Genomic DNA, 288,358 nt, shown 5'->3' with positions numbered 1-288,358 from the left:
CCAGGGCAAGAAGTATAGAGCTCGGCAGTCTTCAAATCTCTGGTGAACTATTTCAGGGAGTGCTAATTACAATGCAATAGTGAGAGCAAGAGCTGCTCATCACTGCTGAAGCACAAGTCAGCATTTGTAAATGGTTCACTCTGACAGCTGTCTGCTATCTGCACTCCAAAGATCTCCTGTTTAATGTACTAAAGCCTATCTGATAGCAAATGTCTTTCTCTTTTCCCACATTAACTGTTAAATGCATGTAGTATTGTTTGCTTTGCCCCCACAGCTAGTTAAAATGGTGGTCCATATGCTTATCATAGCTGCATGCATACTTAACTAATTTATCAACATGCAAGGGAAATACAAAACCAAATGTTCCTACAGGCATCTAGGAATAGTCTAACCCTATGGCATCATTAACCATATAATTGGATGGGTTCATATTTCTCTTTCTTTTATGACCTGATTTTTATGTCTCTCATGCATTGTTGATTCCTGTTAAAAGACAAATTAAAATTCTTTATTTTATAAAATATTTGCTCCCAAGAATGAAAATTCTTCTTTAACTTTTTTAAAGCTAGCTGCAAAAGTTAGCAGTGGAGTCAAAGCTGATTCAAGCTTAGTTAAAAGGACAACTAATTACTGAAGGTTTTACAGTTAATGACGATAACATGAAAAGTATCATTCTAGAAGAGTTGCAAGAGGAAAAAACATGTTAGTCTTTAAGCAGTATCACTCAATGACTAAGTGGTGTTTGATATTCATTAAATGGGGAGGTAGCTCATAATCTTTAATTGATGAATGATTAAACTAACACTGAAGTGTTAGATTAAATTTTGGATGGTTGGAACAACTCTTAACCAGAGGCAAGCCAGATCACTAGAAAGTAAATTGAATGATCTGAGTGGAAAATAAATTGCTTTAATGGTCATTATATAAGGGATTTTGTTAATCTTTTTGTTCTTGGTTTTGTTTTGAATGCATGCCTTATTTTTGGGGGGGCATAGTCTGATATACTAAATAAGAGATCATCCTGCCATCTGTAAAATATGAAAAGCAAGCAGGAATGTAAAGTTTATTCCAATGTTGCTTTTTTTGCTACTAGACAGAAACGTACAAGCTCTGTCATCTTGCAGATCTTTGGTCACTGCAGATACAAACATTCTGTGTTTCTTTTATATATGTCCCAAGTTACCTGACAAACATAATTCCTTCTTTATAAGAAGGAATGACTGCAGAGTTTTGATCGTCATGGTTATTATGTTCTCAGTACAACTTTCTCCTGGGAAATGGAAGAAGAGGTCCCTAGTTGTATCTGCCAAACTTTAATGTATGATTATGGCATGCTGCCTAACATAATTCATAACATTAAAGAAGAAAAAATAGAGGGGAAGGGGAGATAGTGTGCAAGATGACAGAATGAAAAAGAAGTTTGAAGGTATACATCTTTCAAAAGTGGGAAGAGAAAAGAACTAAGAATAAAATTGGTATTTCAGAAGTTCCTGATTTTGACCTAACTCGGTTTCCACCAAATCATTTGTTGGTAGTCTCAATGGGAATAGAAGTAAACCAATACTGAGCAACTTAAGAGTATAGCATGGTAACTGGCACAGAGAAAACTGTCAACAGAGAACAATTGTTCTCTGTCTTTTCTAATCAAAGGTCCATAAATATAAAATCAAATCATTTTTATTTCAGGTTTAAGACAAGAAAAAGTATTATTTCTGCTAACAATTAATAGTTAATTTATATTTTTACTACAGGATGTTGCAGAATCAAAATCTTTATGACTGGACAAAATCACAGCAGAAAATTCATCAGGACTATTAAATACAAAACCAATACCTCCCACTTTAAGCACTCACTCTCACCCCCATTACAAATTGCTGAAGTCTGTGAGAATAACTCAGTAAAATATTATAATCTGATTGCCCTGATCTTATACCACTTACTACACTATTCTCCCAGTATTTAGTATTGGCCATTGCTGGAGACAGGAGCCTGAACAGTAAGGAATTACAGCCTGATTTATGCAACTGTCATATGTTTCCAAAAATAAATAAGTACGTGTACCTGAAGTTGATGCCTTTCTGAGATGACAAATTTTTTCATTAAAAGTGGTAAGACACTTAGGAAGGAATGTATCTTAGAAATTTAATTTGTTGTTTAGTGTGTTTGGGCAACTCAAAACACTTAATTATAGTAACTCAAATTACTTTCAATCATATTCTTACAGACTGCAAACTGAGAATTTGACAACTCAAAGACAATTTGAGTTCTCGCAGTCAGAAATATGAAGGAACTGCTACTTTATGTGCCTATAATATTACAAGCTACTTGAAGAATTAGGAAAAAGGAAAAACATGACCTTATTCCATTCACTTCAGGATAATCTATTCTGAAAGGTAATAGCTTTCTCTGGCCTGGAAAACTTTTAAACTATGTTTTAAGGGTGCCCATCACTCAGAAGGTAGTTTTGTTTCAGACATGTAGCAGAAACATAATTAAAATGGTTAGTGCCCTTGTAATGCACATCAAGTAATTCACATGTTTTCACCTCACGATCCACATTTTGGTTTGACATAAGCAGGCAAAAAGAATAGAGTTACACTGTCAGTGCTATCACCAATAAAGTCTTTGGGCTTACAACAAGGAGAATGGCTTAGATCTGCTCTTGTCAGGAGAAGGATGTAGAAGAAGCCCCGTGAACAGAAGCAGATGAATTAAATAAAGTGCATGCTATGGGAAGTTATACCATGCTGATGTAATGATAAACCACTAATTTCAGATTTCACTGAAGTTTTGCAATTGTTAAAAAACATACAAATTTCAGCTGGTCTGAATTTTCTGATGAATCAGATTTTTTTTAAATTTAAAACATTTCAACAAAATAATATCAGTCATTTAAATCTTCTGAAGGAGTAGAGGCAGAATTAATTCCAAGGTTTTTTTCTGGTTTCATGCCAGCTCATGTGCCACACCACCAAAGAACTAGACTTAGTCAATACTGCTAAATAGAAGAGGACTGATCTGTGACCCTGAAATCAAGTGGCAAGAACTGATTCCCATTCGTGCTCATTAAAGCTAGTCTTCTGTAAAGCAAATTGCCCATGTGTGTACTGAAAAGCACTCTGCTCTGAATCTCCCCTGGGTAATTTGTGCTCTATTTGACAAAATTAGTATTTTTCCTGGAAATGTGGGGCATGAGGCACTATGGGTTGCTTGAGCATACAATGCTGTTGAGAGAGAGCTGAAGGACTGTCTAAGGGAGAAAAAGCCAAGGTTGGCCATGTTTTGTCAGTACTGCCTTTTGAGATCTGTGTCAAGGCCATGAGTGTAGCACCTGGCTCTGCCACCCTTCCTCTCTCCTCAGACTGTGCTCAGGCCAGCTCTGCTGCAGCCTGGCTGGGTAATCTGGGATCAAACCACTGGGATGGAGACCTGGGCAATCCTGCTCCAACTCACCAACCTGACATCAGTTAGTCTCAGACCTGCCTTATCACTATAGACTTATCCAACCATCACTGGACAGTGGCTAGCTCTGATTATCATTACCCTACTTTTCTTGCATGGCCACTGTAAAAGCAGGTTGTGGTTGCCAAAGCCGCTGCCCCACCTGCCTTGCTGTCATCCTTGGCTCTCCATTCCCTTTCCCTTGCAGAGTACCTGGCTCCTGCTGCTGCCTGACAGTAGGTACCCAGACTGCAGCCCCACAGGACCGCAGCTAGGAATTGCATTGGTGAGACTGGCCAGACTGGTGAGATTGGTCAGAATAAGCCTAAATGGAAACAGGAAACAAACTAACAGCTAGTCTGTGCGGGTAATCCGTGTATGTGTGCTCAAGCTTACTCCCTGTCCCCCTTTTCTATAGAATACCCACCTGGTTTGTGATTCTACCTTGCCTCACAATTCAGAACCTGTCAAAGGTTGCACAGCTGGGAGCCTGGAAGCTAGAAATCCCTTGCTGTGCTGACTACAGCCTCCATCTTCGTGTTGTCAGCAGATAGCTTAGAAAAGGTGAGTCTGTGCTTTGCACACACAGAGGACATGTCTCTCCAGGGCATGCTGCCAGCACTCCAGAGCAGAGACCTAGCCTGACTGTGGCAGCTCACGCCCAGAGAAGATTTTCTGAGAAAATCAGATAACCTAAGTAAAAGACTCCAGGTGCCCACCAAAGCCACTCTGTCACTCCCCTCCTCAGCTGGGCAGGGGAGAAAATATAACAAAAGGCTCCTGGGTGGAGATAAGGACAGGGAGAGATCACTCACTAATTACAGTCACAGGCAAAACAGACTCAACTTGGATAAATTAATTTAAATTATTACCAATCAAGTCAGACTAGGACAATGAGCAAATAAATTCTTAACACACTTTCCTCCATCCCTCCCTTCTTCCTGGGCTCAACTTTGCTCCTGATTTTTCGGCTTTCTCCTCCCACCCTGAGTGGTGCAGGGGGACAGGGATGGGGCTGCGGTCAGTCCGTCACACACTGTCTCTGCTGCTCCTGGTCAGTCCGTCACAGGTCACACACTGTCTCTGCTGCTGCTTCCCCCTCAGGGGAGGGCTGCTCACACTCTGCCCTGCTCCAGCCTGGGGTCCTTCCCACAGGAGACAGTCCTCCATGAACTTCTCCAGCACGAATCCTTCCTACAGGCTGCAGTTCTTCAGGAACTGCTCCAGTGTGAGTCCTTTCCATGGGGTTCAGCCCCTCATGAACAGACTGCTCCAGCATGGGTTCCCTGTGGGGTCACAAGCCCTGCCAGCAAACATGCTTCAGCCTGGGCTCCTCTCTTCCCAGATCCACAGGCCCTTCCAGGAGTCTGTTCCAGCATGGGCTTCCCATGGGGTCCCAGCATCCTTCAGGCATCCACCTGCTCCAGTGTGGGATCATCCACGGGCTGCAGGTGGGTATCTGCTCCACCATTAACCTCCATGGGATGAACGGGTTAAGGGCTGAAGCCTGCCTCACCGTGGGCTTCACCATGGGCTGGGGGGACCTGGAGCCCCTCCTGCCTCTTCTGCACTGACCTGGGGGGCTGCAGGGCTGTTCCTCTCACATATTCTCTCTCTTCTTTCTGGCTGCAGTTGCTGTTGTTCAGTAATTTTCCCCTGATGGGGGTTAAACACACCATCCCAGAGGCGCTACCACTGTGGCTGATGGGCTGGGCCTTGGCCAGTAGTGGGTCCATCTTGGAGCCGGCTGGCATTGGCTCTGTGGGACATGGGGGAAGCGTCTGGCAGCTTCTCACAGAAGCCACCCCTGTAGCCCTCCGCCCCCGCTACCAAACCTTGCCATGCAAACCAAATACACTCATCTTAATATGAGGTTAGGAAAAAACAGTCCTGGCTATTTCTAGTATTTTCAAGTTATCAGTTCCCAGATGTACAGACAGGACTGTAGCAGCAGTGAGAGCGCAGATTTGAATTAGGTTTATTCAGGCTTCTAATCCTTCTCACTAAAGTGATAATCCTAAAGTGATAATTCACTAAGGTGAATCCTGTGGGCCTGGATTCAAAGGGTTTGAGGCTTTCTGGGTGATCTGTGGCTCCAAAAGGATTCATCTCCCAATGCTCTTTTGCTTTGCTGGTGCTGACATTGAGCTGGGAGCCTGGAGAGCCTTGAATGGACTCTGAGAGCTTCCCACCGAGCACTGCCTCATACAGAAGGTGGCTTGTATAGAGCAAAATGCTGGATTAATGCCATTGATCAGTAGATTCCATCATCATGCCTGATTACTAGCTAAGTAAAATTTGGTTTCACTCTACAGTGCTGTAGATGAACTTGGAATAAATACATAATATAGCATGATGATTTGTTTCTTAAATAAAAAGTAATTAATTCCTGAAATAAATTATTTGGAAAACATTATTCCAACTTTTCTATCTAAAGTTATAGAGGTTTTTCAGTAAAGTAGCTTTTTCTTTTTGTCTAATAGGCAGTTTTTATGCAGAAAGGAATAGTTTTTGTTTGAAAACAGAAAAGAGGAAATGAAGATGGATAGAAAGAGTTTAACAGCTACTGGATCTCAAATTACAACATACTTTAAAGTTGAAATCCAATATCTGTTTTTGTTTCCCAAAAAACATAGCAAAGAGAAAACATTTGGGAATTGGACTCAATGATCCTTATGGATCTCTTCCAACTTGAGATGTTCTATGTTTCTATTATTTCATTACACAACTTTGAGGGCATTGGCATCATATAGTGTTTAGTTTATAGAACATATAGAAATAAATTTTTATTGCTATTTTGGAATGTGGTTGATCTTGCAGTCCAATAATTACTAATTGTCTTAGCTATAACCTTTCTTACTTAGTCTGTAGTTAACACTTCAATAACAGTAATCTGATTTTAAATTACATTTTTAAACAGTTGAAGAAAGGCATGCCATTATTTAAAATAACAATATAAAGCCACATTTACCTAATTCCAGCTACAGTAAAGAAGGCAATGTCTAATAATATCTAAAGTAAAAAGTCACTGTGAACACTGCCTGAAAACTCCTGGAGTGCACTTTTATACCTCATTAAACTAAGGTTCTGCTAATATAAGGAGTCATAATATACTAAGCATAACAGCTGAAATTAAGATGTTTAGCTCATCAGCCAATGCAAGATTTTGACAAAAAAACTTGATGTAATGAGGATACTATGGGTTTTGTGGCAGATTATATTACATCGTGGCTTTCAGTCAGTTAGGAGAGGTTGGCAGTTACTGAGAATGCCTAAAACTGCTACTAAGATACCAATGCACTAAATTGACATGACAAAATTTTACAAATAGCATGTCTTAGAAGAAATGGCTGATTTTTTTTTTGTGCTGGAATATTTTCCATTGGAAAATGCCAGTTCAGCAAAATCAACTCATTGCACAAGAGTATTTCATGGACACTTCTATTGAAGAACTATATAAATGATTCACTTCAATAAAGTAAAAGAAACAGACAATTTTGACTTCTATATTAATATAATGCAATCATTGTGTCAATAAAATAAAACCAAAACATTTCAGCATTACCAAAAGAAACCTTTTTAAATATACCTCACAAAACCTCTTTATAAAGCCAAATGAAATATCTGCAATTTTCTGGAACGCTGCTTGTAAATTCCATATTTTAATTCCTTTTGGTTCAGCAAATGCAACTGTCAAATATTACTTGTACTTTAAGAAACTATTGCTCTGTGCTGTGATGAACTATGCCTAGAGGAGAAAAACATTAAGACTACAAGAAATCAGTAACAGGACTACAACTGTTCATAGTGACTAATGCTTCTGAGTGTTTGACTTGGCTTTGAAAGTCCCAGTTTCTTAGAAAGTAATGGGCCATGTACACCAGGATTTCTCTTTAACATGTAGTTTATAAACTTCTCCAGGCTCTGTGCCACTGACACAACTGAAATATTTTATCTCTTAGTTAAGACATAAAGTTAAAATGCAGAGGTAAAGCTAATCTCTCAGTTAAGAAGTAAAATAATTTACTTCTTAGGCTTCAAGTAAGAAGCATACAAAAATGCACTATAGGGAACTTCTGTATTGCTGTTCCTTCTAGTAATTAAACACAGTTTCAAGATCCATTAACTGTTTTTCAACCCTATTGATTTCTGGTTCACGCTCCTGTTTTTTTTCCCCTCAGCAGAGCTGTAGACAATTTCAGAAGTTCTGACAATAAATTGCATCACATTTATCAATTTAGTTTTCTCAATCACCTTTCATGGAACCCTTTGAAACAGCTTGTACAAATCCTGTGTTTTAAAGCACTGAATACCAAGTTAATGTTCGCTGAAGACAACAGTAATGTAGTCCATAACCATCTTCTTACAGATTTTGCTGTTTTTCTCAGAATGGAAGCTTTCATGTAAAAATAAATTCTCACACCCTTTGGCTGTGGAAATAGCCTTCATTCCCTAAATCAATAGATTTCTGTCTTGTTCACTCTGCAGTCAAGACAGACTGAACAATGTAACACCTGCAGAGGTGTGGATGTCTTTCATCTGAATAGGATTTTAACTTCAAAGTCAGTATTTGACTCTGTAAATGCTTAGGGCTCAATTTTCAGTTTGTACCAAACTGCAGAGAGTTTGTGACCAAAATCACAGTTTAGTTTCCAGTTATTCCTGTTTCAGCAGGAGCAAACCTGGTATCGCTTACTTCTCAATGTACCTGCAGGGAGCTGCAGTCTCATCAGCTCAAGAAGCATCCCAGGGAGCAGCTTTCTGCACAGCTTGTGCTGCAGCTGCAGGAAGGCCAGTCTGGCAGGGAGGGAGGGAGTTCCTTCAGCCTCTGTGCTGCACGTGTCTGTTGAGGGAATTACAACCTTGTCCCAAGGTTCACAAGGCAATTTAACAAATAGATTCCAGGTGGCCAAACCTGTATATTTACACACAGCATCTGACACATACATGGGATGTTATGCAATCTCACTTAGAACAAAGAATAAAATGTCTTTATTTGTTTTACACAGGTGAGTGAAAACCAAATCAAGCTGAACTGTATGCAAATGAATTTTGCCCTTCATTCCATGCAGTTCTTAAGTCCCAGCCATAATTATAACCATTTTAACAGTGTTAAAGACTCACTGACTTCTTACGGAAAATACTGACAGACATTCAATACTGGGAAAAAAACCTGGCTCCTCATGAATTATAATGACAAACAGTCTCCACTCTGCCCTGGTAGAAACATTGATTAAAACAATCTTGCTTATGTTTCACACTTAGGATTAAAATTTTTGTATATATTTTCTTGTAAAAGAAGAAAGGCTACATTGACAAACATGAGTATCTAATATTATTGGAAGACATTTCTGAAAGCATTTAAGATTTTTAAAGTAGAAAGCATTTGAGACAACATTAAATGTAGTAACAAAATTGTAAGGGAACTTTCTGAGAACACGGTAAAATAAGTTGAGATCGTCTCTTGGATTCCAAGTGATACAGATAGGTATTTGAAGTGTGATGCATCACCTCCAAACTTAGCATATGCTTATGCTGTATGAGCACTTAGGCCCCATTTATTCCCATTTTCCAGGACTGTTCATATCCTGTGGATCTTAATTTCTTTAGGCACCACAAATTAACTTAAAGTTCCCTGGACCAGTAACCCAGACAGATGCAGGGGCGTGCCCTTTCTCTGAGAAGGAAGGCATTTATGTCTATATTGGTGTGCACAGGTAAGTCAGTTTTGCTGAAACCTGTGAGAGGTGTCTGAGAGGTTTGATGTGATTCGGTATTTCCCACATAGGATGTGGAAAATCGGAGCACAAGGTTTTGTTCAGTCGGAGGAGCATGTAGTCCCAAAGGATAACCAATTTTTGGGCTATCTTTAGCAAAGATGGCAAGAGTGACTTCTTGGTCAGGACAAGTATTTCTGTAACTATAAAATTTCCTATGTGCTATTTAACTTTTTCAGACCTTACATAGCAAAAAAATACAGAGTATGACCACTTTTTTTTTTTTTTAAATACGTCACTTCAATAAAAGCGCATATTTTTGGGTGACTTACAGAAAACAGCCCTTAAACATCAGAAAGTCCTTAAAAGGATAACACATATTAGCCAAATTCATTACCTTGATTAGGCATGGTTAGCAGCCGTTTCATGCAGATCTTCATATCACAGAAGATGTAGAAAGTAGGAGAACAAGGTTGTATAAATACAACTGGATACTCAAAGAATACAAGCTTAAATATACATGAACAAATCAATGTTTCAAAATTCCATGCCTGTGATTTGATCACTGTGGTGGGAATACCATTCTTCCAATTAGAAACTTGAACAGGTTGAAAATTTTAGATATAAAAATACATATAAAATACTGTGTCCTATAATAATAATAATAGAACTCATCTTCACAGAAAATTACGCTTTCAAGTAAATTAAGGTATTTTTGTTTCAAGAATTTCATGGCATAGTTTTGAAAAACTAAATTTTGTTACAGCGGCCACCTGCCAGACAACTACCCAGCCACTCTCTCACTCCCCCTCTTCAACTGGACAGTGGCAGAAAATAAGATGAAAAAGCTCATGGGTGGGAGCAAAGACAGGGAGATCCTGTACCAATCACTGCCACAGATAAAACAGTCTTGACTAGGGGAAAATTAATTTAATTTCTTGACAATTAAAATAGATATGAATGGTGAGTTACAAGGAAAAATTCCCTCCATCCCTTCTTCCCAGGCTTAAGTTCACTCCATTCTCAACTTTTTGACCTCACCCCATCCTGGGCAGCATAAGGGGGATGGAGAATGGTGGTTATGGTCAGTTCATAACAACTCCTCTCTGCTGCTCCTTTTTCCTCAACTCTCCCCCTGTTCCTGCATGAGCTCCTCTCCACAGGCTGTAGCTCCTGCCAGGAGCTACAGTGGAGGCTCTCCACTGGCTGCAGCTTCCTTCAGGGAATATCCATCTGCTGCAGCATGGGGTCCTCCATGGGCTTCAGTGTGGATATCTGCTCTACCATCATTCTCCATGGGGTGGACAACCTGCTGCACCTCAGCATCTCCATGGGCTGCCAGAAAATCTCGGCTCTGGCATCTGGAGCACCTCCTCCCACTCCTTCTTCGCTGACCTTGGTGTCTGTAGGCTTGTTTCTCACACTTTTTTTTCCTCACTCCTTCCTCTCTCAGACTGACACGCCATTTTGCCCTTAAATATTTTTTCCAAGAGCACCACTACTGTCACTGATGGAACTGGTTTCAGTGTCTGGCATGGGGCAGTCCCTGACCTTTCCTCACAGAGGCCAGCCCTGCAGTCCCCCCTCTACTATAAACACCTGGACACCTACACCCAATACAGCTACAAAAAAATCTGACACCTCCTTCCTGAAAAACAGAAAACAGTTTTCAATGAGCATTTCCACATATTCTTTGATAAAATCTTCTCAGAAGGGATTGAGCTGTTTTTACATCACACCACAAATTTCTTCTTTCCTTGCATTTTAATGCTCACAAGATTGCTTTTTTCTTTTTCCATTTGCCAAAAGAAAAAGCAGACTTTTTTTGTGTGATTAAAAGAACCATAAAATTATGGCTTAAAAATTCTTATGCATTCTATTCTGTATTCTGCAAATGTTTCTAATTAGATCACTGGCTGAAGTGGTAAGATTCATTAACAAGAGACAACATTTTTTAGTGTTTTATTTTCCTAATTAGAGGTCAAAAATCTTTGGAACAGTAACAATCACCTGTAGGTAGGATGCAGAATATACCTGTAAGGCACAAGAGGCGTACAGCTTATAGCCATTGGAATATGTGGTTGTAAAAAGTGTATACAATTTTTTTAAAATGCATTTTTAGAAGAAAGAGCCATTAAAGGCTGTTAGAAACAAGGATTCTATCTGGCTTTATCAGCAGACAATGTAATTCAAAAAGTACATAACTCCTTTTTTCTAAGTACAAGAATAATTATTAGGTTAGGACTGAACAGAAATGAAGAATACCTGCAGGTCTGTTTATTCCTGTGACACTAATAGCTCCAAAACTGCCTCATCTTTCTAAAACTTAACTCAGGTACACAGCGTTTTGCCATTTATGCAATTAATAAAATTAATTTCAGTAGATAATAACCCAAAAAATAACTGTTCTCAGGAACACGGAGGATAAAAAGCTATACATAAGGAACAAAGAAACAGAGACTGATGAGGGAAGTTGAAAAATTACAAATGTAGAAGAATTCACCTTTCTGTCTCCTCCTGTGCCTAATGGTGCATTTCAGACTGATTTTAGAGTTGAGGAGCTGCAGCAGTTGACCTTGAAAATCTGAAGAAAAATTGTATCAGTTTTCCTTTCAACTGTGTGTCAAAAAGTATCACTTCCTAATTCCAGACAAGGTGAGGAAGTTGTTTTGGCTGAGATACGTGCAGAGTCAGTTATTTGGGAAGAGATGGTAGCATTTGTTCTTTATTTTTATGTGCCTGGAAGAGTGCACAGAGGAACTGTAGTCTATAACTAGAGCCTCTTCAGTAATAATGTTGCTAATTAATAGCAATCTATTATATCATTTATACTATATAAAACTTGACTTTTCTTTCAGGAGCCAGATGCACTGTTCAATAATCACTCAGAGCAAAAGGGGTTTACACTTTTAAACCTCAATGGCTAAGTTCTAGCTGATCAGCACTGTATGACTTCAACATCTGTGCACTCCAACTGGTTCCAAATGCCTTTTTTTTTAAAAAAAAAAAGGGGGGGGGGGAGGATTAAAGTTCATTTATTTGATTAGAGTTGTAGAGGCAATTTAGCAGCAACCTTATGCTGCTGTTTTTAGTCTCACTTTAGACTAAAATTAACCTTCTTGTTAATTCAAGGAAATCTACACCACTAGATTGATTGTAGATTGGATTGGTGACAGTAGTTACTGTTCCACTGGCACTGCTGAAGAATTAGAAAAGCAAAAAGGGCAAGATTTGCAAAGTGGATGTGTATTTGTCTTGTTAGATGCCAGTAGCAATTATGAAATCCAACTTCTTTACCACCTACAATCCTAAATTTCTGTTTGTGCAGTGAATGAACAGATTTTATGCTTAGTTTACAGCTAAGTTTGAGACTTACCTGCAAAAAAACTATTACTATTTCACTTACCTACATACTCTGTTTTAGCAGGCATGCTCAGCGCTTCTGACTGCGTAAATAATGCCAAGAAACTGCTTCTCAACAAGTAATTAGGGTTTATATATGAAATATGGAAGATCAGATGAAATTCCTTTCTTTAATCTTTGATCTGGATTGTACTTCAGTTTCTCACATCCTCCTTCCTTGTAGGGTAAGGCAGCATAGGCAGAAATTTATTTATTCTTATTCTGTTCTGCTTTATGCATGCTAAAACACTTGCTTTGCCAGAAAATAACAATGACTCTGAGGACAGGTGATTAGCACATTCACCAGGGCTCCAGATCCTAATTAACACCTCCTCACTGCAGAGGTTTAAAAAGAGAGACTTTGCCACACCATAATAGAGCTCAAAGAGACATATAGAGTCAACTCATGCATAAAATCATGTTTCACATGGCTGAAATGAAGATTAAAATTAATAGAATATGGAAAACCAAATATTTCATTAGGAGAAATGTCTGGCAAGACCAACCAGTATCTGAAGTGGGAATACTGTTATGCAGCCAGAAAGACTTCTCTCTAAAAGTTGGATTTCAAGTTACTGGATTAATCAGTTAGACTCTGGTATTTCCTAGCAGTTAGCCTAGATGACTCCCTAGTGAGTGTACGGATTTACCTCAGCCTGATAGCTAGGCGTCTGCCTCCTCCTGTGATCATAAAGCATGTATTCCTATACATTTATGACCCTTGTATATATATCCTTTTAAATATATCATCAGGTCTTTCAGAACACTACCAGGCCTTCTCCTGCCTAGCCCCACCTGCTCCCCACCACCCATGAGCCCAGAAGCCCCATTTCAATCTACACTGGGGTCATCAGTCTCTGTCCCAGCCATATGGGCTGGTCTCCAGCTCTCTCTCTGGCCCTGCCTCCTGAAAGGACCTTGGATCTTGTCTACAGGTAGCTCATCTCCTGGCACCTACCTGCTTTTGCTCCTTGCTGGTGCCCCTGACTGGTCTCTGCCCCTGGCTCATCACTTGCTGTGCCTGGGGATGTCAATAACGCTGTCACCAGCAGCCATTGCTGCCCAACCCCCCCCCCCCCCCCCCCCCCCCCCCCCGCTCCGTGCAGGCCCTGCACACGTTTGTCCCCCTTGGAGAGAGAACAGACTGCGATGGGGTCACCCTCAGGTAGCTGCCAGCCCTCGCTGCACTCTTACATGTTTATCTTATAAGCTTAACTGACAGATGTGTATTTCACTAAGTACACTAGCATGATATTGTGACACTTAGTAATCTTAGACTAAACTCCTGTTGGAATTATAGATCCAGCTGCTTGCTGAACAGCAAGTCCACCAAAGCTCCTCAGGGAGAGCAGAAACCCAACTGAACCCAGGCCTGGTGAGAGACAATAGCTGGAAGCAGATATTTGATCTACAAATTAGTTTCTTGATTAGAGGAACAATTCACCTGTACAGAGTATGCCAGCAAACCCTCACTTGCAGAAAAAAATGAGACAGAAAACTCCTTCGCCTTGACTTGACAGAGAAAAGCTTCATATCCATTGGGAATTGTTTGCATATTTCTGAATCATATTTCTAAAAAGCAGAAAGTTATAGGCTTTTCCAGAGTATGTAGAAATCTCTGATATAGTCCCTCACTTCTTAGGTATCTAAGCATGAAACCAAGTGCTTTAAAGATATCACCAACTTAACACACAAGTATCTCCTTTCTGTCCTTTTTGACTGAAAAGTGCATTTAGGCACAAAACCTGTGCAGACACTCATCTTGAGCTGCGTTTGGGATATGTAGCCAGCTAACCATGTCCTGAGGTTTAGGGGTTATGAGCACTGTGCTAACATCAAGAACCATAGTGAGGTTCCTTGTCTTTTGATAGGTCTTTCTGTAGGTCTACAGATCTTTAGGTTAAAAGGTACTCTCCCTTTATTCAAATATAAAACTTGTATATTCTGATGCTAAAATATACTGCAGGCTATTGTGGCATTCCAGCTAAGCAAAGAGAACAGAGTGGTCCTTTTTCACATTTATTGCTATTTGTTTGAAACTCTTCTGGCATTTTACAGGCAATAGAGAAAGCAATGAACCTTATTTTTTGACAGATCTGCAGTTTTAGGGGTTTTGTTTGTCTAAAAGAAAGGTTTGTCCTTTGTAAAAGAAATTATAATCATACATCTTTTCTACTGTATTCTGGCTATTGGTTCCAACATACACAATGAAGAATCCACATGTGGCAGAAACTTGCAAGTTATTAACATTTTTCTTTTCATTTAAACCTTGCATCTTGATACATCACTCCTTGATGAAACTCAGGAACTGCTGGTCAATCAATAGACACATCATATTGAGCAGGAAGTGTTATAGGAAATGCTGTACACTAATAAAGTCATGGGTTACATAAGTTCCCAGAAGAGATTCAGTTCAGAAAAAAATGCTGTTCTCCAAGAGTCTTGAAATAGCCTTAACTTAACAGATGTCAGCCATGAATCCTGGATATTGAAAACTCCTTTAAGAATCTAGATTTTTTCAAATAGGAACTGGTTAAATTACAGAGTAGAAAGCTCTCAATTTACTAAATACCTGATAATTGTATCTCATCTGATTAAGCACCATTGTTTCGTGGTTTTGTATCCCATTTTTAGTGTATAATATAATCAATGAATTCCTCTTCTAAAATTATTTGAAACTTCAGTAGCAAATTGAAAAAAACACTGTGCCTCAAACCTAGATGAAAATATATTAATTTAAAGAGACAGAGAATATTAGAAGAGGGAGTGAAGGCGTAATAGATTTGACCAGACACCGTTCTGTTGTTGATGCTGTGTTTAATAGCACTCCCAGCTATTAAATTCTGGCAACCAAAGAGTCTACCTGTAAGTCAATGTGAACAAATATAAACAGGAAAAGGTTTAAATTCAAAAGTAGATCAGTACCATTTACATAAACCTGGCAGAAAAAAGCATCAAAAAATCTTAAACTTTGCTTGAATTAGAGTGATGCCCTTTTTTTGTGTCAAAATGAAATGAGCTTTGTGAGCTAGCTGGATTTTAAGGTACTTGGGCATAAGTTTTATTTCCCTGTTTTTGTTTTGTCCTCAGCAAAAGTTTTAGTGTGTTTGTGAGTGTCTCCATATGAACTAAGTCAGGCAGAAAGTACAAATCATTGACTTTGAAACAGCGGCAGTCTGTCCTGAAAATGACAGGACCTGGGGACATATAAGTCTCTAAAGACACACAGTTATCGTCAAGCATTGCACAGAGTTCTTTAATGATTGTTCACTGCAGTATATACTTGATATAATGACTCAAAACAATGATTTGGTGAATGGAAGAGTAGACTCACTAAATAGACTGATAACATCAGAAAATTGTAGGTTTCAAGGCAGAACATCTAAAATTGACTTGGAAGTTATTTGGCATGCACTTCCTAGTACCATACATTCATACAGGATATTAAAGAAATTAAAACAGGGTAATTCATAAAATAGATCATGAGTTTAAAAGAAAATCACAGGATGGTTTGGGTTCTTGACGTTATGGAAGCCGTGTGAACTATTCCAACACAACAATTGCCCTAAACCTTTCAAACTCAGGGTGTGTTTGTAAGTATTGCCAGATTATCCAGTGAGATTTTACTTTCTCAATAAATGTAAACATTTTTGAAGTTGCACTAATTATCTGTATGCTTTCAGTTGCACATGATTATACTCTTTAAAACAAAATAACAAAAAGGACACTTTGCTGTGTCAGGATAATAGTCTTCATTATGATCTAGTCCGATTTTTCTTCTTCCCCCCCCCTTTTTTTTTTTCTTTTTCTTTTTAATGGGGAAAGCTATAGCAATCTTTGCTAATGTTAATAGGCAGTAGAGAGACTTAAAATAAGCATGTACCCTAAGGATATGCATTAAAGAACAAGCTCATGCATTTTTTTACCCTGGAGGAGGTGTTAGGTTTGTGGGTCACTGATTCAGCAAGACTGAGATAGAAACAGGTGACCTGAACACTGACTCCTGCAATAGCTGGAGAGAGAGGTTAAAGGGGAGCTGGTTAACCTTTACAGCACTAACTGCTGTATACAAATTGCTTTAACAAAACTCTTCCTCCTGAAGCTGATGGCATTCAGTGCCTTTCCCATACCAGGGCATTCTCCTTCCCTGAAAAGCTGGAATTTTGGTCTCTAGCAATGGTTCAGACATATTTCTGGTTTGTTTGTTGGGTTGTTTTTTTTTTTTTTCTGCCCAAAGGTTGGTTTAAAAGGCTAACAAGAGGGAACAACTGTCACATTGCTCACAAGAATATTAATTGACTATTTAATGGTTGAAGTGAGCACTGGGGCCTTCGTGTCCCGAGCGTGCTTCCCACAACTCTCTTCTGTTTCTAGGAGCAAGAGCATGGTTTTACTCACAAGTGTTTCCAAGACTTCTACAGATTCCAGTGAGAATAAAGTTAAAAGCATTTATTTTTGCCCCCTTTTAAGTTAAGCTTCCTTTCCACTTGGGAAATTGACATTTCTTCCCTTGTCCATTAACTTCCTCAGGTTTCTGAAAAGATGCTGGTAAAAATATGACCACAAGCTCTCCTCTCATTCCCTTATGGCCTCATGTGATACGTGAGAAAGTATGTGGATGGTCTTGTGAGATATTCCTTCCTTAATAACTCTGCTTTGGGGCAGACAGGCAATAAATAAACCTGAAATCTACCTATAGCTATTTTAGTTTCCAGAAGCCTCTGAATCATGATACATAATGTCTTGACAATGCTTTTTAAGTGAAACTGGCCATTTACTCATTATGATCTTCATTTTTTACAAGGAGAAAAATGGCTGGAAAATGAGTGAAGTAAAATCTTGCTGTCTTTTTCTGATCTTGACATCATAATACTAGGGGTGCTAACTTATCTCTTCCACAGTAGAAAACAGTGGTTGGCATAGCATTTTGGAAGTGTTCACCTCAGAAGTATTGAAGATCTCTCTGAAGAACCACTAGAACTGAGACTCAGAAGCCCCTTGAGTTATCAGCAAGTTATTTGTTGACAAGAGCTTATACTGGAAAACTGGTTACAAAACCAAACCAAACCACAACACTCCACTGGCTACAAGGAATTCAAACAATAGTTTTGGATGAGTTAAAGAAAAAAGGGTAAAAAATGAAATATTAAAATAGTTAATTCTGGAAGTTCCAAAACACTGTTTTTCATTCATGTAGAAGTGAAATTAATTTGATGAACAGAAGTATCCCCAGGAAACCTAATTAAACAATCTAGTTTCATCTTCTCTACTTACCTAATTCAAAAGAGGTCCTTTGACCAATTTTTCTCACTGTCTCAATAATTTCTTTTAATATTACTCTATAAACAATTGCATATGAAGTAAATATGTTTCAACATAAGCTATGCAAAAGCTCATATCTCTTTGACCTGGTTTCACCTGGGGTAGAGTTAGTTTTCTTCTTAGTAGCTGGTGCAGTGCTGTGTTTTGGCTATGATGTGAGAGCAATGTTGATAGCACGCTGATGATTTTGGTTGTAGTAGGTGATGTTTATACTAAGTCAAGGACTTTTAAGTTCCTTGGGCCCTGCCAGCGAGAGGGCTGGAGAGGCACAGGAAACTTGGAGGGGACACAGCCAGGGCAGCTGACCTGAACTAGCCAGAAGGATATTCCATACCATGGGATGCCACGCTGAGTATATAGGCTGGAGGAAGAAGAGGGAAGGGGGGACATTCAGCATTGTGACGTTTGTCTTCCCAAGTAACCATTAAGTGTGATGGAGCCCGGCTTTCCTGGGCATGGCTGAACACCTGCCTGCCCGTGGGAAGTGGTGAATGAATTCCTTGCTTTGCTTTGTTTGAGTGAGTGGCTTTTGCTCTACCTATTAAATTGTTCTTATCTCAGCCCTTGAGTTTTACATTCCTCTGGGTGGGGGGAGGGGGAGTGAGTGAGAGCCTGTGTGGTACCTAGTTACCAGCTAGTAACTCTTACAGCCCAGTTGGTAGTTGCTGTAGGGAAGAAGAAGGTTTCAGAGCCAATACAGAAATGCAGGCTTTATACTGGGTCTCCAATATACGATTCTAATAGGATAGCCACTTGGTTGGAAGACGGAAGGGAGATCAGCTCCATATTTCTCATGTGGCACAGGATCTATATGACTAAAATTTAATCTTGTGGACCTAAACTTTTTTCTTTTGCTAGAAATGCTGGGGGGTGTGGGGGGTGTGTAGGGGGAGTGGAGCAGAGTGCCATAAACCATTAACTTTTTAAATGAGTTGATGATCAAGAAACAAAGAAGAAACAAAGTTTAGAATGAACCTGAACTGGCCTTTTTTTTGTTCTCTTTCATTCTTTTTAGGTCTTCCTGAAAATTTTTGCCACAAACCTAACCTATATCACCAGTAGTCATCGTTCTCATTTTCCAGAGAGAAAAAAATTTCATTATTTTCCTGTATAAAATTAACATATATAAAATTTAATAATTTCCTGTCAGTTTTACTTAAATATTTATATAGCTTCAACTTGTTTTACAATAGGAAACTTCAAAGTACCGGGCTTTGCGTTTGGACTAGAAAGTGGTGAATCTTACAGTCTTCCTCAATTTCTCCAAGCAATGAATTCCATTATTTTATTCTAATTCCAAAAATATGATGACTCACTTCCTTTCCCATGGAGTTAGATAGCTAAATTCTGAAGGGCAGAGTAACCCTGGCCCTGCTCAGTCAGAGACTGGAAAACACTAGATGAAACATTAAATGTGACTCAGTATTCTTTCTTTAAGGAGCTACTGCCAAGAGCAGAACAGTGGGTGTAGGTACTTATTATGTTCAGGCTTCAGTAAGCTTCATCATGATAATTAATTCATGAGCTAAGGAAGGTATACATGATTAAGGTCATCTCATCACCAAACAAAAAGTGAGAAGTCTCTTAGTCCTGGTGTTTGTATATGGGTTGCTATTTATAAGTCGAGGTTCAGAGCAGAGTCTAGAAACCAAAGGCTGTTTTGATGATTTGTGCGACAAGCCTTCAAAAGAAGAAGCAACTGTGATGGAAAGCTCCCTAGGGCTTTTCTTCTGCCTGCAGGCATAACCTCTTTCTTACTTGGATTTAGTTTCAATTAACTCCTCGTCAGCTACGTGCTGAGCTCAGCAAGGCACCGGACAAGTGAGCAGCCTTCATAAATTGTGACAAATAAACAGATTTGAATATAATCTGAATAAAGTACTGGACCCCATCATATCCTAGTGTTTCTTCCATGTTTGGTTGCTAACCATAGGTATGCTGATTCAGCATTACTCTGCATTTTTGCATGGTTCTTTATGCTCCCACACAGCGTCTGTAAAAAGGCACCTTCTCTAATCTGATCATACTTTACATTCCTTTTTTCTGTGACAGTGAATGGATCTCTAGATATTTTGGTTTATATGCTTTTATGGTCTATACTGTTTTACATTCTACCTTTCTTTAGGTTTGCTAAGTAACATCTAAATCAGTATATCCCCAAGACATGTAAATCACTTATTACCTGTCCAGTCAGCAACTGTATCTATATTTATTATTGTAAAAGGGTTCAACCCAGAAGACTAATTTAAATGCAGCCATAAAAGAGTTTAACCAGAACAAGGCATCTCTTAGAATGTATTTGAAAACTGCCTAGAGCTGACCTGACAAAAAGAACATCTTTAAATGTTACTTCTAGCCATGATCTGATATCAAAATACATTTTACGTACTATTGAAAGCCAGCTTCTGTTGTACTTTCACAGGATTGTTTGGTATGTCAGAAACTGTGATGAAAAGACACTGCCTGGGTTGAATCTATCTGTCAAAAAAAATCAGCATCTTCAAGAAGAGCATGATGATGAGACAAACTTTTTAAAAACAAGCCCAAAACTCTAATCAGGAGGGTACCTTAGGGTACCTTGGTGATCTGGACTTACTCTATGGAGTGGGAACCTAGATAGGTACTCATAATATAGGAAAAAAGACCTATCACAGAAATTACTTCAGAAGTCCTTTTATGTTCCTATCATGTTCCTACAATCAATGTCCATTCATAAATCTTTCATGAATCTGCCAGATGTCTGGGAGAAATCATTACGGAATTCCTCAGTACATGTAGGTTTGTTTTCCTTCCTCTGGTTAACACCTGGGAAGGACCTAAGCAACGTAAGTGGTATCCAGTTTCTGCTTACATATCAAGATGCAGGGAATTTATTGAGCTAGTTGCAGAGGCCTATCATACAGAAGGTAGTCCTTCTCAGGAAAACCAGAATGCAAGGTGGGAATGACATCTCTCCATCCAACAGCACTACATTTTAGTAAGTAGTCTAAGATACCACTTCCCTCCCAACAATACGTTTTTTGCTATACTCATACAAGTTAATATCAACCTAGTATTGCAATAATGCTAACAAATTCCTAGTGTATTTCTTACTGCTGGAAAGGGTTTTTTTTCTCCATTTTAGGTATTACAGAAGAAAGCAAAAGAGTACAGTCTGATTTTTTTACTGGATTTTATCTAATGTAGCAATGAGGATATTGCATAATGAAATGTGGTCCAAGAAAAACTTAAAGCATGCACTGAATGTTACAGCTTGTGAGAACTCATGCAGACCAGGTGACACTTCAGATACCTACAGAAGGTGCCTTGAGGAAGATCAACATTGATGTGTATTAAAAGGTCATTTTCTAAGCAATGTGTAGCAATTTGATGCACTTCTATCATAAGGGGAAGGAAAGAAGCAGCAATAAAGCTTCAGGTTGTATCTTTTCTTTCTTTCTTCTTCTTTTTTTTTTTTTTTTTTTGGTTACAATTACAGTGTTCTCATAAGCAAGTGGGAAAGTAGCTGAAATTAGCTAAGAACAAGTATAGCATCTACTAAAAGTGTTAAATATCAGTAGTCAAGTGGCAGAGCAGAATCTAGCTGCTGCAGGACTATGGATATACTTTATTAGGTCTGCTAGTGCTCAGTATTTTCATTAATAGCTGGGGTAATGGAATAAAGTGATGAGAAAACTTTGGTCAGAAAGGGGACTCAGGCCCTTTGGAAGACAGCCTCAGAGTTCAAAATGATCTCTGCAGTTTGCTGTGATCATCAGCTGTAAAATCTTCACACTAATGATAATACCAAACAGACAGTACTTGGCAGCTAGACAAGCAATGGAGAGCAAGTTTGCACTAAGAAGTAGCTAATGACCACCAGTGGCAATGGAAAGGCCTCTGCTGGGTATTGTACATAGATTTGACAATGGCACTTATGAAAAATTCAGAATCAAAATGAGACAATCAAAATCACTAAAAAAATTAGAAAATTTGAATGTGAAGACAGGTTAAAGGAATTTGCCTCTGATTAGAAAAGGCTGAATTTTCCAATATAAAAGGTTGCTATTAATGAGCATGATCAATTGTTCTTTATGTCCCCTGAGTGCAGTTTATTAAGTATTCAGCTTACTTTACAGCAAAGAAAATTTTGGATAGATCAGGAAAACATGCTTCTAACTATATATGATAGTTAAAAGTCAGAACAGTCTCTTTAATAGGTTGCAGAAACAGTGTAATTTAAAGCTTTAAAAAAAGTCATACAGGATTCTGTCAGGGACAGCCTGGCTATACTTGAATTGTCTCAAAACAAGGAGATAAATGATCTTTTGAGGTGAGTGTTGGTTGGGGTTTGTTTTTGTTTGAGATTTTTCGGGTTTGTTTTTTGTTTTGGGTGGGTTTTTATTTAATTTTTTATCTATGGTTTTCCTATTTAGGAAGGTTTGTACTTAACAGATAAAATTTACTTTCCCAGTTAATGTTGTTCTTCCCACAAGTCCATGATGATTTTTCAGGTTCAAAACATCACATCCAGTTTATCAAGCGATCTGGGAGCTATTAAGCTTATAGAAAATTCCCCCATCTTGCTTAGCTATTCTTGAAGCAGCAGTAATAATGAAGCTTATACGTTAAATCACATTTCTGCTAGATCAGCTACTGGTACATAGAAAGATCCTAAATAAAAATATTAAAATAAAGTGTACAGATGATAAATTGCAGAAACGGAGGCAAAAATTTCTACTAGCAGCAAATTAGAAACATCAAAATTAAACTTAATGTAAAGATATTGTAGACTTTGAGTGAAAATGCTTTAAAAAAAACTATTTTAAAACTCTACGAAAATTACAGAAAAAAAGTTGTCAGCTTTTGAAAGATGGTCCAAGGAGGAATTATGTAGCCAGAACATCATGTAGGTAGAAGGATCATGTATCAAGGAAAGCTGAAGGACATACCCAATAAGGAACAAAGAAACTTTAGAACTGCATGCAATTCTTACTTAAAATATGGGTCATGCTGAAGCTATGAGAGACACAGGAAGAAAATGCAGATAGAGAAGAAACTGTGAGTCTTCCATAATAAAAGAACCAAAACAATCCAGTTTCAGCAAAAAAACAGAGGTACTTACAAGTGCAAGGGTACAACAGAAGACAGGGACTTAGAAAGATCCCCCAAGATAAAGCAGAAGAGGAGAGCTTTGTGGTCACAGAAAAAAAGCATGTCATATCCACCTGTAAATCTTGGAAATAGTTTATTAATGTATTGCTTAGACAGAACTGAATAGGAATTGAGCAATAAAACTTCCCTGTATCATTTTAGTCATATAGTAATAGAACTCTGCTGATATTGCTAGCTCTGAAGAGTTATTTTGTACAAGAAAATGTTGGTGCTGCCTCTAAGTTTCCATGAATCAAAGATAAAAATAATTGATCAGATACTTTACTAATACTTATAAAATATTACCTTCTGATATTACAATGTTGTTTTAGCCAGTTTCTAATATTTTGATAATACAAGGGCAATGAAAAAGCTTGCAGCCTATATGATATATATATATATATATATATATAAGGATGACTTATTCCAGAAGACTTATACTACAGTGCATGTTGGTTGTATAAATGCATAAAACTAAGCTGCTGAATGAGATGATAGGTGGAATGACTATCAGAAGGTAAAACCTGAAAGAAATATCCATAAATTCAGGAAAGACAATTAAAAAATTATAAAATCTGAGTAGGAAATGGCTGTCAGGAGAATGCCACAGTGGTGAGGTTAGAGTCATCACATATTTCTACCTCAGTTCCTTCAGATAGGAATGAGTATTCCGGAAAGGCGGAAAGGAAGTCTAGTCAATGTAATGAAAGAAAGAGACAATATTCAGATCATATTGCTAAGTATGAGGCTTCTGGAAGTCAGCTTTATAATAAATGCAAGGTAAAAAAATGAGAAGAAAATACATACTATCTCAAAAGTGAGCTGATCAGTAGAATACCAGAAATGTATGGAAGAACGTTACTATCTTCCATGGATATATGAACTAGGATATTTTCCCCAAACTATCCAAACCAAAGAAAATAACTGAAACTATTCAGCTATACACTGCAGAAACTGAAGTCAGTGTCAATTCTCCTTTCTCGTCTTACAAAAGACTACTAAAACCTCATGTGGAATATTGTATTCATTTTTCATTTTCTTGCATTAAAAATGATAGAGATATTCTGCAGTTAAAGCATCCCAATTGATCTGGATATTCTAAAAGTTTACCCATGCTGAGTGTTCAGAGTAGCTGTAGAGTGGTATTTTGTGAGACTGAGAAGTTACCTAAAAGGTGCTATAGGGTAAAAAATGCTTTTTCATTATGCCAGGAACAGAAAAATGTATTCGGAAAGTCAGGTTGTCAATAAATTTGGAAGAATGCTTACACCATGTGGAACACTGCTGAGAACTCCAGCATTCAGAGAAGTTAGTGAAACAACACTGAAAATAGACACACACAAGTATTTTGAGTCCAAGAAAACTCTGAACCTAGAGAATGTAGGCTGACAGATAGTTTTATTGCTATGATCATTTGTGTGTACTTTATAAATGTTTTAACCTATCATATTGGCAAGTACAACTATAAGGAAGTAGATAATCCTGTACCAAAATCCACTTCTGAATAAATAATTTCTTTTAAATCTAAGTATTGGAAGATGGAATAATAATTGCTTAAATTTGATTTTTTTTCACAGATGCATACTGCTGAAATGCTCAAATTTCATATTTTGTGAAATTTTTAATTTTTTATATATTTATATAAATATATATATTTATTCATATTTTACTTAATTACATTTTCTTGCAAAAATGTCTCTGACATTTTCTTCTCAGACAGAAAACTACTTGTTTAGGTTTCTGTCCTATCATAGATCCAATTTTCCTTTTATTGTGCCACAAATATTACATTTTAATGAACTGTGCCTATATTTTAACATTCATCAATTTTTTATTGTTTTGAAAAAGAAACTTATACGGAACCTAAATTTGTTAGTTCTGCAGAAAAAATCACAGTACAAACTTAATAAAGAGTCAAGAACCTCTGAGACAACTACTGTAAACTGAAGGAGAGAAGGAAACTGAGAAAAAAAATGTACAACTCTTTTTCAGTGTCCAAATTGCAGGGGAAAAAAAAAAAAAAAAAAAAAAAAAGAGTAGATCTTTATGTCAGAAAAGTGCTCAGCACTCTCTGAAACATGACATGTTTTCAGCTGAGCAGCAAGAAATCATAACTGCTTTTGAATTTTGAAAAACTTGTTTTCTGCAGAAAAACTTGCACTTTTTCCCATCACATTTAAACAAGTCTTATAAAAATGCACATGCGCATCTTCAAAGGAGCACAGAATTTCATCTATACAGGCTGTGTTCATCAACTTAGTTTGACATCATCAAATTGCACCAGCTCAGGTCTAAGCAATAATTTTAACCTACTTAAACAAAAATCTTGTATATTTTTTTTCTACTTAAAATACTTGTGATTTTATTTATGATACTTAAAAGATTTTTTTGTTTGTTTATTCTACCTAGTACTAGGATTAGATCACCACTGTTGCTCCCCTCACAAGCTGTTTTAATATAAGTTAGAAATGTGTAATAGCAAATCAGTCCCATTGTCGCTTTTTCATATAGGTGTATCCTGTGAATATGAATTGAAATCATTCCATATTCTCAATATTCTAATTTCATCATCACGAAAATTCAATATGTAAATGAAAGGGTTTAGCCACAGGAGAAAAGATGAAGCCAGCCAAACCTGGACTTAAAGCTTGAGGGAAAGAACCGGAAACATTGCACTTCATCCTTCTATAGGGCCTTACATGTTCAAAGTGCTGTATGAGCATTCATTAGTGAAAAATGTCTCCTTTCATCCTCTCATGCTAATTACTGACAGAAGTAGCAAAATGCTAGTAGCTCTAATGTGCAATACACTGCACAATATAGTACTCTACCATGTATTAATTAGCATAAGAGTAGGAGAGAAAACTTTTATTGGAAATATTCCAGGAATGCAAAAGCAGCAGGAAGGGGAAATATTGCTTCAAAGTATTTGAAGGCAACAAGATATAAAAGCCAAATAAAATAAGCAAATCTGAAGAAAATAGCTGGCTGCACGTTTTAGGGGTTTTTTTTTGGTTGGTTTTGGTTTTTTGTTTTGTTTTGGTTTTGGTTTTATTTTTTGTCATAGTGAAAAGGGCAGTATTTTTTTAATGATGAATCTCCATTCATTTTCATTCAAGTTCTTGCCTGTATTCACAGAAGACAGTAACTGTCTGTTGACTGAACTTCAATTAAATATTATTAGTAAGTCATCTTCCATTATAACCCTGTTTGCTCCCCATAGTGAGCTTGTAAATCACACAAGTTGAGCACTGTTCCTTTCTCAAATGCTGTGCAGGGTGAAGACGCTGATCTCAAACATTTCTTGGAATTTATCTCTTCCCCTAGGCAGTCTCTAACTGGAATTTTAATGTGATTTTCCACTGGTTTGTTTTATATTAGAGGTCTGCAGCAACATTTCCTTTTTTGTTTTAATCAATTTTCCCACTATTTTTTTTCAATAAGAAATGCAAAACTTCTTAATATTTTTTAGAATAATATCTGTTCATTTCCATGGAGAAAATCTTATTTTATCTGTTATTTTCTCATTCTGCTAGTAACTAAGAAGTGAGGAAAACTAAACTATCTTGTGGCAGAAGAGAGGGAAATAAGAATTATTTTTTCCCCATAAGTACATAAAGCTAAAGTTACATAGTTGCTTAAAATTCTATCAGAGAAGCATATTTGAATACTTTGAAACAAACAAACCCAAGAAATTATGATGGTTCAAAGATAATAATCTAGATAATACCAAATATTTTGCTTCAAAACAAGCATTTTCATTAAATAAAAATTTGAATTCCTGTACGTCAGTCTTATGTCCTCCACAGCTACACGTGGAAGATGCAGTTAAATCTTTCAATAACATGTACGCTTAGTCCAGTAGGAGGTGGCTTTTCTCCCACAACCCTCTTTGAGGTTTGAAATCTTTATAGTATGGGATGCTATTTAAAAATGTAATTCACATCTGGTTTCTGAAGTTTTTAGGCTCATGAGGAAAGACAGAATCCCCTAGCAAAAGTCAGGGCTGATTAACAGAAGAATGCAGCCATGTGGAAAATCTTATTACCACGTGATTTAAAAACATAGATGAGGTCTTAAAAAAAAAGAGGAATAATTTGATGTTTATTCACCCACAGATACAAGAATATGCCTGAACAGTGCAAACTGATTCAATGGATTAAGATATTGCACGTATTAGTTATGCACATTCCTTCTTAGTGATGGGTCATTTCTTCCCTGACAAAGAAACTGTAATTTTTTTATTTTATTTTTTAATAAAGTCAGTTTCAGCCTCCTTCATGTCTTTGTTAGCAAAAATGTTAATTGCTGACAATTGCCCTGATCTGTTTTTTTTCTGTAAGTGCTTCATGATTTGTCTTTTATGGGCTGTCCTAACATCAGAAATATTTTGGACAACCCAAGAGGTAACAAGCACAGTTAGTGCTCTGTAAAGCCCCATACATATCTATGATACTGCATAAACAATTGATAACAAGCAGATATCACTAATAAATGGTGTTGATCAGTCTCTATGCATTTCAAATAACTGAATTTAGGGCAAAGATCTCTGTGTTCTGCAGTAAGTCTCCTGGGTATGGTGATAGCTATGGTCATTTTCTAAGATATTTTTTTTTTCCCCTGCTAATCATCTGTCTTCCCCAAGAGAATCAAAAATTCATCTCCATTGTAGAAAAATATCAGATTGAATAGCAGAACAATATGATGAATTTAGAATATAATATTCAGCTCTTAAGTTTAATTCATCACACAAACATTACACATTTTGCCTTTACGAATTTATAACAACAACAACAAAAAAGTTCCAGAAGTTCTAGTGAGGATACTTTTAGAATTGCAGGTAGCAAATACTACGTTATATTTGAATGCAGAAGAAAAATCCCAATTAAAAAAAAAGAAGTAATTTTGCAAGTAATTTTTTTCCATATGAGTAACTGAAATCGTGAATAATTTGTGAATATATTTTATTCAGAGAGATTAAAAACTAATTAAAACCTTCTAAAATCTCAGGTTTTTAATTCTCAGTTTCCTACCTGCAAAATGTACTGGTATACTACACTGAGCTCTGTTACTACTGCAGCCGTCATATTTTTCATGCAAGTGAAACTATGTATTTACAACATTTCAGCTACTTTGTCAAGTGAACTTTAGAGCTTAGAAGACAGAAAAAGAACTAAATGGAAATATTCAGAGGGCATAACCTTTGTTTACATCATATATCCCACACTTGTTTGTATCTTGTTGATGCTGCTAGTATGGCAAAGCTCTAAATAATTTTCTTACCTGAAAGTGTACATTAAAATGTGTCAGCCACAAATCAGGTGAAACACTGAAGATTTCTTCATTGTTCATATGTTCAAATAAGAGACTTCTACAATGCAACAGTGTTGTGGAAGTGGTATTAGTATGGGGTGTTTTTTTCCTCTTTTAGTTCTTTAAGAACACTATTTCAAAGCAATGAAATAATTATATATATATATATGTATATATATATTATTATCTGGCATCTTCAGAGAGGTTTAATACATACATATATATTAAAATTTATTAAAACTTTAATTTAAAATGATATTACAGTATGAGAATATGGATACTGTTTTAAGAAGACTCAAGAGACATATTTAGGACCCCATGTAGCCTTCAGTCTTACTGCCAAAAATACTAAAACCTGGTCATTTTTATCTTTTGAAGGTGATTTTACTTTCATTGTTTCCACTGTGACGTTCTTGGACTACAGCACTTATGCTATATGGATGATTCTGCAAAATATTACAGTTTAAAATATATGCAAGGCATGGATAAACAGACACAACAGATGCCCTCTAAAACAAGCACTACCCACAAGAAATTGTCAGAGAGGGTATCTATTGGAAACTGGTATCAGAAAAATCCACACAATTTCTATCACAAAGCCACTGAGATCTTGCATGCATCATCCTTGGGATTCCAGCATCTGGAATGAAGCCAGTGGAAAAACCCACAGACCTGGAAATCATTAGTGTACTTTCCATTACTGGAGACATTCACTAGCAGTGACTTTGCTCCAGTTCTGTGCTGTGCATTGTGCCAGGGTTTCTTTGCTCTATTTATTAAGCTGGCGACACAGGCAGTGTTAACTCTGGCACTGCAATTCTGTTTGCGGTCAAAATTGGTTGTTCCAGTCAGAAAAGCCAAGTTGAGAAAGTGGCAGCATACTGATCATCTCTCAATAACTTTCCCTCCAAAATTCCTTGGGGAATGGGAGGGAGGAAGGGGACTTTTCTGCATTCAGCCAGTGAATGAACTGTCAAACCAGGCTTTCATTGAACTAAATCTTATCATCTCCTTTCAGCCTGGGGGTGTGGTGGGTCCAGTGTGCTGCGGTAACTAATAAGCAGCGGTAACAGAAAGCTGCCTGTGGTGGGGAGGAGGGATGATCAAAAGGAGAAGGAGGCCCAGAACCTGGCAGCAAAACTTTTCATGTTGCTATTGTGTTTCTATGTCCTATTAGACCATATGGAACTATGCAGAGAACTAAGGCACTGCTCAGGATCTACTCCAGCCATCCTGGGCAAGAGCAGTAGTTTACTTAGATCTGTAGAAAACATGTAAATAAAGATATTTGGATGTCATATAGCCTGTTCCCTGGCCCAAAAGCAGGGCCTGATGAGGATTCAACAGGTGGAGCCAATGCTGGCAATACTGAGCTGTGGTCAGCCCAGCACATCAGTGTCTGCTCTGATACGAAGAGCTGAGACATAAAGGTTTAATTGCAAAAAATAATAATAATAAAAAAAAATCCTGCTGTTTCTGTGTTGATGAAACTCACTGTTACAACAGCTGTTAGTTACATTTATACTAGTAAATTACATCTGGCTAAGGCACTGTCCTAAGTACAGATCTGAGAACATCTCGCCTATCCAGAAGTTAGGTTGCTTTTGGGCATGGCTGTGCCTTGTGCCAAAGAGCTCTCACCTGGACCCTGCTCAAGAGATAGCACAAGTCAGAGACACCTCCCCATGTACAAACAGCAGACCCTGATCAAAGATGAGAGTTTAGTCACAGAGACCTGCTGTGCCAAGGCCACAAAACAGGACATGGCCAGGTTTTGGTGGGGTTTTTGTTTGTTTTTGTTTGTTTTGTGTTGGTTTGTTTGGTTTTAGTTTTTTGTGTGATTTGTTTTTTTCTTTTTTTTTCTTTCTTTTTTCTTTTTTTTTTTTTTTGTAATATTAGTACAATTATAGTCACTAGGAAAATGAGACAAAAAACTAATTTTCCTTCAACTTTTCTCATCTTTGGTGGTCTGGGGTCGATCATTTCTTTCTTTTGGTCCAGATTTCCATACTTCCTGTTGCAGAAGCAGGGACACATCCTTGTCCATCTGCAAACACATATTTCCAGCATCACAGAATTCAGCAGTCAAAGATTTTCAGTACTCAGACCAGATGAAAAGGAGGTTCACAGCATGACGTAAGACTGGGTCCACATTTTTGGAATTCTATCCCTATAAGGGAATCTCAGGATTTTCCTCTATGCTACCCAGTAAGAATTTATTGCTTGAGCCTGTCCTCATGGAATTTTGTTAAAAAGGTGATGTTGCATTCACATCTTAAATCCTTTGGTGCACTCTGAAATCTGTCAAATCAGTCACGTTTCCCTATTCACAGCATTTCAAAAAAACCCAGGGCAGCTTGACTGCATGAATTACATGCCAAAAAGGTACAATATACTTACCATAGTGTGAATAAAACAGCACTCCCAAGAATATCTGTGAACAACTGGATGCAAGTATAGAGAGGTGAGAATTCAGGAGAAAAGATTATGCATTATGATAAGGAGATTGTGCATTATGTATACCTGTGTAACAACTAAATTTTGAAACCATTACTAACCATTTCTATTCTGTTCCAAGCAGTTTCATATCATGCTTGAAAAAATCTTTTAAGTCTGCCAAAGGCCCTCTGAGTACTTCATAATGTTGACTTCCTATTCAATAATCACACAAGCCATCCCACCATCAATATGCAATTACTTAACATTCCTATGGCAACTACAGCAACTGCTTACATGGAAAATTAATATTAAGAGAGTAACATTTTTAGACACCTTCTAAAAATTTTTGCAGCTGGAAATCTCAGAGGAATGGTGCCACTGTGAGATGGTGCAGCTCCTTGTGGCACATCAAGGACTGCTTTTTGAAATGGAGGATCGTTTAAGTGGCCTTTAGGACCCTGATTAACATTTTCACTTAGTACTGCTCTCCTAACCTGAGAGCCAAATCAGATTTTTATTCCAAGGCATTGCTTCTAAAACAATAAATCAAATGGAAATATTCCTTGGCTATCTTCCAATGAGCTGCTAAATGCTAGTTGCCTCCAAAATGTAGAAATCACCATCATTATCAATGCAGAATAAAAAATACTAAAACATAAGCTGTGATCTGTGAGTATATTGTCTCTATCTACATTTTCCATTCTCTCTTACTGTCAGAGCTATTTTCAAGTGTTCTGAAGCACTGCTGAAGAAAAGAGACAGATGAAGATTCCTTGTAATCTTAATCTAAAAAATATATACATCAAAATCACTATTTCCCAGTGATTTTAAGACCTTAGTCACAGAATCACAGATTCATAGAATCATATATGTTGGAAAAGACCTTTGAGATCATCGAGTCCAACTGTTAACCTAACACTGCCAACTCCACCACTAAACCATGTCCCCAAGCACCACAGCCACGTCTGTTAAATGCCTCCGGGGTTGGTGACTTAACCACTTCCATGGGCAGCCTGGACCAGTGACCGATAACCCTTTTGGTGAACAAATTTTTCCTACTAGCAATCTAAGCCATCCCTGGTGCAACTTGAAGCTGTTTCCTGTTGTCCTATCACTTGTTACTTGGCAGAAGAGACCAACACCCATCCCGCTACAAGCTCCTGTCAGGTAGCTGTAGAGAGCAATAAGGTCCCCCCTGAGCCTCCTCCTCTCCAGGCTGAACAACCCCAGTTCCCTCAGCTGCTCCTCAGAAGACTTGTGCTCCAGACCCTTCACCAGCCCCGTTGCCCGTCTCTGGACACGATCCAGCAATTCAATGTCCCTCTTGCAGTGAGGGGCCAGCACTGGACACAGCATTCAAGGTGCGGCCTCACCAATGCCGAGTACAGGGGGACAATCACTGCCTTGGTCCTGCTGGCCACACTGTTTCTGGTACAAGCCAGGATGCTACAGCAACCAACTGGAACCTATAGGTGCTGATTTGGCAGTATTATGCCAATTTGCACCAGCTGACATCTACTGCATTACACAGTAAAACATAGGTGCAAAGTTCAGGTGTGTGCTAGCCCTGATGTTGAGCAGGCAAATACATGTTCCATGTAAGAAACTGTAGTCTGCCTGTATTTTTGTTTTTCTTACCTAGTAGCTAGGCAGGTCAGAAACTCAAGCATCTACTCTATCATTTAGGAACAGCTTTTGAATTTACTACAGTCCCTAAACGATATTGGGTCTTCTAAACTAATCAAGGATTTATGAGACATAAATACTATATTATGTCTGTGATAAATGAATTTTTCTCCCTACTAATGATCCTCAGGCCAGTCTAAGAACTAAGGAATGTTGTTGGATGTACTGTAATACATTGCCTGAAGGGAGTTATACCAGTGAGAGAAATGAAGGAGGACCTTTTCTGCGGGTGGTCATACAACTGTTAAGAGACAAGTGTTTAGATATTGTGATTGTAAAAACTTATTTGTTTTTATTATTATTTGGGTTTTAATGACTACTAAAAACATTTTATGTTCAATAACTTCATAAATTGCACAAAGTTCCATGTTGCACGGAACATCTAAGGAAAAGATTGAGAACACAAATTAATATAAAAAAGCTCCATTGGCACGGATAAAGTCACAATGCTTTATATGAACTGAGAATCTATCACAGAAATGAGATGTGGCTAATGGTTGTGAAGTGCGCTTCTTTTTGTAAATTGTGGAAGACGAAAATGTGGTATTTTTAGAAGCAGTATTGTAAAAGACAACTTATGCATACATGATATTAATGGCATAAGACATTAAGCTCTGAATGAATGTTTTTGCCTGCTTGCATACTATTTTATATTTAAGTCATATCTCAGATAGGTATCTGTTCTTTCACCTCCTTTATTTCTGTAAGATGTTTTCTCCTTTTTCTCTTTTACACCTTTTGTTTCCTTGCCTTGATATTTTTAGGGTCTGCACATTTATTCTGGGAACAGGTTTTGTTTGTCAGGATGAGTCATGCCCACTTTCTTTTTCTCATCCATACAAGCACACCAGCAGAACTGAAATTTCCCTTATGTCTTCAGAGCAGGAAGACATTCTCTTGGTAGCATGTAATTTGTTTCATCTAATAGAGCTCTTATCACAGGTGTACAGTGAACAAGAGTTACTTTTGACTCCTTTATAGGTGGGTTTGGTTTTTGTTTGTTTTCAGTCCCAAAGGAGATAATCTTTACTAGATTCACACTTCTTTTATAACCTGTGAGCTAATGCAAAAGCTGCTGGGTTCCTTACTGTTTAGTAATATATGTACTTAATTATTTTTACATAATTTTCTCCTGCTTCTCAGGTCGAGATGTTAATATTCAGTGCATGACCATGCATTGCTTTATAGACAGTGTGTTGTATGTCTCCATAGAGAATTCTATCTTTCATGATTTTTGTAATAACAGTGAAGCTTTTTACTACTATTGTGCATTTGTTTTGTATGCAAGCAATATTTCATTCAGTTGCATCTCTCCATATTTCCCTTAAACTGAGATGCATATATGATTGCTATCAGTTACCATAACTGTAATACCTCTTGCACTTAGGACCATGATACTTTTGCTTCCTTTACACATGCACATGCATGTGAATCATACATTAAATGGACAGAAAAGCAGCAATTCCTAAAAAGAATATACTGGAAATACATCTTGTTTTGTAAGTATACGTAGCTATCTTAATCAGCATTTTTGCTGATTTTCTTTTGAGATATATATTTATGGATAAAACCTCTAATGACTGGAATTACAAAGTAGGTTCCTTTGGATAAATAAATTGGCATATCCATGGTAAGAATAACTTACTCTTATCTATCTATCTATCTATTTATTTATTTATTTCAGTCCTGGTCACAATGTGTAAGATAACCTTTCTGTTCTACACTCCCACACTTCACTCAATTTTTCTTCTTAAATTGGATTAGAACCTCTTGAGTGGAAGCAATTACCTTGATTCCTTAAATGCTCTGTCAAAGAAAATAGGTCTCTGAAACAGAGTGGAATGAACCATCTTCAGGTTTATTTATCCTCCATTGTGAAATCTGCCAGTCATTTTCCACAGAGGATATGAAAATATATGAGGACGGAAACAAAAAACATGTAAGAAAAAATTCATATACTTCTGTTATGTATTTTACTTTTTTAAGTTCATGGTCATAAGACCAAAACTATATTCATTTTAAATTTGTGTGATTTGCAATGCTAGTCCTTTCACTTAGTTTGCAGTGCTCTTTGTGAGGTAGACTCAAGGACATTCTTCTCAGCTAGGATAAATCAACACAGCACCACAGTGGATGTATGAAGTTTGTAAACAATTATATTTTTGAACCTTCAGAGTCACAGGCATATACTGCAATCACAGGCATACACGGAAATGTAGCTTGCACCCTTCTTACCACCTCCAGATTTGTCCACTAATTCTAACTGAACTTGAGAGACTAAGCTTGCATGAGTTGCATATGGAAGGATCAAGAGAGAGCGATGTAGAAAGGAAAGCAAATGTATAATGCATATGCATCATTTCGATGCACAAAAGTGATCTGATGAATACTTTATAAGCCTAATTTATAAGTGTGCCCTGACTCCCTCAGAGTGCATTGTTTAAATTCAAAGTTTGTACACCCTGTATGGCATACTCAGATTGTATCAACACCTCAGAGTGTTTTGTCTTATTTCCAGCACTGGAATGTGTTTCTTGTACATGTTTCACAGAATAAAATGAGACCTGATGGTAAGGTACATAAAGAAAATATTGCCATGAACTTCCAAAGTGTGTTGGCTCTTTTCCTTCAGTTCTTCTCATTGCTTAAAAATCTAATAAAAATAAGAATATTTGTCATCTTAGTTACAATGTTACTGTTAATCACTTGATGAAAAAGTTGCAGATCTCACACACAGCTAGTGTAGGCCGAGACAGAGCAGGTCAGCTACAAGGACTACATCAGTGGATGTATTAGAATTTACTCTTCCCCAGAGTTCTTGAATCATTGTTCCTGCAAAGTAAAGAGAAAGATGAAGCTGAGTTGCTTTTTTTTTTTTTTTTTTTGAAGTGGTACTTCCAAAAGTGTGCCTTAAAAATATCTCTCTTAGGAATGGCATGTTCTAATCTCAAAGGAAGCCGCATCTCCTCATCCACAGATTACCCCAACAAAAAAGCCTAAGCAGTGCCTGGAAACTTACAGGTACAAAACCTCTAGCAGGCATGAGACTCTAAAGTGAATCAGTTGCATTAACTTTTGGGTCATAAAGAATTAACTATATATTGAGAAGGATTCTTGTCTTCTCAAGCAATGGTTAGCTGATTCGTAACTACTGTCTTCACAAACGCATAAAATGTACAGTTAGGGATACAAAGTATTATGGACAAGTCTATGGAACTGCACATTTGTCTAGTGCCTGACATTTGTTTCAGACATGGTGAAGGAAAAAAAGGACCATGAAAACCAAAAGACTGTCATTAAAGTAGTGTATACACAAACGGGTGTATCTCAATCTGTCTCACTAACAAGACATTCTGGCAGCAAGAACTGCCAACAAAACTCATCACTTTTATGCATTGAAGAATGTATTTTCCCAGATATTTTGCAACTCCAATATACTCTTATAATTTATTTTAGATTTACATTTTTTTACTTCTCTAAGCTTGGGCATATTGAAAACCTAATTTCTTTTAGCTTTCCAGTCAAATTACTTTTAAAAGTTGTAATGCCTTAGTTAAGTTTCTGATGTAAATTCTAAAAGAAAACTTTTATCTTAAGAAAACCTCACACCCTGGTTTATCTTTTTTACATTTTTATAAAGTTTCACAGCAGGATTTTTTTTCCCTTTTGCAGTGTCTATATCTTCAACCAAATTTGACCACATAGTCTCTTTTCTAAGGAAACACTGAATGATTAAATGCTTAATGGACACACTATAAACCACGGGTCCTCAAACTTTTTAACCAGGGGGCCGGCGCGCGGATGCAGTGGCAGGCCGTCATCTGCGGCTGCTTGGTTCCCCCCCCAGCCCCCGGCGTGGGGGGGGGGGGGGGGGGGGGGGGCAGGGGGGTCTGTAAATACCGGGGGCCGGATTGAGGACCCTGGGGGGCCATATCCAGCCCGTGGGCCGTAGTTTGAAGACTCCTGCTATAAACTCAAGCTTATATAATTGTTGTGGTTTAACACCGGCTGGTAATTAAGCACCACACAGCTGCTTGCTTACTCCTGACGGGGACAAGAATCAGAAAGGAATGTAAAACTCAAGGCTTGAGATATGAACAATTTAATAACTGAAATAAAATAAAAATGAAAAGCAATAAAAATAATAACAGTTGCAATGAAAAGGAGGGAGTGAGGAAGAGGAATGAAATCCAAAGGGAAGGGAGAAAAGAAAACAAGTGATGCACAATGCAACTGCTCTCCACCCACTGACCGATGCCCAGCCAGTCCCCGAGCAGGGACCAACAAGCCCTGGCACACACACCCCGTTTATACACCGAGCATGATATCCCAGGGTATGGACTATCCCTTTGGCTGTTTCAGGTCACCTGTCCCAGTTGTGTCCCCTCCCAGTTTCCCATGTCCCTCCAGCCCTCTTACTGGCAAGGCCTGAAAAACTAAAAAGTCCTTGACTTGGTATAAACATCACCCACCAACACCTAAAATCATCCGTGTGTTATCAACATTGTTCTCACACCAGATCCCAAACACAGCACTGCACCAGCTGTTAAGAAAATTAACTTTATCCCAGCTGAAACCAGGACAAGCATTACAATAAAGTATACTTGATTGTAAATTTACATTGTTTCTTTTATAAAGTACCTGTATAATTGTCCAGACAAAAACTAATCAAAATTTAGTATGCTAACTTTCATAAATCATTTAAAGAGTACAAAATTGTGATACCTATACCAGCTGCTGTATCTTTTAATGATAACATTGATCTTCCCTTTCCTCTTTCTTCACTTGTAAAAAATGAATAGTATTCCAATAAAGGGGGTGCGTGTTTACTTAGGAAATGTGACATGAGGGTCTGATAAAATTATTCTAATTACTGAAGCACTGTCTAACTAGTAGAGATTTAACTGAAGGTTTAGTTAAGTCAGAGGTATCAGGACCGGTATCCTTCAGCAGCAAGGGTAAATCTAGTGGTGGTGCCACTAGAATGCTCTTAGAGCATAAGCAAAATAACGTTTGTAGGGAAAGGGATCAACAAATCATAGGCAAATATAAGATTTGCTGCCAAATTAACACTGTGATTATCAGTATTAAAAGTCTCTAAAGAGAGGTATTTGACAATAGTATGGAGCCATTTTCAGGATAGCACAGAGAAAGAAAAAAACCCAGAGCAGTGAGTTGATAAAGCTCCTACCAAGAAAAGGTATGGCCTGGGTCCTCACGCCTGTGCAGAGTAACTTACGTGATTCCCAACACAGCTCCAGATCTCAGATCTGCCTTTCATAAACCTGTGCTGATGGGGCTGATCACCAGGCTGTCCTGTACAATTTTCTCCCTGCATATCCTCATGTCACCCTTGTGGTCCTCCTGAGTTGACTGCCCCTTCCTTCAAAGCTCATAAACTCTCTTTTTTCCCCTGAGTACATACATAGTATTTCTTATGTTGAACTACGGACTATTTAAAATAATGATATATTAATTTGACTGATTTGAATACATGGTGAATTTGATGATGTTTAGAAACAGTAGTCCTCATCCATCAAACTTTTCAATATCATTACAGATGAACTAGAGAAAATATTTTCTTTCTCATCAACTCTGGTATGAATATCTAATGCATTTTTAAAAGTATATGTACTGTAATACACATAAAGAATCCTTTAGGAGTTTTTTTTTAAAAAAACAAAATAAGAAATTGTCCCTGGAATTCCTGCCTCCCCTCCTTCTGGTCACACTCAGTGTTTGCTCGTATCCTATTAAAAGCAATTGCAAAAGGAGTAATAAATTTGTAGAGCTTTTACATTAGTGCTTGCATGAGTTCACTATGGGGATGACCCTTTCATTTTGTTATTTCTTTCTATGAACTGTAAAAATGATGGTTTGTTTTTCTTGAGGGAGGCAAATTTATAGATATATTGCCACCACTGTTCTCAGCATTTCTGTAAGCAGGGACATTTTTGAAATTCCTATTTGGACAAAGAAACCCCACAAATCCAAACCCCATAAAATTCATTGTCAATGTATTTCCTGAGATTATACCTTTCTACCTTAAGAGACTGAAAGCTGAAGCTGTTTTAGAAAAGTGAGATTGTATTTCACAGTGAAAATTTCACAATACAGTCATGTGTCACTAATGTGCATAAAGAATGATGGTTGCCCAGATAGCTATACAGTTTTCTAACAAGAACCTTCACTTAACGGACCTGCACATGATGAAAAAGGATGTTTCAACTCCATCTTTACATGGGATCAAAGACTGGGAACTTTTAGCTCTTTTAGCAAGGGCTAAACAGTTCATAAACCCTATTTTCATTGATTATAAGACAAAGTAAAATTATTAAGATCTTCAAATCTGACCTACGCCTTGACAGACAATGAAATATTTCCCTGAATTAGGTTTTGCACAAATTAAGAATAAATTAAAAAAACTACAAACAACCAAACACCAAAACCCCCCAAAAATTCTAGTTCTGATTTCAACATTTCAAGAAACAGTGAATTCATTACATTGATTGACAAGTTGTCCTAGTAATAACATCCTGTTCCAAACATGCCTTACTTTCAAATCTTAATTTATCTAGCTTCAAATTTAAAGACTTCTAACTTACAAAAACCCTGCTGAACTGAAGAGCTTCTATAGGTTTCCTTCCTCATAGCGGTGGCACCAGTACCAAACCCAGAGGCTACTCTCTGCTCCTGCTTGACATCTCTCCAGGCATATGTGCAAGGCTGGCTTCAGCCTTTCTGCTCACATCGCCTCTGCTCTCGTGCAAGGCAGGGGTCACAAGGGAGCCCTTCCAGCATGGGTGCCCATCTCAACAGGCGAGCCAGCATGACAAGTGCCTTCCAGCCTGGGGGCCACGGATGCCTCCGCTGGAAATGGGGATACACGCAGGGCTACATGGTGTGTTCCCAGTTCTGGCTTGAAAATTGACACGTTGCTGTGTCCCGGGGGCAGATATTGTTAGGTTGTGTGATAAAAACTCTTCTGGGCACACTGGCTGTCTGAGCCCAGCTGCTAGAGAGATCCACATCGCACATGTGTACATATATATTCCCAGCAGCCAACTTCCACCCTGCTTGGGCAGAGAGGGGGACAGGATGAGTCCCTTGGTGCTGCCTGTGTTTGTGCAAGTGCTCTGTGTGTCTGTGTTACCTGTGCAACTGGCATTTACTGAACTATACTATACTGAACAATGTATGTGTTGCATATGTAGGCCCTGGGGGCGTGTGCCTGCTGGGAATACATGCTCAGCATCACTGCCGGTTGGACCCATGGTCATGGAGCTGCAGCTGACTCCCCACTGCAACTGTCAGTGATCTGGCAACTCCTAATGGACATGTCTGCTTCTGCACTGGAGACTCATTTCCTGCAGACCCATGCAGTGTGATCCTGAGTGTTTTTGGAGCCACAGCTTACCAGGACAGTGTTCTCCATCCTCTGGGAACAGACTGCATTCATAAACACTTTGCTGAGAGGCACCAGCAGTAACCCATGAAGATTTTTCTTGACCAGTATCCAGTTATTCTTCTGTCTTTACCTGCTTGTTCCCTCTTTTGGTAATTTGTATATCATTTGAAGACTGTATCAGTAATTATTTTCCCCCAAGACATCCATAACCTTTTTAAATAGCTTAGAGCCAAAACCTGATCCCTGTGAATGAACCTCCACAGACACTTAACAATGAGTCCCACTTATAATTACACTGAACTACGATTTAGGTAACTTTTAATAGACTTTATGTATAGCATGCAGATTTTTTTATTATTTCACATTGTTTATCAAGATACTGTGCCATATCAGGTCAGAATAGAAATACAAGAATATTACAACAGTACCTTCACAAGTCAAATTTTGTACGTCAAAGAAACCCTCAAGTTACTTTGACAAGATCTGTTTTTCAGAAACCTGTGTTGATTTACATGAATTAAATTACTCTTTTAATTCTTTATAAACTAAGTCCCATATTAGATGTTTCATTTTCTTTCTCAGACTGATTTTAATATGACAAGCTTGCAACTAAATAGGTTATTCTATCTAGTTTTTTTTAAATAAACATTGGCACAACATTAATTTTTTTCAAGATGTTTCCTGAATGTCCTCCATGTTTCAATACTTTTGAAAATCAACCTTGACAGTGTAGAGAACTCCTCTGACACCTCTGTTATAATTCTTTAATGCAAATTAGATAGACTTGCTGATGGTACATCCAAGTGAGTGGGAGAAAGAGCTTAACATCCTTCAGAATAACTTTTGTAATGGAAATTTTTTTATCATTTACTATGATGGGACTATATTATCTGTGTGTTTCCCAAAAGAGAACAGAGATACTGAAGAAAACCTTTTACTTTTCCCGATGATAATCACTGTGGATTAATTAATTATATTTTCTTTTATTCCATGTTCAAACACAAAGCAGCCATGCCCCAAAGAGAAAATCAGCCACATTTTATTTGCCAGTTTGCTATCCTGGAAGTTTTGGGTCCATGACTTAGGACAGTGTGTTGAAACATCTTTGCCATGATGGGCATGTACAGGAGCATTCCCAGGAGGCCTCCTGAAGCTCCACAGTCACATTAGCTCACAGCCAACACACAGCAGGGAAAGGCACAGGAGCATTAATTTCACTAAGCAGCTGAAGGGTTGCAATTACATTCAGTTCACTTCACTGTTTCTTTACTTTTACATTGTGGTTGGTCACTTGTGCACTGGAACAAAACTGAAAAAGCAGCTGAATCAACAATCTAAACAAAATCCATTTGATGGGTATCTTAACCCTCTTTCACCCACCTGAGTATGCATTGCTCCTACCCACAGTGTGGAAAGACAGCTCAGCTTCCTGTCACTCTGGCTTTATGTAGACAAAGCATTTTTTTCCCTCTGTCTTTCATACTTCTTATTATTCTGAGATTCTAATTTCTTATTGTGTTGATCAGAGTGAGTACACATAGTAATCCTGGGTGATTAAGCTCCATATTTGAAGAGAAAAAAGAGAAAGAGAGGTAAAGAAAAAAGGGATAAAAGAGAAAGAGTGGTAAAGAAAAAAGGGATAAAATATCTGTCTTTTCTCTTTGTAAAGAGAATGTACATCTAGGGATTTATGTGTGTTCCAGATTTAGAAGCTATTTTTTGATTGCTATTACAGGTTTCACTTTATTTTTTATTAGTTTTTAATCTTCAACAGAAGTTTGTCTTTGAACAGCTATAATTAAACAATGAAATTATTTGGAATATGGGTAAAATACAGCATTTGGGTAATTTTTTCCTTTTCCTTTCCATGGTCATTAAGTTGTGCAGTTATAGTTACAATATTCTTGACAGCAATGCTCTTATAAAAAAAATAAATACAAACTGTTTACTTAAAATATTAAATAATCATATTAAAGCAAATTTCCTGTAAAAAAAATCAAATGCATCACCAATATTTTCCCAGTATTTCAAATCCCTGTTTGCATTCTGGCTTACAAGTTTTGAACTTTTATGATGCAGAAGTATTTTTGTGTGTGTGTTTTATGATTAAATACATCTGCAAAGCTCGTGTCTGCCAATGGTTTACATCTGTAATCAGTTGCGCAATCAGATAACTAAAGGAGTTGAATAACTCAACTAGTTTACAAGCACTTCCAAAAAAACCTGCAAATACAAAATGGGAAGAGTATTGTGCTATCATTAGTGAACTGTAATCAAAGACTTCATGGCTATGTTTTGGACTTCGAAAAGGAGTGTAACTGCAGTGGTGACGATTCATACTTCAAGCCCTTTGGATACACAGAGAGTTCTCTCCTGGTGCAAGGAGCTCTGTGCAGTGAAGGTGGCTACTGGTACCAAAGCAGATTCAGCAAGGTCTGAATTGCCATCTGGCCGCTCTGCAGTGATCAGTCACTGATTAGATACACATTTTGCTCATAGCTGTTAATACCTTTTTCTTGCCTTTGCCTTTGGATAACATGACTAATGGCAGCTATTTTATCATGTAGAAGCCCTTCTTCCTTATGATAGTCTAGGCGTTCACCCTGACTGCACGTGGCAGGTATGGCCCATGCAGCGGGTTGGCTTTGTATTTCCAGGAGTCCCATGTATTAGTTTTAATCTTCAACATCAAAAGTGATTTGTGTTCAGATCACTAGGGGTAACTATGCCAGAGTGCTGGGCTGTAAACAGAGAAATCTGAGGATGAGATTCACTGTAAAACAAACACTTAGGTAGTGTTTCCCTAAAAGACCCCTTGATGAGGTGACAAATTTTACCTGTTAACAAATACATTTCAGAGGTTTTTTTTCCCTTTAATTAGGAGAATGCACTTTTCCCCTTTTCACATTTGAAATGGCTTATGTTTTCCCTGGGTGTCTTTTAGGTCAGAATCTGATATCAAAGACAAAATAAGTCTCTGCCTAATGTGTAAGTGTAAACATCTGTGGTTATTTGGAATTCTTGGAATCTTTAGTATTGAATGGATTGTCTAAAATTTTATCAGACATGTCTTCAGACATTTGACTTGCAAAGAGATGAGTTACTGAACAAAACAGGTAAGAACAATGAATTTTTACTTTTTATACAGATACAAACCTCAACTGTATATAAAAAAATAATAATTTGGCAAGAATAGTTGAACGTTTCTTTAATTATCAAGGCAGGTATTTATCCAGATGATCATCCATACATTTGAAGAGAGCATTTATCTTAATACCTTTGATGTAAACCTAACAGAACTGGAAAATACTTACCAATAATTGATACTTAAGGTACGGAACTCATAGAGGAAGACAGTTTCTAATCACTAGTATTAGTCACATAAATGTTGGTGACTTCTTGCCATCAAAGATTAATTCATACAGGCCATAGTGTTCAATCACATCGAAAGTATCCATCTACTGTTAGGAATTTAAAACATTTTAATTATTGAATTTAATTTTTAGCACCTGCTAAACCCAAGTGTTTGTCTGTGGCAGGGGGAGAGGAAGAAGAAGGTAACGGGAGGGAGATGGGCTAAAAGGAAATTGCCTGCATATACTTGTGTGATGTATAGCCCATTTAACAGGGGATTTTATGAACTGCAATTACCTGTACCTCTCATGACAAATATTTTTCTTTCATTCTAGCCATCACAGTCAAACATGAAATGTGTGTGGCACCCTTTTAGGCTTATCATTACCACTAAACCAGGTAGGAAGATGGTATAATGATTTGTCACAAATCACCATAGCCTACAGAATTGATTTTAAATTTTCTATAGAATTGTATGAACGATTCTACAGTACATGTTAATTTACATCTGTTAAGTGTTTGTTTGCCTAGCATTATGGTACAAAGTGGATTGGACATTTAGCTGCAGAACAAATTCAGTGCAAAGCACTGTTGGAAATGTTCCAGTAAACCCCAGCCCTCCTGGATTCAGAAGTCTGTCTAGTCACTAATGTTCACTTGCTTCTAGCAGAGGCTTAGAAAGAGCACTTTGGTGAAAATACATTTTATTGACACTTTTCTGAAGTGACTACTATGTTCTGCAGTTCCTTAGCTCTTATTAAAAAAAACAAACAACAAAAACAAACAACAAACAACAACAAAACAAAAATCAACCAAGAAACCAACCAACAAAAAAAACCAAAACCCCAACAAAACCCCAAATTCAAACAAAAAACCCTGATATTCATTTTCCTGTGAAAAAGACATCTTAGAAACAACCAGCAAGACCAATACTGCAGTAGTACTTCAGGCAGCTTAATGGACGGAAAGGGTGTAAACAGAAAGGTCTGAATTATTGAACTAAGAATGCAGGGAATTGTATAAAAATCATAGGCAGACCAGAAAAAAATAACTATGTTAGTTCCCAGTGGATGGTCCCAGTCACCTTTGTGAGAGGTTATCTCTGATACTCAGTATGTAATCACTCACAGATATACTCTCCTATATGTGAAATATTTGGTGTGGTCGTCATAGGAATTAGAAGGTGACATAATACATGTCCAGATTATCTACAGAATAACTAGATTGGGTACTGATACTACTACAGAGGCACAGAGGTAGAAGTAGCTGTAAATCTTAGACCACAAGTGAGGTAAATATTAATGCAGTTAGCTTGCTCTGAAAAGAAGGTTGCTTCATGTTAGGTGCTGTTATTTACTAAACATCAGGCTAGGTAGTCTACACCTGGCTCAGTATTACTGGGAAAGGGGATGTAAGCGTCCCTGGGGGGTGCTCACACTAAGTATTTAGTCCTTTACGCAGTCTCTCTCTTTAAAGAGAATTTATGGGGGTTAGGGTTTATTTGCATTTCCTGGGTAATCTAAGTAAATGTTATTGAGAAATATCCTGTATTTTTAAAACTATGGTCTCAGCTTGGAAGGAGAAAAGCCAATTAGTTGTCATAATCCTAAATGTCTTCCATGTCCAAATTGATGACTCACTTGACTGAGAAGGCTTGCAGTGAACTCAGTGGGCAGGGTGGCATTCTGCTCCTCTTCCTCCTTTCCTCCCGCTCTCCTTCCTTCCTTCCCACTAGATTTGACTGTTCACTTCCCTTCAGCATTATTTCACACAGGTGTGAACTTCACTAAAGGTAACACACTCTCTGCTGGGTTTATAAGGAGTATTAATTTCACATCAGACACAGCAATGGTTTTAAGAAGTGCAAAGATGACAGCTGTGCACCAGCTCCTTTCATGTAGATGTCAAAAAGTCTTTTGTATCAGAAGAGGTTTACAAGTTTAATATAGTTGAGTCTTTACTAGAAAATCAGAGCTGAAAGGACCTATGCCCCATACGCAATATCCCAAACCACCTTCCTTCAACATACCCACAAAAAAATTAACAACAATTTGATAAGATAGCATGGAATGTGTTTAGTGCACTCCAGACAAATAAACCCATTTCCAGCCACAAATTTCAGTTAGGTATGTACTCTGTAACTTTGATAAATTCATTACTAACTAGTTACATAACATAGGCTAAGGATATATGACAGGATTAAATTATATGATTAATAAATTTCCTTACAGTAAGACTTACTTTAGAAAGAGGGGGGAAAAAATCCACTAAGTTTTCCTGCCTCATATTGCACTGAAAAATATAAAGCCACTTTCCTAACGTGTTTGGTCTGAAAAAAGTGAACACCATGGGTTTTACAATATTTCAGATGCAGCCATCAATAAGAACAATGTTGAGAGCCATAATCAATAAGTTTACAAGGCTGCAGTCACAGGCCACCAGGAAATCCATTTTGACTTAATCAGCTTTCCAATTTTTCAGGTAAAATACAGCACTTTTGGATCATATCCCAGCAATGAAGACACAGTAATAAAATGTTTCAATACAGTTTGCAGCCTTCATAATTTTTAAATCAAGATGATATTTTAGCAAAGATTAACACTGGGTTTCCCTCATCTTGTGCATCCCATTCCTCCCCCTTTTCAGCACTGTAATGAAAACTGTTCTCTCCTTGTGTAGAACTGGCTTATGATATTCATGTCTCTGGATATTCTGCAGGAGGTTAAAGGTGTGAAATATTCCTATGTGCTAAAACGCTGTTTGCCAAAATTACATTCTGCTACAGCAAAAAGGTATCTCAGAAGGTACAACACTACTGAATGACTCAGCATTTTCTGAAAAGGGAAAACATTCCTTTATTCCCCCTGCCCCCCCCCCCCCCACCTCCAGTGTAGCACTTACCTTCTCCTTCTCGAGCCTAACTACCATAGCCCAGTGCTTGACTGTGTCTCAGCTGCCTAACTGAAGAGCATGAGAAACTGCTGCTGGGGCAGCCACTGAGAACAGCGGCTGTACTGGTATGTCACAGAGACACTTGTTTGCATTTCTAGCAACACACACACAGAATTTTCTGCAACTGGAGCCTAACTGTATTTCACATAGTTTTGTTTACATCTAACGTTCATATGCAATAGAGAAAATTGTGAGAACAGCGATAAAATTTGTGTATCTGAATTTGTTATGCCAAAGCATTACTTTAATTAACAGCTAGAACTCCTTCCCTTTTCTTGGTCTCAGGCACCTCCTCCGGGAGAATCAAAGGAAGCTCAGAACGGTTGATCTGTGTCTTCCTCTTGCCCTTGCACCTTTCTAACCTACCTCTGGAAAAAGTAATTAGGAATAAAACTATTTTGTAGATTCTTCCCCAAACCAGACACATCTTTGTATGAGGAGCCTGCAGTTAGTGCTTTTTTCTATCAGTTGTAGATCTACATGATCCCCTACTAAATACTTCCTTTTCACAGAAAGCAGCATGATCTGGATGATGAACCTCTAGTTTCCAGTTCCTAATTCTTTGTTTTTATCACATTTGAGCGTAAGTTAGCAGTTTTACCTGCACTCATACAGCGATCTGGATTGCATACTGTTACTATTAGGCACACTGCTCACACCCTAAGTAGGTAGGTAGTAGTAACCAATTAAATTACTAGCAAGATATCTAGACGATACAGTGGAAACTGCTTTGTGAAATCCACAGGAACTTAATTAAACCTCTGTTCTCCAACTTCCAAAGTTCTCTAAATAAGGAGTTGTTTGCTATACAGTATTTCTGCCCTTTGTGAAATGAGAAGTAAATGACACCACCACAATACGCTTTTTTAAAGTAACCATGATATCATGGACGAAAGACAAAAGTCCATTTTCAATATCACTTTCTATGAATAAATTGCTCTAGTTGCCATAGGAGTGTTGTTGGCTTCAAAGAAATGAGGAATTCACTCCATCAACACGCAATCTGAGCTAAAGGTGATGGAGAAATAGGGTACATAGCAAGGTTTTTTTCAGTTGTCTTCAAGCTAATGACATACTCCTCCATTTTATAGTCATTCAACAAATCCAAAATTTTGAAATAAAAAAATGAAACGATTTCACAATCTTACCAGTATCTGAACTGAGGAATCTACCGATATATTTTCTACATTTACATGTGCTCTGATGCTCATCAAAGGCGATTTACACATCTTTGAGTCTGGATTCCAACTGCTTTATTTTCTTTGGATCTTGGTTTTAAGAAATGTGCTTCAGGAGATTGACCCTTATCCCTATAAATCTCAGTGTCTTTGAATATCCTGAATTTTGCTTCTGTTAATGCAAAGATTTTCCCTCCATAATTACTACTTTTACATTTTTTTTGCTAAGGACAAGTGGACTCTTCTGTTTCCCTTTCATTCGAGTGTTTGGTTCTAGATGGTTTAATACCACGGGTTGTTTCCTTGTTTCCAGATCCTTTCTTCCACCATTTTGTTTTTCTCTATTAAATAACGCCCTCCCCGCTATTTTCGGCACCAAAGGAGCTTTGGATATTGACAATGATCTTGTTAATATTTCACTTCATGTTCCAGTTTCATACTGCAGATATTCTGGGGAAAGAGCTGCAAAGAGAGGGGTGAGCACTGAAATGACTTCTCCCTGATGAGGCTTGTTTTAATCACGAGAACGAGCCACCTCCTAACATTTTGAATATGAAGGGCTGAAGAACAGAAGAGAGCAACACCTTTCTCATGCTACCCCCTGCACTCTAAAATCTTTTCGTAGCACTGATGTCTCTGGTGCAGACAGAGGCACCAGCACGCTCAGCATGCCCTGCTGCTGCGGGGTAGGCTCCCCAGCTCGTGGAAGTTCTGGTATGGGCTTTAGTTTATGCTCTCCAGTTCAATAAGGAGATTAAACTCACATTTTGTGAAGTGTGAGCCAAAGGGAAGATTAACATAAAGTGCTTGATGACAATCATGTTTCCCTTGGGACAGAGAAGTGTTCTGAGAGCGCTCCTGTTCTCCCACTCTAGTTTTCCACTTACTTCCACTGATTTGGCAAAAAAACCCAGTTCTAGCCTCTCAGTGTCAAAACACAGGAAGTTCTGTGAAGTTACAAAGTGGTAAATTAGAAACAAATACATGGAAACAAATTGGGGGGGGGGGGGAAGCTTCTATTATTTTTGTTTGTTTAATATTATTCTAATATTAAAATATTAGCAACAAAAAAATTTCTCATATGGCCCATGGAACTGTGGACATCGGTGCGTAGCTAGTATTTTTGGTGTCTAAATTCATCAAGATAACAACAAAACCAACAACAACAACAAAAAAAAAGTAGTGGATTTCTGTATGGATAACCAGTATCTAGAGCTAGTAAGAAAGCAGAAAATTTTAAGATTCATTCTCTTATTGTTAAAGATATGGATGAATTTTAATGCAGTGGAAATACTTTTATTTATTCTTACTATGAGGTTTCTTGCAACTTTTTCCTGATTTATCTAGTTTGGCTTCTGCTGAAAACATTTTTTGGAACATATGCAACATGAGTTTGATTCTGGGCAGAGGTTTCTATGGTTTAACTATAGCATTCTTTAGAAAGACACCTAATCCAAATGAGGAATGAACATCTCAGCTTTTTCTGATCTTTGTTTGTAGAAGGCAAATGCCAAGCTTCACAGAAGTCAGACTACATTTTGAAATTAATCCTGTTCCAATGCAATGAATTTTCACCTCAATATGTTCAATGAAACTCCTGTTTATATGTATTTTTCAACCTGGAAATTCTACCAAGATTAATCCCATTGTAGTTCCAGTAAAATGTAAAACATAGTTCACTTGCGAGGCAGAAAAGGAGTTTAAGTTCCAGTAAAACACTTCATATATGTCACTAACTTGCTGCCTTTTTTTTTTTTTTTTTTTAGTATTTTCATGGTGAATTTAGCTTCATTTTGCTGCACTTATCCTATTTTCAATGGTAAAAACGTGGTCATGAAGTTCTGCCTTTATTTTGTGGAGGCTGGAATTCTTTTCAGGATATGTCTAAAGCACATGTTCTATATTATTTGAAGTAAAACTAAACATATCCTTAAAATTACTTTTAAAATTAAAAAAAGCTGGTGCTTACTTTCTATGCCTAATAAAAGTGAATTAAGCATGCACTTAAGTATTTTCTGGGATTGAAATCTGCTTGATGAGTTAGAGGATAGAGTTTTTGGATTAGTTTTTAAACGGTCCTCTTCACACAAACACAGATGGACCATTCAAATGTCCTGACTGCTCACATGTCCTCATGATCTGTAGCCAGGATCTGGTATGGATTTTTTTAGCTCAGTCAGAACAGGACTTCATCTGGAAAGCAGCAGATGGAAGGAAGGAATCCAAGTTTGTAATCCTTTCTTTTTCCTTTCTGAACAGATGTTTTTGAGATGATCAAGCTACAGAGCCACAAATCCAACCCCAAAGTAGGTAAGGAATACACACAAAGATATGTTGATATTTGGTATATGGTTAATCAGGCAGGCCATAGTCACCTACTGCTGACATGAATATCCACCTCGTATATGATGGAGATGACAGGATTTTTAAGATTATGATAGATGAAGAATTTACTTTTGTATACTCTTTTGACTTCTCATGCAGTCAAGAGAAAAGAACTTTAAGAACAGTAAAATGGTTCAGCACAGGACCAGGAAGCTGGCCAACAGCAAGCAGTAAACTACATGGAAGAGAATTTTACTGAAAGGAGGGGAAAGTTATACCATATGGCTCAGGTTCACAGATTTCAGTTTGGGGCAACAATCTTAACAAGAATGGTCAGGTGGGATACTAAGTGCATGGCAGAATAATCGTATAGCATAGGATTTACTGTTGAGTTAAGAAGTGATAGTTTTCTGACTATTAATTCACAGCAAAAGATAAGGCTATTAAATTAGAATTGCAGGATATGCTGATTTCATCATGGTGGTCATGATGAAGTAATTCTGATTTTGTCAATGATATATTTACTAATGTCTCTACATCTTTAAAAAAAAATCAAGACTTTTATGACAGTTCCTTCGAAGTAAACTATAAATGAGACGTGCTTCATTTTTATTTTTTTACAAAACTCCCCAGTTAAATTAAATATATGGGTAAACTTTGAAAAAGTTACTAATTACAGCTTATTAAAGCTTGTTCTACCTAGTAACTTCCCTGTTGGAATTCAGTAATTATGAACGAAGGGGATCCCAACAGGCACCTGTTTTACACTTGAAAGCTCAGAATTATCGCTCTACAGTAACACTTGGTGTTATGTAACATAAGTCAAAGGAGGAATTATATAGCAATATTTCTGTTATCTTGCACGGAAAGACCAGAAATGGAATTAATATTGGATAGGATGGGTTGTTGTCACTGTACAAACACTAATAACTGCAATTTCCAAGGACCTAAAGAAATAACATAATATGTAAATTACCTGCAGTGAAACAGTATTCACCTTTTTTTCCAAAAAAATGCTTCCAGATCCTTAGATGAAAAGCATTTAACAGCAAACCATTATACTATACGTACAAAAATTCTCTTGGTACCATCTAGGTCATATTTGACTGACCATATGGAATACATTTTCTTCATTTTTTGAGGTATGAACACACTACAGTAACATAAAATAGTAACAGTCTACATAAAAGATGTAAAAGTTTGGGGTTTTTTTACATCTAGAAGGAAAAAAATGTAAGGAAACTCACCCTGAATACTGAAGGGTCTGAGATTCATTAATTTTTGTTCCTGATTAAAAAATTCTTAAACTAAAACTGTTAAACATCAGAAATGCCTAGAAAATATTTTTGTGAGGAAGACCATAGGTAAACAGATGATACTAAAAAAATGAGGTCAGAGAAGTCTTCTCAAAATATATGGAAATTCTTTTATTTGACATATTTCATGCTCCTTGTCATTACGGAGTTGATATTTTACCAAGATTCTGGAGCAGCTTATGGACACTTGATTAGAAATGTAGTTTTTTAAATGCTTGTATTCCACATACATTCCACCAAAAACCTGTCTACATGTCCAGCATTTTCTAAAGAGACCCTTACCATTGTTCTGATGAGATGCCAGAAACACACAGAAGAGGGACAGATGACAACATAAGTATTTTGTGGAAATTACGGTAGCCTGGAAAATAAATTTTAAGTATTTAAATAAACCAAATGTACACTTCCTGTATTTTAAAAATAGACATAAAAACTCTCCATAGGAAACTTGGCAAAAAAAGACCTTAAGAAAGGGGTAAGAATGGAAAAGTAAGGATAGCTTACAGAAAGCTATCTGGATACTAAGGAGTTAAGGCCATAACTTTATCAGAATCGAAGCAGGGACACAGCATGGATTCATTTCACAAGAATGAAAGGGAAGACTACACGGCAACATGGAAAATGAGAATAATATATAAGGAAATGAAAGAAGCAGCAAAGCATTTTCATTGAACTGCAGGATCATAACCTTGCATATCTCCTAGCAGGCAATCACCATGACAAAAATGATGACAGAATTATACGGAGGTTGTAAAGGACCTCTGGAAGTCATCTCATTCAACCCCCAAGAAGAAAACAAAATAAGAGAACACAGAAAGTACAACAAACCCCTGGAAATAACTGGTGGGTGGGTGGGCAAGGGATGGAAGAGACAACAGAATACAAAGCAGGGCAAGTATAGGATGAGGAAATGGACAAACATGTTGATAGTGATAACTGTATCAAAAAGAATGTCATGGGATAAAAGCCAATCCAGAACAGATTTCTGGTTAACATCTAAACAGTAAGTCATTCAAGTGGAAACAGAACAAGAAGCTTTCAATGCAGTTACAATAAATTGTCTAAATAGTTTCATCATATTCCCCAAAAACATTATGATGTACAGAGAACAAGGCTAGATTCACTTCACAAGATGAAATGCTGCTTTAATTTATCATTTATCATAAGACAATTCATAAACATTCCAGCCAACTTTCAAAGGTACTGTGTGGAAGACCTGGTGCTAACAGGACTTTTGTGCTGTATTTTGAGAAAGAGAGGAAAAGATGCAAAACAATCATAAAATCATAACAAAATTTTATTCCACTTTCCCGATCTTCAGTCAAGTGCATGTCCTAGACATTAGGCATTAATCATATGCTGGTAAAGCAAACAGTTCTGGTTTGAAATCCTCCATGGAGTTCAGTAGTAGTGTTGCCTCCTTTTTAAGATCTGGATTTAAGTTTTCATCTGGAATCATAACCACTTGCATTCCTGCTGCCAGGGCTCCTTTGACTCCAAGTGGTGAATCTTCAAACACAAGACACTGAGAAACAAGGAGGTGAGGGGAAAAAAATAAAGAATAATGTTACTATGAACTTTTAATCTTCTGTTTCAAAAGAGGGAATGATCCCTAATAAAAATTAGTAGGAAAGCTATATTCAACTCCTGGTTTAGAAATCCCTAATGAGAACAAGGGCAAACCTCTCAATTAGAACATCTGCATGGTAATTAACCTCAAATTCATTTCAATTCAAAAAAACATCAACACGCATACTTAAATCCCAGCAACTGGTTATCCAGATGTTCCTAAGTGATTTGTTTTATAGGGATGGGTTTAAGCACAAGCTTAAAGTAAAGTTAAGCAAGTGCTTAAATACCTTTATAAGCAGGCAATTTTAACTCTTCAAGATCAACTTTACAGCCTACACAATGGCAAAAGCAGTGCTTTCACTTAGAGCTGTGGCATTTCCTACACACACAAGAGGGGGAGGACTATACCACCTATGTCAGTAGTAAGACTTTGGATGAGTGGAGAGTAAGCAGAAGTTACTTGTCAGAAAAGTGCTGTTGAATTCATGCTCTATTTGCTTAATTCTTCCAAAGCAACAGTGAGAAAGCAATTACAGTGGAAGGTTACTTTTAGAGAAGAGACAGTTTAGGCAGGTAAAATTTCCATGACTTAAAATAGTCACAATCACTCAAGATCACAGTTTGGAAGCAAAGATGTTAAAAATAATCAAGACATTATTTACACGAATTTTGAAATTTAACATCAGAATACTGAAGAATAAATATACAGCAAGTGATCTAGCCTGAACTTTTATATAAGAAAAGATAGTGCTTCTGGAGTTCATTCCAGAATGTATACAATGAAGTACCTGTTCCTGATATTACCCAGTCTAAGTTTGAATTTTTGGTCATGGACAAAGCAAAGCAACCTTTGGCATCCAAACCATCTGAAAAATTCTGACCTACACTGACATGTGATTTCTAACATTTCCGCAATTCAGACTACATTCATTATCAATATTATTAGCACTGCTACTATTACTAATACTAAAATTACTGCCACAAGTAATTTCAATGCAACATCAATGTTGGGATGGTTAGCGCAATTTTCCCCACACCCTTCAGACAGTGCAACTCTGCCTTATCACAAATTTCTCTGTCATGCATTAAGCCCTTCTGTACATTCATTATCGATCTACCAAATCCCTTCCTACATATCCAGGATGGATCGTCTTATCCTTTTCTTCACAACTCAATAAACTGTGGCAACTAACACCAAACAGGTAAAAGTAATGATCTGTGAAACTTAGTTTAACTTTTGACTGAAATATGACACACTGGGAGAACATACAAAAGCACACTGCATCTTTTAGGGTCTCGCACACAACTATTTCACCAGGGAAGATTAAGGATGCGCAACATTTTTCTATTCTGGCTGTGCTCTAAGAGAACCAAGTTGAAACCTGCAAAAAACTTAATAAAGTTCCAAGAAAAGATTTTTGCAAGTGTTATTAAATGTCTGTGCTATATACACCCACCTATCAGAAACTTTGGAAGAAGGGATGAACTCTTTCTTTCTGCTTTATTTTCTTTCTAAAATATTGATTCTTGCAAGTCAACATGCAAGCAACCACTTGGAGTCTACTAAGAGAAAGTAAAAGGTGCTCTCTACCTTGCATGTAATAAAGTGAAACTTAATTAGTGATTTTTAGTGAGCCAATGGAATCACACCAATCTCATTTCCTTTATACAATCACTGAATTCCAGTTTTGAACAATGTGTTATTTTCAAATGTTGATCATTATCACTATTACTAATTACAAATATGTAACTAGTTGATCCTGCAAAGCTTGGAACAATTGCTATTAGGAAGGACGCATGGTTCTGCCAATTTTTTTCTGAACAGTACCTTAGCTTGTGACCCTAAGCACTGTGAGGACTCTGAGGGCAGTAAATTAAAAATCCTGACAGGCTTTGCCTTTTGAAGAGTAAGCTTAAATGTTGCACAGAAGAGCATTATCAAAGCCTTTCAGAAACCTTTTCTAATCCAGCCCATACAAAGAAATGTACTTCACTGCTCTGCCTTGAAAGACCTAATTGACTTCCATGATGTCACTAAGCTTACTGTACTAGAGGAGCGGATGATTATGGAAGGCAATATGCATAATGAAAAGCTTAACTAATTCCCTGAAACTAGAAGCAATTAAAACTCTTGATTACCAAAGAAGCCAGGCAAATGACCCACAATTACAGTGGGTTTAATGTTACAGGAAATAAGTGTACTAGGTCTTCCTCCAGTCTTTCCTGCTACTGACACTTATTGTCAACAGCGCTGCAACATTTTTAATGGATGACAAAAGGTTTACAGAGGTTCACATCCAAAATGAATTTGTTAACTTTGCTGCAGAGATGTTGTAACAGAGATGTTATAACAGAGATGTTATAAACTGCTCACTGTCCCGGCCCACCCACATACTAAATTTAGAGGTAAGAAAGCAGCCAAGTTCTTCCCCGTTTTGCATAAGTATTGCAACATCAGCATCACTCCAACTGAGAGAGACAGATGAGATTTATACAGACTTCAGCTGAGAGTCTGGCTGCTTCTCTGCATTATTTCTAGAACTTGTGTCATTGATCAATACTACTGCTATGAGATCTCTCAAAAGGTCATATTAATATAGGACAGTTTTCATTTTAGAATGAACTAGATGTTTAAAAAAGTAAAGTAGTAAAGCATACTGATTTATTTTTCACTCTATGAATCTTGAAAAATGAATGATTTAACCAAAGGAAGAAATAATAAAATCACTTCAGCACCTCATATCCTCATCTTCCTACATGGAATTTAAGAATATAACAAAAGACTGTTAGTTGGGTCCTTGGTATGTACGTAAATAAAGCCCCCTCCAACCTATATACTGTATATGTCTGAATGGAATATTTACATAACTAACAGGAATATCCATAAGTGATATTGCTATTAGTGATAACCAAGAAGTATGGAAGAATAAAAAATTAAAATCAGTTTTGAAATTAAGAGTTTGCAAAACCTGTGAAGATAATATATATTCACAGGGAGTGCTTATTCAACAAATATTCTTCACCACATATGACACTACTGTATCAGCTCTACAACAGAATGAAGGATGAGACTAAAGATGGCTTAATTTATGCACATAGAAATCTGCAAATTAAACACTACCATCTATTGTTCTACAAAGAAAGAATGAAAAGAGAATTTTCATAATCTTTAAAATGCGTAAATACAGCCTCAAATTCTTTCATATTGTATTAGAAAAATCTGTTTGCTGATTCTGGTCTGGTTAGGCCTTTAATCTCAGTGAAAACATTTGCAGGCACTGGGACTACACCATGCAGTATAGCACTCTGTCTTTGAACCAGAGTCTTACCAGTAAAAGTACCAAGCATTTCATTTGCTTTGATAAAAAGTGTAAGAAGAAAAAAAATTGAGTATTTGTTAACTCCTTCCTTTTCTTACCTAAATATTTTCTTTTAATATATTTTAATTTTTACATTGTATACCTCATGTGCTCCATGGAAAACAGCTACTATGGAATTAATAATAAATTATTAAATGTATAGTAATAATAAATAATTATAATAAATTATAATAAATAAAATACTCTTACATGTAATATATTTATATTTATTATATATTTTATATTATTTATAATATATTAAACATAATATTAATAATAGTAATAAAAGGTTTACTTTTTTTTCCTGCTATTACTGTAACATGTACCTTGTGGTCTGTTCAAACTGAAGCCAACACGGTTAAATCTTTCCTCAGGGAAAATATACTTAAAAAACTTCAGTCCTATTGAATCCTATTGAATTTTTACAATGTAAAAATTAAAATATATTAAAAGAAATTTAAAATATATTAAAACTATCCTGCCTTCTGAGGAACTACTGACACGTTCACCCTCCCACCAGACATAAAACCCCATTTCAAAATCAGTGCATGTACAGACTCTGACTTTTTTTTTTAAAGAAAAAAAAAAAAAGAAAAGAAAAAAACCAAAGGAAAAGATCAAAAGTAATTCTGGGGACAAAAGTGGTTAAAACCAAAATAATACTAATTAATTTTATCTTCCCTCTTGCTGAATGAAAGCAAAAAGGGAAAACAACAGAATTTTGAGGTTTCCAATCACAGTTTCAAAAAGGGCTGGTAAGAACTCTGAGAGGTTATCTCGATGTTCATTCTCCAACTTCTGAACAAAACCAGTCTCCTTCTGTGCTTGGTGAGAAGAGACAATAGACATTTATTGTATCTTCTGTCCTCAAATGACACAGAAACATCTGACATCAGAATATGACATACTATGTTTGGGGCTTCTTATGGATTGCATATTACACTTCTGTAATGTCTTTAGCATTAATATTTCTCCATGATCAACTGATCAAAAGCGTGACATGTTATTGGTAAAATTTGCACTCTGGAAACATTTGGTAACCTTAAACATTAATTAATGTATACGTGCACAACCGAGTCTTCTATAAACATTTAAGGCCTAATTCAAATTCCATCATCTCACTAAAAAACTCCCCATTGATTTCCATGGCTTCAAAGTGAGACCCAAGACATGCTGCAGGAAGAAATCCATCCAGTACAGCCAGCTCACACTGATTTCAGAACAACACTGCTCATCTTTGCAAACCAGAAGGTGGTCAGGCCTTTCGTTTCTACAGGTAACTTGTTAACTGTTCAGTTTCAAACATGTTTTTACCTTCCTAATTGTGAGAAACTAGCTCATACTCTGTGGTCATCATTCAAAACTAAGTAGTATCTAAGAAATAAATTATCAGCCTGAAAGAGATGACTGCTGCAATCACGGGTTTCGTTCTGCTAAAATTGTATCTCTTGTTCCTTGCTGACTCAATTTTTTCAAATTTTCAAAATAATTCCACTACTGACCAACTGTGTTACTAGTGTGAGTGACCCAGAAATTTAAAAAAACCCATAATATAATTCAGAATACAACACAGACCCACCTATATCCCTTATAACATGTCAAAATGCTGAAAAGATGCTGTTCTATCATTTATGGGAGGTGATGGAAATTCACAAAAAGAGAGAGAAAATAACTTCACTAATATGTCGCAACACAGTGGCTTGGCTATTTTTTAGGTAACTTGTGGGAGGTTTTTTCCTACGCTTTGATATACAAAGTATCTAGGAACAAGGGGAAAATGTATTTCTGGGTGACCCATATACCACCCGTTACTTAAATGTTATTGAATAAATGCATTTTAAGCAGCTACAGTATTTGCAATTCTGGCCTCCCACTATGTTAACTCTCTGAAGAATTAACAAAAAACAATAATGAAATAACTTGATTAATGTTTCTCTCCTGATCTTTGGACTTACACTCTTTCCAGAAATAGGGAAAAGTCTCAGTAGCAGTAACAAATTAGACTTAATTTTAAGGACGTATGTCAGTTTGACTAGCCAGGCATAACAGAATCATATTAAATATGCTGTTTAAGAAAGTCATGCAGCTTTCAGCCCACAACTTAGTTCCATTAAGGAAAATGAAGAGTAACCCAAGATGTTTTTAAATGCTGTAACAAATGAAAAAACAAGCTGAAAACTTGTAATCAAATGAATTATGCATCAGAGTATCCAGAATACTAACTACTAGTCACTGTTCTTTATTATTCAATGATTCATGTTAAGAACTGTTTGGAAATTTACGCACATATACTTTTTAATTCAGATTTTTATTAACTTTCTACTACGAGTATGTTGCAGAGCACTACAAGAATCAAATTATTTACCAGAAGACTTGTAAGATAAAACCAAAAATCATTAGCATAATTATAAAAAAAAAAAGAAAAAAAAGGAAGTGTGTTACAGCTACACATAATTAGATCACTCTGCGTTTCCAGCTCTTGCATAAATACCACTTTACACTTCATTCCACACCAGAAGCTACTCTCTCACAAATCAGTTGACAGGATGTTATCTTAAGGTGGGCCAGAAGGAGTAAAACAGTTTGGATGGGGAAGAAGGGAAATTTCAAGTTTCTTGCTTGTTTTCAGGACTCAATCAAGTGAAAGAAAAGTGCTTCTGTGAGTGACAGTCGGACCCAGACACAGCGGCTCTGTGAGGCGGGGAGAAGGTCACATTTACATGCGGGGTTACTCTGATCATTCCGGATGGCTGGAGCACTCTTTTCACAGAGGGCTGTGTGTTTAGATGACAGCACACTGGGAACTTTGTATGGCAACTTGTGTTACAGGCCTCAAGAAATTCCCAGGCGTTTCTGAAACAGTGTCCAATTATCCTGGCAGCAGAAATCTAACTAAATCAACTGCAGCTTGGATTAGCCATAGAGGAGTATTGTTCTTTTTATGGAGAACACAAGGCAAATACTCAAGATCCCCTCTGCTGAGGCTACTCATAGTGTGCAACATGCTGGGTTTTTATGCCACTTGTCTCTAAAAGTGGCCTAAAAAGGAATTTTGTGCAATGAAATAGTTCATTTGTGCTGCCTTCCACACAGAAGTAAGTACCTTTAGTAAAACCCCTGACTTTCTTGACCTGTAACACATAACATATTCAAGTAACTGCAACTTGCATACAGAGCTCAGAACCATAGGATTATTTACACTAGAAGGTATCCCTGGAGAGCATTTAGCAAACACCTCTACCCAACACATGCCCAGCTCAGGGCCTTGACCAGATGAGCTCTGAGGATCTTTGAGGATGCAGACACTACATACCTCCTGGGCAACCTGTTCCCATATTTCACCACCTCTACGGTGAAAAAGGGTTTTCCAAGCATCTATCAGGAGTTTCTCGTGTTCCAGCATGTCTCTGTTGCCTACTGCATGATCATTCTGCACCTTGGAGAACAGGCTGTCCCCATCTCATGAGCAAACACATCAGAGAGGTGAACCAAGTACATCCAAAGGAGAAGCTGTTTTGATGAATACAAATCTCAAGTCTGAAAATGAAACTGGAAGTAGGTATCAAAAGTATTTCCTGAATAAATGTAATGACCTTTTCGCCACAGGGAACGTCTATGAAGCTTGAGGTACAGCACAGCAGGCTGACAATGGCAGGTACCCTGCCTGTTTGTGTAACGGGACACCACCACCGCTTCCCTATAACCAGCTCAGCAGGTGCTGCACGAGGCAGCTGAACCTCATACAGCAATTCAATTTTTTCAAGTGGCATAATTTTTTTTGGAATAGTTTATTTTTGTTCTGCAATCTCTCCTTGACCTGTGTTATTTTCCCATAGAAAGACCAGCCCACACACTGAAATGCACCTTAACCTGAACTAAACATCAACTTAATTATTGTATAATCTTTGGCAGAAGTGTTAATAATAACCCATATATGCTTCAGACAAAGTAATTTGCTAATTTCTTCAGTAAAGAAAGAAAGGGTGAGAAGAGACATTCACCTTTAAACAGGTTTTCATTGGGAGTGAAAAGAAGTCACGGAAAGGTCTTTTTTCTCTATTCAGTACAAGCTTCTCATTGAACTGTACACGACATGGTGTCAACAGTCTGGAGTGACTTGGTGAGATGTTCCTGTGTTACACTTTTAACTCTTCATAATCAGGAAGAAAAGCGGTTTTCTTTCAAAATTCAAACAGCTGAAAGTTATCTTTTAGAGAATATTTAAGATGAATTGCATGAAGCTCCAACCACAAAGCCACAAACTAGCACCTTTAAGTAAAAGAAACAAAATTACCAAAATTGTAGTTTTCAACTACAGGAAAAAAATACCTTAAAAATGGCAATTCTCTAGCCTCAATATAGATTTTCTAAGACAAAGGTAGACAATAAAGTACAAAAGGAAGCTGGAAAAAATATTAACACCTAATTCGTTGAATTTGGGTAAATACCTGAGCTGAATCTTAAAGACGTTCTGTTGGAAATTTGCTCTTCTGTTGGAAATTAACTCATCAAACTTTTAAAAGCAAAAAAATAAACCATTTTTTATGACATTGCTTGGAAGAATAACTTAATAGTCCTGACCACAAAAGACATGAGAATTAAAAGCTGTCTTTACTCCAGCACAAATGAAAATCAAGAACAACTAAAATCTTTAAAAAAATTTTAGTTATCTTGGAGAGTTGCACCTCATAAGAGGGTTAAAGAAGTGGAAGAGCCAAAGAAGAAGAATAAAATTAAGATAATTAGCACTAGGAAGAAAAATTAAAATCTGAAATAAATACACAGTTTTGGAAAAGTATATAATCTAACATCATAAAGAGATATAAAACTGTAAAGCTTCAGATTTCGAAACATAATAGTATGAAGGTTTGACTCTGGGTCATTTCAGGGGACATCTGCTGAAGCAGCAGCACTTCAATGTTTTCTTTTGAACCCACTGATATTCAAAGTACTATTTCCACCAAAATATGAGCTTGTAAAATAGCAATAGTATTAACAACAATTGTTACAAAATCAGTCTGTTACATCTATGCAAGGATAATATATACTTCAATTTAATGTATTTCCATCATATGCCATTCAATTCCATGTATATGTCTAAGACAAAATCAAAAGTGACCAAATGAGAAAATTTTCTTCTAGTCAAGCTCCTAACCTGCTCCTAGGAGGTGTCAAAAGTAGCTGAGCCAAACAATGGTTTGCTGCCAATAAAATGTTGTTTCTTCCTTCGCTTTCCCTAATCTCCTGTTAACCCGTGTATGCTTCCATCAGTGTCCTAGTGATGGGTGTTGTGTTTGTGTACCCTACTGTGAATCAACTCTGTACCTTAAAAGAAAACTGTTCTCCTATTAGGCTCATAAACTGGAAAACCACCATGTAACAGCTGGGAGTGAACAGGAAGACTGAAGAGGATTTAAAATTCTTTTTTTGGGCAGTGTTTAAATCATAGAGGCCTTCATCCCTTCAAACTACAGTCTTATTCATAGCATGCTTTACATTTGCCTAAAGTAGATAGTATGTGTAAAACCCACAAAATGGCTGTGCAAAGTTTTGCAGAACCTGCTCTTTCAACACAAGCCCAACTGTGGGCATGGGATTATGGTTATGAATGGCAATTCCAGAAGTTACTCTGCCATAGCAATCTAAAAATATCACATCTGAAACGAAATGCTTCATTACATTGATAATCAGATCTATTTAAGTAACTCCCCTCATGATTTCAAAAGATGACTTTTCAGCCTCTTAGTTGGCAAATCTGCTTTGATTGTGCAGGCAAAGAGAACTCAGAACTCAGAATTTCTTAAAACATTTTCTCTACCTAAGAAAGTATTTCTGTGTGCTAAATACAGTATTTCTAAAGAATGTGAAATCTACTACCAAAAGTAACAGAATTAATAATAAACACCATATTTCTACATATACTATGGATGATATATACCTTTTTGAACTATTTATGAGAAATAATTATTCAATGGAAAGCACTCTCCTAACCCTGAATGAGGCATTAACTTTAAGTGCACAGCAAGATCTACTAGATCAATACAATTATTATTGGTTAAAAAAATACATATTAAGAATAAGAGAAAACTTAGAAAATGTCAAAATAATTTTTTAAGAGTTCAGTAGAGAAGTAATCTCTTTGACATTAATTTCTAGCTTGTTTTTATCAGCTTGCTTTATTTTAGAGAAGCAATAATTATCTAGGTATTTCAAGCTATGAAAACTGCAAGACGGAAAGCCAATGAATATCAAACAGTTCTATGTGAATCAGTCATTAAAACAGACTACTGCTCTAAAAAAAAATTATTTCCACTGTAAACTCACAAGTTCAAATATTTCTATAAATATGAAAATTAGTACACACTTTAAAAGACTTCACATGTAGAAAGTTATTTAAGTCTTAATGTCCTGTTGCAATATATTTCAAAACACTTCTGTCAAAATTCCCCTAATATCATCTAGCTATTTAAAATATTGCATGGTAGCATTTTGATTTTAAATGTATTGATGACCCACAGTTATCAAGCTGTGACTATTTTTCTATTAGACTAGCTCTACCCTGTAAAAGAAAGGTATTAGTCTCCTCAGCCAAAGGCCATCAGTTCTTATTTTGACTCAAGCATGCTTACAGGCAGAATAATAGCTCATTTTCAGTGAAAGGCAATAAAGGGTATAAGATTTAAGCAAACATTTCAGAGTAAACAATGAACAAAAATAGAAAAACACGCTTATTTAACTCTGTGCATGTATGCATGTGTATAAACACATGGTGTGTATATACGGTCTCTACACAGACAGTCACTTTCTCTGTGGCCTAAGGCTTATTCAGCTTAACATATTAGATTAGTAACTAAGACAGTTACGCAGTGGTTTAACATTAACATGAATTTGGGAATACCAGCCGTGGTATCAGCAACCACTAACTATGCTCGTCACACAACTTCTGCCATGGTTAACTTCTTCCAGGTACTCAGTTCCTCAAAGAAACTGGTTTATATTATCTGGGTTCTCACCCGTTCTTTTGTAATATAATTTTTATTTTAAAACCCTCTCATCTGTATATTTCAATCAGAAATAATGTCCAGATGTCAACAGGGTATAAAGCTGACAGATGGCAAAGCAATTTAAAAGGAAAACTACCACCTATCTGCCTGTAAATCGACCTCTCACGGGCTCAAAACACTGCAACAGGCCATATGCTTAAGTGAAAACTACTTGCTCATCCAACACAATAATGATTTTATATTAGAAGTAAGAATCACCACTTACCTAAAGAATACACTGATCTGGAGTATCCTGCATTTGCTGACCTTCAACAGTTTGAGCGAGTCTTTGGAAGAGGGATGAGGGTTGATTTCTCATTTAAGCTGAACACACGCATTTCTCTGTGACTGTTGGAATTGTTACTCTAAAGCTTGCTGCCATATTACTGTGCTGCTCTTTTATGGATTGCAGATGCCCGCACATAATATACATACACACTCACACAGAAAATAAGTAAATGCTATATAAATCTCATACAGACTCATAGACACACAGGATCTCACGATGACTTGAGGTTGGAAGGGACCTCTGGAGGTCACCTAGTCCACCTGCCTGCTCAAGCAGAGACATCAGTTGCCCTGGACCATGTTCAGACAGTATCTCCAAGGGGGATGACTCCACAACCTCTCTGGGCAACCTGTGTTAGTGCTCAGTCACCCTCACGGTAAAAAAAATGTTTCCTAATGCTCAGGGAAAACCTCCTGTGTTTTAGTTTGAGTCCACTGCCTCTGGTCCCGTCAATGAGCACCACTGTAAAAGAGCCTGGCCCCATCCTCTTTGCATTCTCCCTTCAGGTATTTACATACATTAAGATCCCCCTGAGCCTTCTCTTCTCCAAGCTAAACAGTCCCACCTCGCTCAGCTTTTCCTCATCGAAGAGGTGCTCTAGTCCCTTCATCATCTCTGTGCACCCTTGCTGGATTCCCTCCAGAAGCTCCATATGTGTATTGTAGTGGGTAGCTCAGAACTGGACACCGGACTCCAGATATAGCCTCACCAGTGCTGAGTAGAGGGGCCCGATAAACCCCCCTCAACCTCCTAGCAAGGCTCCTCATCATCAGCTGCCTTTGCTGCAATGGCATATTGCTGGCTCATGGTCAACTTACTATCCACCAGCCATCAAAACTGTATTTTTTTTCTGAGAGTATGAAATCAATTTGCTCTTCTTTCCTTTTCAAAAGTGTGCAGCCACACTCACTGGGTGCAGAGACAGATGGCACTGTAATGGAACTTCTAAATTTAAAGGTCTGAATGACAAATGTGCAAAAAATACAGACAAAACATATTGCTAAGTGACCATTAGAGAACCTATGATGACAATATAAAGCACTCCATTAGGAAGTCTCTCAGTCACTCCGATACTGATATGAACACATTTCTTCACAGTTAAGTCAAAGGCAAACTGCCTTCTCTACAAATGCTTGCAGTCAACTTACAAACAAGCACCTCAATGAGTTAACATGCTTATAATGCAGACTTATTTTGGGAAAAAAACTAAGTTGTCTCTGCCTAAGCACAGGCCACCACTCTTTTATTCTTTTAAACATCAGATGATGTGTATTTATCTATTAGTAAGACTACCATGGTATACTGCAAACAGTGATTTTACATTACTCTAACCATCACAACACATGACCTGAAAGAAACCCGTCTAATAGAGCAACATGATCAGTTCAGAAATAGATGCTGCCACAGATATTGCCAAGAATCTGGATAAATTGACAGGCAGTTGAGTGCTACGGGCAGCATTTTGCTGATAACTTGGAAGCTTCGGCTCCCAGTGTGTAAGGATTCCCTGGGGAAACCAGACTGCAGCAGGTATGTCAAGGTGACAAAATATCACTGCCACACAATCCACTGAAAGGTATGTTCTAGCTACCAGGTAAAATATGCTGGACTACAAAAAAACCAATAGAAAGTAGGACAGGTTGTCAGGTGAAGAAGCAAAAGAGAATCTCAAACACCACCATGATGCAGTATACAGGAAATATCTCAACTAATTTTTTCCCCATTTGTTCTGATTAGAAAAGATGTTTAGTGTTTTCTCTCTATTATGTTTAAAAACTTGCTAATTTATTTCAACTGCTGCTAGTGAAATATGGGCAAGATTCATTACTGAATAGAGAAAATGTATGAATCAGATAGCAAATATGTCTAAAGAGTAAGGACTGAAATTTCTCATCCATAAAGAAAGATTGTTTTGGGGATTTATGTTCTGGGTTTGCAGGTCTTGAAGGTGTAGCTAAACACATCTGCTTCATCCTATGTGTAAGTTCTAGTCTTAGCAAGGAAAACAATGTGAGAGAAGAAACTAAAACTTCTATTTTCTCTATTGACCCTGCATCTGCAGATAAAACACTTCAGTAATTCCAAGCCTTAGAGAGCAATCTTCTCATTGACAAGTAATTTAATGAGCAGTTCTATGGAGTAACAAGAGATAATGGGTTAAAACCAGAAAGAAACAATTACTCTATATAGAACTACTGTTGTTATAATCTCAACCAGATCAATTTTTAACTTTGTTACCAAAAGAAAAAGGAAGAAAACCTTACAAAATCAAGTGACAGTTGTCATTTTGAACTTCTTCAGATTACCAGCATCTTGCATCTAGATGGAAAGCAAAGGCGTTTCACAACACACTAAATGCTTTTCTCAATCAGATGTTCCTGTGCTCAGCAGTGGCAGTTCTGCAGGCTGCAAGCCAAGGTTCTTCACTCCCACATGATCTCCTACTTCCCTATCAACTAAAAATGTTTTTCCTCCCTGCTTTGGGTGCCTTCCTAACTACCTTCCTTGGAGAAAAGGAGCACTGCCCAAGTAGAGAGTTTTCAATCTTTCCTTCGGAATCTTCTGTGGTTACAAAATATCACGTTACTAGTAAGTTCAAAGAGCATCTATGGAGCTTTAGCAGTTAACATTGCCAACTATGTTTACACAGATATCCACACACATTCGTGTATGCAACAGAAGTGCTCCTCTTTGCACACATGAAGTCACACAGCAGGAGCAACCAGGGCAGGTGGGGGAGCCTGAATCACACCACAGCAGCCATCAGCCTACTAAAAGCTCACCCCTCATGGGGCTGAAGGCCCAGGGGTGGGGGAGCCCCAGCAGCCCTGTGAGGGCAGTGGCAGCCCCTGGCCCAGCCACTCTTGTGCCACCGGTGCCCCTGGGGCAGGGCCAGACGCACCAGCGGGAGAGGGCCCATGGGTCGGGGTGCCCCCTGGGAATGGGGACAGAAGGGGCTGGTGGGGTGTGAGCAGGGGCCTGTCCGTCCACGTGGCTGGCTGTGCCTGCACCACCCAGCACAGCCTGTTCTGTCTCCTCTAACTGAACTGTGGTTTTGATGGTTTTCCTGGGTGAGGGCTTACCACTGTGCATGCGAATGTGAGAAGAGGTCTCAGTGCAGCCTTGCCACGGCGCCAGGGGTCTCACAGGCCCACAGTGCAGCACCTGCGGCAAAGGTGGGTGTGCAAGTGGGCATACAGGCACTAGTGAAGAGCACGCTGGACTAGCTGGTAAGTAGGTGAAGTGGCCTGGGAGCCGGGCGCATCTCTGTGGGCGAGTGCACAGGCAGCACTGGCTCTTGGGGGGAGAGGGTAGGCATAGGGTAACCCTGGCTGGCTGCTTCAGAGACCACGCTGTCTAGGGCTGCCCGAGAGACCCATCTGTGTGTGCGTGACAGACTCTCTGTGGGAGGCGATGGAGCACAGGGATCCAGGACCACTGGATGGGCTGTGCCTAAGCCATCCACTCTGTGGGTGTGAGTGAGAGGAACGGGAAGCGAGAAGGATCTGCACTGAGGGCTAAAGCAGGGCTGTGGCTTTGGGGGCTTGTGCCATCAGGTGCCAACAATCAGGAGGAATGGTATATGGGGCCAGCAGAGTGCCTTAATCCAGCTGCTGGAGGGATCTTCACTGCATATACGTATATGTTTTGCACTAACAGACTTTCATCTTGATCAGTCAGAGGGGAGAACTGGATGAGGCTGTTGGTTCTCTCTGGGCTTGTGTGAGTGCTCAGCGTTTCTGCTGTGCTGTTCTGTGGGGCTGGCCTGGTTACACCTGCACATGCATCTTCTATACCCTGTCTGTGCTCATGTGACTACTGGAAATCTGTTCCTAGCCTCACTACTGGCTGGATTTGGGGTCATGGAGCTGCAGCAGCCTGCTGCTATTTGGCTCCTGGATTCAACGCATTTGTGATATACAAACGCATATATACTTTAAAACCTGTACTGCATATATCTCTATACAGATATATAACTCTATATATACAGATATAAAACTGCATACATTTATATAGCTAACATTGAATGCAATAAAATGTCAAGAATAGTAACTCAGGAAAGGCTAGGAAGAAAATGGCGACTTGCACAGTACTCTGTCAGGACTGAACCAAACCCCAAGGATGATGGGGATTTGGCAGGAATTAAACTGTTTTTAAATTCAATATAAAAGTATCACCAGCACAGCATCAAACGTATTTTGGGAAGGTATTGATAAACCAAAGTTAGTAGTCTTAAATTCTACATCATCTTGTATTTCACTTTCATTAAATGTTCAATCTAATTCAAACATATGCAATGACACTTTGCCTGTCTGAATGACATCTTACTAGAAAATGCAGTGGGTGAGCTCCTTGCTAAACTTCCTAACAGATTTAGCAAAATAAGTAGTAATTCATATCCCACACTTCCATGTGACATTGCTGATACATACTAAGGTATCTCCAACATGATCAAATTAACTTATCTGACACAATACAGTATACCACTGATATTTGCGTCCGGTTCCCTATTCTTTTCTCCAGTTGCTTCCATTCCAGAAACTCTTGCTGAATCTGAAGGTGGCACATGGGAAAAACCAAGACAGATTTTTGTTTTATTCATCCTAGTGTCTTCCTGTATTCTACTAAAAATCAATTTTTAAGCAACCAACAAATAATTTTCCACTTTTTAAATTAATCAGGACATTAATGGGCAAGCCCTAAATTTATGATAGTGCTTCCCAAGCCTTTTATCAAAATATATCCTAGTCAATTGTTATTGCAGTTGGAATATAGGGCAGATTTGTCTCACATGTCTGTGCAGGAAAGTGACAAAACAGATTAATCCACAAGATCAACAAAGCTGTAGGTTTCAAAACATAGATTTAAGTTCTCTAAAATTCATAAGCTTATTGGTACTAGCAAAAGCTTATGAAGTCAACAGAAAGTTTGGCACTGCATTGTCTGCACCATCAACGTGTACACTTGTTGCAGAACCATGGCATTTTTAACTTTTTGCCAATTAAGGTGATTTTTGTTTATTCTCTCAAACACACACACACACAAACTGTCCAGGAGACTCATAAATAAAGGCATTTGCAAATAAAATGAGAGCCACAGTCAACTGGAATAGTACTGAGCCCTTTGCTGTATTTATAAAGGAATGCAAAAAGGCGGTTGTTTTTTTTTCCATTTTTGTCAGGCAACACAAGCTTTTAATATCTGCAGTCATTCAGACCTTCGATTGAGATTTATTAATCTATCAAACAAAAGCAATTTTACAACATATACAACTGCAGTTCATTTCAGAACATTTATTGCTCTGTAAACAGAAAATCCAGATTCTCTTTAAACAATGTGGCCCTGTTCTTGAAGCAAGAAGGAAGGCACGGTAGAGAAAGAAATCCTAAGTGAAACAGAAAGAAGTATTCATGAACTTATTTACACTAAGATATAAAAAGCATAAAGGTAGAAATTAAATCAGATTTCGACAGTGACTACCTCTATTGAAAAAAAAAATAAATGTTTGGTGCCTGTTAACGTATATCAAACAAAACAGGAGCACAGAAATAAGAAACAGTTTAAATTAAAGGTGGTCATAATACTGAAAGGAGGATGGCCTCTACCCAGAAGATGATGTAGAACACTCCCCACATTTGGGCTATACCGATGAGAGGGGAAGGGGCAACAGAATAGGGCCACAGCTCCACGTTTACTTTGTGTATTTTGTGCTATGCAACTCCCCAGCCATGAGTTAAAGCTAAAAGTACTTCAGGTTTCTGTATCCTCTTCAAATCTTTAAACACAGAACAAAATGACAACTCCAAGGAAATCTAAATAATTGTGCAAGAGTATATGACTCATAAATGAAGTTAGTAGCATCTGGTCAGCAAAAACTTGACTATGAAATTCTGTTACTATTTAGTATCATAATTCTCAAATACCCAAGGATTATGTTTGAAAAGTTCATTAGTCATTAAAATTAGGAAAGAAGAAAACAGAAGGATGATGATAAAACTTCCAGAAGTCCAGCAGAGGGCCACCAAGATGGCTGGGGTTGTAGCACCTTGCCTTATGAGGAAATGCTGAAGGACAGCTTGGCTTGTTCAGCCCAGAGAAGACTTCAGGAGAGACAAAGAGCAGCTGCCCAGTATCTCTGAGGACATTACTAAAAGGATGGAGACAGCCTCTTTACCAAGGTGTGTAGTATGAACGTGAGTCCCAAACTGATACATGTATGACCATGTATGACCCTTGTCCTAAACTGAAATAGGAGAGGTTCTGTCTAACTAGATATAAGAGTGGGGGGATGGAAAACAAAAAAAAAAATCACAGTACGAATTAAGAACTTGGAAATGTTGCCCAGAGAAGCTGCGTGGTTTCCACCCTCAGAGGCTTTTAACGGACTGGACAAGCCTGGAGCAACTTGGTCTGAATTTAGTATTGAGCTACTCTCAGAAGGTTGGATCAGTTACTTTGCAAGGTTCATTCCAACCAGAATAACTCTACAGAAAAGTGAAAACAAAGCATTCCTCTGCTTCAGTTTTCAATCCCTCAAAGCATTAAGAATAATTTCTAGAACACTAACAGTATGCTGCGTATTGACCTTTTGTACCTACTGCATCTTAGCGCAATTATTAACTAAAAGCAGCCCTGCCTCCCAGGCCAAAGGGAAATACATTCTTTCTCATACAATCTACTTCCTGGCACCTCTGCAATACAAAGCAAAATCATCAGATATCTGAACAACTGAAAGATCTGTCCTACTATAAGCTAATATGATTCTATGATAACATAATCAATACTGACTTTAGACACTTTTTGATCTCTCAGTCTACGTCCAGACTATGAGGATGTCCCATTTCCTGAGTCAGAGGGTAGGGAAAGTAGGTAGAATAAGGTGATGTTCCCAGAGGGGAACAAACGGGGCAAGACTCGTCCAGCACAACTGAAGCAGAAAATATGGGAGAAGATACGATACTGTAGATGCTACAGTAGAAACTGGGAAACCAGGAAGAGATCAAACAGCTCTGAGAGAAGTTTAGAAAGGAAAGGTTTTATTAGGAGACTGAAACAGAAGGACTAAGATACCTACTTGAATATTGACACCTGAACTGGTTATCTCCCTTTATGGAGAGAAACGTGTGATCCCAGGGAACAAGTTACTGCTGTCGGGGAATAGGGCCTAATCTGTTAGCCTGACAGAGAGGGGAGGCAGCCACAGCTCTGTGCCCCCCAGTCCAAACAGTAGCGAGGCTGAGCATGCATTCTGAGCAGGCACACACACACAAACACATACATAAATATACATACATATAGAGAGAGAGAGATACATAGCTAGCCACAGAGATCAATGCAGTTACACTTGGCACTCACATGAATCCATGGGCTCATTTAGCTGGCTCTTCACTAGCGCTCACACACTTGCCTGCACTCCATCCAGCCCCTGTGACCCGCCGCACCACGCTGGGTGCTGGCGCTTGGTGGCACCCAGCCACCGGCACCGCGGGTACGTGGGCCTCCATCCCGGGTCTGACTCCAGATGCAGGCCACACACAGACACACAGAACAGACACCCTTCAGCCAGGAGAAGAGTTGAACTGGAATGTGATAAGACAGGACAGACTGTGCTGGTCAGGAGCAGGGCATGGCCAGACAAGCATGTCACCTATTCACACACATCCAGCCCTTTTTATGACCTTATCCCCCTATTTCCCTGTAATAAATCCTGAACAATCCCAAAATGCTCTTCCCCTGCAGCCCATATGGTGTGCCATGCCCCAGGCAGCATCTCCTCTCAGTCCAAAAGTGCATTCAGCATTGATTCACCTTGATGGGTCTCATAGCTGGATGATTCACCTTGATGGCTCCCATGGGAGAGTCCTGGGAGGGCCCAGAAAGGCTGCCCCTCCCCAAGCCCTTAACCTGGGCCCCGTCTGCCTTCGGGACCCTGCTCCCCTGGCCTTGTGGGGATGGGCCCCCGATGGCTCCTGTGGTGGGCCTGGGAGCAGCCGGCGGGGTGTGATTTGGCACCCCCCACTTGCCACCGCCTCTCTGAGCTCTTCACGGGTGTGCAGATGAGATTTTATCACACAACCTAACAGCTGCATCCTGTGGTGGATCTTCCTTATGATCTATCCAATTCTATGCAAGTTTATGCATCACATACTGCTTGATTCCTGACATGCAAGACCAGGAATCCAAGTAGTTTGTTTCATAGGTCTTTATAACTAGGGCCTGACATGCCCTACACTACGCTAAATATAGAAATCAATAGGAGAAAAAGAGATTCTCAAATCAGACATCCTGGTTTTTCTTTCTTCTTGATGCTACTATTATTCCAATGTTCAGTCTGATCCTAAAGCAATACAGCACAGCATGTCACAAGCATTATTATGTCTTCATACTGCCGAGTAACTGAAATCCTGTTATTAAAATACAGCATTCTGTGATGGATTTCTTCATCCTTGGACTGATATTGAGCCTGAAGCTCTTTACTAGTAATCACTTTACACAAAGCCAGATCACATACTCAACTGAGACAGAGAAGCTAAGGACTCAATTCACAGATTTTTAAAAATGGTGTGAAAGCTGGTGAGACTGAATTGTTCCTGCAAAGAATGGATATATTTCAAAATTTCTGATAGAAACTACAACAAATGCCTTTTCAGAATAATCAACTTACGGAATGTGTTATTCATCCTTCATTAACACTGTATTAGTCAAACAAAATCAGTTTCCAGAAACATCAGCAAAACAAGAAGTTATTCCACTGAATATTAATAATCTTAAAGAAATCTAAGGCTGTCATGTACTAACACCACAGCTGTAAAGAAGAGCTGTAAATAGTAAGATACCAGTAAAACAGTCTTCCACCAGCCTACTCAAAGTAAACCATCATCTTTCAAGCACGCTTGCTCTTCAACCGATTGCTAAGATGATAAGAAAAAAAATCAAGTGACAGAAGAAACAATAATAAATTGAACAATTGCTTTAGAATTACTAGTTAATGCAAGACAGAATAGAAGATGAAACTCTGACATCAATGTTTCTAAAAAACCCCTCTATTTGAGAGACATACCAAAGCACACATTCGCAGCTGAGTTCTATCCACTAGCTTCATGAGGTTTTAAATTTAGACATGTAGCATCTTAAATGCTTGAAGAGTTTTTGCTGTAATGTTAGCCCTGTCACATCATCTACCAATCCTCTTGAGACACAATGCTTAGCCTCAGAAAAGTAAATGCTTTTACTATCTCTGTATATACATCATTAACTTATCTACTGTTTCCTCACTCTTTGCCTACATTCCCTAAAAAATGCTTCGGAAAGTGTTAAGGACAAATGGGCTACTGCAAACTATTAAGCCTTCCTAACATATAATGAAGCTATATAGATTACTTAATGCAGTCACAAATTCAAGTTTTCATTTTCATCTTCAAGGCCTTATATTATCTTACCCACAATTACTATATGTCTTGCTTTTATTTCCTTCTACTCCCTAGAAATCTTCTATCTTTTCACTTAATTGTGTTACCTCTTTCTCCCACTTTCAGCTGTATGTTTTACATCATGCTGACCTCTGTGCCTTGTACAATCTTCATGGCTACGCTCCTCATCCTTCTTCAGCAGTACCTTTAAAAATACACTTTTTCAGGAATCATTGGTACATTCTTTTCTTCCTGCCCTTCTTACTGCTGAGCTATTAACTGAAATTTGCCTTGCTTAAACCATTTTGCTCCTTGCTAGACCAGGGCAGCGGGGAATACATCTGAAAGCTCATGCAGAGCTGGCTGATTCACCACCTAATTTTATCAGAAATTACCTCTGTTAACTCTTTAACTCTGAGGCAAACTGAGGGACAACACTTGCTTGTCATCTAAAATAGGAATTTGGAACCTTGTTCATGAAAAACCCCAGAACATTCATTACATAAATGCCAATTAGTGCAAGGTGTGTGTGTGTGACTAGCTTCCACAAGCTACATCTGTACTTCTTACAGTCTTAGAAGTTTATATATATTTCATAGTGCTCTAACAGTTGTCCAGAGCAGGCTCCATGCTTATCATCCATCATACATGGATTTGACACTTTTTTTTCTCCTCAGGGTTTAATGTACACTGAAATATAAATGTGGTATACACAGTAAGCAGCCATGGCACACAAACATAAGGAAACTCGGGGCCATTCCCAGGTCTAGTAATGGTCATAGTATGGCAGAGTCATAGCATTATTCCTGACTCATGGAACATCTGACTGCAGGACTTCCAGCTTTCCAAACTTCAAACACCTGCTCTACACAATGTAACTTTTCATGGCGGTTGTCATATGACCATTGTACTAGTTATTACTATAATTAGAAGACACTATCTTCTGAGGAAAAAACTAAAATAATTGCAAACACTTTTTGCTGAAGTTTAAGGGAAAAAAGTTCTCAATAAAAATTCTCTGCTTGAAAAGTTAAAAACTCATGACTGAATTCATAGCTAATCTTAAAACTGCAAATGCATTCTACCTAAGATACGTGATCATTCTTTGTAGAATAAAAGGTTCTGTTGTACTTATCTTGGGATAACTGCATTATTGAAAGTGGAACACAGTAAAGTAAGTTATGTACTATTATATTTTTTTCCATGGAACTTTTTCTGTGTCAGTAATATACTGAGTCTGTAATAACTTCAAAGCTCAGGGCAATTGGCTGCAACCTCTAATGCTTCCACTCTAGTTTGAAGCTGCAGGATGTAATAATATGTTCTGGAGACAGCAGCTGAATGGATCACTGTGACCAGGTATCTGGTCAGGAGAAAGAGGACAATTTCCTAATGGAGGAAAACATGTTCTGTAACAGAAGATATTTTCAGTAATGGATGAAATCTCATCAGCTAGTCTTGGCTAGTCAGCAAGACCCTGAGGCTTTGAAGCAACTAAACTATGAAGTGAAGGAGTTACATTTAAAAACCATTTCTCACTATCATGCCACTATTTTAGAAAGTAGTTGTAGATGCATTTTAAAATAATTCTGGTGTTATTCAGGGAATTATTGACTAGTAATCCTTACTTCTACACTTGGTATAATCTGCTGATGACAAAGTTATGTAGGTTAGCTGGGATAAGAAACACCTGTAAGAAACTTGGGAGTGACAGACTTGGGGAGTCTGCTGGGCAGTCAAGCATCAAATGAAATAAAATGGTGAAGAAATGTAAGCAATTAGCTTAATGTAACCCATTAGTTGGAAAAAAAAAAAATGTACATCTTGTAGCATTCAGCTTAAGGACTAGACACCACTGTAGACAGCTCAGTGAAAACTCAGAGCTTGGGTGATATTTTATATATTCCTATACAATGTTGGAATACTCATCTGGAGTACTCCAGGTACTGTATGCCACAGTCACTATTCCATGTTGAAATATTTTTGATAGGAAGGGTCTGAAGAAATGCAATCAGTATGCTTATGAAGAAAAAAAAAAATCAAAAGCCAAGCATGCACCACTACTCCCCACTCCTCAAAAAAATTCCCAAACAACCCTTTCAGGATGGTGAGAGTCTGAACAGACTGTAAAGTGTTTTACTTATGGAGCAAAAAATAAAAAGGGAAGTTATGAGTAGTATTTAAAATACTGAGTGGCAGATCAATTACTTCTTATCTTTCCCACTCATAACATAAAAAACAAAAGCTGACATTCAAAGAAGTTACAAGGTGAGAAATTCAGAACACTTGCAAAAAGTTTACAGAACTCATTGTCCCACATAGTCATCAGAATCAAGAAAAAAACAAATACTGTGAAAAGCTTACTAAAGCCTTCAATTACTTGACATGGAAGCAACAGAATTTAAGTGGATAAACTAACCCCCTCTAGCTAAAAGGTGATTATTAGCCTCTGGTATTAGTTGTCATCAGTGATGGAACCAAATAAGATGGACACTGCATCTGAGCATCAACAACAATTTATTCAGTATTATTTAGACAAAAATGAAAAGCTTTCTTTGATGGAATAGGACAACAACATTTTTATCACTAGTTGGAATTGTTTTCTATTTTAAATCAGAATTGCTTCAGTCTTACTGAAGCTTAACTTGAACCATTTCCTTCTTGGCTTTGAATCACGCTATTATTCTAAGATAAAGAGACGCTGGAATGGAAATGTTAAGCATCCTTTTTTTAACAGATAAAGCTGTCACTTCTTCAGCTCTTGTGTGTGCTACAAGGTCTTTTATCTTTACACCACCAGTCTATCACAATAATAATAAAAAAAATAATTCTCAAACATTGCTTTATGGAGTATACTTTGTAATTGTCTTGTAGAGTGCACTTATTTTGTGATACAGCAATCAGCCTGAGCAAAATGCTTTGCCCTGTTTAGACTATAAATAATTTGTCAGTGTTAATTGATGGTCCTGTATGTAGGTTTTCTGCAACCATGCCAGAAAAACTCCTACAAATTCTTTACCACACAACAGAATAAGCAGAACCGTACCACAAATAGCAGGTCTCTGAAAATTACCTAAAACCACATCTCCACAATCAGAAAGAAACGAACAAAAAACCCCAAAACACACATAAAAAAAGCAGCAAACAAATGAATTCTGTCGTGTGTGTCGTCCCCCCCCCCCCCCCCCCCCCCCAGCCTTAGTGCACTGAAACAATACATAGTTGACTGTAGTCTTTCAAACGTTTCTGGAGGTCTCCCCATGACAATAATTTATAAAGAAGAAACCAAAAAATACTGCTAACAATGCAATTCCTTGTTTCAGTCTTGATTCTTTGTCCTGAAACTGTTGAAAAGCATTGTTACAACAAGCTCTGGGGTGATTAGAAAGGTAACTTGAGATACAGAGAGAATCAGTGCAGTAGATCTTTTGGAAAGAGGATTTATTCATGCTTGCTATAACCCAAGACATTAAAACATTTTTCTGTGAAAATTCTTGTTAATTAAAATCTAATTATTCAATGACTGCTCTGTTTGGCATCTCCAAAAAATGCTTAAGGTCTTGAAAGAAAGAAAAGATAACTCAGTGAGCAATTTATTATAAAAGAAGGATTTCCCCCCCCTCTTTTTTACTACTTACCATGCATAATTAATATGTGATAATACCCATAATGAGTTCCCTAAAACAATTAGCAACGCATCTCCAGTGACCTGCTAATCTGAATATAATGCTTTTAGAATCTGGAGGTGTACCAGTCTCTTTGTGCTTACACACACACCTCACGTAGAAGCAAAGAAGGCTGCAGAACATAATTTATTATTCTGCATCACATTTCATCAAGTCCCTTAGCAGCTACTTGATACATTATCAAGACAAATGCAAGGAAAAAAAAAATTACTCCTGCCTCCACCCCCCAAGTAGTGTGCCCCAAAGACAAAGAACCAATTATAATCCTTCTTTCCTCTTCCAATCAGATGCATTAAGTGAAAGCAAACCTTGACCAGGTTATTTTTTGCATGGAATTTCAATTACTTTTTTCATCTCCATAAGACAAATACATCCATAAATAAACATGCACTGCAGTAACAAGGGCAATGTCTGAAACACTTAAGAGCTAAATTACTTTCAAGGCATGCAACATCTCATTTTTCTTCCACAAATACATAACAAAGACTGCCAGCATGGGGCTGGGGGTGTGCACACACATGCACACATACCTCAGGAGAAGAGGAAGGAAGAAAATCAACCATGTGAACTGAGAGCATGGTAATTGAAAACAAACCAAACAACTTTATAACTGTCTCCTTCCTTTAATTGTCTTGTAAATATAAAATAGTGGCCAGCTATGGATATAGGGAAAGGGTGATTGTGTATAGCAGATCTTCAGAATTCCTGGATTGTTAAGTGTGATGAAACATCTCACGTTCTTCTCTCTACAGCCATGTCCATTACACTTACAAAGACAGAAGTTGAGTTTCATAACTAAAGACTTCACCATCCAGCCTGGGAGACACAAATAAAGGCTACATGCTTAGACTATTTAGAAGCTGAGGAGGTACGGGATTCAGCCAACAGACTGTCCAGCAGCATATCACATAAAAAGTACATTCCACTAGAGTGCTCTGATCTTCGCATCCTAAGCTGTAAGCTTCTAGCAGTACTTCAAGATGGAGGTCCTAACACATAAAAATCTACATTGTTCAATACCTACTTACTTTAAATTGCCTGATAGGCAATTGCATAATAAGCAATTTAAAGGTATAATTTATTAATAATGTATTCCTTTAGATTTCTTCAGTGTCTGTCTGAAATCAACAGTCCCTCCAGCAGGGGGAAAAAACCCAAAAACAAATCCACAAAATTATGCTGTTTGTTATTTTGCAGTGCCCCACAGTAGCAGGCATTCAAGAACTAAGCCAGGAACCCATACTAAATACTCAAAATCACAGCTTCACATCTAAAAATAAGTCTTCAGTCACACTGCAAAGCAAGAAAAGTAAAGGCTTTATGAATTCAGGAAAAATTTCTAGTCAAGAACCTTCCTGAGCAAAGACTTGGTATACCATGTGGTAACTAGTACAGTCCCTAAGGATACTCCAAAACTGGAAGACTGAAACCCTCAGGTCAAAGAGTGCTCAAAAAGCTTTCTTCTATTTTTTGAGGAAGTATTCCACACAGTGGACAAGGACAACCCTCTCTTCGGATCACCTTTAAAAAGAAACCAGAAGTCCTGGATTGCTGTTACGTTCTCTGTGGAGAAAATTTTTCTCGACATTTTAGGAACTCACTGGGACTACTTTTCCAATTATGATTTAGAAAAGATTAACCACCACAAGAGATGTTTAGATCTTGAGAAATAGACACAAGCTGTTGAGATTGGGCAATTTTGGATGCACACATGAAAACAAAAAACTCATTTCTCAAAAAACTATAAAGTCAGAAAGAGAAGTCCCTACTGAACTTGACATCTCATCTTGGTGAGAAGGCAGACAAGTAGAAATGTCCTGTTCTCAAGCCAAAAGATACACCCTTTCAGATTTCACTTGCTATTCACTCTCAACACTTAAGGGTATGTATGCATGGAACAACTAATCTAATCTGGGGACACACAAATGATGCAAGATACTTCACTCACCTCCCAGTCGCCCCATGTACAGTAACAGTAAAATCTGCCATATGTAATCTAAATTTGTCAAGGGAGTGAACTCTGCTTTTGCTGCAAACTTGAGCATGCTGTGTGTATGCAGGAGCAGTGGTTTCAAGCTCTTGTGGCACGGAACCAGTAGCTCAGCAGTCCCACCACTTCCCAGGGAGCACCATCCCCACCACACTTTTGCCAAGGGAGAGTAGAGTCTGCTTTGCTTGGAAGCTGGCCACTGTGCAGGACAGCACGCTTGCGGGAGGCTAACAGGAGGGCTGAGTGAGCACAACTTGCATCTAAGGGATTCCAAAGGGGCGCTCTGTGCAAGCACTAAGGAAATTATCTCCACAAAATCCCAGCAAGAAAACACACACACCAGAAACACTCAAACATCCCAGACCTTCAGTCAGTGTACTAGCCGCCTGGCTACACAGGAGCTGGCACCAACAAATCAAATTAAATGATACTGGAAGTTCTTCATTGGCTCTAACTCATCAACTGCCTAATTTGAATTAATTAAGGAACTGTAAAAACATCAGTACAGACAATAAAGTCAAGTGGCTTCCAAAAAGAAAGCCCACATTCTGCTTTCTACCTTAAAACACACCAGCAGCTGGAAAGAGTCATGGAGCAACACTGATCCTCTTCACACAGCTGCTGGCATGTGCTGTATCTGCTTCTGCACAGACTGCAGCATATGTGAACAGTGATCTACTACACACTCTTCTTCAACTGTCCAAGTGAATGCAGCCTAACACTTTAAAAGCTAGGTGTACTATGATCATTATGATTGCAGACTATATACCACTAGAAAAAGCAAACAGCTGTTAACATGCTAAAATAACTGGTAAAAATTGAGTCCAAGGAGATAAGACAGCAGAGCTTGGCTAAATCAGAATGGTTTATACCATGAACAGCTGTCTAGAGAAGTGTTTCAGCTGAGGAAAAATTGGTAATGTAGGTCTATCAAAGGACAGAGTAGAGACAAGGTTGAAGAGACAGCCATTCATGTAGGTTTGAACTAAGATGAAAAATGTCTACGTATTTTTACATTTAATGCTTTTGCTACTTCTAAAATAAAATGTCTGATTTGTGAATTGTAAATATGCAGGAAAGAGTGCAAGTCAATTCATTTATAAAATGGAAAAGGGGCAGATTTATGATGACTAAGATATGTGATTTGAACAGCAGGGATTCCAATTTACAGCTCAGTATACCACCTAGAATGGCTGTTCATGCCTTTGTAATTTCCGTACCTTATTTAAAGTACGTCTAATAAATTCAGCCTCCAGGTATACATAAGGAATGGAAAAAACATCACTAATAAAATAACTGCTTCTCTGAAAACCATAATAAGTGAAATACATACACTACATGCATGCACTAAAAGTAGTGCAGTTGTGGGGGGGAAGTAGAAAAAGGATAAAAATGGAGTGGGGTAAGAAAAAATTTTGGCATCCTTTTTACACAAGCTCACAACAATGTAGGTCACATTAAGTGCTAAATGCTAAAGCAGTCTTCTTGACCCTCTGTTTCCCTTGTATAATATAGACTAAAAATACAAAATGGTCATAATCTTCTGAATCTTTATTACTCTTTCCCTACATTTTTCGTAGCAAAAGTCTCAGAAAATTTCTCTTTGAACTTCTCTTTTCTATGACATAAAAAGTCCACTGAGACTCATAAATCCTAATGCCATTTAATCAGTCTGAAAAATTTTAATGAGCTCTCCCTAGATTTGGTACAGAGATTATTCGTAACTATGGGATCAATTAATTAATTAGAAATGGAAGAAACTGCAAAGAAATAGTGTTTTAAATTAAGGTGATAATTTACATCACTTGGAACTTTTTAAATAGAACAGACTGATACTTCATAAGAGCGTTATGACCATTTGTATTGCATTACTACAGTCTTCCTCTTTTAAAACAATGGATATAAGTAGTATTTGTTTGTTTTCAGTTTACACTGCTGATAAGGTCTTTTAATTTACAGGAAAACTATAGGCAAAATGACCAAAATACTGGAAAGAAAGGCCTTGAACTGCCACATCCTCAAGTAGGTAAGTAATTCATCCATATGTTTTTAATGGAAGTATATATAAATGTTTGCATGGGAATGTCTAAAACCCTCTGCATCAGAGCCATATTTGAAATAAATCCAGTATCATAACATTTTTATTATGAAACAAAATTACTTCAAGATAACATTGAAAAGTTATAGTTGAGAGATATATATATATGTATAAATATACAAATATACACCGAAACAGATGAACAGCACGGTTATTATAAACTGTTTTAAAGCTAAAAATAAAATTCTAATATTTATGAATTCCAAAAGTATCATTTTAAATAATTTGAACTTTACATAAAAAATGGAACAGAAAAATATTGTTTAGCAAAAGCACTTTTGTGTACTTGTTTTTTCTCCAGATCAAATCTGCAAAGTGTATCACTGAATCACAGGATGACCGAGGTTGGAAGGGACCTCTGGAGGTCACCTGGTCCAACCCCTCGCTGTTCAAGCAGGGACACCTACAGCCAAGTTGCCCAGGACCATGTCCAGACAGCTTTTTAACATCTCCAAGGAGGGAGACTACCATCGCTCTGGGCAACCTCTGCCAGTGCTCAGTCACATGGTTAAAAAGTGCTTCTTTGTGCTTAGACAGCCTCCTATGTGTGTTTGTGCCCACTGCCTCTGGTTCTGTCACTGGGCACCACCAAACACAGCCTGTCTCTGCCTTCTCTACACTCTCCTTTCAGGTATGTTCATAAGATACCCCTGCTCATTCTCTTCATCAGCACACTGCCCCATCAACCAGGTCATTAATGGAGATGTTAAACAGGACTAGACCCAGTATGGACCCCTGGGATATGCTGCTAGTCACTGGCCTCCAACTAGACTTTGTGCCACTGATCACCACCCTCTGGGCTCAGCAGGTCAGACAGTTTTCCACCCACCTCACTGTCTGCTCATCCAGCCCATATATCAACAGCTTCTCTATGAGGATCTCATAGGAGAGAGTGTCAAAGGCCCTACTGTAGTCCAGGCAGACAACAGCCACCGCATTAAAGTTGTTTATCAAGTTGGTCAAGCATGACTTCCCCTTGGTGAAGCCACCCTGACTGCTCCTGATGCTCATCCTTACTGTGCCCGGAAATGGTTTTCAGGATTAGTTGCTCCATCACCTTTCCAGGGATCCAGGTGAGGATGAGCAACCTGTAGTTCCCTGGGTTCTCCTTCTTGCCTTTCTTTAAGATAGGAGTGACATTTGCCTTCCTACAGTCTTTGAACACTTCTCCCAGTCACCACGATCAACAGAAGACTGTAGAGAGTGGCCTTGCAATGACATCTGCCAGCTCCCTCAGCACTTGAGGATGCATTCCATCAGGGCACATGGACTTATTAATGTCCAGTTTGCTTTAGTATTCCCTGACCTGATCCTCTTCCAACAAGGGTACATCTTTCTTGCTCCAACCTTTGCCTCTGGTCTCTGGCATTCCTGATCTGCTACATTCAGCACTTCAGCCTTTTTCACATCCTGTGTAACCAAGTCCCCCATCTGATTCAGCAATGGGCATACACTTTCCCTAGTCTTCCTTTTGTGTCCTATGTACTTATAGAAGCCGTTCTTGTCTTTGACATCCTTTGGCATATACAGCTGAACTCACCAAATTTCACAGTGATGTCATCAATGAAACTCCAATTTTGCCTCTGCAGCTCATTTTAAAGGTTCTCCTAAAAGAAACTCCCATTGTAAAAGTTTGAAAAATAGTAACATACTACGTAACTAATTCTAGAAAACTGTGAAACAACTTACATTCCAAATTATGATCATATAAAGGTAGGAAAATAATAAAAAAAAAACTCAAACAAAAAGAATACTTTGACAACTTTTTTAATTGTCTATATAAAATGTATGGAAAAGAACACAATGTTTTGAGTATTGTGACTTGATATTTCCACAATATTCAAGTACACATTGTTTCTACATATGTACAGCTCCAGCTGGTTTTCATACAAATTCCATCTGTGTATTTGAGAGCAGAATTTAGCATATATTTAAAAATAAAATAATTTAATTTTAGTGAAAGACAAAATTTGTAGTATTTAATCTGCAGATCACATTTTGATTACCTGACTGATTTAGTTCATTACTTATATGACAGTTCATTGTTACTAGTGCTGGCAGTTCATATGGAACTTCATGCAACCCAAGACAGTAAGACCTCAGCTGAATTTGGAGGTTGTATCTTGTTTGAAATCCCCGTGCTGTGGTTTCATCATTTTGCTTATTAAGTTCCTAGTTAACCAAAGACTGCAAACCAAAAGGTCAACACCTAAGATATTCCCAGATGGACAATTATGACATCCTTCAATGACAGTAAAGCAGACATCATATCTATTTTTATAGCATTTTAGAACTGCCTACTTGTAGGAGTTTGCCTGCACGGCAGATCACAGGCTGGTATGCCACTACAGCTAAATTCTGGATTTGGCCTTGTATGGCAACATTGCATTTTTCGCTTGGAGCAGCAGTGAAGTTTTGAAGCAAATCTGACAGTCCTCAGTTGCTACCTGATAGTTTGTTTTACTAAGTGTTTTTGGTGTGTACTAGGTTGCTTTAGCAGAAAGCTGAAGTGGAAGTTCTCTCCAGGGACATATCAAGTTATCTCCAATGCTTAAGTGGACATAAAGCTGCAAAGAACCTTATACAGCTTTCAGAGTAAATATAATCTAACAGAAAACAGTCAAACCACATACAGGATAGATGTATGGGCCTAAGCACCAAATACATTGCTCTAATAATCTGTTTCTCTTGAGATCAATTACTTCCTTATGCAGACGTTGCCTCTATCTCCTGATATTTTGCTGCAAACTGGCATGTTACTGATTTTTAGCATGAAATCCAAACCTGTAGCTCTATTAGTTCACCACTTGGGACTAAACACTGTGGATGCCAACACTACATTGCAATTGGTCATGAATATTTAAAATACTTTTGCATGTATTATTTTGACTTCCTTCTTCAGAGTTCTGTGCTTGTGCTAAATTCCCGTATTTAGACATTTGTGACTTGTTAGATGCAACAAAAAAAAGTTCAGCTAAATTATCTGCACTAAGGGAATATGAATGCTGTTATATTTCATATAAAGGAAAAGCATGTGTTCAAACATTTATGCTCTTCTTCAAAGAAAGGTTAAAGAAATTAACTACACAAAACTATCATGAACACTGAAATTTTGTCTAACATACCTTTAAAGTTTAAAATTTTTAAGTGTAATAAGTGCTACTATTATCTTCAAATATTTTTTCATTGTTAATATGTCTAAGGCTACTTCCTGCTGAATAAATAAAAATATCTGCAATGCAGAATCACTGTTTTTGTTGTTGTTTGCGTCGGGCTTTTTTGTGGTTTTGTCCTTTTTAATTATTACCACCTGGTGACTTTTCTGAAACAAGAGCCATATAAACTAAGAATTTTGGGAAGGCTGCCCCTTTAGATGTTACTATTATGCTCCTCACATTAAATAATAGTTTAATTTGTCATTAACACAGCTGGCATTCCATTTCCTTACCTCTCCTTCAGATACAATACCAGTTACGGCCCAGCTTTATACTTTCTGCTCTTTTACTTTCAGAATTTCAGAACACTTACAGACGTACCTCCATCCAACTGAAAAGCATGTGTTACACACCTCTCATCCTGCTTCACCAAAACCACACCATGCAACATCACAGGAACATACCCTCTTTTTCTGTTCCCTAGACATACAGTTAAGCAAGAAAGAATAATTTTATATGAAAGCAACATTAAGCTGTGGTTTAGGCTTGTTTTCAACTCCTCTTAGTCCCTTCAAAACTTTGGGATGCTTCCCAGTGCTTGCTCTGAACAGAACCTTAACATGTTCAAAACTCATACTACTTGACTCTAAGGTCTTGCCACTCAGACCCCTTTAACTTTGTGATGTACCCTACATACAAGGCCTCACACACAGAGTATCAAGAGAACTTCCAACAGCAAAAAAAACCCAACCCAGACCCAACCCCAACCCCAAAACCTCAAAAAACAAATAAACAAACAAAAAAAAGCCAAAATCACTTTGGTTAACACTTCATAGTATGCTACATAGCATCCAACTTATTTTACTTTGTATTCCCAGGCAACGTAAATACCAGTTAAGACTCTGGGTGAGAACTTGAAGTATGAAAGGCTGAAGAATCTTAGATAATCATTCCACATGTATTTGTGTAACCATTTTTCCTCAATAATCCCACTGAGAAAACAGTAATTACAATCTAATCCGTCTAAAAAGATGTTTCTTAAAAATTAGTATGTAATGTATTTTTCTGCAGTAATGAAACTCCTAAACTTCAGAACTTGCATTCCACTCAGGACAGACAAGAAGTGAGAAAAGTATTTTAAGGAGAAAGGCATTTTAATTTAAAATAGAAGCGAAGACATTATTTTAACTAACTCTCAATTTATCTTTCAAATATTCTCCCTACAGATTTCAACTTCAGAATCAAGTTTGGAAGGTTTATATATGAAGAGAGAGAAACTGAACACCTCTAGTGTTTGAGAAAGATTGCTCAAATTTATTGGTTTTAAATCAGAAAACAAGAGCTATGATCTCAGAGATTTAGAATCCTGGAGGAAGGAGATGGCTTAGGAAAAATATATGCCCCCTCTACAAAGAAGTATCTTTAATGTTTAGACACTTAAGAGGTAAATCAGCCATGAATGTACGAAAAATAAACTGATCTATGTTTAAGTAACTGTTGCCAAACTTTGAGTAGTGAAGTTCAGCTTGCAGATTTATGCATAGAGAGGAAAATCATTACACTTTCCTATTACTGCACACTATCACGTAGTAAATCAGAGCAATCTGCATTACAAACACTATATGTAGTCGGGGAAAATGATACTTTCCAACAATCTTTTGCTTCAACAGCATAAAAACATCTTTAAAAACAGAGATTGCCAGTTTATAATTTTTATATAAAATCTTAAGTATTTATCACATTAAAAAATAATATCCAAATATAGCCAAACACAATATTCGTAACTTTCCAGTTCATTTGTTCCTTCCCCTTCTTACCTTCTCTGGAGGTGCAGGAGGGTGAAATCTCTTTGCACAAACTAGAAATGCATCAGGCTGTGGCTTGCCACACTTCACCTCAGGGTCATCTCCCAACACGATATGATGAAAAAGATCAAAGAATTCTTTGTGTCTGGCTGTTTTCATCTGAAATGTCACTTCAGCTGAGCTAGTGGCAACAGCTATGGGTATGCTGTGTTTGTGTAAATGACGGATCAGCTTATCAACCCCTGCAAGACAAAAATATACATTTTAATTTTAATATATATGCATGTATGCACATATATGTATTAATCTTTACATAAATACAATATATTTAGCAGTATTCCAACAATATTTTCTTACAGAATATAACAACCTCTTTCCATCAGTTAGTGTAGAAAACAATTCTTGTTGTATTTGAAACATTCCTTCTCCACACAAAAATCATGGAACATTCCTCAAAGTATATACTTGTTCAGTCATCAGATGATGCTTTTCTCAAAATATGCCAAAAATGAGATCAACATCATTGCATAAGTATATCCACTAGAAGCTCATAAAGCAATGTCCCCAACTTTATGTATGTTTATTATTTCAGACTCTGTATGTGAAGACACACAAGGGAATATTTTCTTTTATACACAGTTATGCTTCTGGGGAAAAAAAAAAACCCAAAGAAATATACTCTTCTCACTGAATGGTATAGTTCTAATTTCTGAAGCAGGTATTCAGCTGGCTTAAACCAGCCCCTAAGAGAGCTCAGTTTCTCTTTTGTAATTACTAAAGCGAGTAACAATGGGCAGAGGCGGGAAGCTGTCAGTCACAACTGTTAATATACCAGAGCTTTATCTATTGATGATGTGAACCCAGAGTAATGAACATCTCAAGCCTAATGGGTAGAAACTTCAATCCAATCCAGTCTTCTAGGGAAGGTTAACGCAGTAAACAGTGAAAACACAGCAGTCCGTGTAAGAGGGAAACCTACTTTATTATTCAGTGCAAGTTTTGAGTTTCCTATGCAGAGGTTTCAATGCTTCTTCAGTGCAGCATTCTAAATGTTGGATACCTCTCCCAGGCAAAACAATTAACAGTGTCTAGTGGTGAACAAGAGTGGAGCCCAGTCCTTACAAATTTAAAAGAGAAAATCCCTCCATACATGTAACATCATTTCAGCTCTGCTTCTTGGCATGAATTCAAACTGTGTTGGACACAGGGTGTTAGTTTTAGGTAGATAAGCCTCCAGTTTTGGCTCTTTGAACCAACTTGAGCAGAATTTTATGTTTTCACCTTCCAACTGCATGAATTCTTATCCTACTTTTCATGCCTGATCATACTAATGTAACCTTATTCTCTTCCTCCTGATTCACCACCATACTTAGGTCTGGTCCCTTCTCCCTCAAAACATTCCTACTCCTCATCCATTTAATTCTTTCCTTTGCCAACCCAGCATCTCTGATTTGCATTTCCCATGTGATCCAGCTGTTCTGCCCCATTTTGGCAATTCTATGAACAACAATTTTACCTGCAACACATTTTTGCCAAGTATAGTCATATGTGCAACTTTGAGAAATTATAATTACTGCTGATAAAGAAGTGTGTAGATTAGTAAATAGGTGTATTAACTAACCCATCTATCTCAAAATATGACTTGCAGATGTGGCCCTCTGCAGATTTCTTCTCTATTTTCCAGAATCTAATCAACCAATTGATGACTGACATTTCCAGCTCCATGCTTGAAGACAGCCTTAAATTATAAATACATGCACTTCTGTGATGTTAGACTCACAGCTGGACAGAAATAACAAGTGTTATTCCTCCTCTAATATCAATGCATCACCCATTTAAAAGCCTTTGTATGCCCCCTTAAATAATTATACTAATGATAAGCAAGTGCTTATTATCCCACATGATGCTGCTCCGTCCTCTCACTAAAATATGATACTAAATACAAGTCAACTTTTTATTCCAGATACAGAATATGTTTTCATTCTGAATCATGTGAAGTAAGCCTGTATTAAACTAATGGAAGTACTAAGACCTCCTGATGTAAAGCAGTAGCCTAAATGTCTCTTTTTTTAAAATAAAATGCATTCATTCAACGGAATTTATTCTAAATAATCTGCAACACTTAGCAAGGCTGGCATATCATGTGTGTGGTTGTACAAAGCAGAAGTCTGAAGACCACACAAGTAAGACTTTTCCCACCTCCTATGCCTTCGCTGATATAGTTCGTTTTCTCTATAAAGTTGTGCTCCATGCAAATAGCTAATTTTCTTCAGTCCCACTGCATTAGAGCTTCAGTTCATCTGTCACAGGGCATGTATATTGTAAGTTTCTATTGGAGGTAGCCAGCCACAGAAAAGCGCTGTTGCAGAAAGGTTATTTCTTCAGTGTTCCCTCTTAGATTCCCCCAGCACATCTCATGATTTCAGTGTGTAAATGTGTATGCATGTGTTTACTTTCTCTTTTTGGCTTCCGTCACTACAGGGGAGCAAAAATGCAGCTGTCCCTAACAGCTCCAGAGAGCAAAGATTTAAATTATTCAGAAAATGCACTTTAATAAAAATGTGCCATTAAACAAGTTATTATTTGCGTATGTTTAAACATAGCAAGGTAGATTAGGAAAAAAAAATCATGGGGAAAATCAGCTGCGTGGAAAAAAATAAATTGCATATGGAAGAACAGCTGCATAACTTAACAAGCTCAAGACAGTAGCAATTGAAAAATATTTTCATGCCAGGTTTGTTATTTCTTTGTAAAAGCTATAGATCACAAAATCCATTTTTGTTTGTATCAATTACCACCAGTATAGCTCTAGACACTTTGCCACCACATCAGATTACTGACAGTTATTGTACTAATTCAGCATATAATTCTTCATTAGGAATATAATATCTTTCTTAGTATCTTTCTAGTGCTTTTTTTACAGAAAATATCAACAGAAGGGGAAGTGGGGAACTGCTTTAAAGATCTGCAAGAAATTTCCCCTGGCATATACTTTGTCATTGTATCACCCATAGCTGCATAGATTTTTCAGTCAAATGAAGACTTCAATTACATCAAAAACAACTGATTAAAAACTCAGTAACTATAAAGAAGTACAATGAAAATTTCTACGAATTTGCTAACTTCTAACTTACTTGTAGCTACCATGCAAGGGATCAAGGCCCATCCATCATAGAGGGACCCATCTACTAGGCTTCCTGGGACCATTCTCCACCCACCCTATTGAAAGCTTAGCCACATACAGCAAGTTGTTTTTTTTGGGGGGGGGTTGTGGTTGTTTTTTTTTTTTTTCTTTCAGCATCCTTCATTAAAATAAAAAAAATTAAAAAGATTAAAAGAAATAAGGCTCTCTGGTTTTCCAGCATAAGGATACATTCCTAATGTGGTACACATGCAGTAACAGTCTTAGGCAGTACAAAATAAATTCTTCCAAGTAATGATTAGAAAAATCAGGAATAAATACCCCACATTGCTATGCTTTATTTCCAGAAGTACTTTTCCATTTCAAACAATCAAAAAGGTAAATACTGTTTCTTTTATCTGTTTCTTTAAATATTAGATTTTAGAACAGACACAGAAGCTTACTATATTCTAAATATAATAGTTAGAACACTGGTTGACTACTAGAAAGAAAAGAAGGTGAAATGAACTGTAAGCCGAGTTTAGTTACAGAAGCTGAAAAGAAGGATCAACTTTAAATGTCAGCATCTTTACAATCTAATTAATCACAAATGTCAATGAAATTAACAAATTTTGGAAAAAAAAACCTAACTATATCAACAGAAAGGAGTTATTTTTCTCAGACCACCGACACATTTTAAAGGAAGAGATCAGCATTTTTGTTCTAGATGTTGTAGAAAAACATATATAATATATATGTAAATTTCTTTTCAAAATAAGTAGAATTCTCCATTAGACTCTCAATGTGGTGTTTGTTGTCTTTAGATTCAGCTGAAACCACAGTGACTAACACATTGGATCAACTGACAAACTAAAATTAAGACTTATACTGAACAACAAAACCCTTGGGCTAATTGTCACATTTTCCTTTTCATTGACTAATACAAACATGTACAGCAAGAGTTCAGGCAACCAAATAAAGCTTTGCTAAAATGATCCAGTGATAGTCCCTATCTAATTATTTATATGCAATTACAAGACTGTTTTCGATACAATTTTTTTTCAATTATCACATTTTATAATAAAATGGCATTATTCATTATAAAGTGAAAATCAACAATAAATAACTCCTGAGAGCTAATTCAAATTGATAGAAAACAAAGGGAATTTTTATTTTCCTTTTAGCTTTATACAAACATGAGCTCTGTGACATACAGAATACTTCAGAACAGTGAACATCACATACATTTTTGCTGTATTTTATTTGATACACTTTCAAATTTTCATACCATCCCTTTTCTTGTTTGTCTACCACTAAAGAGAATGCTGTTCTTAACTTGTATCACTTCTGGAACTCCAGATTCGGACCTATTTCTTCTGAAATGGGAGGTAATATAGGGAGATAATATAAAGCTCTTCTGTTTTTTCCTAATATAAGTCCCCAACCAAACTTCTGACTTACAAAGCATTTTTTCCTTTTTCTCTTTTCTTAAAGTGAAATTTCTATGAACATGTTACAGTACAGTATAAGAATGCTTTTCAAGATAGAAAAGAAAGCAATCTCCATCATAAACTGGGCAAATATATGAGACAGGGTAGAGTTGTTCATGCTGTTTGCCACTTCAGCACTGAATCATAATTTCAGTTTCCTCTGTTCACCAGTTGAACTCTTTCTGGTGTTCACGTTTCTGCTTGCAGCTAATTCTTTTGAAGCTTTGCCAGTACCTTAACTTGAAAATCCACTGTTTGATGGTCTTCTAAGCACAAAGTCCTACAGCCTCATGGCTTCAGGAATATAGCTGGCTTGTGTACCACCAGCACAGAGTGCAGGAACAAGGTCACATAAATGCCCAGGCCTACACAGACAGTCCCACTGTCTTTCTAATGTCTGTTTCAGTCCTAAAAAGATGAACATAAGCTATGTAAGGAAAAGGCCTTAAAAAAGAATGGGACTCCCCAAGGCCTTCTCCTAAGCAAAAGCATACACTGTAAATAGGACCCCAAGAAGTGAGCACATTAATATTTACAAGGCAGCTTTTATGGAAGTTCAGCTTCAAAATTACATTACAGAAGCTCCTACCTAACTAAGAAGACCTCAAATAAACAAACAGTGGCATATTCAGTGGCAAATCCTTTCATGAACATTAGAGTGTACTATACCTCCCTGCAACTCTTTAGTCCTTCCTTGGGTGCCACCTAGGTACTAATCACATCTTATTTCTAATTAATAGTATTTTAATCATTATGCAATCCCAGGAAATCACTGGGCTATAGAGAGACTGTGTGTGTGCTATGTCTTTTTTAAAAAATTTTATTAGAAAGTTAACATGTTCTGCTAGGAAGAACATAGAGCAGATACATCCCCAATTTCCCCACCCTCAAACAAAACCCTAAGAGTTCACAGGGGTTTCAATTCTGCACCAACCATCATAGATAATATTCTTTCATACTTTCCAACTAATTTAGCTACAGTGTTAATCAATTTAAGAAAATTTTGAGCAAGATGTAACAGAGAGCATAATATACATTAATACCTTATATTCTTCTAAATGAGTGTTGTCCTTACTCAAACCATTACAGTGTTGGACATCTACTAATCAGAGAAATAGTGTAATGTAAGATTACTAAAGTTTAAGGTAGCAAATGAAAAAAAACCCCAACAACCACAACAAACAAAACACATTAAATAGAGCACATTCCTTATACTAATTAAATGCAAGTATCAAATAGCCAGTGGAATCATGTTATACTGTGGACTTCTCATAGATTCTGCCTGTTCATTTTCAGATTGAAGTGCAAGTTCAAGCTAAGCTATTACAGAAAGGCAAAGGCTACATGTACAGAAATTATAAAAGCTTTGGATAAACTGAAAATTATAATTTTGTGCCTACCTCTTCATAGGTGCTTCTTTAGAAAGCAAACATGGGAACTCTTTTAAAAAAAAAAACAAACACCAAAATAACAAATGGGTATTTTAAAACTGATATGAAGATGATTTTCTATACCTAAAAGCTTCTCCATAGTTAGTTTAGTTAGTTTAATGAAAGATACTACTTTTCATTTAAGACTTTCTCTCACATAGGCCTCAAATCATGTATTACAGTAACATTACTGCTACCTACAACTGCTGTGTATCCTTGGACATAGTTTGGGGGACTACAGAAATACTTTAGAAGACGTGAGTTATTTAGGGCATTTTACTTATTAAATTGTCTTATCCCCCTCTGCAGTTAGTTACGGATAATTTGGTTATTTGTTCAATTAAATTCCTGTACTATTCTCATTTTTTTGTCTGTATTTTGTAATTGCAATAATGTAATTTGGTCTCCAGTTAATTTTAATTGTTGAAAAGATATTCATTCTCCTTACTTTGATATGCTGTACAGGCCACTCTCATCTGACAATTTAATCATGAGTCCTATTAGTCACATTTATTTTATTGTAACTGTATAAGCCAAAGGCATGATTCTCTCCCTAAACTTTTTGATAAAAAATGTGCTGCTTTGAAAAATGGGGTTGGGTACTGAGAGATGCCATGAAGTTCTTTTTAATGGAGAAAAAATCCCCTGTATTTCACGGGCAACCAAATCTTTCACTACTTGCATTTTGTTGTATCTATGTGTGTTTGAGTCTTCTTGGGGGGCGGTGGGGTGGTGTACTTTATTTATTTATTTATATAATCTGAGCTATTTACTCTTGTCCAAAAAAACATTCCTTTTTGTTTTCCTTTTTGTATCATGTTTGACTAGTCCATTAATCTATTACTTCTTCTATCCTGTTTTCCTTCACTGGTGTATGCGCATGTTTTGAGTCTCTTTCCCTGCTATAATTTTGGAGCTCATCTACACTATGTAGCCCATGCCAATATAACAATACTTGCTAAGTCTTGTAGCTGAGATGAAGCATATTCTGCAGAAGAAACAACACAGCTATAGGCTTTTTAAAGAACATTGTCTCAATCAACAGACTTTTGCCCTATGCACTGAAACTTTTGTTGGAAGAACTGTACCATGCTCCTTCTTCACATACTCTGCACACAAATCATGAGCCCAAATACAACTTTACACTCTTTTTGTAGACTTTTAGCACTCCATCTTCACATACATCTATGACAGCATTGCTCTTCGTTCACCACTGTGTAGATACAGTTAGCTTTCTACTCACAGTAATGGCATGAGAACAGAGAACACCTGACCTCTGGGGCACCAAAATCAAAGCTCTTTAGACAACTATACTCTAGTCCACTTTATTTTGGTGTAATCTTACACAAAACAAGCTGTCCAAGAGCATTCAATGTGTATTTGGAAGAAAAGATTTACTGCTGAGAAAAAGACTAAAGGAAACCGAAGTGCTCCATGCATTGTTTAAATTAACTGTATACATGTATTATGCGTGTCTTGATGATTTATGTCCAGTTGAGCACAAATGGAAATCTTAAGGATAAACATAGCCTCTGTATAAAAAGACTGCTCTTTTTCAAAATCATTTACAGTTCCCACACTGAATGTGATATCACACCAAACTTAAAGCTCTTAAAAATTTCATCACTCTCTTTAATCAAAGAAAAGCTAACATTACCACTCAGAGCTTTGTCAAGTTGATTGGATTTCTAGCCAATATAATGGTAAACCTTTAAATTCATAAAAACGATTGAATGGAAAAAAACTCAGCAGCCTCTAAACACTAAAAGCATCCAACAAACTAAAAAAAAAGTATAATCTCACTTAGAACAAGAAGCAGCTGTCTGTTCACTTAAGTCACAAACTGATTAAAAAATATTTTATGTAGTCTGGTGTGCTACAACAGCTGCAAGCCCATCAGCACAGTGCTATTCATTATCTACACTTGCTCTCAATCCTCAAGTGCATTCAGCATTGCTGCTGTGAAGGTGAGCGTGACAGAGGCGGAGCTTTCCAGCATTTGGTGTAACCGCCATGGAAGCTTTGTCAGCCCTGAACTGGTCAGGCAGTTGGCCTAGATGATCGTTGTAGGTCCCTTCCAACTGAAATAGTCTATTCTACTCTATTCTACTCTGTTCTGTTTCTGAATCTCATGAGACTATGGAAACATAAGTCTCAGATCCACCTGTTTCTTTATTTCAGACACTGTTTAAAATTGCTATCTGCAATGGTATGTTATACTTTCACTGAATTACAAAACTGGAGGTGGAAACTAATAACCTAATACTCACTTTGAAAGGTAATTGGCTATTAATGAAGAGTTCTATCTTCTCATCCTATTGCTCTCTAAAAAGTACCACAGATCCTTCTGTTGGCAGAGACTCCCTATTCATGAAATCGATAATCTCATTTTAGTCTGCACATACTGACACATGCATGGCCATGGAAAAAACATAAGTACTAAATTTTACACAATTCAGAACTCCTGTCAACTGTGTTGCTGATTTCCTGATACAAGCATTTTTCAGTTGCAGTCCTTTAGGACTTAATGCAAAGGCCAAATGTTTGAAATCTACCTGACAGCATCATTCTGAGTTTGCAGCTAATTGACTTATCTCTAGGGGTTACAGGCTCACCAAGCCCAGCATGGACTCAATGCTACAATTAAAAAGTAACAGCACGGAAAAGAAAAGGTAACATGATAGGAAGTCTGTTTAACTGTTAAAGGTACAACATGAATCAAGGAAACAACAACTAAGCAAACTAGACTGCTGGTTGAATAGAAGTGTTCAAGAAAAAAATATGAATTGCCATTGGAACTTGAACTGGTTTTCTTTCTTCTCTTTTTGTGATTGCTGACTGGCTTCACTTGGTACTAAAACTGAGCTATGAAATTACAGCCAGCTGTACTTGAACTGGAAAATAGCTTGCACATCACATTCTGCACTGGCTGAACTGGAGTTGCAACAAAGAAATCTCAGTTATCATGAAAATGACCCAGGAATGGAAAATGTCTGAAAGGTATACACAACCATACAATGCTTAAGGAACTGTGCTTTGTGATGATGATGAGCCACAAAACAGAGACTGCTATGAAGAAACGGTAATAATTTCATAAACCTGATGTGATTATAGTAAATGCTGGCAGCTGTGTAACTCAGAGTCAGGTTTTTCTGGCTTAATGTATATTCTGGGTTTATGTTAAGCAAAGCCCACCTATACATATATAGGTAAACATACATATGCATGGGTTTTCTTCTGGCTCCACTTGCCACCCCTTACTCTTCTCACAATCTACTTCAGTGCAACATAGTACTGCATTGGCAGAAACAGAAAGCCTACTATGTTACTCTTGCAGATAACAATGTCTGACAAATATTTACAAAAGCTGCACCAGTGGCAGCCTTGTCATTTTGTCAGTGTTGTCTTGGATTAACTTATTTCTCCACTGAATCAAAACTAGTCTTCTCTAGGATTCTTTCCGAACTAAAAATAAATCTAAAATATATAAAACTAACTGTGAAAAAATCTCAAATAGTTACCAGAAAATTCCCTATTAGAAATTGATATATCCTCTTCATAGACAAAAATCTGTATTTTTGTACATTTTTGATGTACTAAAGCTTGTCAGTCAATTCAGTCATACTGAAATAGTCAAAATTTAGTCTTCAGCCACTAATGTCTCAGAACTGTTGTACATTAAGTGGCATAGCTATGACACAGCCTGTCAGACAAAGCACTGCTTTGCCAATCATGTATTCATACAACTTGTATTTCATCCTTAACTATCACTAATGACCTATCAATTACCTGATTTTGGAATTAACAGAGTTATCATTGCTGGCAAAAAACATGTGCATAGCTCATTCTACATCCAGAAACAAGTGCTGTTTTTGCTTAAGTCACTTTTTCATGTATCATTGGTCATCATTCAGCACTGTTCTTCAGCAAACCAAATTTGAATCTTACTTTTTGGAAAAACTGTAGAAATTGATTGAAAAATAGAACCCCACCTGCCTATTAACTGTCAAAAGATGGCCAGAAACTCAGCATATCAGAGCCATCTTATGTCATTAATAAATGTGACAATTAACTTTCACTTTACTCCATTTACCTGTAACTATCTGAAAGATCAGTTTAGACAGATAACATGCAAAACTCCAAATGTCACCACAGTCTTACAAAAAACCTGCATGAAGTTCATTCTCTATTAAAGAACATTAAGAGGCCGTAGAATAAATCTACAAGGATTATGTTAATAAATATCCTCAGAAGATACAAAAGGACAGAAGAAAAGTATCAGATTAAAAAATCTGGTTGTCAGACTGAAGAACAGGTCAGTCCTTAAAGAAACTAAAGAGCAGGTAGCTGGAGCCATTTCTATCTTGTTAACTGACATCAACTTAGTTTTTCTCAAAATTCATGGCAATTCAACTTGTTTCTCATATGCTACTACCAAGTAAAGTACAGATCCCATTACTTCAGTGACCAAGGCTGCCTTTGCTCCCTGCAGTGGCCAGCGAGCATAAAATATTCAAGTTCACATCAATTCTGCTTTAGAAAATAGCCTGAAGAAAGTTATCACATGTATTTAGTTGAACTGAAAAGATAATCAGTTGAACAATTCTGGGGATGATAAAAGTGTTTATTTGCTTGTCCCAGTAAGGATTTTGCTTGTTTCATCTACAATAGCCCAGCTCCAGCAAGCCCAGAATTCACTTTTTGAAGGCAGGAACAGTGCAAAACTTCATCTTTCCTTCAGCTAATCTGTTCCATCACCTCTCTGCAACTCTGTTGAAGCCAGCTCAGTCACATTATCACAAGCCTCAGCAGGCAGAGAATAACCACTTAACGGCATCTACTACCTGTGCTGTTACATTACAGCAACTCTTCTCTGTGCCTCCTAACACTTCACCCAGTCTGTCCATTTGATATTTTTTAAACTCAGGCTAGGTTTTGGGGTTTTTTTTGTTTGCCTTCTAAAAGATATAGCTGCAAAGTTAGTCCTGGAAGTTTGATGTGAAAAATGAAAAAACCATCCCCCCATCTTTCTTGTTTTCCTGGAGATTTTAAGTAGGTTTACAGTTTTAGGTGAATCTGTAAATGAGAAAGATGGAATTTGAAAAATCTTGCATATAAAAGACATCACAGAGATAACTCAGCTGCATAAAATACTCTAGTTTTTAAGCTGCCTAAAATAATTATACCTTTTATTTTTGCTGCTTGTTATTTATTGCTAACATATCACATATTTTTAACTTTAATGCTTTTAATGAATTATGAAACTAGTTATAAAAAAGCATCTAAAAATTAAAACATCATTAATGCACTGTAGAGTCTGTCAGAACAAACAAGCACACATTGAAAGAGAAAAAAATTATAACAGACTCATTATAGTGACATGGAGTTATTTCACTTCCAATACTTTTTTTTATTCTTCCCCCTTTCCTCCATCCTCCTTTTTTATTTTTCATTTTTCCTTCATAAATTATTGATATTTGCTCCAGGAAGTTTAACATTGTACAAAAAGTTAACAGCAATTTTATCTTCAAGTATTTCTTGTCCTGCATGGCTGAGGATTTTTCTCTAAGCATTTCAGATATAAATGTAACTGAATATAAAAGTATGAGCTCACACCGTAGATAAGATTCATCCTCCTGCTTATCTTGAGCTACTTGGTTTAAGCTACTCATTTGGACTTCCTGCACGATCACTGGTAAAAGACATGTATCTTCAGAGGGTGATAAAAATTACTTGTCTTAGGATAACCTGAGAAGCCCTCACTCTCCATTGACACACATCTGGCTCAGACACCATGCTTACATTTCAGTGTTCAGGTTAGGTAAGATTAACACCAACTGAAAGAACCCATGGGCTCATACATTTGCCTGCACATTTAAAAGTGTGTTTGTGCTTAACAAAGTCACACTACGCCCAAAGCCAGAGAAAAATAACTTGCAAAGTTACACAGCTGTCAACTTTTATAAAGAATGCCTGGTTTACAAAGCAGATTTCATGCACATTTACCTAGTCTTTTTTCTTCTTTTCAAATATACATAAAGAAAGCTGTTCTCCAAGTAAACAAGAGAAAAATGTTGCCAGTACCCTGTAACAGGTAAAAAATTAAATTCTTTAACACATAAAGAACAGGTAGATTTGAGTAAAACTTGTTAAAACAAGAATGATGAAACTGAACCTTTAAGAGAAACCATTGTGTGGAAGGCAGGTTAAAGATTTCTACCTTGATTAGCACTAATATAATTCCATAAACAGTTTATAAATATTGAAGAGAAACATACCTGGCATCAGTTCAGCAGTAGGGAACACCTTCTCCTGCTTCATTTTACATTCATGTAATAACTCTTCTTTGGTTATTGGAAGATCTAGAACATCTCGAATAATCTGTGCCCCTTCTAGGGCTTTTTTACCCATGACCAAGGATTTCACATCCCAGGTATAGGTCTTTCCAAAACGCCCACAGATCTCTTCATACACTACCGTATAGAGATGCTCGGTATCTGCCAGAAAAAAAAAAGAAAAAAAAAAAAAAAAGAGAGAAGAAGATTAAAACCATGATCAACCAGCTGAGCAGTCAGTCTTACAAGGAGGACCACATATATGGTCACAGAATGAACTGCCAGGAGCCAAAGAACATACCTAAGTGGACAAAATTGCCTCCCTTTATTTGCAGCAGGGAAGCCAGACTTCTAAGATCACCTCAGATGTACCTAGTTTTTCAAGCTGTCACTTCTTTGATAAGAAAAGGTTACAGAGGGTCACAACAAAGAACTATCTAGAGCTGCTCTTCCATCACTTTTCTGTACTATACAAGTTATCAACCACTGTCTTAATTCAAATATTCTGTTCTTTGCATAAGAAAGAAAAGAAAGGAAGGAAATCTGGTACTTGGGGGATGTCATTACATATTGCATGTGAATTGGAAAAAAAATATTAATTATTTAAGAGTGCCTTTGAATGGAAGCTTCAGAGTGCCTTCAAAGATGCTACAGTCATTATTATAGTGCTGCTGGCACCTCTGCATTTACATGTGATTATTCAAGCAGAACACACCCACTTGTATTTCCAGGGGGTTTCTGGCAAGAGTAAACTTCGGGCTGAATTCTACGAGTGAAACTATCAGCTTCTATGTCAAAGGTGGTTTTAGTTTTCAAAATAATTTAAAAAAAAACCAAAACAAACAAAAAAACCAAACAAACCCAAACAATCCTTTCTTTCCTGCCAGAGAAATCTTTGGAAAAGGTCAATAATATTTAACACTAAAATAGGGGGGGAAAAATCCTTTCAATTCTTGGTTTCATTTCAGCAAAGATCTTGAACAGTGGCTTTTCTACCTGTTTATCTGTTTAAGTAGTCTTCTTTGAAACACCAGCTACTGCTGTTAACCACACTTTAATCTCCTTCTCATGCATGTCTCTGCCTTCTGCATCTCTAAAGACATGTTTCTTATTATCACTTTAGCAATGAAAGGAAGCAGTTGCTCTTAAGAGATTTATTTAGAGAAATTGGGGACTTCAGTGATCAACATGTCCTTTGCCATGTAAAAACATTTTTTATAGGGCTAATAGTGAAATTATTCATGCGGACATTGTCTCACTTTCTGAATATATAAGAAGTATGCAACAGAGTTTAAACTTTAGGCTTTAACATAGGTACCACGAAGAACACAGACTGAAGAACTAAGAGCAGAGCTCATGACTACAACATATGTGAAGACCTTCCCTGCAGTCTGACAAATGCTTACCGCTTAACCACAGTAATCTGCTTGTCCTGAGATCAGCAGATGATTCCAACCTGAAATCAAATGAGAAACACAGGGGCCATGTCCTGTTATTGCAGCTACCACCATGTGAACACACAGCGGTGCAGAAGACATGCTCTACTACCTGCCAGAGTGCTCTTCTCTGTGTTCCCCTTCAGTTACTAGAAGGAATGTTGAGCCAAAAGATTGGCTAAAAACCCACTGCACTTGTCTGGACTGCTTAGCAGGGCAACAAATGGTTCACAAAAACCTCTTAGGTTAAAAATGAAAGGAAGGAAAAAAAAAAAAAAAGCACCTGTGGTACTCTGCAAATGTTTCTTAAACTATTACAGTTATGGAAAAAAGAGTCATCTTGGAAGAAAAAAAAAAAAAGCAACTGTGGTACTCTTTGCAAATGTTTCTTAAACAATTACAGTTATGGAAAAAAGTTAAGAGTAATCTTGGAGAGCCATAAAGCACACTGGACAGGTATCAAAACAGAAACCAAGGAACTGGGCTTTATGAAGTGTTGGACTGGCTAAGACCAGGAAGGAAAAAAAAAAATCAACAAAAAAATCCCCCCTGTTTGCTTGATACTGCCAGGTGGTACTCTCTGCAAGCTGAGAAGGTGAATTAAGAACAGTGTTTAAAAGGTCACAGTTTTCCCTTTCCTTTTTTTTTTAGATACAGTGATTTTTCTTCTCTATCTGAGTCACCAGGTGAAGAACATAAAATTCTTACTCTAAGTTTAAAATTGAAATTTAAAATTAGTCCTCATCTTATTAAGTCATACGTAGCAAAATAAGTAGAAATAAAACAAAACAAGCAATGAAAACGTATAATTGTAGAACATGAAAATTTTCCTGCAGGTCTCTATGATAATTACACGTTTATCTATTTGAAAGTGAAAGACTCAACTGTATAGCTAAAGATAATTTAATAGCCTCCTGCATTTTAAACATGGTGGGACATATCAGACCTGTGAATAAACTTTTCCTCTTCTTCTTAAAGAAATGCTTAATCTTGTCCAGATCGTGGACCTAAAAATAACCTGTTATGCAATGTTGCAGTTTGCCAACTGAAGAGCACTCATGAACAAGTTTGAGCGGAACCTATTAAAATAGCTAATTATTATCCTATTTGTATTGTGTCAGAACTTAGTTTTCTCAGTGCTCAGAAGCCCCAAACAAACACAAAACAAAAAAAAACAACACCCAAACTGGTCAACACAACCGATCACTGCCTACACTAATTTAAATGTGTGTTTAAAGCAACATAAATGCTCAAACGAGCAGGATGTCAGAAAGCCTTCTTTTCCTTCCCTCTCCTCATTAATTATCCGTTAAAAGAACTGGCTTACAAAATCTCCAAATTCTCTTTCAAAGAGATCACTTTCACTCTGCCTGAAGTCACAGCATTTGGACCCTGGACATGAACTTGGTTGCAATGAAAATTATCATCATCTCCAGATTCACGTCCTCTTGTAAGACTCCACATATTTGTAATTCTTGAAAAATGACATGATTTTAATTGTCATGATTGGATGACAAAAGCATAGGTGTGAACATTTTACTTTCTTAAACAGACATGTTTCACTACAGCACATGAATAAAACCTGAAATCTGAAGGAGAAAGTACACACACATGAGCACCCACACAAACTGTAAAATCTCCAACTGCAATCTGAAGAGACCACTGCTGAAAAAGCTGCACTTTCTACATACCTAAATAACAGGTAAGGACATATCCTCCTTTGATTGAAGACAAAAGAAAATCTTTATGTTCCTCTTATAATTAGACAGCAGTAAATAAATACTAAATAATGGTACAACTTCAAGATTTCTTATTCCCATTGAAACAGAGAAATCTCAAAAAAAGGTGTTTAAATACTAGCTAGGCTAGCTTTTTCACCATTATCATATAAAATAAACCACAGCACAACTGATTGATCAGAGTTTCAGTATCGCAATGAATCATAATTTCAACCTACTATAAATCGGCAACACAATAGGAAATTAAATCTAACACACACACTTGAATATAACACATCAATGAAATAAACCAAGAGGAATTATCAGTTCAAGTGCCTAATTATAGACACCTACTAGTATTTTAGACACCCTATTACGTCCAAGACATCCAGACACACTAAAAAACAGTAATCTGGGTGAGACTCACACGTTCTACAACATCCCAACTGGTAATAAACACATACATATCAGCAAGTGAACCCAGCCCCTGCTGCTCGCCCCCAACAGGAATACAAGCTCAGAACACAACAGGACACACGTGGCAGTGGCCTGTTCTAAAAGGAGGAAGGACAAGCAAGACTTCTTAGCTCCTGCAGTTTTCAGTGAATGTATAACCTCAGCCTCATTCTTTTCTGCCTTTCAAAGCACTCTTCATCTTTCTAGATCTTGTCCCTTGATATATATTTTACATGGACATTATCAGCACAACATATATCGTCCATCCACTCACTACATTTCATTGGGAATGAGTAATATTCATCCCCTAGCCACATACCAACTTCTAGCCATTTTCATAGCATCACCTCTTCTATATTTAAAGCACAGTCAACTCCACTGGTGCTGTTTACAGTGTGTAAAAGGCAGTCACCATAAATACAAATAAAGTGACAAGAATGACAGAGACACTGGATTATTCAATTTGTGATCTGGTACAAAAGTATGCTGACACATATTCTGAAAAACCTACAGGTCCCTTGGCATCAGACCGCAGTGCACAACTGGAGTGTATGATCTGCTCAGCTCACTGCAGTCAGAACTAGAAGTGCAGATCTACTGAGGCTGGGGGTACAGCAAGCATCAAGGCAGTAGCTAAACCTCAGCTTTATCAACCACCTACACATGAAGGCATCTTAAGACAGAAGGTTATGACTTCATGAATTAATATGGAACTTGACTTTTTCAGAAGGTTATGCACCTTCTGAATTTATTAAAATTATATTACTTTAATTCTAAAATAATTTCTAGTTTATCAAGGAGATAAGGTTAGTAGGCATGAAAGCTCATATTAGCCATATATCATCTTAATCATCAGTTCTGACTTCTTTGTTTGAATGATCCATCTCTTCTTTGCATCAAGCCTCCCAGATGTAATACACCTATCCTTCTGCTGGAAGTCTGAACAGAATTTTAACTGTGTACATTCAATATATTCCACTAAGTCAAAATCAGATCCTAGACACCTAAACTTTGCAAAATTTTTATTTTGATAGGGATAGAGAAACGGTTAAAAGGAAGAATTTTAATTCAAGTGTTACGTTTCTTGTGTCTGTACCTGTGAGGCAGATTTCTGTCCATATGAAGAGGAGAACCATCTTCAGTATTCAATGTAGCCAATTTTAAACACAATTAGTAATTCTTACCAAGATTTTGTCCTAAGATTGAGAAATCTCATTAGATTTTGTCATCACCAATAATGAATGAATACACAGATGACCATGATTTTGATTTCCTACCAGTCTTTCACAATATTCCTTTAATCTCTTTAGGGTATGCAACAGTGTAAGAAGCCATATAAATTACTGAAATGCTTGGGGTAAAAGTGATAAAACAATTATAAACCAGAACATGATTACAGAAGCGAAAATTTTTGCTTTATTTTTCCAATTCAATTAGTCACATTTAGCACAGTATGAAGTGTTAACTTGCAACCAAATCTATGCAATTGTTGAAATAGTGGGGGTAATCAACATTCCAGAGAGCACTAGATGTTTCCTCTACTCATAGAGTTATAGTAATATTAATGACATTTACATTTTCTCTCATTTCTGGATTTAAATGTAACACAGGCCTTTGCATGTTTATTCTCGTACTGTATCAACTAAACAGTGTTAAAGAAAACAGGATTTAAACAAAGTAATGGACAAGACAAAATAGTGAGAGTTTTCCCATCAGGACTAACTTTGGCAAGTCTTGAATATCCCATGCAGAACTCAATGAATGGTCCTCAAGCCAACTGACTTCAACATCGGCAAAATCATGAACTCGCGGTTCCCCTTCTCTCTCCAACAATCAAAACATGGCTGATCAGCTCACTGACTGTTGTGTCAAGTCTGTGAGACTCAGGAGTGTAACAGATGCTGCAGCACTGCATGAAAGCCAGAGAATGGATGTCTCTCAGTAAGTCTCTGTGATCTACAGAGATCTGTTATCAAGCCTGCCATTCTACAGTCCACCTCCCCACAGGCAGCACATGCTCTTTGCTTGTTTGATTACACAAGTGAACCAATCCTTGAAATGTCCATATATCTGAGGATATGAGTATCAAACAGTGGTACATCCATCACATTTCCAAATGGTATGTGGGCTATCACAGAGTTTAGGAAACACCACTGCCAAGATAAAACCCACATAACTATCCACAAACTTGCAAAATTCTGCTCCTGGCTTTGGCAAGCAGGAAAAAAGAAAAGTGTGGGAAACCAATGGCCTCTGAACATCAAACTTAGAATGGAACAAGAAACATCCCCTCAATGAAAAGAATGTCAGGATATTACTGTCCAAAGTTTATCAATTACAGTTCCATCTCAAAAAATCAAGAAGAAATAATACATTATGACAAACTACTGAAAGATAAAAATAAACAGCATCATAAAAACCAGTCGCTGAGGGAGCAATAGACTATGCCACTGAATAAAGCGTAGTGCATAATTCATTCCCCATTCTTTTTCTATCTTTACCGTTTCTTTCAATGGGAATACGAGATTTCTCCCTCAAGATATCAAAAACAAAACATGAAACGAGTAGAAGCAAAGCAAAAGACTAACAACTATATAACTGTCACTGGAACAGGTCCAAAATTGCAAAAAATAATTTACATCGCCCAGAACCACTAAGAATTAGAGCTGAAGGTTCCTGAGTTAGCAAAACAATCAGCAAAAAAAGGCAAAGAAGAATCTGAAGATTTATCTTTTTTTAATAAATGATCTTTAGCAGACAACGATGTTGCGATTTGTGGTAAAAGGTCGGTATTGCAGTTCCCTCCCAATGCCTTTCCATTCACACTTTCACTACTGTGAAATCTAGTTTAAAAATGCATGACTGTGGTTACCCATGATGGCTAAGAGGAGGAAAAAGCAGCAGTTTAACAGCTGACCTCAAAATCACTTACAGTGGCTTAGCAAGACTGGGGATGAGGGAGGCAACAGAAATTACCTGTTGCACAATAGCCTAAGCGTTACAGCACTAGTCCAGAAAATGAGACTCTGCCTTTCAATCTACCCTAAAGGGCCTAAGCCTACTTCTCCAACATCCCATGATAATTTTTAATGCTATTATGTTACATATACATACACACATATATACAAGCATATCATTCGTTTGTATATATATAAAGCATAGAAACATGTATTTTTATATGTATGCATACATAGAGTGTGTGTGTACACATAATACTATGTTTTAAATGCAAAAGCTGCCTTTTAAAGAATAAAACTCAGATGAGTGCTAGCCAGTGAATACAAATCAATCTGGAGCCTATTGACTTAAGGGCTCATTGAAGTGGTGTCAGTTCAAATCCCTTAGCAAAGAAGGCCTCCTGAGGAGATGAAGAATAGGAATGTTCTATTCTTTGCCGTAGTATTCCCCCCATTCCTTCAAAATTAACTTGCTTCTGAAGAAAAATGAAATCTAAATTTATTGCCTTGCAGAGACACCCACTTCAGTCACTGTCACAGGAGGAAACAGGCACTGCTTTTATGCATGCTCAATGAAAATATTTGAGCTGTGCCTAAATTCCACAGCAAATGTTGCTGATGTACCCAGCCAGGCAGGCTGAACCTAAACACAGTGTGGCACATCGGATCAAATGCTGCTGCAGTATTTATGTCTTGTACCTTTCAGCTGATCTATTCTCACAACCAGTACCATTTAAGTTCTTATTGTTACCTGGAAGTTAAAGGATGGTAAAGCCTCTACTAAAACAAATAGCAAACACGAAATAATGGCTACTTCAAAATCATAAGGTGGTTATAATGAGCAAGTTATTCAGTAAACCATTTTACGTGATTGATAAACCATAACTTCTGAAGATAAAGAAAAAATATGACTATAATTGCTGAAAATTAAAATTACTGTTTCCAATTTAAATGAGTCATGATTTGCAAATCATTATTTTTTGATTAGCACTTAGGAACATTCACCTAAATGGTCCATTGTTCATTTTAGTAGGGAGCAGGTAGAAGTCTGTTCTGGAGTTTTAATTTTGCAAATCTGTTCCTTTTTTTTTTTTCTGTTATACTAGAATATTAATGTAAGTACACTCCAAGATATATGAATATGCTGCATGGTCACTACTTCACTAAGTCCAGAGAATCACAATGCCACTGGCTAACTCCCTCGAAGTGCTGTCAGTCTGTTTTCCCTTCTCTGATACAAGCCATCCTACCATGAATTCAAGTTATTGCTAACAGGCTTGAAAAGGAAGTAAGTTTAGTGCCCCAAAAATAACAGTTGCATAGAACTATTCCCAAATGAGTATCACATATTTGCCCCTCTGGGCTTACATTACTGCAGGAATTGTTCAATGGCAACTACAGAGGAAGCCAATTTCTCATTTTATATTCAGAGAAAAAAATTTACTTCTATGTGGAAGGGAAGAAGGTTCTGAGCGAATTCAAAAGGCTTTTAGTTTGCATTAATACAGCTGACATATCTTAACACTGTCTTGTATTCACACAAGCACCTCATCCTTCTTTTTAATGCCACAAGGAAGTGAAAGAAACAGTTCAAGAATAAACCATACACACACGCTTCTGACGTAGAGCTGTAAACAAATACTCCACCGTCAACATAAAACATTGCACATTAAAAAGTAAAGGGAAGTCTGTATTCATTTCCAAAGCATGAGGGAATCCAACTTTGAAATAGCAGGCAGTATATATGACTTAATTCAAAACATTCTAAAACTGTACTTATTAAACATCATCTATGTGACAGCATCTCATTAGTTTAAAAATAGAAAAGCTGTTGATTCATAGAAACTGCCTGATACACTTTCTTTGCCATTCACAAAGGCTGTTAACCATTAAAACTAAAACTATGCGAACAGCAGTTGATATGGTGTCTACAGAATCCTGCTTGTTGGGCTCAAATCTATGGCTAACAAAGATGTAGGTTCTTAAAATGTGTAAAGACAAGGCCCAAGTCAGGTAACAGTTACACGGTCATTAGCATATGACGTACTATAACAAGGCAAGAGTATTATACAAGGAATGTTCTCATCCACAGAAGCAATTACTACCTCTGGGAAAAACAGCTTATAGGATGTTCACAAGGAAGTTAGCCTTTCACCAAGGTGGTATTTCTTCTCAATACGTTGCTGACAACGCATAGCAGCAGTTCACTGACCTGAGGAATGCAAAACAGGGTTTAAAAAGTTGTTAGAAATGAGATATTCCAAGGCTCTTGGATAATACTAGCACACAAGCTAGATGAAACCAAAAGGTTCACTATGTTATCAAAGTCAGCAGAATAACACCACCACATCTTTTCTTAATTAAGATCGTGGTGGGTTGACCCTGGCTCGACACCAGGTGCCCACCAAAGCCACTCTATCAGTCCTCTCCTCAGCTGGCAAGGGAGAAAACATAACAAAAGGCTTGTGGTTTGAGACAAGGACAGGGAGAGACCACTCACCAATTGTAGTTACAGGCAAAACAGACTCAACTTGGGGAAAATAATTTATTACCAATCAAATCAGAGTAAGATAATGAGAAAATAGAAACTAAATCTTAAAATGCCTGCCTCCCATCCCTCCTTTTTTCTCTGGCCCAACTTCACTCCCAATTTTCTCTGCTTCCTCCCCCACCACAGGGGGACAGGGAACAGGGGTTGGAGTCACTTTATCACAGCCTGTCTCTGCTGCTCCTTCCTCCTCATGGGGAGGGCTGCTCACATTCTTCCCCTGCTCCAGCCTGGGGTCCCTTCCATGGGAGACAGTCCTCTGTGAACTTTCCCAATTTGAGTCCTTTCCATGGGCTACAGTATTCACAAACCGCTCCAGCGTGTCCCCCCTTCCACAGGGTGCAGCCCCTCAGGAGCAGACTGCTCCAGTGTGGGTCCCCCCCAGGGTTACAAGTCCTGCAAACAAACATGCTCCAGCCTGGGTCCTCTCTCCCTGGGTCCACAGGTCCTGCCAGGACCCTGCTCCAGCATGGGCTGTCCACAGGGTCCCAGCATCCTTTGGGCGTCCACCTGCTCCAGCGTGGGGTCCTCCATGGGTTGCAGGTGGATACCTGATCCACCATTAACCTCCATGAGCTGAGGGGGACAGCCTTCGTCTTCACTGTTGCATCACTATCAAAACCCTGCGATGCAACCCCAATACAGAGATAATACAGGGAGAAACACAACCTTCCCCGAACAGACAACCCAGACCTGTTCTGTTTAACCCAAAACCTAAACCAGCAACAATGAAAAAAAGAATAGTCAAGAGAGGGGAAAGAAAGTCAGAAAAATTTATTCCTCCCTGAAAAAACAACAACAAAATGAGAACAAAGAGAAAATTCTCTTCAACCCTCCACAGCTCTCTGCTAATACTGATTCTGATTTCCTTATTCTTAGAAAGCTTTTGCTTCTAAGTGTGCACACACACTTAGGCGAGTTGGGAATGCAGGTTGTTTGACTTTCGGTGTTATGCTTCTAAATCACTTTCAGTAAGAGTGGCCAAAAAATCAGTTTCCTAAATAGTGGAAACATTTCAAAGGACAGAATGACTTTAATAGAAAAGAAAAACATTATTTTTCCAGCATGGCCTTGGAGAATGTTCTAAACTTAATTGCAGCAATGTGTCAAACATACTGTCACAAAGGAAGTGTAAAGAACTACAGAGACAATAAAGCTAATCTCCCCCACTCAGGAATGCCTAAAATTTTTGAAATAAATTTGCTGATGGAGTAATTTCTCTGTGGTGGTAACACTAAAAGGAAAAAAAACAAATATCATCAATATGTTTGATTTTTCAACAGAGAGGACATTTCACTGTGGCTGATCATCTAGTCAAGAGGAAAGTGTCAGAAATACTGCAAGACCTGATCACAGTAACTCTGTAATAGCTGTATACCAAGAACTCCTAATCCTAACTAGAATCTAAAATATAAAAAAGAATCAGACCTTTGAGATTCATGAAGGAAGTGTGATACAGCAAACTGAAAATGTTTTATGAGCTATAATCACTCTGGTTTTATATAACACACACTGAAAACTGAGATGAAACCTTAAAGCCATGTTATAGATACCAGTTTAAGGGACTTCCAACACCACATGGTGTGTGGACTTCTATCCAGGCAAGCCATGGGCTTCTCTGAAGTTGCATGACCTCCAACATGGGGCTGAGCGTCAGAGTAGAGGGCTATTCTCACAGAGCACTGAAAAACCTCATACAGTGACAGCAACAGTTGCCCTACTTCCAGACAGGGCAGTAAGCTGGAGGCAGGTCCTAACTGATTCCTAGATCAAATACAGCCTGCAGGCCACAGCAGGACCACTCTAAGTTAATGGACTATCACAACCGACGGTACATGAGCTTTTTGTTTCCTAACATTATGGATAGAAGCACAGAACTACTGGAAGACTGTAATTTGGTTTAGGTTATAATCACCTTGCTTATAACTGGCATGGTGAAACAAATCCTTATAGTTGGCCGTAGAGGAGGCTTTTAACTAAGCCCCCTGCACCCACTGAGAGACAGGCACTGAAATCACAGAGTGCCTTGGCTTGGAAGGGCCCTTTAAGTATCACCTTGTACAACCTCCTGTCATGGGCAGGGACATCTTTCACTAGATCAGGTAGCTCAAAGCACCATCCAATGCACAACGCTTTTGTGTTTCTGAACTCCAACACCATTTGCACCCCAGCATCTGAGCAGCAGATGCTATGCACTGAGGACACTTCACATGGCAAAAAGAATTCTGCTTTTCCTATTCCCAGGAAATGAAGTCAGTCTGCTACTCAACTGCAGTCAAACTATCAGTACTAGATCTCTGCATTAATATTCCGTAATAAAAAAACACTTACAGAGTTCCATATGCCAATAACAGTTGTTTAATAGGATTCCTTTTATTTTCTTCATGAGTGTTTACACATTAATTCTTAGCCCTGCTGCTGAAGAGCTATATAGTTTTTCCCCCAGTAAATATTTGAAATTTTGCTGAAACTCTTTAACCTCTCTGCATAGATGATTTTGTCTACCTAGCAATACTAGTATATACAATCACACTAAAAATAGAGATTACGTTAGCCTTTATTAACTGGAAAATCTTATCAGCATATTTTGAACTAGGCTTTTCTTACAAAAATTCGTGTACGAAGTTGTGTGATCTGCCCCGGAACTCTACCTCCCATCATACAAAGTCTCTACTTAATATGGCAGATGCATACTGATTAGGAAGCCTGAAACAGAACTGCAAATACAAGGCATCAACTACAGTTCCTCTAGGATGTGGAGGAAACATTTAAAAATCAAATACATGACAAAAAAAAATCTGTGAAAGGGTTTCAAATCACCTCAGTTTGAACCATGGCGTCCATCTGGGGAAAAAAAACCAAACAAAACATCAATCTCTCCACTGCACACAAAAATTATTTTACTTTAGTAGAAGTGCTATAGAGAACACTGAAAAATTTGGCATACATCAGGTACCTAAAGGCAGATGTACTGGACCGAGTCCCAACTTTCCAGTAAAATATTTTCGTTTTTCAAGTTTTTCTAACAGTGGCATGTCCTGGCAGAGAGGAGGTAACTGAGAACAAATCTGCCTCTTAAGTCCTGCATTTGGATCAAACTGACCTAGTATTGTTTTAGTACATTATGGCAATTCTAAACTAGCATAAGGTCTTCAAATATCAAAATCCATTTAACCTAAACTCTACTATCTCTTGTTTAAAACAAGGGAAAAAATAACAAAAAAGTACCATATACTTTTTTATAAAAAGACATAAAACTTACCCACACTACAGTCCTGGAAGAATACAATGATTATAAAAAGGTTCAGACAGAGAATCTCAGTAACATGTCAGTGAACCTAATTCACATGAGGACTACTGGAGAAATAGAAAACTGGAAGAATACTCTCCAACCATAGCTATAAAAGTTATATTTTCAGCGATCTCAAAGGGGAGAGGCTGAATCTTATTTTGTTAGAAAGTGGTTCTGGGCATAATGGAAATGTTATGTTATGACTCTGTTTTGAGTGTGACAGCTTAGAGTTACAAGAAACACCACTGTGTATCCTACTAAATGAAATAAAAAATACGTGTTCAGAGACTCAAACAGTGCAAAAAACTTTAGGCCGTCATTTCATTCTTCCACATGATTAATGTGCTAAAAATAAAAACAGCTATTGTGAACCAAACAAGAAATTCCACTTTCACCCTATCTTTCTTCCCTTCTATCTGAGTTGTGCAAGTCGAGGTCAGAGTTTGTGTCTTGAGACACAAGCGGCTTTACTCTCCTGTGGTTGGAACTTAATAAACCTGACACAGGAGTTACTTCCCTGGGGTGTGCTTAGTTCCACGGCAACAATGCTTGCAAAAGACAGGCTGGAAAAGTATATGCTCAATAAGCAGATAAGAGGAGAATTTTTACTTTATTTCCAAAAATAGCTCCAACTTTCTTCACTCCATCCAAAAACTAAAGAAAAAAAAATAATATCCAGTAGCTTTTCTCTCCCTACTCAGAATTAGGTACAAATCTACTGAAATCAACAGTCACAATGGTAGAAGCAGGAGACAATCAAGCTCACAGTTTCTGAATATAAACATGCTAGATAAGGTACGCATTTCCAATTCCACAGTAACTAACATGAAATTAGATTTACCAAAAAAATTTCTTTGCTCCATTGCAACAATTTGCTATCATTACGCCTGTAAAATTCAAATTTTTTTTTGAATATGCATAGCGGGCAGCTTCATGTTTAAAAAGGGGCGTGAAGTTTAAGGAAATTATGATACAATCAGTTTCTGTGATTAACACCTGACAAGGTGTGGCAAAAAATAATAGCTAAGAACAATTAATATATGCATCATTTATGTAACTATGTACAGTAACTATAAAACCAGTTACGAGCAGACATTCAGCAGTATCTAAACAAACCTGACACACAAAATCCAGAATGAAGTAGAAGTTACTAACAGCTGAGTATGAAATAACTCTGAAAAAAATGCCATTTGTAACAGATACTGTTCAATAAACAGTTTCTGTCATGGTTTTGGCTGGGATAGAGCTAATTTTCTCCTTCGTTGCTGGTACAGTGCTGTGTTCTGGATTTGGTGTGAGAACAATATTGATAGCACACTGATATTAGTTGTTGCTAAATGGTGCTTACTCTAAGTCAAGGACTTGTCGGTTTCCCATGCTCTGCCAGTGACCAAGTGCATAAGAAGACGAGAGGAAGCACACAAAGCCACCTGACTGGGATTAGCCATCAGGATATTCCATGCCATAGAACATCATGTTCAGTACATGAAGAGGGAAGAGTTGGTGCTGCTTGGGAACTGGCTGGACATCAGTCAGTGGGTGGTGAGCAACTGTATTGTGCATCACTTTTTTTTGTTTCCCCATTTGGGTTTTATTCTTCTCTCTTCCTCTCTCTTCTTCATTACAATTGTTATTGTTGTTATTATTGTATTTTATTTTATTTCAATTATTAAACTGTTCTTTTCTCAACTGACAAGTTTTACCTTTTTCCTGATTCTCCTCCCCATCCTGCTGGGGGTGGGGGGAGTGAGCCAGTGGCTACACGGCACTTAGCTGCTGGCTGAGGTTAAACCATGAGTTTCCTTGACCCCATGCTGGTAATTTCCTTTTCCTTGATCCAAAATCAAGCTTACAATCAGCAAAATAAAGTGTGTCTGCTTAATTTGCTGAATACACTAAACTGAGCCACTGGAACTTAAATGACTTTTAGACAAAAAGATGGAAGTCCTAAGGCTATACCTTTTGACCCATTATTTTTTGAAACCATTAGAAGGACTAACATCTCCTAGGCATATAATTAAAATTGCATGTGCAGTTAAACAGGGTAACTTACATGCTTCCTAAATGTAAGGAAAAAAGAATCAGAAGGTATATAAGTTACAACAATAAAACCACTGGTCACTAAAGGTCCTTCTCTTTTGACAAGAGGCAAACGCACCATAGGCCACACGTTCTCTGGGCAACCTGTTGCAGTGCCTCACCACCTTCACAGTGAAGAACTTCTTCCCTCTATCTAACCTAAATCTATCTTCTTTCAGTTTAAAACAATTACCCCTTGTCCCATTGCTACAGGCATTACTAAAAAGTCTGTCCCCATATTTCTTATAAGCCCCTTTTAAGTATTGAAAGACCCCCATAAGGTCTCCCCAAAACCTTATCTTCTCCAGGCTGAACAACCACAACTCTCTCAGCCTGTTTTCTTAAAAGCGGTGCTCCAGCCATCTGGTCATCTTCATAGCCCTCATCTGGACTCATTTGAACAGGTCCCTGTTCTTCTTATGCTGGGGGCTCCAGAGATGAATATAATACTCAAGGTGGGGCTCACAACAGAGGAATAAAGGGGAAGAATCACCTCCCTCAACCTGCTGGCCATGCTTCTTTTGATGCAGCCCAGGATCAGGTTGTCTTTCTGGCCTGCAAGCGCACATCGTCAGGCCATGTTGAGTTTTTCATCCACCAGCACCCACAAGTCCTCCTCCTCAGAGATAGTTTCAATCCATTCTCCACCCACCGGTATTGGTACTGCGGATTACCCTGACCCAGGTGCAGGACCTTACACTTGGTCTTGTTGAACTTCCCAAGGTTCACACGGGCCCACTTCTCAAACCTATCAAGGTCCTTTGGATGGCATCCCTTCCCTCCAGCATGTTGACCACTCCACTCAGCATTGTTGGCAAACTTGCTGAGGGTGCACTTGATCCCAATGTCCACATCATCAAGATGTTAAACAGCGCCAGACCCAGTACAGACCTCTGGGGAATGCCACTCGTCACAGGTCTCCGCTTGGACATTGAGCCATTGACCGCAACTCTCTGAGTGGGGCCATCCAGCCAATTCCTTATCCACTGAGTGATCCAACAATCAAACCCATGTCTTTCCAGTTTAGAGACAAAGATGTTGTGTGGGGCAGTGGCAAAAGCTTTGCACAAGTCCAGGGAGATGACATCAGTTGTTTGTTCCTCATCCACCAACTCTGTAATCCCATCACATAAGGCCACCAGATTTTTCAGACATTATTTGCCCTTAGTGAAGCCATGCTGGCTGTCACCAATTGCCTCTTTATTTTCCATGTGCCTTAGCATAGTTTCCAGGAGGATCTGCTCCATGATCATACCAGTCACAGAGGTGAGACTGACCATCATGCAGTTTCCCAGGTCTTCCTTATTTCCCTTTTTTAAAAATGGGGGTTACGCTTCCCCTTCTCCAGTCTGTGGAAACTTCACTGTGGGACTGCCATGACTTCTCAAATATGACAGATAGTGGCTTAGCCACTTCATCCACCAGTTCCCACAGGACCCATGGATGCATCTCATTAGGTCCCATGGACTATGCACCTTCAGATTTCTTAGATGGTCTCAAACCTGATGTTCTCCTATAGTAGGCAGTTCATTCGCCCAGTCCCCGCCTTTGCCTTCTGTTAATCAGGCACTGTGGCTGTAGCAGTTGTCAGTGAAGACAGAGGCAAAAAAAAAATCATTGAGTACCTCCGCCTTCTCCATATCCCAGGTAATCAGGTCTCCTGTTCCCTTCCAGACAAGGCCCACATTTTCCCTAATTTTGCTTTTATCACTGACATACCTATAGAAGCTTTTCTTGTTGTCCTTGACATGGCTGGCCAGATTTAATTCTATCAGGGCTTTAGCTTTCCTAACGTGATCTCTGGCTGCTCAGATTTTTTCTCTGTATTCTTCCCGGGCTACCCCTATCCTTACTTCCACCCTCAGTAGACTTCCTTTCTGTGTTCGATTTTGTCCAGGAGCTCCTTGTTTGTCCATGCAGGCTTCCCTCCTGGTGTTTTTGCCCAACTTCCTCTTTGTTGGGATGCATCACTCCTGAGCTTGGGGGAGGTGATCCTTGAATATTAACCCGCTTTCTTGGGCCCCTCTTCCTTCCAGGGCTTTATCCCATGGTACTCTACCAAGCAAGACATCTTAAGAGGCCAAAGTCTGCTCTTCTGAAGTGCAGGGTAGTGAACTTGCTGTGCAGCCTCCTTGCTGCCCCAAGGATCTTGAACTCCACCATTTAATGGTCACTGCATCCAAGGTTGCCCTTGAGCTTCACATTCCCCTCCTGCCCCTCCTTGTTGGTGAGAACAAGGTCCAGCATAGTGCCTCTCCTCATTGGCTCCTGTATCATTTGGAGAAGGAAGTTATCTTCAATGCATTTCAGGAACCTCCTGGATTGCTTACTCCCTGCTGTGTTGTTCCCCCAACAGACATCAGGGTGGCTGAAGTCTCTTATGATGACCAGGGCTTGTGAACACAAGGCAGCTACTATCTGCCTATACAGGGCTTCATCTACTCAAACTTCCTGGTCAGCCTGTAGCAGACCCCCACTATAACGTCACCTGTCGCAGCCCCTGCCCTCCCTTTAATGCTGACTCATTAAGCTCTTTGTCATCTCCTCATGCATGATGAAGCTCCAGGCACTCCAGCTGGTGTTCCATCAAGAAGCTGAAAGTCTTTTGTTTTTTTTCTGTTGTCTGAGGAGTAAATTAACTATTAATGAAAGAATCTAATTGTATGAAATGTTATGAACAACAAAAACAGAGGTGAACACTGTTGAACATGGCTACAGTGTACCCCGTAAAATGTAAAGGGCAGCTTTAGTCACTGAGCTTGTCATAAGTGAAGAGGTTGGAGGTTTTTTTCTTGTGTTAGGCTGATATGGTTCATGGTGGTATTGCTACAGGGCTGTCGGCCTGTCATCACTTCTGTTATGAGCCTGTATTTTCTGAGGCTTTAAAACTCTGCTGGTAACAAATAAAATGAAATTATACAGGGAATTAAAGCTAGTTTCTTCAGGAAAGGGATTTCTTCTGACAGTACCCTCTACCCTATTATTATTATTAATTATAGAAAATCTAGCACGTCTCATCAGAATCTAACTCCCTACCATGGCCTGTCAGAGGAGCCTGAGTAGGTTTTGAACTGGAAATGAGAAGCATCTACATTGCCAGTACTGAACGCATTAACTGCACCATCATCATCACTGTGAAAAATATTTCCCTTGGAGTCTTTGAGACAATTATAGACAATTCAAGTGGGTAATACATTTTTCAAGCTTAGACTACCATTAAGTACAGTTATACAACACCTGTAATCCTTGATCTTTGTAAATTATTTTACTGAATACCTGATCTATGCTTCTGGGCCTATGTTATCGATAAAAATCTTCATAGCACGGAAAGGAGTAGATACTGTTATTTAAACTACACTGTAGGATTTTGTAATGTCTGTGTCAACTCCTTTACCTCTATTGAAGGAAAGAGCGATTACCTGTAAGGTACACTTTATTACACCTCTGACATAGTACAACATCTGTGTATTGGACACCTTGTAACCACTCACGAGTACAAACACAATCTTCCTGAATTATGTATTTCCATGCTGCGCTCATTTCTAAAAAAAAAAACCAAAACCAAATAATGGCATGAAACAACAAGGTTTTGGGGAAGAGTTATTGATAGGCACTAACAAATCAGCTGCCAAGTCAAGAAGACTCAGAAAAGATGAGGATTTCAAGACTTTAGTACGAACAATTTCTAAGAAAAATCAAATCAAATCTCAGTTGGGCCTAAACATGCAAAGTATTTCTTCTCAAAAGCAACCCTGTTTTTAATTCACAGCACAAGAAGACTACTTTAAAGAAATAGGAGTGAAGAAAGGTAAATGTAGGATCCAACCCAGAAAGAATGAATGGGTAATAGAAGTATTTTTCTTATTGTAACTCTCATGAGATATGCTTAGGAATAGTGTTAGAACATCAATGAAATTAACTTCTTGTACATACAATTAGAATATAAAGCACAGAACTGAAGCTCACAATTTCAGTATGCAAGATACTATGAAAAGTAAACTAAATATCTACTAAAGAATACACAGATGGAAAAAAGTATTCTGCCTTCCTTTTCTTTATATACAAACACAGAAACATTTGGGTCAAACAGGAATATTTGGTTTAGTCTCCTGAAAGCTGGAATTATAACAGAAGTTAAAAGAAGAGAACATGAATCTATTCCATGTTGAACTACAGTATTAGAAAAAGGAACAGATAAAGAGGGAAATAACTTCCATGATTTTGCTACAAATGTTAGAATATGACTTTTCTTTCTTTCCTAATAGTAGAAACTTTGAAGAACATATAGCAATTTCTCGATTAACCAGGGCAATGAGGAGAGAAAAAAACCCACACTAACATACAATTTAATCATCCTCTATTATTTCCTGGGGGAGACAGAGATTTATGTAGAGAGCAACTTTACCCACTATAATGCAGAGAGGTACCAATTACAGATCCTGAAATCCCAACTCTTAAAGCCAAGAGCTTTGACTAGCGAAAAAAACAAGGCCTTCTTAATTCATAAGCCATATAATCCAGTTTTATTATTAACTCTCCATTACACAAAGACTTCTTCAAGAACATTTTGAAATATTCTTATGGCATTTCTTCTGACAGTTTCAGAATTACTGCAAAGCTGCTCATTATCTTAATAGTTATTTTAAATGGAAGAAATCCTCTCCTTCGTATACATACACACACATGAAAAGTCATCCCCTGTATCTCTAAAGCTTTATCCAGGAACTGTAGGGTTTTGTAAAGCAGTGGAAATTTTCAGACTGAAAGAATATTATTTGAAAGATTCTGAAGTCTGTAAAACAAAGAGATAGCTGGGGGCAGGGGGGGGAGCATATACAGAAAGCCTAATACTATGATGAACACTTCACAGACTTTCTTCTATTTATGAAATATATTTGACATAAAAGTAATACTAACATCATATACCCACAGAATGATAACTGCAGAATTTAGAGCACAGTCTTAGAAATTCCCTAAAATTCTTAAAAGTCTTAAAAATTCCTAATGCTATGACACTTCTCAAGATATTATCAATCAATATTCAGAGGATTTCTCAGAGATCAAGATGCCATATGAAGACTGCTATACAATGTATATTTGCATGTACGTGCCAGTATTGGGAAAAACTCTGACATGTTGTTAACACTGCTATTAATAACTACAGTTACTTCTGTAGGTCCAGTGTATACATTTTGGTAATCATAGGCTACTTCTAAACCCTGGGACACAGAAGCACTCAGTTCATATGTTATTTCAAATCTTGTCCCAACATAAGTGTAGACTGCCTCCTCTCTTCACCATCCTACTTTCCATAGGAAAACAATGGTCTGGAGAGCACTAATGGTGCTACAGCAGACTCCAGAAAGCTCTCAGGGCAGTTCAGGGACCAGCATGGACAGAACAGCTGCGACAAATCACAGCCACCCAGAAATTCTGCAGTGGTATAGTGTGAGGTTTTTAGGAATGCAGCTGTTTCTAAAGGTATGAAGGCTGAGGTAACATGCAGGTAAAGAACACAACAGAAGTTCCTTAAAACTGTGAATATAATTAGCAGGTAAAACAAACTTTTTTTTTTTTTTTTTTCATCTGTAAGAGAGAACTCTAAGGTTTTTTAAATAAAGGTAGAACTACCATTAGTATAACAAGTGGTATAAAGATGCAAAACTGGTTGTTTGTTGGGGTTTTTTTTAACCTAACACTTGGAACCTAGAACTTCAATTTTATCTTGTTATTCAACAGTATCTCCAAGTGCACATGACAATTCCCTGCTCTCTTTAAGAAGGCCAAAAAAAGGGAAGGGGAATAGTTCACTTTCTTTTTGAAAAAGGCAAAGCCATGATAAACAGTAAACTATAAAAAGTCAATGGTGAATCAAATATGTTAGGAAACTAAATTTTACAATACTGCACAATTTGCAGATAACTGCCACTTTAAAGTTTTCTAAAGTTCTAGAACATGCAAAACCAGAATAGCAACACTTCTGCTTGATCTTTACTCTTAGATGCCCTCATTCATTGAAAATTAAGAAGTTCAAATGAAAAATGGGAGAAGGACAAATAACATAAAAATATGATCTACAACAATAATAACAATGCAAGTCATTAGGCAGCAGAGTAGCAATTAGATATACCACAATACCTTAGCGGCCCAAGTATTTTCATTTTCTGAGATATGCTTCCCATGAAACACTTCTTAATTTTTAAAGACTAGAAATTTATTGCATTGTGATACACTCCGTAGCTCTATCTCCCTTGAGCCACAAAGCAAATTTTGTTAGTTCAATAATAATATAATGCTGTAGAGAGGATTCAGTCCTAGCATAAAGATCCACCATTTCACAGGGTGTATTTTTTTTCAGTAACGGCCCTGTAGTACACCATGACATTATTCAAGGTTATCTCACTTGACAGGCATGCATGAGTCTACTCTTTTGCCCTGAAGATACGGGTCAAAAGAAGCTGTCTGTACATAAATTACAAAACAAACAAACAAAAAAATCTTTACCACAGAAAAACTTATTCAAACAAAATTATGTTTCAGTGTACTCATGCTCCAACTTAAACCCATTAATTTCTCCCACTTCAGACCTTCTACCATAAACCCAAACTTCTCATTAAACACATATTATCTTTCATTTGTTTTTTCTTCCACTATTAGTGTAAAAAGTTCCTCTTCCTTAGAAGTGTTCCAAAATTAACAGTACCCATGTCAAACTCATAAAACATCCCAATCCAACAAAGATATTTCCTCTCATGAATGGTCAGTAATCAAATAAGGGTCTAATAGTTTGACTAGTACTCTGTGACAGTTTACGTTACATGCAAAAAGACCAATTAAAGCAGAACACAGTTTTAAAGACACAATGTTCAAAAAGACACCCTAACATGAGCGGGCAATTTCTAGTATATGGTGACACTGCGAAAGAGAACCTGAGTGAACCAATATTTATGCACAGCAGATAATCTACGCCCAGGAGGGAACAAGAGGGCTGAGCTGCTTGGCAGCAACCCAATCAGTTCGGCACCCAGCGAGCACAGAACTGCTGCAAAGGACTAGCATACATCAATCCTTTGGAGAGCAAAGGTTACACAGGGGCTGCTGGGCCTATTACACCAGGTCAGGGAACACGTATTAATAAGCTAGAAGAATGAGACACTGTATAACACTGTACATATTATACAGTGACAAAGGTCACAAGTAAATTCCTGTGGCTGCTAAATAGAAAGACTAGGCGAACAAATAATAAACTGGGGTTTCCTCTCAGTTGTCTTACATTATCCTGAGAGAAACCCCACATGAAACTTGCCCCAAAGGCACATCAGAGGTGAAAACTAGCAGCAGAGGGTACAAAGTAAGGTGTGGAGTGCTGATACATAATAGGTGCCCAAATGAAAGCTTTCAAGAACTAGAAATAAACCTGTTTAATCAGAGACACGCAGGCTACTAGAAGTAGGACTTACTTGATGACTTTTACAAAAGTACTTCATATAGCTCAAAAAGGAAACAGCAATAAGACTACATTTTTTTTTTTTAAAAAAAGGCTGCTATATATAAAAACAGAAAAATCATATTTGGGAAACAGCAGTGTCCACTTATATTCAAATCTTTCCAAATTACAGCAACAGAATTATTGCCAAACTACTATGGAAAATGTTATTTATTATAAGACAAATGAAAAATTAATAGAAGTTGCACGAGAACAGAAAACATACAGATAGCAAGCACTGATACTGTCAATAGGTATGCAATCCTTCAAGAAGCAAAATATTGGAGAAAAAAAAAAAGAAAAAAGTTGTCAGCCATCAAAAAAAGAGCCACAAGAAACAGAAACAAGCAATCCTCACTGGTTATTGAAGGAAAGGAAGTCAAAAGTGAGATAAATAAAACAGAATGGTTTTCTCCTGTATAGGTGCCAAGAAAAATTTTAACAAAGGTTGGCAGTTCCTCAACAAAATTTGGGTCAGAACACTGATTATTATTATGGGGGAGGAAAAGGATAAATCAAGGTCAGGATTCTCTGCCAGAACCATTCTAAGATACAAAAATGATCTTGGTTAAATACTTCCCAACAGTCTTGTGAAAGAAATGAGGATCAACACAGGGAGATACAGAAACACATAACAGAAGCAGCAACCATTACTAGCAGCATCTACATTGCGCAAAATAAAATTGTTTGTCCATATGAAAGCAATAGATACCAAGTTTGAAGGGAGAAGGTATTTAGCTTATTTGCTTTTGTGTTGTTAGTTAACGTAGTTCCTCATCTTTAAAAGCACAATGATCATATTGTGAAATTTACCATCACCATTAAGGTCTGTTAACAGTTTGAAAAAAAAAAAAAAAGCAAGTAAAGAATTGGTTAAAAAATGACAACAAACAACACCCCTCCCCCCCCAACACTAGAAGTATAAACGACAGTATTCAAGAATAAGATTTTATCTCTGAGAAACTATACCAGCAGAACTCACAGCAAAATTTTGCTGGTAAACTGTCCCACCCAGACAAACTGAGGTGTCCTTAAAAATATCACTCTCAAGAGTTCAGTTAGCCAACTCACAACAAGGCTACACAAATGAACTGCAACTACTCACAAAAGCTGCAGAGTTGTGCCCAAAATGACATACAGTGTAACTACTGCAAGTATGCAAAATAATAAATCCAGGGTTGTTAGTGTTGTTTTTCTTCTTAAGTAAAAAGAAAATTGGAATGCAGCAGCTGGAAATAGTGTTATTATAAGGGAAAATTCTATGTACCTTTTCTTTGTGTGAAATTCTGTTCCATTTATGACACCTTATTATTTATATTCAAAGCAAAATAATTGCGACTTTATACACAAAACAGTGTACGCAGCCAACAAATATAAAACCTTATCAACTACAAACAGATTTGAAAATCTGCATTTAGGCACAGAAAGAGACTAGTTTTTATAAACGGTCAAACTGCTGTGTGCATCTTTAAATTCACTAAACAGAACCTTTAGACTGCCAGCACTTTCAAAACATACCTCTCTACTTGTAAAGGCCTTCTATACAATTTAATGTGCGTAACAGTAAGAAAATGAGAGCCACATTATTAACAGTGGAAATCTGAAATCTCTTGAGACTAATCCATTTAGTATGTGGTTTGTTGTTGTTTGTTTTGTTTTGTCTTTTAAAACCAAATGCTTTGGATCTGGTACAACTAATAAATAAGCCCCAAAAATATGTTGCATTTTTGGTCAATTTATGTGCAACATTAAAATCAAATCATGGGTCTTTCAGCTTGGGAGCATTTCTCTGTTAATTCCCCAGGGACAAAAAAAAAGATCACTGCTAAGGCTGCCATTGGAATTTTGAAATGCAGTAACCATTACTGAAATGAAAAAATACAAAACCCAAAACTGTTCTACAGATGCTGAACTAAGCTCCAATTCTGGATTATTCTTACCACAAACAACAAGCAACCATGCGGATAGACAATCTGCAAATTAATCATGGGAATAATAGAAGTTAGACTCTAGGTTGGTATGTTTGTTATGTCCTTGCCAAAATGTTCCTTGCTGTTAAATTAAAATGTCAACTTTCAAGCATATCAGAAATCTTATTTGCTCTATTAATGGTTATGTAACTCTCAATGAGGGCCTGTTTTACTTTTCTCCAAAATTTGCTCATGAAGCATCTATGAGGTATTTTAATCTAATAATATCCTTAATCTCTTTGTTTTTGCAACAAAATACAAGCACAGAACACAGGGGCAGAACAGTATTTTTGTATCCTTCTTTGTTCCCCAAAATCAGATGGAAATGGGGAATGGCAAGAAAGTATGTTTCCACTACCTAGAAGCAGAAAATAGGCTTACAAGATTGCCAGTTTATAGCTTAAGAAGATTAATTCCTGCACTTAAGCCATAATAGAGGACAATCTAGAAAGAAGTGATGTTTAGTTGAATTGGTGCTATTTGCTCTGATGCAGAAGAAATAGGAAGCCGTTTTAGCCTCCCATTCACACTGTAAAATAAAAGACAGCATGCACATAAGCAAACTCCAGCATGGAACTCGTACCAGTTTTCTTGTAACAGCAATCTCCTAGGCAACTTGTGCAATGAAATGAAAATAAGAGTACATTTTTTCACTTTTGACCTTGTGACAATGGGTAAGTAACACTGGGGAGAAAGAAAACATGCCAAAACTCTTGTGAATCTCACAACACTGCATTGAGTTTAAGTGCAAATTAATTCGTTCTAGATGACAGACCAAAGATTGCCTGTATGACCAGCTATGCAGGAGTTGCTTAGGAATGGCACACAAGAATCCAGCAGAGATGAGGCAGCGGCTGCATAAAGCAGCAGCTTCTGATCCCAGCTGCCTAAACTACTTCTCGCCCCTCTACAAATGGTCAGAACAAGCTGCCATACCTGTGCCTCTACAGTCCAATGCGACTTGGAGTTACGACAAAGGTATCTTGCAAAACTAAGCTGCTTTAGAAACCACCTCTCTTTTAGATCTACTTGAATGTGCTGACTTATCTTATGTGAAGATGCCGTTTCACAACACTAAGGGGCACTGGTAAGGATAATAACTTACAGGAAATGATCAGTACTCCTAACAAACAAAAATTAAAATATAAACAACTAAACTCTCCACACTGAAGTCTCATGTTCTCTGCATGTGAATTTTGCTTTAGTTCAGCCTCACGCACAATGTGAAGAAACATCTTTGCAGCAGTTTTCCTAAGCTCATTTGTCAGTTACAAAAGGTTAATATTATACATGCAGGTGGTAAAGAATATAATTTCGAATTTAAAATATTTTCAGCCCCTGACAAGTTTTGGCATAGATCAACAAAGGCAACATTAAATCCTACCTGTGTTCTGGTGGTGGTGAAGCTATTGGCTACAATTACACAACAAACCCACTCTTAGCTCAAAAGAAAACCTATGCAGTGTATTGAGAAGATAGATCCTAGGGGGCATTACTCTAGTTGTATATTTCATACAAGTTCCATAGATTTTCCCTTCTGTGTTGGTTTTGTATGCTTTTACAATATGCTAAAATGCCAGGATCAGATATTAAACAGTATAATGTATAACTGTAACAAAAGTATATTTATTTTGGTATCAAAGATCTCTAACTTCTGTTCTGTTGGGGTTTTTTTTATTATTACTTTATTTTAGCCAGCTAACCCTGTACTGTGTGTGTCTGGTAAGTGCACACATAAGTAGGTTTAATAGTTTTAATTATACTACAGACTAGCACTTAGAACAGTAGTCTTCTGTAGGAAAAGACTAAAGCAGTTTAAGAAAAAGCAATTTACTGTACAAGTTCTGAGCATTTATTGTTAGGATTTGCTGCAGGAAAGCAAGTAGAAATTTAACACTACAAATGTTGATTTTAAAAAAAATAATACAGCAGTACACCAAAAATTAAAGTTCAGATATTCCTTTTCGAGCATCACTTATAAACTGTTAGCTAAAACTTGCTGCATATGTGTAACAAAGCATGATGTAACTGTAATAGGCTAGTACAACGGTTGTTTTTTCTATTACAGCTAGAGTTCCCTATAAAAAAAAGTCCTTCAATTAATTTTACCTATTAAATAACAAACTGTCCAGAGATGCTGTTCACATATTTTACTTACTAAATGATAGCATTACTTTCCAGTGTGCTAATTTCCTGGCAACTGCAACAACAGGCAAAATAGCCTAAGATTTCATTCAACAGCTCAAAGGGAAAGAGAAGGTAATCCAAAAGGAGAATCCCCAGAAGGGTGAATTGCATTGATTATAAGTGCTGAAAAACACGGGTGCTAGATAACACTTCAAATAATGAAACAGAAGGACTCCAAATGAAAGGGATGAAGTACTTCTACTGGCAGTTCAGGGGCAAGAACTTCCCTGCTGAAGAGAAACTGATGTATCAAGGTGGGACTCAAGGACAACTTAATCAGTCTCAATTATGTTAAAGAGATGGGGGAGATAAAGTCACAGCAGATCAGACTCAGCAACACTTTCACATAGGCTAGCATTAGTCACTGAAGTGTACATATGCAGGTTCTATAGGTCAACACTTGGATTGTTTCCAAAGTTAAGAACCTTTTAAGTACCTCAGACCTCATTTAAGGATTTTACAAACTTATTAAGCAATCACAAGTATTTTGGAAATCTTCCTTATCAGAAGATATACTACCTTCCTTAATCAGAAGTACATATATCATCTATAGAAAGACAGTTTATAGCACATTACATGAGATCAGTTTCATGTTCAATTTTTCATTGTTTATAGATCAAATTGTATTTGTTCTATAAAATCTGCAAGGTTTCTGTCAAAACTTCCAAAAACAGTTAATACATTTTCACACACTACTTCACAGTAAAAATTACTGCAAGCCCTAAAGCTTCAGATTCTGAAAAATGCAACCAGCTATGGACATACTTTAAAAGTTACAAAAGTGTAGTTTTACATAGCAAATACTGAAAATTATTTGTGCTCTTTCAAGGGAAGCAATTTTATGCCAATTTCTACAGCTTCTAGAAATACGTAGGCAACGCATGTCATCATCTTTGATTAACATTATGTGACACATTAAAAATTTCATGAGAAAATTAAAGGGGATCTTATCTCTCATGTAGGTTTGCATCAGTATAACCATTTGTCTCATTCAGAAGATTTACAGTAGACATGTCGAGCAGCAAGCATCTAGCCTGTGTGCCCCTTATTTCATTCCTTCCCCCAAATTATTTCAAGTTTCTTGAAACGTTTAGGAAACTTGGGGAACTTCAAGAAGTTTCCTGACTGCCTTTTTGCCTACCAAGGGTCACAACTCAGCATCAAACAAACAGGTTCACCAAAAATTATGTTAAAAGTTGTGATAGAACTGTTAAGTATTTTGAAGCCAACACAAGTCCTCTTAGAGGAAATACACATGAAAAACATCAGGGTGGTGCACCTCTGTACTGGAAGACACAAGTATTTTCAATTTAATTCTATACATAATTATAGCTTTCATCACAGCTCAAAGATTACTGAAACACAACACACTTTCTACACAACTTTTTTAAACAGAAGAAATCATATCCACATTGTAGCGTAAGAGTAACTAGGGGAATTGAAACACAACATACCAGATATTTATCAGTGCAAGGGATGTCTCATATATAGGAATAAAAATAAATTATATCAGCAAGCATAAACTCTTTATGTAAATATATGTTATACAGAAGCACACAAAATGCCATAATTTATGTCTGCAATTTTATTTGAATTCAGAAAGTGACAAAGTATTTCTCTGGAGCTGTACTTCACAACAGGACTTTAATCACGGAGTAGGTTTATACCTCAAGTGTCTCAATCTTGGTAAACTTAGGTCCAAGAATTATGGATCTTCTATAATTACTTTCCCAGTACAAGGTACAGTTCATGATCTAGAGTATTTTTAATGCTTCTTCATTGTATGAACCCCAGGAGTTTGGAGAACTAAACAAGACTCAGAATCTCAATCTGTATTGGTTTTGCCTGTTTGGGATGTTACAGAAAGGCAATTTCTAAACATAGACAGGATAGCATCTGAGAAAAATGTGTTTAGTTCCTAGAACATTGGCCAAAGCTAAAGCACCTTTCCTATAAACAGCTGTGCAAAATAAATTCACGTAAAACTTGAACAGAAACGTATCCACATCAAAGCCTAAAGATTCATATTGCTTACCTATACCGTCCTGTTCAGGTGGTATTCTGTGTGAAGCAGATTTTCAAATTCTGCTAAAAAGCAGCAGTAACTAAAAAAGCTTCCCTGAAACTTTCAAATACGAATTTAATCAAAATAATTGGTTCTGGATTAAAAAAAAAAAAAAACCAACAAAAAACTACAGTAATCCAAAACCAACCCAACCAAAAACCATAACCTCAGGCTATTTAAGACTTCAGTGGTGAAACTGCAAACAGAATTGAAATAACTCAATGGCTGGTTTGCATAGCTTATTGAGAGTGCAGATGAAACAAACAGAAAAAGGTTCTAAAACACTTGAAACGATTTGTGATAATGCGAGTAAAGCCGGTTTTGCTTTAAACCATGGTAACTTCACCTGTTACAGGCCTGAAGGAAGGAAAACTGCACATTCTTGTAAACAGCAATTCACTAGACTTCTGGAAAGACACTGCAACAACTTGTGTTTCACAACGCACCTCATATTCACACTTTTTAAGAAGTCACCCACATCCAAAGCTGCTTGCTGTGTGATAATTCCCATGGACTATTCAAAAAAAACCAAACAAGTTACATACTAAAATCCTCCATTTATTCTACAGGAATTTATTCTACGTGCAGCAGAAGGCCCTGACTCGGCAAACAGTTCAGAGCAGACACATACTGTTCTAGGCATACCAACTATTCAAACCTCAAGATACAATCCAGCCTTAGCACTGCAGGCAACCCTGCAGAGCTGAAAGTCCACCGGTACAAATGATAGCTATTTCCAGACGTTTTCAGTCGGAGGCTGCAACTCTACATGCTCAAACACGCCCGCCGCAGCCCCACCGCGGGGCAGGGGGCTCGGGCTCCTCCAGCTCTGCACACTGGAAACTCCTGCTCCGTACCCCCTCGCCCCGGCTTCTAACCCCAACCTACTCCTCTCCTCACAGTCGCCCTCAGCTCGTTCAGTCCTCCACCACTAAAGGTAAGCACCCTGCTCAATCTCAGCCCCGGTTCTTTTAGTTCAGGCGAAATTTGCCCACGAAAGGCAGGGGGCGGCGGGAGGAGGAGAAGGAAATAAATCGTTTCCGGTTACTTTAATCCCTTCAGCCGGGTTTAACAAACACCGCCCCGGGGGCCCTGGCAGCTCGCCCGGAGCCGTGAGGCCGCCAGAAAGCAGCAACAGGCGGGCCGGCCCGGCCGGCTCCCCGCAGTCCCGGGAGGCGCCCCGGCGGAGGGGCGGCGCGTTGCGGAGAGGAGGGGGCTGCCCGCCGCCGGCCACGCTCTCTGGGCTGCCGGGCCGGGCCCAGTGGCGCAGCGGGACCGCCCCGCAAGGGTCGGGGGCCAGGGGGCGGTGGGGGAGAGGGGCGAAGGCTACACACCCAGCAGGAGGCCGTCCATGTCAAAGATCAGGTGAGTGACCGGCCGCAGCGGGGCCGCGGAGGAGGAGGAGGAAGCGGACATGGCGAGACCGGAGCAGCCGGGAGCCCGCGGGGCCGTGGCGGCGCAAGCGCGCTGTGCCGTGGCGGTGGCGGGGGAGCGGTGCTGCGGGTGAGGCCGGGCCGGAGCCGCGGGGCGGGGGCGGGCGGGAGTCGGTGCCAGTGGCGCCGGCGGGCGGGCCTGGGCTGCTGCGCGGGGCGGGCCGGCGCGGCCTTTTCTCCTTGTTTTGTGCTTTTTCAAAGTCAGTTTGTCTTCGGGGGGAGGGGGAGGGAATCCTCTTTTCAAATCCCTCTTAGTAACGCTTACGAGAGAGACTGAGGAGCGCCTCGCCTTTCAGACAGCGTTTCCTCGTAAAACTTTTTGCGTTTCTGAGTAGAGGTTTTAAGGATGGTATTACAGTTTGGTCATAACTGGAGCCATAAACAAAAAGGCACAAATAATGTAAAACTGTGAGGAAAGAGTAAAGTAATGCTATGTAAACCTATCTCTTAAAGGGTTGCTGAGTGTGGGAATAGTTATTTGTGGTTTGGTTTGGGTGTTGTTTTTTTTTCCTGAAACATTCAAGAAGTTTGAAAGTTCAAGAAACAAGCCACGTTCTTGAGACAGAGCAAAACCGTCCCGCAGGAGCACAACATCCAGTTTTGACTGGGTAGCTGTGAGGGAAAGAGGTTGCTTTTCTCATCGTTCATCCTGGTTTTTATTTTTTCCAGAAGGTAACTCACCACTGGGCATCAAGATCGTTGAAATACCAATTGCAAAAGCAGACATGGAAAGAGCTGTAACAGCCTCCCGAGGTGACATGCTGGCTTAGAGATTTGTACCGCTACTGAGTTGTGGTGCAGTGTGAAGGCAGGGGTAGCCCTGCCAGTTGACTGTAGGTAGGCCTCTCAGCAATTTTTTTTTTTTTCTGACAGTGCACTACACCATTTTAGCAAGTCAGTGTGCTTTTTAAAGCCCTAACTGTAAGAGTCATACATTCATATTTTAATTTAGCCCCCTTATGTGTCTTACCTACCTGCAAAACCAATCCTTTAAAAGAATCCTTACCCTACATTTGTGAGAAATGCCATGAACACAAATTCCTGATAATCTCTCCTAACTTGAAAATGAGACTATAAATAAAACATCTTTGGCCTCTAGTTGTATGTTTTTAATAATAAAACTTGATGTTCAAACAAAGGTTTTTGAATCTCTGGGTTGGTTTTCTGGTGGGGTTTTTTGTTGGGGGTGTGTGTTCTTTCTTTTTTAACTTGTATCTTTTGATTATATTTGGTAATGTGGCTTAGATCCTGCCTAGGTAGGCCGGGAAAAAAATGTGCACAGTGCCTTTGATGTCTTTTAAAAATATGTGTAGTCATGTCACACATCTGTTAGTTCTTGCATAGAGTTAAGAAAATGGGTCCTGTGCTTCCAGATCAAATTTTCCATTGTAACTGTACAATGAGTGTTACGAATGCCTGTAGATGTTTTGTTTCTGCAATAAACACTGTGCCACAAGTCAATGTTGCAGCTTTGTTCCAGACAGCAAATGCATTATTTTCCTTAGTAGTTTGCTTAGGTAGGAGCGTAGCTAGAATCAATAAAAAGGTAGGATCCTCAGTACAGTATGTCTAGAAATGTTTTAATCTGTTAAAAGGAATAAATAATTATAATAATTTCAATACTTATAACCATAGTATTCTGCTATTACAAGGATGAATGTGTTTCTGCTGTAAGAGTGCATGCAGTTCTGACAAAAATTTCAAGAGAATGACTAATGAAGTTGTATGGAGTTGTACCTGAGGTGGATTCATCCACTTTCTAATTATCAAATATTGAAAAAAAAATCTTTTAATTGTATTTGTTGGCATCGTAACACCCATACTTGTTAACAAGAAAAAGCTACATCAGTCAGGTATCTTGATTCATTGCTCTAATTAGAGAAAAGCGTGTTTCAATCACAACTCTACATCTTCCATCTTCCTCAAAAGGGGAGTTACTTACTATTTTTAGCATGTAAACCACCAGTTCATGTCAGAAATCGTATTGGTTATGCAAAATTATTGAGTATTTAAAGGGGAAATAAATCCTAATGACAACCTTTATGAAAAAAGCCCACAAAATTAGAGTGTAATACACAATATGAACATTTTTAGGGTTAAGTGGTCTGTTACAAGTCTTATTGTGCATATTTCAAGACTGTTAGGTTACCTGACAAGCTGGTGACCTCAATTTACTTTGCTTTACTCTGGCTCATCAGTGATAATCAGTGTAATGTTAGCTTACTTTCTTAAAAGCTACATTCAAACACAGGAAAATCTTCCCAATATAGACAAACTGTTTAGGTTTATTCAGCGTGACTAAGTTTTCCTGCTAACAGAATGAAATTGGATGAAAGTCCAAGCAGAACTTTTAATTCATGATGTAGTGTAGTTTTCTAGATGAGCAAGTAAGTGAAAATGCTGATCTGAGTTTTGTTTGGGCTGTCTTAAATATTTGTCTCAAAGATCTCAGCAATAGTTTTTGGTTTTGGTTGTTTTGGGGGTGTTTTTGTTTGGGTTTTTTTTTTATGGTGTGAAAAGAAGTTGAGATTGAGAATTGTGTGATTGTTTCCTACTGTTTTTTTCATTGTTTTAAGCTTGTTTCAGGTGATGAGGACTTTATTTTAATAACTTTTGAGTTGTACCTCCACCACAGCGTGCTTCCCACGTGAACCTGAAATTCTAACCGTGAAAACTGATAATTATATGACCATAAACCTGATGCATGCTTATTGAGAAGGGTGAACTTGAGTTACTGAGATGTAATCATGCGAGTAGACTTGAATCCTGCAAAGTCTGAAGAACACATGTATATTTTTAAATTAATTTGACTTGCTATCTGGGCGTATACCACAGCAGTTGAATAGATCTTTGCTGATTTCTGAATTTTGTGGTGTTGCATGTTACATACATGCTGTGTGTCCAGGATTTTGAACTGTAAATTAGCTGCTTATAGGTATCCCTTCTTACCCCAAAGATGTTAAAATCACTTTGGTTTTATTGTTCTTGCATGTGAGATGAGGTGAAAATACTCAGGTGTGTGTCCATGGGGTTGTTAAGTATGCAATACAAGGTTTTACATACATAGTCCTCAACTTATTTTTTAACCTTTGTATGTTTGGGTTTTCTTTACCTTGAAGCTAAGAAATTTTCCACATCACTGAAACTGATGTGACTAAATTATTTTTCCTGGAGAGAAAAAGCTTCAGAATATACTTAAGGGTTTTCTTAGGTAATATACTTCACTCAAAAATTGCAGTTTTCTATTTCACTACTTAATATTATGCTTGAAACATGAATTCACTTACATGTTTTTATATCACTGATAGGAGGGAGCATCATGCACTGTGTGTTTCACACAAAAATGACTGACTTTATTTCTCTTGTTCTGCAGGCGCCTTGGAAAAGAGGATAAACAGGTTATAATCCGTTTTAGTTTGAATATTAAAAAATATTCTAAAGATTTGAATAAATCCAGTAATTTAAAAGCTTTCACAATGATTTACATGAACAGCTGTTAAACCCACTATTAGTAACAAATTACTTGGAATGACTTAGAGTTAAATGTAATTTAATTCAGGTATCAGCTGAGATTCACAACAGTTGCTATAGTTGAGCCTATAAGCCCTCAGAAAATGAAACCCTTCCCAGTGCTGGATGTCACTAATCAGGAGTTTTTTTACCCTAAGACTATGAACGAAGTTATTTTTATTATTTCAGTTCATGTTTTTATGGCTGCACAAGGAAAAATGAGCATGTGTCTTAAGACAATTAACAGATACTATACAATTGCTGATCTAAGTCATGTTTTATTGATAATGTAGGTGAAAAGGGAGGCAGTATATCCACTTTCATCAATCATATGGGTCTTCTTACAGAGAAACAATAGTGGGAGGAGAGACATCCATTTTCTGGATTTTGATATTTGACACCAGTTATAAGTGGGTTAGTTACAAAGGCAAGAAAGATGATGTGTTATGCTTCAGGAGAATATAGTGAAGATATATATTGGTCATCCATAAATTTAGATGAGGCACTATAAAAAGGTTCTTAAGCAGCAATGAGGGGTGAAATTCTAGAATAGCCAACCAAGCACACAAGAGGGAACAAGGGATCCGAGATATTTTTAGATGTCAATTGCTGTATTTATTGATGGGATTGTACAATAGAATGAACGGTTTCTGAAGCTGGGAAATGAAGCCTTAATGCCATACTTCAGGACCTTTTTTTTATTTCCATTAAAGTCAGTGAGAATCATTTTCTCTCCTCTGGCTTGTGAATTAGCTTTTTGACGTATTTTACTGGAAGACCAGAAATTACTGGCTGCACACAGGCAAAGTGTTAGGTGATTAGTAGTGTTATTGTAATTGAAATCCCGAAGTGCTTAATGAGTGGGTCCTGTTTAGCCTTAAATTATCAGAAAGACTAGGGATTGCATCCCCAGATAAGATCTGAAGCATTATATCTTGTTTTGCTATGCCTGTGTTATATGGCCTTCCTCTATAGGATCACTTGCAACTTTTATTTATTTATCTAACTGTCCATTATTGCAGGAGCCTAAAATACTTGTTATGCTTTTAATTTTCTTTCTTGTCTGCATGTGAATTTTAAGGCTGTATTTTTCATTTTACTACAGTTTGATTGTTACAGATCATAAGGAAGAATTTTGTATTTGTAATGCCAGGTGGAATACGTGTTCTGTCAATCTTCTGAGCAAGACATCTATCACTAGCTGGCAATAAGGATGGAACTGAATGCAGTCACGCTTCCAGTGGTCTCTTTCAGTCTTGTGTTCCTGAGCTCAACTTCTTCAAAGGCTACAGTAATTACATCTTCAGATGGAAAAGAGAGGGAAGGAATTGTGATTCTGTGGGTCACAAGGTCTCTAAACCTGTAATCTGTAATGTCTCAGATTCAGGTTTTGCGCGTGTATTCCCCACCCAGCATACAACAAGTTGGAGAGCTGAGTCTCCAGACCTTGGACATTCCGGCTACTTTGTGGGCAGTGAATGTACTGCCATCTCCTGCTGTCTTCTTCCCTGCATGTACAGACACAGAAACATGCACCAATAGTGTGCTCTAGAACATGCTGTTTGTCGACAGCCAATATCAAATACACTTTGTGGGCACTAGCATGTAGGGGAACTGACTAGTTTTTGGGTGACGAAATAGTCCCTTTGTTAGGTTGTCCACCTACTTGAAGTTACACCTATGTTTACATACCTTGAGGAATTAGGTTCAGTGTGTTGTAACAAAATATGTGAGAAAATAATGTAGCCTTATTCCTTACTTTATACTTTAAACTACAATTTTCTTAGCAGAAGGTTAATAATAGATAATTTGTTTTCATAAAACATTTGTAAATGTACTTGTACATAAACAGTACTTGTAAATACTGATACAGTTAGGTATTAGGGATACCCGGAAGGAAGCATTGTAGTCCCAGTGCTTTCAAGCCAGTGAGACCCTGATCCTTTTTTCTTCCCCCCCCCCCCGCCCACCCCTCCAAGCCAGCTAGCTCCACCTACTAAGTGCATCTCAAACATTTCACCTTAGGTTCTGTAAGGTTAATGATTCCTCACAGTGACACTGCAGGACTGAAAGATTGCTGGATTTCTATTTCATGTGCTTACATATAGGTAAGACCACAAGAGACATAAACGATCTAAACAAATTCTTGGAGACAGAATTGTATATGCTTAAAATGTCTGTCCAGACGTTATGCCGAAAATTTTCTAAATCTTTTGATCTACTTTGATATCCCATGTTCTTTTACTCTTCTTTTTAAAAAAATATATATATATTTAACAAATTTCATTCCTTCAATGTTTCCTCATAAGCTATGCTTTCTGAAGCTTTTAGCATTTTGATTGCTCTTCAGGATTCTGTTTTTTCTGTATCTTTAGAGAAGTCCAGCAGTCAGGTACATTTTTGTAGCTGTGGGTTTTCTAAGCAACAAATAGAAAGGCCATCTTTTACTAATAGAGTGCCTTCTTTAGTCCCAGGTGCGGTATACCTTTGAATTAACATAAGAACTGAAGTACCATTTTTGCCATAGTTTTATTTTGTTCACTAATGAATGATCAGTAATTCTTAGGAATATTTTTTACTACTACTGCTTAGTCAGGTTGTCCCTTATTTTGTACAAAGGCAAAAGCTGAAAACTTGTTGTCACTTGTCCAATTTAAAATTTTCTTTATACATCACTTCTAGCTGTATCCTTGTTAATGAGATCAGTGGCAACATAGCTAGCCCATGAAAAGCTTACTATCTCTTCATACAGTTTGAAAGATTTTTGTGCATTTTTAAGTATGAAAAATTATTATCGTGCAAGCCTGATGAGGCAGTTATCTGCTAGAAGCTGTGCTACAGAATGAAGTGTTGTATCACTTGTTTCAAAAATGTTGCGTGTGTCATTTAAACCAGTGGCTACTACAAGCAATAGGGAATTCCTATTGTATTAATGACCATGTTTGGCAGCCTGGGTCCATCATCGGTTTTGCACTGGCTTTTCCTTTTTAGGCCAACAGTTATGACCTCATCTGAAAAATTAGACAAATGCAATTTTCCAAAAGCTATTAACAAGACTTCTAATGTTAAGATGGCTGTATATTCTAATTAAGTAGGATGTGCCATCCAGAGACTAGCCACCTTGTATTGTGGTCGTGAAATGAGGTGGGTTTAGGCTGTATTCTTGAGTTGCAGAGCACGGAATAAAGCCTACGCGCTTCCGGAAGCATAGAGCTTCACCCAGTAGGGCAGCACTCTTCTCCCTGAAGCTCTACCAGCATCTGCCAGGGTGTTGTCTGCACTAAAGCTTTTCAAGTTGGTGGAATTGTAGTAAACTCTTGCCCACTTGCAAATATATAATATATTTAGCTGGGTGATGCTTCTTGAAGGACATGACAAAGGGTAGGGACCTATATATTCATCAGCTTTTCCTGACTTCATCACATGCAGATAATACAATAAAATACATTGTCTGGTAGATCTAATGACATATATTTTTTCCTGCCTGTTGAAGTCCATATTTCTTTAAAGACCCTGTTCTGTTGTGACTTGAGGTAGCTTAGATAAGTATCACCTGATAGTCAGAAACTATGGCTGTAGCAACTTTAAAACCTGAATCTGTATTCTTTAAATGTGCAGCCAGTATGTTCTTCCAGCTATATTCCTATATGTGACTCTTAACTAAAGTTAAGCACAACCATGCTGAAAAATAGCAGAAACATTAGACCATGTCACTGAGTTCCATATATAAAAGCCATTGTGACTTCTTAAGAGCTATGCAAAGTCCTCTGCAGTCCACAGGTTTCACAAATTCATATAATGATTCCCCTACATCCTTCAGGATAACTACATGGCTACAGAATTTTTATAGTGAAACTTGCTGCTGGTGTTTTTGGACTAAGCTGAGGAGTGCAGGTAAAACATGTTTTCATTGAAGATTTGCTGCAGAATAAATGTCCTCTAACATCCAATAATCTATATTGTACAAAGACCCTAGGAGCAGCAGATTTGTATCTTTTAATTCTAGATATGTGTGACTTCAGAACTATCTTCTAAAATTAGCTAAGTTCCATGGGGTTTACTATGGTAATAGAAGCAAACAAATATCCTTTGTTCCCTTTTTAGCTCTGTTATTGGTGTATTTCATTTGAAACCCTGTTAAATACAAGTTTGTATTAGCAGATTTATGTGGAAGCATAAGCATTTAGATCTGCACCAACATTCAGCCAGTCTAAGACAGCAATGTTATGTTTTTACAAAGATATTTGTTCTGTACCTGGTAGATGAACACTTAGTGATGTGATTAAACTCAATCCTGAACATTTAAAGCTTTGGCAGAGGTGTTTTGATGAACAGAAACAAAAGGTCTACCTCACTGCAGCTTTACCCTTCCACTAGATTCCAGTAAATCCAGTCATGCACCCTTCTATCTCATTTTCTTCCCAAACGCTATTTAAAAAATAATTTCATTTGCTAATTCAATGAGTTGAACTCTGTTACACATATGAATGTTCATATATAAACGAGTAGATACTGTCTCCTACTTGGTGATCAGAAGACTGAAGTATCTTAAAAAACAATGTTACTAACAAATTATGAAAGAAAAAACAAAGTTGAATTCTGTTCATATCGATGTCCAAAAAAAAAAAAAGCCCAAACCACAAAAATGGCTGTTGGTCAAAGCAGGTGATATATTTCATTAAACAGCTTAGATTTGTCCCATATCATCAGAGAATACATTGCTGAGTAATGTGGTACCCTATTTATCATAGCCTAAATGCAGCCTCCCTGTGAGCATGTCAGTTCTACTTAAGCTTTGAAGTCATTGAGTAATTGTCATTTTAATATACTTTAGTGATTTCTAATCAAACAGAGAGGAGAAACCCAAACAAAGAAAAACCCTCTATTCAGTCTTCATTCGGTGCTCAGATTTGGATAGGAGAGGGGGAGGGTGTTTGTTTTTTCACTCATTAACTCTTCATAATTTTTTCATACTGTTTTAGTTAGAATTAATAGATCTTTTTATGCTTCATTTTGGTTTTCCATATCGAGTGTCTTGAACTGTCACATTAATTAACACAGACAAGTCTGCTTTTCATTCAATCAATCTATTATTTTGTCATACATATCCTTGTTTTATCACTATTTTCTAATTTACATTATCACAAGTTTAATAATATTTTGTTTTAATAACATTTATTGAAAGTAAATATGATACATTTCTGAAGAGCTGCAGTGTATGTAAGTCAGTGTATGTTTCTGTATGTAAGTGCAGTCAAACTTGGGTACAAATACTTCTGTGTTTTGCAGTGGATGTTGCATCTTGTCTGTTGTCTCTCTTGTACTGCTTGTGATGTTTATACGAAGGATTTTTTCTCAATACTTTCTAAAATGTGACCTATCTAAAAATATGATTGATCAAAGGGATTAAAAATTACCTGTTTTTTTTATTTAAGGGAGATCAAAAAATATTAATTTTTAATTGTCTTTGTATTACTTGTTAATACTTGCAACAACTGTAAGAAAATAGGTGCTGTTTTTGAAAGATTTAAGGTACAGCTAGCATTTGCTGTCTGTATTTGAGACAGATAAAAAGGTTGGTAATTTAGAATTGTTTCAAAGTTGTTACAGTACAATGTTATTTTAAAGTAGAGGGAGGAAAAATGCAGGAGAAAAGCTCAGAACAAGCTGTACTGATTTCTTGAACCACAGGAAAACGTAATTTAAACTTTGTATTTAGACAGCTGTTCAAAAACATTGGTTCAGTTTGATTTCTCCCAGTTATTGTTAGCTTCAGTGTTTTGCCTGGAAGAAAAGTAAATTTTTATATTTAGAATGTAAGGCTTGGGTTCCGTTAAGTTTTGTTAGCATTGATTGTCACACATCTTTGGACATGCATCTTTCTCTTCCTGATCAAGTTTCCATGTGAAAAATACGTACATTGGGTTGGGGGGAGGAGGATAATATGTAAACTAGCAAGCACTTTTCAAAGTTTAATGAATGATTTTTCATGTTAGGGTCCTTGGACTTCCTGGGAGCAGTCACTTTCTAGGAGCACATAAGAGTTTCTAAGACAATTCATAGTGAGGAAACCAGGATGGGCTATGGTGTACAGTATTTATACAAAGAGAATCTCTAGATAGTTCTGTGCCTCCCATGGAAAAGTTTGAAAAACGCTGACCTGAAATTATACTTTAAAAGGTGTTTTAACGCAGTTTCTCAGAAGTTGCTATATAGATATTCTGCAGGAAAGCTTACCATGTGTACAGAATGCAGAAATGTACTTGAGATTATGGCACTGCCCTCTTTTTTCCAAAATTACAGCGCAAAGTCACTAGCATTTGAAAAGCTTAACAGGAGATCTTCAGTAATGAACTAAAATAAGTGTCTTGGTTAGGCATGTGTCTATATGCATTAGAGGAATATGTTGAGATGGTTCCCTACTAGTGGAGTAGTGTCTTACCAAGAAATAGTGTCGGTGTTGCATAATAAGTTCAGTGTCCTTCTTGCTGTCCACCATTCTGTTTCAGCTGACGTGGCTGGACTTCGTACCCATTTACCAGTGATAAGTGCAAGCCATCTTGTTTGAAAACTAGAGGCAGAAACTGGAACAAATCGGTGCTGCAAGGTAGAATACCTCTCCTGCCCTGAAGTCTGTCGTTCATATATAGTTTCTTTGTAAACAGAGGTCATGTATAGTTTGAGTTCATATTCTTTCATAGCTCAAAACAAATTCTCTATGGCAGGAAATAAGCAATTATGAGTAATAATAGCATATGCAGTGTTGTCTTTCCCTCATTAACTTAATGCAACATATTTTGTATAAAAAGGAAAAAAAGGATGGTAATAGTGTCTACTTTTGTCTGTAAGGTCCTATCAGCTACATTGGCAAATTATTTTGTAACAAATAACTTTGTTACTAGGTATTGCAGTGGAGTAGAACATTCCCTGCCTACAAGAAGTTAGGAAGAGAGCTTTACTTGAATCATAAAAGCATTTTGAACAATACAGAAAGCAGGGTGCTTGTGAATGAAAACATTTTCCAGCTGTGCAACGGTGGGTTTTCTCTTACCACTTAAGCTCTGGTTGTTTAAAAAGTAATGTTAAAAGTTTATGTAATTTTGATTACAGACTCTGTTTCAAGAATCAGATGGAAATGAATTGTTAAGTAGTTTTGGAGGGAGTTAGGTTCTGAAATAAGCTTGTGGTTTTGAAGTGGCTCTAGTTTATATGCAGTGTATGTAATCTGACAAAATCTGTTTGATTCAAAGGTAGAAGCCTGCAAGACTCAACTGTAACTTTTAAGGTTATATTACATAAATATAATCTATTCCTTTGTAATCTGACACACATCCCACTTGCTAACTGGGGTAAAGACAGTTACTGAGGGAACAGTATCTATAAGAGGAATCACTGAGATAAAGAGGATGGTAAAGTATAATAGAGAAGTAGAAAAGGTAAGGAAACAATCATTACTTCTGAACAGGTTGTATCTGCTAGGATTAAACAGAAAGACTACATTTGGGCAACTATGCTGAGAAAAGGAAGATGAAAGAGGAGAAGGCTATTTAACCAAGTGTTGAACAGAATCTGACCACACACACTTCTTGCTATGTAGTTTTGCAATGACTCATTAATAATATGGATTCCATATATCCTGTTTTCTCATAAACGTACTTTTTGCTTCTGCCTTTAGGGTGCTCTCTAGGTGGATTTTAGTAAGTGCAGACCTGTGGTAAATCCCTGTCAGACCAGCAGCTGAATCTGGTTTTAATACCAGGAGAGTCACGTTCACCAATAGGGAGTACTGTATACTGCTGGCCAGTGGAAGAGCCTGCCTTGTGGGGAGAGAAGTTGCGGAGGAGGCAAGCAGCAAGACGCAGCAGCATCAAGAGTAGTAATGATAGAGTGGTAGCGATAATAGTACCTCAGCAAGCAGAATTGGAGGAGTCGAGCAGCTGCGTCCAAGAGGTATTCAGTCTGAGTTTATATTCTTGAGTAGAAGGGAATTTGGAATAGGGTAGGTCATGGTTTAGAAAGATTAGGATTGCAGAAGAGTTTGTGTGGTGGCTTCTTGAGTGTGTGAGAGGAAGTTTGGGGATAATGAGGAATGAAATAAAATTAGTTTAGGTTGAGAAGAGGGATAGGAGGAAGACAGGACATTTGAAATGGATTGTTAAGATGTGCTTAACAAGAATTGTGTCTCTGGCACTCTTGAGTTTCGAACTGCTTCACGTTCACAAGGAGAGTGATCTCGAATTTTTCACATCCTAAACAGATGTTTTAAACTAAAACATAATGGTGTCAATATAGCCTTTTTTTTTTTTTTTTTACTTTCTTTTCTACATACTAAAGAATCAGTTGATCGGCCATACTTATGAGGAAATCTTAGGCTGAAGAGCTCATACAGACCTTTTTTCTTCTGACATTGTCTTAAACTAGCCAGATTGGTGTTTGTATGGTGTTGTACGCAAACATGTTTCTTAGGGAATCTCTAGTGTTACAAAAGCTGTTTAATTAGAAATCAAAGTCAGTAAAATAAAAGGGCACTTTATCCTTTTTTTTGTTGTTGTTGTTGTTTATATTCTGCACTGCTGACAGCACTGGCAACTATGATGAAGAAAATTAGAAGCTGTTGACATGGATTAGTCATTTACAAAAGTTCCTCTTAGCTGTTGAAGAAGCATCATGTCTCCAGTTCATATAAGTTTATTATAATATCTACATATGTTGGCTATTGTAGCAGTTGTCTACTAATAGCAGTAAAATATTAGTCCTGAAAAATGCATGTTAGACAGAGGAAATTATATGTTCTTTTTCACTGATAAACAGAATCCATCCTTTAAAAACTTAATGTTGTGTTGTACCTAAAGGCACAGAGTGAAGGAAAATGTCCTTTCTTAAAAACTAATTTAAAGACATTCTGATATGACTGAAAAAGCATGTTATTCACTTCAGACATATTTGCAGCATGCTCTGGTCCAGGCCAAAAGATAATGAGACCCCTGGAGCTATTACCGAGAAACTGTTCAAATGTTAAAAGGAAGTTGATACTGGTGTACCACAAGAAAATGTGTACCACAAGAAAATGGAAAAAATGCCTTTTTTGAATACTTTTAATATTTATTTATGCTTTTAAAATGTTATAAAAAATAAGATGAAAATGAAGTGAATTACTATAGTCTTGAGGTGATGATAATTTTCATTCTGTTGTGTTGGGATTTTGTCTCTTAGCACCTGTGTGTGAAGGAATAATGTTTTGTTTTAACAGCAGGAATTTAAAAGTTTCCTAGGGTTGCTATGTAAGAGAGAAAGAAAGAACTAGAGAAAAGAAAGGAAAGGAGGAGGGGAGGGAAGGAATAAGAGTTTTCCACTCACACAGGGCAGAAAGAACCTGTGTAATTTGTAGCTTAAATTGCTGTTTTTCCTGTATTGATGTAATACAATATATGCATTTCTACACTGTCTCTTCAAGATTATTTTTTTTTCTTTCAGACTCCAAGAACCCACTTAGCCTTTTCTTGTATTGTAGGCAGATATTTCTAGTCTTAAAATTATTTCTTGTTTCTGATATCCTTAATTTTAAGACTTACATTGTAATCATTGCCTAATCTGATGATGTTTAATTTCTGTCCCTCAAATATTCCCCCAAACTAAGTACATTCACCGTTTTTTTTTTCTCTCTTTGATGAGGGAGTAAGTTATTCCTTTGTATGCTTACTGAAATTTGTAAACGATCAAATCTTTGGAATTTGCATAAAAAGTTGGCTAATGTATATGCCTTATTGTGTAAATGCTTTTGCCCTTTGGCTTGCACATTTTGTGGAAGAATCTGATCTATGTAATTTACAATCAGGTAGCTGTGCAGCTCAAAATCCTTCTTTTCCTAATTGTACAAGTGTTCTTTCCAGAGTAAATATTTTCCTGGTTTATAAAACCTCCTAGTTTTGTGAACCTTGTGTTTTGTTTTCAAATCTGTTTTCCAATAATTGTATTTGGTTGTAAAGGTTTCTTACTTTTAGTGTTTACAATGAATAATGCTAGTAAAATATCTCTGCATTAGAGCTGGTCTCACCCCCCATTTCTGAAGCTTTTTTTTTTTTGCCATATTAATTGGGGGAAAATTAAAGTTGTGAATGGATAATTCTGTTACCTTTGTTCTAATTTTTCATTAGGTCATGAAAAATGGGTGGTTTGGGGTTTGATTTTTTGATTTCCTGTTCAAAATAGCATAGTTAAAATATCTCCCAGGCCACAAGAAATACAGAAGTGGTTTATCAAAAGAATTCCAAAAAAATTGTTATGAGACATTCATGACTATTTTCAGAATGAGGACATACCATCCTCTGAATATTAGTTGTATGGCAAGTAACAGATTTTCCTTTGTTTTAAAAACTGTAGAGAAGCAACTTGGTCTTAAATAAGCAGCTACACTTGTTTACTTTAAGTGTTTCTTACTTGTGCAAATTGAAAGGAAGGAGAAGCTATTCATTTATGTCTTGTGACCCTCCTGCTTATACCAGAAACACTGTAAGTCAGTCAATCTTGAATTAGTTTTTACTGAGAAGCTTTGACATTTCTCTGTCTGGTAAAAGGTTCGCTTTTGGAGTCTAGATGGATTGGATCACAACAAAGAAACTTTTGGCTAATGGTAGTGAAAGTAATTTGCCATTGGTCCATTCATCCCTTTTCATTTGAAATGGGGTGGGTTGGTCCTGGCTGATAGCTAAGCACCCACATTGATGCTTCCTCACTTCCTTCCCCCCCTCTCCAGTGAGATGGGGGAGGAAATAGGAGGAACAGGAGTGAGAAGAATCATGGGTTGAAGTAAAGACAAGGAAATCGCTTACCAAGTACTGTCATGGGCAGAACAACTTGGGGAATTTAACTGAATTTATTGCCAGGTAGCCTATATGTTTAATTACGGATTGGAGTATTGAAAAACAGCAAAAACAGGACAAATATTTAAACATACAGGAAAAACACCCTTCCTTCCACTTTCCCTGGCTCAGCTTCAGATTCCTCCTTCCTTCAGATTCTACCTTCCTAGGCTCCACGCCTCACTGCAGACATCGCTTCCTGCTGTGTTACTGCCGCAGGTTGTGCTCAGTTCCTTCAGTGGGCAATGGGTGGCACACGAGGATGAAGTCAGTGTGTAGCTGTTTCCCTCTGCCACTCCTTGCTGCTCCCTTTTTTCCTATCCCCTGCTGTGGGTCCTCTACGAGCTGCAGTCCCTTTAGGCATGTACCTGTCCAGTATGGAGCACCTGCTACTGCTTTGGCCCTGTTGTTGTTTCTCCTCCTCCTCTCTGTCTCCCCATCACCTCTGTGTTCCTTCCCCCAAGCGTTTACTGCCCTTCCTTTAATATATTTCCCCAAGGTGCCACCAGCCTGGCTGATGGGCTCAGCTGTGTCCTGCAGTAGGTCCACTGCAGAGCTGGCTGGAACTGATGGTGTTTGGCACAGGGCAGCCCCTGGTCTGTCCTCACAGAGGCCCCTCTGCAGCCTGCTGCTGCCAACACATTGACACCTGCATCCAGTACATTACCATGAAAAAGTGGTGTTGGTTTCAGTAGCTTGGTAAACTGAGATAATCCAAATGCAGATACAAATGATACTTTGTTTTGATAAACATGGGAGTGTTTTGATAAACATGGGAGGTGTGTTTTTTTCTTACACTGATGTTTTTCCTAATATTGTTTCTGGGAAAGAAGGTGGAGGTTGGACATAAGTAATACTCCAGACACAACTGTTTCCTCCCGTTCAGTTTGCATACCTTCTAATACAGCCATTCTCAGTCTGCAGTGGGACAGATTGAACAGCTCCTTGTGGACAAACAAGAGGGCTGCTTGCAGAACCCCTTTCTCCATCAAATTGTCTGTGTATATCTGTACTGTAGGATGAGTACACCATTACTCTCTCTTCTTCTACCCCTCATGTGACAGGACAAATATGTGCATCATTGTCCTGTGATGAGAATGAATGCATTCCCCACGGTGTAATGGGGATCAGGAGAACATGTGTGATACTTGAGCATGGGAGTAGGTGCATTCCAGTGGCATGACCAAAATACACGTATTCATGTGAATTGCTGGATAGTGCCCATACACATTAACAGCCTTATTCTTGTCAGGAGCTAAAATGTTTTTTCCTCTGTGACAAGGGCCTTGTGAAAGAAGGTAATAGGGTCTAGCAATGACCGACCAGTCACAAGCTGGTGTGGTTGCCTTTTGTGTGTGTAGCCCTTAGGCAAGAGGGCAGCAGGGAGTAGGGAACGACAGTCAGGCTGAGCTCACAGTCTGTTGGTTGGTCACCTCTGACAACAGCTTCCTTGAAGTATCATCTGACTTGAATAACTGGGGAATGTAATTTCTATTCTGTCAGAACTCTGTCAGAGATAAAGTTTATTTGTCTGATCAGACTTGTGATTGTAACCTAAATACAGGGTTGGCTATACTAACTTCAATCACAGAATTGCCAGTGTCCCTATAAAATGATCCTTGCTGCTGGATGTAATCACTCTTACATCAAATATCTTTTGTTTGAGATTAATGAAAGAATATTTTAAATGGAATATTCATCAGATTGCTAGATTCATCTGGAAGGGAAAAATACTTATATGCAGCCCTTGGAGCAAAATTTTTCTGAAACTCATGAGAAGTTGTCTTCATTTCTCAGATTTCAGTGGAATTACTCACAGAGTAAGAAACTTACACCAGTAAGGTTGGTGGAGGATGTTATACTAATTGAAAAATGTAGTGGTTGCTTATTACACTAAGTTGTTTTAAAATATTTTATGCTGAGCACATACAGGCAATCCCACCATCAAGGTGGGATTTATTTCATGTAACTTTATTTCTTTTCTATACATCTAGTCTAAACTAGGTATTCAGACTTTCTCTAGTCTGTGGAAAAAGTTCATGAACATCACTGCAACACTTCTTTATACCAATCTTAAGAAGAGATGAATCATATTCTTAAGGTGCCTGTCTCTTCCTATTAATTAGAGAGGAAGCATAGATAATTAGCTCAGGCTGAATGCATAACTTTAAGATGAATAAATTCAGATAGATTGCACCATGAGTGCCTAGTTGATATGGGCCATCTAGGCATTTAACTTCTACGAGGGTAAAATTAATATTGGCTGAATGCAGCCTTTTTTCAATTTTTGTATCTCATACAATCAGCTGTATCGAGAGCCCTTAAGTGTTATCATAATCTGAGTGTAAATAACAGTAGAGCTGTTTTTAAAATAATCCTACACTTTGAGAACAAATTAATGCAAATGCAACTTCTCCTTTCTTTAAATGAAACATCCTTTTGGAAGTAGTATAACATACTGGATCATTTTATTTATGTGCTACTTGCTAGCTTTAGGTAGCAAAGAAAAATTAACTGGCAATTTCACTGCAATTCCTCTGGTAAACAACTTTTACTAGAAGAGTGATTGTAGAGAGAGGAATATTATGTTATGAAGTCCAGTGCTTTGATTTTGACAGACTCCAGAGGATGCCAGTAAGTAATTCAGGGGAGAGACAGTTTTGGGATGGGTTTGAGGGGTTTCTTTTCCTGTTAGGTTTCATGTTTTCCTCTGACAGGCATTTGAAGACTAACATTTCAATGAAAAAGGCTTAGAAACTGCTTTCAAATTTAATGAAATTAAAATCCAGTGCTAAGTGGTTGGCTGCTTGTCTTAATGTCCCTCCAAAAATTTACAGTAGGACTTAGAGACTAACCTGCAGATCTGAGTGCTGTCCTGGTGAAGGCAGTGAATTGGTGGACTTGAGTGTCTTAGTCCAGTATTACGTGTAGTTAGACTTTTTTCCTTTTTAGACATTTTGTGATAGATTACTCTGAATATGAATGGATACTCGGAAGAGACCAGTTTGGCCGTAGTTGGTTGATGGTGAAGAAACTGCAGCCAGTCAGTGAGATGAAGGTATGGTTTGTATGTTGGGGTAATTCAAATGGACGTAACAAAACTCTTCTGTTAATTCCACATGTAAGACTCGCAGTCCTGTGGAGCTGTACAGTCTTTATCTGCTTGCTTATGATGAAACCAGAAGTACAAAGTTTTAGTCACGTAAGTTCTTCTTCCTCATGTCCATTTGACCATCTTGAAAAAAGGCAGTATCAAAAGTAGTTATTTCACACATCATCTAGTTCTGGTATATTAAAAAAACCCTGACTCATCAGCTTTCAAAACTATTAATTAAGCTGGATATCGTGGATGAGTTTAGTTAAGGCCTCAAAGTATGTAATCAAGTGTCCTATTATATTGGGTAATATAGCATTGTAAAGTTCTTATTCTAATAGGCATATACATTAAAACAGATACTTAATAATAGCATGTCATCAGCTTTACACACATTGTCAATCAGCATCATGTAATATTTACTGAAGCTGATAGGGTGTTCAGAAACAAATCTTTCTCATCTCTCATCTTCCTGTTACATCAACATCTAATGGTGATTTATTATATATCTACACTAAGCACAAGATGGATTCAGAAAGATACAGATCTAAAATACTTTTGAACTGGTGAACTGTAAAGACACATTTTAGTGATCTGTGATTACTGAATCTGAAAGATTTATTTTCATTGTTTAGAACACTTGTCTCTGGTTTCCAGGAAGTGCTATGGCACGAACACTAGTAGTTACTTTTTGTAGCTTTTTTTAACCTTTTTTTTTTTTAATTAGATTATTTTTCTCTCTCAGGATGGTGCATAACTGGCAAATAGGATGACTATCTGTGTTATCTTGTGGTTCTCTTTTATTATATTGCTGACCAGAGCCCATATAGAACATTAAATTTCTAATGAGCATTTGGCTAACAAAAGGAAAAGAGTATATGCTCTGATACGTGTATGGAATTATACAGTATTTTTATTACAAATAATATAATGACATTCTATCACAAAACAGAATCTTTTTCTTCCATTCAGGTTATAATTTACTACCAGAAATAATGTTTATTATATATTAATACTGCCATTAAGTTATGAAATTTAGTTGAGATCAAACTAGCAAATTCTTGAGAGGCAATTTAAAAAAGATACCTAAATTGAACTTATATCTGATGGAGGATATGTGGCTTCATCTCTGTTTGATTCAGTCCAAGTAATTAATCATGCTTGAACAAGAAACACGATTATGTGTTCTGGGGTTTTTCCCAGCTCATGTTAAGTGAAATTTCTGTCTTGCAATGAGACAACTTTTAATAAATTAGATACAGATTTTCATTTATGTACATCATTACCTGAAGATGCATATTGAAATCCAATGACACGTCTCAGAAAAGCATTCTAGTTGTTTTACAGACACAGATAACAGTTTATAGATAGGTACAGACACACCCAGCCTTCTTTGCCCACACAGTGAGAGAGGTGAATGCAGATCTGTTCCAGCTGGGGAAACAAGTAGTTGTCCTGATCTGCCACTGAATCTGAAGTGCCTAGCCAATAGGTAGGATGGAAGATTCCCATGTCCCTTAGGCTTTTCTGGAAAAGAAGAAAAACCCAAAACACCCAACAACTAATAAGCACTTCAAATACACCTGGACCTGAGGAAGCAGGAAGAGTACATCTGGCTCTGAGGACTGAAGAGGTTTCTGAGAAGGTCTCTTACCAGGGAGGGTGAGAAATAACAAAATATTGAAAAATCAGCATTAAGAAATATCGAGTTTACACTACAAAAATAAATATTAGAAGCAATCGTATTATGGACATTGAGTTATCAGTGATGAGTTAGAATGAAGTAACTTGACTTATTGCATAGTCTTAGCAAATGCAAACTAATATTTGAATGAATTAGCATTAGGAGCAGGCCAGAAGCATATGGTTTTATTTCTCGTTTTGGAGTCATATGACATAAAAGATGCAACAGATACAACTGATCTGTAAGAAAAGAGTTAGCAGAGATTTGAACAAATCTTAAGCTGGTATCAGAAAAATTATTATTATTATATAGTATTTCTTCACCATTTGTTACAATTTAAAAACTTACTTTTTTATTTCTCATAGAGCTAAGGGATTTTCTCTTTGTAGAATCTTATGGAGGTTTTCTTCTAGTTTGTTTCCAGTGTGTTTTTTATGACTTTGGGAAATTTTTGGAGTTCTGGCATTCAATTAAGCAAGGCAAAATTATTTATTTATTTATTTATTGCTTACTGCTTAAGGATGGCACAGCATTTTTTAATGAGGTGACTATCTTTAAATATTGCTTATTTCATCAGAAAAGACTATACCTGAAAGGCTAAAGTATATTAAGCATTTTCTTGAAGGATTTTGTTACATTAAAAGAGTAGTTTAGAGATAAATTGCTTAATCAAACTGAATGAAAACGCTTGGATGATTCAGTTGGGAAGAAGGGTTTGAAAGAGTTTCATATCATTGTTCTTGTAAGAGAGGCATGTGTCTGTAGTAATCAGCATAAGGATGAAACAACTACCCATATCTTGAGCCAAATATCGTGAGAGGAAGGAAAAGAAGGCAACATTTTGGCTCCTGTACGATCTGCCAACTTTTTTTTAACGCAGAAGAATAAAATTTAAAAGAAGCGTTTGTTAAATCCATATGAAATATCATCAAACAGTGTAATATATTTGTGATTTGTTTTCATCCATTTATTCTTACACATTTATATTTAATTTGCTTCAATACAGATAGAAAATATATATTAGAATCCCAAAAATGTAATTTGAAGATATGTAGAAAATGTAAGATGTGTGTATATGCATGCACATACATGTGCAGATGTATCAACATATCTATATATGTGTGCATATATGGTAGTTTGAAAATGCATGTATGAAATCCAAATTCTTATATGGCTGTCATAGAAAATTAATCACCTCTTAAATCTGTTGAACCTAGCAGCCGTCTTGGGAAGAAAGAAGGTACTGTTAGTCCTATTACATCACAGGGAAGGTGAAGGAGAGGTTAAAAATTGTACTTGTGTCCCCTACATGATTTTAAGGTAAAATGTTGCCACCTGAATCTAAAATGTAAGCCTTCAAAGCTGAAGCCTACTGCAGGAACATCTAAAGGAAGTTGTGAAAATAGTAATAATAACATAATCAAATTGGTTCAATGCAAAAAAAAACAAATAAAAAAAAGTTAATTGGTTCAAAATGAAATGAAACAAATTCATAAGGGCAAAAATATCCACGGGGAGCTATGCAGTATAGTGCTTTCCTGTCTTAAACTACCCTAAATACTGACTGCCAAAATCTAGAAGGGTGCATTAAAGGAATATACTTGCCAAATTTCTTAAGTTTTCTCTTTAAGTATTTGGTTTGGCTGCTTTTGGAGACCAAATACTAGGTTAAGTGGAAGCTTCATCTAGTTTGTGTAGTCATTTTCTTGTTAGATCTGCACATGCCTGTCTGGTGTGACACAGATGAGCCTCAGCATTCTCAGAGCTTCATTCTTCTAATGTCCTTCCCTTTTTACTCCTCTGAATTTCTTTGCTGTTGTCTGTTCCAGTTAATTTCATCCATCCAGTTTTTCTTGCTTTCCAAGCACATCCCATCAAGATGCATGAAAGTCTGCTGCAGAGAGTATGCCAGAGAAATCAGAATTGTTGGGATTAATTTTTTCTCCTGTTTCCTTGTTGATCTCACCTCAGGGACATGATATCAGGTGGAGGCAAATAGCCCAATGCATGAGAGTGTCTATAGATACTCCTTTGGAGTGGAGGAGTATCCAGCAATATTGTATCAGAGACATCTTTCAATAATATATTTTTTGTTGTTTGCAAAATAAGAAATGGAGGTACTAAATGAGGTTAACTTCTGCAGAAATAGGTCCAGACAACAAGATTTGCAGCCACTATGCAAATGACAATCCAGCTGATAGTGGCCACAGCAATTGTTAACTTTACGGTGTAGATTTATTTAAAATACTGTATGAAGAGGCTGTATAACATGTGCAGCAGAATATTTTCAAGTTTGACCAGGATGCTTAATTTTCTTAAGTATTTTGGTGAACAGGCTATTTTCCTGCTGATGTCTCTATACAGACTTGAAATCACTTTAGAAGTCAGATAAATTGTAGTCAGTTAATTTCTAAGATATTTTACTAATTTTTTAGATTTCTTTCATTCTGGAAAATGAAATACAGCTAGTACTATGGTTTCCAACAGTAACTTTGCTCAGTAAAAGGAAAATTAATTTGCACTATGCACTAGTGGCTAAAGACCCCTCACATATTCAAAAAGATTACCCTCCATAGCTCCATACCTTCTAATGAAAAGACAGGATGTTTTGTTTCTACCAGTTGAATTAAACCTTGCAATTGCTGTTTGTAAAACTTGCAAAACCAGCTAGCTTTGTTCCTTTAAAATGAAGGTTTTATTAGTGGCAGGAATTTATATTTCTAGATTTTATTTGGAGAATGTGAAGCCTACAGCAAAACTGAGGGCACTCAGTAATTCTATGAAATACATGTGCAGGTCCTGTGAGCGTTCATACAACTCAACATATAATGTCAGCAACATATACGTAACCCTTTATAACATCCATATTGCCATGAGCCTTGAGACCCTCCCAGTTTGAACAGTGGAGTAGGAAGATAGGATATGGCAGCAGGTATTTCCTATTCTGTGGGGTCAGCATGTTACTTATTCTCTTGCAGCACATGGGAAGCAAATGATGCTTGTTTATCCTTTCAGGGAAGAAAGGCAATTCTACTGCAGGGATTAAAATTCTGCAGTGTGGCAGGTGCTACACAGCTTCATTAGTATGGTAGTTTGATGAAGGGTTGGTTAGATGCATCCTGCCAAGCAGAACGGCATTTATTGTTTTAGTCTTAAAGTTTGTGTATGTATTTTCCATGTCTGAAATAAAGTAGATTGCTTCACACAGAATATACCAGGTAACGAGCTGTTGCCACTGTGGTAAGGCTGGGATCTTTAGATCTTGCTGGCTGAAGTTTAAACCAGAATTGTTGTCAAAGTGAGGTCAATGGCTCTAAAGCCTATGTTCAGCAGTAAAAATCTGCTAATACATTTATTAGTGTTTTATCTGTATATGAACAAGCACTAAAAGAGTTAAAATCCTCTTTGCATCTATATTTTCTGACAGAGTGGCAATAATGAAGGTGGGAGTCAGAATTCTTAAGTCTATGTTGGTAAATCCCCGCTATTTTCACCTCTTCTTACTTGTGTCTGTCCCAAGCCTTATTTTATCCAGGCTCTTTCCAGGCAGACCTTGACATCTGCCTTAATTGTAACTCCTCACCTCTTTTATCCCAGACACTCCCAGTTCTCTCACCTCTTCTCCTCAATTTGTTTTCCTATCCACTGTGATACTATCCCTTCCAGTTTCTTAAACCCTCTACCATTTCTCCTCATTTCAACCTCCAATTCTCCTTCCAGCTGGGTCTCAAGCTTTACTTCTTGCGCTTCATTCAAGTCAGTGCAAGCTCTTCTAGTTCTGAATACTTCACCATCTCTACAGATATTTTTACACACCACACTTTTTTTTGTGAATTTGTGAATGTCTCTCTTGTTATCTAGTCTCTTTGTACCAGTTTTTCCAGTTCTGGCTTTTTTATCTTCTCTCCAGTTACTTTTATCTGCCATAACTCATTGATTTACAGTTGTTTTCTTTCTTGACCTGCTGTCCCCATTCTCTCTGGAGATTCTTGTTTCTAGTTCCTTTTCCTACTCTTTCATGTTTTTTATTCCATCTTAGTTTCCTCTGTTTTCCTTCCTGCGTCAGCATAATCCAGAGTGCAGGTGTGACTCATGCCTCATCTGCATTTGAAAAAGGCTGCCTGCATCCAGAAAAGATGGGAATATTACTAGAGTCACAAGAGAGATGCTGTTGTGATGTGTGTACCTGGCACAGTCAACCACAGCCTAGAGACACTCAGTTTCAGCCAGGGCATAGTCAATGCAGTTTAAAACAGAGATATGACAAGTCCCTGTTTAGGTGAAATAGCATTCATAGCATGCACACCTGCAAATAGACTGTGCTTTTATCATAAAACCATATAATAATACATTGTCTTGTGTCCAATTCAATCTTCTTCCTTTTTAAGTTGGATATAGCATGAATATTGTTTATAGAACATTGTGATAATGATACCAAATATGTTTACATAATTTTGCTGTAGACCCTGGTACTTAAGAGGTTTGTGAAGAGCTTTTTCTTAAAAATAACTTTCAATAGTTTCATAATGCATCTCTTCATCCTCTTTTCCATAATGCTTTTTCCTGCCAAAAAAACTCGAGCTGGATTTTTTTTCTGCCTTGTTAAAGAGAAATTCAGTCATTTACTTCAGTAGCAGAATTGATGAACTTTTTTTCTACAGTGAACCTTGGAAATTTTGGTCCTAAATGATTTGAGTTTCCGTGTTCTTCAAATCACATTTATACATTAAAAAAAAATAAATAAAAATCTTATTTTCTCTCATGATTTATTGTTGTATAATGCATCTGTGTGTGCAAAAGTATTGTCACTGAGGTTGTAACTAGTTTTTTGATCGTCTTTATTTAAAGCCTTCATCTGTGTGAAGGGGTGAAGGAAAAATTAGCTATATACTAAAAGATGTATTTTTATTTTTAAGAAATATGAGAGGGAAAATAATGTTTAAAAAAAAAACCACTTTGGAAAAAAACCCGACAAATAAAAAAATATAGTCTTTTTTTTTTCTTCTACTATACAATCCAGGGCAATAATAGGATTAAATTAGATGAACAGTCAAATATTTTTTTTTAAAAAAGTCTATTATGTTTTCTACTTGTTCTTACACACCAGGACGAAGATGAGACTCTTTTTATTTCTAATAATTTGCCAGTGTGCCATAAACAGTGTCAAAACACACAGTGCTTCAAGTCCCAATGTCATTTTACTGATGGCTGATGATCTTGGTATTGGAGACCTGGGATGTTACGGGAACAGAACCTTAAGGTATGATGATACATTTGGGGGAGTCATAGCTTTATATTTAGTTTTTCTATGAATTTGTAAAGTTTAAAACCTAAAAGTATTCAGAGATTTTATTAGATTCTTTATAGGTAATCAAAGTTGATAACCTTTCCAGAGAATAGAATATTTCATCTTTGTTTTCTTAATAAGAAAAGAATTATCTGATGTTTTTATCCTGCTGAGAAGTTGCATTGTAAGCAGAGAATTCAGCAGCCAACCAAATAAGGGTAGGTCTAAGGAAGCAAAGTATAATCAACAGTCTTCTTTTAAAATACGCATGACACAAATACTATAGATTAAGGACATTTTGAAGCACTCATGATTGGAGACAATCTTGTCAGTAACCAATTGGAAATAAAATGCTGATTTTTTCCCTTCATTTCTATCCATGCTGTAGTCAATAAATTAATTAAAATAAATGTTAATATACCCGAGTAACACAGCAGTGTTCCACAGTATGTTTCTGACTGCCAGCTTAGGTATGATGTTTGTGTAAACAACACAAGTTGTACCTTGTCACTGTGTTTCAGTGGTGCAAAATTTTTTATCAAGTTAAATAAAACATTCAGACTAAAAGCACTGTCTTGCCAAATGTTAAATATCCTTGTTTCTGCTGAAGTTAATTAGAAGTAAAAGCTCTTCATAACTCAATCTCAAAAAAAAAACCCAACCCCAAAACAAAATACCAAACACACACCCCCAAACCCCACCCCTTACATTACAGTTTCTAGTTTTACACAGGAAAAAAGTATATACAACAGCAATGCTTGGATCACTCCTATGACAAGGACCAGGACTGCTCCAAGATCTGTGTTCTCTGATGTGAGAATTCAGAATTAGATCTTTGGAATATGAAGAAATTTCATCATACTGCTTGTTGTCAGTAGATGATGTTATAAATAGCAAAGAAATCTGTTGGAAAATTAATATTTCTGACTATTGAGACTTAGATGCTGGGAACACTGCTGCACCTTGAGGTCATGGTCATTAATCTCCCAGGTCAGGGACCTACTGGAGCATGCTGCAGCTCCTGGCCAGACTGCATTCCTAGGGTGTTTTTTTTTTCTGTGGAGCCAAGGGCACAGGATTTCTTCCTGCACAAACCAATTTTCATCTGCATGGTGAGCTAGGTCACGGACAAATTTTCCATGCAGATATGGAAAATTTGATGTGCTCCTAGGTCTAATATTTCAGACATAGTCGTGTCAGACATGTAAACATGTAAACGTTAATATAGAGCCTAATGGAGAGTCATAACCATTTGAAGCTCCCCTAATAAGATGCCACCACACATTGCCCCTACCCCAAAAAAACTTTTGTTAGGGAAAGATGGAAATGACACCAAGTAGGGAGTCAGGAGGCACAACCTTTCTTCAGTCTCTCCTCATTGCTGAAGCAGAAAGGCTGTTTAAGTACCCAAATTACAGTTCCGAGTCAAGGAATGCTTTAAAAAGGGTTGCAATACAATATGTCCACATGTCACAGTTTAGTACTGTTCATGAAGAGGAAAGGAGGAAAAAGATTTTTGACACAATGCCACAGTGTCTCAGTTCAGTGTTGCTACTTAATGTAAAAAGGTTTGACATGATAGTATTTAGAATTGGAACCACTTCCCTACCCCCACCCCCCATGGTTTTCATAATTTACATACAGTAAATCGTAACTTGATTTTCCTGGTAGTTTTTGCCTCAGATGCCTTGATCTCACCATGCTGATTTCCAGATAATTATCTTTGTGTATTCTTTTCTTCTTTTTCCTACTTATGTTTTTCCAGAACCCCTAGTATTGACAGGCTAGCAGAGGAAGGAGTGACGCTTACTCAACATATAGCAGCATCTCCACTTTGTACTCCAAGCAGGGCAGCTTTCCTGACAGGGCGATACCCTATCAGATCAGGTAAAATCCCATTACTTAACTTATATATATATTATTGGTAGTAAACTGTATGCATTTTTTTTCCCTCTGGCCTTTCTTGATATCCTTATCATTACTGGATTAGATACTCATTTCAGTGACTAATCAAGCTTAGCATATTTGGTCAGCATTTGAAATCTTCCATATATATGGGAAATGTTTACATTTCCAAAGAGTTAACACGAAAAGAAAGCATTTTTATTGAGAAAAATATTTTTTTAAAAGTTCTGAGGAAAAAGTCTGATTGTGGTTATTTAACGTAAGGAGCAGACAAATTCCGTGGACTTCCTCCACTGTCCAAATGACCATGGGCTCTTTGCCTGCCTGCCCAGCTGCGTGCAGGCTGCTCCCAGGACGCTGGTGGGCAGCCTGAGTGTTGAACATAATGGAGATGATTCTAGACAGAGACAGTGGAAGAACCCAGTGTAAATCCTTCTGCTCAGACGTTTCAGTTTGTACAAACCCTTTTGGTTCAGACAAATTACTGGTGGGGGGAGGGTGGGTGTGGGGGTGGTGGGGGGTGGGGGTGTGTAAAGGACAGTTCATTAAGGTATTCCAGCAGCTGTTAAAACTGGGAGGAAGTACAAAAAAATCTCCCTTCTTTCTAAGTATTTTTATTCCATATCTACCCATACACAATGTTAAGTATCCCATGAATACATGCATTTAGTGACTTCTCTTACTTTTAAAGTACCTGATCCAAAGCCCATTTGAGTCAGTGAAGATCTAGTCTATTTATTTTAGTGTGCTGGGACTGAGCCCCTCAGTGCTTAGCAATGCAACTTTAAAATTCCCTTAACATAATTTTTAGCAAGGTTCATTATACATTAATCAGATCACTTGTTCATTAGTGATAAAACATCCTGTCCTTGCTTCTGGGAATGAAAGCAAAGCAAGGCTCTGAAGCCTATTTGATATGTTCATGCTCATTCAAATCAAGTAACAAGCTTCTGCAAAAGTGCCAGCTAATAAAACTTGCTAAATTTTCCATTACATTCAGCTGCAAAGGAAAATTTTATATACCTGGTACATCTATAATGCTATTAATATTTACTGTAGATTAAGCCACAGGTCACTTTCCATTATGATCCTTGTTCTTATTTCTGAAAAACTAGCATTGGAACTGTTTTTCTTATCTGATGGGCTCTCAGACATACCTAATCATTTCCTTGTAAGTGCAAAAATTGAACTTTGTCTTAAATTGTGAAATTGCTAAGTATGGACTACTTCCAAACATCAGTGAAAAGCTAATAAAGGATTATTGTAGAAGGTACTGGTATCATGATGTGGAAAAAAGTGTTGGAAATTTAAAACTTCTGCTAATAGAACTGAAGAAAAATATTCTGAAATGCAGTATGTGATGAGACACAAACTCAGAGAAAGCTAATGATGGGAGAGGAAAAAAAAAATCATGGTCCTGTACTTTCATTCAGGTAATGTAAGGGAATTACACTGATTTCAGTTACAAGAGATTGAAATATATAAAATAAATATAAAAAGATATATGACAAAGTATAGAGATATATAGATAACTAAAACTACCTAAATTGTTGATCAGTAAAGCTAGCTAGGGTGAAAAACTGGAGTCAACATTTGAAGTGTAGGTTGAGCTGTCTTTAGTAAACCAGTCTAATAAGTCTTTTTCTCATCTAACCACAAGGGATACCTGAGGGAAGATTCTGGTTGTCTACATCAGTCATGTAACTTTGGCACTGCAATCATTCAGTTGCATAATTCAGAATTCCTGGAGATACATCTGCACAGATTTGCATAGATACTCTGTTTTCTCTATACTCAGAGCCAGCTCTCAACTGAAATCCTAGTCATCTAATTTTCATGAACCTGAGCTCACAAGTTCCTCGTCCTCAGAGTAGTTTATAAGCTCAAGTTTGTGTTTCTCAGACTCTCAGTATATAGAAATTACTGTGCCTTATTTAGATGTTGTCTTGTTAGCTGATACCTGTTGGTGCTTTAATGCATTCTGTGTGCCTTGAATCGTGTGTCTTCACGCCATTGAAGCACTGATCCTCTCCCATCAGAGCTGAGCGCCCTAGCCACTCTTTTTCCAGAGTCACACTCTGTCTTGCTCTTCTTTGACCTCACGATAGTTACATGCCCAGCTGTAAGCCTGCTCTATTTCAGCTGCCTTCTCTTAAATAACCTTAAAGGCTTGTAGAAAACCACATATGAAGAAAATAGAAGTTCTGAGAATAGAACTTGGGAGTGATCTCACTTAGTCTTCAGCTCCATTCCTTTCCCATGTACAAGAAAAAGTTAATTATGCAAGCTAAACTTCTTTCAGATATGTTATACCTTAGAACTTCTACAGAAGGGGCTGCAGCTGCTTATGTGATGGCTGCCCCATAGTTACAAGCAAAGAATTTTTTCTCCACTTCTTAATTTCTGGTGTCAATACAAAAAAGAACTCACTCAACTAAATAGATGATTGTACCTGCCACTTGCAACATTTACATTTAGTGTCTGTGGTAATATGTCATTCAGGTGATAGCACCTAAGCAAAAAAAAAAAAAATATGCATGCAGAAAGAGTGAATGGAAATTGTTTCACTTTATTATCCAAGTCTCATTAATTTTCATTCTACTTAGGAATGGCTGCCTTCTCCCGAGTTGGTGTCTTCTTATTTTCTGCCTCTTCTGGGGGACTTCCTTCTGAAGAAATAACTTTTTCCAAACTCCTGAAGCAGAGAGGTTACGCAACAGCTCTAATAGGTAAAACTGCGTACATACACAGCATTATTTTTCATTCTTTTCAATCAAAAGAACATTCGCTTCCCATATAGGCTACTAAGGGTCACCATTAAGCTTTTTTCCTCCACAGCATAATGAGTTCATTTTTCTGGCAAAAAGCTGAGCACATTCCCATGCATATGTGAAGCACTAATCAGGGTGCATATGTAAAACACTAAACAAGTATGTCTAATGCTCTTTTGTAGTTATAGTCTCATTGTGCAATGTACTGAAGAAACATGATGAACAAATTGAAAATTAGTCAAGCTCTTGTAAAGTTTTTGGTATAAATAGGAGTTTGATTACAACAAAGAAAGAATGAGAGATCAATCACAGGGTACAAGTCAGCACAGTGGTGGGACTCATTTCCCCTGTTTTCAAATATCTGTAAGTAAATAATGTCGTACCTGAGCTAACTGTGTGGATTCACTTCGTAGTCACCAGACAGAAATGAGCATTTCTAGGAAATTTGTCTCATCCTGTGGGAGAAGTTTAACATGAAGATATGTTTCTCACTTATTATAAAGATAGTTCAGACAACTAACTGCAGCATAAATGTCCAGTGATGGGTAGAAGGCATCCCACTAGATGAATATTAAACAGAATTGGAATGAATATCAGAATGTTATAACATTTAAATGTGATTATTTTTTTCCTAATTTAGCCACTGACTTATTCCACACTGCTTATATTTTAAAAGATTTTTGTGAAATACAACTTGTATCACATAATGTATTTCTGTACTGGAATTGCCAGGAAAGAGTTGTTTAGAGGACATTATACTGGAATGTTGCTACGTTAATTTAGATGATGGATGCACTCAACTGGATTTTTAAATGTAACAAAAACTTGCAATTTTGGGAGTAATTTTTGTTTAAAAAATCAGGCTGTTTAGCAAGACTGACAATTCACACTACTGTTCAAAAAATATATGTATTATGGAGATAACCAATGTCAATCCTCCTAACTAAAAATCCTATTTAGCTATACTCCAGTCTTATAAAATATAAAATACCTTGATATCCTGATAGATTCAAAACAGAAACCAAGAAAATATTAGGAGAAGTATATTTAGTGCAGGTGTGTTTCAAGCATAGTGCAGGAAAGCCAGTCATACATTGTAATGTTCGTTGTGGAGTTAATTGCTATTGCTCCATATTCAGTTAAAGATTACGAAAAAAAACCATTTTCCTGTTTGTAACAAGCACTGTAATACAACTCATTTTCTGGGGCTGACCTAGTTAACGTTCTTTTTTTAACTACTTTCACTGCAATGTGACAGCTTGCCACTTTAGATCTCTAGAAGTTATCTCCATGACGCTTAATGAACAATTCTTCCAAGTGGCCTGAATGATAGCTATGAAACCATAAGATGTAATATTACCATATCCTTAGAGGATAATGAAGGATTCCAAAAATCAAGAAGTGCATTAAAATTAAAGATAAAACATATGTAAATGACAAAAAGAAAAATTATCTAGATTTGAAGACTAGATAGACAGACTGATTCCCAACCAGCCCATTTTCTGCCTCTGCTGGTGTTCTTATACCATCATATTGGTCTAGGTCAGGGAGTCTTTGCTTGGTTCAGTCTAACTCAGCAGTTCCCAAACAATTAATTGTCAATTCTGCACCAGTGATAGATTGGCATAAGGGTAATTTTAAACCTTTTCAGTTCCTCAAGCCTGTATTGTCACTTTTTTTTTTTTTTTTTTTTTTTTGCCAAGTGTCTCCCCTTTACTCTCTAAGGATTTTTTTTTCTTCCCTAAATGCATTTTCCTTTCTCTTTAAATTTTTTTCTGTCCTCTGAATGTATGCTTCCTCTTGCTTGATACATGCCTAAATACATTTTAGCTATAAATCTACTTTATGTATACCCTTTTTTGCTTCATTGGTTTTCCCCTGTGACACAAAGAAGGTGACATCCAGTAGATCTGTCAGGAAACGCCAGTCAGAAGATCTGCAACAAAACCAGGTTTTCTCAGAGAAGGCAGGTGCATTGAATATGAAATATTTCACCAGTTAAGGATCCTGGAGAATGGCAAGAAGTGTTGATGTTTTGTAGGAAATAGTTATTCATAATGCAAATATTCCACTGAAAGGAGATTGTTATTATTTTAACTACTGCTGTACTGAGTCACAGTTGAGTAAAGGTCAATTTTCCTCACAACTGTTATGCAGTGTGTTGTCTAGCATCCAGAGAAGTTTAAAATCCACCTGTGTATCTCATCTCCAAAGTCACAAATACTAACGGATAAACTGGGACTTGTATCTTTCCTCCAGAATGAGGTGAGACTCACAGTAGTAATGTGTCCAATACAAGACTGACAGTATAGAACAGTTATTAATACAACAGCTTCAAATCTGACCATATTAACAATATATGCATATATACTTTTATTATTATTACTACATAATTAATGTAAATATAGTTCTTTGAACATGTATTTCTGTTTGCCTCTTCCTCTGCATCTTGTATCTTAGCATTTATCTGAAGAACACAAAATCATACCAAAGGAAATATATCATATACAACTCAGTCTTCATATTGCATCCTTTTCAACTGTCTGAGGGAAATGTGGAGGGGAAACATGGATTTACAGCCTCTCCAGCATTCTGGTTTCTGAAAAGCTAAGTTCCAAATAAGGTTTCATGGCTGAATAGGACTTGCTTCTTAGTTCCACTTGCCTTTCACTGCACTGCTTTTGCTCTGCAGAAGTCTTAATTGTGGCCAAAGGAGAGGAGGGAAAAAGCCTAGGTCTCAAACTATTAAGGTACTCATAGTTTACAATTAACAGCATAAGTTTCACTCAGAAGCTTGGCAGAATCTGCTGAAATGTGTATGATGCTTGTGTGAAGTGTCATACTGTGAAGCTTCACTTGGCAAAGAGGTGAGAGCATTTTCCACTGCTCTCAGATTCAGAAGGGCCCCAGAGTATAAAGCACATTACAGTAATCTGTTGAAACATTAGCTCAAGGCAGGGGTTATTGTCACAAGGAATGAAACAAAATATGTCTTGTCGACCCAGTCATGACTTGCTTTTTTCAGAGTAGTGCAGGATGTATCAAAACCCTCTACCTCATCAGCCGTTTGAGAATGGCAATTGTGTCTTTCCGTCACAGCTGCTGATATAATTTGAACCAGTGCTTCTGTTGCTTTTCCCAGCTAACCTGCTGTCTGCTTTGTTTGGCTTCTGAACAAATCTTTTTCTGAGGCCCAAGTTCATCTTGACATTGAACAATTTGTTGTGTTTGCTAAAACCCTTTCGATAAAAATAGATCCCATATTTTCCCCTGTACTGATTTGTAGTTGCAGGACTGTTCTGTCCTGGCTTGCAATGTCTACTTTTATTGAGATCCAGTTTAAACAAACTTACATATATCATAGTAAATGACATTGAAAGTGTATTCAATTTTTTGTGGTTTCTTTTTCATATTTTTTACTGACTTATAAGTGCTTTTGGTTTGACAAATAACAGCAAAAAAATAAAAAATAAAGCTTTAAGATAATTTATATTTGTGATTATAAGCTTCTACCTTTATTTCATTTATCTAGCTTGATGACAGTTTTTTCATGCTCACTTTGCTACACATCTGGCTTTATGACTATTGCATAAAGACAGTCATGTAAACCTAGGAGGAAACACTGAATCTTTTGTTTTCCAAAATCTGTGTCTTTGCTTACTGGGAATGAAATTTAAAAGTTTCAGTCTTAGCTAGCCCTTTATGGCACCATTATAACATCAGAAAATTCAGTACAGTGGCCTGCATTGCTGTTTTTATAATCGGCCACAGTAACATTCACTGGACCATGTCAAAATTAGTGACAAGAACCATTCTGCTCACAGAAAGCAGAATACCGCCTTAGGTGAGGGGCCATCTGACAGCAAGTGGGAAAGCCTCTGAAGGGAGGAAAAAGCTGTAGAGGCTTCCATTGCAGTGGCACATAAGCAGACCTGAAAATGCTTTTGTACCTGCTTTTATGATATAGAGAAGGTATTTCTAACCTAAGACCATCAAGAGATATACGGAGAGAACTAGATTCAACTAAGCATATGGTTAGGCTCAAGATTTCTATGATCTTTTTCCCCACCTTTTCTGATGGGTGAACTTACGCACACAGCATTCCCATCCCATACCTTAGTTCTGTCGTTCGTGAAAGAGAAATAATGACATGAAGCCCATTTGCTAGGTACTCTTTCAAAAAGAACAGAACTGACCCCCACCTTCATCCTCTTCGGTACTGCAGTACCTGCATTTGTCATTGTCAAAAGCAGAAGTACAGGATGAATGTGCTGTTCACTACACCCAGGAGATGCTCAGGGACTGCCTGCATCAGGACTCTTCTTTACAGATGGGTAAAAGCTGAGATTTTCCTTGAGGAAAGGGGAAAATTCTATACATGCTTTTTTTCCTTTCATGTACTTTTTACCATGTGTATCCTGAAGTCTTTAGAATAAAATATTTCAAATTTATTTGGGATAGGTTATGGGGGTGGGAACTTACTGGGTTTGCAGGTTTTTGTATTTATTTGTTTTAAGATCACAGCCTCTAAATTCTGCTGGTCATGTTTAGGTATTTGATTAAAAAAATAAATAAAATTTGGCCCAGAAATATATATTGTCATCTATTTTATCAAGAGTGACACATTTTGTCAAATACTCAACACATTTCCTTGCTGAGACCAAAGAGCATAGCTCTAGCCATAATTTACGTCAATAGGCTTAACTGAATTTGATTTTCTTTTAATTATACATTTGAATTTAAGTAACAGTTAGGTCTGTTGCACTAAGCAATGCATAAGCATATGGTAAGGGGTTGTACCTGAGTCACAGAATGAATTATCTAGACACTTACTGTAATCGGCATGAACATAGATTACGCTACTATAATGCAAATCAGACTCACTGTTTTCTTGTGTCAGTCAGCGTCCAACATTATTGCAGAATCAGAACAATTTCCTAGTGAGACAAAATGCTGTGAGAGATAGTATTTGGCAGTAATTTACTTGTTATTGTTTCTTTTTTATTTATGTATATGTAAAATACATATAAATAAAAGATTATCTCCCTCACTATATATATAAACGTATATAGTGAGGGAAACGGGTGATTTCAGAGATTCTGCAATCATCTAAATAATAAATGCCTTGATAATGTCAATATTCTTGGGTTATTCCCTCTTCGTTACTGTTTGGTTGGGTTTTTTTGTTTTGGTTTGTGTTTGTCTGGTTTTGGTTGGGTTGGTTTTTGTTTTTTTTTTTTAAAAAAAAACCTAGTCAAATATGAATTATTTGCCAGAAAAATTCCAGAAAAGACATTTCATAACTCCATATTGGCTCTTCCTAAGAAAGCAGTAGCTGATACAAAATGGTATTTTCTTATGACTATTTAACTACACATGCACAAAGGCTTCATTTTCCAAGTTAACTATCTGTTAGGGCTCTGTTGCTCTTCAGTGACCTGCTAGCCCACTCAGAATTTAATGGTCTCCATCAGGATCTGTGCCAAACTATTTCTAACTAAAATGAAGAGGCAGACATGAAACAAAGTCTTTCATGAAGGCATAAAGAAAGATTAGATAGCAAATAGGGATCCACACAATAAATGCTGGGGGCGGGGAGATATCAGTCAGATAGTGACAGTTTCATGTTTGGAGTAGTGCACATTTTAAGTTTGATGAGTTAACTACAAAAATATTCCCTGTCCTCCTCTCTTTGTAGGAAAGTGGCATCTTGGGATGAACTGTGAAAGCAGTAATGACTTCTGTCACCACCCCCTCAGTCATGGATTTGATTACTTTTATGGGCTCACCGTGACCAATTTTAGAGACTGCAAACCTGGCCAAGGCAGCGTATTTTTAAAAGGGGTTCAGAAATCCCTTGTCATCCCAATCGAAATAGCTGGAATCACCCTGGTCTCTTTGGCAATAGCGCAGCACATTGGCTTCCTCAAAGTACCTTTCCAAGCATTGGGTTACTGCTTGTTAATAGCCACTATTTCACTTGTGGCTTTGGTTTTTTTCTTTTATCATTTTCGACACTTGAACTGCTTCTTAATGAGGGACCATCAGATTATCCAGCAACCACTATCCTATGAGAACCTTACTCAGAGACTGACAAAGGAAGCTGTGCAATTCATAGGAAGGTAGGTTTCTAACTGTGTTATAAGTTAATGCTGGTATCTCATAATGATGATGCTTCTGAGAAAGGAAAAAAATGGGAACTGGTGGGAATAAGGAATGTGTCATTACGTATTATGATTATTTTTTTTTTGCTTTAAAAGGTGACCGAAAGTAATTTTTTTAGTGAAAGTGACTGACTTTTTCTATCTGTTATATCATTATTTTTTCTATAAAAATTAAAAACTGTTTACTGCTTTAGTAAAACTGCTTCAAAAAAATTTTGAAAACATCTAACTTTTTTAGGAGTTTCATTCTTGAGAATTTCATGTAACTTGAAATATTAATAATCTTTTGTAGTGTGACTTAATTATGTGAAACCACAAAGCAGTCATAATCCATGACTTTTCTGGAATGGGAAGCTTCATCATTTATTTGATGCATCCATTAAATAGCATTCATAAGGTCAATTTTTTAAGATACTGTCATTTTAGATGCCTCCACTTTTATGACATACTCATTTTTAAAATATTTGATTTAGAGAAGTTAGGAAGTAAATGTTGTTTTGAAAGCAATGATTTTTTAATAACCATCACATTGGGTTACTTAAACACTGGATATACAAAATCATCCTAAGTCATTCTTCATTTTTGCAAAGTTAGCTACTTTGGTGTAATTGCCACCACAGGGCTTTTAGTGGGATCAAGTCATAAAAGTACACATTTGCATATTCTGAAATATAAATCAATATATTTTGAGCAAAATATTTCATCCATTTAAGTTGAAAAATATGCCAAAGTATTTTTCTTAGTCACTTTTGAAACAGGTTGCATCATTTCTAAAGATAGCTAATCAAAAGTAAAACCATGTTCTAAGATGTAAGAAGTCCCTTAATTGCTGTTCTGAAAAGTATGTGCCTGGTAGTTACTGTGAATACATTCACATGATGTCATTGCTGAATGAAAACTTATACCAAAGAATCAGGGGCTAAATTTTCTAGACTTAATGACTGCATGCAGTAGTCATCAAGACTGTTAGCAAGAAAAAATATTTACCTAAAATCTTGATCTCATAGTGCAATTTTTCTGTAATTTCTGTCATTATAAATATTTGATGTGGCCATCCCTACTCATCATACCAAAATAAAATGGGGTTTATTTCAAATTTCTTTAAGTGAGTAAGTCTTCCCAACAATCACCATTCTTATGAGTATTTATAAATAAACTGAAATACCTTTATTTCATCTTGGCAATGGTGATAAAGAAGCCTTCTCATCTACATTATAACTAGTTTAACAGTGAAGTATTTTGTTTACTACAAACACACACACACACACACACACAAACTTTGAGAGGTTCAAAAAACTGTCAAGAGGTTATTTGCTTAGGGACCAAGCATTTGGTGTTTTTAAAACATTTGAGTACATTAACTTATTAACTATATGTAAGTTGGCAGATTCTTCCATGATTTACAAGTTTGCAATGTGCCTGTAGTGATTCATAGTGTTTTGGTTATCTCTGAATGTTTCATTGATTTCAATGCAATGGCAATGAAATGGTAGCCCCAAAACGGGTGAGTTCAAGATTGGAAATAAATGCTAGAAAACTAGTAACTCTTTTAACATTATTAATATTCATAATGTGCACAGTGTTATTGTATAGCTTAGTGTTTAGAGCTGGCAAAACAATGTAAGATTTAAGTCAGCATAGCTTTGTTGACTCAGCTGGAGATAAGTGGCTTTACATCAGCTGGGCACTTGGCCCCAGTTCTTAATGCAGTTTCCAGACAAAAGTGATGTTAAATTGAAGTCAAGGTTAATAGCACATATTCGTAATTTACAATAAACTTTGTTACAGGAATGCTGCAATTATAGTGAGAATTATAACCCAGACAATTCAGAGTCAATGTTAAATTAAAGAATATCCAAGCACATTAAAGTATTGAGAAGCAATTAGGGCATTCGAGCAATCTTAACTGTGCCCTGTAGTGAATTCACATGCAAAGTATATGACCATAAAACTTGCTCCTGGGGATAGGACTAATTAGATTAATATTCACTGAACTGATCTGTCCCATATATTACTGTGAGCAACAAAATCAATATTTGCTTTGACACACTGGTACTGACATTTTTTAGTTCATACCTATCAACTCCAGTGCACCAGCAGACCATTGCTTTTACGACCAGTCTACTGACATTGGCCATTTGTAGGGGAATGGATGTCAAGAGGCAACCAGGCTGCAGCAGCAGTCAGACATCTGGCACTCATAAGTGAGGGGCCACCAGGCTTTTGGAAGCCATGGTTGCCTGACAGCATTCTTGTCGTTCCACTTCTTTCTGTGAGCAGTCTCCCTCAGCCCTCCTTTAGCCACATGTTTGACTCAACACTTCATTTGTCATACAAGCTTCTTTTATTCAGATAATATAAGTAGCAAGTTCAGTCCTGTACACCAGTAATCCTTGTGCACAAGTAAGTATACCAGAGTTCAAACAATCCTGCATTTAAATAATACAGTCATGCGCCCTAACTGATTCTTAATATACATTTCATCATCAAACTAAAAATCATAAGCTATCATGCATGTTTTAATTGGTTAATTATCTTTAAAATAAATATATGATGAAGCTCTAATCTTCAACAGCACTGGTACTTCCTATATAGGCCTTTTATGCTATATTTATATATAATATATATTAATATATATTTATAGTAATATTTATATAGTAATTTTACATATAGTAATATGTAATAACAATTACAATGTAAATAGTTTATCTATGTAAGTTTATTATACCTATTATCTATAATACCTTTATAAGTTCTTCAGAGTTCAGGCAATGGACTTCCTGACATTGTATTCTTTTTTCTAGATATTTCTCAATCATATTGTTAGATTTATGACTTCTTACCATGTATAAATATCAATTCTTCAGAAGGGATAGGCAAGGAAGGAGAGGTGGTGTGGTAGCCCTGTATGTTAGGGAGTGTTTTGATTGTCTAGAGTTTAATGATGGTTACAATAGGGTTGAGTGTTTGTGGGTAAGAACCAAGGGAAGGGCCAACAAGGCAGATATCATGGTGGGCGTCTGTTATAAACAACCCAACCAGGATGAAGAGGCAGATAAAATATTCTGTATGCAGCTGGGAGAAGTCTCATGACTGCTAACACTTGTTCTCATGGGACGCTTCAGTTTACCAGATGTCTACTGGAAATACAATACAGCAGAGAGGAAACAGTCTAGCAGGTTCCTGGGGTGTGTGGAAGGTAACTTCCCAACACAGCTGGTGAGTGAGCCAGCTAGGGGAGGCGTCCTGCTAGACCTGTTGTCTGTGAACAGAGAAGAACATGTGGGTGATGTGATGGTTGCAAGCTGTCTTGGGCACAGCAATCATGAAACAATAGAATTTTTGATTCTTGGAGAAGTAAGGAGGGGGAGTCATGAGAACACTACCTTGGACTTCCACAGGGCAGACTTTGGCCTGTTTAGGACACTGGTTACAGAGTCCTTTGGGGGGCAATCCTGAAGGGCCAAGGTGTCCAGGTAGGCTGGGTGTTCTTCAGGTAGGAAATCTTAAGGGAACAGGACTAGGCCATCCCCACAGCTTGCTGAAAAGCAAGCTGGCAGGGAAGAAGACCCACCTGGCTGAACAGAGAACTTTGGCTGGAACTCAGGAAAAAAAGGAAAATTTATTACCTTTGTCATGAGGTTATGCAGGGAGAAAATTAGAAGGACCAAAGCCCAACTGGAACTTAATCTGCCTACTGCCATAAAAGACAATTAAAAATGTTTCTATAAATACATTAGCAACAAAAGAATCTCCATCCTTTATTTGATGTGGGTGGGAAACGTAGTGGCAAAGGCTGAGGAAAAGGCTGAGGTACTTAGTGTCTTCTTTGCCTCGATCTTTAGAGTAAGACCAGTTGTTCTCAGGGTACTAAGCCACCTGAGCTGGAAGACAGGGACCAGGAGCAGAATGAAGCCCCATAATCCAAGAGGAAATAATCATTGATGTACTGTACCGCTTAGACCCACACAAGTCTATGGGGCCAGATGGGATCCAGCCAAGGGTACTGAGGGAGATGGTGGAAGCGCTCACCAAGCCACTTTCAATCATTTATCAGCAGTCCTGGCTCACCGAGGAGGTTCCAGTTGACTGGAGATCAGCCAATGCGATGCCCATCTACAAGAAGGGCAGGAAGAAGGATCCAGGGAACTACAGGGCTGTCAGCCTGACCACGGTGCTGGGGAATATTACGGAGCAGATCATCCTGAGTGCCATCACACAGCACTAACAGGACAACAGGGGGATCAGGCCCAGCCCACATGTGTTTATGAAAGGCAGGTCCTGCTTGACAAACCTGATCTCCTTTTACGAGAAGGTGACCCACTTAGTGGATGAGGGAGAGGTTGTGGATGTTGTCTACCTAGACTTAAAAAAGTACCTAGACATAAAGCCTTTGACGCCATTTCACACAGCTATCTCCTGGAGAAACTGGCTGCTCATAGCTTGGATGAATGTACTGTTCACTTAGTATAAAAATGGCAGGATGGCCAGGCCCAAAGAGTGGTGGTGAATGGAGTTAAATCAGCTGGCAGCCAGTCACAAGTGGTGTTCATCAGGGCTCCATATTGGGAACAGTTCTATTTAATATATTTATGAATGGTCTGGATGAGGGGATCGAGTGCATCCCCAATAAGGTTGCAGGCAACACCAAGTTGGACAGGCATGTTGATCTGCTTGAGGGCAGGAAGGCTTGGCAGAGGGGTCTGGACAGGCTGGATAGATGGGCTGAGGCCAACTGTATGAGATTCAACAAGAGGTGCTGGGTCCTGCACTTGGGTCACAACAGCTCCGCGCAACCCTACAGGGTTGGGGATGGGTGGCCAGAAACCTGCCCGGTGGGAAAAGACCTAGGGGTTCTGGTTGACAGCCAGCTGAACATGAGCCAGCAGTGTGCCCAGGTGGCCAAGAAGGCCAACAGGATTCTGGCTTGTATCGGAAACAGTTTGGCCATCAGGACTAGGGAAGTGTTTGTCTCCCTGTACTCAGCACTGGTGAGGCCACATCTGAAATACTGCGTCCGGTGTTGGGCTCCTCACTGCAAGGACATAGAGGTGGTGGAGTGTCCAGAGAAGGGCAACGGAGCTGGTGAAGCGTCTAGAGAGCAAGTCCTCTGAGGAGTAGCTGAGGGAACTGGGGTGGTTTAGCATGGAGGAAAGGAGGGTCGGGTGAGACCTTATTGCCTTCTGCAATTACTTGAAAGGAGCTTGTAGTGAGGTGGGTGAAGGTCTCTTCTCCCAGACAACAAGCAATAAGACTAGAGGAAAGGGCCTTAAATTGCACCAGGGGATGTTTAGATTGGATATTAGGGACAATTTCTTCACTGAGAGGGTGTTCAAACAGTGGAACAGGCTGCCCAGGGAAGTGGTTGAGTCACCATCCCTGGAGGTATTTAAAGGACATGTAGGTATGATGCTTATGGGCATGGTTTAGTGGTAGACTTGGCAGGCTAGGTTAATGGTTGGACTCAATGACTTTATATGCCTTTTCCAACCTAAATAATTCAGTGATTCTACATAATCATTAGATTTTGTATTTTTAAAGTATTTTGAGAATTTCTTCATAGCCTATAGCTATGTGCTTACTTTGGTTTGTTTTTTTGGCATGGTTAGGCACCTAGGAGAGGTGGTAATGTATTTGTTCTTCCTTCAGTCTAGTATATATGTATTACTGTGTTCATTTGTTCCTAGGTAGACTGAAAGGGAACAAATACAAGATTCAATGCTCATAAGTGGCACTGGAGAAGAGTATATACAATTACAATTGTCAATTCCAGTGTGTGAAAACAAATATCAATTTAGTTGCTTATCCTAATTGTAAGTGGGCAGGTCAGCTCAGTGTATGTTAATTCTAATTACTTTTTCCCAAGAGTGATTTTGTGTGTTCATATTGTAAACCTATCGGAACACTCTCTAGATGTTACGATATATTTAAAAGTTAAATGGATGCTAATTATTTCATATTAAGTTCGGTGTGGTTGTCACTCATATGTCTTCAGCATGTCCTTTAGTGACCAGCTGCACAGACAATCAAATTTGGAAAGTCAGAGACCAGTTTCTAATGTATCAGAAATTAACAACACAAAAGTACCACTCTGTGATACAGAATACCTCTCTGGCAAATTCATCTAGCTGATCACAATTAATAACAATATTAAAATAAAAACCCAAACAAATGAAATCTAATTTTTGGAAAACAGTGCTTGCATACAAACATGTTTATATTCAAAAGGTAGGGTGAAGATAAGTTGAATAATTTTCATGCAAGTATTTTTTGGTCATAAATTGCATAGCTGTAATATTCAAACTTTTGTGATGACAGTTAATAATTTTGTAATTTTGCTTTCATCTATCCTATTTCAGTCCTTGAAACACTGTTACAACACACAGTCAGATTTTTTTTATGTATTCTAGCAGGCTGTGATATAGAGGTTTTCCATATATCACTAGGTCTTAACATCAGGTGCTTGGCATGTTGTACTGGAGTTAGAGATCTGAAATCAAGTGATTTTATGAATTCTACAAGAGTATTTCTTGTAATTCACACCAAAATACAAACTACAGAGAAGAGTTTGTTTATCTTTGTATACACATGATATGTATTTACATACATATTAAAAAAGGGTAGTAACTTACAAGCCATAACAACTCTACTGGCTCTTCATACCTTTTCCTTAGACCTCTGCTTGTTCCTTTTGAACAAAAAGCTAACAGGAAGAAGCTGTGAATTTATATACTTTAGGGCCATCTGCAAATGCAAGATTTAATTTAAGAATGATTAAGGACCTAGCTAGTTCTGTGATGAGTGACAGACTGCATTGTAAATGTGTCACTTATAAAAAGCAGTGGTGCCATATACTGGGCTCCAAAGTTTTATAGTGGAGAGGGATTAAGTAACGAGCATAATTTGTAGTAGTTGAGAAATTTTTTTTCCCCCATGCTTATGAGAATGTACTTTTTGAAGGGGACAAAAAAGATTATATATAAAGAAAATAAAAACATATATGAATTATGTACCTTAGGCATTTAATGGAAGAAATAAGCATGAAATCAGAGATGTCTTGACTATTCGCGTGAAATAGTAATTTCACAAGTGCAGATATAGTACCAATACATCTTACTTTTAATGTCTTCCAGAAAGAGTTGGATTTTCCATATTTTTACATTTTTTCCCCTTTTCTTATTCCATTTTTAACACCTTTTCTGGTTTTGATAAATTACTACCAAGCGGTCTGAAGTTCTCTTTTCTGGTTTTGAAAAAAAATTAAAATATGAGATCTGTGTTTTAAGGTGTGTCTTTTAAAAGAGTATAGACAGAAATACTCATTCATTGATGGATTCACACTAACAAGGATTTTAGCCTGTTAATAGAAAAAAACCAAAATTCAGCTTGTAGGACAAAGGCCTGCTTTGATACAACTAAGCCAAGGTTTACCTTTTCTTCTGCAGGAACAAGAAGGCTTTAATGAAGTGCATTCAGCCACTCCCACCACAAAGAGCACTGTCTAATTGGTGATCTAATCTGGAAGTAGAGAAGGGAGCTGTGGGGAATAAGCATTGCATTAATTTATCCACTGGGGGAATACTGAATAAGAAGAATGTTTTCAATAAAAGGAGAGTTACAGGAAAGGAAAGGTTAGGTTCACATCTGCCTTTGTCAACACAGTTACGTATTTGTGCTGAAAATGTACCTTCATATTATATACTTCAGCATTTTTGTTTCATTTTAAGTGTGACTGTGGTGTACTGTGACTATGTGAAAATGATATATTCATACATATTTAATAAGTCTTATTAAATCATAGGTATTCATCTTTATAAGAAGTAACATTTTTTACCCATCTGTTTCAAATAGCTGCTTGCAAGCTATTTTGGCTTTAGGGGTGAATTAGCTGGAATTTATAAGACTGGGGATTACAGAAAGAATTGATAACCCAATTTTAACAACACAGTGTTTGCCCAGCTCAGGCAAAGCCAAGTGTATCTACCTTTATGCCAGAACATGAGGACAATTTCACATCTAGAAAAAAAAAGTTGTTTAGAAAGATTGTACTTGTATATCATATTAAAGGTTAATTTAGAATTTGTTATGAAAAAGTTAAATGGATCCCTGTCATGGTGTGTTCCCACCTAGTTTAGAGCCCAGAATCATACCTGAAATCTGTTTTGACAATTGCAGGCCAACAATTTTAGAGCCCCACTTGTTACTCTGTAGCAGTGGTCGTAGATTAACGTCAATGCATAGAAAAGCAAACAAAATCACCCAGAGAGTTTTCAATGCAAAAAGCATTTAGAGTAAAATAGAGGAAAAAGGTTAAAAACCCATGTGTGAAGCACAGTCAGCTTAGTTGTAACTTGCTCTCTCACCCACTTTAAAGCTGTTCTTTACAGCTCAAGCCTGAATTGAATCCTTGAATAAAGACTACTGACACTAAAAAAGAACCTAGTACTATGCAATGCAGAGCAGTCGCCAGCAACGTGATGCTTTTAGATGTTTTCAAGATCAGTTAAACACACATTAAAGAATGTCTTATGTCAGATGTATGTAATCTCTCTGGTTACTCAGTAAATTGAAAAGACTGTGATTCATGTTAGATAAAAAAGATTACTATATTTGAATGAGTGAATTTCAAATCTTTTGAAACTGAAGTTTCCTGTGTTTGAACTGTGTAAAAGTGGCAATACGTTTTTGTAGGAGCTGTTTACTGAAGCGGCTCAGGAGTTAAACTGTTATTGTCAAATTTCTCTCCTGCCTGCTAGCTGATATTGTCATTCCATTTTCAAGGTCATGGTGAAGGTAGTCAGTTATGATTCTCCTCCAAGAGTTTTGACAGGAGATTAATAGCTACCTGTGATCTTTTATAGGATATTAATAGGTGAGACACTTCTCCACCTGACAGAGAGCTGTCAATCAGAACCTTTCAATCTTAGTTGCAAAGAAGAGAATGATGTAGTGCCCTTCCATATCAATCACTGATTCAATGACTCTTCATGAAAGTTAGATCTTTGTGTCAGTTCCATTTAAAAAACCAAACAAACCACAAAAAAACCTTGGATTATTATCACTTGAAAGTAACGCTTATGGTGGAGGCTTCTGATACTTACTTTTAGCAATATACGTAGAAGTATGCGCTATCTCTGTGACATTAGAACAAGGCAGTTTGCATGGAAACTAAATTATGCCTATGCCATTATAAGTATAAAGTAAATTTTTGTGCTGTCTTACCCTAGAATTTGTATAGTACTCTCAATTCAGTGAACTGTTTAAAGAAAAAGTCAAAGATAATCCCGTACAGTAAAAAATACAAGTTGTAAAACAAAAATCATGCCTTGCAGAAAAATAATCCCATGCAGTAAAAAATACAAGTTGTAAAACAAAAATCATGCCTTGAAGAAATGTTCTTTAATGAAAGGTCAGTGTTACATTAATGTACATACTAATTACTAAACTTAGAAGTATAGGTCTTTTGTTACTTGAAGTGCTGGTATTTTCAGTCTTTTTAATTGACTCAGAAATCTCGTGTCATTTGTTGCTACAGTAATGAAAGGTTTTCACATATATGATCTTTCAAATAGCAACAAACAACTTTGTGGACAGTGTATCTTTTATGAAAAATACTGTCTTTATTTTTTTGAATCTGTACTTTATAATACTAACATAATACAGGATACATGCACAAATATTTGTAGGGAATTCAAATTATTTTGTTCCCATTTTCTACATGAAAAATGTTGCATTTATTCTGTCATTTTTTCAAAAAAGGAGAAACTTTTTAATGAAGAAAAAGTCTCAATCAGAAACATACTTATCAAGTGAGTAATCTGAATAAAATATTCCCATTTTGTGCTTATGTACTGCTGCATATGCCAGTAAAAAATGAAAAAAAGCTTTATCCACACAACCTGAGTAACAACAGGTCCAACCAAGGAGTGAGGAAAAATTAATCATAAATATACTAGGTTAAAACAAGTTATTTTTCCTTAAGGATGAAATATTGATATCAGATTATTGAAAGACTGTTTCAGGTTCTAACAGTTAGATTATTTTTTTATTATTATTTTAAAGAAACAGTCTGTATATGCATGTCTATTTTTCCTCCCCTCTTTAAAGAGCGGGTGAATCAACGGCATGCAGAAATATATAGTTGCCCTGTGATGTTGACGTGTATCCCAGGTATTATCCACCACAGACTGGTGAAGGAAAATATGGTAAATAAACTCCAGAATACCCTGTGATTAGCTGTGTGCTTTAAGGCAAGATCCAGACAAGTTTTCTGAGTAGGGCTTTTGTGATTCAGCTGATATTTACAATATGCATAATGTACTACAGATGCTGTTAGAGCATATAGCATTTAATTTGGCTAGTACTACACAATTTTAAGTGAAGTTCTATAAATAATGCATAAGGAAAAGTTCTTACTTGAGCTGTGCTTTCACAGCCTACTGGAACTGATCATAAAAATCATGTTGACAGATCACACGAACAGCAAAATTTACAGAGTCTATTTATTGCACTCATTCTTTCATATCAGTTCAGGAAACAGACGGAAGACAATGGAAACTGTTCATTAGCATGAGAGGAAAAATCTTCATGTTAATATGTACTTTGAGATTAGTTACTCTTTGGTACAATGTATTTGTAAAACTATGTACTGATCACATACGTACACACACATGGCAAGAGATTCAGTCATATACCTTAGTCTAGGATAAAGAAGGACGAAGAGTACCAATATACTTGATTTAACATAGGTAGTGATGTTATGCTATGTATGACCCTGGTCCTCATAATAGCCTAGTTGATCAGCTTCCATACAACTTTGTGAGAAAGGTAATTGTGTTTTACATACATGTAGTTCTGAAGGAATTTTTTTAACAGCAGTTGTATTTGGGCTTTTAAATATGTTCTTGTAAAATGAAGAGAGGTCTTCTGGCCAGAAAATTCTAGGTTCCTGGCTTTAAGGAAATCCTCTATCAAAAAATATATCTAGCAAACAGTAACTAATTAGATTTTGGCATTTATTTCTGCTTTCAATTCAGTATACAGTTAAGAATGACAATTTAACTCCATGTGCATGTGTGTGCATGTGCACGCATGTATGTGTGTGTGTGTGTGTGTGTTCAGGATTATCCCATAATCAGTTACAGTAATCCTTTTCATCCTTTTTTGTTTGGTTTTGGGTTTTGGGTTTTTTTGTGGGTTTTTTGAGCCTTACTGTATAAAGATTTTTTCGTAGAAATTTTGTTATGAAATATACTAAGGGTTTGGGGTTTGATTTGGTTTGGTTTTGTTTTCCAGGAACACCAATGCACCGTTTCTTCTTGTCCTGTCTTATCTTCATGTCCATACTGCTCTACATGCTTCAAAAGATTTCAGAGGAAAGAGCAAGCATGGTTTATATGGGGATGCAGTGGAGGAAATGGACTGGAGTGTAGGTATGTTACATATGTTTCTAACAGCAATGGAGGGAATTCATGGAAGACTTATGTTCATGTCCCAAATACAGACTTCAGAATTTTGGATGTCTGTGGTGTATCTGACATATGTGTCCCTTATTCTTAGGGGAAAGAAAGAGTCATTTAAAAGGCACAGTAATTTGACCTCTTGTAATATCTACTTTATGACCAAATGTATTGTGTCCTACAAATGCCTGGTATCTTTGACTTTAAAAGTAGTCTATACGGTATGAACTTAGCAGAAATAGGGACAACATAACTGTGGACGTTTGAAGTGGAGTAGTTAAATCCAACCCTATGAGCTTCTGAGTGCCATCTGGCTTCTGCAGGTTGTCCTCATAAAACAATATACTGATCTGAAAAGTGACAACATGATACTGATATCAGAATATTTTCAAATAAAGTGACTAAAATATGTGCTGTTGGCAACAGTAATTTACTAATTACTTTAGTGAGTTCTCTGAATTAGTGAAATCACTCAGGTAGGGTCCACTTCTGTTCATGAAGAACAGTCAAACCCAAACAATTTGCCCTTTGGAGCCCTCCATTCTCTTTGGGGCTGGAGAGCAGTTGATCATTACATCTTTCAACAGACTTTCTATATGTCTAAATGTATTGGAGTGACTCTGATTCCAGAGATAATAACCTGTGAAAAAAAGGTCCTTCATGTTTGAAAATAGTCATATTGGAGACTAGCAGTATTAGGAGCTAAAGTTGAGTTTACTTCCTCCTTCGCATATACACCAAGTCGATTCTGTTCTCAGTACAACCCAGCACAAACTGGCTTTCTACAGGAAAATATAGCTTCCTTATGAAGTTGCTGTGAACAGGTGTTCATCTTTGGTGCATACATATTTTTAAAGTATGCAAGCATGTGCAGTTAGACATTATGTGTATATCTTTGCATATTTTGCACCAAGAAGTCTAGCTCCAGAAGCTATGGGACAAAAGGAAGCACAGCATATTTAGTGATTTGTAATGTATTTAGTGCAGTATTTGCAAAAATGAGGAAAACCCTTGTGGGCAACTGATAAATTTAGGAATGATTTAGTTCAGGTTTTGTAAAGAGTGGCTTTCATTCCAGTTGTATCACACCCTGAATCATCATCACTTCTGTCAATGGCCACTAGCATTTGGTCAATCACGCACTTGCACTAGATAAAAGTATGCATGTGTTATCATTTCTGTTTGCATCCACGTGGTAGTAAGCTACTGAGCATTATCTGGTCTTAGTGTTTGTGTTTGATTTTACTATTTCTTTTTCTATTCCATGATATTTAGCTTATTCCAGCCTAAATGGTAATTTGCTGCTGCCATTACCTTTTGCTCCCTCCTTCAGGAGAGTGGCTCTGGGGTTTAAGCAGTAAGTTGGAAACCAAGGCAGGTTACATGCACTGTTTCAGGCTATTTAATGATGCAGAGGTGGTAACAGATTGAAAATTGCTGCTCTCTTCCAGAATGACCACAGGCTTTTAGGAGATGTGTCAAACAAACCAAACTGTAGGACAGAAGCATATTATTAAAAGGGCTTGGGATAAATCAGACATACAAATTTAGTGGTGATAACATAGGAATTTCAAACAAACTCACAGAATGTACACAAGTTTCCTCATATATTATCCTTTACAGCTCATTACAGGAGTATCAGGGGCAGTGGAGCTCACTTAATCAGGAAACAGATCCTTGTCTGTAATATATGAGTACACAAGCATCAAATTTTTTTTCAGCTGGGGGCCTGGTTAATTCATTTTGCTTATGACTTGTAAGACTTCTCTGTTGACAGATGGCATATTTGCTCCAGGAGGTTGAAAATGTGTTTAGTTCCTCTGTTACTTTCTCCTCCATTACTAGAATGATGAAAAAAAGTTATGGCTGGCATTTCCAAACGAGTCTGACGGAATAATATAGCTTTTTTCTTTTCTCCTCGCCCCCCCCCCCCCCCCCGCCCCCTCCCTGAAGGGAGTACTTATTTCCATTAACCTCCACTGAAAATTCCAGTCTTAATGCATCAACTGTGTCAGACAAAGTAGATTTATTCAATGTACTGCTGATGTCAGTAACCAGTATTTTCCTGGAATGCCTCTAAAAATGTTACAGTAGAAAAGTCAAACAAAATTGTCTGGAAAAGCTGAAAAAGTGAAAACTATAAGCTTTCCACAAAGGGAGGTTTTATCATTCGCTAGACAGAATTAGTATTTATGCACAGATGAATGTAACTTGCAAAAGCAATAAGAACAAAATAGCCCAGATAAAACAATATGCTGCAAAAGCTTCTAATTAAAGACAACACAAGCATAGGAAGAAAAATTGAGTGTATGGAAAACTGCATTATAGTACATCAGAAATGTTTGGCATCTAGTATGAAAAGAAACACCAACTTTAACCCAGTTCTAAGAGACACTTACAGTCTGCTGACTGGGAAATGAAGGAAAACTTTCAGAGATGATTAAAAAAGAAAAGAGTAGAAGAGAAGTTAGATGTAGTAGTAGAAGTTAGGATTGTCAGGTACCAGTGATGAAAAAGTTATATCAAGATTAGACCATGAAATGCAAATGAAATATTGTTCCTAATTTGAGAGATCAACTGGAATCAGAAAGAAGATTTCAGCTGCCATTTGCAAGAAGAAGCAACAGCCTTTCTAGTAGGACAAAGAAGTCTGCTCAGACTAAGAATTCTAAATAAAAGACAATTTCATTTTCATTTATTTATACAGAATCAATTACCTAATTGGACAATAACTCAATCATAAGACAATCTCCATGCTAGGAGAAGAAAACCTGTAAGACATATGAATAAAATACTCCTTTGAATATTTCATGTTTGTGACTTCTGAAACCAATACTGAGTAGTATGATTATAGACCATGTCAAAAATATGAAATACAAAGGCTCTTCATAAGCTTTGGGACCATGTATATCTACTGCTTTTGCATACTGATGTGTGTATAGCAGAATTCAATGTCTAAAGCATTCACAGTTATAATGTCACTGCATATGACATGCCTTAGAGAGTTATTCTCTGGCTAATAACATTAATTTTCTTTCAATGTAGGCTAAGCACCTTATTAATGCTATTAATTATAATTCATATGAGAGCAGATGAAATAATCTTACAGTCTAAAAATGGAAAAAGAAATGATGAATGGATGAATGCAGTATTATCCTTTTCTTTCTTCCTCCCTTCTCCCCTTCCTTCATTACTTCATTCCTGATTGAGTATAGGAAGAGAAATGAATATGTTCAGAAATTGTTTTTGATGTAAATTGCATTACACTAATCCAAAACAGACCACTACAAAGAGTTTTGGAGCCCCCTCTAGACTTGCATGCAAGCTGTGTGAAGACACACTAATTCAATACCACTTTTACAAATGGCTGTTTATTATTCTGTTAACAGTAGCAAAACTACATATCAGTGCTTAATCCTTTGCGGAACAATCACAACTGAAGGGCTTAAGTGTGAAGAAGTCTCAGAAATTATAGTCTGGCCACACTAAGTAACTGTAGAGTGGGGGCCTTTTCTAGCTGTCTTTATTCTGTGAATGCCCTGGAGGCTGGAAAGAACTGCCTGTCTGCCATGATCTTTTGACTTGTATTAGGATCAAGTTATGCCGAGAAAATACTACCATTGTCTGATGTTTGTTAATTAGAAGAAAAGGAGTGGAAATAAATCCGTATGTATAGTACATATAACTTGTGTTTGAAATATCTTAAAAGGTTTGGAAGAGTTATATATGAAAAGAACAGCTCCGTATCTCCCCAGTACAAGAGGGTTATGGAGCTACTGCACGACATCCAGCAAAGGAAGATGATTAAGGGGCTGGTGTATCTCACCTATGAGGAAAGGCTGAGACAGCTGGCACTAGAGCTCTGTTCAGCCTATAGAAGAGAAGGCTGAGGGAGGATCTTATTAATCTATATAAATATCTGAAGGGAGGGTGCAAAAAGGATGGGACGAGGCTTTTCTCATTGGTGCCCAGTGACAAGAAGAAATAAACACAAACTGAAACTCAGGAGCCTCCCTCTGAACATCAGGAAAGTCTTTTTTTACTGTGAGGGTGACCAAGCACTGGCACAGGTTGCCCAGAGAGGTGGTTGAATCTCCCTTCTTGGAGATATTCAAAAGCCTTCTGGATGTGGTCCTGGTCTCCAAGTGGCCCTGCTTGAGCAGGGAGGGTTGGACAAGGTGACCTCCTGAGGTCCTTTCCTACCTTAACCATTCTGTGATCCTAGGAGATGCTGAAGAAAAGAAAAAAGTCATTCACTGAAGTCAATTCTACCTTGAAAGAAAATCAGATCTAACAGTTAAAAGTCAGTCTAGATGAACCAAGGAACTCTTCACTGAAGCAAACAGAAGCAAGATACTTTCATGATACTCTGCTCCTCCTCTCTCATGAGACCCCACCTGGGTACTGCATCCAGCTGTGGGATCCCCAGCACAAGAAAGACATGGAACTGTTAGAGTAGGTCTAGAGATCCACAAAAATGGCCAAAGGGCTGGAACATTTCTCTGAAAGAAAGGCTGAAATATTTGGGATTGTGTTCCTGGGGAAGAGAAAGCTCCAGGGAAATGTTATTGCAGCCTTTCAATAAATAAAAGGGACTTACGAGAAAGGTGGAAAAAGACTTATCAGTGCCTGTATGGACAGGACAAGGGACAAAGTTTTTAAACTGAAATATGTTAGGTTTAGATTGGACATAAGGGAAAAAATTTTTTACGGTGAGGGTGGTGAGACACTGGACCAGATTATCCAGAGAATTTGTGGGAGCCCCATCATTGGCAGTGTTCAAGGCAAGGCTGGATGGGGCTTTGAGCAACCTGACCTAGTGACAGATGTCCCTTCCTGTGGCAGGGGGGTTGGATTATACAATCTTTAAATGTCCCTTTCAACCCAAGTCATTCTGTGATTGTGTTCCTGCAGTGGTGACAACTTTTGAGGATGCTAATGGTATCTTAAATAGGTTTTCCTTACAAGAAAATACAGTGCCTAACATTTTTTTTTTAAGCTGAAAGTACTTATGTAATTAAAACCTTGGGTATCTAAATAAATGGAACTACCTGAGGAACATCTTGGCAAGGCATTTGTGATACTCCGCTACAGAACTCTCTGGGGTGATGTGTAGTCTATAATGAAATACAGCAAGGTAGAAGTAAAGCATACTTCACTGAGGAAGGGCAGCTAGGGTACAGTCTAGTAGACTAACTGAAGATCAGACCACTTTTCACACTGTCTTTCATTTAGTCAGCTGTTACCATGTTTAAAAATTGTCTGTGAACATGTATTTTCACCCTGCGCTTTCAAAGAGAAAGGGAAGGGCAAAAGCTCCGCCAAGTCAACTTCAGACCATTATGGAAACACCTAATTTTCTTGTTCCATAATTAGATTTCCCAGTGTTGTAGAAGAAATTATATCAATACATATGTGCAGGATTATGCTGTAGCTCTTAATTCTTACAGTACATAAATGTGAGACAATAAAAACTAAATGCTTATATGTCTTTTATCTGATGAGTGTGTGCATCTTTAAATAGATTGTATGCAATGTGTGTGGATTGAACACATCCTCTGCTTTTAACTTCTGTTCAACTCTGGAGTGATGTGAATCAAGTGTCTAAGTGGAAGACATTCAAATTTAATATAAACAATTTTTATTGATCCCTGTGGCTTTTTTTCTCTGTTGTAGCAGTAGATGTGCCACTGCTTTAGTAAATAGATGGAAAGAACGTTTTCAGAAACAAAATGAAAGCTACTCCTGGAAAATGGTGAAATATTTAGGAGCCAGAATACTGAACTATGCTTACAAAGCTTTTAGTAAAATTCTTGCTCTGATGAAGGTATTATATTCTAAAGTATTTACAAAACAAAAAGAAGGGTCTAAATGTTTACAGCCAAAGAATTCTTGAGCTTCTGAAACATGTTATAGTCCACCTTTTTTTCAGTTTTTGTTTGCCTTCATAATGGGATGTGATCTATCTTCAATTTCTTAGTAAAAATATTTTATCTTTTTAAACTAATTATTTTAAACCTACAAGCCTATAAGGTCTTAAACTTGACTTACTATTTTTAATTACAAAGTAATTTTAATAGCATTTTAATATTTATTTCAAGTTATTCTACACTGAAATTGTATTCCTAGGTGTTTTGGTTGTGGGTTTTTTTTTAATATTATTTCCTATATTGAGTAGTAACTATTCTTTTTAAGGGAAACAGCGTAATATTGGTAAGTTTCATCTGAAATCTATGTCTCTTCCTTTACATATAATTGTTAGTGGCTGTTATTGTAAATTCTTACATCTTTATTTCTCTTTACAGTGTTTGTATGTTTTCAACCCTTATTTAGAATCCTACTTTATTAGGAGCAATCTAAAGATGCAAAACAAACTTTCTGAAAATTCTGAATTATGCTAAGAATAAAAATCATTATTAATAATATGAAAGGGGAAAAAATCCTATTGCTTTGAGAAAAAAATGGGTGAGCTATCCTTAATTATTTTTTCTTTCCCCTCCTGAAAATATCTTGTATGCAGGAATAAGCTTAATTTACCATGGCTTTTCACCTGATGGAGTCATTCGTAACAGTGCAAAGTCAATTTAAAAGATAAGCAAGTAGAGTGGTGCCACATTAGCAGAAGTGGTGGATAAGAAGGCTCAGATCTTTTTATCCAGCTATTATGTGACATAAACTTAGCTGAACCTGAAGACTTAAAAATGGAACTAAAAATCTGGAGAGTGATGTCTGATGCTAATGGTGCATTCCTTGACCTAGCTTTCCTGAAGTTATATTGGTATACATCTCAAGTCTAGAAGGTTTATTTTTAAGCTGGTTTTGATATCATCAAAGATGTTCAGCCAGCATCTCTGAGAAAGAAGGTATTCAGCCAATACAGGTACTCTGTGACTAGAACAGCATTTTCCCACCCTGTTCTACCATCCTGCTCTTACACGAACATTAAGAGGTTGTTTCTTCAGCTAAGACAGTAGTTAAGCTCTTGAAGCACATTCACTCCTTAGGTCAGATCTGGGAAAGCTGTCAATAAGGGTGCAGATTAAAGACATTTGTGGTTCTGCCTTTTATTATATGGATGCTTTCCAGTTACGATCTGGGCTAAAGCCCAAACTCATTTTATATGTCACTAAGCAGCAATGACTTTCAGTCACTACTGAATGGGACTGAATTTAAAGAGATGACTAAGTGATGAAAGACTCACATTCCCACTATGATAAGCCTCCTGAGCTACCTAATCCTCCTCATGTACTGTTTCCTTTTTCTATTACATCTTTGTACACAGCAAATTTACATCTTAGAATATTATTTACAAGATGACAAAGCACATCTTAAGCAGCCATTCCCACAGCATTTCTTTAATCAGTCTCAAGTTTATATAAGGTCTTAGTAATGCATACTCCATGATGGAAAACTTGGTGTAACGCAGCTTGTGGTAGTAGTGCTGTGTTGTTCAAGGTTCTCTGCCAGCTACTCAACAGATTTCATTTTAATCTGATATTGCAGGAGTTAAATTGTCAGCACAAGATGTGTTAGTGCATTGTGCATTTTACTTCCAAGAAATATAATCATATATCTTTCACAGTTTTAAGGGCTTTCTATTAGCTATGAACTTCTGAAAATTTGGTCTAATATAAAAACAGTGAAATGACATGTAACATTGTGATGAAAATGCTCTAATTGAAAAAAATAGCATTGCTTTTGAGAAAAGCTAATTTCCATTAGTAGGAGAAAGCTCAAAGCTTGTTTTAGATAAACTAGGGATAAGAGAATCCCAAGGACTCTCCAGACAATGAGGATAGGTAGTTCTGTAATGAAATGTGCTACCAACCTTTTGTCTAACCCTTGCCCCTAAAGTTTGATCTCACATATAAATGGTATGGTTGGATTTTGCTCCTTGCTTACAGTGGGATTAAGAATATGTTAAGAGTTTGAAGTCAAAACTGACTTGCAGGAATACAGTGATTTCTATGTATACTTGGATGCAGGTTGCAATGAGGAAACAGAATGCAGATAACTTTATCCAAATTGTAGATAATCTCCAAAATACAGACTGGGAAGGCAGTTCAAAGGAAGCTACTAAAGATTTTGCTGGTGGAGTTTCTCTGCATAGCAACCTTTTTAGCATAGATACCATGAAGCTGTTAAGAGGAATGACGTTTGCCCTGTCCCAGGGAAACACTACAGGAATTTAGTAAGTCGGTCATCCAGAACAAGGGATCAGGATGGCAGACTTTGCTGGCTTTGGTGAAAGTGTCCCTGTGGTGAACCTGAAACATTCAGCACTGACTTATGAACGTGATTTTGCCATCCTTTTTTCTTCAACACTTGGACACTAAAAGCAGTTTTCTGTCGAGGTATTTGTAGAGCTTGTAATCATGGTTTTAATAAAGGATGCAACTGAGCTAGCAGGTGAAGGGTGTTGCTCACAGAAGTTACATCTCCATGAAAGAAGCCTAAACATGAAACAAAGGAGCAAAGGAACTAGAGATGTTAAGGATTTTTAAACTGGCCATTTAAATTTTCCCATCCACACCCCTTCCTCGTACCTTCAGATAGTTTTGTAGTGGATTATCCAGTACCTTAATATAACTGATACAGTCAGTGAATTCATATGAATATGCAGAAGGTGTAAGTGAACACTGTAAAGCTATGAAGTCAAATATTTAAAGATAGGAAAAATCAATCTTCCTATGCCTGTATCCTATGGTACAGCTTTTAAGCTTATGTTACATGCTATTTCTTTTCCTGTTGGAACGCTGTCTCCTCATCACAGAGTGCCTTAATGAGCAGCTACTCAACAGTAGGTGTATTTCTCATTGTTAAATATGAATTCTCATTTTTTATTTAACACATACTATTGAAGTTCTGTTTTGAAGACAGAGTTCTTTGACATCTCTCATCTTTTCTGTGGCATTACTCTGGTATACTATATAACAGATTAACCAATAAACATTTTCACAAAGTCTTTGTAAAATAGGAGAATCTCATTAATCTGTTTCCCCAAAGAAAAAATGAGGCACAGAGGCGACATTCAGATTTACCTACTGAGGTATAGTTTTGCTGCCAGTCATGCACTAATCCAGCTCCAGATCTATAGTAAAGCACTAGGACTTTAATTTAGCTGGCATGGGAATGGGGAAGGGGAGGAAGCAAGCCATTTATCCTTCCAGGTCTTGATCCACGTTGGAGGTGGGAAACTGTTAGAAAGTGCAACTGGACTCAGAAATTGAGGTTTTCTTACGGTCTTGGGGATTAGGTGGTATTTTTTAAGTATAATTAAATATCTTCAGCAACATATGAACTAGGATGATGTGAACAGTTTATGTGATGATTCAGGAGATGTCTTCCAGCCTTCTACCATGTATTCATAGCTAGACTGCCTCTCATTTAGCTGCAGTTAACTAAAACTAATCTGACCATGTGCATTTCAGTTTCAGTGATGATACTGAGACTCCTAGAAGTTTCTTTAAAACCATTCCTCCTGTTTCTTAGCGAGAGATGAAACTTTTTCATGCTACTTTTGGAATGTATGTTAATTATTTTTTAAGACCATACTGTAAAAAAAACAGGAACTAATTTTCAGTGAAAACAGTGATCATACAATAAAGCTTATGGCAATATCAATTCTGTGTTGTATACTATTGTTTATGAGCAGACTGGTTCCTATTAGTGAATTGCCATGTAGAAATTTCACACTGCTGAATCACAAGGCTCAAATTTGAGATGGTCATAATCTGTCATTGACGAGGTTGGTAGCATTGTCCTTTTATTGACTATTGGCTGGGTTTTCTTCAGTGGTACATTTGATTGCTGTAACAACCACAATATAACAGGCAGGCTGGTAGTATTACTAGAGATCATTCTTCCAGAAACTAGTTGTGTATTTCGCATTACAGAAAGCTTTTTATTGCTTTCTGTATAATAATGAGATAAATAATGGAATTTTTAATGTTAGGGAAAGCACTAGAGTAATCATAGAATGGTCAAATAGGAAGGGACCTCTGCAGATCATGTAGTCCACCCCCCTGCTAAAGCAGGTTCACCTAGAGCATATTGCACAGTGTCACATCCAGGAGAGTTTTTAACATCTCTTGATGAGATTCCACAACATCTCTGGACAGCCTGTGTCAGTACTCTGTCACCCTCAGAGTAAATAAGACTTCCTCATATTCAGATTGAGCGTCTTTTGTTGCAGTTTGTGCCCTTTGTCCCTTGCCCTGTCACTGGGCACCACTGAAAAGAGCCTGGCCCCATCCTCTTGACACTCACCCTTAAGGTATTTGTAGACATTGATAAGATCCCCTCTCAGTCTTCCTTTCTTCAGGCTAAAGAGGCCCAGCTCTCTCAGCCTTTCCTCATCAGGGAGATGCTCCAGCCCCCTGACCAGCTTTGTAGACCTCCCTGATGGACTCTCTCCAGTAGTTCCCAGACTCTCTTGAACTGGGGAGCCCAGAACTGGACACAACACTCCAGATGTGGCCTCATCAGGGCAGAATCACCTCCCTTGATCTACTAGCCGTGCTTCTCCTAATGTGCCCCAGGATCCTCTTGGCCTTCTTGGCCACCAGGGCACACTGCTGGCTCATGGGCAACCTGCTGTCCACCAGGACTCCCAGGTCTTTCTCTGCAGAGCTACCTTTCCAGCAGGTCAACCCACAGCCTGTACTGGTGCATGGGGTTGTTCCTCCCTAGTGCAGGACCTTACGCTGGCCTTTATTGCACTTCACCAGACTCCTCTCCACCCAGCTCTCCAGCCTGTTTGTGTCTCACTGAACAGCAGCGTGGCCGCCTGGTGTATCAGCTGCTCCTCCCAGTTTTGTATCATCAGCAACTTTTACTGGGGGTACACTTGGTCCCTTCGTCCAGGTTGTTGATAAATGATTTGAACAGGACTGGACCCAGCACTGACCTCTGGGGAGCATCGCTGGCTACAGGCCTCCAGCTGGACTGTGCCACTGACCACAGCCCTCTGAGCTCTGCCATCAGCCAGTTCTCAATTGTTGCAGTTTGAGTTATGGTGGTCAGGCTTCCTTCCCTCTATCCGCAACAGCTCACTCTCCTGGTGTCCGATGTGGATCGCAGGCTATCCCTGCCTGCCTCCACTACATTGGGCACTGCCATCACAGCTCAAAACTTCAGATGTCCCCTGGCACAGCCATCACTGCTGTCACTGCTCATTACACTCAGTCTCATAATCTGAAGGTTCTGAGTTTGAACCTCACACAGGGCACCGATTGTCACAGCACTATCAAAACTAGCTGGCTGCAACAAGGCTTTTACCATCACATACCAGGTTAGCTTCAATAAGTGGTTGCCATGCCTTGCCCCAGCACAGCCACCAACCCCCCACAAGGTTTCAGAAGTTCATCTACTGTCCATGCTGTTCCTTCATCCTCTTCAGGCCAGGCCACCCTGCTTCTTGCCACTGCTGCATCCAGAGTCTTCTTCTCCAGGCTCCTCTTCCAGCCATCCTCTCCTCACCCAGGCCACCTGCTTCTCTCAGGATCTTTCCTTATCTCTGCTACATCCAGGGCATTCTCTGTTCCCTCTGCTTCTTCCAAGTCTCTCTTCATCCAGTCCTCCCCTTCCATACCCCTTAGAGCTATTTAACTACTTAACAGAACCAGCCACACCTGCACCTTATCCACACCAGCCAACCCACCACCCCTGAAGCCAGCCCACAGCTGTGTATTATCAATGTTAATTTTAACCTGTCTTCATTTCTCTATAATTCCTCTACACTCGATCCACCCCATTGTCCACTCATCTAACACACACTGCTGAGCTTACCTATGAGGATGTTACGGGAGATAGTGTCAAAAGCCTTGCTGAGGTCAAGGTAGACAACATTGACTGCCCTCCCCTCATCTACCCAGCCCGTTATTCCATCATAGAAGGTTGTTAAGTGCTGTTATTAGTGATGGGCAAGCTGCTCTTTAGTTTTTTGCCCTCACTACTTGACTGTAAAATAAGGTATTTATGTTTCAATGTAGTGTGTTGTTTAAGAAAAACTAATAATTTTTATTATGCTTTCCAACTGCTATTTTTTGATATTACTGTTGTGGTTTTTTTGATGGTTTGTTTGTTTTGCATATTTCATTTAGTGTATTCAGGCTATTTTTTACTATTTTGAATGCTTACTTTGTTTTCCTTTTAGCTGAGTTCTTGTATAGACACTTCCCTTTTTAAATCATTCCCTTTCCCTATCTAACAGTGGAAGGCTCTTTGTGACATTTCCTCATGAAGAGCACATTGTAGTAACCGAAGAACACCCAACAGATTTTATGTTACAGTAGCAAGCTCAATATCCAAAGGAATATCTGACCCCTAATGGCTGAGTTGCTTGAGATGATGAGAGTCCAAGATAATCAAATCCTGACCTCAGGCCCACATGAAGTTGTATTCCACAGTTTCATTGTTCCTTGTAGCTTGCTGCTACCACAAGAAGGAAGCCGGAGCACACTTCCTTCCTTTCCCTCCTTTTTCCTAACCATCTTCTGGGGAAAAGCAGAAAGGAGGAGAAAGAGGAGAAACATCTTCCTTTTTTAGCAGATTACTACATGGACTCATCTATAATGTCATACTTAGTTGGCCTAAAATTGTGCAATTAACTTGGCCCTTAGGTGCTTCAGTTTACATTGTTTAAAAGCACTGCTGCCATTTCTGTCTTATGAGAATAAAGTATTTAGGCTTTTTTAGGCTCTTGTATTTCAGTAGATGAGGTATTTGTGGGTTAGAAATTGATTTTACTTCCATTTCTGAGTCAGACTAGAATTTAAAAACAAAGCAGGCAAAGAAATAATACAAATGTAGAAGTTCTTTAATCTTAAAGAAAAGAATGGCCTGGCCCAGAAAAGCAAGATGAATTTTGTCTTTCTGCAAACCCAAAGATTGTTTAATGCCACATGTTTAAGATAAATGAGTAGCTCAGGATATCTCAGCATCTCTAGTGAAGTCACGGAAGATACTAGTTTTGTCAACGTGAAAATTATAGCCACGTGTATAGTATATGGCTGTGTGACAGGTATTAAAGTGCTCCTAATCCAGAATACAGTTGATTTTGGCACCACAGAATGGCAGAGCACACATTAAGCAAGTAGTAAATGAATACATTTTTTTCTTTATTTAAAATTTGAATAGATATAATCTATCTGTTTAATTTGGTATATGAAAAATTGGACATGAGCCACCAACATGCACTTACAGCCCAGAAAGTCAGTTGTACTTGGCCCTGCATCAAAAGAAACATGGCCAGCAAGTCAAGGGAGATGATCATCATGATGAGAAAGCTCAGGGGAGACCTTATTGCTGCCTTTCAATATATAAAGAGGGCTTATAAGAAAGACATGTTATCAGTGCCTGTATTGACATGACAAGGGACAATGATTTTAAACTGAAAGAGGGAGTAGGTTTAGACTGGACATAAGGAAGAAATTTTTTTTACAATGAGGGGGGTGAGACACTGGACCAGGTTGCGCAGAGAAGTTGTGGGTGCCCCATCATTGGCAGTGTTCAAGGCAAGGCTGGATGGGGCTTTGAGCAACCTGTAGTGACAGATGTCCCTTCCTGTGGCAGGGGGGGTGGACTAGATGGTCTTTGAAGGTCCCTTCCAACCCAGCTTCAGGACAGAGTGAAACATAATGTAAGTTCCTTTGTATCCACCACAGTATATCCTACAGGACAAAGTCTGAACATCTTAGCATGGTGTTAGGGGCAAAGAGCTGCTATGATGGCTTTTTTACCAATATGATTTTAGTAAGGCATAAAATTGACAGTTGTCCTTAAAAACTCCCTAAAAAATTTCTATGGGACATATCCTAAATATTCTTGCTAATTTAGAGCTGAGGTAGTCAAACCCATATCCCAAATTTCTGAGTCCATTCACATTTCAACTTTTGTGTGATTCTGCTGGAGTTTGTCAACTACTTGTTGCAATAATCTCCAGGTGCTTCTCATAAAAATACATGGCCAGGTTAAAAAGACCTTTGAGGACTTTCTTGGCAAAAAAATCTACAGAATAATATCACATTTCTGTCTCTCATTTTCCTATGTGACAATTAATTGCTTCCCTGGTTCTATATTAATTTTAGAAATACACAGTAAGAGGGTAGAAAATTGTTGTTTTAAATAGGAAGCACTGGTATAATAAATACACTCATAGGAAATGTATGCAAATACTCTATCCTACTGTTGTCATATTTAATTGTTGAATCTTGATAACAACACAGTCAGTTGCTAAGTGTGGCTAGCCATGCTTTTCCAGCACCTTCTAGAGAAGAAATCTGTTTGCTGTTGCGAGTTGCTTCTCTCTGTATGTGATACTAAAACACCAGTCTGTTACAGAACTATTAATGTGAAATGTGGAAATCTCAAACCTTTCCCATTCAGGAATGTCTATCTATATACAGCTTCCATAGATTTGATGTTATAGGTTCAGAAAAGAGCTAGTCCTTTAAAAAACATACATTAATAGGGAGGGACTAACCTTGTACCTGCCTCTTCATCCATAGGAATAGTGCTGTTCATATAATTAAGAAATGTGCTGGTTGGGTCCCTCCAGTGGTTATTTGCCATTTGTTCTTTCAGGAGTTTACCTTGGCAGTAACTCCTCTCTGCCTCAAATGCTATTTACAGTTAGATTAATTTGTTCCTTGTATCTATGTTAATATTTCAGCTGATCTGTGGTGTTGCTATGTGAATTACCCTTCCTAATCTCAAATTTAGCCTTCAGATTTATGCTAAAAACCACATCTCACTGTGATCCTTGTAGGCAAAGCAGAGCACTTGTAGAAATCTGTCTTGCCTGCACACAGGAAAGTCTCATAGGTCCATTTTTGTAACCTCCCATTACAAACCAAATTACACATAGCATTTGTATTGTTGAACATTTGTAAACTCAGATTAATAGCTGTATTAGTAATTTCACATACCACATATTTGCTTTATTCATAAGTGAAAATTAGTTAGAGAAAAGGCAAAGAAATGGGCCTGATGATCTCAGGGCCCTCCATAATCTCATGATCCCACCATGTCTTGGGGGCATCAAATGCATTTTGGCCTAAGCAAGAAACCTCAAGCATTTCCAAACCAATTTAAAACGAGAGCGACAGTTTCTCTTTTCAGGCCTTGGATGAAAAAAAGGCAGATTTTTTTTTTTTTTTAAGACATCTGCTGTGCTATCCTGAAACTTCAACAAAAGCTCTTTCCGAATAGGCTCAGAATATTTTTTCAAGTGCACTTAGATGAATTAAGGAATCTAATTCTAATTTCATAAACTAGTGAGCAATCTTTTGAGCTAGTCATCTATGATCAGTGAGGATGACCTGAAAAATTATTTGCCTCTGAAAGGAGCCTCTGGAGATTAAATCAGCATAGTTGCTGTCATAGTGAACATACATATATACCAGGGGGGAAAAAAAAGAAGACGACTAAATTGATAAAAAAAGATGAAACATAAAAAAAGATTAAACATTAAAAAAAATTTGTGGCCTTCAATTATTTGTTGGTTTTTACTAAGTTCAGAATGCCTTGTAGAGAAGACAGATTGGGGTTTACATTCATTGGTGGAAAATTCCCTCCAGGACAATTTTCACAGTCAGGCTTGCTTTCTTATTGGTATTAATAGTGTCTGTACAGAGATGCATTCAGGGGTAGCATGGTTTGGAGACAGTGATTGTACAGTAGGCTTCAGGATTGTACAGTGTCTTAGGCACAAAAGCCATTGAGTTACCCAAAAGCGATTAGAGAAGTAAGTGAATTAGCAAGTGTGCATGGTGATGGTCATATCAAGGTGGAAAAAAACCAACATATTTTGTTTTGAGGGTGAGTTAATGCACAGCTACTTTCATGCAAGTTTACATTTGCACAGTTAAAATCAGAAAACTGGGAAATTAATCTGAACTTCATTATATTTGCACAGTTAAAATCAGAAAACTGGGAAATTAATCTGAAATCTGAATACTAACTTGATCTTGATAAAGCTCCTCTTAACTTTATGGTATATGATCTATAGCAGATGTTTAAAACCTGCTCCCAAATTCAGGAAAGATTAAAAAATTTGACTGTTGAAAGACAAGAAATGCTTGGGCTCTAATGTCAACTAATTTTATCACAGTTCAAATTTTATTTAATAAAAGTTGTAAAATGAGACAAACACTCTGACAATTACTTTAAAATTTTCAGAAAAGTGCAGAGGATTAAAATGTGGTGTTAAATTACTTGTCCTGTTTTAAATTCTTCATAATTCTTCACATTTTAATCTGGCTATTGTGGATTAACCTTGGCTGGTAATTAAGCCCCACGCAGCCACTCGCTCACTCCCCCCTTACCCAGAGGGATCAGGAGGAGAGTTGGAAAGGAAAGTAAAACTCGGGGGTTGAGATAAGAACAATTTAATAATTGAAACAGAATAAAAATGAAATAACAATAATAACAATGATGACAGTAACAGTTATAATGAAAAGGGGGAGGGAAAGAATAACATCCAGAGGGACAGGAAGGAAGGAACACACGGCGCACAGTGCAGCTGCTCACTGCCCACCCACCGATGCCCAGCCAGCCCCTGAGCAATGATCCGCCCGCCCCGGCCAGCCCCCAGGTATATATATACCAGGCATGGCGTCCCATGGTACGGAGTACCTCTTTGGCTAGTTTGGGTCAGCTGTCCTGGCTGTGCCCCCTCCCAATTCCTTGTGCCCCTCCAGCCCTCTCGCTGGCAGGGCCTTGAGAAACAGAGAAGTTTCACATCAAAGCCAAAACACAGCACAGCACTAGCTCCTAAGAAGATAATTAACTCCATCACAGCTGAAACCAGGTCACTGGCAGAATATTGGCATTATGCATTTGGATCTAAAAGCATATACATATTCGGTTTAAAACTGAGTCTGACATAATAAATCATTAAACCTTTGAAGATACAGAAAAGAGTTTCTTTTATCATTCCAAAAATATTGAATCAATCACCATCAGCATATATTGGAATGGTCAAATAGCTGACACCTTAACTTCATTTGACAGTCTAATTAAAAAAAGGATAGCATCTTGTGGTTGTCATTATAGCTTGCCTAGGTCCTACCTAAAGAAATTCCTTCAAACATTTGCAAGAAAACATGGGAGACCTCGAAGTGGGGAACTAGACGGTGTCTTTTGCATTATGCATCTTAGCTGCATGTGTGAAATGGCATCTTAGTCTGAGATGTTTGCAGAACGTAGATGCAAATTTGCTCAAAAAATTATCACAGCTGTCATGCAAAATGCAAATGCAATGGACCTCATAAAATTGCATGACCATCTCTCATATTTTAGCATTTTAAGCAGGCTAAAAATTAAGATTTACATTAGAAATACATAGCCTTATGTTCAACAGATGTAAGGTCTAAAAGTGAATTTCAAGCAATGCATTTATGAGCTAATTTAAATACTAATAAGGAGATAGCCACCAAATAGTTTTACTTGTGACCTTTAATGATCCATCATTAGTGTTGTAATACTGGTGTAAATATGAGAACCTTTCCATCCTGCATTGTCTATGTTGCAGCAATAGCTACAGGTCTTAACAGCTTTCCTAACCACATCCTAACTCTGTGCTTTATTATCCACTTTTATTTATACAAAGTACCATTCCAACTTTCACATTTACAAAATAATTTGAACCCTATATGAATAAAAAAAATAAGAGATGTGGTACTCATCTCTAGGAAAAACTTATGCATAATTATAAGTCAAAATGTGGTTGATTTATTCATAGCTGCTAAGCAGTGCATACCTAATCTGCTGTGCACGATGCTGAAAATTTATCCTGAGGGTCCGAAAGAAACATTATACTTATAGGACTGTATAAACAGTCGCAAGTCAATTACAAGTTTACAATCACATAGCAATCCAAATCCAAACAGAAAGCAAATTCACACTGATAGCGTAGCTGGCCCCACACCAAAGTTGCTTTCTTTGTTTTAAGAACACCGCCTTTTTCCAAGTGCTTACACCGATTTTACTTGTCTTGCCCTGAGTATAGGGGAATTAACAGAAAAGTGTTTGATGTTCTACAGAATAACTGGATTTAACAACTGCTGATTTGAATGGTAATGGTAGGTAGTTAAATCTGGGGCAATTGGCTCACCTTAGCTCCTTGTGAAAAAAATCAGAATTTTTGGGGCCAAATGCATGCATCTTAACATAGGTGAGCTGCATATGAAAATCCTTCTTTTGTTTCATTGACCCTAAAAAATATTTATAGTAAATATGTCACATGTAGATGTGTACACTTTATGTAAATCCCACCCGCTATGTATCTACAATATCCGTAGATGGAACTTGATAGTGCTACCACCCAAATTTCAGGGTAGGATTCATCAATCCTACTGTGTTTTGAACTGCCAGCAGTGGGAGGTATGATCTTCCAAGCCGCAGAGACTGTCACCACACCAACAGAGACAGGAAATCCACTTGAGACCACCTCTACTGTGGTCCAGTAGACTGAATGCCTATCAGTAGCGCGAGTGCCTTAGCTGCGTTCCTGGAGTCCATTCTCAAGTTTAGTTTAATTTGAAAGGAATCCAGGTCATGAAATCCAAGACAGCTTTGCTATGCAAACAGAAATATATAAATATATAAACCATCCATCACTGGATTTACTCTTGATCTGAATTAAAGCACTAATATAGATGTGCTTTTTCAGAACCAGATCCTACTTGTTTGGCAGAATGGCCTGTTGACTGAAGATCCCACTAACCTATCACAGTAGGAACTTAGCACATATGAGATGCCAGATTTATACTTTGGAGACTTCGTGTTAAGGGCTGTTTCCATAGTGTATGTAGGAAATAATGGTAGCACAGTAGGACTGATTCAAGACTTTCAACTGAATCTACACTCCATTTTCTTCCTGCAGTTATTACTGTACATTTTGTAAGGTTATGCACTTATTATCTGTTCTAATCGAACAGTGCTAGTACTAGTACAGTAACTGGTATTCACTTTGACCTTTGAGTATCATGTGCTAATGCTTCCCCTACGCAGAATCACTTGTCTTCTTAGGTGGATGTGTTCTGTTGACTGACTAGGTAATGTGCCGTAACATCAGCCTATTGCTTCATCCCAGAATTTCCACTTTCCAGTGGTTGTGTTCTAGCTCTGAATGTTAAACAAGTTGCATGTGGAGTTTATGTACTGTTCACCATATGTGCAGCCACTTCTTGTGTTGCTGTCAATGGTTTTATTATTTTCCATCTTTACCTCAAGTGTTGTGCTCAATGACTAGGTCTGAAAGTGATAATTACTTCCCCACTGCAAAGACAAACTGATTTACATATTTATCAAGGGGAAATTGGATGTCTCTGAGCATACCACAGAAACATTTGCATATTTATAACCTGAAATGTACAAAAGCTAAAATTAAGATAGGGATGTCTTGGTCTTAGTTACTGAGTTTGTTTTTATACAAAGGTTTTAGGCAGTGGATTTTGTAATCAGATCAGTGCATTTAAGAGTGAAGTATCTTTTTTCATCACACAAAATCAACATAGAGATGAAAATGATTGTTAGCTTGTGAATGGTGGTATGCAGAAGTTGCAACGTTAAGTTTTCAAAAGGTGAAAATCTTAGCCTTTGAGCCCTGAAGAGATGATATGACGTGTGGAATTAGACTCTATAACTCGAAAGTTATAAAGTAGGTAAGTTTATTGTGCGCAGATGCACGGGGGATCGCTCCTCCACAAGCGTGCATCCCCGAAGTGACGAAACCATCTCACATTTATACAATAAAACAAATGAATATTCAATTAACGCCTATACATATTAGTTACCTAAACCCCGCTTCGTATGTTAATTAGCTTATCAGTCCTTTGCCTGGAATGTGGTGGTCTTGAAGGTTTGTAGGTGATTCATGTTCTTGTGACCATCCGATCGTCTCCAGCGAGGAGCGGTGATTCATGTCCATGTCCTTGTGACCATCCGATCTTCTCCAGCAAGGAGACTTAGCACTCCCTTCCTCTAGATAGCCTTGGAATGTCTTTCATCCTTTTCTCATTCTTTTTTAAATAGCCCCTTTGTTAGAGGAAGAAGGGCAGGCGTGTCGTCGTCCCCCTCCCCCCCCCCCCCCCCCCCCCCCCCCCCCGTCTCCCCTTTGTTAGAGGAAGAGGGGCAGGCGTCTCCTCAAAGCTGTGTGCCTATGTGAGCAGACACCGCACCCATGACCAGTCACCATACCTACATTCCCGAGCAGACGTATACAATCACAGCCGGTGTCCATTGTCCCCATTTCACGCTATTTCTCCATATCAGATAGATTGTGGATTTACCTTAATGAAAATCCCATATCAGGAAGAGGGTCCCAAGAGGTTTGCTATGTAGTGGCTGCATAGTTGAATGGCATCAATATTTTTTTCTGGGAGAAATATGGGCTTCCAGACAGATGTAGGGTTAATTTGTAGGAGTTTATGCATGTATTCAAAGCACTCCTGGCTTGCCATTTGCAGAGGTGAAATCCTTCAGCTGACTACACCTTAGTTGTGATTCTGTTTAATGATGCTATTAAAAAACAAACATCATTATTAGCAGGGAATTCTGAAACAGCAAATAAAAAATAAAATAAAATAAAAAAAACAACACCACCCCCAAAAAACCAAACTGCCAGTCCTAGGCAGAGATGTGATGGCTGATTTTCTCAGATCACTCTGTCCAATAATTGTCTCAATCTTATTTTAAGCTTCTGGATACAAGAGGCATGTGAAAGTCTACTGGAATTGGAAAAGAATGTTGTATTTACAGGAATTCCCTTTATCATCAACTGTCTTGTCCTGAGACACATCCTTAATCTTCCTTCTGAATCCTGTTGTTTCTTCAAATCTGGCAAACTGCTTTAAAGCTTTCCTCACAAATAGACTATTTTGTCCTATTGCCTAGACAGAGGTATTATGCATTCTAGAGCTTTTTATTCATAATTTAGGAAGTCTAAATTATTTTAAATTAATACAAATAACATTTCTGTCCTATTGACTTCAAATGACAGTAAGCTAATTTATTAATCAAATGCATTTGTTCATATGCTTGCTTGACTAAATGTTTAAACCATTTTCTAAATCACTAACACATTTGTAAACACCTTATAGTTTTTTAGTGTTTGTACCTTGTTTTCAAATGAGCAATCATCTTTTATAAACTTTATAACTTAATATAGATCAGTAGGAGTTTTACATGGTTCAAAACACCAGAAATCGTGTGCAGCTTTAGAGAGGCTGATTGAGCTACCATTCACACTGGGTTCAATGAGTGGAATGGCAAGAGCATGGCACAGTCAATTGCTCTTATCACTTTCACATGTCTATCACTCCATTGAATGGGCATTTTCACTTTAAGAATGAAACAACTCTTCAACATAGCTTGAAGCAAGAGTGGAAAGGAGACTGTAAAGAGCAGTCCTCAGAATATTTTGGAGGAAGAGCTACTTAAATTTCAGAACACTGATGTACCAAGGAAAGCAAGCAACATCTTAATGCTGTCCTTAATCTGTTTTTTACCTTAAAAAATACAAATGAAAGAAAAGTATCCAATGATCTAATGCCTTTGTCTGCTACAATGTTAGTCACCTGTGTTCTGGTATACATTTCTAGAACGGCAATTTTAGGAGAAACTTGATCTGAAGTTCTAGTTACTAAATAGCTTCAGAAATAGAGCTCCTTCAGTGTTAGATTGATTTTGTTGTTCAGAAATGTTGTCTTTCCGAATCTTCTGTTCAAATCAGAAAAAAATGTAAATGGTAACATCGACAGAGATCAGTACAGCTATTAATTTTTTAGAACATGGCGTTCAAATGAATCTTTTCAATAAACTCTCCTTTCACTTTTATTGAAAATTTCCTATACTGGGAACAGCAAACTGTTGTTGCTTGAACTGAGCTACAGTTCTCCCAGTGTTCTGGCTTATTTATCCAACAGTTTCATATTCTCTATAAAAACTTTGCATCCAAAAAGTCTTTAAAAATTTATATTGCTTTCTGCAGCCAGCAATGGGATTCAAAGGGGACCAGCTGAAGCCCTGTTCTTGTAATTCAAGAGCCCATGACATATGATCCTCTTCCAATCGTATTTTATGAGTGGAGCAATACAGTTTTACCATCTCTTACTCAGACATCATTTATTTGTTCAGCACACTCATTAAAATGTGTTGCTCATGGAGTTGCATGTCTAGCACTTTGGGTAGGATTCATCTTACTGTCCTTGATGTCTAACATGAAGGCATTTAGTTTTGAGCTAGTTGCCTGTCTTCTTTTTTTTAGTCAACAGGTAAAAAGGGCTCTTTGCAGTTGTGATTCATCTCTTCTGAAGCCAGATGAAATAGGTTAGATTAAACTCCTCCTTCTTCATTAACTAGCATTGACTGGGAGTGTTTATACATCAATTTTAACTTAATTCTAAAGTCTCTCTGAAATCTACAGAAATAATAAGATTGGAGGAGTTAGAGTAAAAAATTAAATTATTATAAGAAAACAATAAAGGATGTATTTCACCTACTTTGTAGTATTTGCTTCCAAAATTCATATAATATTGCAGGTGAAAGATACTTGTTCATAAAGATCCACAATACATTCTTTGAATTTTTCTTCTGTATTAGTTACCGTTTAAAAATGCTAGTAAGTGGATGTATTGCTTGTGTTAACAGTAGCCACATCATTCAAATGCACTTTAATGGGTCTTATCTCCTGGTAGCACACACTTTATTGTTTATTTATTGTTTTCATTCTAGAAGGTCTTAGTGTGCAAGATGAGAATAGAAATGAAAGCTTTGCTTCATTTCTGTGAGTGCACTGTGATTGCCATTCTCTGAAAATAGTGCTTTTTGAATTACCACTATTAGTCCATCTGTACTGAAAAATGTTGTTGCTAAAATAAATGGTCATTTCAGCATTTGTTAATTAACTGTAATTTAGCCAATCCTAATTGTGTTTAAAAAGCCAAATTAGGGAAATGGAAGTTTTACCATTGAGTTCAACAAGCTTTGGATGGTAGTTTCCGTGCATTTTATTGAGCTGGTTTTTTCTGAAATGGGTAATTTTTCAGAATTATTTTTTTTTCAACCCAAGTCAAGCTACTCAACCTTGTTTCCCAAAAAAAAAAAGTCATCATAATGATGACTGCTTTATTTAATTATTTGTGATAATGAGACATTTTTCATTTCTTCTCATTTATTCTCAAATTAATTAGGAAAACCAAATGGCCTTTATTGAATGACAGGTGTCTCTGATCACCAGAGATCAGTTAAAGTTATGTACTGAGTGGAATTCTTGTTTTATTTTCATATTCTTTTATATGTAGGATAAATCTGAAAATCCAATTTCATCAAGGAAAACTGTGTAGGCAAAAAAAATTGAATTTGTGCATGTCATTGCATGTATATTTCTTTGTGCAATCCCATTTATTATTGTTCTCATAGATTCATAAAATCATGGATCAATATAGGTTGGAAAGGAACTCTGGAGGTCATGTGACTGAACACCCACACATAATGTCCTAATTTGTCTATATACTCCACTTCTTTATCATCATTGCCACCTTTCCAAGGGATATTATAATTACTTAGCAAGTACATTCTCCAAACAATCTTAGAAGCCAATGAGAAATTGTCTCTTTCTTTTCTGGCACCAAGTCGACCTGCTGCAGCAAGTGAATGGCTTGTCAGATGGATCTGCATGATTTTCCCTCAACCCAGAAACTTTAAAATGTCAGCCTTTGTAACAGATTTTCCTCAGCTCTGTTGGGAAATTTCAACTCCCACGAGGTTTCAAAATTTACATAAACAAATTCTCCTACTCTTACATTTCTTCTTTGCTCCTAGTTTACAAACAAGACCAACTTAACTGCTGATGTTCCTTTATTCGTGACCCAATCATTTGAGCTGATAAGAAACAAAGGCAGTCAACCTTTTTAACAAAGCCGGTTTAGAATGCTGTAAAAGACAAGTAGAAATAGCAGCAATAAGGTGAGGTAATTACACCCTATCCAGGAAAAGAGCATAGCAATAGAAATGATGATCTGAAAATTGTTAAAGAAGGCTCTGTATTTCAAAGTTCTTATCTCATCCTCATTGACACAATAATTGGGCATCAGCTGATGAATTAATTCATAGTGGACAGGTGAGCAAATCAAAATTAACATTCAAATGGGACCATTCTTGGATGTTTGAATAAAAAGAATGAAGATAAAATGGTTGTGAAGACAGAATTATCTTTGTATGCTCTGAGATCCCTAAAGGACAAGGTTAAAGCTCATTTGCAGGCTGATGTGAAGTATATTCTTAAACTTTGGTCAGCTTCCAGGACCAATAATTTTAGTTTCTTAATCAGTATAAAATTCACTGGAGCAAGTTACAAAGAATGGCTTCCATCTCATTCTTACAGAAACCCTTTTTACAGGACTCCATCTAAATAGGTTTGAAAGTAATTTATGTGCACTGCAAGGCTCTCCACAGTGCCAAGGTAGCGTGGGGAGCCCTTTGTGAAAATGAAACATGAGCCCACAGCACATATCTGTCTGGATTCCTCTTTTCCATACCTGCACATGTGTGTGTTTATTACCTTGCATATTTTGAATTTAGTCAATGTCACTTCTTATATGATGAGAAATTAGGGATTAATTAGTAGGTTTGATAATTAAACCATGCTGTCTCCCCAGGCACTCCATACATTATCTTTGCTTTTTTCTTAGATGTCTTATTCTAACACACTGAGATTTTAGCCCTGCTGCCTCTATAGGTTGCTAGGCAGCAAAGCTTTACCCCCAAACTGTTAGCTCTGTTCTGCATGCTGAGACTCTTTCAGGTACCCTCAGCGGATTGAATCTTATTGCTGAGGGGTTTCCTTGATTGAGAGTGACTGCTTCCAAAGGTCACTGGCTCTCTGTGGGTCAGCCCTTTTCTCTGATGTGCACAAATTTTCTCATTTTATACTTCAAGAAACCCTGCAGCAATTGAACCATGGTCCAGATTGCAATAACCCTTGTGCAATTGTCCCCTACTGTATGCTGCATGATGCCAATTGCTATGTATAATAATGTTTATATGGAAAGTGATCTTAAAAAGGCATAAGGACAAAAATACGTTGTGTGCCAAGGCTAATGAAAAGCCACTTGAAGATATTAAAGCTGTTGGGTTTTTTTGTTTTGTTTTGTTTTTTTCTTAGGGCAGGTTCTGGACGTGCTGGAGAAATATAATCTGAGTGATAAAACTCTTGTATACTTTACATCTGACCAAGGGGCTCATGTTGAAGAGATCTCCAGTTCTGGAGAAGTCCATGGAGGATACAATGGCATATATAAAGGTGAACGTTCTCTGATGATTCCTAAAAACTGTGTTACAAACTATCATCTCGTGGTTTTGCTCCAAAACTGTATGTACTCTGTGACCAAGATCAAAACTCCATTCCTTAATAGGAAATTTCTCATGACTGTCATTCTATTCAAACATAGGCAGTAAATATAAGGGGTACTTGTCAAATACAGCAGCTCAACTAGAGTACATGCTCAGCTAGAGCTCTGTGGAGTTGTAACACTAGCAAATATACTTTTGAACTAGGCAGAGATACAGCTTTGGAAAGATGTCAGTTCATAGTGCTTTACTATAATGGCTTGGTAGCAGAATAGAAAGGAAAAAAGGACCATTTGTGAACCATCAGGAATTGTAAACAAGAGCTAAATACCATGGGGTGAGTGGGATCACACAAAGGTAGGATATAAAGATGGGATAACCAGCAACAGAGTCCAGTGTATTCATTACAGAGAAAGTAGAAAAGGAAAGTTAGGTTAAAAAAGAAAAAAATAAGAGTTGGATTGAGTTTGAAATGGGCAATTTCAACAACAGCCAGAAGAGGACAAGATTTCAAACAGAAAAAAACTGCATTGGAGGAGAGAGTTTTGAAAATGATGTATAACACACTGAATTAAAGACTGATTTGGAAACAGAGAAACTTTAGTTAAAAGGACAAAGTTTAGTTGTATTCTTTTAGTGCAGGTCTTGAGGTGATTGATACTCCAAAATCTATTTATTCTGTGGAGGTTAAAATATGTTTAAAGTCTACATTATTGTACTACACTTTCTTGTGGTGATATCACACAGCAATACAGAAAGATACTGCTTTTCTTGCAATATGGTGATCTTGTGCAAAGAAAAATTCCAGCTTAGCAAATGGCCTTCCCGATTTTGTCCATTCCCATATCCCTGGCATGGTGGTCCCTTCAGTCAGCAGGAATGTAAGATACCAATGGGTACCTTTGAGAACATGGTTTCAAAATAGGGGTGAACATAATTATTGTCAGCAATGTATTTTTGAGAATAGCAGAAAAGGAAAGATAATAGGATAGTAGGATAAGAGAATAAAGGATGTGGAGATGGAGGAATTCTACTGGATAGCACAGCTATAACATTCAGTCACAGACTGGTCATAAAGATTATGAATATTCAGTTACAGACTTCTCACTGTTATAGACAATTTTGTCAAATATTCAATAAAGGATTCCATCTGACAAACTACAGAAAACTGTTTTCCAGTGTGCAAGTGGTGGACACAGCACCAGGAAAATGAATGTCAAAATATTTTAAATCATCTTCAATCTTATTGAGATAGAGTAGGAATGCTTTTTTAAATTATTTTATTGAAAAGCGGAGAATATCCTTGTCCTTTTACTAGGGATAAAGTTCTTTTAATTCTTTCAGTAGAAAGTGGCCATGCGATTTGTTTTCCCCTCATATTTCAGTGGACAAGATCAAAGAAATCCAGCAGTGTTTGGCAAGTCATTTACCAAGCTTGAAACTTTTAGTTGTAAAGGGAAAGAAGTAAATTGCCTTTAGGTATGATTTTTTTAAAAAAGTAGTATTTCAGGCCTGCAAAATTGCATAGTAGTTGAGTCTGGAAGGGACCTCCCAAGGTCTCTAGTTCTCGCCCCTGCAGAGCAACATCAGCTAAGCTAGAGCAGGCTGCTCAGGGCTGTGTCAAATCAAGTTATGAAAACTTCTAGTGATGGAGACTCCACAGCCTCTCTGGGAAACGTGCTCTAGTGTTTGATCACACTCACCTTAAAGAAAGCTTTTCCTTATGGTTAAATGGAATTTTCTGTGTTTTGGTTTGTGCCCGTTGCCTCTTGTCCTGTCTATGAGCACCACTGAAAAGAGCTTGGCTCTGTCCTCTTTGCTCAGGTAAATCCATGTATCCATACAGATGGGTAGGATCCCACTGTGCTTTCTCTTCTCCAGGCTGAACAGCCCCAGCTCTCTCAGCCTTTCCTCACACGTCACATGCTCCGACAGTTTAATCAATTTCATGGCCCTCCTTTGAACTCACTCCAGTATGTCCATGTCTCTCTTTTACTGGGGACTTCTGTACTTGGACCCAGCACTCCAAGCATGTCTCACCAGTGCTGCGCAGAAGATAAGGATCATCTCTTTCAACTTGATGGAAACATTCTTCCTAATGCAGCCCAGGATCATGTTGGCCTTCCTTGTCACATGGGCACACTGCTGGCTAACGTTCAGCTAACTGTCCACCAGGACCCTCAGGTCCTTCTCTGCAGAGCTGGTTTCCAGCCAGTCAGCCCCCAGCCTTTGCTGGCCCTAAAGGTTATTTCTTCGCAGATGCAGGATTTGTTGTTTCCCTTTGCTAAGCTTCATGAGGTTCCTTTTGGCCCATTTCTCCATCCTGTCAAGGTTCCTCTGGATAATACAACCATCAGTGGATCAGCCACTCCTTCCAATTTTGTATCATCTGCAAAACTGCAAAAAAGAAGCAAAATAGGCAAATATAGTAAGCAACAACAATACAGTGAGGTTTTCAAATGTGAAGACTCCACAGTTTTTAGTTAGGAGGTATCTGTCTAAGAAACGATTCTTGTATTTTTGAGAGCTGCAAATGAAATGCTACACAACCAAAACAAGCAATGCCGAAGTCATGAGGGTACAAACTATCATCAGATGTGTCCCCTTGGGCTAACACCAGCGTGAAATGTATCTTGAACGTTAGCACATAGGTCTTACATAGTGATTTAAGTAATTAAGGAACCATATGGTTACATATGTGTAGCTGTAGGCACAGCCTGAGGTGTTTTAGAAGCTCTAAAAAATATTTGCCTTGAATACCAAACATAAGATGCAGGATAAATGATGAGGAGGGGAAAAAAAAAACAAACCAAAACCAAAAAAAGACAAATACAGTGGGGAATATGCCTTCCTGAGGAACATTGATTGAATGGAGTCTTCTATCTTGCCAAACTTTGTATTCATACGTACAGAATGAAGAACTATCTGAAATACATCTTACCTGAATTAATAAAAAATCTGATTGATAGGGTTACTTGAGGAGTAATGGGGCTTCTTATTTTTAAAATTAATTGTGTGGTTTACAGTTTCCACCTATGCTATACTGACAAATGCTTTATACTATGAGATAGAAAATAATCACTACATAAGAAACAAAAATAATTATTGTATGAGAGATATTCTTAATAAAATAGAAAGAAATAACAAGGCCCATGCAATCAGTTGAATATACTTTTACCATTTTAAAATTCAATTAATTCTGCTTTATCTTCTACTCTCCCCATCTCCCTATCAGTCCTCATTTTAACAGGTTTATTATGCATCATTTTTAAAAGGGCTGAAGTGGAAGTGATCAATTAATTGCCTAATTAGCAATTTTCATACATAAGAATTTATTCATATTAAGAGTCATGTACATTGAAAAGTATTAGAGATGTGTACACCTCTGGCAGGTTTAATGAAAACCAGACCTGTGAAGCCTTAAGTCTCAGGCGCCAGTATAGCGATGTGCCTAAAAAAGCAAAAGGACAGTCTTAATGCTGCTTGTGCTCCTGTATGCACTGCTTCATCTGATGAGTAGTTTACAAAACTGGGAGACATGTGCATCCTTTCTCCCTGTCTCTGCTAGACAATCTCTACTCCTTGTCTTTTTGTATATGAGAGCTGCATGAATGTGAATATGAATCAAGCCACTTAACCCTCTTCTCAGCGCTGGAGCAGTACGCTCAGCAATAATTGCTTCTGCCCTAAAATCAAAAGCTCTCAACAGATCTCCACAATTTGAGCTCACTAATTTGTCTTGATATCCAGCTGAATGAGCACCAATAATAAAATTTAAGAGGGGTTTGGAGAGTTAGTCTAGCACTGCAAGACTGAACGCAAAAAGGAGAAATTGCTATTTGAAGGTTTTATTACTCTGGATTTTGACTGTGGAACAGTCACTGTAAATCAGGATAGCCAAATAAATTTCAAATAAATCTTAAATTAGAAACCAAAGCTAACACGGTGTTTACCTAGTTGCTGTCATATACAATCTGGTTTATCTCTTCAGTATTGTTTTTTAGAAGATGTTACATAGTAATATGGAAGTGATGGATCAAAATCATAGCCTCTCTTTCTGGTGGCCCTTTTCTGATAGTTATCAGGATCAGAATCCTTGGAGGAAGATGCAGAAGCTGTGTAGTAAATAAAGAAGAACACTAAGATCTTCTAATCCTAGACAGTATGGCTTTGGTTTAAGAGGTGGATCCTGAAAACTTAGATTCTACAATGATTTTTAGCATTAGTTATATAAATTTTCATCAGCTGAAGATTAAATGCCACTCTGATTCTTTCTTAGCATAGCCTAAATCGTTTGGCAGTGAGAACACAGTGCTTTCATTTACTATTTTGAAATGGGACAGTTGCAAATTTCATGGAACATCTTGAAGTTTAATACTGTTTCCTTATTGATATAGGATAAAGGAGGGAAAACTTATACCTTCCCTAGCATTCCATTGTTTTTTATACTTTTATTGTGCCTTTTTCTCTTTAATGCTTCATTCAGAAAAGAATTGTCTCATCAGTCTGTCTCATCAGTCTTAACCAATGAGTTTTTTCTTGTCCCTAATTTCTTGTTATTTTCTTCTGTGAACTCTAATTGTGCAATATATTATTTTAAATTTACTTTACAAGTATTGCCTTTTGCATTTTGCCATGAATTATCACTACCTGTTTGTATACTTATTTTTAATATTATCCCTTTCATCCTATAGACTGCCTGTTGTCATTGTATCTTAATGATTAAAGGTGTGCATTAAGCATTAGTGTTTGCATAGGTCCTCAGGTATGCAGTGAAGATTATGATATGAATAACTAAGACTAGTTCTGATATTTTTTTCTCTAATGTTCATTATACTGCAAATATTTTTACAGAATTTGAACTTGCATCTTTTTTTCCTCTTCATCCAGCTTGGTGTGTCTTTTCTTCTGAATTTGCTGAGCCTGTGATACTTTGTGTCACATGTGGATTTTTTTAAATTCCACAGCTCACTTCTCTTCCAAAATTGAAGTAAATATATTGAATTAGCAAGAAACTTAATACAGACTATAATCGAGGTACTGTACTATTGACTTTTTTTGCAAAGTGTCACAGGCTGGTTTTTTATTTCTTTTTTTCCTGCCTGTTAGATTTTGATTCATGGCAAACTTTTGTATCCTAACCCATGATTAATGTTCCAGGAACATTTCCTGAAGGTCCATGTCAGAGATCTTTCAAATGTTTAAATCTAGACACAGCCTTTACAAAAAAAAAAAAAAAAAAAAAAAGACTTTTTTAGTAAGAATTTCTTCCCAACAAGTCAAGACCTTCTTACCTGAACTTCTGAGGGACTCCTAGGTGCAGACATGATATTACATTTTACCTGGCCACTTAGTGTTTTGATCAGAAACTGATCAGAGAGTTTTATCAGTTTCTTCAGAAACCAATTAGTTCCTGTGGACCTATTGGACTGATTGGTCCTTTGAGTCATTTAAGACTGTTAATTCCTTTGGGAACTCCCAGTTTGTGATACGTTTTTTTGAAAAATCATTCTTTCCATGTATTTTGCTATGTAACTCTTTGTTGTTTATACCAGATGACAGAATGATTTTTCATATATTGGCATATAAGTCATATCTGATATATAATTTATAGCCTCTAAGTTATTCATAACATATAAGTTATGACATCATATAAATTATGGCTATTTTTATCTTGTTAATATTAACATTTTCAGATTGAAATACGGAGACTATTGTGTTTAACTCAACTTCTTAAAACTTTCTATGTACTTTTTTTTTTTTTTTTTTGGTCCCAGTTCTGTGACATTTCTCTGCTGAAAGCTGTGGAACTTAGAGATATTATTTTTGTATGTGGCCTCCAGTATACCTGCACTAACTTCTTAGGTGCTTTTCACTGGCTTTCTCATTAGTATGACATCTGCAATTTGAGCGTGTCCATTTAAGCTAGTAAGCTTTCCTTTAGGAATGGAAATAAGGTTAGTTTCTTGAAATATTTTAGATCTCTACTTTAGAATAAGTTTAATAGAATAAATAAATGAAAAGAATATTCTCTCCATAGAATAAACAAACAGTTTCATGGAACTGGTCTAAAGGATGCCATTATATTCTTCCTTGGTACCCTGAGATACTGAATCTAATTATTTTGTGGTAGTTTTTATTTAGTTGCGTAGTGACGCATTTTATGAATTAGCTTCAGTGTGTTATAAAATATCTCTCTCCTGTTACATACTTCATAACAGTAAACAGTGAAGGCATTAAAAACTTTTCTCCACAGTTTTCCCATTATACTGTTTCACTGTGCATATGCAGACAGTAGAAGTCCTCCCTCATTATCACTTGTTGACATCTATCCCATTCTGTTAATAGTAAGAACAGTTACCCTGAGGGTACTCAGCCTCCTGAGCTGGCAGACAGGGACAAGGAGCAGAATGAAGCCCCCACAGTCCAGGATGAAATAGTTAATGACCTGATGCTCCACTTAGGCAAGGACAGGTCTATGGAGCTGGGTGGGATCCAGCTGAGGCTGCTGAAGGAACTGGCAGAGGAGCTCACCAGGCCACTCTGCATCTGTTATCAATAGTCCTAGCAAACTGGAGACGTCCAAGAAGACTGGAGGTTAGCCTATGTGATGCCCATCTATAAGAAGGGCAGGAAGGAGGATATGGGAAACTACAGGGCTGTCAGCCTGACTTCAGTGCCAGGGAAGGTTACGGAGCAGATCTTCCTGAGCACCATCATGCAGCACATGCAGGACAGTGTGGGGGACAACACCCAGCCAGCATGGGTTCATGAAAGGCAGCTCCTGCTAGACGAGCCTCATCTCATTCTGTGACAAGATGACCCGCCTAGTGGATGAGGGAAATGCTGTGGATGTTGTCTACCTGGACCTTAGTAAAGCCTTTGGCACTGTCTCCCACAGCACTCCCCTGGGGCAACTGTCTGCTCTTGACCTGGACGGGTGTACTTTATACTGGGTAAAAAACTGGCTGGACAGCTGATCCCAAAGAGTGGTGGTGAACAGTTACATCCAGCTGGTGGCTCATCGTAAGTGGTGTTCCCCAGGGCTCAGTACTGGGGCCAGTTCTGTTTACTGTCTTTATTGATGATCTCGATGAAGGGATCAAGTGCACCCTCAGTAAGTTTGCAGGTGACACCAAGCTGGGCAGGAGTGTTGATCTGCTGGAGGGCAGGAAGGATCTACAGAGGGATCTGGACAGACTGTACTGATGGGCCAAGGCCAATCGTATGAGGTTCAGCAAAGCTCAGTGCCAGGTCCTGCACTTGTGTCACAATAGTCCCACACAATGCTACGGGCCTGGGGAAGAGCGGATGGAAAGCTGCCTGATGGGAAAGGCCCTGGGAATGCTGGTTCATGGCCAGCTGAACATGAGCCAGCAGTGTGCCCAGGTGGCCCAGAAGGCCAACAGCATCCTGGCTTGTACCAGAAACAGTGTGGCCAGCAGGACTAGGGAAGTGATTGTCCCCCTGTACTCAGCATTGGTGAGGCTGCACCTTGAATGCTGTGTCCAGTGTTGGGTCCCTCACTACAGGAAAGACACTGAGGGGCTGGAGCGTGTCCAGAGAAGGGCAACAGAGTTGGTGAAGGGTCTGGAGCACAAGGCTTATAAGGAGTGGCTGAGGGAACCGGGGTTGTTTAGCCTGGAGAGGAGGAGGCTCAGAGAAGACCTCTCTTCACAAGAGACCTTGGTCTCCACAGCTACCTGACAGGACGCTGTAGGCAGGTGGGGGTCGGTCTCTTCTCCCAGATAACAAGCGACAGGACAAGAGGAAACGGCCTCGAGCTACACCAGGGGAGTTTTAGATTGGATAATAGGAAAAATTTCTTCATGGAAAAGGTGGTGAGATATTGTAGCAGGCTGCCCAGGGAGGTGGTGGAGTCACCGTCCCTGGAAGTGTTTAAAAAATGTGTAGATGCAGTGCTTAGGGACCTGGTTTAGTGATGGACTTGGTAGTCCTGGGTTAATGGTTGGACTTAATAACCTCAAAGGTCTTTTCCAACCTAAATAATTCTATGATTCTGTATGAGATTTTCTATGAATTCTCCTTGCATCTCTTAATACTGTTATTTTCAGCTTCTTTTGGATATGTAGCTAATTATATTTTGCCTTTACCTTGGACCTGCCCATTAGAAACATTGTCTTATTTGTATTTATGAAGCATTTAGCACCACGCGTTTAGGCATTTGGCTACTGTCGTGCTGCTAGAGTGGCCATGAGTTCTGTTACTAATGAAGATGGAGTCAGACACTGATAATGGTAAAATATTTGAACAACATTAATATTAAGTGCTTTGTGCCTTAGAAATAGGTATATTCATAGTTACTTTGGTAATATCTATGAAAAATAATAATATTTCTTAAGGACTTAGACCTGGTTTTTTAAATCTACTACGGATCTGTGAGAGCTAATCAAGGACTGGAGGTACCAATTATCAAATATTTTATTGAAATTTATTACTTTTATACAATTTCATATACTGCAGTGATATGTTCATTCAACGGTGTTTCTTGAAGGTATTGGTAAACCTCTTCCTGTCTGTAAGGCACAGAGAAATCAAGCTGACCATTGCTTTGGCCTCAGGAACTTACACTATTGCATATTTAGTGGTAATTATTGGAGTTTCACTTTTGACTTTAATGAGAACAAGAATTTACCTGTTTTTTTCAAATGTACTGTATTTTTATAATCTCTCTGAAGTGATCCAGAGTTTTGAATAATCAACCCATAATGTAATTTTGACTGAAACAGAAAATATAATGAGAGACCACTTCATTTGATTGGAAAAATGGTCAAATGAGAAGGTGTCCAAATCAGCTATGTCTATTTCATTCACCTGCACAAGAACAGCTCAGGTTCAAAACTAACAAAAGCAGTATATGAAACAGATGATGAATCAGTAAAATAAAGAGTGATGTCATTTAAAATAAATTGTTGTTTGATCATTTTATAAGGTAAATAATAGTAACCTTATTTGACTGCTGATATTTGTAGCATGAAGTCCACTACAAATGGGTAGAATAATTAATTTCCTTGTATTTTTCTATCATTTAAAATAAAAAGAAATTGGTTTGGAATTTTAGTTTTTAGAATAGAGGAAGGAAGGAAAGAGTTGTATGGTTATAATCCAAGTGATCTGAGAAACTAATTTTAAATAGTTTTCATCATTCAAAATATTAATAGTGATATGCCACAGAGCTCCCCTTTGTATATCATCCTTTGTAAAAGCTCTATTCCCAGAGTTTGGTAATAGCAGTCAGTTTAAACCAGAGGGAGAAAAAAAGATAATCTTTTAGCTAAGTTTGAAATCAGGTTCAAATGGAAATCTGACATCATGTTGTGGATGACTGCAGAGAGTTATGTCTGTACTCTGCCTGCTCCTGCAGATTTTCAAGGAAACGTGAATGTAAGCTATTGTTCAATGTAACACTGAAGGGTGCAACTACTCAGCATAGATAGCTAAGCATGAAAATACAGCCCAGCGTGTTTTACACTGTTTTGAAAACATTTTTAGAATAATTTAAAAGAACAAGAATAATATATAATGAGACTGCCTAGAGTTTGCCAGGCATACAGACTACTAGATTGCTGCCCTTTTTCTTTTTCAGTGTTGTCATGTCCAAGCAAAATACAAAGCTCTGGTACTGAAATATTTGGATGTTTGCTTCATGTTTCAAGCAATACCAGTGAAACCTTGATTTATTTTTTAAGGAAAAAATAGTGCAGATAGCTTGAACAATGTTTACCAGCTAAGGTTTCAAAGACAATACATGTCAAGGGATTTGTAATCATATCGTAGCATTAAGCCACTCTAGTGATGTCACTAAACACAGTTCTAATAAAGATGAACACCACATAGGCATAGATAATAGAAGACAGTCTTCCACAACAACCTGTAATTCCTGCCCTGGTTCCCTGCTATTCCTAACCTCCAGAGATATATAAAAAAAATTATGCTCCAATTAGTGTTTTGAAAGGAAAACAGCAGCACTTCTTCATAGACATAAGCAAGAAGATAGCCCTGCTGTGGAGTCCATTTTGCTTTTTGTACCTCACAACAGGGTGGCAGAGTTTGCTAAGTGCTGCTCTCTTTGTGCTTGGTAATGTGCAAGTTTTCTGTCATGTTTGTAGTGATTCAAGAAAATTGTACTGTGAACCTAGGAGCTGTGAAAGTGATCCAATATCTAGGTTTTAAGCATTGCAGCATGTGTGGGAATGGGATTCACTGCTTACGTTGAAATTGCTCTGTGTTCAGATTACACAGGACAAAATAGTAAAATGAGTATTTATTTAAACAATCCAATCTAGCTAGCACTATAAGCAGGTTCAGACAAGTATATAGAAATAAAAGGAGCCTTGCATTTAAAGCTACCTATGGGACAGATCAGCTGTTAGTTTTCTGTCTGTCCATACTGTCAAGCCAACAAGCTGCTGTGATATGTATGTACACAGAACTAGGATCCAGCTCATGAACTAAATAATTTCCCAACCATAACTGTTCACTGAAAATATCTGAATTTGAGGATATCTGTAATTTTATGTCCTTATACTTTCCCTGTATTTTTATTCAGATTTAACTACTCCTACTCAACAGGATTTTCTATGAACCATAGCTCCGTCAGGATATTAATCTTTACACTTTCCTGCTAGGTAACCATAATCCCCACTAAACTTTTAAAAACCTACTTACTGTTGCACATGGATAGAGTCATCTTTTCTACAGAAGATGCACAGATGCACATAGTCTATTGACATCTACACTGGTCTTGACCCAGCCATATTAACAACCAATCAGCATACTGTTGGCTGAACACTTCCTTCTGCTAAGTGACAGGTGTTCTAAACCTCACCAAATAACATATTTATAACCTTAAATCTACTATTAAATTATTAATAGTATTCCCCAGTCATTATTAATTATTATTAATAATAATTAAATTAAAATATTTAATCTCTAGATTTAGATTTTTGTTTCAAAAATAATATTTTTTACAAGAATGTAAGCAAAAATAATCCATGCATCTCATTCCTGAGTTTTAGTATAGGTAGCCATGAGCTTGGAGTGAGAATGGAGTTGCATTTGATGCAGCCATAAGAGTAAATTTTTAAGACTGCTCTAAAAGAAAGATAGTCTTGTTGAGATCTGAACTTGGCACTGCTTTTCGTAACTTAAGCGAAGATTGCTGCTTGATGTAATGTTGGATATTAGAAAGACTAAGTTGTCTGATATCAGACTAGATAATTATTGACTATTCAATATTATGAATGCTGATAAAGCCCATGAAAAAAGCAAAAATCTGATATAACAAAGAAACACAAGTTTTTTTCAACCACAAGACTATATATACATATATGAGTAAAGATCTATGTACAAGAGAGTTTTCTCTCTTGAAGTTGCCACTTGCATTTATGAACAGTGAAAACCTGTAGAAACTCTTATTGAGCACTGAAAAACCTGTAGAAAACCAAGTGGATTCTGATTCGCCCTAATGCTGAAATGGAAAAGGTCATTAAGGAGTCAGTAAGGTAGACAACATGTTTGGCAAGGCCTGGGCTTGACGCTGAAGATACCGATATCTGTGTGGTGTTTTGAAGGTCTAAGAGGCTGAAAAGACAGAACTATTGAAGTACTTTTGTTTAATATTTTGTTCTTTTGAGAGTTTTTTATTTGAAAAAGGGAGATAAAGGGAAAACAGGCTAGTAGTAGATTTGTCTGAACCATGAATTGCTATTTGATTCAGTTAATGGCAGGAGTTTAACACACATATTCCTCTTCTTTCAGACATTTCTATTCTATAAAACAATTCCAGTTTAATTGTAAATGCCTGGCTCAGACCATGCCATGTGGCTCAGACCACATCCAAACCTCATCTATTTAGCAGAAATATTTTTTTCCAAGTGATATATTAATTTCGAAGATCAACTTGAAGTGCTGTACATAGTCACATGACTCTGTAAGACATTAATAATAGTGCTTGTGATAGCTTTTCAGAGTTCAGTCAGTCATATATTAAGCAATGGTAGAAATGTTGACATAGAATAAATACATTGCCCTTCTGCAAAGATGTCAGGAGGACTGGGCAGTGATGGATATTGTAGAAACAAAGGAAATGGCTGCAGTGTAGTGTTGAATGCAGTCAACTGATTGTGTGTTTCATGCAACTGTTGGTGTAGAAGTCAAAAAGGTCTTCACAGCATCCTGAGATCTACCATCTCTGTAGTGAGTTTCTTCTTAATGCATTGGAGAATTCGGTAACATGCTTAAATTAGTACTTTCTTCTATCTAAAGTCATTAAGCACTGTTTTCAATAAAATACCATACATCATCTTGGGGTTCATACCTCAGACATCTAGACATACCTCAATTTATTTTTGATTCCTGTTTTTCGGTCCTATCTTCACATACCTATGTGGCATATTATCTGGACTAAATTCTATATGAAGACTCCTGTAAGGTGCCTTTTAATCTCCTACAGCTGTTGTTTAATTTTGTTTGTAAATTAAATGAATTTTATGAGCTCTAATACATATTAGTAGATTTACTGTGAGAAAGGTACTGGTTGTAGGTGGAAAATTTAATCCTAACAAATTAAAAATAAGATAAATATATTTAATTAAAAGATTCTAGCTAGACAGAATGTTTAATATTCGGAATATGAATCTTGGGGAGGGGTATTTTTCTAAGAAGAAATTGATTTCGTAGCAAACAAAACTTTAATTTTTCAGGTGGAAAATCAATGAACTGGGAAGGAGGTATTCGTGTGCCAGGGCTTCTCCGTTGGCCTGGGGTGATACAGGCTGGTGTCTATATTGATGAGCCAACAAGTAACATGGACATATTTCCTACAGTAGTCAAACTTGCCAAGGCACAGTTACCCTCTGACAGGTATGCTCTGTATTATCTCTGTTTTAAAGAAAGTCTCATGGGTGTTTTATACATTCTGGTGATGTCTATTAAGAGTTGAGAAGGAAAAGAAAAACCTAGCTTTTAAAGACACTTTTTGGTCAATACTTACAGTAGCATGTTGTCTCTTTTCATGTTGACATGCTGATATATTTTGCAGAAATGTGTGTAAATACAGCTTAACTTGCAGAACAAGCACCAAGTAACAAGAAGATAAGAGAATACCACCAAGAGCAACATACTGTAAAATCAGGCCTAGAATTATTTACTAAAAGCAAAAATGGTCGTATCAAAAAAGGCTTTGTTCTGCATGAGTGGATGTTGTAGAAAAAGGAACTACAAGTGTAAATTATTTCAAACGTTACGAGCTCAACCTTGGCATGCTTAGTATAACAATATATGCAACAAAATATAACAAAGTACAACATCAAAATGCCAGCTAGGCTTTTCTCACAGGATTTTTTGTTCTCTACCAGTTTAGCGAAAATAATCCCTTACAGAGTTTTGCAGCCTGTTAGAAAACCCACTAGACTTCTAAAATTCATAAGATGGTTTATTGACACTACTAAATCCCTGTGCTTTGTCTTGTTCAGGAGATACCCAGTCTCAGCAGTAGAGTGCCTCCACCTAAACTCTGTTGCCATCCAAATCCAATAAGTGGAGAAACCTGCTGATATGCATGTGCTTTGAACACATTTGCCACACACAAAAAACTTTGGAGCACAAAGCATCCAGAAACGGTGTGGGGAAAATGAGTGGTAAGCAGAGACACTCTGCTAATGATCGTTCATTGAGTGCTTGAAGGAAATGGTGGGGCAGGACATGTGTAAGACATGAAAAATTAGTCACGCTGGTTCTGAGAGATCCCCTACAAGCACAAACTCTGTCAAACCTAGGCAGTTCAGGTTGTTCTTAATGTAGGCACGTTAAGCACTTTGTTTTCATATTGCTTTGGTGAAGACTAAGCACCAATGTTTTATTTAGATCTTTTTTATAGAAATCCCAATATACTTCTGTAACTTCCACTTGCAAGTTGTTCCACTCTTGATTCTTCTTTGTAGACAAGGTGCCATAATTACTGCTTCATGGTAGGTCATGGTCTAGCTTGAAGCATTTTTGATCCAGCAGCTGAATTCCTGTCACTGCACTGATTTCTTCCTGAGAAATAATAGAAGTGACTGTGATTAGGATTCAGTCACTGGAAGGGAGCAGGTTAAAAACAAAAGGAGGAGGTGCTCCTAGTTAAAGAAGAAAAAGAAGACATCAGAAAGAAAAGTCTCATATATCCCCCTGAAACGAGTATGTGGGAACCCAAGAGTACTGTAGCCGTACTGCTGGAGATGCCCTTTTCCCCATCAACAGGCTGTAGAACAGAAACTGTTCAATAGACATGCATCTGTCCTGCTCTCAGCCTGATGGTGAGCAAGCCTGCAGGGTGGAGACAAGAGTGCATTACTCAGGCAAGAAAACAGGATAAACTGAAAGTGGGAAAGACTGTAATTCAACAGACCCCCACTGACAGGGATGTACCCAGAAAGCAGTTAATAAGACAACAACATAGCTTTAGGAATTCCAGGGTGTTTTGCTGCCCATCCTTTGAGAAGAATCTTACTCAGAATGGTGCTGTTGCATACAATTGCAGCCAAGTATTTAATCATCATATGTACCTTATGGCTTAAATGAAATTGCTCCCTGTCTTGTAGTGGTTACACTAATGTGAAAAGGGTTTTACATGGTAATGAAAAACCAGACATTTTAAACTTCCTTAAAGTTTAAAGAAAGTATTTATGAGATGTTGCTCAAAATGCCTAAAAAAGTTTTACCTGCTGATCTGTATATCAGCAAAAATTAATTTCCTATATAACTTCCTGTAAAATTTATAATTCACACCAGGTCAAAAATACAGATTGTGATTTTTCCCCTACTGGCTGATTCCAGCAACTCAGAGGTGTAATTTATGGAAACATTTAAATGCCTTGCTTATTTTATAACTCCATTTTGATGTAAATTGACTGACTCCTTCAAAGCATGAACAAAATTATCCAGTGGCATTTAAAGAATTTATATTTAAATATATATATATTTATATATATGTGTGTGTGTATGTGTGTAGTTGATAAATACATATTTAAACATAGTTCATTTTGAACTTTGAAATTGCTACTTCTGTCTTAAAGTCTGGAATACATAATTTGCTGGACAGAGTTCTTACCATTACTTCCAGGGATGCTGACAACAGCACAGCATATGGTTGTTTTAGGGTTACTTTGGCCAGACTGCTCCCAAAGAACTTGAGCAGGTGTACATGGAGGAACAGGTTTTAGCAATTTATTCACGTCTGGTCACTTTCACAGGAAAAAGAAAAAAAAAAAAAAAAGATAAAAATGGATTGAAGAAACAACCATTCCTAATGGCAAAATGTAAAATTAATGTTTCCTTAAATAATGTAAAAATCAAAGGGGAAGAGCACCTGAAGGCTTTTCTCCAAATTTACCAACTGGAGGTGTTGGTTTTATTTTTGTTGGATTTATTTTTTAGTAGTGGAAATGCAGAGTTATAATATATTCTCAGTAAAGTAAGGTTTGGGTTATTCTGATTTTGAAATGCTTTCTTACTCAGAATTATTGATGGACATGATCTGATCCCCTTACTTCAAGGAAAAGTTACCCGATCCAAGCATGAATTTCTCTTCCATTACTGTAATGCATATTTAAATGCAGTGCGCTGGCATCCAGGAAACAGTAAGGAAACTTGCCTGTTCATATTTTAAATATTTCATATAACTTTTATTGCAGCTTGAAAAGACTCAGGAAAAAGCCTTGGGATATATTAACAAAAAAAATCTTTAAAATATCTCACCTTTTTCCTTCCTTTTCACTTTTCTTTTACTAAAATGTGCCTATTCACCATTTTACTGTTTGACATTAGTTTGTTGCTATGCATTAACATTACATATCAATACAATACTGAAATATGTGGTGTCTGAAAATACTGTTTTGTTTTGGTTTTTTTTTTAAATTGCCTCAGAGATAGTTACAGAATGAAGTAGTGGAGGTTATCTGTTGCAACTTCCTGGAAATGTGCAGGAAATAGGATGGCTTGCTAGAATAACAGCACAAGTATGATGTCTGCCTGGCCATTTTTATTATTGGGATAGCAAAGTGTAGGAGAATCACTGAGTCAAAGGCATAACTATCCAATAAATGAACAGTCTTTTGGATCCCTTTTAATGCTTTATATAAATTATCTAATTCCACTTGGTAGGCCAAGGAAAAAAGCATTTCCCACTGATTTGCTCCTTTTTAACTAACAGCTCACTGTCTCTGGTAGCAACTTCTACATGAGCCAGTTCATATATCCCTTTCTAGAAAATCTCTGTGCTGAAGTCAAACACATTTGTCTCATCTCAGTTGACACTCAACTTGATGATTTGTGTTACAGCTTCAGAATGATTATCCAGGCCAAGCTTTGGCGTATCACTATTTAAGTACCTTAGGAAAGAACTTGCTTAATAGTTAATGTGCAAACTTAAAATGAGTCAAAACCTTTGTCTTCTTGGTCATCTGCAGGCTGATTCTCTACCTGTCTTCAACTTTAAAGTAGGAAAAGGGAAAGTATTACATATAACATTTATTTACCACTACTTTGTGTATGTATCTTCCATTTGATGAATAATCCTAAGGGAAAAAACAAGCAATCGGAAGCTGTGGTATCTAATACTATTTTGTACCCAGGGTTGAAGGAAATTACTCTGCATCGTGATAAGGAGAGAAGTAGGCAGAGCTCCAGGCAGGCAGAAAAGCTGTTTTTCTCAAACATACACCTTTATGTATGTTTTGCAAGATGAAGTACCCCTTGTCTGAGGAAAGGATCAGCTTTGTTATTCACTGAAGGGGAGTTTAATGGGAAATGAAGGGGAGTGATGATGAAGGACTAGTCTCTTGTATTTACTTGAGGGGCAACAATGTAGATTGTGGTTCTCCCTTTATTCGTTCTCCAAGGCAATCAAAATGGAAAGCCCACTCAGAATTTGGCAATAATATTTTCATAACACTGGGATGATTTTTGTATAGAAATTTGTCATGGTTTAACCCCAGCTGGCAACTAAGCCCCACAAAGCTAATCTCTCCCTCCCTCCCAGTGGGATGGGGGTGAGAACCAGAAGGGAGAAAACTCATGGGTTCAGATAAAGACATTTTAAAAGGTATAGCAAAAGCCACACACGCAAACAAATCAAAACAAGGAATTAATTCACCACTTCCCATGGTCGGGCAAGTGCTCAGCCATCTCCAGGAAAGCTGGGCTCCATCACACGTAACGGTTACTTGGAAAGACAAACACCTAACTCCAAACATCCCCCACTTCCTTTTTCTTCCCCCAGCTTTATATGTGGAGCATGGTATCATATAGTATGGGATATCCCTTTGGTCAGTTGGGGTCAGCTGTCCCTGCTGTGTCCTCTCCCAACAACTTGTGCACCCCCAGCCTCTCACTGGTGGGGTGAGGTGAGGAGCAGAAAAGACCTTAGCACTGTGCAAGCGCTGCTCAGCAATAATAAAAAACGTCCTTGTATTATCAGCACTGTTTTCAGCACAAAACCAAAATACAGCCCCATAGGAAAATTAAGTGAAGAAAATTAACTCTATCCCAGCCAAAACCAGCACAAAGGGGGTTTGGTATAGTACCTTGTCAGCCTACATCGGAGTGTGAAAGCAGGCAATAGCCAGGTATTCCTCTCTACTCTCTTTTGTAGCAGCCCTCTGGGAATGCTCAACATCTTCTTTCTTACTTCTTCAGTCTCAGATCTTCAGAAATGCCTCTTCCCTGTAGACAATGCAATCATATTTCAAAGGTATTTGTTGCACTCAGCCAATGGTTTGCCTCTGTTCACCTGTCTCCCATGTTGTTGTATAGAGATAAATACACTTGCATTAAAGCTGCATGCACCTGAAGCTGTCTGCATTGCTGTGGGTACTTGTGTGGAAAACCAAGTACAGTTGGTTTTTCTTCTGATATCTCAGCAGCTCTGTCTGAAGCAATTGATAAGTTCAAAGTGCATGATGTTACTAGTTAGACTGTTATTGTTTCCTAGCCTCCCACCAAAGCTTGTTCTTTACAGCTAATCTCAAAGTCATCCAGTCACTATTTCTGCTACTATTAAGTGATATTTTAGTATGTGAAAATGAAAACAAATAAAGCAGAAATATAATGCAATGCCTTGTATTTATTTTTTTTTTCCTGGAGAAGCAATTATTTCAAACATTTAATTCAAAATGTTGCAGAGCTCTTGCCTAGCAGCAAAGAACTAAATTAGAAGTATCCTATAGCAACAGTACATTCCCTATACTTAGGAATACATCCAAGAAAGTGAATGAGGCCATGTTCATTAAAGACAGACTAGAAAGCTGGAAAAGTGTGCAACTTTCACTTAACCTCAGCATGCTCCTGTTATCAGTTACAGGGCTGTTAGTCTTCAGGGTTTGGGTATAGACTGATCACCATTCCTATCTTTGCATGTATTCCATGCCTAACACATTTATGGCCCAGATTCCTCCATAAACACACACATCTTCCAGTGTCCAGAAATGGCTGTAGGATCTCTCATCTTTTAGCTGCACCTTGCCAATGACTGTAGCCAGGTGAATAGCACTTAATTCACAGAGTACCACCAGAAACAGATATTTAATATTCTTAAGGATTGTCTTGAAGGTGTAATATTCTTTATCCAAGAAAAATCAGGAAATTATTGAAAAAAATATCAAGGAACAGTTGTCTCTTTCTGTGTTCTATAAATTACCTTTTAGATCAGGAGAGACTTGTATTGTTCTTGATCTGTGTTCTCCAGATAGTTAGCTAGGTTGATGTCATCGTTTAACCCCAGCTGACAGCAGCTACGTACCACACAGCTTCTCAGTCGCTCCCCCCTCATTCCCAGTAGGATGGGGAGGAGAATCAGGAAAAAGGTAAAACTCGTGGGTTGAGACAAGAACAATTTAATAATTGAAATAAGATAAAATAATTTTAATAATAACAACAATAATAGTAATGAAAAGGGAGATAACAAGAGAGAGGGGAATAAAACCCAAGAAAGACAAGTGATGCATAATAGAATTGCTCACCACCTGCTGACCGATGCCCAGACACTCCCCAAGCACTGATTGGCACATTCCCAGCCAACTGCCCCCAGTTTATATAATGAGTATGACACTCTATGCTATGGAATATCCCTTTGGCTAGCCTGCGTCAGCTGCCCTGGCTGTGTCCCCTCCCAGCTCCTTGTGCAGCTGATCACTGGCAGAGCATGGGAAACTGAAAAGTCCTTGATTTAGGGTAAGCGCTACTCTGCAACAGCTAAAACATCAGTGTGTTATCGACCTTATTCTCATACTAAATCCAAAGCACAGCACTGTATCAGCTACTAGGAAGAAAATTAACTCTGTCCCAGCTGAAAACAGAGCAGTTGACTACAGCTACTTTGGAACAGTGTAAAAATGTACTACCTGGAGATTATGCCTGTGAATACCGGCCAAATGCTGACCAGCTCTGCCTCCCACTGGACCTGAGGCTTAGCAGAAGAAACTGTGATAGTGTGAAATTAATAACCCCAGCGATGTCCAGTATCTTCTGCACTGGTCTGATGATAGGCCCTTATTAGAAGGACCCAGTTTTACAAATAATCTGAGACTAGATTATAGACTACTAAACCCACCATTAAATGTGTCATTTCTATTAATTTTAAAGATTGCATATATGCACTTATTAATGCATATATTCTCATATTTTTTACTAAGTTTATTTTCTGGGAAGTCTTAGTTTGTATGTCAGCTTCAGCTAGCATATTGCACTTTCTTTCCTAGCCACTCAAAGTGTAAGATTACCTTTGATCCTGAAGAAAAATACATATACTAGGAATTGAAAGGGAAGCAAAAGTTCTTGGCCATTTGGTCACTTGTTGCCTCCATCACTCCAGTTCCCACAGTAACTATCTTTAGCATTGTTAGATTTCCACTGTGCTTCAATCCAAAAAACCCTTACTTTGGTTTAATTTTTTACTTTTAGGCTATATATATGAAACAGGTAAATTTTGTGTATGTTAAATTTATAGTACTTGCACACCTTTCCCTTGCTTACAAGCTTCTAGAGGCCTGAATTAAGCAGAATGATGTTTCTTCACATCATTTAAGGAAGGTCAGAAACTTCGGAGTGAACAATTACCATTTTACATTTATATATTTAGAAGCTAAATGTTCCTCATAACCAAATCAATAGGCATCTGCATTAAGACATATTAGTTAGTTCAGTTATTGCATTCACAATTTACTTTCTCCTTCATCAGCCCTTTGAAGGAGCATTTAGAGGATATGTGCTACACAATGCTCTTCTCAACTAACACTTCAAAATTTAAGCCTTATCCTTTCTAGAGAGACATGAGGAAAAGAATCTCTCTTTCTTCTACTTTTCTCCTTTCTCAGCCACAGAAAATAAGCTAACACCAATTTTTTTCTTAATCTGTCTTTGATTCATTTATATTTTGCTTGATACTAAAAGAAAAATTCACATTATTCTGCACATTCTGAATTAAAAAAAAAGAATGACATTTCAGGCAATTTTCTTTCCTCATGATTCTTGTCTCTCTCACACTTGTGCATGCTGACACTTGCTATCAGTGCCTTGAAAACAGCCAAGACATACAGTTCTAGTCCTTAAAGTATGATTTCCTGTTATTTTGAAACTTTATAAATATGTGTAATGTAATTGATTTGTTAAAAAAAACCAGAGAGAAAGACATGCTAAAAATACTGTGATTTTCCATTGTCAAAGCTTATTCACCACTGTTGCCCGGGGTAGCATTTAACTACCAATATAAGAAAATACCATATTTGGAGAAAGACCCAGAACTTCCCTTTCTGCCTAGGAAGGTGTAATAATTTACAGGTTTTGGATTCATTAAGCATTTACATTTAAAAGAAAACAGGTGTAGGATCTGCCTTTACTTTCTTGAGCTGTGCCACACAAAGTTTTATGTAGCTTTTTTTTAGTTGTGGATGTCAGATTAGGCTTTGGCCTTCTTTTAAGTCTGATTGCGTGTTCTTCTGCTAGTGCAAGTAGACCAGTACCTGTGTACTTGTTAAAGTTATAATTTAGCATAACTGAATACTAAAAAACTATCAAAGAGCTCTGTCTCCAGAACATTACTAGCATACGAATCAGTACTATTAAAAATACATTGCTATGACAACTTAATTATAAGGAAAGAATTCATCAGTTACAGAGCAAATCTGCAGTTTAATGGAACTACAGCATCTTTGTGTGTGCAAAATTTTTATTTGATAAAGAGGAAATATATTATAATCCTGTGTAATAAACATCGAGGAATGTAATGCAGTGCATTCTGTACTATAAAGACATAATGATTTTCACGGTATTTTGGTACTATTAATAAGAATATATGAATGTTTCTGATAAATGCTAGAGTGACTTTACTAGCAGCACTTCATTTCTATTTCAAAATGGATTTCATTATTCAGTGGAAAATGTCATTCAGTAAACAAAAGAGAAAAAGACTTGCTATGGCAAGTTAAATTGAAGCCCACTAGACAATAGAACCAAACTAGCTTATCATGCAAATACAATAACTTTTAAAGGTAGTAGAAGTTCACTGAAAATCTTTTCATAAAACTTTTCCACTTTGCCTCACTTAACAAACTGGATACATTTCAATCATTGTTTATTATTAGTTTTTTGTATGTTGTGATCTACTGCAGTTACTGAAAATAGTTCAATCAAATTCACCAACCATGGATTCATTCTGTATTATCACAGAATTCATAGCTATTCAGATTCCTGGCTGTTGCAATGTCCTCCAGCATCCAGCTGTCTATGGTAGTTCATGAGACATCTTTTGTTCTGTAGCTAGGGATGATGGGAACTTCCCCGTCGTGCATTTAGCCTTTTCTGCAGTTTCAGCTGTTACAGGTTAAAAACGGGCAAAAAGAGAATGAAAGAGGCATATTTTCTGTTTTGCAGTTTTCAGACTGGATGCATAAGATAAATTTACAGAATAGTGGGTTTTTTGAAGCGTTTCTTCGAGGTTTAGTTTGACTAAAGACATTGGAGTCATAATAAAGAGAGGACAAAGCAGGAAAAATCTGCCTAGAGGGGCCATTTCCTAACAACGTCTGGTCTGGACAGGTACAGCCTTTGATGTGAAATGGAATTAAAATAAGACCAGTTTCTGGAGAAACGAAAGTAAGAAGAGCAATACCTTGCACTTTTCCTTACCATTCAAATGGACTATGATATGCATGCCTTAAGGGGTAATAAGGGTTACCTTGTTAATAAAGAGGGCTTGCATATTTACAGTGCCATTCCTAGCTTCGTTTTTGGTAATATCCTATTGAGTCTTATTAGTTAAAAACTGTAAACTGAATTCATATTTTTAAAGAAGTAACTTGTGAACACAATGTTGTCCTGAGACAGGGAGTTCAGGAGATGGAGTCTAGACAGGTAACAAAAATTGGGAAACATCTATGAAGCTTTACAGAACCAGGTTAAAAGATTTTTTCTACAGTCAAGTTCTCATTGTAAGGGTAGGTGAGGCTAGTGGATGTCACTAGCAAATGGAAATGCATTAATTTGTATGTAAGGTATTTTGGAGTGTAAGTGGTGACAATATACTTCTATTTGAAAATACCATCCCTGTCTTGTTCAGTCACCATAGAGCATTTAAGAAACATAATAATTCAGACATCCACAAAGTAATTTAACAGTTCTGTTTTCTCTAAAGTAGAAAGTATTATAGGTATCTCTAAATATTTGGTATTTTAAAGGTATCTCTTAATATTGCTGCTACTTAATATAAATAAGAAATTTAAATCAATAAATTCTTGGAAATTATTTCCACCCACTTTCTTATTACTTTCTTAGTAATGAGAGAATAATTTTTTCATTGCATTCTTTGCCATATGGTGAACTTGCCATATGGCGAATCTACCATATAGACCTGGCAGATGTAATTTCCAAGCCACTCTCCATCATCTTTGAAAGGTCATGGAGAACAGGAGAGGTACCTGAGGACTGGAGGAAAGTCAATGTTACTCCAGTCTTCAGAAAGAGCAAGAAGGAGGACCAAGGTAACTACAGACCAGTCAGCCTCACCTCCATGCCTGGGAAGGTGGTGGAACAGCTCATTCTGGAGGTCATCTCAAATCATGTGGAGGAAAAGTTATCAGGGGTAGTCAACATAGATTCACCAAGGGGAAATCACGCCTGACCAACCTAACAGCCTTCTATGATAGAATGACTGGCTGGGTAGATGAGAGGAGAGTGGTGGATGTTGTCTACCTTGACCTCAGCAAGGCTTTTGACACTATCTCCTGTAACATCCTCACAGGTAAGCTCAGGCAGTGTGTGTTAGATGAGTGGACAGTGGGTTGGATTGAGAGCTGGCTGATGGCAGAGCTCAGAGGGCTGTGGTCAGTGGCACAGTCCAGCTGGAGGCCTGTAGCCAGCGATGCTCCCCAGAGGTCAGTGCTGGGTCCAGTCCTGTTCAAATTATTTATCAACGACGTGGATGAAGGGACCAAGTGTACCCCCAGCAAAAGTTGCTGATGATACAAAACTGGGAGGAGCAGCTGATACACCAGGCGGCCACGCTGCTGTTCAGTGAGACACAAACAGGCTGGAGAGCTGGGTGGAGAGGAGTCTGGTGAAGTGCAATAAAGGCCAGTGTAAGGTCCTGCACGAGGGAGGAACAATCCCATGCACCAGTACAGGCTGGGGGTTGACCTGCTGGAAAGGTAGCTCTGCAGAGAAAGACCTGGGAGTCCTGGTGGACAGCAGGTTGCCCATGAGCCAGCAGTGTGCCCTGGTGGCCAAGAAGGCCAATGGGATCCTGGGATACATTAAGAGGAGCATGGCCAGTAGATCGAGGGAGGTGATCCTCCCCCTCTACTCTGCCCTGGTGAGGCCACATCTGGAGTGTTGTGTCCAGTTCTGGGCTCCCCAGTTCAAGAGAGTCTGGGAACTACTGGAGGGAGTCCATCAGGGAGGTCTACAAAGCTGGTCAGGGGGCTGGAGCATCTCCCTGATGAGGAAAGGTTGAGAGAGCTGGGCCTGTAGCCAGGAGAAAGGAAGACTGAGAGGGGATCTTATCAATGTCTACAAATACCTTAAGGGTGAGTGTCAAGAGGATGGGGCCAGGCTCTCTTCAGTGGTGCCCAGTGACAGGACAAGGGACAAAGGGCACAAACCGAAATGCAAGAAGTTCCATCTGAATATGAGGGAAAACTTTACTCTGAGGGTGACAGAGGACTGGAACAGGCTGTCCAGAGAGGCTGTCGAGTGTCCTTCTCAAGAGATGTTAAAAACTCACCTGGACACGATTCTGTGCAACCTGCTTTAGCAGGTCCCTAATATCTGGAGGTCCCTTCCAACCCTGACCATTCTATGGTTCTGTGAATGAATGCTGTGGTAGCTTCATATGCAGACTGTGGTGTATACTTGTCATACCCAGCAGACCCATTGGAAGAACCCATACCCATATCCTTGCCTAGCTTTTTCCTGTTCTTTTTCTTGCTTCCCTGAGGAGCTTTTTCCATTTATGGTTTGCTTGCCTTCTCTGTCATGAACAAAGAACTTGGAGAATGCTGTTACAGATTAGGAAGGAATCACATTGACCCTGAGAATGCTGGCAGTTATAGTTCCTTTCATTATTTAACAACACAAAGGGTAAATTTAACAGAAGTTTGATGCAAGATTTTCTTCTTTTGCACATCTTGAAAGGGAGACATAATACTACCATGTGACTATAACTGCTGTCAAGGAAACATTTTGTTTTCTTACAAGGAGAATATCTTTTTTTTAAATCAAATCTTATCGTACCAACCTCATGTATTTTCTCAGAAAAGAACAGATGGGAAAGGATAAGAAGGAAAGCATAAACATTTGAAGGAGTAAGATTTTCCTACTGTCACAAGAATTTTTGCTTTCTAGCCAGAAAGAATAGACTTCTTTAGTCATAGTAATATTCATGTAAGAATAATTTTGTCTCAGAGAGCCATTCCCCCAGTGAAAGACCGTGGTAAATGTCCTTTGACACTGACATTATACACACAGACTTTCAGTGACCATATCATAGTGCTTTTTCTTCGTATAAAAATAGAAACCATAACATATTGGTCTATTGAATCCAAGATATCTTGACCTAAATTAGTAATGTTCTTAGTGAACAGAGAAAGGTTGACAGGTTTCAGTGATCATATAAAGCCAAAGGCATTTAAAATTTAAGTAGCTAATTCAGTATTTTTTAAACTTCAGCTTCAATGGCTTCCTGTCAGATACTGTGTCATGCACTTGTGACAGTACAAAAGAAAAATCTTACAGGTTTTTGGGCTTTTTTTCTGTATACTCCATAGCTAACCCTTCAATAGAAAAAAATACCCGAGTTAGAACAAATATCTGGTAATTTTTAATCTATTTTTTCCCTCTTCTTATATCTATTTTTATCTATTATATTTATATATTTATTATTATTATATTTATCTATTATTTATCTATTATATTATTTATAAAGTTAGAAATAGTAAAAAAAATATAAACAGCAACAAACACATACAAGAGTAGATAAAAATGCACTGCAACTTTCAAAAATTAATTTCAGCTTACCAAGTAACATAAAAAGTGGGTCTGTAATGATTTCTGGAGCATTGCACTTGCAAAAATATCTTTAGGTCAGTGTTGGATTTGAGCCTGAAGCGTTCTGCATGTTTCATTCAGAACACAGTGCTGATTCATCCTAATTTTAAAATTGGATTTAAATGGCATATGTTGTCTTAGGCAATGTTCTTCTAGGGAAGTAGTTAAAACATGCACAACCCACATAGAGTATTCTGTGTGCCACAGCCTCTAACATACTATGACTCTAGAAAATAAACCAAAATATTTGTTTATTAGAGAAATTCCCTGGAAATCTGACTGCCGAGAGCAAGATGACTCCTAGTATGCCTTAAAAGACCATGCTATGAAAGGCAGAAGAAATAATTGTAGAGAAAACAGTGGATGCTCAGAGGGTGGTTGCACTTGGACAATATTATGCTGGAGGCCAGTGTGCATCTGTGGATCATGTGCACTCTGTACTGTGTAGTTGCTTCTGAATGTAAGTCCTGATCAGTACTTTAGAAAGACATCATAACCAGAAATATTCAATAATCAGTGAATAATCAATATTTGATTCCTCAGCCTGAGAAAAACTTACATTCCAGTACAGTGACCTTTCTTTTGATTTCAGAGCTTTTTATGTGGTCTCAAACCATTAGAGGACAAGACATCCAGAATTTCCTAAAACTAAAGGGAAGAAAGGAATCCAGCTTTTTTAGTTTGTTCTTGTTTTGTTTTCTTAGTAGGGAATTTTTGTAGATGTAGTTGTGTAAAAGCTTTTAGAAACTGAAAGAGACTGCATGTCACTAGTAGGTTTTGTCATAGTTCTTTCAATGACATCTTAGCAGAACAACGTCCATGAAGTAGTACAGAACAAATCCCTAAAATAAATTTTTCAAATTTATTCAGAGTTTTATCCAAAAATGTATTGGCCTATGAAGAGCATGATAATTTAGTACTTAGAATTAGCACTAGTTCAATAAAGAAAGGGTGACCATTTTAGTATTAGGAAATGTTAGTAATCTGTAAGATAATTTTCCATTACCACGTGTGCCAATTTTTCATTTGCAACCCGTTACCTGTCTGTTGTACAGTAATTTTTAAATGGTATTATATCACAGAAGCAAGCTTCTTGATCATCTCACTTGCTCAGTGAGAAAAGTAGAGTCCAAGATTCAGTTGTCTTCAAGATTATATTATCTGGGCTTCTTCAATTCCATAGGATGTTGTACAGGCAGGTTTTCAGCTCTGATCCATCCATATGGTCCTGTTCAGTGACAACTGGAGACTGAATCTCAGTCCTAAAAACATTATAGTTAAGAAGTGTCAGTTCATATCCTGTTAGCAAAACTACTTAGCCAGCAAAGCCTTATAGTTTGAGCTCAATGATGTCTTGACCTACTGTGCCGCTGCTGCTGCTTCCAAACCACATGTAATTCTCTACTTTAGCCCCTCCTTATATAATTGTCATTTTGGGAGGTTTGAGTTGATTCACACCTTTTTCTTTTTTTCCCAACAAAGTGTACCAACCCCCTCCAATTCCAAACTCTAAATAACTTTCTATCTTCCAAAAGCCAGCACTGTAAATTCATTGGTTTTTTGGATCTTTTAAAATACTACCATAATACATAAACACAAGGTTAATTAGGGAGAAGAAATAGCAAAATGTAGATAGTCTCATGATGATTTTGAATCTAGCACTACAAAAGTATGAAGTAGAAATGGTAGACAAGACATTGTGAGTAAATAATTCTACCTGAGTGAAGAATTACTTATTCTGTACAAATGGTATCTCAACACTGTGATGTTTCTTCTGAATACATTTTATTCCAGTTCTACAGCGCTGTGGAAAACATTAAAATTTGGACTCAGTAGTTCTTCATGGCTACAGTTTCTTAGAACTGCAAATTCTTTAGTCCCACTGGGATCTTAGTCCACTCTCTTTCCTACAGCTGGCCATGGAGGCCCTTTCATGCATTTTCTTTACTTTTCTTCATCTCTCAATTATCCCAACATTCAGCCTAGCAAACAGATATTTGTTGCAATTACATTGCTGTTTGCTTTTAATTAGCTGTTACTTTTTTTTCCTAAACATGATTAAGTTGCATTAAGGGAAAATGCAGTTCCTGCACACAGCATGTAGACGGTGGATATTAAGGCATTTATATAAAAATGGAATTTGCTGTAGCATTTCCCTCTGTTTTATGCAGCATACCCAAGGTAGAAGCTAGAACAATGCTTTTTGCACGAAAGCTCTTCCCATCTCTTTGTCTGTATCAGGTGCACTCTAGGATATCATGTTTTTGTCTTTCTCAAAGCCTAATCCTCAAACGTAATTTTCATTCAGAAGTATTATAATAAATTTTAAAGTTATGAGTTGCACCTATATAGGATAATAATGACAGTTCTATAATACTGCTTGGTAGATTGCTTATAGTATTTATAGTTGACAATTATTTTTGGATTCTGAAAACAATGCAATTGCTACTAAAGCCAATTTCCAGCTGTAGCCAGAGGCTCTAAGAGCATATATCTTTATGATTCAGAAACAGCTGGAGCCCATGAGTGTTCAGGTCAGTTTTCAAAAAGCAACTTAGAAGAAAGCCAAAGATAAACAAAACTTTTTTTTTCTTTTTTTTGTATGTATGCTGTGAAGGCATGAGCTTATGTGTAAATATGAGGAGGAACATATGTTTCACAGAAGTGAAAATTGTTTGAATTGTGCTGTGAGAGAGAAGTTTTGCCATAAAAGCTTGAAATTTGCTACAAAACCTAATTATAATTTAGAGGAATTTATCCTAACAGAGCTGGTCAGCATAAGAACACCAAAGCTAGAATCAGGCAAATGAGGGAGAGAATAAAATGAAGCTGTTGTGTCATGCTGAAATTGAGGGCTTGAATAACTGATTTTTTTTTTAATTTTTTTTTTAAAAACAACAAACAGCTACAGAGAGCACACAGAATTCTGTGTGGAGTCCTGTTTGCATTGCTCACTTTTAAAATTTGAAGGAAAACTTTGAAGCTTCATACATTATTTTGATTTTCTTTCTCTATTTTTGTCCTTCTATTATGGAAAATATGTTGGTAATCGGATGCATTCTTTAGCTGTTAGAAAATACATTATGGTACTTCAAATATGGATTGTAATAAAATGAAATCAATTATGAAAAAATGAATTATATTTGAAATAGAATATGATATTTGAATTTATCAATATTAACAACATTTACAGGTTTTTTTACAACTAGATTATTCTATTCAATATCATACTTTGGCAGTTTGCAGGTTTATCCTTCCAAAAATCTTGCAAAGTGTATGAATAGGGTTGTCTTAGCACAAAATTACTGAACACAAATGTCTTAGTTTTAGTTTCATGGCCAATGGAAACATAGTCATTCAGTGGATAGAAAAGCAACTGGGAATTGCAAAAAATTGTACAAGAGTACAGGTTGTTCATCTGCTTCGCTTCATTCAGCTCTGCCCTAGCAAACCTGCTAAGTCATTTAGAAGTTCTGGTGATCTCAGGAATGCCAAGTAGCTCCAAATACCAGGCTGTCTTAGAAAACCATACTGGTGGTCACAGTGAGGCTGTAATACTCAAGAAAAGGTGCTGTGAAATGCTTTAACTGGATTTTGGAACTTGATACTGAATAGATTATACAATGCCTGTAGATACTGAGAATTATCAAAGGCCTCCTTTTTCGCCCCCTTTCATATACCGAAGTATTTCAGATCTGCAGTTAGAAAGTGTTCTAATTTCTTCCAGTACTTTTAAATAGTTACCACATACTGAGGTTTAGGCGGTTTGGGGTTATTTTTTGGGGGGAAGAAAGCAAAAAAATCCTAAGTTCTGAGAAGTATATTTGAATATTTAGCAATCAGCAGGTTGAACTAAAGAAAAGTAAATGTACTACTTGTATTTCACAGAATATTTTTGAGTATATGTCTTTCAAGGCATTTAATCCAATTATAAGTAGACAAGAGAAATGTTCATATTTTGAAGATAGAAAATATGCAAAAATCAACATTTTACAGTGTCTCTAACACATCTTAAATGTGAAGGCATTTATAGATTGTTAACTCATAATGAAGCTAGAAAATTAAGTATATATAATTTGAATGCTACAAAGGATTATTCCGTTAGTGGATACTGCTCAAACATAAGGTGTTGGCAAATGATTACAGCTAACAAGGGCAGTGTCTACATGCACAACAGCCCTAGTGTTCCTTGCTAAGTATTTCTTAATATTGTCAAGCCTGATAAATCCATGTTATTGCTGTGGCATGGAAGAGTCAGCAACAGGTTTGTATCTCATTGACATGTAAACCTCATTGCTTGACTGAGCCTGTCAATGCAGTTTCTGCCTGGACACACAAGAAAAAGTTCCCATGACAATTATACTTGGTCTTTCCTAACCAATTTCAAGCAATTTGTTCACTCTGTGGACTACATTGACCTCAAATCCTTGCCACTATTCATTGTTAGATTTTGTATTTCTGTTGCTACATATTAGGACAAGGTGTATGAGAACACATTGTGTCTTAGGCAGGTAGCAAAGAACCTTTTAGGAAATCTTAAGTTATCTGCGTTCTTGGTCATCCAAGGATCTGCATGGGTGTGTAATATGTCTGTATAGGGGCATCTTATTCCTCCTCTGACAAATTCTGATCTGTTCTTGGGGAGATAGTTGCGGAAGCAGGCAACCTTTTTTACATTTAGCTTTTTGGTCTTTTTATGTTAGACAGACAAGAAGAAAGCAGTGATTGAAAGTGCTGAAGTTAGAACTAGTCAGACCTGTGAGATTCAGCAAGACAGGAAAACTTTTCAAAGTGAAGGTGAGGACCTGGGTAATAGTAAAATTGTTTACCGAGTCCATTTGCCTGGCCGGACTTCCATTTGAATGCAGTTTGATGGGAAAAATTCCTAATCTCTAATACTAACTGAATTTCAGGTTCCTTTTTGGGTAAGTCTACACAGTGTAAGCGCTAAGAACTCAGTTAGGAATACTAACTCAGTGTTAGTAAAAAGCCAGAGTTTTATCTTGGGCATGTTCAGTGTGAATGCCAGCCAGTTAGAAGCATCTTTGGAACTGTAAGAGAAAATTAAGCAACCCTGTAAAAATTGCCTGAATTTGTATGCTTTAATTAATCACTAGGCTGAGGTTCTGGTAAAAGTCTGTCAGCGTGCAACGCACTATAGTATGAAGCAGAATGGATTATTGCAAACCACTGCTGAATGCTAAACCAGACCTGGTTTACATCCGAAAATCGTTTATGTAATCCATTTTCTTTTCCATTGCAACAGATGAGGAATATATATATGGTTACTTTCCTTGTGAATAGCATAAAAATGCTTAGAGAAAGGAGACGTGGTAGTGAATATAATAGAAAAACATTTCCTGGTGTTTCTTGTTACCGTTACTATTGTCACAGATCTTTAAAGAGTGTTTTGGCAAAGAAACCAGCTAAAATTGAGAGATGAAAACTGAGTTTACAGAACTAGGAATTAAAAATTGAATGTAAGCTTCAAAAGCCAAAAAACAACTACCAGTATGCAGATGTTTGTATTTCACAATATCCTTTGAGTGCTGTCATCACTTTTAACTGCAGTGAGGAAGGAGGGCATATATAAAATTTATATCTTGTAATGTAATGCCAAAAGCACTTTCAGTAATTTTGAGGAAGTACAATGTGTAACTGAATGACTTTAGACTTCAAGCTGGTTTATATTCTATTTATTTATATTACTTCCTAAAATAATGGGCTAAAGCCCTTAAAGTAAACTATAGTCCATAGGAACATACTCTTAGACCAGTAAAAAGGTGTAGGATTTCATGCTCAAGGATGAAGCTTTGTTTAACTCATCTTTGTAACTGTCTTGCATAACAAAACCTGGACCTCATGGTGCCACAATAAATAATAATAAATGTTGGATTAAGTTTGAGACATAAATGTCCACTTGAAAGATATTTTGAGGCACACTAGAATTATTATCTTGAATTATATAAGTAGTTAAAAATAGGAGATCAAGCCAAAGAGAATAAACATTGCTTTTACTGCATCATTTGCAGCAGTGGTCTACCTACCCTCCTTCAACTGTGCTTCAGACATTAGAGGGAAAAAATGAAATGGAATTAATTTTGTCACTCATGTATCATGGTAAAAAAAACCCAACATCCTCCATCCCCCCACTTTGTGGCCCATGAAAATAATTGGCTAGAAGTTTTAAGTTAGAATCTGGATTGTAGTCATTTTTAGGAGAGAAATCAAACATTGCCTGAAGTCCTAGCAATTTTTCTTACACATTAAAGTTTAAGGAGATAAAATGCAGACAATGAAGGACAATGGCTGGAGTTTCCCAGCTCCATTGCTGCTTTCTTCTAGTTTAAGAACTTACTCCATGGCTGATTACATCTCAGCTGAGCGCTCTGGACGTTGTGTAGGACTATTCTATGCTGTTGAATCTCTCCAGCAGGCTCAAGAGGTGTGGAAAGGCTTTGTTCAAATACTACACCCAGGTCCATGCACCACAGAGCTCAAGAACACTTCAGCTTACCTGGATACACTAAGTAGGATGTAATGTATACATGTCCATGTATATTCCGGAAGGGAAAAAGCAACAAGATTTTACTGAGGGGATGTTGAGTGAGGAATTATGTTTGGAGATATAGGATGTTGCAAAGCAGACATGAGTTTAATCTTCAGGGAGGTAAGATCTGAATGCTGAACACTGATTTTTCTACAAGGTAGAGTTGTCCAGTGAGCAGGACACTTGTCTTACTTGGTAAAACTTGATTCAGGTTTCTTCTTCCTATAGACCTTGAGACAACATTAAATAAATCACTGACAGTGTATACATCAGTATCAGTGTAGCAAAGAAATAAACAGGTTTTATTAAGCAGCAGCACATATCACCAAAAGAATAATCACTTAGTTTGAAGTAGGAGACTTGATGGGAGTTGAGGGGCATAGGTAGATCCTTGTTTAAACAGCTAGTTGAGCACACAGCATCTTCAGTCAGCGATGACATTGTACTTTGCTACATTTAAGCATGGGGTTATTATTTGTATTCTTAAGCTAAGTGGAAATACTTTGTTGAACTGGAGGCAAATGAGATGGAATCATCCTCTCACTAAATTCACAGGGATTTTAACATTCACTTCAGTGCACCACAACTCTACAAAAGGCGTAGAAGTGCAATTTAGAACAGACAATGCAACAAGTAATTGAGAGATGGAACAACCCAAATGAACTCCGAGGCAATCATCTGCTCCAAAATCTTTGTTTAAACTCCAGAAAAAGTATGTGAAGGATTTTTATTTGAAAAAGTTAGTAGATAAAACACTAAGTGAAAAGAGTGTGCCAATAAAATTTCTTTGTCTTCCACAATAAAGGAAATGGATGATAGTAGCACAAAAGTTACAATAGAAGACTCCATCCGTCAAGAGATCTCTTAAAAAGTACATTGTAGGGAACAATTGTGCAGTGGCAGGGGGATGAATTAGATGACAAAAATAAAATTAATTTGAAATATCTGAAGTGAGCTTTAGTTCTTATTTGCTACAACTGGAACAGAGGAAACTGAATACATTAATATGAGAAATATACAGGCATCACAAGCAGAGTCAATGCAGATGTACTGCAGCTAGTGATTATATTTCAAAGGTCATTGAACGATCATTCAAGATGAGTAAGGGTCATTAAAAACAGTATACAGCAGTAACATATATGAACAAGGAAGGAAAACCTCTCTATTTTCTGGCCACATCAGTTAATATATATGCTTGAGAGATGTTTAACTCATCACCTGTCAACACTGTGGTATCTTCCATAAGCAGCAGCACCTTGAAGACTGATACTTGATCTTAGAAAGCAAAGTTAAAGATGGACTAGAGAACGTTGGAGAGACAAGAAGTTTGACTCTAACTTGGGGTGAGAATTCACTCTAAAAAGAAGTGAGTCCCAGCACTGCCTGTGCCTTTACTGACAGAGCAACGTCTTCTAGCACCCAAGCAGAGTGAGCAGAGCTGGGTACTGACAACAGGGTCCACTAATAGTCCCAGGCTAGGCAAAGTGGTGATTCAGGTTCAAGGTCCATCCAGGGAGTCGTCAGGAGCAGGAGCTGATGGGAGCACAGAGCTGCAGGAAAGGCTACAACCTCGGGCCATCCAGAGACTTCTAACACAGGTAAGAAGCAGATCACTATAGGCTGGTAACTAGGTGGCAGAAAAACCTCCACATTGCAGTGATCCAAAATTAGGTGAGGTGACCAGACTGTCAGATTGCATAGTAAGCAGCAGCATAGCAATGAACAATAAATCCTACTCAGTACCTTGAACTTAAAATTAGAAATACTTTGCCCCCTTTTTCACGATGTGAGAAACATTGTTATTTTGCTAAGTGTCAGGAATGACACTATGGGAGTCTTACGAAGTTGACTGGGAATTTTAGAATCATGTCATTTAATTGGTGTCATTTTTCTTTTAAATCAGCAGAGGTTCAAATAAGGACCTGTCTACATATATGCAAAAAATAAGATACCCAGGTTAGACTGTATAGTAAAATACAAATAGTGAATTGGTTTTGCAGTACAGAGTGGCATTTTATCCATGCATCAGTGTCATGAAAGAACTGACAAGAATGGTCAGAAAAGAAAAACATGGATGAGATACAGATCCTGATTTAAGTTACACTGGCATAAAGATCTTTAAAACCTAATTAAGAAAGTGCCACTTGCTTTGCTTGTTCAATTTTCCTTTTAACACAAGACTAAAACAGTCATTTAACTTGTCAGTTAGCTATCAACTCTCTGAGAATCTTTTTATTCTTTTCCTATAGTTGTTATTGGTGGTTGGGGCAGCTCTTCATGTAAAGGCATAGGTCTCCTTCCACAAAACCACTTTATAAACTTCATTAAGTCTTATTGAACCTCATTCCTTGTCACCGGCCTTTGTCTGAATATCAAGACACAGAGGCAAAGTAATCTTTTAAATAAATTGTACAGAAACTTGCAACAATAAGTAACAAGTTCCCATAGATACATAGACATATCTTTTACTGATATTTACAGTTGTGCATGTTACAGTCTACAGGAAAGTTTTTTTTCTTGAGATTTTCTCAACAGTAGAAGGCAAGTGCTGCAGACCACTTACTGGTTTTGAGGGTCACCATACATGAAAAACTGCACAATTACATGTAAGACTTAAATAGCATCAGGTATCTAATTCACAATATGTAGGTCACAGGATAAAATTCACTTTTCCTTCACTAATAACTCCTGAGTCTTCAGGTTACTTACATCATGTTTTTGTTGGACAAAGAGCAGCCCCTTTCTCCCCTCTGAACTGTGTTCTTTTACCTTATCTTCATCCTTTTCCCATCTTTATTCCCTTTCCCTCCCTATTTCTGAGCTTCTAGTCTCACTGATAGTAAATCTTCCTGTGATCCTCTTAAATGAACAAACCCTTGTGTGAGTCTTTCCCTTCTGCAACCCCTGTCGCTTACCTTTTCTGTTTTTAGTTTCACAAGTTCCTTCACTTCCACTGTTCTCTCTAGAGAATTCTCTCAGCTTAGAAGTGGGGAGTGGGGGGAAGTTCTTTTGTTTTGTTTTGGTTTTTTAAGATCTTTTTAGCTTCTTTCTTTGCTCCTTGTTTTCTTCTTTAATGATATCAAGACATATGTTTTTACACTGCATGAAACATCTGAGTCACTCATTACTGTTTCTCGCTGAAGTCCATTACAATTTTTTAATCTACTTGATTATCGAAGATATTTTATTTCCCCTGCTTCCCAGATCACTTTGTGAGCATTGACTTCACTCTTTGTTTGCCCCCTTGTGTTTTTTTTTCCTCTCTCTCTCTACGTGGTCTTGCCCATTTTAATAGAGGCACCACAATCACGAAAAGCCTCCAGAAATCCCAAATCGTCTCCCAGATCCCTTGTTTGTGTTCAGTGTTTCAACCCCAACAGCTGGAGGAAGCAGAGTAAGCATCAAGTATCATTTACCTAAACTATCTCATTAAGTATTTTAATTTGCTATCTTGATCCTTATATCAGAGCAGCTGCAGCTGAATTTGGGTGACACAGTATGGGCATATTATTTGGTAAGTGTGAAATAACATAGCTGCTGAAAGGGAGAAGAGCATTTCTAGCTTGAATAGACACCACAAAACTGTTTTATATCAAGCTCAAGAAAATTGACCTAATCAACTGATACACATTTCTGCTAAGAGTATTTCAGGTACAAAAGTGTTTCCCCTGACAAACATGACAAATACTGTTACAATATTTTCTTGCCTCTGCTCTGCTCTGTGACAGTGGCAGCAGAGTTATTGTTAGGCTCAGGCAGTGCTATTTATACCCCAGGACTTGCAGTACTGCACTCCCTACCAGCATTCCCCTGCTTACTCTAGGAGAGAGAGAGAAATAAAGGGAAGGGGGAAAAAATTAAATCCTGTCCTTTTAAAAAAAATATTTACCCTATTCCTAATCATCCTAGGAACATAAATTTAACTTCCTAGTCCAATTGGTTAAGTTCAAATGAAATAGAGACCTTCTCTTCTTTTTCTTTGTTGTTGTTGTTGTTTTTTTTTTTTTTTTTTCTTATTTCAATTCCTTTTCTCCTGATTTAGATTGCAAACTAAGGGGCAGGGGTGGCTGCAATGTGGAAGGCACAAGCCAAACCTCTTGTACACCAATCCAACGTGCCATTCTCCCAAACTAACAAACAAAACTCAAAAAAACTTGATTATTTGGATTACTTCAGGCATGATTGAATATAGTTTCCTAGTCAAAATGATTTTGTATTAATTGAGTGTCAGACCTGAAGTAACCTTTCATCAAAATCATGCTGACCTCTCCATTAAAGTCCTACAGAAGGAACAGTTAAAATGCATTCATCTCATCTGCAGCTCCAGGAGACCCTTCTGTGTTCTTGTTTCTAGCAGGAAGGAGATTTTAGCAGGTTGTGGCACTTCAAAAGGGTAAAGCATGTTTTTCACTTTGTTGCACGCATGCATTCCTTAAGCTGGAGATTAGGAGAGAGGCAAGGTTCTTTCTCTTTGCCATCACTTACTGTCATCTGGAGAATAGCTGAAGATCTCTGCATCCATTCTGCATACCACCAAGGCAAGAAAATATTCCCATTGCTTTGCTAAAACTCTTCTCTTCCAACTCAATCATTCGTGCTGACTGGAGAACTGTGGAATGAAGATTGATTGTTGCATAAAGGTCCAAACTGGCAGGCTGCTGGATTTCTTTGGAAGACCTTAACCTTGAGGATGTCCACATGAAAACAGAACAGAGACTTCTAGAAATTTTCTTGGAAGTGAGTTTATGTAAGAAACCCTGCTGACCATCTTTAAGAGAACATCCTGTGTGTGATAAGTACTTTTGGTGGTTAGGTTCAATTCAGGATTTTGAAGGTCTTTGCATTGTTTGAACATACATCCATTGATAACTTTATTCTGCATCACAGTCCTTCAGGAAACTTCTGCTTTCCATTTCCTTAAATGCGTTGGTTCCAAATGATAGGCTCATAAGAGCTGTAATGAAATAGGTTTAAACTTTTTCTATGTACTTCAAGGCTCAATATCCATCTGAAATGCCAGATATTAGCACACCCTCAAGTTGTCCTGTAATTTCCTTTTTTGTAGTTCTAATTGGCTTAATAGCTGAACAATTTTTCCAACTTTTCTCTCTAATAAAAACAAAGGATGAAAATTCCTATTTACTTTCAGCTATTCACCCCAAAGTTTAAAACCATTTGTAATCTTTTGCTAGTTTCAGTTCTGGCAAAGAGATGCATTTTCTAACAGTGGGAGAAAAAATACTGTATTTCAGATGCTGAACTACACATATTATAATACAATAAAACCAAAAGTTCAGTCATTCAGATTTTTTTTTTTTAATATTTAGGGCTGTCTGATACTGAGATTTTTGCACCATATCACTTAGAAATGGTTTCTTTCTTAACTCAGATTTTTCATTCTGATGAAACAAAACCCTTTGCTATGTTATTATTTACACCTGATTCGATTTTCAAACTTTTTTTTTCAGATTTCCTAAGTATCCTATCAGCTTTTTAAAAGCCCTATTAGCTTTTTAAAAGTTGGAAAAAAAATCAAGTATCTGTGACACCTGTAAGAAAGTGTAATTCACCTTTGTCCTCAACTTTTTACAGTAAAATGAATGAATATTCAGTATTGTTTGGCATTGTGCAAAATTCCAGGCTACTCTTTTACAAAATTTCTACTTTTCACCTTTGAAGTAATTTTGCATAGTTAGTTCTTTGGTTTTAGATGCACTTCTTGCTATTTAAAGATTAAACACACTTTCAATTTTCAGATTAATGATTTGGAATGCTTTATTAGTACTGTGTGACAAGGGGTTTTTTGACATCCAAATTTCAAAAAATGGCTGGAGGAAATAGTTTATGAACAGATTCCTGGGGATGGTTTTGGTTGCTTTGAAGTTGTCTGAAAATATTTGGAGAAGTTGCTTAGGACTTTCTTTGCATCTTTGTCTTTTACATTTGCTCAGGATCAGGAAAATTGCTTTCTGAATCTTGCAGATCTGTTTTCACTCAGAATGATTGTATCCACTTCATGCAAGACAGTAATGATTGTCAATTTATTTTCTGATGATAAAATGCATTTTTGAAGGACAGAAAAGACAAAAGACAAGACACAATTCTGAATAAATTTCTTTTTGGGTTTTGTCATCCTTGACAAAGTGGCTATGACACATGTTCTTAAGTGTGTTGCTCCTTCAGTTCCTAACTGCCGTCTGTTACTGACTTCAGTGGAAAACCCGTACATGCAAATCAATAGCATGTCTCTCAAAAGCAATAAAAGATGGCTTTTCTGTTTTCAAGGACTTTTGAATATAGGTTGGATATGACCAATAATTTTGTGTCAACATTTGGACCAATTATTTTTTGAACCAACATTCTACTCTGTCTTCAGCATGCCATCAGCTGCTGCTTGGATAAACTGAAAATCATATGGACCATTCAGCAAGTAAATAGATTCTTCAGGCAAATCTTTAGCAAGCATCTGGATTATGTGCATCAAATAACTATGGATGGATTTTTTTTTTCCAGAGCAACATGTATTCTTCCATGTTGCTCTTAACTAAGACTTCCAAATCCAAGGCATAACACTGCATTATAGCACTCCCTATTTTGGCAGCATAGTTTCCATACCCACAGATTGTTCCCATTTGGGACTTTCTTCAACTAAGGAAAGAAAACACTGTAAGCAATCAGTCAATTCTTTTTGAAGATGATGATGAAGTATTCAGGAAAAGAATTCTTTGTCAGCTGCTACCATTCAGCAGCTAGGCTTTTGAACAGAATTGAGTGGAAGCTTCTCGTATCACAGCACTTAATCTAGATAAGGAGCTCAGTCATGAGATTTCAGTAGCTGAGCATGGTTTTTCACTGTCTTGTATTTTTCCTCTAACAGTTCGTTGTGACTATTAGATGTCCACCAATGTGTAATCCTTTCTGTTTTAAAGGATACTTAACACTGCAGTTTCTACTCTTAAGATTCTAAAATCACTGTTCCTGCTGGTCTTTTTCATGGTTTTACCTCAAATACTCTTATGTTCTGCACAGTACTTTATGCAAACCTCTTCTAGCAACAACTGATTCTCATAAACTAACATGTCTTTGAATATCACTCAGTTATTCCCCACCTACACTGGGACATAATGTGCTGTCTCTTGACTGAAGTAACAATATAACATCCTGAGATACTCTGATACTAAAGCAAGTATCAAAAATACAAGTTTTCACTGAAAGAACAATAGTTACACATTTTTAAACTCAAATAACAGATTTTTATTAGCTGTTTGAGGAATGCACATAGTCATAAAAATAATATGTGTATTTTCTATGTGCTATATATAATTTTACAATAATTTTGCAACCAAAACCTTTTTTAAATTGTTAAATTGTTGAAGAGCTAAATACATACACATATGTGATGTCTATATAAGATTAGCATAGAACCTAACAATTCTAAATGATTCTACATATATAGGGAACAGGAACAAAAGATTCAATCTAGTAATGAGAGTTATCTGAAGAATGCAATTTTCAAGTGAGTTGCAGCTTTCACCTGCTACTCTGTAGAAACATTGAGAATCGTGAGTTGGAGTGTGGGAGCTGACAACGGCTGCAGAGTGCACTTGAGATACAGGAAAAGTCTGTGGGCGAATTACATCGGTATGCTACACCTGAAGGGTTATGCTCAAAGGCATCTGAAGTCAAGGAGAAACCAGTTTCCCCATTTACAGTGAACAACGGACTTGTTTACCTTGTTCTTCTACAGAAAGAAGAAACAAAATAATATGAACAAAGGAGATGACAGTAGCAGCAAACCTATAAAGCTACTGTCATAGATTACATTCAGTAAAAATGAGGTCCAGGCAGTAACACGGCAATAGTTTCTATTCACTTCAAGAACTGCTTATCAGAAAACACTGTTTAGCCATCAGTGATGAAGAACAGAGCTATTGTAACAGAAATAACATCCCTATCCAGTGTGTCACTTCACTTAGGAAATGTTAATATATCTTACTGATAAACTGTTTTTTAATCTCATGGCTGTTACCTGTCTGTTGGAACTACGGTTGCCTGTATGAGTATGAGAGGATAAATAGATGGGTGAAGGATAATAAAACAGAAGAGAAGTCTGTTAGGGAGATTGAACTGTGAACAATTATGTTCATAGCAGATTTGCTTGAACTAATTGCAACCTACTTAATTTGAGACTGTTTAGATGTACAACTTCTGTAGTTTTGTTTTTCTTAACATGTGAAGGAAAGAGGTATTCTGAGACCTGAATAGGTTAAGTTGTTGGACAATTTAGAGAGCTGGAGAACTGCAGTAAAAGTGGATGCTAAATAAAGTAGCTGTTAAGTATTGGGACAGGATCTTTAAGGGAGCTGCAGGCTTAGAACTTGCCTGCTGTTTTAGAAGGGACCTGATATACTTGTCTGTGGGGCAGCCCTGACGACTTTACTACTAACTTCACTAAGGAAGAGACATGTAGTTATCTTTTTATATAAAGAGAGTTTGCTATCCAGATGCTTTGCAGAACAAAGGTATTGTTAATTACCAAGAGATTAACTTGATCCTTGTAGTTAACCCTCTGACAAAATGAGATTTTATATCAGCTGAGAGACACTGGGAGAGAGCTCTCTCTGATATCGAGGCTTATACAGTTCATCAGCTTTAGAGATGAGAAGTCCGATGGCTCTTTATGTCCCCTAATATTTTACACTGGCTGCTCCACAGCCACAGATGCTGACAGATAACGCTTTAGTTTTTATAATGCTTAGGAAATCAGCAGTTAAAGTCTGCTCTGCTGTTCCTCCAACACCATGTGAAGTTCCTGATCCTTGCTGAAGCAGTTACAGTGCAACAGACTGACATTGCACAGTAACAGTCTTTGCTCTCCCAAAGCTCCCTGTTTTGCACAGTATGATCATGACATTATGTAGCTACATAGCTGATAAACTAGCATCAACTCTTCAAAACCCTAGCAATGTGATTCGGACATGATGTGATGTTGCCCATGCCTTGTCCCCAGCCCCATGCATGACTTTGCAACATGCCATATGCTCTGTATATAGTCAAACCTGAACAATTCTTTATTCTGTGGTGGGAAAAAAAATCATGGCACAATTTTCTTATTTCTTTCTTTTCCCTGTGTCTAAACTATATGAGCTGCTTCTACTGACTTGCATTAATTCAGAATCCCAACTTTATGTTGCTATCTGTAAGCCCTTGAACCAGCCTAGTGCTACAGTGCCCAACACCAAAAAATGTTGGCTGAAAATGTCTTTTCAATGTCATTCAGCACAAGTGTGCCATCAAAGATGGATGTGTGGTAAGACAGCTTGACCACAAAGTTCTCATGTGCATGGCCTTACTGGAATTTCTTTTAGCTGACATTTTAATAGCTATATAATTTTTTCTGCTCTTCTTCTATCAGGGTGTTATAGTGCCCTGGATAAAATTCTCAGGTGGGGCAAATGTTGCATGGTCTGCAAAAGCACACAGTGCACTGATTAATAAAGCCCTTTGGCCTTTTATGTTCTTCATTGTCCATCTTTCCAATTAAACACTTTTAAAGAGCCTGGAGGAATGCTTAGTATAGAATTACATACCTTCCCAGAATGTAAATTCTAGTTCTCAGTAAATGAGAGGCATATTTCTGCTCTGGGAAATGTTCTGTGCATAAGTTCAAAGAAATTTATGGGGGAGTGTTAGATTTTGGTTATTTTAATTCTGAGAAAACAGCAAAGAATTCAAGTATCAAACCAACCTTTCAAAATGTTATTGGAAAGGTACATGAAAAAATGCTGCCTTCCCCTTCCCCTTCCCCTCTCCTCTCCTCTTCTCTCCTCTTCCCCAGTAAGACCCATTGCTGCTGTACACAGCCAAAGCCTTTTAACACTTGCCACCTCCTTATTGTCTGTGCCAGCAAGTCACTCTCAGCCTTTAAATCTCCTTCCCCTTTGCTGACTTCCAAGCAACATTCAGAGGGTTCTCCAGTCTATTGTGTGTAATAACCATCACCCCTCCGACCCTGATTTAAGTGCGGACTAAGTGAACTGGAAGTCTGCAGGATCTGTCATTGAATTGCTTCCTAAAGGTAAAATCTCTTACAATGTAAAAAATGCTGTGGGACAGAAGAAGCTGTAAAGAATTTAAGGTCATCTCCTGTCCTTTAAATTCATGCTATAGATTGGAACTGCAGCCTGTGACTCTTTATTCCCCTGAAACATTTCTTTCTTTAAACCTGTTTTTATCATTAAAAAATGACTGTGGTATAGTTACAGCATGGCATGTACCAGCTCGTCTTTGCTCTTCCCACGTTTTCTAGTGCTTTGCTTTCTGCTGAATTGATGAATCGATTAATGAATATTAACCACTGTAGTGCATATAAATCTGTGACAATCTGTTACTGAGTTAACAAGCTTTCTGTGAACTTAAAAAAATTGAACAAAATACCAAAAAGAGTTTTCCCCCCAATATTTAAAAATTTTGACATAATATAAAACATGTGTTTTTGTAACAGGGTACTAAGGAATGTAAATTACTGATGAGTATGTATTCCTGATGTCTGTACACACTCAAGTTGGTAGGTAGTGTGACATCATGGACCTCAGCTTTTTAGTATCCTACTTCTAAGAATAAAGTACAGATTTTTTTATGCCCATCAATTATTCTCCGGTCCATGTCTGGAGAAGGGTATGCTTCCCTGGCTGTGGGGGGACGATGTACTCCCCTGCAAGTGCCTGTCTGTTCCTGCTTTCCCTGTTCTGTGATACTTGAGGAAAATAGTAGCCATTTTTTGTTTACTCTTTTCTTGTTAAGTATTTTCAGATTCTCTGGTGTACCTTCTTTTCAAGAGTGCTTCTTGAAGGAAACAAGTGGTATCTGCTTATTCATAATCTGGGAAGTATTTAGTATTTTTAAACAGTGAAAATATTGAAGTTACACTTGTGCAGATAGTTCAATTTCTGTACACAGAAAATTAAGCCAAGAGAGAATGACCAATATATAAATGAAGACCTTTGGCTCCCATTTTACAAAGCAGAGTGTCACCTAAAAATTGTGCTATTATAACAATGATTTATTTTTATAAAAAAAAAATCTAGAGGTCTAAGTCAGAAATTTAGCATCCATTGTATGTTTTCATGTCATCACATTTAATAAAACAAGAAACTCTGTCTCCAGATGTTTACAACGAAGGCGTGGGGCAGAATGCAATGGGTTAGTAAAACAAAGAGAGCAAGAGAGAAAAAGGTAAAGATGAAGTTGTTTTGATTAGCAAAACGAAAAGTAGATATGGCCCAACAATATCTGGATGTGGTCAAGAGGCAAAGGAACATTTTAGTAAGTCTTGAAGAGGACATTGCAATGGCTTAGTAAATATTTATGCAAATCTTCCTACAACAGTTTATGTAAAAACACAAAGTCCTTTTAAGTCTTCTATGATTTAGTTAATCAGAATTCTTTCAAGAGAATGAAATGATCATAATTATTTCATCAATATGTGTAGCATGAAAATTGATGTGTTTTGCTTATTTTTGTTTTGATTACTTTTGTTTTACTCTTTCAGTATATTGCAATTTCTGTACAGAGCGAGGTTGTACCACAAGACTGATTTCCCATGATGTAAATTACAGTTGCCTAAGACTAGAGGACTTTTAGTTTGTCCTTTTGTCACCAGCTGTTTTGTGTCTGTAAATTGCAGGTGGATCTGTCTGGAAAGTTTTCTTCTTCACTCCAAACTTCAGTCCTGAAGACTCCAATGGTTGCTATGATTCTCATGTTTGCTTCTGCCACGGAGGATTCATCACACAGCATGATCCCCCACTGCTATTTGATCTCTCCAGAGACCCTGAAGAGAAAGTCCCACTGACTCCAGAAACGGAGAGCCGTTTCTATGAAATCCTCGAGGTTGTACACCTAGCAGTAAACAACCACATGAGATCCCTGCATGCTGTCCCTGACCAGCTGTCATGGGACAACCTTCTGTGGAAGCCATGGCTCCAGCTATGCTGCTCATCTCTTCTTCAGTCTTGCTACTGTGATTATGACTCAGAGGAGAGCCTGCTGGAGGTGCATTCGGTATAAACAAGTTGCAATTCCCTTTCAGAAATGGGAACAAGAGAGTGTGGGTAGCTGACTTGAACCACTGTGGTGCTAGCCTTCAGAAGGTTTTATGTAGGAGGACGCAGAAGAGTATTTCAGTCAAGAAAATGTCCCAAGAGAAGAAGAGCAAGCACACCTTCTCTGTCTTTGTAATACAAGAATCAGTATAAAATATGTTGCCATCCTCATCCACAAATGGCTAGGCTGTAGGCACTTTCTAGATGAGATAATTTTCTAGATCTTCAGCTTGACCTTTTTCTTACACAAGGTAAAAGGAAATTTACCTATAGTTTTTGTCAATTACAACCACTAAATGCATACTTTCCAGTCCTTTTTGCTAAGGGACACCATTAGTAGGACATAGCACCAAATAATTTAAACTAGAGAGATAACAGTTGAGAGGTCCACCCGTGACTGTAATTTGGTAACTGATAGATAGGTAAAGAGCAGACCTGCAAGAGCATCGCTATGAACAAGCATCATGGATATGAAATAATAAACAGATTGCCAACGATCTAACATTGTATGTGCCATAAAAATGTAGGGAGTATGTAGTGGAAGACCATCCATCCACATTAAAATGGTGCTCCCTAGCTAGTGTCTTATTGCATGGCAACAAATTTTGTTTCAAAAAGAAACCTCTTCAAGTGCACTAATCGTGTGCTTCAGTGTGTACCATATGTGTATATATGTGTGTGTGTATAAACATATATACATATATATATATATATGCAAGCCAAATTCATACACCACCATCCCAAAAACCACAAATCCTTCAATCCCTGATACAGACACTCCCTTATTGTTACCACCCAGCTGCTAAAATGAAAGATTTGGTCCGTACTTGATAGCTGAGTTCCAAATTCACATGATACTACAAAGATACTTTTCACTCGCTACCTAGCATACCTATTCTTCCATTGATGAATGTAATGTGCATCACAAATAAATAAAATTTGGTCTTCCTTTAAATATCTTTGCCATCGTTTAAGCTCTTTCAATAGGATCTATCATTTTCTGAGAAGAAGCTTGGGCTTGAGCACTTAAAGCCAAATATAACTGTCACTGAATTCTTAGCAAGGCCTTGGGAAATCTGTAGTACTTCAGGGCTAATTTCTGTATCAGTTTTTATCTGCATCTTATTCAGGCACATTTTCTTTCCACTCTGCAGGCAGGCAAACTATATTCTTTGGCAGATTGTACCAGAGAAGAATATATCAGCAAAATACTAAAATGATTTGATGCCTGATAATAAAAGGTGACTTGTTCCTTATCAGAAAACACTAGTTAATTCCAACATTATAATGTATTATAATCCGTTTGGTGCAAAAGTGATCTGTGATGATAGTAATGCAATAGCTTCAGTCAGCCAACATTAAGATTGTGACCTGATTCTTGGGAACTGTTGAAGCCTGTCCTATAAAAATATATTGTGATATATGGTATATTTCTCTGTCTGCAAAACCTAGATTTATTTGATTTTTCTGCTGCAGTTTCATTCAACATTTCATTCTCCACACTATCCAGATGCTTGTCCTGGGAAATGCTGTACTTTTTCCTTGCAGTGCTATTTTTGATGTTTCACCTCGTGTTCATGATTGTGTATCTTAAGTATGTGCTCTGCAAGCTCTCTGTAGGTAGCAAAGTCCTGTGTATGCTGATAGTCTGTCCAGGCATTTCCCTGATAACCGTTCAGGACTGTTTATACTGTACCTGAAAAGCTGTCTGGTGGCCATTCATGTGGCATAATTTGCTCTTTGCTTTATTTAGTCACTGAATGTACTACATAAACTTGGGAAGAAAGATGCCAGCAGTTTGAATGTAAATACTCTTCTAGTGATAGTGGCTGCCTCTTGACATCATGGCAGGATCCGTACATCCCAAACTTGGTTGTCACCACGTGGCCCAAGAACCCCTTGGGACATGGTGCTGGTGCCTGCGTGCCACCCCCTGCAGCAGGTAAGCAGCCCAGGCAGTGGCCATCTGCACTGAGCACCATGGTGGGGGGGTGCTCTCTCCACCTGCCGCAGCTCTGCTGCAGCTTACACAAAACTTTTCAAGCAAATACTCCTGATGAAGCATATGAGCAAGAATATGTTGTGTATTATGTGTACGGCAGTAACTCAGACAAGGTGTTTGGTGTCATTGAATCTGTTTTGTTCTGATGGTTTGCTGGGTTGTGACCTTACAGGGAGCTCAATTTATATTCTCAAGGACATCCACATCTACTTCTTTCCAACAAGAAGATGCTATGTTGCTATTAATTCTTTTCTTTCTGCAGGTGTAAAAAATGTTTGTTCTGTTAGGCAGAACAGCTGTTCCATGCTGTCTGACTGAACTATCAAAAAATGATGATTTGTCTGTTGCTCTGATTTCTTCTTGCCTGAATATAGCCTTTCCTTTGTAACCTCCTTGGCTTTTGGTGCCATCTCTCTAATCTCCTTTCTTGAAATGTCCACACCCCTCAAATACTTTTCCACCTGTTTCTTTGCCACTTAGTCCTCCTGTTTGCTTGTCATATTGATCGCTATGGCTAATTCTTCCCTAGTCAGAAAATGAAAAGTGGTCTTTGCGAGAAGATTTTACTCTTAGGGTTCCTTGACTCTGCTAATGTCCTACTTATTTAAGGGCTAGCAAGGATTAACTTTGCATTATGAAATCTAAAACATGAAAACACACCCAAGACATCCTGAATACCCTGAATAATAAGAGTTGCTTCTTGTTTGTGGCAAAAGCTTTGTATTTTCCAAAATATAATTTATTGCAGCATTTAATATTTTGACTTAAGCAGTAAAATCTGAAATCCATTTTTACAATTGTTCCTTCAAGAAAGATTCTATTAAGAATAGGGCAGTATTTTTCATACTTTATGTTAAAGCCATTCCATTTAAAGACTAAAATAAACCTTCCCTGTATTGCAAATGTATTAGACCTTTCAGTACTGTGCCTTCTGTTCTGGAGATGGCATGTCAGATCATGGTAATTAAAGTAGTCTTGTTTATCTGCAAAACAAAATGAGAAGCATTGTACACTATTTTTGTAATGGCACCACCTGATCTAATAAGGAAAAGATTTGTGTTTTCACAACAGGTTATTGAAGGGATATATGTGATTCACAATTTATTGACAAGGGATGCTCAAGGAGAACGTGCCGCTCTGGTACTTTGGCAGTAACTTTCAAGCTGCCATTTAATGAGCATTGGTATTGTAACATGGTCCCTGTTTGTGAATATGTCAGTTTAAACTGTGAGTTAAGCTTCAGAGGGAAGTGTATTCCTTTACAGTATCATTTAACTGTGTCCTAGTTTGTGACAGAGTCCCTGTAAGGGCAAGAGCAAGTCATTTAGCTCTGTTCTCAGCTCCTCCTCTGCACCCACAGAAGGATAATGGTATTTCTTTAACTGTTGACAATACTGAAAAAAACAAAAAAATGCTGTAAGTGGTAACCTGGTAAAGGTGAACTTTCTAGTCAATAAGACACCTTCTTTATAGAAGGTATGCTTTAAGAGCTGGAAAACTAGGATGTAGAAGATCCCTCTATACTAGGAAGTATAAGATACCCTTCAGGTTTGCAGATAGGTTCTGTGCTTACTGTTTAGCCCATGTGGGATCAGGGCCTGGAGGAGCGGGAACAGATGGCTAAAAAATATGCGCACTGGGGAGTCACAGAAAGATAGTCATATATTTCTAATTATATTTACTCTCTCTTTTAGTAGACATTGGAGACTACGTGGAATTACTTAAATAATATTTCTCCCCGGGGAGTGGATGTCACAGGTTCCTGGCTCTTAAAAATAGAGATGTCCTGACTTGCCTCAGATGACTGTATCAGAAAAAGAAAAAAAAAAAAAAAGAAAAAGGAAATATGGGCCTCTGAAGATAGGTGTTAGCTCACTGAAATCCAACAGAAAGTTTGCAGAGAACTAAGTGAATACGGTCTGTATCCTTTACAGCTCAGTGAGGATCATCACTTGCCAGCAATAGTTGATTTCACATTGTAGTAATGTGAGATCTGGGTTCAGATGTGTGGACAATGTAAAAAATTTCGCATGAGATGTCACCTGGTATAGGAGCAAATGGAAAAAGGAAAAGAGGGCAAGCATAGCTACCAAAATCCTATGTTCTAATAGAGTACATGTGTTAAAACATAGCGGGTTTTGACTTACATTAGGACATGATAGTTTTGTGCGTAAGACAGACCTTTTCATCTTCTCTGTCATTTACCTTTCCTGTGGCATTGTGTTGTGGTTTAACCCCGGCTGGTAGCCAAGCCCCATGCAGCCACTCACTCACTCCCCCTCACCCAGAGGGACGGGGAGGAGAATCGGAAAGGAATGTAAAACTCGAGGGTTGATTTAAGAACAATTTTAATAGGTAAAGCAAAAGCCACACATGCAAGCAAAGCAAAACAAGGAATTAATTCTCTGCATCCCATGGGCAGACAGGTGTTCAGCCATCTCCAGCAAAGCCGGGCTCCATCACCCTCAATAGTTACTTGGGAAGACAAACACCATAATGTTGATGTATCCCCCTTCCTTATTCTTCCCCCAGTTTATATACTCAGCGTGACATCATATGGTATGGAATACCTCTTTGCCCAGTTCAGGTCACCTGTCCTGGCTGTGTCCCCTCCCAATTCCCCGTGCCCCTCCAGCCCTCTCGCTGGCAGGGCCCAAGGAACGGAAAAGTCCTTGACTTCGTATAACCATCATCCAGCAACAACTAAAACCATCAGCGTGCTATAACATTGTTCTCACACCAAATCCAAAACACAGCACTGCACCAGCTGCTAGGAAGAAAATTAACAGCTGAAAACAGGACACGTTGCCTGTGCAGCATCTGAAATATGCTCTGAGAAGCTCATTTTTAGTCAGAGCCCACCCTGCCCAGGTCACTGCAAGCAGAGCGGCTGCTGTGTGGGCAGGAGGAAAGGCTGGCACAGCCACACTCTGCACTATGAACCACCAGGGAGCAAAAGGATTCTGGAGGTTATCTCCAACCTGAAGACAGAGGCTTAAGAATTGCTGGTTCCTCTGGGTCTGTCAGGGACTGCAGGTGACCAGGAGGAATGAGGTCACCTCTGCGGCCAGCTGGGCTGCAGTGTATTCTGCAGCAGTATCCTTCAGTGTCAGGCTGTCAGATGGAAATTTGCTGGGGCCCCACAGGATGCAGGACCCCTTGTCTCTGAGTAAAACAGCAAGGAGGCTACTCCTGAATCGTTATTCAGTAGGTGACAGATCATAATCTGAAGCTCTGGGTCTAAGACAGCAACAGTCATGCATTTTGTTCTCTGGAAGACCAGAAGACCTGAGCAAGGCTCTAGAGACTCCCAGTTTTACAGGCTGCTAAAACTGGAAATAATTCAAGGAGTCCTGGAAACACCCTGACAGATTATATGGCTTTTCCAAAATTTTTTGGTATTCTTGGTAGCTTCTATTTACAATAAGAATCTGCCTAAACCTTCATCTATACAGCAAACGGTGTTGCAAATTGCTTCTAAGACTACCCACAATGGCTTTAACTTACTAGTTCAGTACTGAGAAAAGTTAGCTTGTGCCAGCAAAAGGTTCAGCAACTGAAGGTTTCTTACACATATGGGAAGATGCTGAATTCCAGACTCCCACTGAAGCTTGCACTATGCTGGCTGGTAAGATAAAAACTGGCTTGATTATCCTCACATCTCTAATTGTACCATCAAAGTTATGAAACATTGCAGACCTCGCAGGATGTGGGTTATAGTTTTTGCAATGCTTATACAACATCTCCTGAATACTTAAAAAACATTCCTATAATATAAATCATACTAGATTCACTATGTTGATTAATGTTAGTCTTACCTATAAAACAATGGTGCCACATGTATTTTCCTCCAAAAAGAAAACTATATTTGAAGAAAATAGATTCAGCATATATGGTCAGCTCAGTTACAAAAAGCCCTCCAACACTGTTTATTCTACAGTTATCTAATAATAAAGCCTTTTTATGCAGATAATATTTTATTCTATCTGATTTATGTGAAAAATACTGGGAAACAGTTGAAATTATAAGGCAGAGGTCTTCATTGTGTCACTTATTTTAAGAGAATTTGATATGAAGTTGCTTTGGGTAGCAATATTTGTTACAAAAGATTAGACAGAAAGCATCTCAAAAGCCTTATGGACTGGAGCTGGGCTGCAAGGGAGTAACTTAATATGGTCTTCATTGCTCACAAAATGGAAAACCAAGCTATAAAGAAAAAAACCCCACAACTTTCAAAATGGTTTGCCTGTGCTGATAGTGATAAAAAGAACAGTAGAAGTTTGTACCATGTGTGAGATCGTCTTTCATTTTTTCCTCATTTTCATCTTCTATGTTATACCTCCTTCTGCCAAACAGACAAAATATTCAGGTTTAGGAAAATGCGCTGATTGATTTGTAATTCAACCCTGCCTGGTCATATGTAATGTACTGGGAAGTAATGGATTAATGCCACTGTCTGGATAACTGTTTAAGCTCCAGGAAGATTGTTAGAATAGGAATTTTAGATCCTAACACCTCCCTGTCCAATGCACATGAAAAGCACAGTCATCCAGTGACATGTCATTACTCACAAAGCTTTTAAAGAGCATATTATTCTGCAAAAAGAGCTGCTTCTTGCCCCATCCTTCTCCCCTATGATACTTACTGAAAATAAAGGGAAGTCCTCTCTGATACTACGATTTATGCTACTGAATGACAGCCTTCTTTGATTATCTTTCAACAAAATTCAGTCACAAGAGGCCATCCCTAGCAGCTAGATGGCATTCTGCCCTTTCTGGAAATTAATGATAAAAGTCTTTTGCTAGAGCTCAGGCAGCTGTATTAATGTGCACTAAATGAATGCTGCAGACACTTAGTTTTGCCCATCAGTTTTTAAGCACTCAGTAACAGACTGTGTAGGGGGATGTCATCTTCACATTTTAAACCTGTGCTCAATTTCAGGTATTTCTTCTATGTCTCCTTTCTGGTCTCCAGACCTATGTTGGAGAATGTAATTTCAATTTTAAAAGTTGGCTTGTCAGATTTACTAAGACTGTTTTATGAAAATGTGAACACTTTCTTTGCATGAAAGGTTTTTACACCATGAGATGAATCAAGGTGATTAGCCATTGAAATCCAGACTGCGGCCTCCACAGATTAATGCCAGGTTCTGGATCTTAATGGATGATCACCTTGGTCTAATGGTATAACAACCTCTTTTCATGCAAGAAACAATCTACATCCACAAAACTGTCTTTGATAAACCTGTAGAAAGGCAGCAATGTTGCAGGACTCTCTCAAAGAATTGTATCTGATTAAGCCAAAGTTCCTCTTATGTCTTGATAGCAATGCAGGCCAGAGGAGAATTTTTGCTGTTCATTGAAATGTTGCCACTAGTAAATCTCTGTTGATCCAAGACTTGTAAGGCACCAACCATCTAACAAGCTGTAGCTTAAATTTTCAGTCAATTGATTCTCAGGGTGCTGAACCTTCAGTTTTCTTGAAAGGACCCTGTGTAGTTACACTAGACTGACAAAGCCAAAGGAATACATAGGGAGGAAAAGGGTAGAATAAGGAAGCCCTTTACGGGAATCAGAATATATTTGCAGACTGGGGCCTTGGACTTGCTTTCCATCTTCTGACACCAGATGTGGCCCCAGCCATGCTCTCTCTCATTGCATACTGGCTGGCCTTGCTCTGCTAGAGGAGAAGGTACAGAGTCCATGCACCGAATGGGCATGGACAACCACAGATGGTGCATAATTTAGTTAGTTAGTTATTAAGAAGACTGTGAAGTTCATCAGAGCATGCATCTACAAGCCAGTTTAGAGGAGGCAAAAATGTTAATAAGAGGTTGAGAGATGAAATTAAGATCTAGGAAAGTGCACAGGCTGGGAATGAAAAAAATCACTCCTCATCTTCTGGTTGAAACTGTGCCACTGAGTAGTAAACAATTACAAATGCAGGGAATCAGGAAGAGGGTAATATTCCCTAGCGGTAAGGGCACTTACCTGGGTTGTGATGACAGCTTTGCTATGAAACTTCAGGACTGATTAAGTATTTTTAATCACGAGGTACGCAGATTGCCTCTGGAGCAGAGAGGGCCATAACTTAAGGCTACAAAGTCACTTTCTGTCACTATTATTTGCTCTCTGACCCAGTGAATCTAGGAGTCTTTCCTGAAGAGTGACAAAGCTTGAACAGAAAGGGTGGAAAGTGCCCTCCTCCTTGCCCACCCTCTTCTCACACCCAGCTAGCTGCTTAGAGATGCTTTGTTTAAACTGCATGTCCTACCTAAAAAAAAGAAGGCTCGAAAGAATTATCTGTTGTCTTTGATCCCAGAGTTTGAATGAAAAATGTGCTTGTGCAGGAAGAACCTCATTCTTGGGTTGCCAGGAGTGCTCTGAAAGTAGGATCAGAGTCCTTTAGATGTTGTAGGGAGGATGTATTCCCTGGCTCCAGAAGGATTTAGAAATCGCTGCAGGTAGAAGCGTAGTTATACGTCTGAGATTTATCTTATTGAATTTCATACATCTACAATGAGGGAGAGTCTAGAGCTGAGCTCTCCTCCATTTCTACCTAGGAGAGAGAAAAACAAGATGTGTCCAGCCTAGCCTGTATAGCTTTGTGAAGATTGTAGCAGTAATGCCTAAGAACAATTTTTTTTTTTTTTTTGCTTTTTCATAGATTAAAAAAAAAAGAAAGACATAGGATAACTAGTATAAACAGCATACATTTCAAGGCATCTTCATTTAGGGAGTTAAATCTCATTTCTGTCTCCTGGAATCTTTAAAATCTTTTTTAAAAAGTGAGGCATGTATGAAATTTAAATGCTCTCAACAAGTACCCAAATGGAGATTTTCACAAGCAGAATCTTGCAACTAAATGCCTAAGCTTCACTTAAAGCACTTTTTGAAATGCTAAGCTTCTTTGTCTACCTGTTTGTTCGCTTTTTTTTTGGCTCTGACCTTTAGTTCTTTTTGCCTCTACCATGCTCTGAAAATCAGTGCAGAAATATCTTATTGAAAGTATTTAAAAGAAGTATCATCATTATACAGGTCAAACAATTTGGTTTTAAGGTCATATTAATAATTTCATATGCCAACATTTTAATTATTTTTCTGGGGTGAGATATTTCAATTAGAATAGAGTTTTGCCAACAGTAAATTAAGATCTTTTCCAATTTACATTTTCTGTTAACTTCAATTATGATTGTGTTGAAAGAACTTGACTCAAAGAATACTGCTCAACTTCTGGAAAAAAGTCATGACATTTAATATACAACTGTCAATCTTTATTCTAGTGAATGTTCACCTGCCATGTTAGAAAGTTTACATTGTTATATGCATATCATACATTTTCCATCTTCTTCTCTCTTCAGAAATAATTCTTAGCCAAGCAAACAAATAGACTTCTCTGAATTATGCATGAAAAATTATTTTAGGGTTCCATCTGCTAAGCATTTTTACAGTTTGTTTCTTAAGTTAAAAATGTTTACCCTGCATTACATTGGGTATAAGACTAGTTGCAGCACCTTAATGGATTTTATTTTTTAATATTCTGTATTATCACATGACTAGGTACATTTCTAGTAAGAATATGAGCAGAAAGATCCTTCAGCAAGGCATTTGAACACAGGCTTGCACTTGAGGTGTCATCGTCATCCCACTTTGTTCAGGAACTTTGCAGAGTGAGACCCTTCACCAACAGAAGATACACAGACTGAGTCATATACACTATTTTACTTTTTAAAACAAACAAACAAACAAACAAATATATATGTTTTAAATGCCAGGTGTTTCCAACCTTTTCCATTCTATAATTTCAGGCTGTATCCATCAGATATGTGTAAGCTTGCCTCCACTCTTGCTCTTTGTTGGAAATATAATGCAAGCTACTATTTTTTTCTGAGTTCAGCAACCAATTACTTCTGTTACTAGGATACTGTTTACCATAAAGATCATGATGTAGAATGTACTGGCTAAAAAAGACAATAAAAAACTAACAGAACAATGAAAAGCCTTCAGAGGGGATAAATCCAAAGGCACTGAGGGTCAACTTCTGTACAGCTATATGGGCCACAAGAAGCAACACAGAACTTGTTAGATTCCACTGTTAAAAACAGAGAACAAAACATATTTTAAAGAGACATGAAAGAAGCATTTTTCAGAGGGAGTTAGAAATGAGCTAAGCCCAGCATTAACTACCATCACATTGGTTTATGGCTCCATAGAAATAAAATGCTGTTGGCAGGACAGGAAATAACCCAAAAAAACCCTGGATAAAAGCATGAAGTATATGAATCATCAATTAATCAGAGAAAGACAGCGGGGTGGGGGGTGGGTGAGGAAACAAAATGTTTGCCAGCTCCACTGACCTTCATAAGCAAATCAGAGAGGAAAATATGAAATTAAAAAATCTAGACCAGAATGAGAAAGCACATTTACAATTATCTCTGTGGGTGGTCCTTTAGAGACAAACATTTCTCATTTAAATAAGTAAGGAAAGGCAGATGCCTGGCTTATCCTATAATCTCGTACTTGGATCACAAAACAACTGTTTAATTTAGACACCTATGAAGCACTATTATCGGGTGTACAGTGGAGGAAGTCCTTCTAAATGCCTATTTTTTGTATGTATATTTAGGGCAGAAATGTAGAGATATCTTTGAAGATTTCTAGAGGAAGGTCATATTTGTGTTAATTGTAGGCAAAGAAATTAAACACACAGGTTTCCCCCTCCACATGTACTAAAACAGAAGTTCTCAAGGCTAATTTTAGAGGAAGAAGCAATCCAGAAGTAGTGGTTTTGAAGTTGTTGGAGATATGTGACAGGATATCCTCCATTGTTATCACCAGAGTTTATGGTAAGCATTTTCTTATTCCCTGAACAAGATAATAATAATATCAAATAATAAAAAAATAAATTTTTAAGTGTGATTTCACCAGACTATTTTGGTCAATGTTACAATAGGCCAAATAATTAGGTGACAAAATAAATATTGCATCAGATAAAACATATTAATTTAAGAAATATGATGACTGGCTGTAGAGATTAAGAAATTATTTCACCTACATTCAAAAACATTTTATATTTGGACGAGTTTTTATTTTCATTTGCTTCTATTTTACTGAATGAAAGATATTAACAGGAACCAACTTAGACTTGTTGGACTAAATGCTCTGATCCTGGACTGAAAATGTAACATGTACATATGTTTCTAATTTTGTCTAAAAGACATCTGTGCTTAGGGACATGTAAGTTTGTTTTAGTTAGAATCACTAAGTAAATGTGCATTCTCATTTCTTTCCCCAATTTAACTCTGCTCTTTACTTCCATTACAGTGTAACAACATGATCCTAGGTACTGTCAAATAACATGTCAAATGTAATGCCAAATAAAATATTAATAATTACTACTACTAAAAAATAAAATTATAAAGTCTCTTAAAATGCAGCTTCTAAAAGGAATAGGGAATAACATTGCTTAGCAGCATAAATTAACCCTTGTTCAATTCTGTGCTGACAAGGTTAAACTGCAAACAAGCAGCTGGGTAAGCTCAGTAAAAAAGCTTATTCTATCTGTATTAGCTACACTGAAATCTGAAGTGCAGTCCTATCCAAAACTGAAGTAATTTGTCATTAGCAAAATATCTGATTCAAACTTATAGCACACACTTTGCTTTTTGCATGAATACTATAAGCATGCATTTCCCCACGCATTTGTATGAATTATTTGCACTATCTTTACTATAAAGAACAGAAAATATAGCAAGATACAATATAAACAAGAAACAATATATCCAAAGGATGATGATACAGATTTCCCCTGATGGAAAGGACAGATAACTGTCTAAATGGTCTGTGATCCAGATTGCTTGTTTCTGTTTCTAGCAATTTCTAATTTGCAGAAGAAAATTACCAAGGGATCTTCCAGAAAACAAGAAGATAATGAGATATTTCTAAAGATTTTAGTGTATGAATATTTTTGGAACGTAAAATAATGGAAAAATATTCAGAGCTGAAGCAGCAGACTCTCCATTCTTATGCATTAACAATTGTCTTAACAAAAGTAACATTTACATGTCAACATTCATTAGAAAATTCAAAGCGTATTAATATATTTAAGGACTGTCATACTATGAATCCTACCCAATGTAACTGCTTGTGAGGAGAGATAATTTGCAATTTTTCGTGGACTATCTAAAAGTTCCACTAATCACCTCAGATGAAAATCATGCCTAGTGGTTGCAGAAAACAAGTATGGTTCCTTTATCCAGATTTCAATATTCACTTACATTTGGGCTTGTGTAATTGAAATTGATTGGAATAAATGGTGTCAAATAATTAAGAAGGCAGTAACCTGTTTTCAGTTAAATAATTTCAGTTTCACAGCAATGTCTGTCTTTATTTTTCCTCTATTTTTTCCATGTTTTTGTCCTCTTTATGCCATTGCAATTTTACTCATTTTCATCAACAAGAAGCAGTGTTTTTTTAAAAAGGGATGAACACTGTTTCCAGCTTTAAGAAGGGATTAACAGGAGATATTCAGGGAAGTGGGGGAATGAGGTTCAGTAGTAACGTTTAGTCACTGCCTCTAAAGATACACCCATGCAATTAAGTGAATCTGCACCTAAGCCCCCTTAACTGGTGGACAACTCTAATAAAACAAACACCCTTAAATAATTTTAATTTTATATAAACCTCCCCTCCCCTCCCCTCGTCTCCTCTCCTCTCCCCTCCCATCCCCTCCCCTCCCCTCCTCCTCCTCCCCTCCTCTCCCCTTGCCTTTTTTTTCCAAGTATGCTTTAATCAGGTGAAGTACTGCTAAACTCACAGCTGAATAGTGATACTGATTGATTTTAAATCTTTCACTGTACTGACATTCCTCTACAAATATCTCCCAGACCTAAGAGAGGGAAGGTAAGAAAGCTAAGGTGGAGACAGAAAAGGGCCTATGTGCAGCGGAGGGGGTTGGACAGCCATCACTAGAGAGATCACACATAAGATGAGCGAGGACAAGACCTACCAGCTTGTGTTGGAGGTGAGGGGAAAAAAGACTTGAAGGTATGATCAAAACATCAGAACAAAATAGCAAATACACCAGAGAAGCAAAGTCATAGTATCAACAAGGATACTCTTTTCACCAAACTAGAAAGCAGAGTAATATCTCAGCCCTAAAACATAAAGTGAACATTTCCATCAGTCCTTTGAGTGCCACTTTTTAATAAATAGACTTGGACTACATGGTTTCCCTGGCTACTCAGGCTTTTTATCATTCAAGGGTATACGATGAAAATATATAGTGGTTCATGATGACTACATTCAATGAGAGCCACTAAACACTAAACAGTAAAAATTTTGGAGGAAAGGCTCTAAAGCTTTCCATACAACAAGGATTGTCTAATGTATTTAAACTAATTTATTATTAGGACCCCTTTGAAAGCAGGTACTGAATCCATTGTGTGATATTGTCTGTTCAACTACATTGTCTGTTCTCATCTTTTTCTCAGTCTCCTAGTATCAGCAAGATTAAATAATACTGACAGTTAAAAAGCCTTGGTTTAACTTGCATAAGATGTATCTGGAGATCCATGCCAGACTTGAGTTCATTTAAAATGTTGCTTGACAACCTGATCCTTTGAACTCAATCTGTACTTGATCCTGCACCTCTATGTTGCCATGGCTCCCAGATAAAATAATGCAACTATTTTACCCTAAAGGCACACCAATAACTAACATATTGCAAAGAGGTCTCCTTGGTTGTGCTTTCAGTTCTGGAATACACAAATTCTCTTCATGCACAAGCATGCACATCATTAAGTTTCCTTTATAAACCTTCAGAATATCCTTTGGAAAATAAAAAAAAAGTAAAAAAAAAGTAAAAAAAAAGTAAAAGGATATAACTTGAATCTCTAAAACTCCATTAAAATGATTGTTATGATCTCTACCCCGTTAACCTTTATGATCTCATTTTCCACAGCTCCTGTTAAACTGCTTCCTGCAAAGTGCCAGAACAGGTGACATTGACAATATGTTCTTCATTTTACCCAGGGTATCAATGGGTAAAAATGATTCTAATAAGTCTTCATCAATAATTATGATCCCCTAAGAAAACACTGCACCTATCTTTCTGTAAGATATAAGAATATAAGACAGAAGATATAAGAATAGTAAAGTGCACACCACTGTCACACAGAACAAAGTGCTTTTTGGAATATCATAAACAAAATGCAACATAAAATAAAAATACATGTTCTGTGTGAGGAATCTAGGAACATAAATGGATTCTTAATGCAAGTAGTTTTTCTTCACAGAAGAAAAGGGAAATTAAAGTGCAGCAGAAAAACATTTTTCTATGAAAGTCTGGAGCTGCAGGATGCAATTGAAAGCTTTGAAATGCTGTGTAGTACTTGTAAAGTCATGATTACTAGTTATAGAATACATATATTTTAAATTATTTTTCAAATGTTTACCACACTAGTTTAGATGCAAACTGTGAGATTTGTAGTTATAGCGGCAAACATTTCCCAACAATCACAACGTTTCCAAAGAATGATCTGTAGTGAAACTGAATATTCATATAAAGGTGGGCAAAATATGTATATGGTACTAGGGGGTCACATTGACTTGGTGAATTTTGTTTTTATTATGAAACATTTAGTTGTGTAATTATAGAGGAGAACAAGATGAAACAAGACTGGTTGGATTTTTTTTATAAACATGAAATATTTTGACAATATTTTTTTTCTTGAGCTATTCCTTTTCCTTTTTCTTCCTTTTGCCTTCTCCTCCCTCTTTCTTGTGGAGAGATTTGCTTTTAAGTTTATGCAAATATTGACAGTTTTTTCCTTCTCTTTCCTTTTTTGAGGCAAACATGAACATATTTTAATGAAAACTTTAAATTTTGACAAAAAAAGCTGTTTTCCATTAGTGGAAAAATTAAGAACAATTTTGCTGGTAAGTCAGCGTTGTCATTCCCCTGTTTTCTGAAAGGCACTGCTCTTGTATGTCTGATGCCTACAATCAAGGATATGAATCCATATACCAATTCATAAGTAGAAGGGGATTATTTTTCAAATACTATGTACTCCCAGCTATCTGTGACTTAAATCTGAGAGCTAGATGTGATATGTTGTGCTACCAGATATAACATTTTTTGGTAATGCAACATTGCTTACAAAGACATTTCTCAATAGATTTAGATTTTTCTTTTCCAAGGAATACAAAGTTTTGCCTCAACTAAAAGGGTGAGGGTTTTTTGTGATATTTATTGCTGCTCTGTAAGTATTCTCTGCCCTCTGCCCCTGTGGAACCTGCCCTTTTTAAAAAGTCTTTGAAGCTTACATTATTTTGGTGTTCAAGACACTTTATCGTTTCAGTCAACATTTCAGTAGGGCACTCTGTTACTGCCAGAGCACAGATAGGTCCCATTCAGCTCAATGTTAGATAACAGATTCTTGAATGAGATTACAGAAGCAGAGCAAAACCATACAGCTAAGAAATTAGTCTCTATCATATGTAGTACTTTTACCACATCCATATCTTTGAATTTATAGGGTGTGCAATGGCCTCTCACGTAAAAGGTGCAAGATAACAAACAACGGTATTCTTCATCCTGGAGAAGTTCATCAGATATAGTACTGAATCCTAATGATGAGAAAGAAGGGACTGTGGTGGAAGTTTTTGCTTGGTTTTCTGATGTTTTTTCTGCATCTTGGAATGCAAGTCCTTTGGCTATAATACTGAAACAATAAAGATGAAGTTCCTAATTGAACTGTAACTATTCTGCATTCGTATGACACACCTGATCATGTAAAGAACTTCTGAAATTCAGTTGTTCATCAGTCTAAATTCCTTGCATTCACTTCATTCTAATTTTTGTATTTTGTCTGTTGATATTGTTTGAAAGAGTTTATTATGTGTAATCCATGCCCCACATCAATACTGGTATATTTAGCATGTATCTTCCATCTTGTGACGCAAGTGCTCTGACTCTCCTACCTCCTCACCACAAGCTTGTTTGACATTAGTCAAGCCACCATGACATACCACTTAATTTTTTGCCATTAATTCAGACCTGATGCACAGGATCCCCTCTGTATAAATGCAGCAGTAGGAGCTCTGGAACTGCCAACCCCAGCACAAGGGTTTCCCCAAAACAAGAGATCCTTTCTCAACCCAGCCATAAAGGCTTAAAAAAAATAAATAGACAAGATAAAGTTGAAGGTTTAGGGGTTTTTCCCTTTTTCTTTTCTTTTTTTTTTTTTTTTGGGGGGGTGGGGGGTGGGGTGGGGGAGTTGTTTATAAAAAAGCTCTGTCATGGGTAATCAGTAACTTGAGGTGGGGCCATTTCTTCAACCTGAAAGTCAATCTTGTGTCTTCTAGTTCTTTCAACCCTCACCCACTTTCCCTGTTATTCCTCCTCATTTCTGGGTTTTTTTTTTTGTGTGTGGGGTTTTTTTTTTGTTTGTTTGTTTGTTTTGTTTTGTTTTGTTTTCCCCGGGGAGCAGATCAGTTTTGTACACATTCCTCACCAGAGCTGTATTTTTTTTGGGTGGGGACTTTGCTGTCGCCTCCTTGTCACCCCTGTACTGGAGCAGGCAGGTCCAGGAACCTCTGGCCCATTCCCCTTGCCAGGCTTTTGGCTTTGTCTGTCACCCCTCATGTGTTTCAAGTGAGACCCCCGGTGACAGAGGAGAGGAATGGGAGGGAGGGAAGGGAAGGGGAAGGTAGCTTTGAAGCTGATGATATTTTTCTATTTTGCCCTACCAACTGCTTGTAAAAGGTATCGGCTCATGCCTCTGACCCCACACCCACCCGCCCCTTGTGCCTGTCTGCCACCTTCTCAGTGGAGAAGTGGAGGAGGAATACTTTGCAGAATATCTTTCATTGTTTACCTATTGCCTGTAGATTGGAGTGAGACCAAAATATTTCACTGGCAGGGTCTTAAAGTGCTAGAGGTTGGAGTTTTCCCACCACAAGGAGCAGGCTGGCAGAAGGTAGCCAAATTGCATTTCTCCTTGTAATCACCCCCCAAGAATTACTCTGAGGTGCCGTGTTGTACCAAGCAGACCTGGTATATATTGGGGGGGGTATTTGTAGTTGCCTTATGAAACTTTGATCCCATGTTTGAAGTGAGATCAACCAAGTTAAACAAAGTATGGAAGAAACCTGAAAATGAGGACAAGTAAAGTAGGAAGCAGCTTAAATATAATCAAGAGGGAATAAAGAAGGAAGACTTGCTGAGGAAGACGCAAAAATGCTTCTTGAAACATAAAAGTTTAAAATGCCAGCTGTAATTTTTCCCAAAGGAACAAAATTAATTCAGACAGTAAGGGAAGCAACCCCAGATCTGTGGTGGGTCAGGAGCCTTATACAGCAGCTCAGGGTTGTGTTTAACTCCCCTTTCCTCCAAAGGACAGTGTGGAATGGAATCTGTGAGAATAAGAACTTTAATTATTGTTTCTGCACTCATTACACTGGGACAACTGTGTTTTCACAGTCATAATAGCACTGGTGGTAAGCTTAACATGAGAGGAAACTGGATTTTCTGATAAAAGATGCCAGAGAGAGAAGAATAATTTTCCAGCTGTCTGAGGGGAGATCGTTACCCATTGAATGCAAATTATATTTTAAGTTTGACCTCAGTGGGAACTGATGTACTTGTGTGACAAACTGAGGAAGCAGCAGGCAAAGAGGATTTAACACATTCAGAATATTAAACCACTTTGTTTCAAATAAATGGAGGTGTGGAGCTTTATCATTCAGTTGCGTGGTTTGTCAATGGAAGTGCTCAAACTAAACAACTGAGTGCACAACAGTTACTAGGAATTTGTATGCACAAGGTGCTAGTTTGCATATAAAATCAGAGCAAAATGAGAAGAGTTTAAAAAACCAGACTCTTGAATGGTAGCCTAGAAATGGATGGCAGACTGCAGATGGGAGAATATACTGAAGCAGAATGCTTGGATATTGCTAGGGTTTCTGATACATTTGCCCTATTTAAACACCTGTGTCATCTGTTTGCTTAACAGTAGGAGATGCCTGCGATGTTGCAGCTCAGATTTCCAGTGGATACAAAACCTCATGAAATGTAAGATGAGTCTAAGTGAGCTAGAGCTTGATTATATTCAGAGAATAATTAGCTGTATTTACCCACACAGATACCTCTGAAATGATACTGCCAGTCAGCAAACAAACTGTAAGTGACTGCAGCCTACCAGACCCTGCTGCTTCTGGAGCTGGAGCTAACCAGAGGTCACAGCAGAGACGTGACTTTTCTGCATTGCTGCATTTCTTTCTCCCTGCAAAATCAACTGCTTTTTTACAAAACCTTGTAAGAATCTCCAAATGAGAACACAAATCTATCTAATAGTGAAGAATTGTTTGAAGAATAATAATAATAATTAAAAAAAAGTAGAGAATTGCTGTCATGTGGTGTTGCCTGCCATAGTTCTAGCTGGGAAGGAGATGGTCTGATGTCAGAAGTTAATAACTGTTATGAAGAATGGTTTCATTAGTTCTATGGTGGCTCCATCTCTGTCTATAATTCTATTACTAAAAAAAGTAAGTGACAAACCCCTGTGTTTAGTATTGCTCAAAATAAAAATTAACATATTTTTATTTCCCTCCAGCAGATATTCTGTTCTGTATGCAAAATGTGGTTTTTTGGGGGGGGATTGTTTATTTGTTTGTTTGTTGTTGCTGTTTTTTCAGTCGAGGGAGCACATATCTGCAATGAATATGATTTTTGCCCATGTGCTTGGATTGCAAATTACAAAACTCAGATTTTGAGATGTCTGACAGCTTTTTCCATACTATCCAAAGCTCTGTCTCCTTGTTTATCTCACATGGCAAATTACTACTGAATCCTTTAATAGATGTACGTAACTCAAATAACCCTGATGTAATAATCTTCCTTTAATTATGTTGGATATATTGAATATACCTAAAATAGGTGGTAGGATACGGTATGCTAATTTAAAATAAACCCTCAAAGAATACTTGTGATGAATGAATATCAACTGCAAATTTGTGGAAATAAATTTAAACACACTGATTACATTTTTCTTATGAATTGTTAAATATATGTTAATGTCAGTCTGCATGGATATGCTCTTCTAATCATGGTAATACAATAGCACATCCAATATAATCTTTACAAGACAGAAAAAGTATCCCAGACTCCTGTGGCCTTTTGAAGCCAGATACAGTTTGTTGTACTACATTTTTTGACCTCATTTTTCACCAGTCTTTCTTGCTTTCTTTGCTTAACCAATATTTTTTCTAGTGCAGCAGCTCTGGTTTTGTCTTTACAGCATTCAAAGAAAGGTATGAGGAAGTTGCCTTATTTGAGGGAAAATATGAATGTAAAACTGTAAGTACATTGACTGTATTGTTTTAATTTTGAGTTTTCTTTTGCTAATATTTCTATGCATTTTGGAGGGCTTGTAAGTAGAGAAAATTCTACTAAAAAATAAGTTTTAAGGTTTTTAATTGTACAGAATGCTAAGTAATGCAACTCATATAACAAGAGCCGTACCAAGGCAACTATGTAGTGGTGGACCTTGCCTGTTTGACATAGTTTCCAGTTGAAAAGAGAGGACCAAATACCTCAGGGAGTTTTAGGCAATGAAGAGTCAGTTAATTTCAATTTAATCATAATTTCATCAATTTCAGTCTATGGGACTTAAGCATCTAAGTGCTTTTGGGGATGTGGGTCAAAGACTCAATATATTTTATATCTACATTCAGCCACACAGTCCAACACCTACAAAATGTCTCTGGCATAGACTTACTAAACTGCAAAGAAGCCATAATTTTGCTTTTTGGCATTACTATGGAAGTTGCTTATCTTAATCAAACAGAAAACTTCACAAAGTCATAGATTCCTATTTTGTTCATATATGTTTTGATGATGCTGTCACAGAAATGCAGAATGGTTGAGGTGGGAAGGGACCTCCAGAGCTCATCTGAGCCAACCCCCTGCTCAGGCAGGGCCACCTAGACCCAGTTGCTCAGGACGATGACCAGATGGCATGTGAATATCTCCAAGCAGGGAGACTTCACAGTCTCCCTTGGGCACCTGTTCCAGTGCTTGGTCACCCTCACAGTAAAAGAGTGTTTCCTGATGCTCACACAGAGCTTCTTGTGTTTCAGGTTTTTCCCATACCCTCTGGTCTGGTCACTGGGCACCACTGAAATGAGCCTGGCTTCTATCTGCCTATATACGTATATTCTTACATGCATAAATGTACATTTAAAGACACAGATATAACCACAGTTATTATTCTGATTTATGCCTCTGGCTACCTATCTTGTTTGCCATATCACTGTAATTGTTACAATTGTATTAACTGTATATTTTAAGAGGTTTTGCTATGGCAAGTATAAATGAAAACCAGTTCTGATTTTATTCTTATATGCTTCATGTTTCCCATTTTCTCTAAGCAATTTTTTCCAGTGTAATGTTAATTCTGGTTCTGTAGATGTGCCCTGGGATTTGAATTGTTTTCCCCCAAATGAAAAAGATATATACTTCTATTCTAGAGTTCAGTTTGCCTAAATAGGTGCCAGCTGAAGTAATGCATCACCTCTACTCTAGGACGTCTAGCTCCTGGAAAGAGCAATTCAAGTGGGTTGTTTAATGCAGCTTTTGTATTCCCTATAGACACAGGGGAATGAGAGTTAGGTGCCTCTAAAGGACTGTGCGTAAATTCTTTTCTTTCCTTGAGATATCAAAACTGTATAATTTTGTTTACAACTAGATCAAATCTCTGTATATATGTTGCTTCTTGTTTAGGTAACTAGAACAGTTTGATTCCTGCTAGGAAAAAACACAGCTGTTTTCTGCACCTTGCCATGTCCTGATCTCTGTAGGCCTTTGTACCTCTGTTTTTGTAATGGTTCCTGCATGCGCTTTTGTCTGTGCTGGATTTTATGGAACAAACTGTTGGTTGAAATACACACAGCTGAATTTCCATACAGTGTCAGCTTATACTTACATCTTTTCACAAGCATCTCTTACCCCAGGGATTAATTTGTATATTGCACTTTATGACATTAAGATGGTTCTAATTCTGCCCTTGATTTCTCTTCTACTTTTCATCAGACATGCATTTAGGAGAAAGAACTGTAGCACATAGTAAATAGCAACAGCTGCAATGGCAGCAGCAGCAACAACAATACAATTTTACTAGCCATGCCTATAATAATATATAAGATTGACACAGATGTGTTACTTGCAAAGTGCCAGCTGCTGGCACTTCTATCCTTGTTGACTATAAGCAAACGAAAAAGAAATGAAACAGATTATTTCTGTGACACATCACTTACTTCATAGATATTTCAGCAAATGTAAGGGCACATTTCATAGCTGAATATATTTTACCCTTGGATACATTCAATTTGTATTCATTTTAGAATTTACTCTGTTAATTAGAAAAGGTTATAAGATTAATAAGTAGTCATTGCTAATGTATGCAATGGACTATAAGCTTCAGTTGATGTTTTTTCCCAAAGAGGTATTAGAGATCAGTTCATACAGAACATAGTGAGCAGTATATCCTATCTTTCAAAGCTGGTCTTTATGTTGCATTATAATCTCTGAATCATTTCTAAAATCCCTGCCAGAAAAGGCAAAAAAAAAAAAGAGAGAAACCCCTAACCTACCAACATAAAATGATACATAGCAGTTTCAAACACTTTTATAGAATAATTGATTTAGAAGGAATCCTTTGTAGATGTAAAATGAGATAACTTCGAAACACACAGAGAATACTACAGCTTGTGAAAAGTCCCTTTTTTGTTAAGAAATTGTAACATTAACTACTTGGTACCAATGGGCAGTCTATTTTTGTGGTTTCCAGGGCATTAGACTGAACCTTGGTGTGTGCTCCAGCCCCAGTCTATATAATTTTTGAGATTCATGATAATTATCCAGAAGGGCAAGGTCATCTCTGCAGCTGAGCGAGATCACTGTGCCCAAACTCCAGCTGACAAGAAGGAAGGTCAGCCAGTCTTTGTGGTCACCCAGAGCAGGAGTTCACTGCAGCGCAGTGTCAGGGTGGCCTCTAGTTAGGTGGTTAGTGAAGAAATTCTTGCTCATTTGAACATGTTTCCTGACCAGATCACTCAGATATGAAAAGAGGCTAAGGTCAAGCATTGCTTGGTGCTGGAATGTGAAAGACCTACTACAGCCTGTATCCCTTATCACTTTACTGCTGGCTTACTGAATCAGTTACTCTTCTTTCTGTATTGACCTTTCCCCCATTGAAATTTGGAGGAAAATGCTTCAAGTTGGTGCAGAACACCCAGATGCTCTTAACATAAACTGTGCCCAAGGATATTAATTTATCCAGAGCTGCTCTGCCAAGATCTTATCTCCTCACCTTCAGCATAGCTGCAGGAGGAAGGATAAAATTTCATCATCCACCTTCTTAATTTTGCCATGGACAGAAAGGATAGGTCAGATTTTAGGTAGACCTGGAATCTTACATGTCAGTCGTAGTTCAGTCACTTTATCATGACATATTCTTAGGCTGCCACTGTTGGAAAAAAATTACAGCTTTTCTAGATCTTTATAAATACAGAGCTAGAAAATAGTTCAGATCATTAGCTCCCTTTGCTGCTTGTAAAATATCTAAAGATTTCCTCTGACATTTTATTAAAAATGGAAGAAATTTTCTGAACCTATGCTTTCCTACTAAATATGTTGATTTCAATATATAGACATCATTCAGATTAAAAAAATAAAAAAGGAAATATTCACATGCAGACACTTACATATAGGTGTCATAGATACGCATCCCCTTGCAGGTCAGCTGCTTCAGAAAATAAAATATATACAGATATGTCCTTTTGTACTCTCTCTCAAAGCTTTGGTGAATTTGTTGCTGTTGAGAGTGTCTAAAGGGCATGCCAAGAACTATGAATATTGCATGGTTCATGATTAAAGTTTAGATGATTTTTTCAATTTATAAAGGTTGGAGTAATTTTTGAATGGTTGCAATACATATGTTGCACAAAATTATGGAAACTGTAAGATTTTAGCTGCGTAAAATTCATGAGCTTTTGATTTAAAAGTCTTACTTGAAAGGAAAAAGTCTGTAGGAGTCTTAAAATATATTCAGCCAAAAACTGTTTTCCACCTAACTCAGATTCACCTTTGATTCTTTAAATGCTTTGATACCATGGAGTTAACTCAGTTAAGGAAACCAACATTGGTGACAACAAAGTCAAACAAATATTTATGTAGTAAATCACATTTGATTTACTAATTGGTATACCCTATATTTCATATTAGTAAATTATCAGTAAATACAAGGAACACTGAAGGCAAGGGAAAAATTCTTTCTAAGACAATTGAAAGATTCTGTGGTGCAATAATTGAATTGAACTCAGAAACAATTTCAGTCTCCCATTCACTCATCCTTTAGTCTGTTTATTGTCTCTTTGCACTGACAATAGAACCTGTATTAATTCCTGCACTTGTCCGTGCAAACTGTTGTGGTGAAATATAAGCTTAGAAATGTATGAACATATTTTCAGAAAGTCAGGCCACGCTCCACATATACATGTCCCTTTTAAATAAAACACTCTCCATCTTTCGAATGCATGAAATTCTATGTGCATTGTCATCCCTTTAAATGTACCCACAACTTCATGTGTAAAAATAGTCTATGCTACAAACATGTCATAATTCTTTATTATACTGTAGCATCTTACTGCTTTATATAAAAACAGATTATAGAACTTATATTAGAAATTAAATATTAATACACCAAGCACTTTCAAAACACAAGACTCAAAATGCAGTTCATTTTTCACTTCTAGTTCTTAGCTGAAAATCCTCATGACTTTTCAAAATAAATCTAAACAGCTACTAGACTTTTTTTTTATGACTAAAGGCTGTCCACAATAGTCCATGCTGGCATTAACAGTTAATAGATTTTGCAATATAGTTTTGAAGCATCCCAAACTATTGTGATATAGTTTAACCCTCTGCAGTGCTGTCACTTGGAAATTTTAACAAACAAGGACAAGCAGCATTTTAACTGTGGTCTAGACTTCCACAGATTTCAGTGGGAGCTTATAAAAATGATCAGTTGGAAGAGGTTTTGTGCAATGTTTAAACATTTATTTGTACATTTGATTTCAATGTGATTACATATTCATTTAAATAAAAATACTTTCCATTTTTTATTGTAACACGTCTTAAATCAACTAATTAGCAATACACATATATTACAATTATATATATTTATATAATAATATATATACGATATATGATAATAGCTAAATATTAGCTAGCTTACCTAGTAGTTGAGACACATGAAGTTGTTAAATCAGGTTTTCATAGCTATGTGTGATATTCAAATTATGTCCCCAACTTTGATTGATTAATTGTTTTTAAGAACTTTTATTTGCAGGAGGCACTATCATACTCTTGTGCTACTTTTTCTTCATGTCACTTTTCTTTTTATACTCCCTTAATTGTTTGCAAGCCACTTACCTTTTTATCAGCTGTCTTCTTTTGTTTCCTGCTGGATTATCTTCCCTACAACAGGCATCTCCCCACATTCTTCCGTTTCCCAGCTGCCTGACAGCAAGGGAGCTGTAAATCATCACCAGAGTAAGACCCAAACTTTTCACAAAAGCAAAGTTTCAGAAAAAAATGTGCACTTATTTGGTTCAAAATGTTAAAAAAGAAATACATAAAAAAAAAAAAAAAAGTCTTGAGTTCAGAGAACTTTTTCTGGTTTTAAGGCAGACCTGCAAAGGAGGCTCACTGGCTGGGACTACTGGCACTCCTGCCTGGGAGCAGTGGTTGGGGTGCCCCTGGCAGCTGCTAAGTGACATTGGTGACATTGTAGTCTACAAGTGGAATCAGTGGAAAACAACATCACTTTTAAAGGATGGCTCTAGGGACATCAAGAAGATTTCTGGCTTGCTATAAATTTGTGAATGTTTCCTAAACATGGAGCTGGATGGATGACATTTTTTTCCATATAACTCAGATTACATGGATAATCCTACCTCAGTTATTCTCACTTCAGACGCTCAGTTCTCTTCCTGCTGGAAAATATAATTAAATATTGCAAGCTGGTTTTTGTTTGAACATTTCACACGGCCTCATGAATGGTCTAACATTTCGCATGGCCTCATGAATGGTCTAACCTAAGTTAGATGTAGTATAATTGACCTGATCTGTATATTTAATACCCAGATGGCATATTCCAGATTTTTACATGTTTATCTCTTACATTGGGTACAAGATAAACCTAATACTCTCCTTTTTATTTCTTCTCTGTTTCTAAATTATGTTGGGTTTATTCTAAAATTATGTTTGGAAAAGAGGACACTCAGACTATTGAACTTTTATGCAGGCTTTAGGAGGGCCTAGAGAATGGACATCTACTTAATCATTACCTTCAGTCAGTGCCAGTGTCTTGTCAGGTGAACATTGTTTTCACTGCAATGACTGACCCATTTTGCCTTTCACAAACAGGCTATGAAGAGCAGCATTATCAGGTGTTCATTTTCCCAAGTGTTAATGGTCAGTATTACCACAAACCATGCAGTTACAGAAGATTAAACTCTCATCCCAGATTATTTTAAAAAATCAGCAAGCCCATAATAGTTTGCATAATGGCCATGCTTGAAAATCAGCATCTTTTACAAAAGCTCTGATAGTAGTGCTCTGAAAACAGAGGTTTAAGTTAGTGGATAACTGCCTGAACCATCCCAGGGATGTGCTGGTTGTTTTCAGTGCTTATGAGTCACAGACAGAAGAAACCAGTCCTTACAATGTGATCCTCCTTTCTGAGATTATGTGTATATGTAGCGTTATCTGAAGACACCACTTTCTTTCTCTTTATTTTGAAAAGGTTTTATTTTTTAAAAAAAAACACACCTCTGGGGAAGAACAACCAATCTGAGACATTAAGAGTAAAATGAGCTCTGTTCTTTTCTTCCATTGACAGGAAAAAGTGAAAAAATAAAGCAGAAACCAGGACTATGCCACTCATTCTCTACCATCTATCTGTCTGACAGCAACAGACCCCAGGCCCCTAATAAACACTCATATACAGAGATTCTGCAAAAGCAGAGAGAGGACTGAGGCGCAGACCAGCTTCCCAGCCTTAGGAATGATGTTAAAGAATTCCAGGCACAATGTGAGAAACAGAGTTAAAGGAGGAACAGAATTACTGGGTTCACACTGGAAAAAACAATATTGATTCTGAGATTTAGGGGCAGAATTAAAATTAACTGTTGGGTGGGGAATGAACAGATGTGGGTTCATTAAGGATTTCTGTCTCTTTTGCTTATACACACATAGATGCTTTTTCAATTTAGGTACCAATTATTTCTATTTCATATTGCTCTTTGTTTTGCTTTTGCCCCAGCAGATGTTTAAGATTATGAAACATGGGATTTTAATCTTCTTTTTAGATAAGCTCACTGAATCTTAATGCCTCACATTTTCATGAGATTACAGAAGAGTTCTGATTGAAGACAGTTCATCTCTGGGAAAGATACAAAAACCAAAAAATGTATTACCTGACTTTATATAACAGAAAACCACTGCATATGCATTTACATGTATCAAATGCTTCTGCTGGAGGCATTTGAAATTATCATTTGTACTTCTCTTTAGTTTCATAAAAATCTTTCCATGCTAAAACATTAGCTTGTAAGTAGAAACTGACAATGAAGGCTTGACTTGGTCCACCATGATGCAGTATGCTCTAGTGAGTGTGCCTGTTCTTGAGAATCTATAAATGTCAAGACTGTTAACTATTTCACTATTCGTCAAAGCATGTCAGAAAAGAGAGAGTTTGTTCTCTGGATAAGTGCTCAATCAACTGTGAGTGACAGCTCCTTTTTGTGCCATGAATTTATCGGTTTGGGAAGTGTACTTTATTTTATTTTCCCATGGTGCAGGAGCCCAGCAGCACTCTGCAAGGCATCTGACAGGGTACGCCTCTGTTGTAATGAGGGCAGGTTTCAGGCACCCACTTGAGTTCAAACGCAGGCATGTGCTGTCCCTCGGAAGACACACATTTGGAGCTGGACAGCTGTTCACCTGTGGTAGCTCACAGCTGGCTGGAGTGCTCAGGACCACCTCTGCAGTTTTGGGCATAACGGTACGTCTTTTGAGCGAAGTCCTGCCAAGTAGGAAGCTTAACGAGGCAACAGTGTTCTTGGTATCACTGCCTGGTGTTTCAACTTAGGACAAGTCAAGACTGAAGAGCTGAGACAGGGCATATAAACGTGTTTCAGTTGCTGCTGCAGTCCTCAAGCAGCCATTTCTGATGAGGGTGGTCTGTGAGTAACAATTGCCTGTTACCCCCATTTAATAACTGTATTAAATCAAAGTGCTAAGGTCCAGAAAATAGGATGGCTAAGTAGGTTGAAAAGGTGGCTCTCAAATTTTTGGAAAGCATTCTAATGAGCAAGTCACTGTAGTTTGTCTAAGGACTAGCAAAGCTCAACACAAGACTCCTATGATGTTTTATGGAGGAAAATGTTCTCAAGTATGTCATTAAAAGATACATATTGTGTACTGAACAGGGGGCTACTAATGACTGCTGCTTATACACACACTCAGCATACAAATACCGTGATGTAATTAGAAAATGCATGCTGGAAGATGACAACCAATGAAAAATTAATAGTGTGCTGTATACGGAACTTGTGTGAAGAGGAATTGTAGTTTTTATTCTTGATATTGGACTGCTGACCAAGGAGATCCAATTTTGTGCTGTTTGATCACAGTGCTATATATAGGTTTGTAACCACCATAAGAGCCCCCAGACAGAGAAATCTGACTGACAAAAGCAATATCAAGCTGGTCAAGCACTAAATGAATGTGTTCCCTTAGAGATGTAAACTCTGGACCAGCCAGCTGTGGCCAGTGGAAAAGCATCTGCAGCTGGTATGACGTGAGTAGGGCAGAGCTGCTGAAATGTCCTAGAAAGGTAGTAGTGGCCAGTGGGGCAGAGTAGCCACTAGCTGGTAGGAGAAGGGGGCCCTGTAAGGACTGAGCAATTATAATAATTTACATATGGTCTCTTTTTTGTTCTTAAATATTTTGGTACTTCATTGGTCTTTCCTTTTGTGGTGAGCAAACAGCACATCCTTATACCAAGAGGTCTAAGCTGTACCCACAGATGAGCTCATGCACTGGCCCACCAGAGCAGGAGTAAAATCATTCTGCCACTGTCCGTACTCCTACAAGTGCCCTGTTCTTCCAGCTGTGTATCAGGAAACAGCACCATTAAACAGACCAAATGCTTGCACTCCTCTTAGGAGGGTGTTGCACAGCTTTCTATAAGCTTTATCTGGGAGCTTTCACAGCAGCCATCATTCCCATTACATCTATTCTGTGCCCACTCCCACAATGATTTCTGCAACACAGCTTTTGCATAGAACCACCCAGGCAAAAAAAAAAAAACCAAAACACAAAACCCAACAACAAACAACCCACCCTTACGCAACTGAAAATATTGTTTCATCTTCAGTTTCTTTCTTTGCCAGGGGCAATGAGAGGTTATTTGGAACAGGTGGCGGTATCCAAAGTCCTAGATTTTGCTTTATTTTGTGTGCATTTACAGCCTTCCTATGTGACAGTCTCATTTAGTTGGTGCTACAGGCAATCTCTGTCTGTACCTAAAAATATCTTTAACAGCTGCACATAGGGAACAATCACGGGGGAAGGAAAAGAAGCATACAAAAGCAAAAGGCAACTTAGAAAGGAATTGGAGCCAAAGGAATTCAAGACTGGGGTTCTTTTATTACCTAAAAGGACACTTATTCTGAGGAGCATGCAGAGTCTGCTTTTACTGATTCTATTTTTGTTGATATTTTGTCCATTGCCATTGTTTGCTTAAAATAGTTTCTCAGGAGATACCTGGTGGCTGCAGGCAGCAAATTTTAGCAAAGTAGTTCTGAAAGTGAAAAATTGGATTATTCTGTACAGGAGACAACTACTTTATACAAGCACAAAGAAATATCTGTGAATCTTGGCATTATATATTGGGATATGTGACAAGTTCCTATAAACTCACAGACACAACCAAGAAATAGTGTGAAGAAAATATTTTTCTCTCTCTTCAAACCTTCAAATGGAAAGTCTGGGGGGTAATATCTTTTATCTCTTTTTCTGGTACTCACTGGAACATTCACATTTAAAAGTTCTTTTCTGTCCTTTCTTCCCAAAGTCCTTGTAGCACTTATTATCTCACAAACTTTGCCTTATCCCCTTCCTGCTGCCCTGTCACCACTTCAAAAATTGTTAAGCCAGAACTGAGAAAAATCATTCTCTCTTTGAAATCCCAAAGTAGAGACCTTAAACTAGCAAACAAATACCAATTTATAACCCTTTTAAGAGCTATCTCTCTGTTTCCTTCCTTTTCCTTAGGTTTTCAGCTTTGTAAGTGTTTTGGCTAGGTGATTAGACAGCAAGTGCAGTATAGACCAGTTTGTGGCTGGACACCCCAACAGGGCTGCCTGACACCCTGGGTCACTCTGCCTGTTTCAGGTACTTGTATAATTCCTGATTAATTTCCTCCTTTCCACCACCCCCCACCAACCCCACCTCCTTCCCCAGATTTGAGATTATAATAGGAGCAGGTTTCAGGGTGTCCTGTTTTCCTGAGGGATAAATTTAAGTGTTTTCCTTATCCCAAGACAGTGTATGAATGTGAGTAGGTTATAAGATTCATGTCGTCTTTATTTGCAAGGTGTTTTTACTTGCTGAACATATTGTCTCCCTGAGGATCTCTAATTTGAATTGCATTAGAATGACAGACCTACTCAGGGATGTAGGAAATCATATGGTCTTCCTCATATCCAGTATAAAAAACATTTCATAGTAACCTATGTGCAAACTGATGACCACTGTTTTCTCTGTATCTTTAGTCCCGTGTTACAAGGGAAGAATACCAGAAATTTGTACAGTGTGTCCCTGATACCAATGCAAGAGTGCCCACACATGCCCACATATTTTTCTCATCTTTTCCACATATATCTTATCTGAATTGTAAGAGGATTTTCCTTCCTCTGTCCCTCAATTTATTCTGGATAAATAGTTGTCTACCCTGCCATGAAGTCCTCCAGTAAGTGGGATTCTACAACATGCCTAAGTACTTTTTTTCTGGCACGTCATTAAATATTCATAAATAAATTCCTTCTAATTTCAACCAGAATAAAAAATAAAACAAAACAACAAACAAACTGCATTGCTTCCAAGTCATTTTTATTTAACTCATCTCCAGCAAGATTCTTCTAACCTACATTTAGATGTCCATAATATAAAGATCTAAAATTGAGCTGACTTTCATTGGCTTTTTGTACAACCAATGGAGAAAAGGAGGCACCTCTAGACTTCTATTAGTCTGATCTATTTTAGCTAATTATTAAGATTAATCATGACCTGGAAGTTCCTACTTCACTCACTTATCTAGACAGGGACCTTAAGGAAATTAAGACATAGAGCTAGAGGTTTACATTTATTCTGTTAAGACCCACATAGAGGAGAACACAAGAACAGTGCTACCACTAAATACCACTAAAGTCTTATAAATTATTTCTGAATGAAAGCCAGTCTTACATACGGTGCCCAGAATCAGCCAATAGCATCATAATAGCTGCCCAAACATCCAAGATTAATCTGGTACCTTACAGTCAGTTCAGGTATGAAAAAATCTCAATCAAACAAAAGGCAAACAAAAAAGTAAAGAGGAGCAAAAAATAAATGAGCATAAATTAAAGCTGCCCAGGGGTTCTTTACAAATACATCAAGACAATAGTTATTATGAGACCAGAGAGCAGATGCATTAAAAAGTGAAAAGGTGAATGAAAATATTCATGATTCATACAATACATGCAATAACTATCTCCTTTTAAAAAACCTAGGATTTAATTAAAAACTGAAGTAAATTAACAGCCTATAGCTGTTAGAATAAATGTGGAAGAAACTTTCCAAAGATGAATGTTCTCAGAGACACAGCAGTGATGTGAGTGCCTCTGAAATGAATGCCTACCCCCTTTGATTTACCCTTGGCCTCTACTCATCTCATTGCACAGCAGTACCACAAGGAGTTCAAGCCATCAGAAAGTAATGTGAAGACTTCAATCAAGTCACCCCTTGGGGAAGATTCAAGCCAATGACGGAAAGAAATAAGGAAAAAGAAAAGACTTGCTTGTAAGTTTCCATTTCATGCTAAGATACATTTGCTCATATACCTGCAAGAACACAAAAAACAGCTAAAAGAAAGTCATCATTGTCAGTTATGAAGTCAAACATTCCAAGTTTTTCCTTTCCTATGTGAGAATCCCTGGATTTTATATCTGTTTGTTTGTTTGTTTTATTTTGTTTTTCTAATTCCTGGTTTTCCCAGAAACCTGCCTTATTGAATACAAAAGAGACAAGTTACACACAAAATTAGCAAATTTTCAACATTTTTCTTTTAATTGATTTATTGAAAGTGTGATTCACTCAAGAAGACAGCTGCAATGATAAGTCTAGTGAAGATCTCATGATCTCATAATGATATAGACCATGCATGAAGAAAAAAAAGTAGATTTCTAAAAAGGTGAGAAGAATGGAAAAGTAGATTTTAGAGATACAGGAATGACTGAGTTTGATTTTAGCTCACTCTTTTTTGATAAAGCACGAGAAAGCAGAAAACCCACTACAATCTTTGAATGGCAATGAGGTCGTTAAAGATGCAACCTGCTCTCTAGTTCACAAAAATGCAGTAAGTTCTTACATACAGACTCAAGCTGATCACTGGGACCCAGTGATGGCTGGCTGCCCCACGGGAGGGAGTCAAGTGTGGCCATGGGGCCAGCAGGGCCATGCCCTCCCCAAGCAGGACCCTATCGCACACCACCCAGTGAGGAAGCAGGGCAGGGTTGGGGACAGTGACTGGGACCTGTCCAGAGCCCATGACTTTCTGGCAAGACCACAGTGATGGGGAGGACCGAGGGCTGGTCAGCATCCAGCCTGAAGGTCTGGTCCAGAGCATGGACAGCCAGGTGTGCCTTGAGGTTGTAGGTTTGACGTAGCCAGTTGAGTGGACAGAATACTTCAGTATTATTGCAAGAGATCCTGGCTGCCACCGTCTTGATTTTCTCTCTTTTAATGACAGAATGTCAATAAAACAAATAAAAATAAAATAAAAAAAATGAGTGGAAAGCAGGCAAAAAATGCAAAAATTCTTAGTACTTACATAACTGCCAATAAAAGAATGTTGGAGGGCAGGACATGGGAACCGGTTATGTAAAGTCACTGTAGGATCTTCATAGAATCATTGAATCATAGAATAGTTTGGTTTGGAAAGGACCTTTAAAGGTCATCTAGTCCAATGCCTCCCTGCATTGAGCAGGGACATCTTCCATTAGATCAGGTTGCTCAGAGCCCTGTCCATCCTGAATGCTTCCAGGGATGGGGCATCTACAACCTGTCTGGGCAACCTGGTCCAGTGTTTCACCACCCTCATAATAAAAAAATTCTTCCTTATATCTAGACTAAATCTACTCTCTTTTAGGTTAAAAAACCATTACACCTTGTGCTATTGCAACAGGTCATACTAAAAAGTTTGACCTCATCTTTTATTAGCCCCCATAAGTATTGAAAGGCCCTCATAAGTTCTCCCTAGAGCCTTCTCTTCTCCAGGCTAGGCAACCCCAACTTTCTCAGCCTTTCCTCATAGGAGAGGTGTTGCAGACCTCTGATGATTTTCATGGCCCTCCTCTATAGACTTGTTCCAGCAGGTCCCTGTTTTTCCTATACTAAGAACTCCAGAGGTGGATGCAGTACTCCAGGTGGGGTTTCACCAGATCAAAGGGACAGATTCATCTCCCTCAACCTGCTTTCAGCCAACGTGTCTATGATTATTTTCAGTATACACCTTGTAGCACTTGCCAAGTTTTGAGAAGTAGGAAACTTAATGCAGCGTCTTCAGAACAGCTTAGAAAAACAATATTTATTTTTTCGCAGGATAAAAATAAAAAAACCCACACTAATCAAGACAGAAAGATAAAGTCATGTGCTGGCGAAAATTTTTACTTCTGACCTAGATCAACTATGAGCACTTTTTCCTTTTTGTGAGCCCTGGAGTCGTGCAACTTCACAATTGCAAGGTTTGATTCAATCAGCTGACACTAGGTTTGAGTCAAAGAGGTCTGAGAACTGGGTTAGGTTAATTTTTGTTTCCTACATCTAAGATAGAAGTATGTAAACACATAAGAGGAAAAAAGATAAGCACTACATGCACTTTAGCAGAATTCATGTTACATCTTGTTGAGTTACTGAAAATGGACATTTAAAAGTGAAAGCTTGGCTGCAGCTCTCATTGCTGAGAGGCACTGAGGCATCCTCAAAGCTGACTACTGGGAGTTCTGGAGTATAAAAATAACTACAGAAGTGTACATTTGCTTAACAAAAATAAACACCGCAGTAACTTCTGAACTGTGAATCAACAAATGAACACTACTTAGCTGTAAAAGATTGAGTTCTAAATGAAAAATATTTGCTGAATTTCTGATCACCCAGGAGAAATTTGCATTGCAGATAAGTGATACTTTGAAAGGGTCATATCACTTTTTGCATGTGTTTCAACACTGCTGAAGCTTAATTTATGTACTGTCATTGCAGAATGGGAGGTATAATGGATTTTTAATTATTCCAAGTTATGAAGAGCAAATGTAAGGTAGTCCAGTTTCTAGATAAAGCAGGAAGAGAATTAAAAGTTATTAAGAGCAAACTACACAGGCATGCCCTATTAAAGTTTTCTTGGAAAGGTGGCATTCCTATATTTTAACAGATATACATTAATTTCTTGATTCACTCTCTGGGTGCAATGCTTTATCATGTTTTTTAAATGGTTAACAAGGTTTCATGCACCAAATTAATTCTGTTTTATTTATATTTGCACATACTTCTTTGCTTTTGAGTAAACAGGTGGATTTACAGTTCAAAGGCAACAAAGTCCTGCTGATATATTTAATTTTTGTGGCTTTTCCAGGTTCTTGACTAAAGAAAGTGGAAAGTTGTTCACATACTTTCATGAAGTTCTTCATTCTCAGATCATATAATTCAGTACACTATTAATGGGACTTTCAAGCTTAAGCACTTAGGATGAAGAGTTAAAGGGCCAAACTGTCTGATAGGCTGCCTTTGGCAAATTTTTCATTGGTGCATTTAGGATCTTAAAAAGCTATCGCTTTTGTTCAGTGATAGCTGATTACACATGAGAAAATAGTACTTTTCTATATCTCTTTCTGTTTCTTCCTGTTCACTAACAACGTGATCCGGCATGTATTAAAGTCACCAAAAGTCTTAAAAATTTCAGTATGGATTTAAACCACAACAACACACAGAGCATTTTTCCTCCCTATTATCTACCAGAACTTTATCACTAAAACTAAGTTTCAGTATTCTCACTTCTCCCCCCACCCCCCCACCCCTCCACCTTTCCAAATCTACCATGTCTTGTTTTTTCTCTTTTCATCCTGGTTGCCACTGAAAATTTGACAGAAGTTTTCACTAAAGTAAGTAAAATTATAAATGCTCTTTGTTTAGGTTCCATTCATCTAAATATAGTAAATTTTGATGAGAGAGTTCAGCTGAACTCTTTGAAAAATTTGAGTTTTAGAACGCATCTAAAGATCTTGCAAGAAGAGTTTTTTTTTGGAAATGTAGAGCTGGGTTTTTTTGGTTCTCAAATACTGCAAAAAAACACTGCTGTTGGTGTTTCATTATTTGTAGTTCCATCTGGAATGCATAAGGAAAATTTGCATACATAAAAGTAAAATGTTATCTGAATATTTCAGTCCTTTATAAAAGGTTGGGTCTAATTTCTGGTCTGAACACAAAAGAAACTCAAGTGGTGTTGGAGGACATTTAGATTTGGACTGGATTATATCTAATTTTCATCATCAGGATAACTGACTTCTCTTGGGAAAAGGCAATAATAAGTACTGCTTTTTGTCAAGATTATCTTTATGGGAAAGTGATACAGGAAGTAAATGGATTGGATTCAAACACCTGTGATGCCTTTTAAAAGGCTTTGAAAGGCTACAAGGAATGAAAGGTAAGTATTCAAAGTCAGAAAGTTTGCGTCAATAATTTATATGATTTGATGCAGAAACTTCCCTAGTAGAACATAAGACAGGTTATGGACTTCCAGACGGAGTCTCTATATGGCAGTGACAGCTATACTTGAGCCATAAAGGAAAAGAAATATATTTTTATTACTGTGTTAAAAATCTTGAAATAGATTGGTTTCATTGTTTTTAGAGCATTATGTTATTGTGTTTCACAGCACAAAAATTCACAATGGGACCTTTTGAGGACCCCTGGTGTCTGGAGAGCTTGGGCACAATTTAGAGGGCTTGCAGTTGAGCAGTCTGTGACTCCACAGAAGGAAACCTACTACTTCCATTATTTTGAATTATTAGTGTTTGATTCCTTTATTTTTCTAATACATACACAATGTGTGATGCAGTTGGTTTCTCTTCTCAAATTAGATTTAACAGTAAATGATAGCAGTTTCACCAGAAACGTCCCACATACCACAGAGACTATGGCCATGTCTGCTATCAATTACATAAAGTAATATCCGAGACACTCCAGGGGCTACTAAAAGAGGAAACAACATCAACACTATCGAATTCTTAAACCAGAAAAATCTAAAATGTCAACATCATAAAATCTATGTCTGTGAGTAATGGCAGAAATGGATACAAGTCTCAGGCCCAGCCTCAAATGTAACGTATTACTTCTGCTACCGCCATTCCCAGGTGACTGCCACTGCTCTCTGCGGGAGGGAGCATGCAAGCTACCAAAGATGTGATTGCTACTGTTAAGAGACCTTCTCTGAGAACAACAGACAAAAAGGGAAACCAGGTATGTGCCATCCACTCCTGTGGAAGTTTTTAAGGAGGTATTTCAGCCTACAATCAGGGGGTCCCCACTCTGAGGGAAAAGTATGGGAAGACATTTGACTACTTAGGCCAGGGGTCCTCACACTACGGCCCATGAGCCAGATACAGCCCCCCATGGTCCTCAATCCGGCCCCTGGTATTTACAGAACATCCCCACCCCCACCCTGCCGGGGGCTGGGGGGGGAAACCAAGCAGCCGCAGATGACGGCCTGCCACTGCATCCGCGCGCCGGCCCCCGGGTTAAAAAGTTTGAGGACCCCTGACCTAGGCAATAGTGCTGGAGATTGGGCTTGGTGAAAATCTTTGGGGATAAAAAAAAATATCTGTTTCTTCCAAGGTTCAAGATGATAGCAGGTAAGTGCAAAGGGGAGAAACTGACAACATTTATGCACGTTAGTGAAAAATGACCTTTTAATCAAAATGAATATTTTTATCAGCTTGAATTGTTTCAAGCAAAATAACAGAATATGAAGGTTAATGTATTTATCCTCACTTTTGACCATTTTTGTCGTTTTCTACAACATCACAAGTAAAAAAAGATAAAAATACAGGAAACCAAAACCAAACCAAACCAAAATCCAAAAAACTGAAAGCAGACAAATAACAAATAACACTCCCAGGGGTGCATAAAAACTCATCAGCCTTTGTAGTGGTTTTTGAGGGGGGGGGGGGGGGAATGCTGCAGAAAAAATGCTTTATGATGTTATTTTTAACACTCCTAAGTTGGTATACCTTCTGGAATAGTATTGCGGCCATGTTATATTTGTGTCAGTTGGAGCCCTACTGTTACTAAATGTGGCAAGCATTCACGTTGCAGGTACAGAGAGTCTAGAAAAATAAGGACCAGACTAATGCATTCAGTATGGACTATTAAAACCAGTAGCACCTCCCACACATATTGCAGGTAACCTCATAGTGTTCCTAGTGAAGAGACTTAGCTGGCTTGCAAACATAGGGCTATCCTATATGCAAAGGAATAGCCAATGAGAATTAGATATGCCTAATCAAGATTAAGCAGGTTTTCTGGAGATACTTAAGTGTGGTGGACATTTATTTTCACCTGATTCCAATTTCCTTTTCTGATCTGGTGTTTCCCAGGGGCTGTGTGTCCCCTTGGCTATTGTTTTTTCTAGGGCAAGGCTCTCCTTCTTTGTAAACTTTGATGGGAAAAAGGCCTTTTGATATAGGTCTTCCATGCCCTTTAGATATTTATAGATATACTTGGTTAACTGGTTGATGTGTACTGAAGGCTCATGCCAGTTATAATTAGAAATCATCCAGTCTGCACCTGAGAATCTCTCCAGTGAAAGCCAGTACAGTTCCAGCGGCAGGTGTAGTTGTGAAAAAATAGTGTCATCTCCACTGGTCTTTGGAGTTACATCACTCTCATGAGGAGTGCAGTTTTTCTCTTTTTCAGCAGATTGACAAGATTTATTCTCCTTTAACTAGTCTCAAGCTAGTTATGCTACTTTAACTAATAAATGAGGGTTTTCTTACTGAACCCAAGAAGATTGATGCAAATTAAACCAACAGAACATGAATCAAATTGTAGATTAAACCCTTCTGCCAGTTAGACCAACAGATTTGCCATCAGCTATAGCAGAGTTGAGATATCCTGCTTTTAAAAAGAAAAAAAGTGCATGGAAAGAAGTCAAGTAAAAAATATGCCTTATTTTTTTTGTTAGCACCACTGGAATATTAACCAAAGGCACCAGAGACCCTTACGACATATGACTGACAAAGTTTTTGTCTTTCTGCCTGTACTCATAGAAAAAACCAAACTGAACATGTTATGTCTGTTGCCTTTCAGCAAAAGTTACAACATGATCTGAAAAAAAATTATAAAATAACCAAGTATTAGCTAAGGTCCATATACTTCCTGGATTCTTTTGCAGTTCTGATCAGTACAGGGAAACAGACATCTGGATCAAGAATCTGCCATATCAAAGCTGTTTTCAGTACATTGCAATTAAAAATTCAAAGTGTGATGCTATTACAGAGGCCCAGTAGATTATATTTAATCAATGTATATCGTAGTATGAATGGAGAACTAGCTTTAAAAATCTACTAACTGAAAACCTAGAATGTCTAGGCAATCTACGGAAATATTTATAATTGAAAATACAAACAGAACGTCTATCAGCTTCATGTGATCAAAACCTCATGAGCAGAAATCCACAGGAAATTGACTAACTCACACCAGAATAGTGACAAGGCACACTGAAAGGTGGAATTACATAGACTACAGGGCCTTAGGAACCCCTTTCTTTCTCTACAGCATTGGGGTGAACTTACTCATTTGGCTACCACTTGGTACCACACTGCAAGACAGACAACACTTCCTTTTTCTTAGCATTGTATGTGTGAAACTGCTATAGAAAGGGAGATAATGCAAGAAGATGACCCTCCTTGCAGCTCACAAGGCAGGGTGATACCCACCTTGTGGTGTTGTACAGTTCAGGGACAACTACCCTTCTGTCAGTAAGATCTGTTCCTGTTTCCACTAGGTAAAACATAATTGTCTGGCAACAGCAAAAAATAGCCATAGAGCAGATTTCCAGGTGTTCTGACTCTTCTGCCTTTCCAGTGGTGTTCTCAGTGGATTGGAGGTGATGGAGAACCTGTTACATTTCTTTCTTTGAGGTTAGAGTATGACACTAACTAAAGGGCCACATGGAGGTGGCAAAATCATGCTTTCACTGAAGGAGGTCCATGAAAAACACATGGCTGCCAAAAGAGGGCTTAGTACAATAAAAATTCAAAACTATATGACAATGAAATGTTTTTAATGCAGAAAGGTTCTAAAAAGTTTCTTAAAATATGGAAGCAACACATTTCCATTGATCTAACATAATCCAAAGATAAAATTTTGCATTACACTGAAAAATAGAAGAACTTAATCTATTAACAGAAACCTGGTTCTTGACAGTCAGCTGTGATTAAATAAATGTTAGGGAGCAAAGTCTTTGACAAATACCTCTGACAGCTAATTATTATTTTCCTTAAAAGTTTCCTTTTTCAAAACAAGGTCAGTGCAAGAAGATATGTGAAAATGAATAAAAGGAACGAGCTGTCATTTGACAAAGTTTTTGCTATAAAATTAACAATATGCATTTATGTGAAGGTTATAACAGCACAAATGTAACACAGTGCAGAAGCATCTCAGTTCTTTTCATGTAAAACTTTACAGCATATATGTCCACTCCCAAGTCCTAGACCATAAACTGTGACCATGAGTAGCATTTATGTACTTCAGAATGTGGAATGAATAGGACTGCTAGGGTAACACATAGCCTAATAGGACAGTAGTATGTTAGACACTGGGTTTTGACAATGTATATATTAAAAATATTAAACATTTCTCATTAGTCCACTGGATAGTCATATTTTAAGTGATACAAAGAAAATTCTACTTTTCCAATAGGTCTTTAAAAAACACACCTACGCATACACATGTAATTCCTTCCAAATGCATGGTTTTGATTCTTTATTGTACAAAACCTTTAACAATTTTTCATTTATAACTCTGTGCATGTAGAAATGAATGAATTAGGTCAACTTTGACCTGTAGATTGTATACAGTCTTTATCAGTATCCTAAAGAAAAGAACAATGCTATGAGTAAGATGCGGAATTAGAATTAGATATTTTTGTGAAATTTTCTGCTGCTGTAAAGGGAAATGCAATTATTAGTCCTATTAACCTATATTTTGTATGAATGCCAGCAAACAAGATTTGTCAAGAGTTCTTCTTCTCATGGATTGAAGCTATGTCTGCTCTTCCCATTAACCCTTTTGATTTAACAAGTGAAGATGTGTTATACTTTCTTACAGTGTCATGGAAGAAACTAAGGAAAGATGTGATTTCAGCCCATCAATGAAAAATAGGTTGCTACCTTCAAAATAGTTGTTAAAAAAAGACGGCAATATGGCAACTAAGTACTTTGGATCCCTTAAAATTGCATGCCTGACTAATACTTCTTCATCTGGTGCAAAACAAAAAGATAAATAATTTATTTCAAACAAATCATGATAAAAAATTGATTAGTTTCACTAAATGTTATGGCATCATATTATACAGAAATGTCAGAATGAATGGTTAAATACATACTATTTATGAATAAAGATATTAGCTGCTGACCTACTGAACTAGCACATCTACAAAGAGCAGAAATCTTCTGGCATTGAAGTTTTTTCTGTGATATTCAGAATTGGCATCACCTCACTTACCTTAAGGTGTCTACAGCATAGGTATAACTATATCTAAGCTAGAGTATCTAGACCTTCATTTTATTCTGTCAAGACCTACTCAATGTTATCTGTGTCCTCCAGAGGTCTATTCATTCCACTGTGATGCAAAATATACATTCGATCAGATAATTTCATGCTAAGATCATCTGACTAGTTAATATGCTGTAATGAAGACCTAAATGTGTAATTGACATGTAGAGGTCTATTTTGTAAATGCCTAAAGCTAATGAATCTACCACCCTTAATGCAGGTATCACAAAATCTTCCAAGAGAGAAGTGGAATGCAGAGGAGACCAGCCTTGGTTTTCCTTTGTGGCAGTAGCCAAGCATCATTACATACTATTAGTCATCATGAGAGTGACAATTGGAAAAAAAAACCACACCAAAAAACAATGGCACTTTGTTTTAGTGCTAGTATGCATCAACCTATTAAAGTAGGTCAACATCAGCATTCACACAACTCTGGATCATGACTGACAAAAAATAGTTTCAACAGAGGAAGCATAAGAAGTTTCAGTGTAAAGCTCTATAAAATAATTATCTAAAACTCTTTTCAAGTAGTTTTTCTTGGAGAGCTTTGAATGGTGAACTTCTAAGTAGTGACAATGTCAAATTTAGGATAATAATTCACATCTCTAACAAAACACAACTGATATTGTCAACCAAATCAATATGAGGCCAGGAATATAAAGCTCTGTCTCAGGAATACCAAGAAATTGACTTTTGTGTTTGCTGCTTTGTACTTGAAATAAAGGATGGTGTTAGACTATAACATTGTATTTTTAAAGTAATACAAAAATTATTAATCTTGAAAGGCAATCAAATATAAAAGATTAGGTTTTTATCAAATGAATGGCTATCCTGCAGGAAACATTATACTGTAAATTGTATAGTATTCCTTTCTCTAAATATCTTTGTTTAAGAAAAACTTTAGTTTTAAATATAAAGAAATCAGTAACAAGGAACGGAGAATATGAAAAAAACCCCAAACATATCAAAAAGTATTACTAACATATTTAGCAAACAAGGTATTTAGTACTGGAACACAGTCACATATTGTACATCTTTTATGTGGAATTATATAAGTATATGTGTTTATGTTTGTGCAAGCTTATTCTCCTTTGGGACAAACAAAAAAAAATCATCTTTTTTTGTTTTAAACTGTATGAGAGGCAGATAACGGAAGCAAGAAAGGAAATATGTACATTCATGCCAGTAAGTTAAGCAGTGACTAGAACATACCTAGGCACTGTCATACTTTTTGCTGAAACAATAGTTTTTCCAATGGAGAAAAAACATCTGGTGCTTAAGTAGTAAAGTTCTTGATGCTAGCATACTTCTTCAGACATCTCTAAATGACAGAAAATGAGCAGAAGTGACAGACTATTCAGAATCAGTATGTACTGTGTGCAGTGAAAACTAACACCAATGAAATAGAAGCACCCCTACTACAGAGAAATCAAAGAAAACTTGATTGAAATAAGTAATTGCAGGCTTTAATGTTCACATTTGCATTTTGTTCACTGGTACAAAATATCCTCCTGTCACCCTATTCAGTCTCTGGCTGGAAAAGTATTGATGATTTTGAGGTAGAAAATGGGTTGCATAGTTCAAAAGCATAATTTGTGTTCTGAGGACTCCTTGTAAATATAAATACATAGGACAAATTCACAATTGTGCTTCTTCTGTGCGCATAGCATAAGAGGGACAAGTAGATTTCTTGGTCCTAAAAGTTGTCTCCAGTTATGGTTATTAAAGATTGCTTATAGAGAACAAATTGTGAATTGCATGGTTACATTTATATCATTTAATTAAACAATAACATTGTTATAAAATAGTTCTGTTTTGTTCTGTTCTATGTTGTTCTAGGAACACTACCAAAACAAGGAGGTTTTTTGTTCTGAGATGTTTAGGAAAGGAGAAAAATCCCAGTATACTGAAATGGTGCAAGTCCTTTGCAGCTGTAGGCTACCATTGCTCTAGTAAATCACAAGTCCCTCAGCCATTGACTGACAGGGAAACCAATGATCTGTGGAATAGTCCAGATCTATGCTAGTAAAATCCTGTAGCCCCCAAAACAGGGTAGCCATAATCAAACTGACTGTTTTGAGCGGGCTGTGGTCCGTGCAAGCTATGAACTGTGACTGGGAACTATTTAGGAGACCATTAGTGGGCAGTCTATTCCAGGGACTAGAATGGACCCAGCTTCCCAGGTTTGAGAAAGAAACTATCCCAGGGACTATTCACACAGGCATACACGGAGACAGCTTTCAGGACTTGGCAGTCTGCTCTGTTTGGTTTGTCACAGTTCCCCAGTCTGCTGTTGCTGCCTTTTTGTCCTTTCTCCTATCATCTGGCTTGCACATGCTCTTTGTGCATCTGCTCTCCTCCTGCTTGTCATCACTTGCCACTGATTTTTGTTCATTCTTAGCGGAATTGCACAACCGTGTTGGGAGATGATCCCATCCTGAGCCACTCCTGTGTCTACACAAGTAGTCATTAGACCAAAGGGAAGAAAAGCTCCACCTGCCCTTTTGTGAAACCGCTTAAGTTTGATCTATTAGCTGAGATTATTTGGGGCAATTTTGACTTGCATCACACTTCATGTCATGGCTAGCTGGAAACTTCTGTTCTGGGAGGTTATTAAAAAATTAACATTGCAATTCAAAGCAGTCTAAATAAGCTGGATACCTGAGCAAACCTAACAAGCTGGGTGTTTTAACATTCATAGAAAAAAAAAAAAAAAGAATAACTCCTTTCTGTATCACATAGTTTGTGGCCCCTAAGTCATCTCAGCCATAAGCAGAGGGTTGATGAGCATGCCATGCAGTACAGTTGTAGCTATTACCTGAAGGTTCACATGCGGGAACTAGCTGATATTTTCTTGAGATGGTCTGTGAGGTCTCTAAATTCCACCTAAATGGACCTTTGTGATCCTCGGTTTTTCACTGAATGTGGTCATATGCCTGCTGTGCAACAAATTACCCTATACCATAAAAAACCAATGCTCACAGTCAGCAGCAAAGCACAAGGTAAAATATCTGGACTTAGAATTAAATTATTTTCTCAGCCCAAGACCTTATTTGTAGACTTACCTACCCAACAGCATGATTCATCAGGATCTATGTTTTTTTCTTTTTGATTTCAATAGATTTTGTTCTGCGTTTAAAATATGAGATCTGCCATTTCATGTTATGGACTTACACATGTTAGAAAGTAGCAGATCTTCAAAAAGATCTGATTTCCATCCGATTGTACCAGTGAACCTAAACTATACTGGGGGTGATGTTGAAATACACTGTCATCTTTGCTTTGCCTTCAACAAAAATGAAGGCTTAAAATGAAAATATGTTCTTTTAATAACATACAGAATAATTTATATGCATGACATGGTCTTTCTTATGCACATCAACCTATCTGTGCATTAGAAAATATGAGAGAAATAGAAATTGAAAGGCAAGGGGAGGAATTTATCTATCTACCACATCAGTGTTCATATAGTAGGCCAACTGAAATAGCACAAGCAATATAAAATTCTGCCTGCTGGCTACCTTAAAGGGACTAATTAATCTGCATGAGTGACCAAAATCTCATTATTCTTCTCAGTAGTGTGGTGGGGGTGGCTGAACATGTTCTGTGTCTTGGCTGGTCCATTTCTGTATTGATTTTGAAATAGTATTGCACTTAGGTGCTGATCTTGTTTAAGATGTACTGTAAACTGGGTCCCTGGTTTCTTTAACACAGTTTATGCCATAGCATGCCAATATGGACATAGGAAAATAAAGTTAGAGGGGACTTTCCAAAGTAGCTTTCTTCAACTAATTGCAATTACTTCCTAAAAAAATCAACATAAGAAACCTGTCTACTGAGATTCTTATAGCCCAGACTGGCACCAAATTAGTGTTTCTGGTTATCGAGACAAATACCTTTAGAGAAAGCTTGAGGAATTCTCATCTGTTTAAGACACAAATGTTTGTGGTATCATTTTCTACCTGGCAAACTCCATAAATCCAATACCACTCTTTCCTTTTATATTTGCCTTTCAAACCCAAAATAGGAGCAGTCCCTGACTTTAACTCATTGCAGGACTAGTGCATGGGTCCTTTCATACGTGATCTACAAGTGTCTGGAAATGGGAGAAGACAGGCTGAATGGTAAATTTGCATAAAAGCTTTTGGCTCTAATCGTCCATTTACTTCTGCAGGTCAAAATACAAATAATTTTTCTGTGTATTACAAAACGTTCTCTGACCGCTAGGGTACATGTAATTGAATTCCCAGAAGTAACACTGCATGGTAGCAGCCATTCACCAATTCATAGCAAAGAGCATACCGTTGCTGGAACTGAGTATCATTCTGTCAGAACCGCTAATTTTGTTGAGGTTTTTTCCTCACATATACAGTACCTACGATCATAACTTAATTGTTTAGC

The 288,358-nt window shown here is 37.5% G+C and overlaps 2 protein-coding genes across 12 annotated transcripts; one reads left to right on the top strand and one right to left on the bottom strand.

Moving 5' to 3' along the window:
* Positions 1–52,105: 52,105 nt before the first annotated feature.
* PUDP (pseudouridine 5'-phosphatase) lies at positions 52,106–127,435 on the bottom strand. The gene is made up of 4 exons (XM_055703382.1): positions 127,298–127,435; positions 97,713–97,931; positions 85,406–85,635; positions 52,106–52,511 (listed from the first exon to the last, which is right to left on the bottom strand). Exons 1-4 carry the CDS (start codon positions 127,377–127,379, stop codon positions 52,335–52,337), a joined length of 708 nt encoding a protein of 235 aa, XP_055559357.1. The 5' UTR covers positions 127,380–127,435; the 3' UTR covers positions 52,106–52,334.
* Positions 126,410–262,090, top strand: STS (steroid sulfatase). 11 transcript variants are annotated; one of them, XM_055703375.1, is made up of 13 exons: positions 126,410–127,328; positions 128,066–128,233; positions 137,416–137,513; positions 138,582–138,856; positions 151,651–151,803; positions 153,596–153,717; positions 156,342–156,464; positions 162,205–162,628; positions 173,966–174,102; positions 199,301–199,438; positions 212,211–212,370; positions 215,008–215,129; positions 243,321–247,585. In XM_055703375.1, the coding sequence occupies exons 5-13, from the start codon at positions 151,658–151,660 to the stop codon at positions 243,701–243,703; spliced, it is 1,755 nt and encodes a 584-aa protein (XP_055559350.1). In that variant the 5' UTR covers positions 126,410–127,328; positions 128,066–128,233; positions 137,416–137,513; positions 138,582–138,856; positions 151,651–151,657; the 3' UTR covers positions 243,704–247,585. The 11 variants fall into 11 exon arrangements, with proteins under 11 accessions (XP_055559350.1, XP_055559356.1, XP_055559351.1 ...); XM_055703381.1 differs by lacking the exon at positions 243,321–247,585 and adding an exon at positions 261,885–262,090 and having other exon boundaries at positions 137,416–138,856; XM_055703376.1 differs by having other exon boundaries at positions 126,410–126,900; positions 137,416–138,856.
* Positions 262,091–288,358: the final 26,268 nt, after the last annotated feature.

The sequence above is a fragment of the Falco cherrug genome, chromosome 2 (assembly GCF_023634085.1).
Source record: "Falco cherrug isolate bFalChe1 chromosome 2, bFalChe1.pri, whole genome shotgun sequence".
Taxonomy (NCBI): domain Eukaryota; kingdom Metazoa; phylum Chordata; class Aves; order Falconiformes; family Falconidae; genus Falco; species Falco cherrug.
This window is presented reverse-complemented; position numbering and strand designations above follow the sequence as displayed.

Excerpts from the sequence above, each read along its gene's own strand:
- PUDP (XM_055703382.1), bottom strand. The coding sequence starts at position 127,379 with ATGTCCGCTTCCTCCTCCTCCTCCGCGGCCCCGCTGCGGCCGGTCACT. Across the intron at positions 97,932-127,297 it reads CATGGACGGCCTCCTGCTGG|ATACCGAGCATCTCTATACG; the intron begins GTGTGTAGCCTT and ends TTTTTCTGGCAG. Across the intron at positions 85,636-97,712 it reads TACTGCTGAACTGATGCCAG|GGGTTGATAAGCTGATCCGT; the intron begins GTATGTTTCTCT and ends TTTGTCTTGCAG.
- STS (XM_055703376.1), top strand. The coding sequence starts at position 151,658 with ATGAGACTCTTTTTATTTCTAATAATTTGCCAGTGTGCCATAAACAGT. Across the intron at positions 162,629-173,965 it reads GCTGTGCAATTCATAGGAAG|GAACACCAATGCACCGTTTC; the intron begins GTAGGTTTCTAA and ends TTTGTTTTCCAG. Across the intron at positions 199,439-212,210 it reads ATACAATGGCATATATAAAG|GTGGAAAATCAATGAACTGG; the intron begins GTGAACGTTCTC and ends TTAATTTTTCAG.